The 288358-nt window shown below is 37.8% G+C and overlaps 1 protein-coding gene across 1 annotated transcript; it reads left to right on the forward strand.

Moving 5' to 3' along the window:
- Positions 1-44497: 44497 nt before the first annotated feature.
- Positions 44498-219654, forward strand: LOC309440492 (catenin alpha-3; the record flags this gene model as incomplete). Its single annotated transcript, XM_082054180.1, has 11 exons — positions 44498-44506; positions 45736-45888; positions 68721-68813; positions 91703-91859; positions 115122-115322; positions 138784-138935; positions 164775-164867; positions 173670-173851; positions 201768-201873; positions 206246-206380; positions 219217-219654. The coding sequence occupies 11 exons, from the start codon at positions 44498-44500 to the stop codon at positions 219502-219504; spliced, it is 1569 nt and encodes a 522-aa protein (XP_081910306.1). The 3' UTR covers positions 219505-219654.
- Positions 219655-288358: the final 68704 nt, after the last annotated feature.

The raw sequence follows: 288358 nt of genomic DNA on the forward strand, positions 1-288358 counted from the left end.
GATGTGTTTGATATTCTCAGATGCTCAGTGGCTGCTGATTAAGGCTTTTATATAACACAGACTGCAGAACAGGTTCTGATGGTCTTTCCTTGTTGGGAGGTCACGTCATCTTTCAGTTTAATAAAACTATTTGGGTGTACTGAATAAGAGAAAAATCAATTTCTGAGGTATTGATTGGAACAAAATTCAAAAGGTCGAGTATAATGCTTGATCTCGAAGTCTCTGGCTTAATACTCTGTTCAGCTAGGTATTAAGTATTAGGCTTGGTGGGACTTCATGGATCAGGATCATGAAACAGAGAATGAAATGCTGTTTTAGGCAAAAGTGGCTGGCTCTCTGCATTTAGGACCACTGAATGGTGAGTGTTCAGGGATAACATGGTTCTAGATTTATCCATCTTCAACACTTCTTACAATAATTTTAAATTATAATAGAAATTCTGTGTAGGTCTTCAATGCACAAATAATTGGCCAGAGAAGTGACAGTGAACAGTTTACAGAAAAGGTTAATCTGAGCTCTAGGAGTTTATAATCTCACTGAGAAAAAGACATGACAAGCATTTTCAAAAGGCTGGAAGAGTGGAAGATAGCATAGTACTTTTCAGAACTGTGTGTAGACCAACCTCCCGTACAGCTTGATGGTTGGATGTAATTGACCCATATTGATCTCATTGGAAAGTTGAGAGTAATTGCTCCCATTATTTAATCGATACCATGAAACTATCACAACAGACAAAATGTATTTACAGTAGCCTCACTGCTGTTAGAATCATAGTGTTTCGGTTTCATAGCATTTTGTACACTGATAAATCAGGGTAATCTACCAGCATTACCCGAAAGGTGAACCTTAGCACAGATAGGAAAAGCGTATTAGACAATATACAGACAATTAGACAAAGAGGAAGACCTGACTGTACTTTAAATTTCAGTCTTAATGTATTTACATCTTTAACAGCAACTCTTGTCCACATTCTGTGATGAAAGATTTTTGAGAGATTTCTTTGGATTCACTAAATATTTAGTAGTAGTGTTATTATTGCTTCTCCTTTATGAGTAATAATTGTGTTTATGGAATTAAATGCACATTTCTCTCTCCATCCTCACTGTTTTACTTAATGATAGTATGTAAGGGTGTTAACCTATTTCTTATATTGAGTATGGAATTGTTAGGTTTATGTTAAAAGACAATTTGGGAGACAGAAAAGCATGGTGAAGCTTTCTGCATAGAGAAATTAAACATGATGAAAAAAGAGGAGAGTAAACAGAATCCAGCCAGATACGTTCTCTGGATGGAGCATAACATAGTGAGGGTGAAGGTATTGGACACTGTATGGAATGAGTTAAACTTGAGTCCTGAATCTTTAAAATTCTGTTTATCCTGCAGCAATAAAAGGTCTCTCTCTTTAAGGGAAATGAAAATTATTCAATGGGAATAAAACTTTTATGGCAAAAATTGTTCCCTGAGGAAGAACGGAATTACAGGAACACAGAGCCTTGCCTGCCAGTGTGGTCTCAGTGGGAATGACACCTTGTAGAAACAGCGCTTGTTCATTTCTGAGTGTGTATTAAAGTGATTTCTTTGGACGCTTGTGGTGATACAGCTCTCAGAGCGCAGCCAAATTGTCTCCAACAGTGGAAGCTATTCGAATTGAAATAATTAGAAAAGTTCTGTTAGAAACATGTCACTTGCAGAGTTTTGCTGTTGCAGGAAAAGGCAATTCATCCCTCAGGACTACAGAAAGGTATTTACTTTAAAATCAGCTGGCAAACTGGATTTGACTAGGGCCTAATAAACATGGAATTAATAAAAAGTGATGCATATACAGAATAGTCTTAATTTATTGTACTCATTGCATTAGCACTTTTAAATGACATTGAATTTTAGAATGTATGATGTTTGAATGCATACATTCCCTGAGATTGCAAGCAGCATAACATTATTGCAGAATATGACAGACTGATAACAATAAAAGAAATCAGCAGTTTTATTGTTTTGTTTAGATTCTAAAAATCAGAGATGAAGAGCAAGATAACCGTGTTCATAGATTTAACTGGTAAATTCCTCATCTGCATGAATGTGACTCAGTTAATGACAGCCAAATGTTCAGTGCTGATGTGAGGCTGCTTTAGAAAAGGCTCTTTACTGAGAGGTTTATTTGTCTTTGAAGGAAGATGGTATAAATATAAAAATATAAATCATATTAACCTCCTGATGGTAAAAAAAATATAGTTTTCAATGCCACCAGTGCTAGGAAAATCTTTAAGCTTGGTTGACCTGAATAAAACAGGCGGCCATCACCTCTGGCGTGCTTGTGGCTGCTGCCGAGGGGGACATGCTGAAATCAGTGATGAGGTACAATTTTTAATCCACAGTGTGCCAATGGGGCTGGACAGATACTCTTTCCCTGTAGGTATACTGCATTTTCAGAGTATTTAAAGAGCTAATTAGGGGAAAGAGGTATGCTGAGTGTCATGCTTCCACTGGTTTAAAATCCCAACCTCTTCTACAACTGGAAAATATCAATGTAGGTTTATGCTGAGCAGACTTCTCTGGGTATACGCCTTTGTCTTTAGTTAGGCTGTAAATGAAATTGAAGTATTTGTGTTTTTTTTCTTTGATAGAAGTGCATTTTGGTTTACTGGTTTGTCAAATTACCATTGATTAAATAACTAACCCATATGATTTCCACTGAAAGCCAGAGAAATAGAACTTTGTATTTTATATCTTCCATATATAAAATACAGCTCAGATGATCTGAGAAATCTGTGTCACTTCAGTGAGCTGCTTTCCTTAAATCCTCTGTGGGCCAGAGGGCATTAATTGTGATCCTGGAGTTAGCCAGCCCACAGCAGCTCTCAAATGCTTATTCCACACTCAGGCCCAAATTCAATTTTTTGTATGAATAGCTGCAGTTCTGTGCACTGTAGAAGAGTTTAATCAGGTTTAGGATGCCACATGTAAAGTCTCTATTCTTCAGTCATTTCCATAGATCTTTTAACTGTATCCAACTCTATCATTGTGTTGTCTGGAAACTTTATTTTAAAGTAGAGATAATTTTTTTGAATGCCCGATTCTCATCACAGGGGCTGGCAATGAAATTACAGGGTTTATGAGACATTTCGAGCAACTGAACTGTATTTTATAGAAATAAACTTGTAATTGCAGTGTATAAAGTAAGAAAATATTAGCTTCAGTGTTTAGTATTTGGTTTGATGGGCAAATAAACATACAAATGTTGCAGCTCTGCAGAATTGTCATCCTAGAGTCAAAACTTGAAATGTAAGTTGCAGGAATGTTACTAGTAGTTTGAGTTTTGAGATGCTGAACTTCAGATTAGGCTGTAGAAGTATAAAATCTTGTTTGTAAGGAGGTTCAGGTTTCTGCATTTCAAAAATAATTATACTTGGCAATTACTTTAATTTTTTGCACAATCAGACATGTTAGACTATGTATGCACATGATGACTAAAATTAGTTTTATAGAAATGGATACATTTTCAAATGAAGCCAGACCTTTGGTATGCTGGTTGTGAGAGGCAGCAACAAAAGCAAAATTATTTATACCTGTAGATGTCCCCAGTGGGAATGTGACACTGTCTCAAAACTGAGAGTGAAGTGTTCTGGAGTGAAAAGACAGCATCTGGGCTCGGGTTTGCGAGCTGGGAACCACAGAGGGATTAGTGCACTAACATGAGGGATCCACTCTGAGGGAGGAGACCTGAGAAGTGAGGGCTGGAGGGCAGGAGGGTTGGGAAACAGAGTGAGACATGTAAGGATCACTTGGGACAACACTTACTTGGCATTTGGAAAGGTGGACACTTGAGGTGACTGCCTGTAGGACAGCTGGGTGTCTGTATTTCCTCCTCTGTTCTCTGCAGCACGAGACTGCTGGGATTGTCCTTCCCTTGCTGTTCACAGCCCTCTCAGGACTGTCTTCCACCCTCTCACCATTCCCAGATCTCGGTTTTGATGATCATGTAAATATCTGTTAGGGCAAATATTAGCTTTGATAAGGACTTTGCTTTATCAGGAAATGCATTAAGCAGGCATGTAAAACTGCGTGCATATCTGTTCGTATGCATGTGACCCATGTTTGTGTTTCCAAAACCACTGAGATTCATAGCTAGGTATTTGGGCTTTTTACTCATGAAAAAGTTACATTTTTGAAGCACATGTTTCACACACATTTCATATTTGCACTGACCAGAAGGCCAATGAAAATGATGTTTTCAGAGTGCATGGTTTAGTATGGTTGGTCTGATGACAAAAACATCAGCACTGGTATATTTTGTCTTCATCACTGTTTAAGACAGTGAGGAATTCTGACGTGTGAGAGAGTATGTTTGTTCCTCAACTGAGACATACTTCATTTTAAGTGATATCTAGAAACAGGTGCTTTCTGCTGACACTCATATTTTGTATAAATTTGTGTGGTAATGAAGGAGATTTACATGCCATTTTCTTGACTCTTTGCTTCTCATGTTAGGTAGCATCTCGAGTTGAAGGGAAGAGAAAGAGGAGAGAAGCACCTTTGAAATAGCTGCAGTATTATAGGATACATCAGCTGTGGTGCAGTGCTCCTGGCTGCTTTCTGTTTGCCACACACTGGGGGAAGTAAAGGAGTTGGAATGATGAGGCAGACTTCAGGCAATTCACTAGTCCCCATCTCTCAATCACTGGCATTCCATCCGATGGGACCTGGAGGGGTGAAGGCAAAAAACTGGCAGTTCTCTGAGCATGGGAGTTGGCTAAACTCTTTGTCACAAGGGTTATCTGGCTAAAGTAGTTGTTTGTTTTGCCTGTGAATTGTTCATGAACAGGCATTTCTCTTCACTTATATATTATTCATAAATGTTGAAATATTTTATGAACAAATGTTAGCCCACGGGCATAAACTGTTTGCTTGAATTATTTGCAATTTATTGTTCATGGTGTGCAGTTGGTCATGTAGGTCATAGAGTATTATTTCTGCTTTTAGATTTAGTGACTTAAGAGTAATGAATTATGCGTAGCTCACAGTAAGGCACATTTTTATTCCGTGCAGCTGTGGATTTGTACTAAGAGGTGGATGCCGTCTCTGACTCAAAAAGTCCCTTATGCTGCATATTGCCAATAGATGGGAGCACATAATTTAGAAAGTATTGGTGTGTATTTTTTCTGTCCTGCATACTATTCCTGGTTAATCACTGTCAGAGACACGATACCAAGCAGTGGGGACCTGTGGTCTGACCTCTTACACATGTTCTTGTGTTTATGAAATCCCAAACACTTGTGTACACCTTTTTTTGATGTAGTTGGGTTTCATAAAGACTAAATTAATTGGGCCTAATCTTTTGGAGACCATCTGAAAAAGCTTTGCACATGAGCACAAACATCATACATGGGGTCATTTTTAGAGGTTGCTTTTGTATTAGGCAGATTATGCTGCTGAACTACAGCAAAGGTTATTTTTGTCCACATCACCATTGTAAACTTAAGTGAATGATTCTTATTGGAACTCTTCTGTTCTCTTAAACAGATATTCACATGAAAACTCAGTGAATTGGAAGTCTGGGAAATAGGGAGTAATAAAGATATTTTGTATTTTTTAATGATTTTTCATACAGTTTGGAGTAGCTGAATGGAACGAATGAAACTTAGTAACAACAGCATACTAAAGATTTGACATCTATTTAATTTGAATTTTACTATTAATATTTATTCTTTAAGAGCATTTCTTCTTCTTGTTAAACGCTTCCTCACACCAGTCTATTCCTGCACTCCATTATAAATGCAGTATATGTCCTATACAGAAATGGCAAACTTCTTTGCATGGCATTATATTTTCTGTTGTTGCTTAAAATTGGAAGGGAAAAGGGGGTGAAAGATAGTAAAAATGCAATGTTATTTTAATGGTACATTAACATTGTTTATTCATATTTTTTATAAATAACAGGTTACTGCATAAAGTAATTTAAGGTTTTTAAAAAATGTTACTATTATATGCTACATTTTATAGCATACTCTTGCAGGCAGTGTTGTTAACACAACTCTAGCTACATTACTGAGCAACGTAAAGCTGTATTTTATTGGTTATATTATCAGTAAGAAATCTCTCTCAAAACCAATTTTTCCTAATCTGGAAATTTTGTTTGATTTTGAGATTAAATATAGATAGATACTGTACATACTGTTTTGGATAAAAGGTCTATATCCCAAAATAATAATAAAAAGGAAAATCTTCTAAAAAGAAGGAGAGAAGTCTTATTTGCACTGTCAGAGCAGGAAATGACATGAGCTCATTAGTCTCTGCTTAAGTTAAGCTGGTCCCATTGGTTTCCAGTGCTGGTTTCACTTGCTGGTGGGAAGTGAGACCAATATGAGGGTTCTCTTAATTGTTGGTGTGCAAGGTTTGACTGCACTCAGACACCTCCTGCTACACTGCTGCTTATTTGGACTTCTTCCCAGTTAAAATCCAAAACTTCTTTAACGTGTTTTCCTGGCTTGGGGCTTTTATAAAATAATCACTATTTAGCTTGGTTTCTGGAAAATGAGGTTTAAAGGATTACATTGCCAACTGCGGGCTTCTCTGTTGATAATTTTTGAACTTTTGGCTGATTTCAACCAAATCTATTCAAGTGTTGAAGTCACTGTGATTTTTTTTGGTTGGTTGGAGAAGAGAGATCCACATTAATGGAGCATAGTGCAGATGTAACTACACATGAGCTGTAGTGGGGCAGTCATGGCCCGTTGGACAGTCAGCGGAGCTGGTGGTACATCAGCATGTACCTGACGCCTGGTGTACCTGACACCAGGTGTACCCGACCCCAGGCTTTCTGTGCTTCCTCCTGCCACGGAGGCTGGGAATTGCACAGGGAATGTGGGAGGGGGAGCCCACGAATGGGAAAGGCTGTTAGGCCTATAGTACAAATCCACTGGAAATCACACTTCTTGGATATTCTGCTCTTTTTTCAACAGCCTGTATAGTCTCATAGGTCCTTCTAAGAAGAGACATGATGATGTGTCCTGAATATGAGTTTGTTTTACTCTCAATAGATTTGAATTTCACATTGCATTACATTGTCTTCTGTGAGCTTATTCATGTCTTACTCATTAATGTATTGAATATACACTATAATAAGAAAAAAATCTGAAAGTAATTTGTGAAAAACATTAGTGTAATTCTCAATATACTAATGGGTATTAATGGAGGATTAATAGATGAGTCTCGAGGACATTCTAGAAACCTCTCAGAATCCATTTACTCCTCAAGTTATTCAGCATTGCTATTGTTATGATTAATTAGTTTGTCTTGGTAAACAAGAAATCCTTGTACATTAACTGTAGCAATGTCAATATGTTCTTAGTATACCAGTCAGCTATGTTATAATCTCAAAGGGAAGAATATTGATTTGAGGGCACACTTACCCTGGAGGAGTGTGCTTCTTTCCTTCTTTCACATGCTATAAATCTTCTCATATTACCTTAAATAAAGAGTAAGAAACAGACACCATTCCACCCCAACAACATGACAGTACTGTTGTGAGGCTTGGCCACGTTCTTTCCACCACTGGGTAAGTTCTTTCATGCAGGGTACAGCTTTTTGCTTTGGAGGTAGAGTGCTCTCAGGGTACTCTTTGCAGTGTTACCTAGCTTCAGTGGCTTTCATGGATATAGAACTTCTAAAACCTGATATCCTACTTAATTCTCACCTCTAGTGGCACTACACAGGTGTATCTGAGCCCCTTTGCCAAATGACAGTGATGCACCTAGAATAACTTCAAAGGGGCAAAGTTTATCAGATGCCCTCAAGAAGCATTTTGAGTGACAGGAAACTTCTGCTTGGTTCTCCCTGCAGTCACCCAACAGGATCAGGATCACGCAGTTTGGAGGACCCAGTCGGCTTCTTCACAGAGGATATGCGGGGGCTGGAGCTACTGTCATGGTCATTGCACGTCTCCCATATGAGGGCTGAAGGCAGGACAGTAAACTTTGCTTGTCTTCATCCACATCTTAAGGCAGTGGAATGGTCCCAAACCAGGTGCAGTGAGATTTTTTGCAGTCTCTGCGATGAAGGGATGTAGGTTCTCTTCTGAAGGGGAAAAACCTATGTAAAAGACAGCCAATGTGGCTCTCAAAAGATATACAAAGGTGTGAACAGGGAATTAGTAATTGAAAGAATTCAGGGACAAAGAAAGCTTTGGGAGGAAATGAAAACAGAGAATCATGATTTCATAGCAGAAGAGAGAGGCCATGCTAAATGTAATCAGGCGTTAATTCCCTATGGAGGATTACAGAATAGGCAACACTGCTGGGACTGTGTGCCAGTGACATTCATAGCCAAAGACGCATACAGCTGTTGTTTGGAGATAGCATTTCTCTGTAACGTGCCATTTTGTTTTATTCCTGTGAGTGGTGAAGCGATAGCTGGTTTATTTGAAATCCATCAATGTAAAATGTATTGCAAACAAAGGTTGCACATGCTATCATCTTATACTGCTCCCCATTTTCATAGTCTCTCTGCATAAATATGTATACCCTCCTTCAGACTGTTCAACTGAGGGGCTGTACATGAATGACTTGTGGGAGTACACCAGGCTCTTGCTCTCAATAGTAACCAAGATTAACTTAATTGTGTAGAAAGCCACATTATTAATACTGTTTTAAAATTAACTAGCTCAGATATTAAGGGAAATGTACTGTTGTATCTTGCTGGATACAAACAGAAATATATGTGGTGATGGCCAGTGCAGTTTTCTGAGCGCTGCGCCTTCTGTCTTCAAGCATCCTCAGCTCAGCTCTGAGGAAATGGCTTTTTCCCACTTCTATTCCTGCAGCTATTGTTGCAGATGCAATTGGAGGTGTTCTCTGTGAGATTAGTCCGTCACTAGGACAATCAAGACCTCCTTCTGTCTCAAAGACTTCATATCTGTAACAGCTGGAAAGCCAAACTAGGACAGGCAAAGAAAGTTTTTAAAACAGAAATGTCATCTTCAAAAATCAGAATATAGTATCAGGCTGATGCTGAGGAGTAGGGTAAATGCCATATTTTTTTTCATATATTTTCTTTCCACATTTTAAACAGTAAGTAAAGTCCAAGCTCTCCAGTGTATTCTGCTGGAAGAAAATAACAAAAGAAGCAATGAAAGGAGGTGAAAATATAGATTTATTTGCCTACACAGCAACACAGTTCCTCTCTTTTGTCCTTTGGATTGGTTAAATCAAACCATCTATGCCACCTGCTCTACATTAAGCTACACTGATCAGGGTCACGTCTATAGGAAATATATATTGTAGATAATTTAGGTAAAAAAACAAAAAAAAGAGAATAAATATTTAGTTCTTTGAATTAAGTTATACCATACCTCCTCCAACTTTTTTTTAAGTATAACAGTGTAATAGTGTAATATTGTTAAAATTCACACTTCAAATTGATACTAGGTTTGATATTAGGAAAACTTTCTTCCCAGAAAGGGTTGTCAGGCATTGGAACAGGCTGCCCAGGGAACTGGTGGAGTCGCCATCCCTGGAGGTGCTTAAAAATGTGGAGATGTGGTACTTAGGGACATAAGTTAGAGGTGGACTTGGCAGTGTTAGGTTAACAGTTGGACTTGATCACATTAAAGGTCTTTTTGAACTTAAATGATTCTATGATTCTATTGTATGGTTCTATATCTGTATATTGCTACATTTTCTAGTTTAGACTTGGTCTAGTGCATAACACAGGGTGGGGTTTTTTTTGACTAAATAAATGCTTGTTTCTCTAAACTAATGACAGGCAGAAAGGGACATTTAAAGGAAATGGATTCATGACAGAAAATAAAATTAGAATTGGCTTTGTGAGCAGAATTTAAGAGCTATACAAAGCATCAACTTCTGTCCTGTTTACTCGTCTTTGGCATTTTATCAGGTAAACATTCACTGCTTTCACTGAGTTAGTATTTGCTTGCAGTTGCCATATTCTTTCTTGGCTTGTGTTACAGATTGTACCTGTAGTTTAATTAAATTATCTCTAAGTTTCATAATATGTTGTATCTGTCAATGAATGTACAGCCACAAGGGAAGGTTTTATCTGTAAATTTGAGAAAGGTTTCTTTGTGCAGAAATCTGTCTTGGAAACCAGTGTTTAAAAAAACCCGCCAAGTTTCTACCCTGGTTCCTGGAGCACCACTGCCTTCCCACACACACATCCAGGTGCTCGCCGGGCTGACCCTCAGACTGTTTTTCATTATCCCTCTCCTTTCTGGTGTTTTTGCCCTTTATTAAATCTGTTTCCCCAAGATACCACCATAGTGGCTGAGGGGCTCAGCTGCGTCTGGCTGCAGAACCTGCCAGAGCCTTCTGGAACCTTCCAGAGCCGACTGTGTCATGCGGGTCTCCTCACAGAGCTGCCTCAGCCCTGCTCCAGTGCCTGGGCAAGGCCCCGCTGCACTTCTAAATGACATTTCCAGTAGCAATGTGTATTTTCATGTGGAACATAGCAAACAAAACATGCTGGTTTGAAGTTTCGGATGCAGTCTTCTGAAAAAACACCACTTGAAATTGTTATTTGTGCTCTGAAAAGGGACTTTGAGGTAAGAAAATGGAAGACTATGAAAACATGGGACATTTTATTGTGATATTTCTTCACACAAAAATCTCTGTATCATTGTAGTGCAGCAAAATCTTCCTATTTGGCTTGAACTGCTGAAAGACAATATGTTGGTGTGGTTTTTACACAGGGAAAAGCCATTTTTTTGGGTAACATTTTTCTAAGACTGCACTTTTTGTTTGCTAATCATTCAAGCAGGAAATCCCAGTTTTCATTTAGTTTTTACTTTAGAAGTGCTTCAGAGTTTTTTAAATGAAACAAACTCAAAAGGAAAAAGAAAGTATTCTAAATTGAATGTATATTTCTAAACAAAATGTGTTTTTTCAAAATAGATGCTTTGGTTTCAGGATAGTTCAACAATTTCTTGTGAAAAGATGTTCGTATTCAGTTCTGTTTCCATTTAAACAAGTGGTAGTGTTCCTACTGTTGTCAGTGATCGCAGCATTTTGTCTTCCACTATCAAGTCTTTTAAATAATTTTTAATGTTTTTTATGTTCTGTACATTTTCAGCCAGCTTTGCTGGTCTCTGAACAATCTCAGGTGTTCTAATTTAGTGCCTACACAAGTTGTAAAAAGTTTGCTTGACTCAGAGGACATGCCTTGTATCGTTCTTTGCACAAAGGAAGCACAGAAAATACTGTTGTTTTAATTTACAATGATGCAGTGAAAGAAATTTTTATAATGACATAGTGAAAACCATCTGAAAAGAAAGGAAGCTCTGATTTTTTTGGACATGGAGAGTGGAACGCATGCTGCTTAATTTTCAGTGTCTCCAGTGTAGTGATCTCCAGCTGACTTGGCTGTCCCAGTTCCCCCCGTGCCGGGGGCTGCCAGTACTGGAGTCCACAGTGATTCAGCTGACCACATCTAAATGCCAGATTTAGACTAAGTTTAATGCCATTGCCTATGTTGATTCCATCTCCACTGGCACAGTAAGAGTTCAAAACAACTCACTGAGGTGTAGATATAAAACTGTAGATACCAGAAGTCAGATGATTTGAACTGAGTAAGAAAGATGATATTTTTCTGTATCGCAACGTGTGACTTTTCTCATTGTTACATTGCCAAGCACTGATGAATCAATAGAGCCAAATATTAAAAACAGATGACTTCATATTTAAAGTAGCAAACATTTGATACACTAGGATCTTTCAGATATTGACTAACAATGGCTAGGAAATAGATCAGTCCTTTAATTTATTAATTCATACTGTTAAAGAGCTATGAACTTCCTAAAAATAGAAGAGGTTGGAACAGAATTCAGAAGATAACTAACCTTTAAGATCAGAAGCATAAATTCCTGTACATGTATTTCCTTTTTCCACCCCACCATCTGTCATATGCTATTTTGTCAACATAACATGAACAGTAAATTCTGAGATCTCATAAACTAGCTGGAAAGTAGGCGTGAGTTGAGACTATCTTAAACAAGACAGCTTGTTTTAGGAAGATCAACTTGCAGTTCTGAATGCGATGCGAGATGTCCAGCCAGCATTTATTCCACTTTTATTTTACATTCTATGCAGCTTTTAAGCCATTCAAAGGGAATTGATATTTCTAAGATCTATGACTATACCAGTCAGCTAGACTTATTTGGACATAAATCACAAACACTACACAAATCATTTTAATATAAAAAGAAAACAAATAAATTTAAGTTTTGAGGTGATCAAGGACAAAATTGTGAAAGCTTGTTTCTTTTTTCCTTCATCCAAATTGGAAAGACTATGAACCTAATCAAAATACTTGGTGGAGAAAAATGAATATCAGGTTAGAAACAGAAAAAACTAAAAGAAATAAATAACCACCATGTAGCACTGTAAGATTTGTGGCCTAAAGGCTGAGAAAATTAAAGATAATTTGGCTGTAATAAAGGTACTGTATCATAGTGAAGTGTAACACAATGGTAATTTTAAGCTCATTTTGTAGGAACAATAAAAAAGAGCTTAAAAATGATTTTTTTTTAAAAAACCTATTCCATGTGACATTGCAAGTAAACCATATAAATATTTCTCATTCTTAATAGTTACTTACTTGAAGCAAATCTACTTGACACACACATCAGTAGGTTCCCAATAGGCATATATCAATACTAAATTAGGCTTTGTATTTCCTGGCAATGTGAGCAGCTACAATGTGCTTGCATTTCTATTTTATTTCTATAGCTGTTGCTTCTGAAGTAATTGATTCTAGGTGTCTGAGAATCTTCCCCCCCACACACTTTTTTTTAAAGGCTGAATGCAGTCAAAAATCTTGTCTAGAGATATTTTTCTGTACTGAGCAAATAATTGTGTTCCTGTAATGGCGAAGAACAGTATTTCATGTGCATGTCTCATAAAAAGAATACAGAAGCAAAGTATGAATAGCATCAAGACTGTGCCTTTCACATTATCTGAGGCACTACATTATAGGATTGTCCTGCTGAGTTATTAACAAAGGGTTGGCTGGTCATAAACATTTCACAACTGCAAAGTACGCTTTGCAAACTGGATCATACTAACAGCCTTTTAGTCCAGAGTATTTATTGTGACTAAACGCATTAAAAGTTGGCTTGTTATCTCCGTGATTGTGCTCCTGTGTGGCAAAGCTACTCTGTGGAAAGCGAAGGCTGAGGCCCAGAGGAGGGGCGGCATCCCTGGTATCGGGCCTGTAAAGCAGCTGTTGATGTTTCTTCTACAGTCGTGATGAGACAGCACATCACACAGCCTCAGTATTCAGCTTCTTCACTGGAAAATGAAGACATGACAGTCTTTTGGCTCCATTTTTGTATCCACACGGTCCCTTAGGACTTCTGACATATAGTAAGGCACAGTGCACTGGAGTTGAAAACCCCAGTTTTGGTCTCGGCTTAATGGATTTGCCCTTTTTCTTTTCTGCCAAGTGATCTGTAGTGGGAGGGGAGATGTCATTGTACTGAATATCCCACCTGGCGAAAGGTTTTCAATTAGGGGAGGTATTGACTCGACAATCCAGTTAATGGATTTTCTATTTATTTATTTATTCATTTATTACTGCTCAGGTTTTTTTGCATGTTCCCAGTAGGCTGGAGGCTGGTGCCAGAGCAGCCTTCTGGGTACAGGCCCATGGGGTATTTCCCCGTAATGGCTGAGAAACCTCCTCCCTGCCATGTCTGCCATGAGGAGACAGGTTGCAAGGACCTCTTGCAAGACAGTTTGTCCTTTGCTGTGCTTCTCTTTTTGGAGAGACAGATCTCAGTGTACATAAACATTTTCACAACAGAGATTCACCACTGCTCTCTAGAAGCCCTAGAGAGCCAGCACTGGAGAATGTAAGTAGTAAAGAAAAGAGCTTCTGGGGTTAAGTTGAACGTCCTTAGAAAACAGGAGGAAAATTTAAACTTTAAAACATGCAGCTGTGTTTGGTCTGCTGAAAAAAGGGTATATCACCTGCAGTCAGAAGGCTTCTGCTCACTTTCATTTACTGATGTCCTTGCTTACTATCTTAAAGCTAAGGGCTGTGTGGACATGTAAAATGAATTAATTTCATTCTGAGAGTTATTTCCTAATGTGAGAGAAGAAGAAATAATGAATGATAGCTTGATCTGCTCTGACCTGCCTTTTGAGTGTAGTTTTATAGCTAGACAAAGACCTGTTCATCCAAAACTCTGAACTGTCACTTTAGAGAACTTAAGTAAGATTTATGCATCCCTGAATCCATGGAACAAAATAAGAAGTGATTTTCACTACTGCTTGTTTAATGATGACCAAGACAGACAGGGCTGGCACTGCACATGAGGTTATGTGATGTGCACCATTCCAAAGACATTGAAACAACTTGCACACACTCGTTCGTCTTGGAAGTGATGAATTTAAGCTTTTGCTGTAATCTTAAATTTTTATCTTAGTTTGTAATGTGCAGCAATACTCCAGCCAACTCAGATTCTTTCTATAGCACTAACTCTGTAACATTTGCAGAATGTGTTTCTGGAATTTATAGGGGTTAGTTCAGGAAAATGTATCTAATTTGTGGCTCCTTGCTAGGATGAATAATGAAACAGTTATTTAATTCTTCTGATGCCACACAGAGAAAGATCCAGGTTAAGCAGAATAAATGAATTTCCATTTTTGTGGTTTGCATGACCTGTAAATTATTTTGTTCTCCAACAGTTGAGTTCATTCCTACCACAGTTATCCTGCTCTTACTTCCCAGTTGCCTGATATCTATATGCTGTAAAAAGAGATCTCTACAACTCTGGTGTTCTGTTGTTTGTGTGGTGGTGGTTTGATCCTTTGTTTTTTAACACTGATTATTGACCTAGATAGATTTTGGACTGAGGAGAAACAAGGAGGTTTGGATTCCATTCCTGTTAACCATGTCTTGAGCTAATGGAAGGTACTTTTCCAGTACTCAGCAAGTCAGGCAAATGTAGAATTTGGACACATCTGCTTTTATGAAGATGGGGAAAATGATTATAAGATTAAGACATGACTTTGTAAGAGCAAAAGCAAGGAATTTAAAGGAGAAGTGATTCAGCTTTTGGTAAATGAAGGCTGTCTATTCATTTTCATATTTATGCCTCTTCAGTTAAGATTCTTAGCTGGATAATGGCAGTCTTTTATTTGAAATTGTATTTCATTTTTGTCACAGCAGTAAGTTACGGTAACAACTGCTGTCAGTGATACCGAGTTTGTGTGGTAAAATCCTGACCTGCACTGGTCTTGTGGCAGGAAACAAAAATTGTCTGTGCTGTTGGTTACCCCATATATGAATTCGGTCATGTGACTGTGTGACCCCGTTGAGTTAAAGTTTGGTTGATTGGTTGGTTTTTTAATTTTATTTTCTATCCCTGGCTGTCCTATTGACCTGAAGCTGGCAATGGCCAAGTAACTTCACTCTTCTATGTGTCAATTTTCTAATGGGAAAATAAGAGTACTTTCTTTCTTTACAAAACACTTTGAGAAAAGCTCAGTGTGAGAGTTAATTATTGTATTGTACAGTTCAGTGGTGTTCATTACAATATGAATGATATATTATGTTAGACTGATCGTATTGACATAATAATTAAGTATAAATACAACACACATCCCCCAGATCACAGAACACCTTTTGGTTATAGATCTGACTCTTTTGCAGGAAGAGTAAAATAAAGCAACAAAGTAGTGTAGCAGTGGCTGAGCTGAAAGCATCTCTCAGGAGTGTCCCTGTACACATTTTGCAAACTGGGGGCTAGGAGCTTTCTATTCCAGTTTCACTGACAAGTCCAGGGCACTGATCATTAGGTCTGTCAGATGACAAGTGCTTAAAATGGTCTCCTTTATGTGCTTAAAAACATCAGAAGATACAGCTGGAGAAAAGCTACTGTCAAGCTCATGCTGCTGAGCATCTAGTTACTGTGATTATGTTTAAGTTGATTATTTGCTTTGGAGGTTATGAGAGAAGTAGGAGCAAGACAGGTAATAGGTTTTTAATCTTGTCTATGTTTGCACAGGCATTAACTAGAGTGGGTTTTAACAGCAATGTTAAAATTGTATGTTCATCTCCCTCCTGAATTACTGAGATGGCTTGTTGTACAGCTGAGCTTACTCTTTTGATTGTAAACTTCATAGCTAAGGTTGTCTGCCTTTAAATTAGACTAAGTTGCTTTAGATTTTCTATTTTCATTCCTGTTACAGCTGGGGCAGTTATGTGTAGCAGGTGGTATTTGTAATTTTTGTTTTCTCTGAACAAGCTTATGTTGTATGGATTTGTATCTCAAAGAGAGGTTTCTCTGAGTAATAACATGCCACTTACATCCTAAAATTGTTTTCACATTGTAAAGAGTGGCCTAGTCCAAATCGTGCAGTTCATAAAATTGCCTCTGAATATCAAAGTACCCAGGGTTTTGGCTTTCTGCCTTTTAAAATGTCTTTCTTTTAAACTAATGATACAAAATTGTCCTTAACAGAAATACACGTGAAAAAGCATTGACATCTTTAAAACAGGACTGGCCATTGCTTTAGAAAATGCAAGGCATTAACACAGAAATTCAGCTATGAACTCACTTTCTGTGGATTTTAGGTGATTTGGGGTGGTTTTTCCTGGCAAACTAATGTGTGACTTTTTTTTTTTTTTTTTTTTTTTTTTTTTTAACATTCTATATTAAGGAAAGCATTTTATGGGGAGATACTGTTATATATACACATGCGCTCATCTACATGGATATATAAAGAGGTAAACTCTACTGAAAGGAAAAGGCATGTCAGTAAAGAATCATAATAGCATTCATTCTGATTCAGTAGCACCTTATACATACGTGCTTACTGTGGGCAATCGCACCCCTTTTCATTGGACTTTTTTCGTTCTTTTCTACTATCTGTCTATTGAAGGCCATGGAAATGAGTCCTGTTGACTTTGTTTCAGGCTCTTAAAGCATATGCTTATTTTAAAGGCCTATTTTTGTTGTGCTTCAGTGAAAAAGATAAAATTATTCCTATGATAAAAACTCTCTACTAAATAAAGTTCATAATGAGAGCTATAATGAAAAAGTTCCCGTCTGGCCAAGTTCTTGTTTCATATTGTCTGGGTGGATTGATGTTCTAGTTAGATACCCAGACGACTGGTCTTTAAAAAATATGTTAGGTCCTTCAAGATTAGATGTCATTGTATTCTGAAGTTTTAATTAGGATGAAAAGCACTTTGATACAGAATCATTCTTTTGGTATAGTTATCTACCTGTTTTAATTGTCGTGAAAAAAATGAAGTTAAATCATGGTATAGAAAATAATGAAGTAAAAGCAAAAGTGGGAGTATTACCTCTTGAATGAATTCACATGAGATGAGAAGAAACAGATTTTGTACATGAAATGTAGCTATCATAACAGACATGGGTCTTGCCCTTGTATTATCAGGCTGTCCTGTGTGCGTATGTAATTTTTTATTATTAACCAAATGTTTAATTATCAGAAATCAGCACCAGTGCCCATGTTAGAAAACTTTAAAATCACACACTGATTGATAGTTTCAACAAACAAGCCAAATGATGAATGTGAGCAAAAATTGAATTACTCCTTCACCAGCAATTTTCAGTGGCTTCCTTTCATACAGTTATTTAACAAACCATACAAATGTGGCAGATCATTGGTGTAGAAGCACCACAATATGACTGAGTCCTGGGAACACTTATTAAAAAAAAAAAAATAAGGGAAGAGAACACAGCCAATTTCAAGTTCAACATGCACAGTAAGCACAACGCTTCACAACCACTGCAAAAATAAAATACCGGAAGTGGACAGCACTTCTGAGTCAGATATAATATTATCTGCTGTCTGAAATGACATTTGTCGTTATAATAATAACTTCTTCCTTTAGTTTCAGCTAAAAAGGTATGCAGAGATGTTGCTATCCAGGCAGGTTTCTATACTGTTCCACCTTCTCTTGAGGAGCCATACATAAACCCACATTCACTTGTAAAGAGGTTTCTTATGCGAATACAGAGTCTCCCAATTGCAGCAAATTATGTTTAGGCGAAGCACTGGAGCATAACTCAGTCCTGAGGATGTATCACAAGTTCATCCCTCCCTTATGCTTGTTTTTCCTTTATGGAGTGCAAGAACTGGCTGTTGTGTTACCTGGATTGCAGTCTGCATCTCTTTCGCTGTTCAGCTTTGTTGCTTCCTTCTCTCACAGTTATTTTTTACATGTAAAATAAGAAGAAACTTCATTGTTATTCTGGAACGGAACACTGAACTGAGTTCAAAATGTTCCTTTTTAAGAGCTACTTTTTAGTACATGTAGATTTAACACCTTTGCAGAAGCAGCAAAAGTGAAAACATCTGATATGCTAGTGCTTGATTTGGAACAGAGAACTTTAAGTAATTAAGAGAAAGAAACGAAAAAGATCAGTTACCAGTGAACTCTTTCAAAAATTATGTGGAGACTGTATGAATATACCGAATTAGATGCCCAGAGCAAACACATAGTGCCTATCAGAGAAGACTAGACAGTTTGACTTTTTTCAGGTGATGTGGTTTCAAGTCAAATCCCTACTTGGTCTTGCCCTCAGAGACTCCTGTATTACCAAAATGTTGAGACTAAATCTATTAATGTATCACATCATCATCTGCTGTCGTGGGTAAATACAGCTTGAATATTTAAATGTTCTCTCCTACCAGTTAACATAAGAACGCTTGTAGTGTAGCCTGTGAAACCATTTTAATGTATAGTTACAAAGAAATACCTAACTATGATGTTGAAGCATAAATATTTCAAAGTAAACCTAGTACTTAGGGTACAGTCTTATTCATTATATTATTATAACACATTTGGTATACTAGTTAAGGAATGTTTTTTAAAAGATGTTGCAAGCTGTAGATGTACAGTTTTCTTGCCTAGTCTTAATTGTTTCCAGATCATATTTTACAATAGACTAAAGATGAGCATTTCATCTTACATCATTACAGCACATCTTACAGCATTAACTACTGTGCAATAAAAGTTGATGAGAATAGTTTTATACCAGTACTCAATTACTATTCATCATTATTACTTTAATTGCACTTACTTGTTCTCAGCACAGACCTCATTGTATTTGGTTGTGTCTAAACACAAGAGAAGGATTTCCAGATTTTATAATATATACAGAATATTAGAAAAATATTAGAAAAATATGAATATTAGAAAAACAGGGTAATAGCATGATTAATATGGCACCTGATCCTGTCTTAATAATACAGTATTGGCTCCTTGTTACATAAAATGCAACCACACTTTGTCCATCAGACCTGGTAATACTCATCACTCGCATTTTCCTGTCACAAGAGCACTGGATCTTTGGAAAGAAAGGACCGTGGCCCCACCAACTGAAGCAGGATGATAATTCCACTTGTATATGAGGTGTCCCTTTCTGAGGCCAGATGAGCATGCATGTCAGTGATGTGCCCGTAATAACACATTAATTAGAGTGGCCAATACTGTCCACTCTTTGGCAGCTTGCTGTTGTCTTCCAGCTTGTCTGTTCTGTGTTTCCCTGGCCCTAAAAGTAATATTTCTTATTTTGAGCTGTTTCTCACCCAAAGTGAATTTGTGAGAGTCTGGCTCCATCCATATATTATCTTTTTTTATGTTAAGATATGCCCAGTTAATACTTGCTAGTGAACAGGTATCAGAGACTATACTTGAAATTTATTTCTTATTTTCTGTTGAGTGATAAGGATGAATACATGCGTCCCTGTTTTGAAACAGACCAACACACATTATTTATTTCTTTTTTATTTCAGAATGGAAATAGTGTTTTAATCTAATAGAAAATAATTTGTGAAAATAGTTATTTTTAAAGGGACAGGAATTTAAGAAATTTTTCAGTGACTTCTCAGTGACAGAATCATAGTCCATGCTTACCACCATAAGATACCTCCCTGTCACTCACAGGCAGATTGTTAAGGATGCACATTAACTGTATGTCAGGTGTGGAGGCCTCTGACTGGTTCCGTGTACTGAGCCCTATGCTGTCAAAAATACCACGGCCCACCTGGAGCTGGCTCTGTGCTGCTCCTGGTGCTTTGGGAGCAGTTATCTGCCTTCTGGATTTCCTCTGACATCTACGTGGAGAATTGTTGTGGTCATCTGGATGTGACACTTGGGGCAGTGGAAGACACATGTTCTAAAAATAATATAATGACCTGCCCCCCCTTTTTTTGAATTCTAATTTAAATACATTCTGTATAATTGACTTTTTTTTTTTTTTTTTACATTTACTTGGACTCTCAAACATCTTTTTCCCTTGTTTCAACCGAGTGTTGATGGTATCATACAACAGAAATATTAGTAAGAGAAGTATTTTTGTGAATTCTGGATTAGACTTTTTTGTTAAGCCATTATTCTATGTTACTGATTTCTGCTATTTTCAGAGGAGTGTTTTCATTCTGAAATGAGCACCTGTAGAAAAGCATGTGTCTGTAGTGTAGCTTGCTCTTTTTGTCTTGGCTTATTTCACTGTGGGCATAGAGAAAGTGTATAAAGTGAAAACAAATTTAAGAAAAGGGTGAGAGTTATATAGAACAAAATGCTTGCACACATATGTATTCTCTGTCTCCCACTCAGGTTCTTTCTTGGTTACATTGAAAGCTAATGCTACAAATTATGTGCAGGAGAAGACATGATTTAAATGATCTTTTCAAAGGTCCTACACAGAATCTACCACATCAGACTTCTGAAAATCTACAAATGATGAATGCAAAGGTAGACAAGTAGCAATAACCAGAGACTAGCAGCTGGAGAGAAGCTGGATATGGAGGAGGCTGGTACAGTATCTTTGGTTATTATGAGAAAAAAGAGGGCTGAAGTCAGTGTGGGTATAGAGAGAAGCTGTAAGGAAGATGCCCAAGCAGGACTGTCCTGAAGCAAGTACAATTCAGAACAGGATTGGATATGTGTATAGACGATGAGCGAAGCTTATCGCAAGTTGCCCTCTTCCAAGCAAGGATTGTAGTGATTTTGCTTTCTGCTTTATGGAAAATAATGGTGTTTCTAATTTGTCTCGTTTTGTTTCCTTCACTGTGATTTTGATTTCTTTCTCGCTCTTATCTCTTCTTGCTGTTGCAGCTTGTGTGCTTTAAATTTCCTGCCACAGGAGTATTCCTTATGCTAATTTTCTTCGCTTCCTTGTAAAAACTGTTTTTCTAGTCCTGTATCTGTCTTTTGAGTCTATAAAGAGTGTATTATGCATATTTTAAAGTAACTGTATAATATTTATGAACACAGACAGAACTCTGACTTGTGTAATACAATTGTGTAAGTTAAGAGCCCATACAGTGCTCAGTAAGCTCCAGGTAATAATATCTCCAAACAGTCTGTGATGCTTGTACTAAATTATCCATCAGGAGTGTGTTCTCGTGGACAGTGTTTAGCCAGTTTGATTTCACACTGTGTATTCACTCACAGAAGAAAAATCAGGAAGATTGCTACGGACCGTCCTGATTTTTTCTGATGAATAACGTTCTTGCACTAAAGAACATTCAAGTTAATGTTTTTCCATTTCTGTTTCTCCGGAGGCAGCATCTGGATTTTGTTGTGAACTGGGACTCTGCGAGGCACAGCATAAACACAGAAATGTCCTCTCCCTTACAGCATGTGGCTTGGGGTGTTCATGTTACCCCAGGTCCCCTGGCTGCATTCCTGCCTTTTGCTCTCCATCTCCCGTGGGTTCCACTCCCATGCATGACCCAAAGGGACCTTTGCTTAGTGGTCTAAGTACTTAAAAAGGACAGATCTTAAGTTAGCCCATTCAAGCGCATTCATATTGCATAGAGACCTAGGGAAGGGTGTGTTTGCTGTTCTGGGTCAGACCAGAGAAATTTATACGGGGCTTTAACTTTTTAGCTGGAGGTACATGAGCGTTTAAAGCTGGAGTTCAGACCGGCGTGTAACAATGTGACACAAACGTATTCAGAAAGCTGTTTCTGGTTAAATTATTTGCAGTGATTTTGCCAAATATGTGTATACACATTGAGGCATTGTCTTTGTTCAGTGTTTGTTCTGTGTCTGGCTACAAACTTGTTGAAAAAAAATGAGAAATGACTGTAAACAAACACTTTGAACTTCATCTCCCGTTTCTCTGATCACTAGGGGTAGCTGTTCTTCGGCATTCTCTTTATTGGGAAAGTTACCTTAATCTCTAGGGGATCTGGCAAGAAATTACTAGCTAACATGACAGAGGTAACAAGCATCGCTGTACGTAGGGCCATGTCATATGATATATATATATTAGAGAATCTGAGTAGCTACTTAATGACAAAGTGTAGTTTTCAAAAGCTTTTGACCTACTCAAGTTTTTTTTTAAGGTATAAAGAATAGGAGATACAGAATCTTAAGAAATTCTTGCAGCAGAATCTGAAAATGTTTAGAGGTTTTACATTGTATATTGTTAAACTATAAGTAGGGCTTAAATATTTCAAAGGTTAAAAAAGACTGCATTTTGCAGTCTGCAGACAGGAGGTGTATTTTACAAAACATATGGATCTTGATATGCAAGTAAATCAGGTTGTCATTGAGACTTAGGTGAATCAGTTTCTGCAATTAGCACAACTGAGTAAGAAAGGCTTTAATTTTGTTTTGCACATGTTAAAAAACCGAAGAGGTTTTGGGAATGTGGTGAATGGTCCAGAAACTTGTGGGAGTTAAATTCTTGATAAGGTCACAGATGGTACCTGGCACCCTGTGTATGAACCACCAGCTTTTAGAGTTTCAGCCTGAGTCTTCTGTGCTGGCTTCCGTCACTTTGCGGTACATGTGCTAATGAAGGGAATTAATTTAAAAGCACTTTTCAGTTTAGCACCTTTTTGTATGCATTTAAATATAAATTACAAAAGTACTACCAGTGTTGTCTGTGCTCTAAATAAGGGCATGTTGTACATAGAAAATTTATGGCATTTGCTGGCTTATTAATCAGTGCATTTTGTCTCATTTAAATACAGATTGAAAATTGGATCGGTCTTTTCTTATAACAATGTAACAGTTTTAACAGTGCATATCATTATGCATCAAGGAATATGACCTGTATTTTATTAAAGGTGCATTGTAGTCAGTGGGAGTCAGAGGATGCTAATTGAACTGCTTCTGTAATAGTAGGGACATATTAGGACCAAAGATTTTGTTTCTTGGACTTCAGTTTCTCATCCAAAAAATTGGAAAAAACCTGCTTGATAAAGCCCTGCTTTGCGATTCCACATTGCTGCCTAATAAGTCAAGAGTAAACCTATTGAAAATTACAGATATTATTTTCAGACCTCCATGTGTTAACCTTCCCAAGATGCCAAGATGCTCAACTTTCCCTTTCCTATTACTAAAGCTGCTCCCTAAGTGGGAAGCTATTCATTTTCTGCCTCAGTCTCCAGAGTCTGTCAATGCCTTCATTTTGTGGCAATGTCTCTTCATATCACACTTGTAGTGGATGAGGAACTAGCTTTTAAGTGATGACCTGTTTTTTAATTCCGATTAGTACTTTATAAATTCAGGCGCAGCAGTGTTACGTGGAACAGGATCAGAAATTTAAAGTTAGCAAAAACTGGCAGTTCCTGTCATTCGCTGCCCCAGGTTGAATGTTCTGTAGGATTGATACTGAATTCCAGTTGCTTGATTTTTGTTTCTTCACTGATTTCCATCACAAATCATTTATGGCTTCTGAGTATACTACTCTTTGGCATTTCAATTATATATGAAAATGAAAGCAAAGTGTTGTTTGTGCTTCTTAGCAGCTTGTTCTTATTTCCTTTTTTAGCTTTATCAACAATGTTACCTACGGTGTGCTCAGGTTTACCAGTTCTTTCAACTAATGTATTGAATCGTTCAGATTTTTTGGTCTTATTTTTATTTAGGCTCAAGTTACAGGTAAAATTTGAGTGTATTTATCTTTCAAAATGATATCGTATGCCATTAGGTAGGTTCATTTTATAGTGGATGAAATTGATTAGAAGTGTAGCACCTATTTGTATGTTGCACATTTCACAACATCATGATTACTAAAAAACTAATGCTAAAACAGTTAATAATGTTAAATTAAAAATGCAACATTTTCAGTAAATACTATAACTCATATGTAGAGTGATAAGTGGTTAAAGATATTTTGCATATCATGGCATCTTTATCTCTTTCTTATATGAGAAATAACCAGATACTATTCCGTAAGTTTCATTTACCCTGTTTGATCTGTCCTACGCACATAGTTTTTGCTCTCACCTGAGTAGTGATGGTTGCTTTCTGCAAAACCAGTAACAAAGCTAACATGGTGATAAGCATAATTCTTGGAGATTTTGTAGAGTACCCATGTACTTATGTATTCTAAACAAAACCTGCACTTCTTAGTGTTTTTGTAAGTACAACCTCCTTCTCTCTCAGGCCTTTTTGAAACATGGATAAAAATAACCAGAGGCTCCAAGTACACATTGTCTGTATGTTATTAGGGACTATTCAGAGCACGCTGCTGTTGTGCTGTTTACGGTGGATTTAACTGACATGGTTTACAAGCTGTTTTGTCCCAGTCTCTGTAGCCTCTGTCTGTCTGTTTTTCTTCAAATGTCACTAAAAAAGAGAATGTTGTTCTTTAGATGCTCGAAAGTGCCATGGGATTACCACTGATAAGTAACGATGATTTAACGAAATCACTGTTACATTGGATGTCTCTCAGCTTTTGGGTTTGGACTTGGTCATTGTGGAATATGTGAAGGAATCCTATTTGCCTGTGTAATTTACAACACCAAGTTAGTTATTTCTTAGAGCAGGTTTGGATTGTCTCCTCAGAGTAGTGTGTATGAGGCATCGCTTCTGTGCCCGGGAGCTCTGAATTCTGTTCTCTCTTGATCACCCCATGGGTGCAGGCGGTTCCCTAGAAGGTTAATGGGATTCCCTTGAGGCAGGAGAATTTTGTGGTTGCCACCTGCTCTGCTTTAGGCAAGAAGCGTGCAGGGATCACAGCACGTGGTTTATTGCCATCTCTGACTTCAATCGGTGACATGACTCTGTGGCTTTCTTTAACTGCCATCATTTCTTTCCATGGTGGGTGAGGATCTTTCTGAACATACAGTTCACAGGTTCAGATCTTTCTGAACCTGGATTAGTAGAAAGATAATCTGGAAGCATTTTGCCTCATCTCACCCAAGTTTCTGCACTCAGCTTAGCTTAACGAAGCACCAAGATTGAAGTCTTTCAGAAAAAGAGCCTTCGGCTTTGTTACTTTCATGTCTGAGTGTTTTGTGGTGGTGTGCTACGGTTTTTTGTTTGTTTTTGTGTTGTTGTTTTCATCTCAATGTCCTTAAGTTTAAGTTATGTCCATGTATTTCTGTAGTAGCAGTTATGTGTTAGTTCCCAGTTGAGGTTTCCCCAGTGTAGCAAAAACATTCTGTATATTTAATTTGCTGTTGTTATGAATGAGCACGAAAGCAGTGTATCAGTGATCTTAAAAAGAAAAAAAAAAAAAAAAAGAAAAAAAAAAGGTAGCCTGAATTTGAGGCTTAAACAAGCAAAACTAAGCCCCAGTTCTGCAAACTTGCTTCAGTTCCAAGTGCCCTTCTCACTCATGCCTTGTGAGTAGGAAACAGCAACTCTTCCATAATTTATAATTTAATTCCTCTTTCATAATTACAGAATAAATCTTGCCTGGAGTATTTACTTTGCCTTTTCTGCTTTGCTTTCCCATTCTTTTTTTATGATTTTGATTTTGTTCTTATTAACATTCTTTGCCGACACACCATCACATCAGATTTGTTCTTTATGTAACATGGTTTACTACAGCATCCATTTTCTCTTCTGGTATCAGCACAATCTGACATAAAACCTTTTCACATACAATTACTCTTATATTTTCTTGGATGCCATTAATGTGGTTTTGTTCAATTATTATTTTAGGGTTTTTTTAAATATACTGTAATGTGATTATAGACCTATTTTGTGTACATTGGAACACATACTCTAGTTAAAAATAAACATATGTGCCCTTTAATATTCTTGAAAGACAGACATTTAAATGTGTACCTTCAGTGTGCTAAATTTAAGTAGTTTGATAAAGGAGATATCGACAAACATTTGTTTTTAGGCACTGCTTGTTGTGGCCATTTGGAAGCATAGAAATACACTGAAGTGTATGTGATATGTCTATTTAAAAATATATGTATTTACATTAAAAATATACCAAACTGCAGTTATAATTTCAGCACTGAGTTTTTAATATGTTTAATACTTTCATAAATAGTTGCTATTTGAACTAATTCCACTTCTTCCCCGCCCCCCACAAATAGGCATATACTTTTCCTTGTCATTTTAGAACAGGGATGTAGGGATATCTTTTCATCAAACAAGAGTGGAGTGGGGGGCATTACAAAAGAAAGCTTATTTTCTGCCATATTGTTCATTGTGCAATAGCAAATATTTCATTGATGAAAGCCTCAAGTAAGATAAAGATATCTAATAAGTATCAGTATTATCTTCATTCTCAGAATCTCATTCACAGTTTTGCTATATGCTAAACTCTCTTCCCATGGCATTTATTAACATTATTTTCCATGGGAACTGTATGTTTCAAATTAATAGAAAATTTGATTTTCTTTGATTTGCAATGCTTGAACAGGTGGCTCTCAAATCTGGGAAGCTGTCAGGTTAGTCCCTCCGTTCTGTGCACTTGCCATTTTCAGAGCTCCATCAGATCAGTATGCAGCACTGGCAGTTCTTTCAGTCCAAAAATAGTGTATAAAGTAAACCAGATACAGTCTGACATAATGTTATCTGTATATTTGCATATGTGTGAGTATGGTGATGTGTTTGAATAATATGTTTATGTGTATCATCAATAATATGTCTGTGTATATCATCGTATGCATAGGTACATACGTAATAGCAATAAATCTTGAAACAGTTGGGAGATGGTAGAATTAAGATTCTTCACACCTATCACATCCTATCAACAGGATGCGTATTAGCACAATCTTTAAATGCGTGCTTGAATACTGTGTTTTCTCTGCATGAACCGTGTTTCATACCCCACACAGAGTCAATGAACAGTCCTTTTCTGATGTTTTTAATTTACTGATGTGTACTATTGGAAGAGCTTTGCGTCCATCTGTTTCCAAGGACTATCTAAGTGGGCAGCAAGCTGTGTTCGGGCCTGCTCAGAAACTGCTGAAAGGAGCCACCCTGCAATAGTCAGAGCATGTTGTGTGGCTGGGCTGGGACTGTAACTTGAGATGGCTACTGTGTTGCCACCTGGAGCTCCATCATCGCTTTTATTAAATGCTAGAGCAGCTTTGAAGAATCAGGAGATGATGTGGCTTTTGGCAGGGTGGTGCTAACATCAGTAATTGCATGAGAAACTTCAAAGCTGTCTGCCAAGTAATAAATGGAAATGATAATTGGTTGCACCTAGTGTTAGGATATATACAAGGACTTGCAAAGAACAACAAAGACTTCCTTATCAGAAAACTGTTCCTTGAAATTTGCCATCTGCATGGACGTTTGACTTCCACCTGTCTTTTTTTATCCTCCTTTAGGTGCCAGTCATGTTGTTGAGAGTTAACTGAACTAGTGACACTTACTCTGGTGTTCTGCTTCAACTGAGATACTGGTGTTGTTACAAAATGCTGTCACCAGATTGTCAACCATTAATTTCTCTTTTACAGGGCATTGATGTTACCCATTTCTTCATTATGTATGGCTATCTATAAAATTATGACCACTGCTGTTAAAATCAATAGGCCATGCCTCTCCAGGGTATGTTTCTCTTCACCTCCAAACTTTACCAGTCTGCATAACTCTTACCTTTTATAGCCACAAGTCACCATGCTTCCTGTAGCTTTTCTTCTATCTCTGTTTTAATAGTTCTCCTTGAGCTTTCTGCTCATATTGAGGACTTTTCATTTTCCTTTGCTTGATCTTCGCTGCTGCCTGTCAGTTAAAAGCTTACTTGGTACAATTAATGATGCATCAGCACAGGATTTTAACACACACACACACACACACACACACACACACACACACACACACACACACACATTTTTCTTAAACCTTTAATTAATTATTCTTTTGTTCCTAGCATAATTCCTAGTTACTTTTCTGTTGGTTCTGTTCTAGTTAGAGACTTCTATTTCCTTTCCTTTTTTTGCTATACTCTTTCATGAAGCTGATGACAGTTGTATGCAAGTTTAGGTTAATTTATAGTACATTAATTCTTTGGGTAATTATGGATGGAAATGGTTAAAAAAATGAAACACAAAACCTGGAAACCTGAATTTAGAGAAAAATCCTCTACAATATTTAAACTAAAAGTCTGGCAGAAAACAACTTCCAACATAAAGGATGATCACTTCATTAAAATGTCAAAAACATCGCATGCTGAGTTTGAATTTTTCAGCAGGTATATTTAGGGGTTTTTCCACGTAAAAATAAATGCAGAAGAGAAAACACAAAGAATTTCTGTGTAGAACTGCAGAGGAATATGCCCTGAATAGCAGGCTTTCTTGATCTCGTGCAAGATTCTGCAAATCCCTGCCCTGTAGGAGACTGTAATTTTCAGTTGTCTTCCCTGCATGCCATCACATACAGCCTCCCTTGCTCCATTTGTTAGCTGCTACATTTAACAAATTGCCTGGTTTTTTCCTCTCTTTTGTAGCACAGAAACCCAGGATGTTCAAACTTGTTCTGAGAGTATAATCCAACAGCCACAGTAATGCTCTGGTTTCTCACTGTCCAAATCAATCTACTAAATAAATGGCTATGCAGTGGCCTCTTTCCTGGCAGTCATCAGTGTAAAAGTATCCTTCAAGTGCTCTTTTATCAATCTCTTTCATGTTCTTTCCCCCATAAGTGCTTACAGCAGAAACTATCTGAAATAGAATAGATTTTCTCTAGTTAACAATGGTGGTTTTCTAAAATAACATTAGAGTATTAAAAACGTTTAGTCATGAGCTTTGGGAATAACACCTTGGAGTCATTTCACTGTGTTGCTATAAATAATGGTGTGTTTTATTGGGGAGTGACTGATGGCACTGAATTCACCTGGTGCAGTGATTCCATCAACTGTTATTTGCTCTGACAATCCCCCAAACATCTTATGTTGCTGCCTCTTATCTTGTAGCCCTCTGTGTAAGCAAGACATATAGTAAGGAATTCATACAATCTGGATTCATTATATGTACAGGATGCTGATGAGTCTTTAGCTGCAGTATTTGTAAAATTGAGAGCTAAATATTTAAACCACTTGCCTTAGTTCTCTCCCTAAAAGTTGCATTTTCATTCACTGCACGTTCTTAAGTGACTCCCAGCCTCCTACATTCACATATTACATCACAGTGTGGTTTTAAATTAAATTAATTGCTCTGGATTAGAAAGGGATTAACTAATACATTTAATACATAATTACATGGCATTATAGTTTTTGTCTGTTTGGAGTTTCAGACTTTAACTTTTAAATAAAAGTACAGTTACGAAGAAACCCAAATGCGTAACGTGCACATTAGCTGAAGTGACCTAAAATGACTTTGCCTGATTTAGAGCTGAAGTAACTATTTTTGTAAGGTTTCTGTGTGTAGACCAAGTTCCGTCATGGTTCCACCCATGTTTGTCTCAAACAGCTTCCTTCAAATCATTGCACAGAACTATTACAGAGTATGAATTATTTGTGAGTGAAACTAAGTAGGTTTTTTGAATAATTACAAGGGGAATTTCCTTTATTTGTGGACATGTTCATAGCTGCAGTCTCAGATCAAGAGGATTGGGGAAATCGATCTTCATTACCCATACGTGGTAATACAAGGGTGTGCTGGGCTTCCATTAAAAGAAATATTGTGGCATGTCTGTTCCATAAGTGATCATGAATGGAATCATAGAGATTATCTCAGAGTAATAAATGCGTGAAGATAGCAAACTTGATAAAGGAAAAAAAGAAATTACCTTCTTAGTTTTACTGTTCTGGCTTCCTTATCTCTTCACATCACTCTGATATAATGGAAATATAAGGAGAAAGTGTGATGTTATTGGATGGTACGGAGTGGCTATGAGGTCTTGAAAGAGAGGGTTTTTTTCAGAAATGTATATTTAATGACTATATATATTTTTAAAAATTTGTACATGTATATATATAATGCTGATTTTAATGTTGTTATACTCCTCTTAAGTCTATTGAAATCTGTTTATGTAGTACATAGTGCATTAAAGTACCATGTCTAAAACAACAGTAAGATTGTTTTGCTGTCTTGAAAAATGCAGGATGTGCCTTTGCTTTGCTGCACGAATACCACTTTGGAACTTGTACTAACTCAAGTCTATCCCTAGGTATGGAAGAATGAGAGTAGCTTAGCGCTGGACATTTTTATGGCTCCTGTTTAAGACCATAACTTTTCGATTTAGAGTACAGCTAAGATCTTTAAACAATCTGGATGAGAAGAAATGTCTCAGCATTTTATTTTAAATTTTCTTCACCCTTCATCTCCTTCCTCCCTCTCATAACAGCATATAACCTCCAAGTTTGTCATAGCAAAGCCTTGTGCTGCTGCTGTAGGATGAGTTTTTTCCAACTAATTTCCTATTTTCCTCATGTAAAACTGTGGGAACACCCTGGTGAATGGTAGATGGATATTCAGTTAAAAACTTCTGTACTAGGAACTTAGAAAAGTGCTTCTTAGTAAAAAGCAGATTGACCTTAAGTATCCTTCTTGTTGTCAGTTCAATAGTATGGATATTGCTCTGTTTCTAGTTATGTTTGTCTTTCCTTCCTGGATCATCAGGGAATGACAGTAACATCTGATTAAAAGAAATGTTTTTTTTTTTTGTTACTGCCTGCCGATTCCTCCAGTAGTTGTAAAGTTGAAATACAAACCAAAATAAAGTAACATTGGCATAGAATCATAGAATAGTTTGGGTTGGAAGGGACTTCCAAAGCTCATCCAGTGCCACCCCTGCCATGAGCAGGGACATCTTCACCAGCTCAGGTTGCTCAGAGCCCCGTCCAGCCTGGCCTGGGATGGTTCATCCACCACATCTCTGGGCAACCTGGGACAGGCTCTCACCACCCTCAGTGTAAAAAAATTCTTCCTCATGTCCAGCCTGAATCTCCCCTCCTTTAGTTTAAAACCGTTACCTCTTGTCCTATCATTTATAATTTCTCTATCAAGTGTAAAGACTGTCATATTGCATATTTCAAGTATGAAGTACCCACGAGTTTTGATTTTGCATTAGATATAGTAAGTTATCGTATTTGCTTTGCAACAGGCCAATTATGATGCATTCACTTCCTGTGACTCTTTTCCCCCCAAAAATAGTAGAAAAACATAGGGTTTTCTTAGGATTACCTTGGAATCATGTTGAAATTTTCTAATATTGCCAATGTGAAAAAGAGAAATCTAATGTAATGAGATATTTGCCTTACATATCAGAAAGAAACAATAAAAACTGAAAACAGCATAGGTTTCTCCTTCTCTCCTTTGGCTTGCTCACAGTCACCTTCAAGAGAATTAAAGATCCTTATTCTCTTACCAGGAACCAGAGATCCAGCCCTGTCCTTTGAGACACCTTGGCTGCCCTTCCCACCTTCAGTTGCCTGACACCAATGTTTTGTAGAGTGGATTAGAATGTGCATTATTATGCATATTCAGCAACAGAATTCTTTCTGAGAATTTAGGATTAACTATGATCTGAAAAATTCCACTTTTTTTAATTAAAGGGTTATGCATTCAATTTATTTTTAAGGTTGTTTTATGCATGTTCATTTAGAATTAAATTTGTTTTGCAGTATTAGGAACTAGATATAACCAAATGCTAAAAGTGAGTTATACTGAGAAGCTTTAAATTCAAGATTTTTCCTGCGTAATGATTGAGAAAGGGTAATTCACACAGTGAGGAGAGCCCTTGGTACTGCAATTGATATCGATAGAGGTTGAGGTAACTCATTTCTTATGAGGTACTTCATATCTTTCAGCATTAGATCCAGAGGGAGCTGGCTGTGATGGCTTGAAGAGGAAAAAAAAATGAAAGTATCATATTGAAGCTGTTGAGGAGAAAAAAAATATCTATAACAAGAAACAGTTTCATATGAGGGATTTCTTATTTGCTCAGGTGCATATGATTTTCCATGCCCTTGTTGTTTTTTTTTTTTTGTTTGGGGTTTGGTTTTGGTTTTTGTGTGTTTATTTCCTTGGCTCTTCCTCCCCCCCTCCCCCCCCATTTTAAATTTAGTTACTTGTTTTTCACAGAAATAGGTTTTCTTGAGTCAGCTGTCTTCAAAAAAGTGCACTGAGCTTGGTCTAATAGAGTAGGGAATCTGTGTTATCGAGCAAATATAGTGATTTTCAACTTAAAATACTCATGGGTTATTCATTCTTGATGTTTCCTGTATTAACAAAGAAAGGTAATAAGTATACTTGTAAATGAATTTCGTTTTGCGAGCTTTTGATGTGCCGTAAAAATATGCTTTGAAATACTGTATGAAAAGGCCTGGAAGCTTTTGTCTTTTCAAAGGAATTTTTGTTCTTTAAAATATCAGAAGTGTCAACTTCTGCCTTTACTGTCTTGTCAGAGGATTCCTCGAGTAACTTTTAAAATGTTCATTTGAGAGTTTTATCAGCTAGTAGTTAATGAGGTGGCACTACTGTGAATCCTTAAAGATTTTGGGGAAATAAAATATATACAGATAATGTTTCATGCATCTAAAAGGTCTTGTTGTTCGAATGAGGTTATTTGCACTCAAAGAGTTGCTCCTATCCACTTACAGGATGGGGAACAAAGAGGTCTTTTAAAAAGTTTATTTAAAAACATGAGACATACTTGAAAACTAGAACTGTAATCAACTGGCTTCCTTTTGTGTTTGAATCTGACACAAACTTGTCCATTGAGATCTACAGCTTTGGGGAAGATAATGGTTCTGGTTTATTTAACTAGATACCTGACCTTCAACAAGGAATCTTGTTTTTTACTTGAAAGTTGTACTTCGAGGAACAAGTTGAAAATTTGAAGGGTAAAATATTGTTTCCGTTAATTCTGCATGTAAGGCGCAAATACTTCTAGAGCTAAGTGATATAAAAATTGGTACAAGGAGGTACAAAGAGGTTCTTAACAGCATTCAGGTTTCTTTGATGTGTTGCCTATTGGTTAAAAGTGTTTTTGTTCCTACTGTGATGGGAACTGTAGGATTGGGACTGAACAGTATTGGGACTGAGGGTTTTATCAGCCTAAAATGAGACAAAGAGGCAGTAAGAAAGAAAACTTACTTGAGAGGTGTCCTCTTTCTATTAGATTGAACTAGGAATCCAGATGTGTTGTTTATGGGACCCTGTTGTTGTTCTCGTGGTTTGACTGCTCCAGACTTGGCACTTGTCACAGGTCTTAGCTAAGCACTCATCTCCTATTTCTTCTTCACATGACCTTCAAGGTGACAAGTCCTTTGCCTTCTCCTTCTCCCAACAAAGAATGTAAGTGGTGGAATTAGTTTTATTGACTTACTGATGGCTGAAGCACTGTACTAACTCATTTTGGGAGAACCAAACCCACTGTGATCAAGTTGACAAACCTCTTGGCCCTTCTCTATTAGTTCATATGTTTTCATATAAATGAAGGCTGTAAGAGGATTGAGCTGGATCTTCCCTTACAAAGGCTTGTGGTTTTGTTAGGTTTATTGTTTTGTTTTCTTTTTTTTTGTTTTGTTTTTTCTGTGTGTGTGTGTTCTCGTTTTTCAGATAGATGCTTGCAGTTTTCTTTGTTGAATTGCACACCAGGATTTGAAGGATCAGGGTTTCTGTGAGCTAGATATTAAAAAAAACAAGACCAAAAAAACCCAAACAAACAAACAAACAAAAAACCCCACACCTTATTTTTGTCTTTGCACAAGAAATCCATGTGTGGAATTTTCCAAAGTAATTGCAACATTGTTTCAACACACATAAGAAATCGTGAAACTGCTTTTCATACTGAATATTAATTTTTCCCATCACTGTTATGGTTTTGTCTAGAACACAAAATGACTTCATAATTCAAAAGAGCAAACATTTGTAAGCACCAGATACCAAAAAATGTGAAATGGTAAATGCTACATTGTAACAACAGATGTAAGATGCCTGGTATCTCTATAGGACTGTGATTTTGTTTTAGTATCTTTTTTAGATTGGATGAGGGTTTAGGTTTTTAAATTAAAGTACAATGTACAGGACCCAATAATTATTGAGTACAGGATTTTTGTCAGTCAACACGTAGCCTGAAATGATCAGTCATTTAATTAGAGCTCTGACATATATAAACTTATCATAGCATTGATTGGTGCTTCCCTTCGAGCTTGACAATTTTTGAATATTTCCATAGGGAACTGATCTCAAGAAATGTGCTAGTCTTTTTAAAGATAAAATTCTCCTTGGCTACATTGAATTAAATTAAAAGATTTTGATCACAGAGTCTGCTGGAGGTAAACAATGAAAATCATACTAGTGGGTTGGATTTTTTTCTCTTGTCCTCCCATGGCTGTACAGTGAGTGTCTGGGAACAGGCACATCCTGGGAAATGAAACATGCTCTGTTTCTGGCCATAGGCCTTTAAGTATGGAAACCTACTTTCAGGAGACCCTGTGAGTACAATATGGATTAAGGTTGTAAAGTTGGTTTTGATCATGTATGTAATTGTAAACATTCCAGTGAAGTATCATTGCTTTCTTTTAACTTCTGTTATTTTAAACTAAGGTAAGCCCAGGAATGCAAGATGAACTTGCATCTGAGTGTCCTCTAACATCAGGAATGCCCTGAATCTCAAGCCTGTTCTGTGTGTTTACAAGTTTACAAGTAAGGAAAGGAAGTCAGGATGCCTATCAAGATTAATTACTTACTGGTTTGCAGTTTCTGTAGGCAATGCCACACACAGAAGTGTATGATATAATTAGTTGTATTGATGTAGTCTGCTTATAACCCTATAATGCCCAGTACTTGCATATATTTATTCCATTACAGACAACTTGGCTGAGGACAGTTCTTAAAAACTCAGTGAGGCTCAAGCTCCAGGTTTTGCATTCACTACTCCAACCTCACTTTTTCTGCACGAGGGACCCAGGTAGATTCTGACCGTTTCTGCTGTTTGCAGTCTAGTTCAGGTGTTGTCTCTTGAGGCCCTGCATAATGGCACGGATAGAACCTCCTGACCATGGTGTTGCTGTATAAATACTTGAAGGAATCCTCTAGGACTACAGTAAAATAGTTTAAAAGTTTATATTCAAGACTCCAGCTCTTCTGGAATATGGGATTCAGAAGACATCTGATCTCATCATGGATGTGATAAACTAATATTCTCTCTTTTACTCCACAACTTTGAAAAGCTAGAGTCTACAGATGTGGTTTTGAACATGAACGGCTACTTTTGAAAAACAACGACTTTATATTTGAAATCTTGATACCTATTTCAGGTAGATATATCCAAAATATCTAGGGTGCTTCATGAAGGCCTATTATAATTTGCTTTTAAAAGTATGTGATGTTTATTTTTTTAAATATAAAATTAGTATTTGGGGGGACTATTCAGAAGACAAAACTTCAACCTGCCACACCAGGTCTCTCTCACCACCCTCTGTAGCAAATAGAGGCTCAGGGCCTTTGGAGGTGATGAAAAAGTCGTTACTTTCTGTGATGACTGTAAGGGGATCTCAAGGAGGGCAGCATTGCCAGAGTTAAGTAAATCCATGTGAATACCTTTTCACCAGTACATACCCAAATCAACTGTCTCCATTTCTCTTGGCCAGATCTTGTTTATTTTAGTTCTGCTAATGAGAGCACTTCAGTTCTGTGTTGTAACCGAAGTCTTGATTATAGCTAAAAGGGGTATGTTATTTGATTCACATAATGAATGTCTAATAGTATTTACAGTTTTAATACCTATGGCTGATAGTCTTTAATATATCTTTTTTTTATAACACTTTTATAAGTTTAGCCCATATCTATTAGCTTCAGTACTTGAAGAGATTAGATAATCTCTTAAGTAGTTCTGTCCAAATCTTCTTTAAAATCTACTAAACAGTTTTCAGATGGGAGACACAGTACAACTATTAGGCAAACATTTGTAGCACTTCAGAAGTATAAATGAAGTGAAATTAAAAACCTTATCAGTATAACTATATTCCTTTGTTTAAGCTATCTCTATCTCTTCAACTCAATGAAGTATGAAGGTTGTAGAATTACTGCTGTTGTTGTTAATACCGTTAACTGTTGGCACGTACCCACCAAAGACTTCACTGGAGACGTGTTCTCGAGTCCTTCAAGGCTGTGTAGTTAATGCAAACACATTCATTTGCATCTGTATACCTTGGAGTGCAGAAGGTTCTGTAATGCCTGTGAAGGTCATGATCCCCTCTTGATATAAATGAACTCCATTAAAAATGGTAGAGACACAGTGATTTGTTTCAACTGAGAATCTGCCCTCAGATATGTGCTGTTTTAATTTAAAATCCGCCTGGGAAGATTTTCTGAACATGTGGTTTTTGAGTCATTCAACTAATGCTGTTTGCCAGCCTGTGAAATAGATAGGCCTGTATTATTGGCAATACTCAGCATTTATCTTCAGGCTATGCAGTGTTAAATAAAAATACTTATTTTCACTTAGTGGAGTATTAATAACAACATGACTTAGTGCTTGTAAAATGTTTCATATGTTGAAAATGCATTGAAATAGGAGCTGGATATTGCTGGTAATATCTTCACAAAGGATCCCTATAGCCATTGTTAACATATATTTTACAGAATAAAACTGTAGCTGAGTGCAGAAAAACTGAGAGAAAGGAGCGAGCTCCGATGCATGATTTTTTTTGAAATCCAGAGCCTAGAATAATGTCCGTAATTTTCCTATCTCTTTTCTTAATTCAGCCACCCTGTACAAGAATGAACTATTTCAGGACAGACTTGTTTGTTTTTAAGGGCAGTAGTCATGAGAAGAATGTTAATTGTCAAGCAGACACAGAGTATTGTGAATACAGACATGCTAGCTGTGTTACTGGAGGGGGGAGCATAGTGTAGGGATGTTCAGATCATGTTTAGTTTCACTTCGGTTTAGTATACACTTTTAAAACATTAAATTTGGTATTCTTCAGCTATTAAAAAGTAAAATCATCTAGTGTAGATCTTGAACTGTTATTGTCACGTACGTGTCTGAGATGGAAGCCTGCAGGGAAATATAGATTTAACTTAAAGGAGTAATTCAGCATTCAAAGGTCCTGGTGTGAGGCCAGTGATGTTTAGTAGGACTCCCACAGTAGTCAGGTGTCCCTCTGACTTTAACAGACTGTACTCAATTTTGAAATTTTTCACTCTTTATAAGGTTTTATCTAAGCACTGATGTGGGGTTTTTTGAGTTTTGAATTTCTTTAAGGAAGAATGAGAGTCTGCAGTTCTGAGGTTACCCACATTCTGGGCCTGTCCACATTCTACAGTCTGAAGCTGCATTTTACTGTGTATTTAGTTCTTGGGAAAGCTCCAGGTGAAGAATAACTTAAATTATAGTCAGGTTTGCTTTCTAGGCATTGACTATTGACAATAACATTAAGAATTTGCAAATAAAGTATTTTTTTCTTGTTCGCTGTTCAATATTTTTATGCCACGCACTGAGTGAGGTGATTTCATATTAGCTGTTTCAGAGATTTAGGTTTGCTTAGAGCCAGTTGTATCATTAGTTGTCACCTTTGAAGTTACAGCTTACTAGAGAACTTTCGAAAAATCCCAATATTTTACATTGATTCTGTCGTCTTAGAAAAATAAGCTCTAAATATAAAGCTTTTAAAGGATGTGCCAATGTGGAACTGCATCTTTGTTACCTGAAAATGCATAGGCATAAGCTGAGCTGTATCCAAAATGTTTTTACTGGTCCTGTTTACCTCACAGTTTAGAAGGAATCAGTTTTGTTTTAAAGGCTGACAATAGCTTTCAAAACATAGTACAATAGTCATTATTTACTTCTGTTTCGATGCAAGTATTGGTGTAAGAAATGGTCACGTTACTGTGAAACAGAAAGTTAGTATTTACCTTTAGGGATTCCCTGAAGATTTCAAGGTGAAGTTCAGACATCTCTCCAAGACCTGTGTTTTATCATCTGTTCCCTGTGAAGGCTGTAAGCAATTTCAAACCCAGAAAGTAGTAGGAAAATTTCTATGTCAGCCTAAATAAACGAACCTAATCTTTTAAAGTAGTTGTTCCTTTCAGTTGATAGAGAATGTACTAATAATTTCAAGGCATTTATTACGTTGCACATTTGGTTCAATGTAAAAGCTCTTTCTTGATCATCTCTAGTCTTTGCATTAATATAAAGTTTACTGCTCTGTTCACAGATTATTATTTTTGTTTAGCAAGGAAATAACTCTGACTGAAGTATGGTATATTGTATATAACAAGGTTATACACCTACGCTCCTAACAAGATATTACTGCTTTTGTTTTCACTAGTATTTATTATGATTTACAAAGCGAGACAGTCATGTTCATAGTATAGGCTTCCTAGTGTACTACAACTGAAGCCCAAGTGCTATGCTCATTATACACAGTTATTTCTTTAATATTTCTGAGAATCAGGTACTTCCCCTGGAAATGTTACATGTACTGACTTTGTGTAAAGACACTTCCACTGTTTGTGGTTACTTTCCTTTGGACCAGGGCAGTACAAAGGTAGTGTGAAATGAATGATTGCTTTAGAGAAATAAAGCTCATCAGACATTTTGGATTTACATACAATTTTTGTACTAACATGAAAAAAGGTTATTCAAAACAACTAGTAGACACAGAACTACTATGGTAATATTGTACAGAAAAAATGCTGGGCAGTTCAATAAAAGTGTTATCACCACTTTTCAAATAGCTAATAATAAGTACTTTGCTTATAGATACAAATGAAAAGTTAAGCTTTTTTTGGAAAGTGTACAACTGATTCTTTTAAGACCTCTCAAATATCTCAAGAGCTCATTCTTCTATTGATGCTGAGAATGAATATACTGTTAAATGAAGAGACTGTCCATTTTCATTGACAATGTTTATTGACTTTGCATTGCAACATCTTGGACATTTTGAAATTCACCCATTCTGTTTCACAGGAGAAAAATAATGAATGCTGCTTTAGCACTACCAAATTGTGTTGTGGACATCTGAATTTATAAACTGCTTGTAGAGAGAAAATGTTATTTGTCATGTGAATATGGTGATAATGGATTGGCATCAATGATAATTATTATATTAATTTTGTTCCATAAATTGTTCCAACCCTGGACTATTAAAAGAGTATTGCAGAAATTCAGAAGATAATAAGTGTTTAATTTCATTCCTATATACTGCTGGTAAAGAATATGTTTTGATTCAGCCTATTATGCTGAACATCACTAATTGGCATTCTCTGGGTATTGCAGTATTCCTGAAACACATTACATTTAAAAAAAATCCTTAATCATGTACAATTTACCAGATGTTCTGATGAACTGAGGACACAAAGAACATGCTTGCAAAGAGATCATAAATAATCTTGCTTGTGTTTTCTGTCATATTTATTACAGACTGACAAGAAAGAGAGAAGTAACACCTTGAATGTTGCAATAGATAGTATGTGCAAGAAGACAAGAGACCTCCGCAGACAGGTAAATGATCTGGGGAACTGAAAGGGTGGAAAAGAAGACTGGAAGAATGCTTGTCCAGTTTGCTATTTTCAGTTTTTGTAGGACTGTGTTTTGAAAATAAAATTTTCTTCTATATTAAAAAAATACTGAATATAGTTACACTATTCTACAAAATATATACATATAAATTTTCAAAACTCTGGGAAAAAACCCTGCCAAATTATACTGTATGAATATGTGTATGCACATAGGCAAAACTCTACATGTATACATGTCTAAATACGTATTTGCTGTAGGAATATATCAGTGAAGTACTTTAGACATTGAGATGCATTTTTTATTTTAAATAAACTTGAATTGTTATTGGTTGTTGAAACAGATACCTTGAGGGGACCACTGCACCACTATGTCTAGTTCTTTACAGTTGTGGAAACCACATGACAGAAAATGGTCTTGGTCCACAGTCCACCCACCCATTTTGCATTCCCGTATCCTCAGACTAATGTAAGACATGGAGCAAAATCCACAACGTCAGGGTACTGCAGCAAGTGAGCAGTAGCCATCAGCTGTGTTTACATCCTTTCTCTGCAAGGAACACCTTGGAGAAAAAACGGTAAATTATGTCAAAAGGATATAATGTGCCAGTGTAGAAAGGAGAGCTAAAAAGCTGATAGTTGTTTCAGCCAGGCTGCCCCAACCAACTTTATGAAAATCTGTGGATACGCAGAACATGAGCACACACTGCTTTCATCCTGTCTCTAGCTGTGGCTATTTGTCAGCTCTCTGGTGAAAGAACATCCCTCCCAACTTGGTGTTCAGTCTTATAAGCCAGCCTGTGCTTCAAGGTGATGAATAAATTCCTTCCCATCTCCATAATCAGCCAGGGGAAGCCTTGGAAGATGAATATTATATAAATATAGTGTTTACAATGAACTAGCTATCAGATCTCCGCTCACATTCCATCAAAAATACGTTCAGCTCAGACATCCAGTAACTTGCATCACAAGCTCTGTGTGTCTAGGAACTTTCCCATTCTGTCCCACAGTCTCTTCCATGGGTTGATTAACTATAGCTTGTAACAGTTCACTGCCTCTGTCATGGTGTTTAAAATCTGTTAACTAATTACATTTGTGTGTTTTTATAAACCTTTGCAGAATGTTCAGGCTGCATGTAGCCATGCCTGATTTATAGTCAGTATAGAACCTGTAGTTTTATCTAACCAGGGTTTTCTCTAACCAGGTTATAGTTTCTTGACAGTGGAAGGTATTTATGAGAAATATTTCCTCTACTATCTCCAGTTCTGCGTTCCTATATGTGAAAGGCCTAAGAATTGTTTTAGGAAGAGTGCTCACTGTATGTCTAATTCCTGATCTGGGAAAGATGAAATTTTGAGTTCTGTGCCTGTGGGTATTGCAGCAGAGTCTTATTTGCTTTCACTTATTAACATTCACTATTCTGTCCCCCAGCACTTTTACTAGAAACATGAAAACTGTTATTTGGTCTACTCTTACAGCTTTTATAATACTTGAAATTTTTTGACTGATATGTGTACCAGAACTGGCATTACATTAGACTCTCATAGCCTATTCGTGTGCACAATATTCTCTGCTTGCAGTCAGTTACTGGGATTGCCTCTGTGAAACTGGGTCTGAAGATGAAACCTTATGAAGTTGTTTTCTTGACATCTCTTCATTGTAGTGCACAATTAACACAACCATCACGTAAGTTCTGGCCCAGTCACTACCTGATTATGGGTTATGCCATGGGCCCCTTGGATCATCTTCGTAGAGCACAGTAAATAAACTGAAGGAAGGCTTGGATCTGCCAAGGCTTGAAGGCAAAAGTAGCTTGAAGGCAGAAGTAGCTATCTCAACACAGAGTATTCTGGAACTTGTAAAAATCTCTGGCTTTTCCAATGAAATGATTTGTATTCACTTCAAGGACTTGGCCAGTACTTGTGGAGATTTTAAAATACCATTTTATTTTGATTTTTACTTGTATTGTACCAGAGATGTGCATGTCACTTCTGTGTGTGCGGTTTTACCCAGATCACTGCCTGCCTGCCTAGTAGAGCTGTGTGAATATTTAGGAAGGGATTGTCTATTCATTCCAATTTCTAATTCTGAGAAATTGCCATACTTGGTTCTTAACTCCAAGTTGTTTCCCAGTAGACCATGAATGGACCGCACATGTTTCTCCTATGGTGGTTCCACAGTTTTGATTGGCATTTTTTTATAAATGTTATTCCTGATGATATTCTTGTATTTCTATGTTGCTTCTTCATCATGGATAGCTTTTTCTGAACACAAAGGAGATTGCCCTCCTGGCGTCCCTTCCAAAGAGGAAAGAGAGATCCCTCAGTAATAACAAATCTTTAGTTTCTCGAGGACTTTTGCAGGTGCAGTCTTGTGAGGCAAACACAGTGTTCTGTACTCATCAGGATACAGCAGACTGTTGCAAAAAGCTGCTGGGATTTCCTTCTCTACACTTGTGGTGGAATGCAACCCCCCTCTTTCCCCTTCCCCCCCTTCAGTTTGGAAGGAGTGGGCGCATCTCCCTCTTTCTCTGGTACTTGAGGCTAACAGCTTCTTTTGTTTGGCCCCAGAGCACCCTGGCCAGGGCCATTAGGAGAAGGGAGTGCTGAGGCGCCACTGAGCCGCTGGGTGCCTGCGGCCAGTGTGGGGGATGTTTTGGAGGCTTCAGGGGCACCCACTCCAGTGTAGGGGTGCAGAGAAGCTTCTAGAATGCCTACAGGTCAGATCTGATCAGCCTATAAAAAACGGGACTCTCATCGGTGACTCCGCCCATTGTGCGGGTCCCTCGGAGCACGAGCTTGGCCAGTGCCGCCGGGAGCCACGGGCCCCCCCACCTCCCCGGGATGGGGACTCCACTTGCCCTGCTGCCACGTGTGTAAGTAAACTTCTCGCAGGATTGCGAGCATATTTATACTTTCCGTGCACATTTGCACATGTATTTCCCGTGCACATTTGCACGGGTACTTTAAATTAATCCTCGCACAGTCGCGAGTGGCCGCTGAGAGCCCCTCGCACAACCGCGAGTGTATTTTCCTCCCGTGCTTCCATATAAGCACGTGTAGGATTCCGTGCACACTGGCACGTGTAAGTAAATTATTTCCTCGCACAATTGCGAGTGTATTATAAATTTACCCTCGTGGAATCGCGAGTGCACACTTCCCGTACTCACTATGAGTACGTGCATCTCTTTTAAAAAAAAATAATCCTGCACCGTGTTTGGCAAGTGTGTGCTTCCCCGGGACCCAGGGCCGGCTCCGGCATTGTTTTGGTGCAGCCACGTGCATGCACGCTGTGGACCGCCTGTTGTATTAGTTGCTGCCCCTTCAAATTATTTCCTCAACTGATATCCGAACCTGTATTTAAGTCACTTGTGGAGTGCAAGAACCCTGTTTCTCACTGTTTTAATAAAAGTTGTTGTGGATTCTTTTGTCCCTTAAATTAACCTCGGGGTGCCTCCGTGTAATATTTCGTGACAACACTCCACTGTTTGTTTTTGACAACCTTATGCCCCATGTTTTATAAACATCATGTTCCTATGTTATTTGATAATGTGCTTTGATATCAACCCCAAAACTCTCCATGCTTCCACTTCTGTAACAGTCTGTTCAAAGGGTAAGGATAGGACCTTGCACCTTAAAAATAAAACAATTTGTCAGACATCATCCTTCCTCTGCTTTCCCTCTTCCAATGGTGTCTCTTTCTCTTAAAAATATAAAAGAAATTTTAATTATAGCACAAAATCTCTTCTATTATTGCTTGCTAGCACTACTGGTACTGTTTTTTGTCTGCTTCTATGTACCCTTATCTTTTAACATTTTGCTCAAGAGGTGGCCAGAGTCAGAAGCAGACCTACTGAGTCATGACAACAATGATTGTTGTGATTGGGATGAAGAGAAATAGATATTGCTCTAGATACTTCTTTTTGCTTTTTGTCTTCTTCCTTTCGTTGTTCTACATTGTATCTCTTTGTTGTTGGCTACACAAACTGTCTTTTGAAAATCACAGCTTTGTGTAATTCTTCACATAGCTGCAACAGGAACATAATGTCAAACTTGTTTGTATTCAGCAAAGACACAGCATTACCTTATTTTTTTTTTTTTTTTTTTTTTTTCTCCCCAAGATGTGTTTCACTTTGTTTAATTGCAGGATAGAGGATTTCTTAGAACAAAATCATAACAATAATTTATATGTGAAAGGTTAATTAAACCAGGGAAACCAGTAAAAAACTACAGCAAAGAATTATGTGATGAGAGAGAAAATTAAGCTGCTGGTTTGAAAACTGGATGTCTCAAGCTCACCACAGATGTAACGAGGGTCATTGCAGTCAGTGATCCTCAAATAATAAATTAAAGCTGCAAAAATCTTAAAATCTGGGCTGTGCAGAACCCAAAAATATTTATCTTGGAGATAATGAATCATCATCCATGGATAGGGTTCCACAGCTTTTTGTTGCTGATTATTGTAAACGGAAATCTTAATGTTTAAACTGTGATTCCCCGAGGTCACATTCATGCACTTAATTTTAAGCAGGTGAGTATGTCTGTTCTCTTCAGTTAGACTTTTCTAACACAGAAATTTTAAAAGGTAACTTGACAGGACTGGAGATTCAAGGTATTTTGTTCCTGGTAGTAAAGCTTTTTGTTATCTCTTTGTTCTTTGTTTTTCAAATTCCAGCCTGAATAAAGTTGGGACTGTGAACATGACAGTAAAAATCCAATTTTGTATTGGAATCCCATAGCCTTTGTAAATTACTTTTGAGAACATGCTATGTATCCAGACAGTATATTCTAATATGATAAGCTACAATAAATTAGAAGAAAAAAAAATTCCAAACATAACCTTACCTATATTTTTTTGTAAGATTTGTCTGTGCCATGCGTCTGGTGAGTCAGAGCTGGCTTTAGATGGTGAGGCTATCCAAATCTTCTCTTGATAATCAACAGATTTCTCTACTATTATTTCTACTGGGCATGTTCACTGCCCTACCTACAAGAACAGCAGCATCAAAGAGGTTGTGGTTTTTTGCATTTTTCTAGCTTTACTTCTACTGAGTTTTCACATAGGTACGTTGGAGCAAACGCTAAGTGAAAACACGTCCTTTGGCAACAAACCTGTCAGCATGTAAGAGCTTAAAAGCCTTTATGTTCTTTTCTGTTCCAATCAATATCTTTTATATATATTATAAAAATAATTTTTGTAGTAGGAAATTTAGTGAAGTTGATAATTTAGTTGCATTGCATGTATTGTTACTATTGTTATATTTCTTGTAGTGTTCTATGGTAAAAATGAAAAATTGTCATGTGTAGGTTTTCAACATGGAAAATAACCTCTCAAGTGAAGTAATGTCCCAAAGATCAGTTATAAGCTTACATGAAACCTAATTTAAGAGAGGTAATTTGTAGCAGAATGTTATGGTGCTTTAATAATTTAAGGAAAAAGTTCAAGAACAATTAATTTAAATAGAGAAAATGAAACTTCAGACTCATTTCTAGTTCTTGCTCCATTAATCTATTATCAGGTGGCATAATCAGGCTACCATTTTGCTAATCAAACTGCATTGTTGGGTTTTTCAACAAGGTAGGAAATAATTGGGTAATTTTACAATTATGAAAACGTGATGTAGACTATTTTGTGAGTACAAGCATAGTTAAATTAATATTTTCATTGTAAAATGAAATAGCTTTCTCCCTTGGCATCTGACCTTCAAGAAAAAATGCCCAGGAGAGATTAGGTTGGGACTAACAGGAATTTTTCATGTGCGGAATAATTTAAGTAGTCTATTCATCAAAGAACATGAATATTGGTTTGTCTCCCTTGATCTCAGCAGAACTAGTACGTGTTTGAAGTGTTTTATGCCTCTGTACTTGCGCACACATACACTCACACATACAAACATGCATTTATGGGTGGTTGTATATTAAAATTGTCCCTAAAACTAAATAATTTTCTATGTAATAGATAAAATGCAGCTGCAGTAGGTTTCAGACACATAATCCTGCAAATTATGCAGTGTGTACATGTTTATGTTATAAAATACTAAAGGACAATAATGACAGTAGACTTTAATAAATAGTTCAATCAGCATATACTAATGCAATGCTTTCTTTTGCAGCTCCGTAAAGCCATTATAGATCACATCTCAGACTCCTTCTTAGATACCACCGTGCCACTTTTAGTTCTCATTGAAGCTGCTAAAAATGGAAGAGAGAAAGAAATAAAGGAATATGCTGCTATCTTTCGAGAACACACCAGCAGGCTGGTGGAGGTATGTTTGATGGAGTTGTACTGTTTTGAATATATGGTATAAGAGACTTGCCAGCGCACATTTCCTTTGCTGGCAGATTATCATAAAACAATTAAGCCTGGCATTTCAGGAAAGAGTATATAAATGGCCTAGGGTAATAGTAAACACACTACATATATGTAGTGATAATGATATGCAGAAGGATAGTTGGTTTTGTGGTATCAGCATTTATATAGTACTTCATGGCATAGAAATCAGGTGGTGGGGAATTCTAATTTGAGTAATTAGTATAAGCCTTTCCACAAAGAGATTTACTGGGAATGTGATCAGATGTGTGATTCTAAGGAATATTAGCTCAAAAGGTTCAGAATACTACTACTAAACTGTGTGAGACACCGTACCAGTGTTAGTTGTTTGTCAGCTTCCACACTTGGAAAGTGTCCAGCCCGTGTGATGATGTGCTGGAAATGGGGCTCTGACACACAGTTGAGAGGCGTGAGCCACCTAGAAGACTGAAACCCTGTTGGTGTATACGCTGAATAAGTTCTCACATATGTTGTATACTCAGTATTCATTTCTAAAGCATATACTTCTTTATTACTTATAAATAATACTACTTTGTCACTTAAAAATTTGCAAATAGAATTGTGGGGAGATTTTAATTTGTTGGACAATCAGTGCTGCAAATGTGACTAAATATTCTTTGACTTAAAGTCATTCAAACCGGAGCTTGAAACACTGCTGGAATACTGCAGTCATGGATTTGGCAGAAATATTATCTCAAGTGCCAGTAAGGAATGTTTTGCTAATTTTTGTGGGGTTTTTTAAGCCTTTAGTGCTTCTGTGTGTAGTAATGCAAAAATGGGAAAAATCAATGAAATCACTCTGTGGCTAAAAATTTACTTAGAAAAACCATTTGGCTCAGAATGAATTCATTAATCTTGGCTGATCTACAGATAATAAAAGGCAAATAGATAAACAGCAAAAGTAGGGTATTGCATTTATGTTTCTCTTGATGGCCATATAGTTACAGAATAAGAGTAGTTATTACTCTCCAGTTTACAAGTGTGTCTCATTTTGACCATGCTGCAAAATCCAATGAAATCTAAAACACAAACCCAAAGTTTTTCAGATTTTTAATACTGAAGCTAAACCAGCCTGAGGTGGTTTGATTTTTAGAAAGGACAAGTGATCTCCGAAGATCAGATAGCTTCACTGAATTTGAAACTGAGTCCAGGTCAGCTGGAATACCCAAATTATTATTCAGGTTAGAAGATATGAACCTAGAAATCCAGTATTCATTTTTTTTCATGGGTTTGAATTTGTTTCCCAAATGCAAGCAATAGCTGGCCATCAGGGTAGGCTGCTGATGAAAGGGGCTGATGACTGCACAGATGCACTGCCTAAAAAATCTACAGGGACATGCAGCAGCTGCCTGTGAACGTAAGACTGTCCAGAAGGCAGCTATCCTTAGTGATGTAGAAAAACTATAGCAAAGTTTTGCAATTCCAGCACAGTTACTACCTAGAAACGAGGGGGGAGGGGAAAAGTCAAATGTCCTTTTTCAGCACGGATGTTACTTTTTGTCTTTTTTCAAAGTTGAAAAAGCCAGGTAGGTATTCTGAGATTTGATTGTGTTGTTCTGTTTTCAACTTAAAAGATTATTTACTTCATTTACTCTTAACCCAAGATAAAGATTTCCCAAAGAAGATTTATCTTGCTTATGTGAAGTGCCAGTCCCTCCTCTGACTAAATTACTCGTTTAGTCTGGATGACTAATTTCTAGATGACTGAAGTGAGGTGAGATGAATTGTACCTTGAGAGATGGGTGTTGGTCTGTTTTGAAACATGTTATGTTGCCTTTTCTTACACTCTGTATAGCAGTTTTTAATCAGGTGTATCCTATTTTTCAGTGCATTTTTTCCACCTGTTTTTGAAAGATCAAGGATATTTGAACAGTAGGTTATGGTACTGTTTTGCATGTAAGTACACTAGACTGAGTTGGACATTATAAAAACAAAGGTTCAGGTTTTCACAAAGGTTTCTCCAGCAATGAATTTTATATGGAAATTAGAAGTACTACTTGAAATATCAAGAGAGGTTTTCCGTGGTTTTGATTTTAATCTGAAAATGAAAACTTCTCAAATAGAAACAATAGGTCTCGAGAAAGAACATACTTTTTTTTCCCTCTTTGAATATGAAATGCTAATAGAGCTAAGGTAAATTGCCTACTACACTGACTCACTGCACATATTGTAATTTAAGGAACAAACTGTATCCTCATAGGTCAGTGACCTTTGTAAATCAGCTTGAGGTTTAATATCTTTTACAAATATCTTTCTTCTGAATTAGCATTTGGAAGTTACAGTCATTCCTTTAAAAAATGATTTAAAACATAACAATATAATACTGTTCAGAAGTACGTATATAAATTCAGTGAAGTACAAAATATCGGTGAAATGGAAAGACTGCACACCACACCAGATCTGGGGTGATGATGCTTCCAAAGGCAGTGGTAGTGACTACAGGTAATATCTTCTTCCTTGTTTTAATGTTTTCTCTCTCCTGAGTTTATTACCTACTCTGTGCCCTTACCCTAGAGGTTCTGGCTTCTGTTCAAAATGCATAGACATGGGATGTTAGCCACACGTACCAGGAATATTAGCTGGTGCTTTGTGGGCGGTGCTAGTATTCCAAAAGCTTGAACGATGACAAAGTATTAGAGATACCTCGGTTAACATCTTTGCACTGTTATACCTGCACAATAATTGCACAAACCAGAATCTCTTAGTTGGAAGTGTGAATAGTATCTTCAAATATATGGAGGAAGTGAGATAGTCCTACTTACCTGGAAAAAAAAAAAAAAAAAGAACACATTAAAATGCCTGCTTTGGCTATTATATTTAACCCTTCCCATATGTGAAAAGGACACTCAGCAGCTGAAGTATTTTCATGGGTACCAAAGGTCACATTAAACGTTCTTCATATGGAGGTTATTCTAGGCGACAGTGCCTTATGTTGCTCATATACTGCATCAAATATTTGGAAGTCTGAATATTGATTTTGTGACATTGAAAAACCAGGATATATTGTAGAATGAAAAGAAGCAACTGGAGTTGAGTTAAGATTCTGCCTGTATGTCTGTGAGCCTTGGCTAAAATAAATTCCCCAAAGATATGTTTCTGTTAAAAAATGCTTGTTAATTGGAATTCCTTATTAAAATGGAGCAGTTGTGGTAAAAATATTTTTAAAAAATGAAGATTAACCACTTTGAGATTTCTCACATATACGTTTTGCTTTGAAATGCCTTTAATTTAAAATATTACAATTAAATCGCAAATCCAATTGAAATATTTGATTATATGGAAACTTTCTTGAACAGTCTTGTCTTCTAGGAAATTTCAACATCTACTCTGATCTGAATATAAACACTATTTAAAATTATGAAAATTACGACAATATAATAATGAAAATACTTGGGGGATTTGGCTGTACTTTATAGTCCCTTGTAAGACATGCCTGATTTTAGTAAATATAGTGTTCTGGCCCGTGGTTCATTTCTACCAAAGACCAAAACAAATTCTAATATTGAGAAAACAAGTGCATAAAAGTGAACAAAAGATGGTAAAAAGGAAGACTGAAATGTCACATCAACAGAAGGGAAAGCTAGCAGGTTGTTCTCCTGAGCTGATCTATCACAGAGATGTAATGTGTTCCGAGAAGAGGAGTGATAGGCTGGGTGAACTTGAGATTAAAAAAGGAATTTGATGGGAGCAGGAAGAATCCTCTGATTATCTTTTCTTTTGGCACAGATGCAAATCTCCCACTGCAGTGTTTAAAGGTCAGCTGTACCAAGCAGAGGCTGAGAGATTTAATAGGGGTAGATGTGATGATGAAGTGAACTTTGTCGTCTTCATCTCTTCTCTCAGTACATGAATATATCATACTCTCTGCAGTTTGACCTAATAACACTGACTTCAGATCTACCACTCTGATACATAAACTTGAGGGTTTAGCTTATTGCCGAATTCTTGCCCTTGTTGTTTTCAGTTTTGACTGTGTTCCGATATGACAATGCTGGCTTCTAGGAATGAGGATTTCTGAGGTCGAATCTGTTGCGAACAATGGACATTAACAGACAGGACACATTTAAATGCATCAGTGTTGTAATGTGTTGATATAGAACAGCAAAGGCATGCAGGACACACAGTGTTGTTAAAAAACAAGTCTGCCACTTAATATAAAGATTTCCCATGCAGCAAATCCAGCACATCTGCTGAAAGTGTATTCTCCTTAAGAAATCATTCTTTTATAATAAAACGAAGTTAGAAGATGTAAAGGAGAAAAAATCTTGAGTTATAAAAATAAATAGAGAGAAATAAATTGTTACTTTCTACTTGAAAAAGAGACAAGATGCATAGGAACAAAATACAAATACTGTCAGAATCTTAAATTTAATTTACTTCATGAAAAAAATTATTAAGATCCTGAATAAAGTAACTTGCTGGCTCTTGTTACTGCAGCTGCTTCTAAAACTAGCTTTTAAAAAGATGAGACTGATGTCCTGAATGTGTTGGGAGAAGTTGGCTTCACAGCTTATAATGTGGGTCCAGGCCCTCCTTGGGATATAGGGGTCCAGGCCCCTTACCTGGGGAGGTTGTCTGTGTCTCTGGATGGCAGAGCACAACAATAAGGATACAGGAATTCCTTTAAAACACCTTCACTGGAGAGTTCATAGCTTTTTGCCACTCTAACCTGATCAAACTGTTGTGTGGGAATGACGGCAGTCTGGGATTGGCAGCTTTATTATTTTAAATTTAAGTATAAATAATATTTTTAGTTTGTTGGTTTACAGCCTTTCCTATTTACATAAGAGCTGGACCCAGGAAATGTGTTTAACTAATGTGAACCCAACTCATGGAATTGCTCATCCTTTACAGAAATTAAGTTCTTCAAGGGTAGCATTTATGTCATTTGTGTTTCAATAGCACTCTGGAGACTTGAAGAAATATCTGTGACCCTAGATTTGGGAAAACAGATGAGACAGATAAACTGTAGGAGACAGAAAAAGAGAATGAATCTGTCATCTGGATAAATGGTGGAGCCTGGAATAAAACAGATAAGTGAATTTAGCTAACTCAAAATCGGTCACCATTAAACTCAGTGAAGAACGTCCACATAACAGTTTATCTGAATTAACTCCTATTTAGAACGCCATCAATCAGTGCATTTTCTGTAAAGAAATTGAGGTTTGAGATACATATATATATACATAGTTACAAAAATTATTCTTCATTCAATGCTATTAGAATTACAATGCCATTTCAGCAAATAATGTGGAAGAACCTGCATAAGGTACAAATGAAATATGTTCAGGGTTAAACATATTAATCAAAATGTTTGCAAAACCCAGAACCGTGGAAATAATAATAACTATTTGGTCATCAAAATGAATCTATATTGACAGTAACTTAATAAGCATGCTACAAGAAAACTCTTCCTTTCTCTCAAGCAAAACAGAGGACCGCTTTCTACAGCTGTCTCCTGTGGAAAACAGCTCTGCCAAAAGTCAGTTTCCACACAGAATCTGCAACTTAATAGTGATAAGTTGCTTTCTGTTTTCTGTACAAACAGTAAATATTTCTCTTCAAATACAGTGGGAAAATTCTCACTACTTTGATCTGTTTTATTGACATACATATAAAAGATGATAGCTCTTATTTGACACTTTGTCTGATTTTGTATGTAATTTGCTACATCTTTCTATGTCAAATTGTAAATACACTGACCCAGAAAATTGGATTCTGAGAGCAACTCACCATCATTCTGAAAACCAACACAAATCCCCATATTTGCCATCCAAAGTAACACTTAAATAGTTTCCTGGCAGATAGCAAATTAGTTTAAAATGGAATTTAGCAATTCATTAATGAATTTTGCTTTACATATTAAAGTACAGCATATACAAAGTACTGTCAGCTGAAAGATTTTAATTTCTTTCTACCGGCTTCAAAGACAATAGGGAATGGAGTATTCTGAGCACTGCACCCGTTTCTGTGGGTTTTTATCCCAGACTGATAAACGGTAAAAAAAAATAACATTTTAATGCTTCATTACTAGTTCTTTAGTATTGATTTTATTGATCTATTGAAAAACAAAACTGCTCCTGTCAGTGGTAAAACTCCACAACAGCTGCATGTGTAGAGGTCGAACTGACAGATTAGTGGAGAATCTTTGTTAACTTTCAGGGTATCAGAAGAGAGCAGAATCTTTTATGATCCTTTTAGGAGCATAATCAGAAGATAAGAAACATGAATCCTGTTACATAGTAGTTTTTAGTTTTAGACAGTGCAGTGCTAAGGGATTTCATCCCCAGATGTAAGATACAAGTCTAGGGCTTGTCGTTGTCTTCTCTGGCACTTCTGTTACTATTCTTCTTCAACCTATTATACTTTCAGTGGTATCATCACATAATCACATCTATGACAAAACAGCAATTAAAGAGCTGAAGTTGAAGAGTATATCATCATCCCTATTTTTGCATTGCAGTTTGACTTCTGTTAGTGCAAGTTCCGCATTCATAATGTGGGAATTTTTGCACACCAAGCAGCTGTCCCTGGGCTGCAGGACCCCATTGCACAATGCCATCTGTGGACACAGAACTTAACTGTGCTTTTCAGCTTGAAAGAGCAGATATCTAAGGATGAAACTTGAAGCAGTTGGCAATAGAGATATGCATGCAGAATATTGGTCAGCATTTTGGGAATAAAATGTACCTGTCAGCAGACTGGGGGGACATTTTTTTGGTAAATAAGAGGAGCACTTTTAAGCACATTCAATATTTATGAATGGAAAGTGGATTTAATTACATTACAATACTAATTTATAGAATCAGTCTATCCTTGACAAATTAACTCTCCTCTCTCATCACACACTTTTTTTTTTTTTAACTCTTATTTAACTAGTTAACACAATGCACTTTTTTGAGAGGAAAGCCACCTTCAGTTTACTAATTTCTATGTATCCCTAGTTTGTGGGATTCGGAATTCCCATTCAGTGCTCTCCTGTTTTTACCTGATTTTTGAGTTTCAAGAGAGACCAGTGTGCAGCCAGCCTGTCCAGGCAGGGTTTAGTTAATGGCACATCCATGAGATGTGGGCAGTGGAGGTTCATTTCTTGTAGGTTCTTCAATGCTGCAGTTCAGTTAAATCCAGAGATCTGAGTGGATCCATTTTAGCAATCCAACTGCTAACTTTGCTAATTTTAGCAAATCTGTGATTAGATAGAAGCAATACCAATCTAACTACAAAGTCAAAAAATACCCTTCCTGATTTTACCTTCAGATAATTTTTTTCTGCAACTTTTTAAAACATGGAACTTTTAATGTCTGAAATACAAATTTAATGCCAGTAAGCCCAAGAATTAGGTCTGAATCCCTGCTTTCCCATTTCAGCTAGAATTCATTTCTATGCTGAAGGCTCTGAGATTCCTTCAGCAAACTGACCTGCTTGTCAAGATGATGGGACAGGTGCCAATCAACAGTATAGGCAGCCTTACTGGTTACAGACTACAAACCCTCTGTTGTCAAGTGTTGCTCTGGTTGTTGGTTGTTTGCAGATCGCATGCTAAAGGGAGGCCTAAAGATGGCAGTAGCAATTGTGGGGATGTGTGGAGTTATTTCTAAAATGAAAGGCAGCACAGGAAAAATGCACAAATGCTTTAAATTCTAATAGAAGAAGCCTGGCAACAGGAATTGAGAAGTGCCAGGCAGATGGAAGGAGGCCTTTAAAGACAGGTAACCTGTTCTTGATGTATTGCAGCTGGTAAATGGATGCTTAATAGAGATCTAATGTGGTCAAAATAGTGAATTAAGAAAATTAATTCAATAAAATTAGCTTATATTCAAGCATGTACTTATAAGCGTGCATAAACTTTAATACTTTGAACCTTGCTATTTTGGGCCTCAGAGAGTTCCAGCCCTCACTGCAAGTTCTGAATTCATAATATGAGAATTTTTGCACCTTTATATAATTAATCAAATAAGGCCCAACTTTCCTATTGCTGATTGAGCTTCAGGTGATAAATGGTGACATTTTCATTAATCCTCTTAATCACAGCCTTTATTGCATAAGTGTGAAGCAAGGGAACAAAAGATAAACAACCCAAAGATTTATCAGACTATGTCTGAGGGGCATATTTCACCAGCTAGAAATGTCAGCCACCAGTACGGTGAGGCAGGGTGTACTGTAAGGTATGTGAGCTCCAAAAAGGAAATTGTCTTGGTTCAGCATGGACTTCTCATCATCATAATAATGCGCTTGATTAACATTTTTGCTAATAGTGTAAAGAGCTGGCACAAGTACAGTGGCAGTGACTTTTTTCTTGTATTACTGCAGAAACCAGATTTAGAGAAGTCCCTCAGAATATTAGAAATTGTGATAATTGTGATTCCATCTCCCATCCCCAAAAGTCTCATAGTTTTGATCGTACTGATCTGTAATGAGCCAGTCACCTATAACAGAGTAATTCTGAAAGTGCTAAAAAAGGCACAGGTCATCATAATGTTAACATCAATTTACTGAAGCTTGTGCTTCTTAAGTACCAAACATCTCTGTGAGTGTGTGTACTTGTTAGGGTTTGTTGTGTGTTTTTGTTTGCTTTTTTTTTTTTCCTTGGAACAAGGATGCTGTGATATCTGGTAAAGGAGAAGGTTTGTTCCTGGCAGTGGAGATGGTTGAAATCCTTTGTTCTATGTGACCATCTATGCAAATTTTCGGAAGTGCATCTATTCGAGGCTGCTATCTTCCTGTCAAACAGTCTGGCCCCTGTTGGCTCAAAATTGGATAATGGGATCTCAGGTTCTTGAGGACAGAGAAACATATCTTTAAGTCTAATATACATGTGTGTGTGCATAAATATATATATATATTTGTATATATGTATGCATGCATGAATACAAACAGGTTTGCGTTAATTTCACCTCTTTTGGAAAACGTATTTGTAGCCTAAAACATGAGGTTTTGCTGTACATTGTTATTCCACAGGCTAAGAGAATTCAAGAGACATATGGATGACAGGGAGGTGATTAGGGACAGCCAGCATGGCTTCCCAAAGGGCAAATCGTGCCTGACTAATCTGATGGCCTTCTACAATGGAGTGACTGTGTTGGGGAATACGGGAACAGCACCTGATATTGTCTATGTTGACATGGTCCCATACAACATCCTTGTTGCTAAAGTGGGGAGATAAGAGTTTGATGGATGGACTGTTTGGTGGATAAGGAATTGGCTGCATGGCTGCATCCAGATGGGCTGGGTGACTGCAGTCAAAGACTTATTGTCCAAATGGAGATCAGTAACAAGTGGTGTACTTCAGGGGCCCAAACTGGGATCTGTACTGGTCAATATCTTCATTAATGATGTTGACAGTGGGACTGAGGGCATACTCAGCAAGTCTGTGGATTACACAAAGCTGGTGCAGTTGATAAGCTTGAGGGAGGAGATGCCATCCAGAGAGGCCTTGATAGGGTCAAGAAGTGGGCCCATGTGAACCTCATGAAGTGCATCAAGCCAAGGGCAAGGTCCTGCACCTGGGTTGGGACAATCACCAGTACAGACTGGCAGATGAATTAATTGAAAGCAGCCATGTGGAAAAGGACTTGAGGGTACTGGTAGATGAAAAATCAGCTACAAGCCTGCAGTGTGCGATTGCAGCTGAGAAAGCCAGTTGTGTCCCCGGCTGCATCTAAAGGAGCATGGTCATTAGGTTGAGAGAGGTGATTCTGTCCCTCTGCTCTGGTGAGACCCCACCTGGAGCACTGTGTCCAGCTCTGGGGCCTCCAGAACAAGACAGGTGTGCACCTGCTGGAGTGGGTCTAGGGGAGGTCACAAAAATGATCTGAGGCTGGAACAGCTCTGCTGGGAGGACAGGCTGAGAGAGCTGGGGTGTTCAGCCTGGAGAAGAGAAGCTCCGGAGGGAATTTATTGTGGCCTTTCAGTACTTCAAGGGGGCTTATAAAAAAGATGGAGATAAATTGTTTTTTAACAGGGCCTGTAGTGGTAGGACAAGGGGTAATGGCTGTAAATGGAAAGAGGGTAGATGTAGATTAAATGTAAGGAAGATTTTTTTTTTTAAACGATGAGCATGGAGAGGCACTGGAACAGGCTGCCCAGGGCAGCTGTGGGTGCCCCGTCCCTGGAAATATTCAAGGCCAGGCTGGACGGGGCTTTGAGCAACCTGATCTAATTGAAAGGTCTCCTGCGTATTGCAGGGGGATTGGACTAGATGATCCCTTCCAAAACAAAGCATTCTGTGATTTTTAAGATTATTTTCTAGAGGATCAGGTAGCATGTTTGCTTGTTTGATTTACTCACTTCTCTAGGAATCTAGTTATTTTACCACTATCAAATGACTTTTGAATGAGTATTTCCCCCCCACTGCCAGGGTGATGCTTTTTGCTGTATTTGGTAATGAGAATTCTTTTAATATATTAAAATAGCTGAGAAAAGTTTTATTTGGAAATGCAGTTTGTGCACCATACCTAGGCTATCTAATATCCTATATTTGAGGCAAGAAAACAAGAAGTAGAACAAATCCTTGCATAATGTAGACTTAACAGCATAAATAATAGTTGCTGAACTCGCCTCCAAAAAATAACAACAACAAAAAAAAGGCAAGGAAATGATCCAGAAAACCTACTGTGGGAAGTCATGGACTAGAATTTCTGATCACGAGGAAAGCAAGTGATCTTTGTTTAAGGAGGAAGTTGGGTAGGGGGTTTTTTTGAGAGCTTGGCTGAGACAAAAGGCACATACTGCTAGGTATTTCCCTTTGGTGTAATTCATCCTCTGCTGAAACTCTTTAAAAGAAACTGAACAACAAACTCAAGCAATGTGCCATAATGTAACATAGTTACTTCCAAGGAGATGGCATTGCTCACATTTTAACATCATTATATTAAATTGCTTTTTAGTAACTGTTAGCTTAGAATTCAAAATACTGAGTTCGTGACGAATTTCTAAATCTTTCTTTTCTTTCTTTTTCTGAAATATACAGGCTGGTCTTGCTAGACGGCAGGAGCCTCCTCGGTAGACTCAGTAGGACAGAGTTAAAGTTTTTACCCAGCCGGTCCAGTGAAGGGACAGAGGGACAGTAGTAGCCATATCCCATGTACTTTTGCGATGGGAAGTTCAGATCACCATTTGCAGTTTCAGCTTAATTAACATGTACCCTGTTAGCCCTTGATTAGGAATCATTTATAAGTTATTCTAAACTTCCTTGCACAGAGATTTGTTTCCTTTGAAACATGTTAGTAAGCCCCACATCTCTTACTCTGTTGTTGTTGGACGGATGTTCACTGCGTTAGGATTGCTTCATCTGTGCGTTGCTTTATGGTGCTGAACAGTGAATTCGGTTGCCTTATTTCGAGGCCAGCATACTGTAAACAAGATACAGTCTCTACAGGTGTTTTGTCGGTGAATTTAGCAGGATCACAATCCAACGCTTTGAATTCTATGCACACACTTAAGGGTGAGCCCACACAATGCCTCAGACTGCATTGCAATCTGCAGTTTGGAAATCTGGATGATTTTATATGTACATTTTGGTCGCAAGGCTTATAAACGGTTTTAGTGTTTTCCTTTGTGACCAATTTTACCTTTCCTAGACCAGAGATCACATTGCAAAAATGAGTCAAGTATTACTTATAAAATGCTTTATGGACCTTTAAACTCAATTAACATGAAATAGAGACTTCCACTGGCACAGGAACATTTTATGTTAGTACAGCATTTATTCCCATATAAACTGCAGTAGCTAGGAGACTACCTCCAGCTCCAGTGTGATTGGAATCGCTGTCTGTAGATGGCTTGCACAGCAGCTGCGGGAACACAGCTCATGACACCATTCACAAAGAGGAGAGGGAAAACTAATAAACCTGGGGAAAATTACTTAGATATTCATTTAGGGGATAAAGAAAGGGTAAAAATGAATGAGATAATTTCAGTATATTTTTGTAAGATATTTGCAATGTGGGCTATAGTAAATGCCTAAGAATATACTGTAATGCAGTAATGACATAATGTAATCCATAAGAATATACTGCATGCCTGTGGCACTGATTAGATTTTTACCACTGGAGCAGTAAAACATTTATTTTGGTTTACAGACAACTTAGTTATTTAGTATACATAGGTGTGTACTTCACTGAGTGAAATACAGCTTGTTTTATAGCTACTGTAAACACAATTGGCTTGAGTATTTAATAAAAAGCTTCCTAAGCACGTTCACAGCTTTAAATTTTAATTTAAAATTTCAATTTGCTTCAGTATTGGAAGTTAGGACACACCCAGACCTCCTGCCTGTTCCGTATGGTTAATATTCAGCGGGAAGAAAACAAAACCATCGACAGCAGGAAATCAGGGTGTTTAACAGCTACTTTCGCAATGTAAAGGCTCTTTTAAGCTTTCCGGCCACGGGAACGAGGACTCACGTGGACCCCCCCGGCAACGCCCCGCCCCTAGCAACGCCCCGCCCTTTCTGGAAGGTTCGGTAGCCGCCTTGTCTTTGTGGCGTGGTGGGGCCCATGCTGGTGGGTCTGCCTGCCTGGAGCGGGTGAGTTGGGTTGCAGCATTTCTTTATCGAGCTTTTAACGTTGATTGCCAAGCATATAATTTCGTCTTCGGTAAGGAGGGTTCTCCCGTTCCCAGCCGGGGCTCCTGTGAGGGCCGAGCTGCTGGGGGCTGAGGGGAAAACCGGGCGGGCAGCGCGAGGCCCAGGGCAGGTCAGGCCGCTAAAATCTGGTAATATCTGTGGTTTTCTTCCTCATCAAGTCGTTGATGTTGAAAGGTGGTGTTTACCTTTTGCAAGCAGCAAGCTCAATGGTTGTTGTTTCAAGACCTGTATTTCTGCAGCCTAAAATCTAAAATACCAGTCTTTGAGGCAACAATAGAAAACAATATGTTAAGTACGTTTTTTCCAGGATTGCTAAATTTTCAGTTTTTTCAGTCAGAATGTTTGACTTTTTTTGCGTGAAGACTGCATTTAAGCAACATCAAGCTTTCAGTTTAGTGTTTTGGTCAGTATTTTTACTTAATTGTTATGCATTATACTTACCTTTAAGGCTTTTTGGCGATTGCCTGGTGAAGGTGTCCTTCTCTGGGTGTTATGTTTTCAAATCCTGTTGAGTGGAAGCAGGATGAAAATAGACTGAAGATCTTTGTAGCAATACTGGAAACATGAAGGTAGATTGTATCCTGTGTAACTGTGAAATGAAGGCATTTTTTCTTTATGGCAGATAATTTATGCATATGTTCTGTGATTGTTTCCTGTCTTGAATGAGGCCGTATGAAAGGCTGTACCTTGCTTTCTGGTAATCATTAAAGTTGTCTTCTCTATGAGGGTTTCTTTGAGTTACTTTCAGGAAAAAGCCGTTGTCAACATTTCAACTGTTGGAGAGCCTGGAGGAAAAAATGAGTCATCCAGTTAATTGTAAAGTGTAAAGCCAAAAGTTTTTCTGAAAATATTTATTTATCTTTTTTTTCTATGTGCAAATGTGCTGTGAGGACTGCATGCCATTTAGCACTCAGGTGGTGCTCTCCTGTCCCAAAGGTTGGAGAGAGGAAAAGTCAGACTGGAGAGAGATTCCAATAGTACTGAGAGACTTAAGGCAAGTTCTGAAATGAGATGCTTTTTCTTGCTGAAAAAAGCAATATTTGAAAAGAATTCTTCAAAGTCATTTGATGTGTTTATTTGTGTGAGGTAGGAGGAGCTCATGGTTGTGTATAACGTAAGGTGCCTTAGGCTCTGGTCTGTTTTCTTCAATAAATCTCATATTTTAAACTGGGAGATGGACCTTGTACTTGGTCTGGGGAGCCTTTCAGAGTGTTAGGATTCAGATATTGCCACAAGCTGAATCTTGAAAAAGTTTGGATGACACTTTTTCTTCCCCCTACCCCCCGGTTTCTGGAGGGCTGTAGCACCTTCCGCTGCACTTTTACATGGATATCAGGAAGTTTACTTCTATGATATAACTTTTTTTTCCCTTTTGAGGTGAAGTCTTGTCAGGGTTGGCAGTAAGAAAGTCTGAAGTTTCAGGTGTAATCCTTGTTATGCATTATGAAAAGATAAGCAGCTTTATACTATTTTCCATTTTTGTTACTTATTTATTCCATCAATAATTTAATTTGGATTTTCATTATACTACTAATCAATTTGTACCGTTAATAATTAAAAATACTGCCTTAATACTGTGATGTCCCAGTTTACTAAGTGTATGCTGGTATCCATGGTTGAATGGTTTTGTGTGTTTATTTTGTGGTACTGATTTGGTGAAATTAAATAACTAGAGCATAAAGCAGTGTGTTTCTGGAAAGTCAGTGACACCTTTTTGTGCAAACCTTAACCAATTTCAGTGACAGTATTTAGGATTTTCACATGTCAGTGAAAGTAGAATCTGGTCTTATACATTGGTATGTTTTAGTAGTCCTTTGGTTGTTGCTACTATCATTGAACTTGAGTAGTTTGCAAGGAAATACAAAGTAATACAAAGTTGCTGTACTGATTTCAGGCATAAGGGTCTAAGGAAGTCCTTTTGCTCTTAGCCTTGTGAACAAAGGGACAACCCATCATCATGAAATTTTGTTTGGTCTCAAGACATTTTTTTAAGGGAAATGGGACATGCTGAATTCTGTAGTAAGTTTTAGAGCATAAACAGTTTCACTTTTTTTTTTTTTTTAATTTTTAAATTTGTCATGGACAATTTGCAAGACAGTACTGTGTCCTGCAGAGAATAAAGTAGGTACTGTTAATGGTGGATGTATGGTAATTAATATAAAAGTTTGTATGGCCATGTGAGCTACTTTACTTCTGGTAATACAGTGAATTGAATTTGTGTTACAGAGTAAGTGTATGTTTGTATCTCCTTGTCTTGTTTCTTTTTTGCTACGGAGAAGAAAGTGTTTCTTTTGTTGCTGGAGAGTTCATTTATGATCCTAGGTAATGTGCATTAACATTCTGCATGTCAAACTTAATTCAGCTGTAGTTAACCCTCAAGATGTTATTGTTGACTCCTCTATTATTCTCATCCTAGGTTTGCCTATAAGTTCACAACCACCGTGTATATCTACAATTCTATTCCAGTAGTTAATGATAGTTGGAAATGAAGTAGAACATGGATGAACTGCTTCTTAATGCAAAAAATACCTATTCCAGAAATGTGTACTGCTGTATACTAAATAAATATCTGAAGGTGATTGGTATTAATGTTAGATGTAGAATGAATTGCTGTACTTTCAGTGAAGGTGAAAGTTCTGTGAAAGGCTTATCCCGAGATAGATTAAATTCTGAAGGTATGTTTTGGTGCACTGATCTTTCATTTCCTTTGATTATCTGTGGGTTTGTTGGTGGGTTGTCCTTCCCCCCTCATGTAAGTATTTGTGGTACAGTAATTATTATATTTCTGAGTGGTTGTTTCTGCAACTTCGCAGAGATGAATTCTGTTTTTCATGTATTTTCAATTAATTTCTGCTTAGTATGATGGACCTTTTATTTATAAAAATATAAGTCTGTAGCATGTTAAACTAACTCAGGTGTTGCATCATAACAGTGTGCTTAAGGCATAGCTGTTTTTGTAAAATGATAAGTATCCAATTTTGAACTCTTTTAAGAACTGGCACTTGAACTGTGGTTTTGTTTCTCATTAAAAAAAATTCATATAATGTTTTATTTGTCTAATGTCCTACTTCTTCAAGGTATTGAAAACAATTTATATTGAAATGAAAGATAGGAGAATTCTTTCTGGTATTGTAACTAAGTGAATACACTGCTGGAAAGAAGTCTGTTTCCTCTTCTGCTCCACTAATATTTATTAAGTGCTAAGTGAGAGGTGTGATCTTTCATTTGGTTAGCATACTGTGTCTTAACTCATGCTGATTTAAATAATAGAGGGTGTATGCATCTTGAAGGAAGTATGCTTTATCTTCTTGGATTGATTTCTATCTCAGTTAACCAGTCAGAGGCAAAGAGGAGAAGATTTTGATTATAACAACAGGAAGAGTCTAAGGTATTGTGGCGGGGGAAAACAAAGGTCGCCTGAGTACGCTTGGATATTTGTATGACAAAACCATTTGTTATTTAGTCTAACAGAATAATCTTAAAACAAGGATAATATTGTTTTGTGGAATATTTGAATAATGAGTAATAAGAAGAAAAATGAGAGTGTATTCTTGCATATGTTTGGATCTTACCTTTGTTTTACAGAGTAAAAGAGCCTGAAATCTTGAGTATTCTGACAACAGTTTATCTGTTGTTTATTGCCTCTTTATTATTTAGGTGCTGGAGATAAAAGGTTTCATGTAGGGAGGAAAGGAAAAAAATGTTCATTCAGAAGGAGATATTTAGAAATTTTACGCTGACACACTTAAGAAGATACAAAAAGATTAGTTGATGGGGGGGTTGAATAGGCAGAATATTGCTTCTCATAAAATGATATTTTGCTTAAAAACTGGAAAATACAGTTTGGAATTTGAGATGTTGTGTTTGTTTTGAGAACTGGTTGATCCACCTTGATCCTTACTGGCCCTCACTGGTGATAGATGTTTGTTGTGTCCTGCTGGTGCCAGACAGTGGACCCCAGCTGACTAAGCTGTTTAAAGCACATCTGTGTGTGTGGTGCCCAGTTCTGTCAAGGACTCCATATTCTGGCAGTGAGTTCTTAGGTACTGTAAGGCATTGACTAGTTCTTTGCACTATTGATGGCCTTTTTTCTTGCTTCATGGCTAACTGCTTTCTTATTTGCCATGTTTGTTGTCAAGCTGAGATAAGGAAAATCAAAATGTTGATTATTGGTTACATCATTATAAAATTGGATAGTCACTTTCTCCTTTGAAAACCATGCTTTCTCCTGGTTTAGTATAACATGCAGCATTTCTGTCTACTACAAAAATATTTTTTGTCATTTTTTTCTGTCTTCACGAAGAACAAGGTAGGGACAAGGCAATAAAATGAGTTTTATTCACTTGTTTCCATCTCCTTTTGAGGTAGTTTTCTTTGTATTTCCGTACTTGTGTGGTACTGCTGGAAAGCCCTCTGTTGCTGGCATTTCAGCAAATGGTGCTAAGGGAGAGGTTTCCTAAAGTAGTTTACATTTAGCTCTTTCACCTGCTGTTTCACCTGCCCACAGAAGGACCTTTCTTCAGGTCAATTTGTGGTTATTCCACCACATTAAAGTTTGGTGCTGATAGGGATGGTACATTTTTTAGGAAACTGTAATTGAGACACAGGTCATACGCGTAGACAGTTTCTGTTTAGTGATCTCTTCAGCTACCTTCGTTTGCCAGAGCACAGATGTAATCCAAATACAATATATTTTATTTGGTTGTAACCAGGGTTCTGCACACTGAGGTCTAGAGAGGGAATCTTTAACTTTGTTCTTCAGATGTGTTTACTGTGACCCAGAGCAGTGAGAGAAACCTTAATATGGCAGTGCATCAAGCCAAGGAAAGTATTTCTGAAATGTTACTGTGTGGAATTCTCCCTTACACAGATGTGATCTTTGCCTCGGAGTACTGCATTTGTTTCATTTATTTCCCATTTTTGTTTTGGTTGAGGTCCAGTTTAACGAAACAAGCTCTTGAATGAACATGTATGAGCGAGGACTTGTCTGGGCGTGTGGTACTTGAAATAAAGTGGTTGCAGTGGGTTAGTCTAGGCTTATGTTGGTTAAAGGACAGAGAACAATCTAGTCAGTTGGTATTCGAATACCGTTTCTTAATTAATTACGGAAATAGAATCTTGAGCATGCTTGACAAGTAACATTACAGAACACATTTGAAGTTACATTATACTCTGAAGGGTTTCTTACGTTAACAGGGCGGCTGGTTACAGTCGAACAGGAGCAGTGCTAAGCCTCCAGTGTACAAGGTAGACATAATTTTGTCGAATCAGTAGTGATTATGGCATTAATGGAGTACGATGTCATTCAGTTCTGCAGAAAGTGGGAGATGTGCAAAATGAAGTGCAAAAGAAACCGAAAGATGACTGAGAGATCTATAGTGCCCCACAGTACTTAAACACACAGATTCAAGCACCTTTTTGGAAAAGTGGAAGATGAAAACCGAAAAGGTGGGGGAAAGCAATATAATAAATGCATTGTTGAATATAGTTTCTAACTTTATTCCCACAAAAGTAAAAATACTAAAAATTAAAGTAACAGTGTAACTTTTGACCTGAAGTGTCCTAAAGTATTTCATAACAATGCAAAAAACCCCATATAATCTCTGGTAGCAGCTTATAAATAGCTCAGTATTACTATTTGACTTGATCTGGAAAGAAGTTAAGTTTTATGGTAGAAAATGGGTCAGCCAACAAGCAACATCGTGAAATTACATTATTGCCTTCTGGAGGTAAGTTTTCAGTCCACAGGAATACGTTTTTTCACTGTAAACAGATATTCTAGTCTATGTAAGTTTTATTCAGCTCATAAAAATGCACATAGTAATAATAAATGCATATAAAATTGCAGCAATGACTAGGAGACATACATACATCAGTGTAGTCTTTTCCTCAAAAAGCACTATTTTTTATTGTTGACCTTCCTAGTTTTTCCATGACATTTTTGTGTATGAATAGTAATTTTCCTGAAAACACTTCTCAAGACTTAATGGATAAAGCCTAGTGGTAGAAGCCAAGAACATGTAATAAACTTGTAGAAGATAGTTCAGTATACTGAAAAATTAGAACCCAAAATATATGAATACCTTTTTTCATTTATAGTTGGATGAGAGCAGACTAACAGTTAAAATAAATTCACATATAGTATCTAAGTTATATCAAAAGTGATGTTGACTGCTGTAATGCTGCAGTTAAAATGTTATTCCCCAGTTAAGTATCCAGTTACTCTCAACTCCTACAAATAAAGTATCTTCTGAACTGTGACTACTCAAAAGAAACTTCATGTTCTCATATATCCTGCCCTATACTTGGAAAAATCACATGCCTGCCCCTGCTTCCCTGCCCTTTGCCTCTTTCCATTTGATTTATTTGATTTGTGTTTGTGTTAAGGAGGTCTCTTCAGGAGACAGTTACCGATGCTTGAGACCATGCTAATGATGTATTGGAATCTGGATTGTCTTTTGGGTGGAACAGATGTTAGTGTAATCACCTACTGAGAGTCTGATCACCTACTGAGATTGATATGATAGAAAATCCTTTTCTAAACTACATGTAGAAAAGTGATGCCACCGAAATATGCCAGAAGAAGAAAATTCTAGCCGTTCTCTAATGGAAACAAAAGATTTGCTAGTATCAACCAAAATGTAAGGCAAAGGACTAAATACAGTGTTGGTATAGCACCGTAGTATGAATTCCAACTACTTAGCAGAAATCGAGATATACATATATATATGTGTGCGTGTGTCTGTGTGTATATATATATATATGGAGAGATACATATATTTACTCTAAAGTAGCCGAATACTACTTTCTTAATTGATTTTTAAAAGACATCTAATGTAAATAATAATGACGGTTATAATGATGGTTATGGTTGCAAAGGGGATTAACATAAATTCCTAATGCTTATATCCTTAGCTTACTGCTAGTCTTTTGAGAATACTGTAATGAATTGTGCCATCACCAAGGAATACTTAGAGCTGAAGAATCAGGAGAAGCGTAAGATCAGAAACAGTTTTTTTTTTTTTTTTCTATATATATTAAAAACCCTCATGTATGTTTACTTAAAATAAAATAGAATACTTGTGGATTAAGAGATTGTCCCCAACCTCAGCATGTTTTGTCGGAGAAGAGCCACACTTTTTTACCTTTCTAATCTTTGACATCATCTGGTAACATACATAATTTGTCCCTGGGTGCTGATGTGCTACACAGAGCCATTGACACAGATCGGTATAGAGTTCACTCTTATATTTTGAGCAGGGGTTTTGGACTGTGTGACCTCTGGAAACGTCTTCCAACCTAAATTATTATTCTGTGATTCTATGACACAATCTATGTCAAGGACTGGATTTGTACCAAGGCATTTCGGCCAGTGGGAAACAGGATAACAAATTGTCTTAAGCTGTTTCTGTATCTGCCTTGCCCATCAAGATGGGGACAAAACATATATTGCTTAAAGCAGAGAACTCAATCTTAAAACTGTTCTTAACAATAAACAGGAGTTAAGTATCGCACATTTGCAGGGCATCCCAAGAAATTAAAGTTTTTTCTGGGGACTGTGAAATGAAGTTGGAAAACATGAGGAACTGCATGGCAAAGAGAAAAAGCTGCTGACAAGAGTTTATTTTGTCCTGGTGGAATGGCTTGTTATTGTGGTTGTGTGTGTTTTTTATGTTTTGTTTTGGTTTTGTTTTTTGTTTAAATCTTTGAAATGTTACTGCTTTAGACATTGGGGAGCTCTTTAAAAATAGATCAATAATATTTGCACTGAGTCTTGTAGAATGCTTTTTGTATATGATGGTATATTAATGGAGTGTGAATGAAAGCAGTGTTACATTTGGGATACACAAGCAGCTCACTGACTGAGGCAAATAAATTAAAATAGTCATAACCAATGTGAATTTGTTGTTGTAACCAATATGGGAAAAAACCCGACCTTCAACACAAAGAAAAGGAACTAATTTTTTTTGGAAAGGAGATAATAGCGTCTTTTGGAGTTGTATTATGATGATACCAAAGCATCTGTAGGTAACTTAGAGCTGAAGAGTCAGGAGGGGAAGCGCAGGATCAAAAACTATTTTTCTCAAATATTAGGAAAAAAACGAAACGCATGGGAGTTGGCGTCAAATAAAAGAGAATACATCTATGAAAATTGGGTTTCTTTGGTCTTTACCCTTACTTTTTATGTGTTCAAGTTAACACATCACACTGGTGGAGAACCAGTAAGTTGTACTGGAGTACTCAGGCTAGACTGATTTGTGTGTAGGCACAGGTGTACACAGAAGGCCATGCATTCTAGCCCTCATCCTCTTCTGAAAGTGTCTTAGTCTCTTGTTAATTTTGGATAGGAAAAGGAAGTAATTTGGCTATGTGCTAACTCCTTGTTATTATTTTAGTCAATTAATAAGAACAATAAAAGCCTTTAGTAATAGATCATCATTGAACGATTATTCTTTGTTAGAAATAGTTTCCTAAAATGTTGATAAATTAAGATTTGCTTTTGTTTTGCAGCAGCTGGACTGTAGAACTCGTTGTATGAGTTTTGAATAATTGCAGATTAGCTGTGCCTATCTATGTTTGTATCTGTGTTGGTATTTGCAGTGATACTGAGGTCGGTTTCTCTGACAGTTGTTGATATACATTAACATTTGTCAAGGGTTTTGATTGCAGGGTGACAATAAAACCCTGGCAGATGTATTGTTAACCTCCTCTCCCCACCACTTCCTCCTTTTGCTGCGCGCCCCCCCCCCCCCCACTTCCCACTAAGGATGGGCGATCGGGAGGAAAAGAAGGACAGAGAGAAGAGAGATGGAAAAATTAAAAATGTTTTACTAATGCTACTGATAAGAATAGAGAAAATAATACAAAATATGCAAAACCAATCTTGGAAGTCTCAGCAACTGCAGAGCCGGCACCTTGAGTCCTGGATTGGACTCTGCAGCCAACCGGAGCTGGATTCAGTCTCTCACTAGGCTTCAGTTCGCAGGGACGACTCGCAAGGTCCTCTCCTAATGTCGGCCATAAGCAAAAGGGAAAAAGGAAGGGATGAGATCCTCGTGATCTCCCACTTTTATATGAAGTATTCATGTGAATAGAATGTTATACACAGTTGGTCAGTTTCTTGGTCACCTGTTTCTCATTGCCCCTCTCGCGAGATGTCCATCCATGCTTATCAATAACTTCACATTCCATTGCTGTGTTCACCAAAACATGTATCTGGTTCTCCAGGAAAATGCAGATAATATGAAGGTTTTATCTGACAGGCAAATTCACTAAAAGAGAAATTTGTTTTTTAACAAAACCAGGACACATTAGAGTGGTATATATGTAATACAGCTACTTCAGTGAAGGCAGTGAAGACTAACAAGTGTGTAGTAGTTTGCTTAAGGACCTCATATGACTTCAGTAAGATTAAAAGATGTACTGGATCCCAGTATCCCAACCCCTTTTGTGCCTTTGTCAAGCCTGTTACAGCCTGTTGACGTTGAGCTGCAGTGAGCTGAAGTGAGTGATCATCTTCCTTCCTCTCTTCAAACTTGTTGAACTGTGGAGCATCACAGAAGAGCTCTTTTCCTATAAAGGAAGCTGTATCTCCGTGGTGTATAGTAAAATAAAAATAGACAACAGACTCGTTCTTTCATAGATTTCAAGTTTCCTTATACATTTTCCATGTAAGTTGCACTGATAGAACTATTTCAGTAGCAAATAGTACCACTAATTAAAGTAATGATCTGTGGGTATCTCAGGGCATAAATCATTCTGTATTTCATTACCACAAATCATGACAAGTGCTATTTGATCTTGAAGGTCTTAAAAGTGAGTTTAAAAATAAAATTAAGAAACTGGACATGGTTTAAAGGGCTCTGAAACATTAACAGGCATGGCCACACGCAGTCAAGCTGCAGCCTTAGGATCTTACTTTGAAATGTCCTGCTGTTATCTAGACACCAGTCTGTGGCTATTATGTACTGAACCTAAAGTGGGGAGAGGTCATGAGATTTCTCAATACTGTCACCCTTTTCCCAATCTCCTTTTTTCTTTTTTCCTTGTTCACTGCTGTTCTTTGACAAATGGTTTTCCCGAAATAATGAAGGCTTTATAGCAGAGACGTTTTTGGCAAGTTTGAGAGTCTGTTGATGGATACTTGCTTACAAAACTGTTTGTTTGTTTTTTTATTTAAGGTTGCTAATCTTGCTTGTTCATTGTCAACAAATGAAGATGGAACGAAAATTGTCCAAATGGCTGCTAGTCATATACAGACTTTGTGTCCACAGGTATGACTTTTTCAATTAATTCGTATTACAGCACGCTGAGCATACACTATATGTTTGTCACACAACACAGATGTTCAGTCATGCTCCTTCAGTCTAAATTCACATTCCATTTGCATGGCTTAGTGTAGTAAATGGAGACCAAATGATAAATCTAGGGCAAATACTCTATTAATTTATTTTTTCTTAGTGGTTAACATAGTAATTGTTAATAATCTGTATTGATTGTGAATTTTAAAAAGCTGTAAAAATTGCAATTGAAGAAACATGCTGCTCTGAAATTAAACCTGTTTGAATGAACAGTGTAACATGATAGGAAAATTGAGGATATTTTTACTCTTAGAAAGCAATACATATGTTGACCTTTAACTTGAAATCTTATTACCACTTGATTTGATTTTCATGTATGTGAATGTCAAGGTACGAATTCTGATTATCATAAATTCAAAAGCTTTTTATATTAACGCTTTTATATTAAACAAATGCATGAAAAACAGCACAGCTACAAATAAATTTTGGCACTTAATATCTTATAAAAAGTGTATTCACTCTGTCACGTTCAGAATTATAGTGGGATGAAAACTTCTGCAGTTACATCTGTTCAGAGCAAAGTTTTTACTGAGTACGTGAATCTGATCTGTTTGAGCCTCGAGGCTGCATAATTTCAAGATCATTAGTTCTTTGAAAAACACTGTGGTTTACACAGTGGTCCAAGTATTCTTACCTTTTTGTGTCTTTGAATGTTAAATGTAGTTGAAATAGAAGGTGAAGAACAAATATTAATAATATGTTCAATTACAAGCTTAAGAAGTCCATTTTATGCCTCTTGAGTAAATGCAGGAGTTGGGGAAAAGTGAACTTTCATCAAGGAAATGTGATTGATATTCTGAAAATATCACAGATCAGTGTTTTCTCTTGAATCATTCCGTTTCAATGTCTATTTTTATAACTTCTACAGTTCTGTGTTTCACATCCCACTCTATTTGATTTAATGTGTTACCGGTTTTGTAAGAAGATTGCTGGCTTGTAAGAAGAATTTATGAATAGCTTCTTCAAGCATCTTTGTTTCTCTGGGGTAAAAGTGTACCTTTATATAATACATTATTATGCATCCCGATGTAGCGTTTCAATGGAAAATCTACACTTCCAGTATTGCATCTGATACCAGAAAGTCCTAAAATCTAATTTTGACTAAAATATTGATTTTTCTCCATAGGCATTGAAGTTGTTAGGGTTTTAATTTCCTATAGGAAAATGGAAGTTTCTTGTTCTGTGTGTTTTGGAGGTTTTTTTTGACCTCGATGTAAAACAGGGCGTATTAATTGATGATGATAGATCTTTCTAAACAGAGAATGTGGTATGCACATGATAAGATTATATTACTGTTAATGGTATGTTAATTGTGCAGGATTTGCTGCTTTCGTAGATAAGGACAATTCATTGCAAAAGCAATTGGCATTTTACCTACGTAAGAAATAGCAGAATAAGGCTTCTGCATTTTGCAGTAAATCAGATTATGGCATATCATTTAAAAATCCTCCACAGGGAAAATAATTATCTCTTAAGATCCCGGTAGGGCATATCAATTAGAGTTTGGAATGGGGAAATTTGCATGTAGAACTCCCCGATGTTCATAAGTCTTTACAGTAAAAAATGGGAATTTACGTGCTCTGAAAACTATGTTTCTTGAAGGGAACCATGTCATTTGGATTGAAACCAGGAGTGATTGAATTAAAACAAACAAAAATGACAAAACCCCATACCCCCCTAAACACACCAACCAAAAAAGAGCAATGAAAACAAGACCTACAGAAAACACCTTGGAGTCTTTCTTAGGAGTTCTGCAGATGTGACCAGCGAAACTACCCACGTAGCACTGGGGAAAAGGCAGGTACAAAGTTGGCAAATGCTGGAGGAGCCTTTTAATGATTAGAATTCACAGACATGCTTATGTTATATTAATTACACTGTACTCTAGTTAAAATGTAGATGCTTGATTCTGAACTCTGACTATTTTTTTTTTTCCTCAGGAGAGGTTATTAGCAAATATTTTGTCTGTTCAATAAATGAAAGAAGCTAGGCACGTATGCGAGAGCCAATACAATACACATGCCTGTTGTTCCTGAAATTGCATGAATACTTGAGAAATAATATTGAGAATATTTAATGTTAAATCAATAAGTTGAAGGCCTTAGATAGGTGACTTGACCTGGGCTAAGAACATGGTCTTGGCAGGGAGCAGAGAAGCAAAATTGAACAGTAGCCGAGGGAGCTGAAGGTGTGTGTGTGTGTGTGTTCTGAAATTCATGTTTGTCAGAAAACCACACAGTGGAGGTGGTGTGATGCACATAATGAGAGATAATGACATTTTTCCTCCCTGAGGCAATGGAAGCCAGGGAGTGCCAAGAGCACTAATGCAAACAGACCTTCGGTTCTGTCTTCTCTCTCATGCTGGTCTAACGGCGGTAGAGGCTTCTGTTTTACCTGGATGACTACACTTTGCAGAAAAATATGAATAGGAAGATGTTATTTTTAAAACAAACTGCCTGCTTCTAACATGTCTTGACTTTCAGTTTCACCACTGGTGCATGTGCAGTGTCTCAGTTTGGAAACTAATATTTGAGATTTGATAGGATTTTGATTTATTTGTTTTGTATTGGATGTATTAGCTCTCTTAACGTCTATGATACTTTGATGTCTCTCATCTTAAAACTGTTCTATAGTGGGGTGCCCAGTTGTAGGCAGGGTTTGGTACCTGTCATAGCATTTCTGCTTTGCAGTTCTTGTTCAGAACTTTTTACTGACAAAGAACTTATTTAGTGTTGGTAAGCTTCATGTACTCTTACCTATTCATTTTGGTTTATTGAGTTTGTAATATTCAGCAAATGGATATCTGTGTTTGCTTTTTTCTCTTACCCTACTCCTTATTCAGTAGAAATGTCTTCTGTAGTTCATTCAGTGCCCATACTTCTCTTTCCCCCCACCCTCATTTACTTTGCACATTTGTACCGACAGTTCCTGTGATGCTTAGCAAAATACTATGCAAGAAGTTAAGCTGAAATACTTGGTAACAGAGGCATAAGTTTGTTAGTCCTGTTCCTATGATATTTCTAGTTCAAGTGTGAGGAAAAAGCTGTAACAAACGCCAAAAAGCTTGGTAGGATCTTACTAAATTTGTAATTCTCTAGATACATGAAAGAGAGTGAGAAATGCAGTATGGTTGAGGTTAGGCTCTGGCAACTTGGAGTGATGACTCATGAAAACAGACTTTTGAGATCTTGCAAAAAACTTCTGACAATACACACCAGATTTCTGACAATTTTTAAAATGGGAGAATTAGATTATTACAGAGTATTTATGTTGAAAGATCCAGGTTTTTTTTGTTTCTTTTTTTTTTTTTTTTTCCTTTTAAAAGAGTGTTTGTCTGTTAGATTCCACGCTTAGGAAACTGAACTCCCTCCTAGCGAAAACGCTTTACTGTTTCACTCCAACTTCATTAGCGAGGACACATGGACTGGCTTCACTGAGCCCCATAATTTGCTCTTCTTCATCCAGATTCCATTAGAAGTGTCTGTCTTCTCTTTAGGCTCCTAAATTCACTAGTCAGTATGTAAGAAACTACTTAATATTTCTGTTGTTTTCAATGCTATTTACAGGGGAGCTCAAATCATGTCATTTCACTCAAGAACTCCTGCACAACTTCATGAGGGATTTGGGAGAGTGACCCTTGTCTTTGTAATATGTTAGGAAAGGACACAAGGTGTTCTGGTGTGCTCCTCCTCTTGAACAATGTCTTGGGAACTTCCAGCACTTCCATTTAAATTTCATAGCATAAAAATAGCATGTATAGACTCATCTTCCCTCTAAAAACTCTTGGACAAAATATGAATGTTCTGTTTTTATTTATTTATTTTTTTTTCCTGAAAACAGGCCTGTTAGTATTTGACCCTAAATCAGACTGATTATTATTTTGGTTTGCAGTGCATTAGGACCTGTTTTAGCTATATGACTTTTCTGGGTTCATTTTGCTATGATGTGTCTGTCATCTTACAAGTACAATAGCATAATCATCGATTATGCTATTTAACACCATTCAGTAAAATCACACTACAAAATCTACTGTTAGTAAATTCTTAATAAAATGGCTGATTCCCAAATTGGAGTTTAGACATGGCCAACAGTCAAAAGTCTCTGAAAACAGCTACTGCAGTTCTGCATCCCTGCTGGCCATAGACTGGGACAGAAAACATGTGGTATGTATTGACATGTGTTTCCTGAGCACTGAGCTCTAGCAAACTTAGTGTCTTGGGTTCATTGTTGCAGTTTGTTTTTATTTTTATATGTACTGTTCTTTCTCCTCCCACAATATTTAGAAGAAAAATACTAATGAAAAGAGCATTATACTTGGCACATTTGTGAAAGATACAGCTCTTTTTCTCAGTGTTCTCTTTTCTTTCTGCTTGGAACCTAATATGCTGTTATTTTTAATATTGCTTGGTATGTGACTATTAAAATACCACTATAGATAGAAGCTGATTTTTTGGCTGTGTGAGTTTGTAAATAATTCAGTGTGGTAGTCCCAGTAACATGGAGAGGAATTAGGGTAAACAAGTTGCTGAGCTGATCAGTGGGAATGTTTATACACATCGCATTTCCAGGCCATTCAAATACTGATCTGACATCTCTATTTAATGTTTTATATTTGGCTTGTCCAGCATAATTCATTTGCTTTTTCAGTGCTAACATGACTGTCTGGAACTGATGACTGTATTTTGATATTAGAGATCTGCTTCTCTGTTGACAAATGTACCTGCAAGTAGGCAGAATGGCAAAAAGTGCTGAGACTCCTTGCAGGAAACTAGCCCTTGTAGCCTTCCTTTCTTTGAATTCTAGTAATATCAGCACTGTTGTAGTGATGTTTTCATACCTATCTCCTTAGGAGACAGTATTAAGCCTGTTGCCTGTTTTTTAGGATTATGTGACGAGGTCTGTATATCAGTAATTCAGAAATACTGTGGAACCAGGAGCTGAGCAACGGAGGTGTTTTTTGGCCTGTGTGTGTGTGCAGGAGAGATCCAGGCAACGCATCTCCAGTCCAGTCTGCAAGCCACTGGTATTCTGTCTGCTTCCAGAGTACATTGACTACACCTACAGTGTGCTGCGAAGCTGCATAGAAGTCTTTGGCAGCCTCGCAGTTACTGCTGCGTGCTCCACGCATACCAATATCCAGCTGAGCAGCTCTGATTTCCAGGCAGGGCTTGCATGTTCTCTGCATTCTTTCTTAAAACTGTGGTCAGAACTTTGTTAGGTTTCATATAAGTTTTGCTCAAGCTTTGAATGTCCTATGAATTTTTTCTCAAAATTAAACATTTTATCGGTATGTTTTTCCCTTATAAAATTGAACAGGGGAGTTTAGTCTTTCCTTTTAGCTGTGTTTTGATTTACACTTAAAATTGTTTAGCCTTTTCAAGTTGATACAGATAGATGGATATTATTTGCCTCTGTGTAATTTTCTAGAAAGTAGGTGCTGTATTGGACAAACACGAAATTTCTCATTCACAAAAATGAGACTTGATAGCTAGTAAGTGGGCAGTATCTTTTGATGTCTTACGTTTTTCAGGTACTGGAGTTTAATTATATTTTGTGATGCTGTGGATTTTTGAAGCTAGCAGTTTACATTTTCTATAATTTACTTTTTCATGAGAGAAAATCATCCATTTTGTTATTTGCTTTGGTACATTAAATGGTGGGGGACACTGAATTTATTAGCATTATAAAAACTCTTCACCAGTATCACTTTAATAACCACAATTGTTTCATTTTCTTGGTTGAACTGCCTGTGTGGACTGTCTTCTTATCTGTCTTAATACCATTTTCTTCAAACACAGCAGTCCTGTTCAAGGGCAGAAGGTAAACGGGAGAACATGGTAAATCAGTGAGTCCTCTACCATCTGCTTTAAAAGAGATAAAACAGATCTTAGTATCTAACAGTATCAGACATCTTCTTAAGTACTGTCTTCAGCCTTTCAGTTGAGAGATTAATTAAAAGTATGTGTCATGTCTTAATAATAGTATTTCTAAAACTAAAGAAAAGATACTTTGGCAAAGTGGTACATTTTGCTTGTAGGTTTTCACTGTGTTTGCAAAGTTCACACACAATGTTGCTGAAGGTAATGAAGAATTGTCATTAGCCTTGATAGCTATGGTAGTCTGCTTGAACATTCTGATGTTTAATTCCTTCTTTTAAACCTTTGTTCCACAACCAGTTCAATGTGGCATATGTCATCGCTGCTGCTAGTGACTTGGTCACCCCTGCTACTCTCAAGCTGTTATTTCTGTCTCTTTCCCTTGCGACTACCAGCAGCAGTCATACTGTGCCTCAGCGATCTGGATCAGGAAGCTGATGCAGCTGAGAATTAACCTGGGAAGCAAGCAAGGAGGTTGATTTTAATTAAAGTCAGTTGCCTGAGGTAGTTTGCTGTGTGGATGTGTGAGCACTGCTGCTGGCTCAGGGGAAGGAATGAGGGAAAGGAGTCTAAAGGAAGAGCGGGCCACTGCTTTTGGTAGCAGTTCAGACTGATGCCAGGTTGAGCTGACAGTGGCACAGTTTTGGTGTTAGAAGTTAGTGTTTGTTTTCAGTATTAGTAGATAGCTGTTGTTACCAGCTACCAGGAGACATTGCATGGCAAAAATCATTAGTCTAGTCCTCAAGTATCATAATAATATATGATCCTATGTGGATGGATGTGGAGAGTTTTGGGCCATATGCTGTGAACAAGCCAGGGCTTGAGGTGGCTGGGGTGCACTAGGACCATGCGGAAGTAAACAGAAGCTGGTCTGCCCTCGACCCAGGCTGCAGGAGGGTGCCCTCGTCGTTGCTGCGCATGTGGACAGTGCACTGCAGCTAATCACCATCGTGGGGGGGGAAGAATGACTGCATGTGTAACCAATCGTAGCCTGTGCTTGCCGCATGGCCTTTTGGGTATAGAGTATATAAGGTTTGGAAAAACGTGGTCTCGGGGACATTGATATTCAGTGTTGTTAAGAGTTCATTAAAGGGTATTGATGGTAAATTCATATTGAATTAGACTCATTACTCTCGCCGGCCCGCCTGTCGTGCTCAAAGAGGTCCTGCCGGCAATCTTGCATTCTCCACGTCAAATGGTAGCAGAGGATGGTTCGCAAAGCAGGATCTCCGGAGCACAATTACTGCGGCAGTCTTGCATTCTCCATGTCGTCTCACGACAGATGAATGATCCTTTGCACCATCAGAACACTGCAGTCTTGGTGTGGTGGGCAATTTGCAGAAAAGAAACATGTACAAAACTAGCTGTGCTCCAGTTTCTAGGCTGGCTGACAACGCCTGGAAATGATACAAAGGAGAAAACCTTTCCTGTATGCTCTAGCATAATTTAATGATATTAATAGTTGTAGGATGTTACCTTTTGCTGTTTGTGGAAATTGTTGTTTGAAAGAGATTATAAAGCATGTGGCATTTTTAGCTGGTTGGGGTACTATGGAATCCTACAGCTGTAGGCTACCAAGATGTATTGGAAGGTCTAATGCTTTATACTTTTATTCAAATAGATTTAGTGACATGTTTGCCTTGGATTAACTTTTCCAATAAACAGTTTGAAGGGAGAAAAATAACAGTGTTACTTTTAGATTTCCCTGAAAGTCTTATGTTGGCTGTGACTGCTTGGCTGTTTCAAGATAGTAGTTGAAGAGACAGTATATTTTCTGGGAAAATGCAAAATTAATGTTAAATTAAGAACTGCGGTCGTACTAACTTTGTGTTCTACTGTAGCATCACTGAAATTTTTGAAGAATGCAGACTCTGCTGTGATTTGTATCTCCAAGGTGGAATTACTACCTGTACACGCATAGCTTTCTGGGAGAGATGGTGTCATAAGGAATTTTTTCTGGACTGCGTTCTTCCGACACTTGTTTTAGCAGTACCTAAATCATGGCATGTATAAATAATGAGTGATGCTTCCAGAATCACCTCATTTCCCTTTTCCTTAATGGTACATCTTCCTGTTGCAGGCAACAGCTTTCCTCTTGTCTTGATCCTATTTTATGTCAATATTCTGCTGGTGTTTCTGTATGTGAAAAATAGACTAAAGGACTAAAGACACTAGAAAAATAGGACCAACAACTGAGGGAAAAAAAGTAGTCATGTGATGGTGCGTGACATAAAATTTAGGGAGTGTTGAGTTCCTCTTTTACAGGATGATGAGTAATGTGTGAGAACCCAATTTCATTATGAGTCTCTGCACTTGCGTTCAGAAATGGTTTTTAAGAGTAAAAGGGATTAAGATTCCTTCCTGGGTGGTGGAGCAGAGATTGGAATTTCTCATTACGTGTCCTGACTTGTCCTCACTGTCTGTGTGTGTTTTTTTTTTTTTTTTTTTTTTTTTTTTGTGGTTTTTGGGTTTGTTTTTTTTTTTTTTTACTTCTTTCTGCTCAGAGGTTGTACAGACTGTTTATGTGAAATACAGGACACAAAATGAAAGCTAGGAGGAAATGTGGAAATACTTAGCTTACCTTTGTGTCATGCATACCTGTTAAGGTATCGACAATATATTGTTTTAATTTTGTACCATTATCTTAATTCTTTTTTGTTTGGCTGCAGAGGATTTTGCTTGAGAGAATTCCAGGAAGTGAAACTCTCTTGATGGGAGATATTTCACTGGGGGAAAAATCCCAACCCCACCAACACAACCCCCTTGAAATGGCAAGAATCTTTGGGACTACAGTTGTTGACCAATGGTGCAAAGAAACTGTTGTTATATCAGCTTCACTTTGCAGGTACTTCAGTGTAGCACACCTGGGATGTGACATAACATTTGTTTTGTTCTCTTTAAGGTACAGTATTCCACTTTGTGTATGAGTATGTAACTGAAATCTTACCAAGTAGTCAAACCAACTAGATGCAGTGCAGTTTTTTCTTCCCGCTTTAAATGGTTGGAAAGGAGGGAAAGCAGAATCATACAGTTACTGAAATGCTAGTTTTGCCAAAATAGAGATTACAATTAGGACTTCGAAATTTTATGTTGGATCATAATTTGTCCAAAGTACATTAACCATTGCATTTAGCATATTAGGAGTTGCTATGTTCTTGTTATTGCATCATTATTTCTTGCTGGAATTTTTGAGTCTCTGAAGCAATAGGTGTCTTAATGTTTTCTGAATATAATATAAAAACTTAGGGTTATTTGTTTATCCCATCATACCACCTGTACACGTAACTCCTCATAACTATCAGTACTTGGTAATGCTGCTGAGAGAGTTTTTCAGGATGTTGTGGAAAAAGAACAGTGAGCTGTGGGTGGAACTTTGCCTGTTTTCAGAAGAGGAAGTTTTCTTGTGGAAGTACAATCTCACTTTTTCACTGATGAGTCACTTTTGATATAATGATTAAAAGATCTTCCCTAACTTTGCATCTCTTTTTAGGTGTTCTCAGTGAGGATAGATATCACTGTGTAAATTCTGCGAACAATTAAAGTTGATTTTATTAATAAACATAGGAAGAAATTAATTTACTCTTGGAAGTCACTTTTCCCTTGGGTAGAATTTATCTATTGTCTAGAGCTGCATTATCAATACAATCTCAATTTTATTTAATTATATTGACTGAAATATATTTTATGATTAAATATTTTATATACAAGATGCCCAGCTTTCAAGGCTTTTAAATTGTTAGGGGTTTTGAATATCTTTGTTATTTTAATGGCTTTCAATGGCAGATGACAAAGCAACAGTGTCATATAACCCTGAGCCTTTTCATCAGTATAGTGTGTTTTTTTTTCTTGCAAGTTTGTTTTTTTTGGGTTAGTACATAATGTGGATGCCTTTTTACGGAGTTTGGGGATGTCTGGATATTGAGACTCCCCCACTGAATTGTTTGAGAGAAATACAAGGCACAACTTGACAGAAATAGTTCTGCAGAATTTTGTGTTAAAAGAAGAAAACTAGCAGACTGTCAGTGTGTTTCTGTGGCTTCTTCACTAGTAATTTTTGTGTCAGCAGATACTATTTATTGTTGGAACGAATAAAGGACTCAGCATTCCAATTCAATGTGAATCACGCGAAGCCATTTATTACAGAAACAAGCCTCCTTATATATGCAACTGTGCTCTGATCACACGTCCATTCTCCAAGCATGCGTTCGCTAATTGGATATCATCTATGTTCACGAGCTGTCCACACACTGGAGTCTTACTGCTGATAGGTCCGTTGATTTACGTCTTGTTGAGGCCCCGTTATTGTAGAACTGCCTCACTCAGCAGGTCCTGTTTTCAGCTTTCTGAGGTGGCCTTGAAATTCCTTTGGGCCTGGCTAGTTCAGTAACAAATCTCCATCTAATAGAAACCCATCCACAATTCATGATATTATCTATTGATAATTATCTGCTTTAATTTTTATTACTTGTCATAGAGCATTCCTGAGAAGTGAATTGCTCTTGCCACAGAAGGAGTCGATGTTAGTAACTAAAAATGTATCATATAATTATTCTGTAACTGTGCATTACAGAACAGAATTATAGAATAATTCAGGTTGAAAGGGACTTTAGGATGTCTGTAGCCCATCCTTCTGCTTAGATCAGTTTCAGTGCTGAATTTCGAACTGGATTTTCTAAACTTTGACCGGTCAGGTCTTGAAAATTGCTGAGGACAGAGACTGCACCAACTCTTTGGGCAACCTGTTCCACTGCTTGACTGAGCTTGTGTGAAAGCGCGCTTGTGCGTCTTTGTGCTCTCTATCGTCAGAGCCTCCCTCGGTTTTTGATCACTGTCACAATATCCTCCCACTGTGCTGGGAAGAATCTGTCTCTGTTGTCTTTTTAATCTCCTTTGTGTTGAGGGACTGGTCTTAAGTCCCTCTGAAGCCACTTTTTTTTCCCCAGACTGAAGAAGCTCAATTCTCTCTCCCTCTCTGCAGGGTAAGAGCTCCAGCCCCTTGGTGGCCTTCTGATTTTGCTCTACTTTGTTGGTGTTTGTTGTGTATCAGAGGGCCCAAAACTGCACATAGTTTTCTAGATGTGATCTTGTTAAGTGTTACCTGTCCTTTCAGCTCACTATGCGGTTATCCTTCATTGTCTCTGGAGCATGCTCCTGGCATCTACCCGTAAGCGTTGTCCAGTGAGATGTCAGGTCCTTTTCCAGGAGAGCTGCTCCTCAGCCAGCTGGTTCCCAGACTGTATCATGACAAGTAGTTATTCCATCCCAGCTGCAAGATTTTTTAGGCATTCAGTTGATCATTTTTGAGTGGAGGAAGAAAAGCCTTAGGATCTCTTAGATCAAAAATAGATGGATATCAGTTTTATTCCTTATTGATACTGTCCTAAGTAATATAATTCCTTTTGTGAATTAAAATGAGATGATTATTTCAGTAATAGGTTGGGAAAAAAAATCCACAAAATAGTTTTGATTTTTTTAAAAAAGACATGCATTCTGATCGCTAGGAGTAACAGGATCAAGTGACACACTTAATGTACTGTTCACCTTGAACATGACCATCCATTATGTTTTCTTTAGGTATAAAAATACAGAACTAGAACGTTGCATCTTCCCGTAACAAAACTATGGTCAAATCAGATGCTTTGAATTCAGTTTCTGTTGATTTACATGATAGTAGAGAATGCTATTCTATACATAGGAAGAACTAATTGGAGACCATTTCTTTACTTTTGGCTTCAGAGGAATTCTAGTCTACATTCAGCTCAAAACTTTGTGCCCCAGCCAAAACTTTAAATTTCCATCAGCTTTTGCTTTGGTGCAAGTATGGACCTATTATTGTATTTCAGGAAGCAGGATTGCAGTTGAACGTAGCAGTTTTCAACTACATTTACTGATCCTGTAGTATCAAGGCACAACATAGTTCCTTTTCATAAGAACTTGAGTTTAATGTTGGGGCCAGCATTCTCAATCATGTATCAGATTTTGGAGACATTAGCTCTGCATGCAGATTAAGAGAACTTTGTGAGCTTTAATGTCTTCCACAAATCTCGGAGTTCTTCAGAAACACCAGCTTTACAGACTGTTCTCAGTTTGGTGTGACTAGAGAAGGCAACAAATAAGCAGAGTCCCCATCTGGACTTTACCTTGTGAGCATGTTTTTTACATTTCTGCAGTAGAGATTGGTGCTAAGTCTTTCTCATCTATGCACAAGTGCTACGCTTTTGGTGCGTGTACTTCTAAAAGTCCATTTTGGCTGAGTCCACGAGAGCTGTGTGGAACTAGGTTTGAGTACAGTCCATTTTCCATATACTTACTATTGTATAGATAGATCTTATTTTCCTGTGTAGTTACCCATGCATCTCCCCTGGAGATGAGCGCCTCAGCCATGCAAAGCAAATAAAGCATGCCATTGAGGCCTGAAAGCGAGGATGAAGTAGTGAGTTACTCAACAGTAAAGTCTGAAGAGCGAAGTTGCCCATGCTTTGGTTAGAGTTTGTGGCTTTCATGCTAATCTGTTTTAAATATTAGTCACTGTGAGCACTGTAGCTTTGTTTATTGCTCAGTGTGTGTGAAGGTGGCATAGCATGGCCAGTGGAGAAAATGAGGGATAGAAAGTGAAAAGACCAGAAATGTAAATTCACTGTCAGAAGCCTCTTTTATGGGGCTGCAGTCTTAGGATCTTGTTTTGAAAAGTGTGAATTGAGTTCTGAATAAAAAAGACTCTCATTTCAGAAACATGTTTCTGAAGTTCTTGTTTTTAATGTTTTAGCTGCTTTTGAGATATCATTGCATGTAATTGGAGAAGATACTGTATACAGAAAACTCAGTGAAATTTTTCTGGTAGGGTAATTCTTAAGAGCAGTATGATAATGACAAGTTTTCTTCGTTAGTAAATAAGGGGAACTGTGACACCTTTGTAGCATTCTTCTATACAGGCAGGATTATAAGAATATCAATGGCACAGAAATCCGTAGGTGATTAAAAGGCTGGTTACAGATGTTGGTTAAATTGAGATAAAATGGATGTCTGAGAATTCAGGTATAGATGAGAGGAGCTTAAAGGCACTCTCTCCCCCATCACCTGAAATCATACGCAGTTAACTTCGACTGTCAGTACACATAGTCTTATGAGGTATTACTAATCTCCCAGAGAAATAAAATGGTTTGAGAATATTTATTCCTAAAGCTATACTTGTTCCTGGTTTGATTTGATTTCTAAGCCATATTATCCTGGGGTGAGCTCTTTCAACTTCAGCTCCTTCAGCTTCACTTTGTTAACTTACACTGGGACAGAATTGACCCTTCTTTTCTCAGAGGTAAATTTCTCTACCACCTTGGAGAAATATTTGACTGAATTTGTCTCTACTGTGTCAAGTTGATGCATCTGCCCACTTGATTTTGTTGGAAATTCGTCCGTTGGAGGTACAGATGGAGGTAAAGCTGGGCAGCCAGCTCCTGTTCAATTGCAAAAAAGGTAATCACCAACAAAACCCAAGGAATTAATTAGGACTTCCTTGATTTTGTTAGACTAACATTTTTTATTTCAAATAAATTCCTAGTTTTCTCCTGCATTAGTCACTGCCATATCATATTGTTTTTTCTTTGTATTATTTAATGAAATAGTTGGTCAAAGTATGCTCTTGTAATGTTACTCCAACCCTGCTCTGCACTTTTAATTCTTCTTTTGTGTCCTTTTGTTCTTGTGTGGGCATTTGTTTGTTTGTTGTTCATGGTGTGGTTTTTTTTTTTTTTTTCATTTTAACATGTTTGTGCAGTAGCTCCCTGAGAGCTGCATCTATTGTGTATCTGTCAAACCTCATGTTAGCTTATCTGTATTTTTATGTAGACATCAGCTGCTTAGAAACTAGTTACTAGAAGATATGAGGATTATCTTACTATTGTCATCATTTTACTCTGTCCTCAACTTGTATAAACTTGTGTTATTGTTGTGCTAACTTCTTTCATCTAATGGACTGTGTAGAGTTATGTTTTTTCCTGTACTTGATGGGGACATATGTATGTTAGTGCCCTAGAAGTAATAACAATAAATGCTGTCCTCAGCTATCTTGTGCTCAGAAGCGCGAGGAGATACTTAAAAACTATTAATTTAGCTCTTGGTGACATGCCGAAGCAGTAGAGCAGGAGGAATAGCAGCTTTCTGGTAATGTTTACCTGAACCGTGAGGTTTGTGGTGCAGAAATAAAACATTTGGGGAAAAAATTAATGATAGGTAATGATGAAATTAGAAGAGCCTAAATTCGCTGTAATATTATAGAGTAAGGCTATATTTAATTGACCACCAACAAATTATAACCCTGTTTTAGATAAGTAGTGATGAAAGAGTGGCTTCAGATTAGTTTTGTTCTCATTGTTTCTTGAGGTCAATTCAGATAATGATAAATTTATGCCATAAATGGTAATTGGAGTCAGGTAGAAAAGCTAAGCTCCATGAAGCCTACAAAGTTGGCTAAAACTTTTTTATCTTGGTCTCTCTTTGGTAAGAATGTGAGAGCACTGCTGTGAAGTATGGGTGTTTTTTTTTTTTTATGAAAAAGAGGGCTTAAAAACTGAGTTTTACTTGTGTGGTAGTGTATCTGTTCAGGTTTCTTAAACCTTATTGAGAATACCACAGTCTAAATCATACGTGATGGATGCTTGCTTTTTTTCTATGTGGCTTCACAATTTTTTGAAATTTCTACTTAAGTTCTGTTCTGAACATCAAAATATTAGTGATATTCGAGTTTGTCAAGGATTTTGAACACATACATAATATCGTTTCTTAATAAAAAAATGGATAGAGCTTCTTGCTGAGTTTGATTTTTTTCTAAAATGGAAGAAAAAATCAGATAACAGGATTCAAACAAAGAACATGAGACAGATCTTACTGAGCAGCATTGTATTACACTGTTTGGATGAGCAAAGTGATGGCTGCCTCTTGCTGTTGTGGTTCCTGTTGGGTCTGAGGTGGACAAGCTTCCACAACACAAACACCAGAATGGTCAGTGCCCCCTTTTTCAGTCATACTGGAAATGTCCAGCAGAGACTCTCATGGCTAGAACTACTTAGAAGTCTATATGAAGTAGCCTTTCAAGATTGCTGTTTTATTTTAATGAATCTTGGCTATCAGAGCTAATAGTATACCTGTGCTTAGTCAAGCTTTAGCAACCTTGCTTAACCCTTAGGTCTCTTACCTTGACATTGTTCCCAGGCAGAACAAACAAACATGGTCTCTACCCTGCTCTGCATTTTAGCTATGGCAGGATTTCAATTTCATTAATATCAGTCCAGATCATTTTATGGAATGTAGGTGTTGTCACATTTGTGGAAGTTGCGTTTATTCTAACTGCAATTAAGTCTTTTCCTAATAGGATATTGTCACCTGAAATATTTAATTTGGGATTAACTGCCTTTATGTAGAAGAAAACTGATTTAAACTCTATCTGTAAACTTCCAGAGGGAAGCCTTAGCTAAATTCTGTGGTTCCTATTATTTAGGTGGTCAGGCTAGATGATTTGTGGATCTTGTGTAGCCTTGTAGAGTCCATGAGTTGATGTGCCAGGACAGTCTCTGTACTGTTAGATGAGGATGCCTTCCAGCCTGCCTGCGCTATAGTTTTTACATATAGTGAAAGTTTCAGGATAGTACTTCTGGAGAGATCTGGAGTCTGAATTTCTAAATTCATGCACTTAGTAAAGTTGTCTACATTCTGTAATAGTTTTGTTGGTCTTCTCAAGCAGTTTACCTCTTTACTGCATTTGGCAAGATAAAAATTTTGTGGTTCTTCTGTTACTGAAACAGCTTTTTACACAGTCTCATTATTTTTGGCAGAGCTGATCCACTGATAAATATTCTAAAACAAAGAAGAAACTACAGGAAGAATAGGGCTTTATTGTATTCAACCAGAAATAGGGGTTGATTTTCAGATAGTATCTTACTGGAGGCATTAACAGAAAAGTTAGAAATTACTTGTGTAGTATTTCAGTCATGATGGACACATGTTAAAGCCTAAGTTGTTTAGTTAGTGTAGTGGAAATGGGAGCAATCTGACCTAAGAATTATTGAGGTGAAATTTTGAGTCCTTAGCTCAGAAAATTGAGCCTGTCAGATTGGATCAAGTGTAATAGGAATGAAAACGGCAAGGTTTCAACTCCTGCAAACTTCTTACCTTGAAGAGAGTATTGGGGGAGTTGCTGTAGAGCCAAACAGAATTGGGCTTTTATGTATTACACTGTATGTGGAAAGGTCTTCTGTCTTTGGTATTGATGTTGAAATAAAGAAACCAGAGATGGTTTCTCGCATCCAGCTGTGGAATATCCAAATGTGATCAGAGATGTAGATACTGTTTTGGTTTAAGAAGATGGGAGGGTATTTAATGGGGTGCTAATACTCTTCCAGCTCTGCAGTCCATCTGGACCCCTTGGGCAGTGGACTCTGGTATAGTTGTATACTCTCAGTGCTCTATTGCTAGCTTATGTTATGGACAGTTCAGGTGTATGGAGGAAGGGACCTAATAACTGCAGATCGTGCAGCAGTCTGTGTGCTACAAAGCCCAGCTTTGTGAGGACTCCTTTGCACGTTTCTCACTGGCAGTGTGAGAGAAAGCACCCCAGTTACACTCTTTCTGAAAGGTATTGGCAAGTTTGCGCATCTCACAGTGTGGTTTAGGAAGCAGTGCTGAGATCAGAGCAACAAGGGCAGAACAAATCTGCTCCTTCTGTGTTAGCTCTGTAGCAGTTCTTTCTGCTTGCTGCAGATCTATGCAGTCTACATCCTAGAATCAAAATTTTGGCTGGATCTCCACCTCACATAAGCTTGAAATATTTGTTGTAAGATCCCTGACCTGCACAGGGATTAGCAGTGGATTGGTTTTTTGCGTGTGTTTTGCTTATTAAAAGTATGTAGAATTATATGCTGATTGCTTGAAACATGCTTTCCAGCAAGTGCTCAGTTTTGAGGCTTATCTAGTAATGGCAAGTATTTACTACCCAATAACTTTTAAAATGTTTACAGTTAGCATTGAAAACATATTAATTACAAATTAATCATCCCAACTCTTTTAAAAGTGTCCCACAATATGTAGATGATGCCTGTTTGATGCCAGCCTTGATGCCTTTTCTTCCTGGCAGTATTAGAATTTCTGTTCTTCTCCTGTACTGTAACAAATGTTTGTTGTCAAGTTAGGAAACCATTTCATTTTAGTTTTATTTTGATGTTGTATCCGTGTCATGTGTAATACAATTTCCCTTTCCTCTTTCTTCCACCAGTACAAGATCAACTCTTCCATGGCCTAGAGATGTAAAATATTCCCGGCAGATGTTTTAACTACCCTTCTCTCAAATACCTCTGGTGATAGGGAGTTTAGCATCTATCTAAACAGTCTGTTTTTGTGGATATTAACTGTCACTTCAGTTAGGCATTCTGTTTAAAACAAAAAAAAACACAAAACAAAATCACACACACAAAAAGCAATCAACAAGAAAACAACCCAAAAAACCTAGGCAACCTCCTCTCATCCTACAGTTCTGTCCAGTAGTTCCTGACCTGTTCCTGGTAGCATAGATTGCAGTTTTATTTCTCCTATGTAGCAGCTACATATGAATTTGAAAATAGTCATATATCCCCTCGCTGTAATGTAACACTTTATGTATGCTACCAGTACTACTAGTCTTTACTGTATCAGTCTTCGCCTGTAACAAATCTGAGCATTAAGGCTTACTAGTTATAGGCTGACCAAAATGGTGAAGGTGGTCTTCTCACTGCTAATGTACCAGCATATACTGGTCTATTAAGGTATCTTGTAAAGTCTTTTTCATGGCTTTTTTCCAGGACCAATATGTGATTTGAACTGTTTCTTCCTTTTTTTAGAAAGCAGAAGATAACTTGGAATATATTTTAGTTTTATGCTCTTCTGCTGCTGCTTCTCCTCTGCTTTTTAATTCTCTCCCATTTAGTTGTGTACGCCGGTGTTGTCTTGTTATCATTATGTTGCATGTTTTCTGAGTATAATTTTGGAATAAATAAAAGCAATGAACATGAAGAATGTTGCCTGCTTTATAAATTATTTTTCTGTTTTAACTGAAATTACTCTTCTTTCTCTCATGATATGTTGTGTACTGGCTGATGAAAACAAAGCTTAAGGTAGAATAAGTGTAAATGGTTATCAGTATGGCTTGTACCTTTGAAGAAAAATACCGAGCCTTGTCTCAAGGACAAAGGAAACAGTTTTCTACTAATTCCTAAAATGGTTAAGCTGCTAATATTACTTAAAAAAATATATGGAAGTCCACTGTTACTACACTTAATTTTCTGTTTGTGTATTCTAAATTTCACATAGAAAGAGCATCACAGGCAGTATTGCTTTTCAACCAAAGAGTTTTGGGCACTGAGCTGAAGCTTGATAGGGTTGCTTTTGTTCCACAGATGTTTCTGAAGGATGTGATGTGTCCTGTCACCAGAAGTGAAACTCCTAAAGTACCAAATGCAGAATTGTTGTAAAAACGTAGTCTGTGTGCAAGTCTCGAGTCACCATATTTTCTTCCTTATTTTCCATGTCTTGGGGATAAAATTAGTAATTAATGAGATGGCCTTGTACTTCTAGTCTATGCTTGGGGGAATAATTTTTAGGAACTGAAAGCTCAGTCTCCTTTAAAGGGGATAAAGGAAAGGGAAAGGGTATTAGTGCAAGTTCTTCCCTCATCTGGTTTGTCTATTCATGTGTGAGATTTTTTTATTATGGTTTTTCCAAGTCACTTTTGTCAACAGTTCAACCCGATCTAGCAATCACAGCCACAATAGCCATATGCTCACTCCCCACCCCAACAAATAGGGGAGAAAATTGAAAGGGAGAAACTTGTAGGTTGAGATGAACATGATTTAATAAAATAATGAAATAATATTAATATACCACTATTACTACTACTAACATATATAAAATGGAAACAGACTATAAAATAAAATAAATAAATAATGCAGCTTATAATGAACTCTGCACCGAGCAGCCAGTCCTGAGAAGAGACAGAGCACCCAGGTCCTGACCAGCTGATTCTGGAGAGAGAGTAGAGAGAAAAAGGCAGCAAGGCCCAGAGGCTACTGCAAAACAGCAGGAGGGCAAATGGCCAAACAAAGAGATCTCACAAACAGAACTCAACTGAAATCGAGCACAACCAGAATGGGTCTCCATAGCTGGGAAATCCAGCTCTCCTTAAATATGAAGCATGAATCTAATGGTGTGGAATATTCTTATTGATCGGTCTGGTTGTCAGTCAAGGTGTCTGCCCCATCCATGCCCCGCTTCCCAGCTGCCTCACACCTGTGGGCAGAGCTCAGAGATCTTGGCTCTCAGCCTGCCATTTGATCCTATTGATGAAGCACCTTAATTCCAGTAGAAACTTGAAGCAGTGGACTTAATCACCACAGGTCCTGAGGCATATGTTAACAAAATTCAAAAGGTGATCTGAAGCATAGTTCATAAACTGCTTAGAGTTGCACCTTTTGAATTTTAAGCGTTTGTTTTAATAAACAAAGGAAGTACTTTGTATTACTGGTGAAACAGGAAGTCAGTTGAGACTGGCTTTAGCATAGTATGTTATTGCCTGCTTTGAAGTATTTATTCAAAGTGTGTGTTTAGTACCAAAGGTAGTACTATAACAGAGGAAAATGCTGAATGCTTTGTAAAAATGAACCCTAATAAGCTTGTAAATTCTGTGCTTTAACTCTTTGCAAAAAAAAAAAAAACAAAAAGAAACAAAAAAAAACCCAAACAAAAAAACCCCAAACCAAAACAAAAAACCCAACAAAACAAAACACAAACCTGTGCATGCAGAGCCTTCAGTAGAAGCAATGTATGTAAATGGAGATTTAAGCCTTAAGCATTTTGCGTTGACTTGAGAAGCCAGAAGCAATTGGCTATGAAAGTGTAAACAAAAGTCTGCAGGAAGAGACCCTACATTTCCAAAGAAGTGATCCTGCAAATAAGCGGTGCATGTGGGAATGTAGGCAGGTGTATTATGGTAGTTTGCTTATGCCATAGGCACCTTTGTTGGTGTCTTTGAATGGACTTTCAAAGTATGAATTATCAACCTTTTAATCTGTGTCAGCATTGCTGTACTACTGCAATTTTTCAAATATTAGAAATGATGTGTGATTTTAGTAGCGTTCCAAGCTGCACTCAAAATTCATTAGGGAGAGCTTCTCTTGTCATATGTCTGGAAGTTACTGTGATTCTCTCCTGCTTTTTATTGGAGAAAAGAATGTTATTTACAAATGAAAATATAAGGTACCTTCTGTGCATTCGTTATTTTAATTATATATGTTTCCTAGCAATTGCATTTAAAACAATCAATCAAAACAAACAAAAACCAAACCAACCTCAAAAGCCCAAACAACCCATAAAAACCCAAACAAACAAAACAATAATTGGTAGTGGTGAATTTGTTTTTCACGTAAGAGATGTAAATGTTGTGCCTTCTTTTAGGGGTCAGGTCATATACCATCAAGACAGATTTGCTGCCAGGTGATACAACTGATGATAAATGCTTTTTTGCAGGTTTTGTACATCTGGAGTATGGACAAAATAAAATTGTACAACATGTAATGAAGGGGCTATATTGAAGGCATGCCTGAAAACTATGGGGAAAACTCTGTGCTTACCATAAACCAAATTATAATCAAAATCAAATTATAATCAGAAAAGGAAAAAGAGTAGTCAATTCTGAGTCCTTACTGGGCCTGGCTAAAACACTGTTCTGTCACCTTCTTGTAACATCTGTGGCTTTGTTTTAAGGATACTGTATGAAATCAGACTTATTTTAAATGAGCCTTTAGACTTCATTATGTGTGTGTTGTATGGCTTGTGAGCTAGACTTTAAAAAATCATTTCACAGGCAAACTGTGATGTGGTGGGGTTTGAAGTGCTTTTTATTTTTATTATTAGTTTCATTTTTTTAATTTTAAAGAGTATTCTATATTATCAGAAGTACAGTGATGATATTTATTATCACCAGATACTTGTAAAAGAAGCAGCTGTGCAGCTTAAAAAAATACTCATCAGACTCAAGACTTTCAGGCTGTAATTGCTCAACCATTGAGTACATTTTTCTATAGCATATGCGTCTTGCATTTAATTAGAATTAACTTCATTCTTTGCTTTAGTTCTTCAGTAAAATTTTAAATTATTTTCTAAATATGGGTAGTTTGATAGCATGTTCTTTAAGGTAGCTGCAGGGTGCTATGCTGTATATAGGAAGGGAAAATTAATTGTCAAAAACTTGAAAATATAATGAATTAAATAATTTGGGTATTAGTAATCTGGAAGATGACAACTTCAGCTTCATTCAATGTACTTTGTGGTTTCTGTGTATCTTAGCAGATGTTTTGTCAGAGTAGGAACGTTCTGCACTGTAGATTGCTACAAATTCAACAGTAATTTTGGGATGGGGTGGCTCCTGATGGGTTATGTTCAAACAACAATTAAACAAGTGTTTAAATGTATTTATTATGCAGTTATTCAAAATTAAGTAACAACTTTATGATAATTCAATTCTTGTATTACAGAAATATGCATTAAATTGTACTGGCATGTTAGTGTGATACTGCATGTTGGCGCTATATTATGCATCAGATGACATAATAATATGGTCTTCCTCAGTTCACCAATTAGTGCAGTTGATATTTTAATTTTTAATCTTAAGCAAATTACTGTTTTAATGAGCTAGAGAATTTATAGTAAATAGAGGGCTTTTTGCCTACAAAATTTGAGGTGGTTTTGTGTTTTTTTTTTTTTTTTTAATTATTTTTTATTTTTTAATAAATTGTGTTCTTTTTTTTTGTCTTTTTCCCTTCCTGCAATTTAAAGATTCTTTTTTGCTTTTCATGATGCACATGGATTAGTGTGCTATTATTGTAAAGAAACATCAGATGCACTTAAGACGAGGAGATTCCTATTTATGCTTTGGTTCAATGACTTGATTACGGTGCCATGATATTGATAATGTTCCGCGAATGTATACTGTCAGCACTGGGGATTAGTGTGCTGCATTGTTTCTATTCTTCCCATTTTTTGCTTTATCTCGTGTTCTGTCTTCTGAAAACCATTCTCCCCTTGATAAATACACAATGTGGGAAGGGAAAAAAGGGTTGGTATAAGGTTAATGTTCAGCTTCTACCTGGGATATGTGTTAGTTTAATCTAGATAATGTTTATAGATAAAACATCAACAAAAAGCTGTATGAGGGGAAAAAAGCCCTCTAGCTAATGAACTGATTGAAGAGGTATCTGTGGAAGTATTCACTTCAGGATCCAGTTTTTCCATCTGCAGTTATTATTTCCTGGGAGAGATAGAATCTACCCTCTTCCTGTGCACACAGCATTTTTAGGCCTGTTTTAGAAATATCAGACTTCTGCTTTGATACAAATGTAGTATCTGTTATGTCCCATGCCACTGACCCTAAACGAGCTATCTTGTCCTGGCAAAACCTTTCCTTTTCACATGACAGAGGCTGATACTCTCTCTTTTAGTCAAGATACTCTGTGATAAGCTGCGTGGTAACAGGTGTTAAAGAGTTTAAACGCAAAACTGGAGTGGTGTATGCTGTACCGATAAGTGGCTGTCTTATATAAAAAAACGCTTTCTGATACCTTGCAAACTGGAAGAGTATGAGTTCTCCAACTAAAACCAGAACAATGGGATTTTTAGAGTCCATCAGTTAAGACATTAACAGAATAGAAGCTAAAATGGAAGTTAGCCTAAGCAGCATCTGAATGGTATTCATGCTGAGAACAGAAACAAAAGCTGAGAACACTTTTGCTTAGAGAACAGAAATGCTGCTCTGCAGTTTTAAGTAAAAAGTAGCATTTTTCTTTCTGAAGACATAATTACTTAGATGTTGGGTTTTGTGATTTGATTTTTTTTTTTTTTTTTTTTTTGGTACAGGTTATTAATGCTGCTTTAGCTCTTGCTGCTAGACCAAAAAGCCATGTTGTAAAGAGCACCATGGAGATGTATAGGAGTACATGGGAGAATCACATCCATGTTCTTACCGAAGCTGTGGATGATATAACAAGTATCGATGACTTTCTTGCTGTATCAGGTATGATAATTTTCAGAATCTGATTTTTCTTTTATAATTTTTGAATACTTTTAATAACATTTGAAAATAAAAACATTGGAAGATTAGTTTTTATAAGATTTTGTCAAGTGGTTGCATCTGTTTAAAATGTCCCCACACAATAGGTGTTTCTTCTCTTGCACAACATATAGCTGAGTAGAAGTTGTTTGAGCAAACTGTAGGTACCTGAAGCAGGCTGGCTGGGTTACGATGCATATCTTTATCCATCCTCACAGGTTCCTTTAGCTCAAAGTTTCAGAATCCTCTCTGCAGTTCTGAGAAGTTTCCTTCTAGAAAAGGAAGCACATATCAGTGTGCATACACAGAAAAAAGGAGATTCTTAAAATATTCTGTATTCCAGTTACTCTGGAACTTGGTCCCATAGTTTAAATGATGGTCTCTTCCTTATAAAGGGAAGCAAGAGCTAATGAATTGTATAGAAAATGTTGCAATTATGAAACATTATAAATGAGGATACTGTTGTTCATAGATCTGTTTTACCTCCTGTGAAGAGAGAATCAGTCTCAGCTTATCAGTTTTGGGTAGTTAATTTATGCAAGGAAGAATGTGGCTATTAATCTTTATAACTCACTGACATTAAGTGTAACAAATACAGTTGTCAATTTATCATGATGATGTGAAGTAAAATGAAATGTGCTATTGCATTTGATGGATGAATTTCCAGGAAACTAGTTTTGATATGACTAGAATTTTGTTTATGTTGCTAAATCTTAAGCATTGTCTTCAACTCTACTCTTGTAAACTGACTCTTTAAGTGTCTCTTTCCTGATACAGTCGGGCTGAAAACGTAGTTCATGATGTCATTTTCTAATGTTGATTCTTCTGTGATAATACCCTTCAAAGTTACATGAGTAAACCTTTTGGATAGAGATGGAAAAACTGAAATGCCGGTATTTCCTTGTTTTATATGTAAGTTTTCCTCTTGTTAGTTGCAATTTATAAGTATTTTAACATTATTACATGATTGAAAATTAGTAAAAGAGTTGGATCTTTTAGTCCAAGAGTTATCTCACCTTTTACAAAGATTATGGGTAAGAAAAAGGTCAAAAGTGTGTTTATATATACAAAATTCTCAGGACCTGTGGTTTTCCTTTCTGTTGTCTTCTTGAAGAGCCTGACTGGCAGACCCTCATGCTGCTTTTCTGTCCTCTCCTCAATGTCCTTGCCCAAACTGAGATTATTTCGTCTACTGAACCTTCTCTCCACCCTTCCATGCTTGCTGAGTTTTGGTCTGTAAAACTTACAGTATTGCTATGCTTAAATCCTTATGATACTAGGTCCTCTTCTGCCAGATTTGAAGTTTTGTGTTTTCATAAAAAGATTTCCGTCATGTCTTTTTCTCATCCCTCCTCATGTATGAATAGATCCTCCTCTTCATGTACTGTATGCAAATAACATATACCCTTTCTTCTTGTGTTCTTGGTGTAATGATGTCTCTGCTCTGCCGTTTCAAATACCTCCTTAAAATACAATTTGTCCAAAATGCATTTTGACTCTTATAATCTCATCAACACTTTAAACTGAAGAATTTTTTTAAAGGTAAATGAATTCCAAATAATGGGTAATAAGTCGTTAGACTTTGAGATGGTTTTATCTGATGCACATTTTGTTGTTCCTCTACCAGAAGTGATAGTGAGTGGAATGATTAAAACGTTTGCCTCAGGGAAGTGTTTGTGTCACTCCCCTATGCAGTTTCCACTGCTAAACTGATAGTGGTAGATGTGGACATCTGCAGATCCATCTTCAGTAGCATCCAGAGAAGATTAAGTATCACTCACATTTTTAGTATTGTGAACAGAAAAATATGATACAATGTGTACAGAGGTGCCCCCGAGTTCAACTCCTTACAGAAATTGAACTGAACTGTCTTGAATAGATAGATAAAGACTTCCGAGACTGCTAATGGTGTCTTGTGATAGGACTAAAGATTATTCAGGCTTACTTGAGAAGGCAAAAGGAAATAATTTTTTAACTGAAGAATTGGCACAGCTCAGTTCCTGCTGGCAAGAGGGAGAAGAGTCATAGTTCACCTACCTGTTATATTCTTGTGCTAGTGTAGTGTACAGGCTTTGAGAGGAGGTCTAGGAAACAGCTGGCCCCCTGAAATGAATTGAGAAGAACACACTCCACATGTGGAGCATGCAAGGAATTCTCTAAAAATCTGAAATCGTGCAGGCTGGAAATGCATTTCCAGTCTTGTAATCCTTTCCTTTGAACCTAAGAATATGTAAGTCTTTCTAGCATGATGGGATGCAGTGAGAAGCTCCCTTTTAATGTAAACCTGTGCCTTCAGAAACTACTTTACATTCATGGAAAGCAACAGAAGATAGGATGTTATCACAAAAATGTTGGAGAAAGCAGTTTTCTTGAGTCTAAATGGACTTATGGCCCCAAGAAAAACAAGCACTAGGGGGCACATGTTTTGCTGCCATAATCATGTACTTTTTATTTGATTTCAGTGAAGCTTCCTCAGTTTAACACTAGCAAAAATAAACAGTAAAAAAGAAACTTACCGTATGTAATTTTTCCAAAGGCCCAGTTCTAAGGAAGTTATTTACTGGTAACACAGAGGGAGCAAATAAGCAGCTTCACTTCTTTCCTAACATTATAGTTTTAAATCTGCAGCCCCTGCTGCTACTGCTGTGTCTACACTTGGAAGAGATCTTTAATAGTTGATTAGGAAACAGGGGGTGTAGCAGGAAGCACGTCGTTTGGCACGTACAAGTGGCAAAATAGGAGAATAGAACCAGAATAGAAGAGAACTCTGGAGATTTAGTATTAAAGCATCTTGCGCAGAGCAGGACAAACTTCAGATTTCCTGCAGAGATTTCATATGAAACTTCTTCAGTTTTACATGATTACTTCTTGGACGAAATCTGATGAGCATTTATTTTTCAATATACAGTTGAATGCATTTCCTAGTCCTAAAATAATCCCCGTGTTGTGTGGTTTGTGGGTTCCCGCCGCCTCCCATTCTGTACTCAGTGGACAGAGATGTGCTCATTTATAGGTATTTGGGAGGGTGTCACTTGTTCTTCTGGATGATTCGGTCTTTCTCCTGAATACAGAAAAAGTTTGAGATTAGACTACACACAAAATTTTATGAATTCTCCCCTTGATCGTTCAGTCGGATGTATTTCCTGTTGGTAGCCAGGTTCCTAATAACTTTTTAAGTTTATTCTTTCAATCTGTAGTAGATACCTAGCATTATCCAGTCTCAGACAATAAATGCAGATTTTTCCTAGTCTTCTCCAAAATGACTCTGAATCGATTTTTTTTTTTTTTTCAAATCATGCTATCCTTTTAGTTCCTTTGACTTTTTGCATCCCTTATATGCAACTGCATTGTAAGCTGTTGTAATATTCTCTGAATATCGCATATTCTTCTTTATATCTGCCCTACAGTAGTTATTCTGCTGTTGAACTGTTCTTCGTTATCCAGTGTCACATTATGTATAAAGGTATTCTTAAAAAATAACTTTGTTTATGCTGCCTGTCCTTTTAATCTCTCCATAGTCATTTATCCAGGATTGTGTCATAGTCTACCCAGTGCTGCTTTGTTCTTTTTTTCTGGGGCCTCAAATCATCTGAAACAATAATTTATACTAGCCATTACAGTCTGAGGGTGGAAGAAGGCCAAGACATGAAGGGGGTGGTAACTTCTCTTTGTTATATTTGAAGGGAAGAGAAAGCTTTGGTTTTTAGTATAAAACCCCTTTTTCTTTTTTGAAACAGAAGCAGCAAACTTCAAGGTGAAAATAGCCTAGGTTTTAACTTATATTAATTGATGACATTTTGCGAGGGAAGGATGCTGAGCACCAGAGGTGATGAATGTGATTCACCCTGTCCTGCTCTGTGCATTCTGTCTGCTAACCAGAGGTCCTGGTTCTTTTAGGAGCTGTGTGATGACTCACACTGATCATCACAGATGAGCAAGGAAGTTGGCATCCAAACTGGAATTGCAGTCATTGTTGCAGCCTCAGTCACTCTTCTGCTGGTGGATTGAGGGTTGGGGGAGAAGGAGGTATTAAAATGTGGATTATTCTTTGTGCTGGGGTAATTGTGCTGGAATCACATTGAATAATTTCTTATTTTTTTATATGTACTGGTAATTTCATAATTGCAGGAATTGTTAATAATGGCATTCCATAAATAAGTTGGTCATGCAGTAAAGAATATTGGGGGAAATAACGTGTTTGTTCAGTGTTCCTTTCTGATGTGTGTTCATTAGCAAGTTTTAAAATTGTTTTGTGCTTCCTTCTTTTATCTGGAGTGACTGAGGCATGTTGATTTTCTTCTGTGTAATAACTGATGTCATTTTCCCCAAGTTAGTTGCCAGGAGATGTGGCTGCTATAAAGAACTGCTTGCTGCCCCACTGGTTTGAGTAGGGTGACAACTTCTGGGCAGGAGGCAACTGGAAGGAGAATGGAGGTTAGATATGATAGGTTTTGCAGTTCTTTGTATGTCATGCCTTCCTGCCAAAATACAGGTTCTGATTCTCCTGGCATTGCCTGTCCTTCATTGCACTAAATCAGTGTCAGGAAACAATGTATTGTTGTGCTCATTGCACCATTACTAAGTAGTGTGTCTTGTGTTAAACCTAGGATTTTTATCCTTTGCGCACTCTTCACTTGTTTATTGCAATATACTGATGGCATCAGTGCTGTTGAATTGCGATACTAACTTTGCCAAAAAGTTTGGAAAGCAATATTCCCTCTGATCTCTGTTTTGAATGATCATCTACAATTTCTGTATGTACAAAATTGCTACAGGTTTGAGCCTAGACAGGGCAAGAGTTTTTTGTAGAGGTGCCATTTATAACTAAGGTCACTGTAAATACGTAGATGGAGGCAAATGGTAGAATATTCAGAAGTGCTGAAACTGTCTTGAAAGTTTAGTGAAAGAGAATTCCTACATTGTCTAGATGCCTTTTGAAAAATATTACTCCAACTCTGTAAAATCCTGTTTACCCTCACTTGTTTTCCTCATATTCCACTGCAAGTTTCGAACACACTGGGAAATTTATTTAATGCCAGCTACTGAAAACCAGTTGAAATTTCTGAAAGGTTATATCCAACGTTGTTGCATTTCACAGCTTAGAAACCATTTTGTACATGATTTCTTGTAATTCTGTTCCTAAATCTCTTCAGTTCCTTAGGACTGTGCATTTCCACTGAAAATTTGCCATTTCCTTCTTGTCCTACCTCTGAGTCTTCTAATTTCTTCCCTTTGAAGTTTATCTTCTAAAACTTCTAGAATCTCCTTCCTCCCTACACACCCATTCTCATTTAAAAAATACACACACACACACACACACACACACACACACACACACACACACACACCAAAAAAACCACAATAAAACCCCCAACCAACCACCACCACCAAAAGCAACCAACCAACCAACCACCTTCTGCAATGTTCCAGTACATGGCAGGTAAGGCTGTAAAACTTTAGTGTGTTGTTTGCTAGTTTAGTGGAACCACTTGCAAATAGAAACAATGTATGAAATCTCTGCATTTTTTTTAGTTGCACTTTATTCTGTTGTGGTTTTGTTCAGTGATTTCGGAACGTATGTTAGCTTTGATCTTTCTGAACAACTACACTAAACCTGCATTAAGGAAGGTGCTTGTCTGAGGTTTCTGAAGTTCAGGTATGTTTCTATTGAGAACTTTTTATGCTTTACTAGTCACTTGTTCTTTGCTAAGATACACAATTGTGTTCGAGCCACATATAAAGTGTTTAATGTAAATTGGTCTAATCAGATTATTATGTTACTTTGTCTTTAGGGGTTTGCCTTTTGTCTCTGGGGTTATGCCTTTCTCTTGGGCTTTTTTTTTTTTCAATTTAAAAAATTGTGCAACAACAGTTGTCTTAGAGGAGGAAGTCTAGTGAGTAAAATATTCATTGCATTGCAGAATAGCTTGCATAGAGACCATCCAGTAGATTTTAAGGAGCATGATCTAAGAAGTTACTTATTGCCATCCTATATCTACTAGCAAATAGGTATGTCGCAGGGAGAGTGGGGACTGTTGAAACATCTCAGACTGTGCTACTTCAGATATTTGCAGTAGGTTTGCTATTGTAGTGCTATAACAAAGAAAAAAACCCACCTAATCAAAGCCATGTTCACTTCAAGCCTGTTCACTTTAAGTTGTGCATCACTGCAATTATAGGAGTGATTGCATGTTTGTGCACTTGTGTGTGTGTGATTGAATTACTGTGGGTAGAGTGCTCTCATCTCTAATTTTAATTATGCTCAATTTATGGTAGTTGGACTTTACCTAAGAGTGTTGTAATTGGGCAGATGAGTATTATGTGAACCCAGGGCTTCACTTTGGTGAGATTGCTTCTGTTAACTCTGGTTGCTTTTTTATTAACCCCTGAAGGAAACCAAATAAAAGATTGTTTACGATTTATTTGAAAAAATCAGATCAGAAAAAGCATACAATGTGTTTAAGCCTCATCAAATGTAATAAGTGACAATGTTTGTAGCTTAAAGTACTCTCCTGTGTGCCACAGTAGAATGAAGTCCATCTGTGGCCATGACTGGTGACCATCAGAGGTCTCTACCGTTGCAATTAGATTTAGCAGCATCCTAAGATTTCTTTCCTTTGCCAGAGCCCGCAGAGGCCAATGCACACTTGGATCATGTGTGTACTTCCTTTAAATTCCACATGCAGGTTTTATTAAAAAAACTTGCACAGCTTGTAGCTCTATTTACTTGCCACTTAACCTGCACAATGACATCCTGCTTTGCTTTCATGAGTGCAAGTCACAGAATCTTGGGCCTGTTGATTCTGTTGCCATGGAAAATTTGCCTTGGTGCTTGGCCCTGTCGGTTCCTGCTGCTGGGCTCCATGGGACCAAGAGCTAGTGGGGCTTTGTAGCTCCTGGGTTTATTGCCCATTTTATGGGTAAGGAGTGGAATTTTATGTACAGTGCTTCCTGTGTGTTCCTTTGTGGATGTTATCTGGATAATAGTGGATAGGTTTGTGGTGTGTTTGGTTTGGGGTGTGGGGGGGGTTTTGTGTGTGTTTGGTTAAATGTAGAAATGGAAAGTCCTTGTTCTAGTTCTCATTGAACTGCTATGTAAGCTGAAATTGTGCTAGAATATTTTTCTAAAATGCAAAAGAGAATCTGAAGTTTCTTATGAAATGCTTTTAGTTTAAAAACAAACCAAACTAAATACCACCAACAATCAGACATGTTATTTATGGGTAGGAGAGTGTTGTTTTTACTGTTTACAAAGCAAAACATTCTAATACCCATTTACTAATAGAATCCATTTCTTCTTTATGGGTACTGCAAAGCTCTCATTCAGTTGGGATTCTGGGGTTAAGGGATCTAAGTGCTCTGTGGTGCTTGTTTGGAAAGCTGAGATCGCCCTTCTTTTAACCTTGGAACATTGTTACATCTTGCATTATGTTGAAAAAATGCACTTGATGAATAGCACTCAAATACAATGAATCATAAAGCCAGGCCTCAGTCTGTAAGTTTTTATAGCACTAAATTTTAGATTTTGATCAGGCTCGTGTTTCAAATTACTTTGGATGGTTAAAATCATTAAGATGGCAGTCTGGGTGGTTGAAGTCACTCAAAGTCAGCTGCAAGGTATGCTGGCCAAAGAGTAAGGGTTTGATTGAATTTCTGGCTTACATACCTCTCTTGCTATAATTAGTTTTCTATTAATGGTTCAAAGTTCTGTTTCAGTTTATCACTTCTTTCCAGTCTATGTAGCATGTTTACAGATGAACGCTTCAAAAATTGCCATTTATAGATTCACTCTTAGTATAGCTGTGGAGATGGGGAAAAACCCAAGATCCTGTTCAGAGACTTGAGATTAAATTTAATGTTTTCATGCTGACTTTTTGGCATGTGCAATAGAAAAATACCATGCCATGCTTTTAGAAAGACAATGAACATAAGAATCTAGGTAGAGGTGTATATACTTGTTTATGGTGAAATGAAATTCAAACAGGAAGGTAAATTACACTGTGGGTTTCAATTCCATTTATCTCAAGTTTGTTTGGCCTGACAATAATAAGCATCAGGATAAATATGATTTCACTAAGGTAAAACAGTCAGGCTCTCTCTTCATGACTCTCCCCTGGAGTGTAAGAAAATGGGTTTGAATTTTCCCCTTTTTGATCAAGACTAAGGGCTTGCTGTGTGTGTCACTGAGCATGCAAGGTTTCCTTTTACTGGTACAGCTTGCAGCAGGTTAATGACCCACCTGAAAGTTCTGTCAAAGCTGTAATACAACATTGCCCTCACTGGGCATATCCTCTGTTGTCTCCTCTGCTTACTTTAAAACCATTTGTCTCCCAGAACATTACATAACTGTCATTGCAAGAATTTAGAGATTTTGTGAAGAACTAGGGGGATTTGTTTTTAGTCCTGCTGGTTACTGAAATTGATGTTTTTAGATGGAAGGACAAGAACTGTGCGCAGCATTTAAGATGCAGGCATATGGATTATGCCAGCATAGTAAAACCCTTTTTTTCTTTACTGTCAGGTCTTCTCTGGGAAATCCTAACATTGTTTACCTCAATGAGCTAGTGTTCTTTTAGAATTTTCTTAATTGACTTCAGAGACTGTTATGCTTAGTAGTAGTAACTGATTTGTAGTTCAGTATTTTATGTAATCCTAGAGCTCTTTCTTCACTATGCACATGAATTTGAGTTTATTGACACTGCTTGTGGTCCATTTTACTGACTGATCACTGGGTACCGTGATAGCCAGCTTCAGTTCAGGACCCCTTGTTTAGGTGGAATATATCCTACCCGCTAAACTGGACTGTGGATCACGTGCCGATTTTTGGGAAACCATTTTGGCAAGTGTTGTTCCATGAAAACCTGCTATTCCAAATTAGCATCCTTTAATTTAAGATTTTCTATCCCTGTTACTAACATTATGAGAACATTTTAGTGGTGAAGTACTTCCATAGCTGTAGAGGATAAGAGCAAATGGGAAGGTGTCTGAAGCCATTCAGTAAATGGGCAGGACTGCAGAGCTACGTACTGCAGTCCAGTGGACCTAGTCATTTCTGTTACAGTTGCCATCCCCAAGCTAAAATTTCATACTGAATTCCTCCTCATTTTTACTGAATTTCAGTAAGTTGCTGCTGAGACCAGGTTATCTTGCAATATTTGTTTCTCATCACAAGCTTTACAAACGAATAGTGTTGTCTTCAAGGGTTTTGAAGGTGGTTGCATTTGGAATTCACTTTGTATTTGACCTGGCTGAGTACATATTTGGCAACATTTGGATCATAGTCTACAATGCATGGGTTTGAAGCAGGTTGGGATTAATTTTTTGGTGTGTTTATTTCGTAACAGCTTGGTTGCAAATAGCTTTCCAGCTGCAGCTGTGGCTGTAGCTTTTAATGTTTTTGTGCAGTTTGCAGGAGTTGATTTGCTTGCTTTTTTGTAATGAAGCCTACTGGAAACACACTAAGTGTTCTAAAAAATGGTATCTAAATAAACACAACCAAATTTAAAAGAAGATTTTTGATCAGTGACACTAAGAGCTTGAAGTGAGCATGCTACTATGGTGCAGAGTGCTAAACTTTCTAGGATATGACATAAAATTTACCTGGGAGAGCAGGTTCTAGTGCACGGTTGTGCTGTAATTCTTCAACTTCTGGTGTGCGCTTTTACTACTGAGAGTTAGCCAGCCAGTGACAGATATATTTGGTTTATGGTTTTCTTGGCATTATTCCTTACTGTAATTATACTGTAGGTGCAGAAGGTGTATTCTTGAGAAGTCTTAATTCTAGTATGAAACTTCTCCATACACATGTGTATATATGCTTACGCATACACATTTATACTTACCTTTTTCTGTTTGAGGACGTTTTATTTAAGTTAGGGACGGGGCACTGTGTGTATATTTTTGAGCAACAAGCTTCAGTTTCCTATGTATATACAAAATTGCAGCTATAATATCATGGCCTTTTCCAGATGTATCAATGTTTGGTACCAGTCTGTTTAATATGTTGTCCTGAAGATCACCCCTGCCAAAAACACCCACCCACCACCAAAACTAGTGTATAGTTATATAGTGGATGTACTGGAAGTTCAGTGTCCCTAAGAAGTATTTGTAAAGTATTTAAGAAAAAAGATGACCAAGTCAGGATACCTATGAGGTATACTGTGAAATGTAAACACTCAATATTGTACACTTTAAATATCCCACTTGGATATAAGCTTCATGGATGGCAAGCAGTGTATTAAGCTCAGTTTTGCAATTCAGGATTTGTTAGCTAGAGGAAGATTAATATAATAAGAAAAAAAATGAAAAGAGAGGAGGAACAGAAGTGGGTCTCTGTGTGGCAGATTTTGTTTGGTCAGTGTAGTTTATGTGGTTATCAATCATTAAACACACACCTTAAATATTTTTCTGTTACATACTCTGCAGCCAGTTTTGTGAGACATCCTCAGTGACATGGTGATAAGGCGGTGGTTGGTATTGATCAGATACATGAAATGTTGCTGATTAAGTGATTTTTCATTTAGTACAGTCATAGGGTATCTCAAAAATTCTTTCAAGTGATGTTTTTTACCGACTAATAGGGGAGGCAGCAGAGGTATTATGGCTTTCTCAGTGAGCCAAATTGATTTCTGTTCTACAAAGTAGACTTTGAAGTAAACATGGCAAGTGAAAATAAATGTAATGTTTTGCCTAATGAAAATAATGAGAAAAAGCTGCAACCAAAAACTAAAGGAAAGCAAATCCAGAGCAGATGTTCCACCTCTTTCTCACACAGACATGCTTAAATACACAGGGATGGCCTTCCAGGCATGGTTGTTAAGATAACACCACTGAATCTGTTTAAGATAGTGTGCTGAGACAGTGTTACTGGGGAGGTTTAATTCTAAAAGAATAATAAGCTGATGGGCCAGGAGGCCTGTTCTTGTTCCTTTAAAATTGCACCGATTTTGTTTAGAATGTCAAATCAAATATTAAACGCACCTTGCTTACTTGATGAATTTTTTCTCTTGTAGCAGTGGGAGACTGTCGAAAGTTAAAATCTTCTCTGTTTCAGTTTTTAAAATCCATAATATTAGCCCTTCATTATCTCATTCTTTATCAGTTAGCTTTTGTTTCATAACTGGAAACTACCTGTTCCAGTATCATACTGTTCAAATAACTTTGTGCACTTTTGCTGTACTGTATAGCTTGATGCAAATAGCCTGTACAGCTGTAGGAGCTCATATGGCTTCCTGCTTCATGAGGAAAGGAGAGGAGAGGAGAGGAAAGGTGCTGCAGGAGCTGTGGTGCTGGGCTGTCGACCCTTCAGATGATACCAGCTCACACTTTGGAAAAACTGTGGAAAAACTGATCAAATGAAAAGGCAGCATTTCTTTCTGTAAGTTTGATACTTTGAGAGGTAGCCATTTTCAACAGTACACAACACAATTTGAAGATTTGTTAATGCTTCCCCCAGGAAAATTGACAGATCTGTCATAGCTTAGAGTATAATTTTTTTTTAGAGAGACACTGGAGTTTTCTACTCAAGTTCTCTCCTGTCAGTTAGGTGGTTTGTATCTGTTAACATTTGCCCTATCTGTGGGTTGGCTATTATGTCAAATAGAATTATTAGATGTTCATCAGATGTTCAGTATAGCAGATACAAAGGTGTTACAAGAGGGTATTACCATAAAGTCAGTGTTTCCACCTGAACAATTATTTTAGAGTGGCAGATGGCTTTTTTATCTTTTGACAATATTTTATAGACGTAAATGAAATAGATACGATTTAACACAACATGGTCTGCTTTGTTGCACACATTGTAAAAGTAATGTAAAAGGTCTCAATTATATACTACTAATCTAGCAGAAGGAAATAGATGATAAATTTTCATATTTGTTAATTCCCCCCTGCCATGCCCATAGGAAATTAAATCTTTCTGAAGGTGACAAATTGACCAAATCCTCCAGCTGATCTAGACAGACTTTGAGTATTACCTAGTAATTGCAAATTTCTTTTATGCTGTTATTGCTTTTATGCTGTTTGGTCCAAAGTAGGAAGATTGCCAGCTCTTCATTCTATAGCATCTGCCCTGAAATTAATTAGGGTATTAGCTATGCACTGATTTTTAAGATGGATGCTATGAACTGTTTCCCTGTAGTCTGGCTAGTTATTTCACTGTTCAAAAGACAATAATTTCCATTTAGATAAGACCAGAGCTCAATGAAAAACTCTGTGTAATTCCTGGCATAAACTAATTCCTTTAGATAATCCATTACTCAGAAAACATTGTTTTCGCCATTTTAGACTTAAGGATTTATGATTTACCAAGGCCTTTCTGAGTTTTTAAGAGATATTTTCATGAAGTTAGGTAATATTTTAGCTAGATTTGGATTTTGAATGCAGAATCTAGAAAGCAACAATAAATTTTCCATTTCCCAGCCACAGAAGGGCAGAAAACAAATTTATTTATGCCCTGTTTAGGGCCAAGTCATATTTCACCCAAGGCAATAAAACTGCAGACTTCAGCTCTTCTCTTTTGGCAGAGCAAATGATATGGAAAATTGAATCTATACTTTTCATAGCACTGAGAATACAACTTTTTTTTTTCTCCCTCTATCTGCTTTAATTCATCAGCTGTGTAAGCAACTCTGCCTTCAGAAGGGGCAAGGGGGGTACAAAAGACCAAAGGCTTGTGGAGCGTTTTGTGTATGACACTGTGTGACACAACATGATGTGTACTGAAGGAGAATCTTCTCTTCTTGTTAAGAATTCTCCCCCAGACAGTTCTAGTAGACAGATGAAAAGCTGATGGGAATGGAGAAATAATTTGGGGGGTGAAGGGGAGGGGGAATTCCTAAAGGATTGGTTATGTATTGCTGTGTAAATTTGAAGGGACCAGGCCCAGACTGAGTACAGAGAAAATGGTTTTCGTATGTATTTTGTGAACTGGATGCCACATACCAAGGAAAATGACATGATTTTGTAAGGCAAATAATTATTATCCAGTAGCTAAAGGGAAGTGTAAAAAGTAATTATTACATCTAAGGTAACAAACTGAGAAGAGAAATCTAAGTTAAGGCTGACAGTTGGTGGCAAATGTTCTGAACAATTTTATGACCAAATCTGTAGAAGGACTTGCTGATGCAGAGAAGGCGTTTCAGTAGGTTGTGGACCCTGGCTATGCCAGCTTTAGTCCGTGCTCTTTTTTGGCTGGCACTTCTTACCATTTTTTCCCCTCTGTATTGCAGAATCATAAAATCATTCTGGTTGGAAGGGACCTGAAGGGCTAGTCCATCCTACTGCTCACAGCTGGGCCAACACTGAATTCAGACTAAGAGAGAGATTTTACAACCTCTCTGAGCAACTGTTTGTTATTCTGGTGAGCCTTATTATCCTTGCAGTGATCTCCCCCTTCAGAGCCTTACCTGTTTCATTTGGCTGTTATCTCTCATTCACCAGCCGGAGTCAATTGACCTGTAAATGCAGAGTTAAGGTTAGCTGGCGATGTTCTTCCAGCATGCTGTGTTCACTAAAACTTGAATTTCTAATAAGTGCTATAGGAGATGAGGGCTGTATGCTGATTAACTCATGTCTTTGGTCAGTCTGGAAGCACTGACTGTATGAGGTGGAAATACAATTAAATGGTGGAGGCAATTTTTGGAGCAGTTTAACAAAGCTGGGTGTATAATGCAGGTCACTGACACACTGCTTGGTATGGAAGAGGAAGTGTATGTGTGTGTGTGGGGGGGGTCGTTTGCCAGTCCCCACATTTCTGATCACATGTAAGAGATGTACATGTGCAATGAGAATTGTGACAGAAAAGACATGGCATTGAAATATCAGTCTGTTTTCAGTAGTAAAGACAAAAATAGGTGTTCTAGTCCAGTGCTACCTGCTTTCCTAGTCTAGGCCAAATGGCCTTCCAGACAGTGTTGGTCAGGTGTTGCCATGATCAAATTGAAGCTGAAGGGGTTTATTCCATAGTGCTTCATGAAGCTGAAGTTGTTAAATTTGTTTTTTAGGAAGGTAAATTAGACTGTGAAACATTTCACTCTATGTTCATTTGTAGTTACTTTAGTGAAGAGAATACATTTAGGAGAAAATGTTTACTAAGATTATTACGGTTACCTAGGTTCATAGCTGAGAAGTGGCTGATCTAAGTAAAATTTGCTATGTATGCTCTGGAAGTTAGTAGCAGTTGGGAAGGGGGAGCATATTGCAAGCTTGATTTGTGGTTATGATGTCCAAGGATTAAACAAGAATACTCTATTTCTTCTTCTCACGCCTTGTTTCCTCTTTAATGTCTTGCCACCCTTTCCAATTAATTATTTTTCCTTTCTTGTCCTACAAAGTCACCGTCATGTTGCAGAGTATTAATACGTAAATTCTTTGCTGTCCTGTACATTATGATGAATAATGCAAATATGAACCACCTCCTGTAATTTTTAGAATGAAAACTAAGCTAAGAATTCTCAACTTTTATAGCCAGAGGAGAGAAATGAGCACCTCTAAGGCCCGAGTCAATTAAACACATTTACATGTGTATGTAGAGGATGAGGTGGGTTGTCCTTAAAACACATAATTTCTCTCAGTAGGTACAAGAAGGGTGTATTTAAGGTGACCAGGCGAAATGAAGAGGCTAGGGGCAAGTTGTATGAGTGCATGTCATCCCTGAGTATTTCTGGAGGAAAGTTTTTCCTTGGTTGTGATTGGTCTTGTAGCCCAGGAGAGAACCTGGACTACATACATAGAAGAGTGACCCCTACCCAGCTGGCTGTGCTTACATTTCTGCTTTTTCTGGCTTCTCTTTTCCTTTTGCCCATCTAGGTGTCCATGCTTCTGGGCTAGTTTTTCTCTGCCTTTCCTCTCCCCAGATCCTGATGTAGGCATCAAGATGGCTTGTGTGCTTTTCTAGTGTACTGCCTCATTTTCAGAGATCTTGGAGCCTGGCTCATATAAAGCTCTAAGAAAGTAGAGAGACTTAAACATGCTGAGAGTTAAGAGACTGCTTTCTTCATTTCCCCAGGATCCTGGAATACATCTGGATTCTGGCTGGGGAAGCGGGCAATCCAGGAACCTGTCTGTAGGCTGAATTGGGTGTCCGAAGGCAAGGGTTGAAGCACAGCAGTTAGCATCTCAAACCAAACAAATCTTATTGTAATCATGTTAAAATAACTGAGGGAAAGAAATAAAACTCAGGAAAGGATTAATATTGCTATGATGTTCTCACTCATGCAGGGAGATAAATTTTCTGTAATCTGAAACCTTCATAAGCCAATTAAACAGGTAGTTTAGGGCTGCCAACTCTGTGATTAATAGACACTCACTTTAAGAAACATACTTTCAGAGATTTGGTTTTGGTGGTGATGTGAAATGTTTTTTTGGGCAGAGGGTTGTTTGTGTTCTTTTTTAGCTTTCTTGAGTTTAAATTCTAACATCTTGAAATCATTTGTGCATATGTGAATGAAAATCCGCCTCAGGGAGAGACTGCCAACTCAATCAATACTTTGTTCACCTTAAGGTAAAATCCAAAAGAAGTACACAGTTCAGTTAGTATTTTCTGTGAACAAAATAGAAGTTAATGTTTCAGACGTATAGGTTGATGTTTCTAAAAACATAACAATTTATTATACCGTTTTAAACATTGCTTCTGTTTTCCTTCAAAAGTCATCTATACTGACTTGCACAGTTAGATTCTGAAGAATTTTCAGCACCTTGCCTGGGGGAGTACCTTTATGCCATCCCCTCCTTTCTCTGCCCACGTTCATCTTCATTTTCCATCCCTATTCTTCCGTTGTCTTGTAGGTTTTGTCCTGCAACCTCCAGTGCACTGTTTGAGATAGCCACCATATTTTGTGCTTATGTCCCATGATACTGGACACTTTTTTACTTTTCTCCAAGTTATCTGACTCTTTCCTGGAAATGTCTGGCACACTTCTTAGGTGTGTTGTTCTTTCAGCCTAGTACCATTAACTCAGGAGGCTTTTCATGTATGTGTTTTTACAAATTTGTTCTCTTGGCATCATGGTTCACCTTTCAGAAAGAGATGATAGTGTGGCAGACTTTCTCAGTGTTGTTTAGAAGTAAAAATAATTTAATTAGCACCTGAAAACAAAAGCATTTACACCTGTTTCTCTGAGTCAGTTCATTTCTCATCTCTACAGGCAATTTGTTCAAGTGTTTCTCTATTAAGAATTTTTTTTTCCCCTTACATCAAGTCCCAAGTTTCCTTTGTTTCAGCTTCTGACCAGAACTGCCTGTTGCTATCACTCTAGTTTTCTGTAAGGAGGCTCTGGGAGACTGTGTAAAGAATGTTCTTGAAGTAAGCAATAACCAATGCGTTCCCCTCATTCACAAAGCCTTCACAGTCCTTCATCACTGAATGCAGTCAGTTTGGCTGTGCTTGATTTGCCCTTGGTAAATAATGCTATTTGTTCCTAATTGTCTTTTGTCTTTCTGCCTGGAAATACATTCTGTCAGGTCTCGTTCCATAACTTTTCCAGGAACTGAGGTGAAGCCTTAGGTTTCCAGATCCTCCTCCTCACTTTTTTTAAGATGCACATAACAATAGACATGGAAGCGCATTTTATGTTTTAGCTGTATGTGTCTAGAACAGAGGGTTTCGGAAGGACCACGTCTGAGTACATGTCAGACCATTGTGAACCCTGCCTCTCCGTACCACTCTTGGTCTGAGACAGAATGACAGTGCTGTCAGCAAGATCAGCAACATATAATATTAGAAATGATCATCAAGTTTCTTAGTTTTGGCATACAAAATATATTTAGTTAATACAGAGAAGAAAGAATATTTATTTTCCTTGTTCTGAGTAATTATTTTTCTCCACTTCTTTATTAATTTAAAAATCCTCCAATTGAAGTTGCCAGGGGCTTTTAAGATTAAGTGATTACCGGTGATTTCTTTTTTGAATAGTGACTAAGACACTGTCTTGCTTGTAGAATGTAGGTATTATATTAAAAGAGCCCCAAGTGCCAAGAAAATCTATTTTGTAAGATTGCTTGTGGAGATTTAGCCTTGAGTATTCTCTGAGCTTCAGTATGTAGGAAAAAGGTGGGAATTAAATGCAGCAGCTTTTTTTTTTTTGTCTGAATACAGGAGGAGTGATAACAGGGAACTATATACTGGGATTTGCACCTTCCATTTGGTGGTCTTGTTCTCTTAACGTTGGCACCAGAAATTGCTAAATCTAAGTATGGATACTTTTATTAGCTTCCAGATATCTTTTTGGAGTTCACCAAACATGGAGCCTGTAGCAGCATGTCTTTTGCTGTACTAGGTAGTGCCATTATTGGAAAACTCGGAATCCTGTTCGGGGTAGCACTGCTATGTCCAGGGAGTAGTAGTCTGAAAGAAAGTTTACTTTTCCTACGTAGTTTTCTTCCCATTTTATCATACCAACAGATGTTATAAGGTAGAAACAATCTTGGTTAGGCTAAATAATCACTGCAGAGATTTCTACATCTACTTTTCTGGTTTAGGGCTTTCAGGAAATAATGTTTTATTTTTCATCTTGTCTTCAGGAGATCAAATAAACTGAGTTTTCTAATACTTCATATACTATATTAACAGAATCACAGAATGTTAGTGATTGGAAGGGACCTCAAAAGCTCATCCAGTCCAATCCTCCCGCCGGAGCAGGAACACCCAGATGAGGTTACACAGGAAGGTGTCCAGGCAGGTCTTGAATGCCTCCAGAGAAGGAGACTCCACAACCCCCCTGGACAGCCTGTTCCAGGCTCTGTCACCTTCACTGAGAAGAAGTTTCTTCTCAAGTTTAAGCGGAACCTTTTGTGTTCCAGTTTGTACCCATTACCCCTTGTCCTATCATTGGTTGTCACTGAGAAGAGCCTGGCTCCATTCCTTTTATTTAAAATAGTTTCCTTTTTATTTTTGCCGTAATGTCTCCATTTGGTCCACAATTTTCTTGAACTGAGCAGAGAAACTTCAAAAAAAAGTACTTCAGCTGGGGCCTTATCAATGCCAAGTGGAGTGGAAGGGCATTGCCTGTCTTGTTCTTCAGATGACATGCAAAGGAAGAGCTATTGATTTTGTCTCAGAGACAGTCTGAGTCATGGCTTTGTCAAAGACAGCTTTATTATCCAGTGGTTAGCTCAGTTGAGATAGGATTTTTGGCCAGTATGACTAAGACCAAGATCCCGAAGGAAAATGAGAAGGTACAGTGCACCACTCGTGATAATTGCTGTGGTGACTGTGGCAGTCTGACAATTTCTTTAAACATCTATCAATCCACTGTTAGAAGTAACTCCCATACTAGACACTCTGACTCATGGCAAAGAGATGGTACATCATTCTAATCTTTCTTTTCTGCGTTGGAAAGTAGGATACTTGGATGAAAATCAAAAGTTGACCTAATGCATTTTGTATAAGAGGAGGAAGGATCTGTAAGAAAAAGACAGGTTAAAACCATCTCAGCTGGACTGTGATCAGTGCTCGTTTCTTTCCTTTTCCCTTAGATGTGCTAAGGGAAATGTAGAAGCTTGTTTGTGCCTTGGGAAAATTAACCAGCGTTTTATTGATTGTGAAGTGCCTTATCTGGGAAGAGCTTCAGAACCTTGTGGAACTGCGTGTTGTCTCTGGATAATCAGAAAGGCCGCCGCTGTATGGTACCAGCGTGTGGGGACAAGGTCATTGGTGCTCATTGAGCATGTGTATTGTCTGTGTGTTCTGTCACACTGATAAGAGCTTGGGAGGTTTTGACTTAAGTATGACATTTGTCAAGTTCTCACCAGACCCCTTACATGTGACAGTGTATAGATGCAGCAAGAAAAGATGTTGCACATCTTTTCCAGTACCAAATGGATGGAAGATGTGGACTTAATAAAATTTCAGTCTGTCTTTGTCTTCTTTGAAACACACTGTCTGGAAGGATATCACATTCTAATTTATATTCACCAATATTATTATGGACTTTGATAGTTAAGATTCCAATATGACTTAGAAGTAGTTTTACCAGTTTAGAAGGAAGTAGCTAATGTGGATCTTAGGCCACAACATACAGGTCTAATTGCATTTCCATTGAGCATCTGGTCTCATGTTTGCTTTTTCTTTTTCCAAGAAAGTGTTGGTTTTCACATCTCTTAGAAGGGTTTGGAAACTGGAAGCTTTCCATCGTGTGTTCCATTCATACAGTATTTCCACATGCAATATGTTTTTGAAATTGACTTGGGCTTCATATCACACAAGATAACCAGTTAATATGTTTTTCTATTCTGGAGATTTCACTTGGTGTAGATATCAGAAGAGCCCCACCTTTCTGTTTACGCAGGACGAAGCCTTTTAGTTGTTGTCTCTGCTGAACAATTAGAAGCCATGTATTCTTCACATAAAGGCCTTTAAAGTGGGGGTTGTGCTGTCCACATCTGTAATTATCTGTTGAACACTGGGACAATATTAAACGTAAAGCAACCTACATTACTCCATTTTAGAAATAACTGGCAACAGAAGTGGGGTTTTGTTTGTGCTTTCTCCTGCATTCCATGCACATCAGCCCTCTCTTCCCATCAGTGCTTCAGCCTTTTTCAGCCTTGCACACATTCACAAACTGATTTGTTTGCCTCCCACTGTGGAAAGCACTCAGGGAGAGATGCCTGAAGAAAGAGAGAGCAGATATTAACCTGTACAGCACAGGGTACTCCCCGGAATGTTATTGAGAATCTGGTCATTTGCCCCTTGCTTTCACAGTATCATGTGTTGTGTTTGGCATAGGTGGAACTGAAATAGCTGCCAGTCCTCTCATTACGCTGCTTCCATGGAGGTGGCACTCCATGGAGGTAGTTACAGAATGGGCACAGACTAAACAAACAGTGCTAACAGTCACCACTATTAAAATTCTGGTTTTTCTGCTGACCCTGGAGATTGGTGAGGTGTACCTGAAAGGATATGGACATTCTATATTCACAGAGGCGTTCTGTGATCTAGCAGTTCATAAACTGAACCAGAACTCATAATTTATGCATAGATGGAATTCCAAGATACTCATGCGAGATGGAGTAAGTAATTTGGGATTAACTAATGGTGTGTTTTGTATGTCCGTGTTACCATGGTTGCCAATTTATTGTGTAACGTAAAATGTAATTTAATACTGACATACTGAATGGCAGTTGTGTGAGTTGACAAGAAGCATGTAAGCTCTGAATTATTTCTTGGCTTAGTCCAAGAGAAGTCTCACAATGGTACTTCTGAAAATGGAGCAAGTCTTCATTTCTTGCATTTCTGATGTTCTTGTATTACGTTCTCTGTGAGACATCAGATTTTAGGTGTGTGTAGGAAAGGAAATTCAATAGCAAAACTAATACAGAAGCTTTTAAGATGTGTTTAAGCTTTAAAGCCAAAAACATTCTCTTTATAATTGTTTTATGGTATTATCCTATATGCGTTACATTCGCCTGAAGAAAATGGAATATGTTGGTGCTACAGATGGATTCCTAGCATACCACATATGTGCTCTCTCTAAATCTTGGTATTGCTTATAGCGTTTCTAGCTTGATCAAAATTCTTACTCAGGTCTGTTATCCTTGGGTTTATGACCAGTCTGACTTGGATTAGTACCAGTATTTTCTCCTTTGTATCCATCCTCCTTCCTGCTGATGTTCTTTTTTTCCATTACTATATATTTGAGTATCAAAAAATGGTTTATTAAGCACAAATACAGTTTTACTATTGCCACTTGAAAAATGTTGAGACAATGGATGTTCAGAAAGACAAAAGGGTAGTAATTTATTGGAAGAATTGTCTAATTCTTCATTGCTTGGCAGCCTTCTGCATGTGTCTGCATTTTCATTTATGATGATGTCAACCTAAAAACTGCTTCTGTCAGTCTTCAGGCAACCATTTTCTCCTTGTGCTTTCCTCTAGCCAAATCTTTGTTCCTTTTTAACTGTTGACATTATGCATGGGTAACTTGAAAATGTTAATGTGCCATGCTCATGTTGTATTTATATGTGTTATAATAATTTCTCTTTTCTGGCTGTCTTAGACACAAGTCAACATCAAACTTCCTTCAGTCAGGTCATTAAATCACAGAGAGCTGAATGAAATAACAAAAATTCAAGATAAATGTCTCTTCTGAGTGTTTGAAACCTTTGAGTGTGGGAGGATGTCAAGCAGCTGAATTTGTCTTGGCATAGGGCAACTGCCTCCCTTAAAAAAAAAAGATCTGTTGAAGAGGCAAAGGCAAAAGCAACTTTGCAGATGTACTTGCATGGGAGGTGACACCAGATATAAACATAATTGATGAGTAAGGAAGATGGAGTCAGCTGATTTCAACTTGCATGTTTAGCAAAGACACCACTGGCTACTTCTGTGTATCGTACACTTCTTCAGTTCCCACGTTTCTGTATCAAACATTGAAGAATCCGTGTGAATGTTAAATATTGTATATATTCAGAAGATAGCAATTACTGTGATATATGCTGATGTGTGTTTTGTTGTTGTTTTATGGAAGAATAATCCTGTTTTATTGCATCTTTCTGCCCTCTAGTAAGGGGATGATTTTGCAGGAGTTTATTTTTTTCTTAAAGCTTTTTACTGGGAAGATCATCTTTAACCCATTTAACCTCTCATCCAAGAACTGTTGCTGAAGAGACTTTTTGACTTTTGGAACTTCTGTGTCATTATGTGTTTCACATAGATGAACAAAATTTCCCTACCTATTGCAAAACTTTGTGTTCTGGTTTGTGCCAGTAATTTAAAATTTTGAATGTATGTGTATTTGGACAGGCAGAAGGGAACTATAATGTGTGTATGTTTTAAACAGTTAAAACGGGTGAGCTTTGGAGGTGTTCTAGCAAATAATTTAACTAGTGTTGACAAGAAACCATTTTCCATCCTGTAGACAAGATGGAGAAAACCAGAATTTCTTAATTACCTCCATGTGGCTTTAAATTTGTGAGGTAATGATGAATTCTAAAGAGGGAAATTCTGAAAAAAAAATTGTAGGAATGAAAGCATGCTAATAGAAAAGACAAATCCTACCATTAGGAGATGACTGAGATAGTAGAAGGGGGGAAGTATTGTATGGCAAGAAGGCACAAGGAAAGTAGCTATAGCAGGAATGCCAAGGAATGCCAGTGCTGCATAATTGTGTTACGTGTATTGATAAGTGATACTGAATGTATGCGTATAGAGACATCTGTTTGCACAGTTATTTAAAAGTCACCAGTAGTATATCAACCAATATAACATAGCAATACAGTAAATGTATTAGTCTAAGAAATGTAAATTGTATGACATATATGTAATCACTATATATTTTACAATAATGACACATATTGCAATAGTTTAATAAGTGATAGTGTAATTCTAGTACCAGGCAAAAATGCTGCTCTATTCACAGAAGAATTTAACGTGAACATCCTAACACATTGATGTAAATTAATTAGTTAGTTTTGGGGGCAATTGTTTGTTGACAGGGATTCGTCTCATTTTGGAACCTTTTGTCAGGGTGACTTAAGACGATTTCCACAGTGAGTAACAGTTTTAATCCTATTAAATTTTCCTTCATTCTGCAAATATGCACTACATATGTAAGATTTTGTGGTTTTCATATTTTTATAGGACTTTCTGACTCAATATTTTATTGTTGCTGTTGCTTGCAGGATAGTATTACTGTACCTTGAATTCTAGGAATCAATAAATTATTTTAAAGATTGCAAGGGCAATTCAGTGTAGATTTCGTGTTGTAAGTTTTTTTGGATTAAAAAAGGCCGCTGTTGGATGATACATTTCAACAGGGAAGAAAAAAGTGCAATCAACTATGTGTCTAAAATATCTCTGATTATTTAAGAGGTGCTATCTTAAAATATATATATATATATATATCACAGAATCACAGAATGTCAGGGATTGGAAGGGACCTTGGAAGATCATCCAGTCCAATCCCCCTGCGGGAGCAGGAACACCCAGATGAGGTTACACAGGAAGGCATCTACTCTGCCCTGGTGAGACCACATCTGGAATATTGTGTCCAGTTCTGGGCCCCTCAGTTCCAGAAAGACAGGGAACTGCTGGAGAGAGTCCAGCGCAGAGCAACAAAGACGATGAAGGGAGTGGAGCATCTCCCTTATGAGGAAAGGCTGAGGGAGCTGGGGCTCTTTAGTTTGGAGGAGACTGAGGGGTGACCTCATTAATGTTTACAAATATAGAAAGGGTGAGTGTTATGAGGATGGAGCCAGGCTCTTATTTTCTTTTTTTTTTTTTTTTCCCAGAAAGCCATATTCTTGAGGATGTAAACAAATGTATCATTGCACTGAGAGAGCAAAATGCAGACAATTTAGATCGTGCAGCAGGTGCAATCCGAGGACGTGCTTCAAGAGTAGCTCATATTGTTTCAGGTGAAATGGACAATTATGAACCAGGGGCTTACACTGAAGGAGTGATGACAAATGTTCAGTATTTGACCAAGAATGGTAAGTCTGATTTCTAAGCTATGTTCTCAGTTCCTTTAGTGGTGGAAACTTTCTTTTATATGACTTAGTTAAAGTGAAACCTGTGATTCTCTAATGCACTAATGATTCATGATATGATCTCTGTCTCTTTCGTCCATGCTGTCCAATTACAATGATACCATGCAGTTCAAATCTAATTTTTAAAATTTTATTTGAATTACATCATCTGTATAAGGTTTTTTAAGTTATGGAAGAGTTTTAAGGGTGTTTCTAAATAAATTTAAGTGATAGTGTTTGGGGACTTCTAACTGGCCTCACCACATCTATTCAAAGAAGACAAAAGGCAAACTCAGAGAAAGATAAAGCAGGTTCATGATCTACGTGCACTTCCCACTTTAAGGACTGTTGAGCAGTGGTTAAATATCCCCAAATACCTTCAGTTTTAATGTTCAAAGTTGGAACTTCCTACAATGGCTATTCTGTCAATTTCCTTTTTTGTGATACTGAAAAAGAGGGTAGGAGAGGTGTAACTGCTCTATTTTATAAATGGTTTCTGTTGCTTACGTAAAGAGTTGTTCATATAAATAAATCTCTGACCTTTATATAGTGTATAATTAATTTAAAAAATAAGTTGGGGAGCTCCCAGGGCTTCCATGTTTTCAGTGGTTGCAAGTCTAACACTCAGGCAGTTTAAAAAATTGCCATTAAGTTTTCTGGAAAGTCTGTACATCTCTGGAATATGGGATTTAGCTTCATGAATTTGGAGGTCTAAATCATAGCTCTTTCAGTCTAAACAAATATCTAGTATCTTACATTTGTCTGACAGTTGTTTTACTTTGCCGCAAAAGACAGGAATTTTGTTTGAGCTCTTTATTAATGAGTTCAAATAGGTCCAGGACAGAACTATCGTCATGTGAAACAAAAGTGAATTGACATTGCAATGAAGTGGCAAAATGAACAAAATAGTGAGAGGAGTTTGAGATAGTCTTGCATGGTTTTATCGCCTTTTCTGACATTTTGATGAGAAAATCTGAAAACTTTCAACATGACATTCTTTTTTCATGACTCCTGAAAGTACTATGACAAATGCCAAGAGAAGCAGCAATTACAGGAAAGGATAGTTTTGATTCCCATGTAAAGCCCTTTTTTCTTGAAACTGGTAGTATTTAAATGCAGTAGGAGTTGACACTGATTTCTGTTCTGTTGCCTTGGTTTGACAGTAATATATAATGTCCCTAAATCCTTGTATCTACAAAAGACAAGAAGACACAAAAGTGGTTTCATTTGGAATGTTTGCCTTTGTCAAGGTACATCAAGCATGGTTTTATCTGCTCAGATGTCTTTGCAGTACTTCAGACCTAAGAATCCACTATCTTTACATTAGTCAACGGGAGCAGAAAAAAGTAATATGTACTTTCCATAATTATCTGTATTTATGTGATCTGCAATGAACAGACATCAAATCATGCAAGGTTTTTTGGTTGCTTGATGATTTTTCTTTTGTTTGTTTTAAATGTTTCAGCTTACAAGGAAAATGCAGGTAGGCTGCAGTGCTCAGATATAACCTGAAACATTCTATCAGTGCTGGCTCTTGCAGGAGCCAGCTGATGGCAAGGAGAGAACTGTGTATTTATGCTGTGATTAGGTTCTAAATTAGCTTACATAAGTAACCTAGGGCAGTGAAGGGTGTCCTTGATGCCCAGTGAAAAGGTAATGTGTTATTGAAGAGAAATTACTGCAGGCGGAGTATAGAGTTAGTGAAAATAAAGTTATAGAATAATAATGTACTGAGAAATTGCAGAGAAATAAAAGCACAAATGAAAGAGACAGCAGGAGCCAGAAATGGGAAGGGTTCAAATTGGAGCTAACAGGATAGAGAAATTGTGCATAAAGAGGAACAGATACGTTACTGTTTGTTAAAACAAAGACTGAGGTTAAATTGTAGTGCACATGTTGAGATAATAAGATGAGGTCAAATTCTCTGCATTCCGGTCTATTCAAGAAAAGAGCATCTGTCTTTTCAGCTGGAAGACATGAGACATTTGAGCTGGTAAAGTGAGCTATTCAACAACAATACCATAATACTGCTGTACAGTGCAGATTAGAAACTGGTGCTTAATATCTTAGCTCAGGTTGTGTAGGCCTGTTCAGATACAAGTTGTTGATAGCCAAATGGATCTCTGCAGCACCATACAGCGGAGTGTCTGCTTTCTCAGGCTGATGTTATGTTGCTCCTCCATTTTGTCCCCTTTACCTCAACAAGAAGAAGAACCCCAAGCAAACTTAACAAGGCCGTTTAAGAGCACCATTTACATTGTGGAGTCACACTCTTAGAAATTAGGTAATACCAGAACTAAAGTTGTCTTTGCAGCCGTTATTTGCACTCTGTGTGCGTACGCATGATGACATTGTGATTATGTGATCATACACAGTTATGTTACAAAACAGCTGCTTAATTCAGGTCACTGGATGGATCTGCTTTAGACATACGCCAGGGTTACATATTAGAGGAGGCTGACATCCATAGGATCAGTTTGGAAGGTGGTGGAGCAGAAGACTGCAGGAAGAGACTGTATGATCTGATTGTGAGGATAGTTTCATTTGGACTGGCTGTACAGAGTTCCTGTGCCATCCTATATAAGTTCATTAGGCTACAGCTAACTGTGGTGTGCAGGAGTGCATCCCAGCTCCTGGTCTGACTGAGACTTGGTGCTTGTTCTACATCACAATGAGACTAGGATATACTCTGTCCCCTCTTGTTCCTAGGTTTCAGTGGGAAGGGCACCTAGGTAGGAAAGAGAGCTGGAAAACATTCCAGCAACTCTGTGCTTGAGATGATGGCAACTCAGTGTCATGCCCTGGGAATGTGTGGCCCAGGGTCAGTGTGGAACCTTTGCAGACCGCTGGAGAATCTCATGTTCAGTCCTGTGGTCTTGTACACTCTGTGCAGGCAGTTGTTTCAACCAGCATGTCTTATTTTGAGGATACCAGTACAGAGGTGGTAGAGGTTCAGGCTGTATTCTGGAATGGTTAAGACTGAAAATGTTAGTACTGGTACCTCTGGTTAGACATTCCTGATGTCTGGCACTGTTAACTAGGTTGAAATATGCAGCTCCTTGCATTTTGATAGGGTTTGTGTACTTGAAAGCAAAATGAAACCTTTAGACAAACTGTTTATAAAAACCTAAGTCATTTCCACATCCGAACTGAAAGGGTATCCTTGCACTGTATTTTTAAATATCAAAGTCTACTCTTATCATCTTACTGCCTGCCAGAATCCGCAGCAGTTAAATTCAAGTAAATAATTTATATTATGGAATGTATCTGTTGATACGTGTATTTATTGTAAATTTTGTCTACAGTTTTCCTTTCATGTCAAAGTATAATATACTATATATGTGTATGTATACACATAAATAAATCCTCTTCTTATTTAGATCTAAGGATCCTGTAAAAAACAAAGAAAAGGGTGGAGACAAAGATAAGTATTTTGACTGTCTTAAGAAACTAGTGGAGGTATATTTCCCTGCGTCACTGGGGTTTGGAGTCAACATTTTTGTATTCCAGTAGTGCTGATGGAATTACAGCAAACCATTGTCCACAGCATCTTACAACCAGAATTCTGAAATACCTTGTAATTCACATAGGGATAGGGATTACCTTTAAGTTTATGAATAGTAATGACGTTGTATTTGGATTGAAAAACAAATTTAACTGTTCTCAAATTAAAGGTTGCCTGTAGGCATTGTTCTGAGACAGATACTGGTATGACACACAATACTGTTCTCACTCCCTTTGGAGTATGGATTAAGACAGAGTTTAATTTCTGAGACAGAATGGTGATATCAAATGTAAAGTTGAACATGGATTTGAAAATGTCTTCCTGCCTCAGAAAATGTTTGTAAATCTGTGTCCATAACTGTGAATTCCAAATACTTTCTCAGTATAAGAAGGATGTAAGTCAGATTTTTTACAAATAGCCATATGCCTAAATTGTGTAGGTCTCATTGAAAGTAATTAAAGCTGTTACTCATATGATGTTTGTACCCATAAGCTATGAAGTAGTAATTGAATTGTCTGAGATCTAACAGTTTCAGATATTACTGTTCTTCCAATGTGATACTGGCAATGTTACTTATAATTGGGGATTGAAGGGCAAAATATGTCAGGGATGTATTTTATTAACTGAGTCATTGGCTGGGTAAGTACAAGTTTTTTGACATTTCAGAGTTAAGGAAGAACCTCATGTCCAAACAGTCCCAATGACCTAATCAAGCGGCTCGAGTAGCTTTATGTTGAGTATTACATAATCATAATTGTTTGATATAGTAGGGGGATACCAAGGGCAATTTGTGGCCTGATTATCTCCCCAAGAGCTGTGTAAGCCTATTACTTGTAATTGAAGATTTTCCTCGAACTTCCAGCATTTATGCATGGCCATTTTGTACATTTTGCTCTTGTGTCAATGTGAACACTTCTGCCTCCACCTGGATTTAGGACACTTGGCCCCAGTAGGCCAAACACGTTCAATTTTTAGACCTGTTCTGGAGACATTTTGTTTGTATTCAGTGATTTTCTTTAAAACATTCAGAAATTTTGGTTACCTTTTTTGAAGTCCTGTCCTATGATTCTGTCCTGAATGTCATTCAATTCTTCCTGACCCAGCTGTCCTCTGTATTGGCAGCGTGTTGTAAAAGCATCATCTTTTCCAGTGTCACTAATGATTTATTTATGTATTTATTATTTTATTTTCCCCTTGCTCCCAGGATTGTTATTTTGGCTACTTTCCAGAGTCTCCTCTTACCTCCTAGCCCTTTCACTTGAACAGCCTCCATACCGATCTACTCCACCTGAAGCAGAGCTTTCCTCTGTGGTACTTTATTAAGTGATTCTGCAGGGTGGATTAAATCTCCTGCATTGCTTTTCTCTGGAAAAAACATTATTTCTCTTGGCAATAAAATATATTAGTGTTACGTGATATGAGCTTCCTTCCACCTCCTGCTTTTTGTTTAGCTTTTCCATTGACTCCCCTGTCTCACATGCTTATGTGCACAAGCTAATGACTTTGTATTTTCCTAGATGCTTCACTTGCCTTTTTCAAATACAGTTCACAGGCTTGTTGCAACAGCTTATGAGAAATTACTGTTTCCTTTGTCCACTGTCAGAGTCTTTTGCACCAAGTTTGTCTGTTTTCTCCAGTTCAAGAATGTTACACACTTGCTCACCCAAAAGACACCCATGTTCTGAAAAATAGGAAGAAATGTAATCAATTTTTTTGTGTTACAGATAATCAAATGATAACACTGTATATAACACCATTTCTTTTTGCTAAGCGTTTTCTCCATTTCCGGGAGCTCAAAAATAGCTTTTCTTCATTCTCACTAATGTCCATGTTCATTATAAACACTGTGTGGGAGTTAAGATACATTCAGCTACGCATCTGGTTGCTTTAAAATGCTGCTGCACTTAGTGATCATCCAAGGTGCTGAGAAGAAACTCCTCTTTGGTGCAGTGTTCCAGCAGGCTTTGTACAGTAAAAGCTGTTGATTTAAGGTTTTGATTTCTTTGTTACCTCTTTGATGCCAACGAGTCACTGCAGATTAATACCCACCCATGTCTCCCTGTCTCTTTTTCCAAGGGACCAGTGCAGACTCAACTGTCTGGGACACTAGTCCTGGGGACACACAGTCTCCAAAAGCATTCCTCCTTCTCAAGATGAAAGTAAGAATAGCATTTAAAAGCCAGCATTTATATAAAGTAAATTTATCCTTAAGTATAAGCTAATAACTTTACTTTTACAGTTTTCAATTTAGTTTGGGTGTATTTTCATCGTTAGTTCATTTTTGAGAATTAGGATAGTAAACACATTTCTGTTGCCAGCGCTGGTTCGACATACATGGTCTTACTTCAGCTAGTTGCGTGGGGAGAGGAGGGCGGGATGCGGGAAGGGTGTCTCAGTTTAAGTGGCATTTGTGGAATAAACTAGAAAATGGAGGATTTCTTGTGAATTCTAAGTTTTGCTCCCATGATAATAAATTCTCCATGTACCCTGGTGAAGCCAGGCTTACTGGCAGTTTGATTCTGGAGCAGAGGATACCTGCATAAGCCTTCCTTAAAGCAGGAACACTATTGCTTTCTTTGTAACTGTCATTTCCACAAGCCCTTAGTAAAATCAGGTTTTTATTCCTGTAGGGCAAGCAAGTATGATACCATAATAATAATGTATGGTAAGTTGGTAACCGTGGTGGTTTTTGTTATTGTTTTTGTGCCTTCCCCCCCCAGTTAGTATAATAAATTTACATCTATGTATGTTCCATGTGTCAAATTTTGTTGGGTGGGTTTGTTTTGTGTTTTTTGTTTGGTTTGCTTTTTTCTTTCCTTCAATAGAATTGCCCTTCTCTGTTCATACTATGTGACACTTTGTGATAAATCTTCACTGCTTCTCTTCACTTGAGGCTACTTTAAGGAATGACTCACGACTTTCCAGTGTGCGCATAACCTTTATCTATCCCTGTTAATATATTTTCTCTTCTAGATCTTAAGAATCCCTGTCCTGGTACTGTTCAGTGGAGTCCATCTGTAATGACAGCTCTTCATTTAGCTGATAACCGTATCAGGGAACTACTACTGTTTTTTGTACTCAGTATTTTGAACTGAAGCAGAATCTCTAGCTTTGTGCCCGTATCAAAACCATTACTTTCATTTCAGCTGTGACTTTCTTGCACAAGGGCTTAAGTGCCTTAACCTCTCTAATGTTAAGGACCTTACATATTCAGTTCTGTAGTATACCTTTCACTTCCAGCTCTGTAACCTTTCAAGTTGCTATTTTGAGTGTATTTCCCAGAGCCTCTGTAGCAATGTTTTGCCATTACTGTTGTCATAATGCTTTTCTCCTGGTCTTGCACCTACAAACCCTGATACTATTGTTATTTTGCGTTCTTTTGGGAATTAGGATAAGCATGCTGTGCCTGTTGCATTTGTCCATGTTTAACTTTGTGTCTCAGATACCAGTTTAACAATTATTTCCTTTGCCATTCAGTATTCAAGGAATCCTTTTGTCCTGTTGTCTTTTAGAACAGTGTAGTGCATTGGAGATGACACCTGTCTTAGAGCAGTCAATGTTTTTGTCTCTTTTATAGATTCTTTGTATTTCTTAACCTAGCAGCTTTGACTTTTTCTGATGCTTCCTGGAGCTAGTTGGTCAGATGTACTTTGTTTTTTTTTTTTTTTTCTTATAAACCAAAATGTTTTGAATTTTTGGGGATTTACTGTTCTTGTAACCATTTGGGTTTGTAACATTTACATGTCAGAGTGTGATCTGCCTCCTGAACAGAACTTTGGACTGAGTAACTTTATTTCACAAATCATTAGTGTTTAAGAGTTAATTCTGTATTACATGATTTATGAGGACCTTTAAGTCATCAGTATGAATCAGATCTCCTTAAGGATTTCCTTAGACCTGAAAAATTGCAGTAAGTTATTCTTCAGCTTTAGATCACTCTGAGTTTTTCATAGCTATCACTTGCTATTGTTTTCTAACCTAAATGTACAAAAAGCACCTTCCACAGTTTTCATTTTTGCATGGAAGACTTTTTAAATGTTTTATACTAAAATTCATAATTATAATAACATGCTGTATCATAATTATGAAATTATGTGTTCTCCCCCAATAAGATTTCCAACTATCTACAGCTAGCCATTCCAAAGTCTGCTCTGCTTAAGATTTTCATAGTGTCCTACCCAGATTTCTCTTTGGCAAACACGCCCTCAGCTTTTCCTGGTTTCCTCCTTAGTAGTGATGAACTGTTAGACTTGGAAATGATGCAAGGGTTCTTGATGGGGCAAGCGTATGAATAATTCAGTAGGATTTATGTATGCATATGTGTTTATGTATGGTTTATAAGTCTGTTAACATAGTGAAACTGAGTCTTGCTGAAATAATAAATTATATACTTGTGGTCATTTTGTACACATTAGATCTCAGTAAGTCTCTCAGCACTGCCATTCATGGCAGTATTTGGAGAAGTGGCATTGAATGCATTTTATGCTGAATAAATATTTCTGTAAATAGGGCTTCTCCTTAGTGTCTGGGGCTCAGACTCTGTTTTCTGTCAGAATCCCACCACTGCCAGCACTGTACAAGGTCATCTTTGAAGCCAGTTCAGTCATTGTGGGCTTTGTTGTGGCTCACAGTTCATGAGAACACCAGACCCAGTGCTATTAAACAACTGCAGCTAGAGCAGTTTTGGAATAATTCACTAGATAGCACACAAAGTATAAGTAATACATCCATCAATTTTAGAGCATTTGTCATGGAGTTTCATGCAGGAATATGGAACTATCTGTCACTCATACTCCTTTATGACTGCTGTCAGGAATTAAAAATTAAAAGGCAGACAGCTTCAGTTAGCTGTTTAGAAGGTGTGTGCCTTGGGCATTGTACAAAAAATGCATTAAAGAATCCTTAACCATTCCGAAGCAAAGTAAAGCAGCTGCCATGCTTCCCTCGTGGAACACTCAAAGCCTCACAGCTGGGTGAGGCAGGGAACAGTTTGATGCTCCTTCTAATCAACAAAATTGTATGCGAGAAGCCATAGATGTTTTAACAGCTTGTGTTTTTTGTGGCAGTGGTTGGTTGTTGTTGGGGTTTTTTTTGCTTGGATTTTTTTTGTTTATTTGTTTGTTTTTAATCTGGAGGAATTTCATCATTTATTCCCTGACATGAAGCTGCATGTTAGCATTTCTTGTATCAGACTATTAGTGTTTTCCTAGTAACTTTATTGTTGGTGTTGAGGGAGGCTTAAAATGATTTCCTGAAATTCATTCCTAGATTTTAAGTCAGAAATGTTCAGTGATCTCTTCCAGAAGATGGCTACAAGTAATAGACTCTCTTTTTATTGTTTCTAGATTTCCTGGGCCTGTAGCTTTTTGTTAGTGTGTTTGTGTGTGTGTCTGTGTTTGGGGGGGGGGGGTGTGTGTCTGTATATATATATATATCTGCTTGTTTTTTAGGAAGGGGAGGCTAGATTTCAGGAAAAGCTGTGAAGCAGATCTCTGAGGAAGCATTCATGGTAAAATAAATAATATTCAACAGTAGTATGCCAAACATTAAAGAAAGATGATGATTGATGATAGGAAGAATGGCAGAAGAGGGTGGGGGAAAATCTGAGAATGTGTCTTTTGGAAACAGTAATGCGCTTGCTCTACAGTTTCCAAAATAGGCCTTGCTAAAATTGGAAATACTGGAAAAAGATTTGTGGAAAACACGGCTCTGAGGATGGCCAGGGGCTGTGAGGAGGGGGACCGATGGAGGGTTTGTTTAACCTGGGGCAGTGGAAACCAAGGGGCAATCACATAGAGACAGGTGACGTGAGAAAGGGCAAGAGCCACAAATTACAGCCTGAGAAGTTCAGGTAGGACATGGGAGCATGGGGACACATCTATTAAAAGTGTAGTGCAATGCTAGAACAGAGATGCAATGACATTCCTGTCCCTGGAAGTTTTTGAGACTTAGCTAGACAAAACTATGACTGACTTGATGCAGTGTCCGTCTTCTAAGCAGGAGAGTGATCCAAATGATATGCAAAGTCCTTTTCAAGCAGTGTGTTTATGACTTTTCCCTCATGTTATATACCAAGCCTCATTCATATAAGACTCATCTTTCCTGGGTAAATACATGTTTTCACGTGTGCATTCATGCTCTGCAGTAGCAATCTCAAATTCCCAGAGGAGAGTTGCTTCTCTTCCTTAGAGGCTTGCGTGCTGTTAAAAATAAGTAGCGTTAGCATTTGAGAAGGATTTTTAGTGTAAAGGGGTTGCAGGTACCTCATTCTGAATCTACGAATTTCTCCAGAATGCTAATGCAGATTTCTTATATGAAGTATCATGTATTAAATGGAGGTGAAGTATAGTGACATTGCAAATCAGTCTGCATGATTTAATCAAATACATTTCCAGATAGGCAGATAGACATTTAAAGCCTATTGGTATCTGTTTTTTCCAAGTGTTTGTTTGCTCTGTAGTGTGCTCTTTTAAAACTGTTGATTTTTTTTTTTCTCCCTTGAGAGCTAATGGGAAGATTTTCAGCAGTGCTCCAGATTTCTCTAAATAACAACAATAATCTTGTATTTACTCAGTTTCTTTGCTTGTCTTGCTCGTATCTTGTTCTGTGAGACAAATACGGCAAATAAGTACCTGCAGCTAAGAACACCTTCAGACATCATGTCTTAATAGAGGCAATGCTGAGTTTATTCATATAGTTTTACTCAGTTACTAATCATTGTGAGCTGATGTGCTTAGAATTGGTAACTGACGTTCTTGAATGTTTATTAAAGCCTGCTATTTTGAGTCTTGCAGAAAAGTTGTTCTTTTCTGCATTGCAGGTTAGGAGGAAGTATTCTTGTAGTCAGCCTTTGTAAACTCTAAACCACAAGTAAAGAACAACAAAAAATAATCTTCTGGAAGTCTTTCAGCCTTTCCGTACTCTCTACATAGGAATTGAAAGTAGCAGGAAATGTAATTGACACTCACTTTCTTGTCTGTCAGCCGTGGTTTGCAGTTGGAGTTCACCCTGACTGTATGTGCTGGTCAGTCAGTACCCATTAGAATTAATCATTCTCACTGTTTCTCTGGATTCTTGTACAGAACTTTCTTTACCTAAAGAGCTTTTTTATGCTGATAATACTAGCATTAGCACTAATACCTGTAAATGTTGCTAATTTAATTAGTCATTAGTTAATTGAAAAGTTTCAGGTAAATACTGAAGAATATTCTTTTTTAATGTTATTGGCAGCTGTTTGGTTTATGCTGTTATGGGGCAAAATATGTTGCAGTGTGGTGACTTAGGTTATTTTAGGAGAAATTTCCATTTTTTTTTTTTAAATGAAAAGGCAACTAGAAAATAATTTAAAAGGGCATAAAGACCATGAACAACACAACAAAAGGGCCATGCATGGAAACAAAATTTATCTTAAAGCCTAGAGAGAACCACTTGAGTTTTTGTCACCTTGGCCACAAACAAGCTAGTCAATGGTATTTCACTTTCTGCAACTAGCAGGCTTACTGGTTTCAAATTATTGCATACTATAATTGAACATACTTATTAAATATACCAACATTCTTTTATCACTTTTAATTTAAAACAATTTTAGTAATACCATGTTCTAGTGGTGAATGTTTGTGTGATCACTTATATGACCTAATTTCAAACCCACTGAAACCGCTGGAATTATTGCCACTAACTCTGCTGATAATATCTCAAAACCCATATGTCCCAGTTGTTGTTAACTGGGTTTTACCATTGTGCGTTGTTGTATTGGACAGAAAGATGAGGCAGGGTTCCAGTGCACAGCACGCTGGGCATTACAGCAAAGACCAGAGGCAGATTCACAGGGTTTGCACGAGGCCGTCTTTTCTGAATCATTTTGAGGCTAGCTATTAATATTAAATTTGAGTTAGTATTTTTATGACACTGTTCAATAAAGTATCTTTTCTGCAGTTGACACTGTTTATTGGTGTTTCACTGTAATTAAGAACTTGATTATTTTGGGTAGCGAGGTGTGTTTTTCTTGTGCTTGCTTTTTAAATGTCAGCAGTCTTCCATGAAATATAATTCTTCTTGACTATATTATTTAATTCCAAGTTACTTTTGTAGTAGACATAGCACTGAAGAGTCATGTGACCCTTTTCTGAAATACGTTTTGCCAGAGGCAATTTAGTATTTTAAGGCTTTGTTGTTTACTAACATATATGTCAAAGTATCTGATTCTGCCTAAAAAAAACAGTGTTCATTTCTGATGTTTCCTGGTGTGATATGCAATTTTTTTTGTCTTTATGCCAAAGAAAGGTGGGAGTCTTGTGCAGGATTGTCCATTCTGGTAAATTCAATTACTTTCAGGTTTTGTAAATTGATTGTGCACCCACTGGGAAGCAGATTACTAAAAATAGAATATTTCTAGTAATCCACTAAAATAAATGGCTGCAGGTTTAGATTGTTGTCTACTGCTAATGTTTTGAAGACCAACTGATTGTCAGTATGGTTCTAATATTGGAAAACTTTGACCCAGTTACCTGTTCTGTGCTTCTGAAACTACACTGGTGCCTCCTGATGTAACATCACTGTAGTACATTAAAACCTCCGTGTGCCAAGTGTGTCATAACCACTGCAGCACCAGTCTGCTGCCTCTGCCGTCATGGAAGGACTGGCTGGAGACAGCGCAGAAGTTTGTATGTTAGCAACTGCTGGGCTCAGGGTTGTTTTTTCCTGCATCTCTACCTCATAGGATGGCTGGAGTTAGCTCAGATTTAGGCATTTTGTTTTCCTGATACTTCACTAAATCTGTCGCTCATCAACCTCATGGAAGTTTTATTCTTGTTTTGTTTGTATCCTAAGTTTTGTAAAGATAGGACTTTGAAGTTTTATGTCACTTGGAATGTAAACACTATGGAAGTCTTCCCTGTAGCTCTGTAATTCTTGGCCTCAAGGTTTTGGGTAGGTTGTGGGGTTTTTTTTGTTTGTTTGTTTTTGTAGTTGCTTGTCTTCTAGTGAGTGATCTATTTTGGATGAGATTTGTGTTAAGATAACCAATTAATTAGACAAGAGAGCTGAACTGTATCTAAACTTTCAGAATCATGCTTATAATATTATGAACTATTCTTGTTTTGCTTTAGTATTAGGAATGGTACTGAAATAAATGAATTTTAGGTCCATAGTTCTGCAGCAGGAATAAGTACTTCATGAGCAGCAGATCTGTAGTATGTGCCCAGATTTCTTGAGGTATGTGAATGGAACTGTTTCCTCAACATGATTCAGATCTGGAAGCCTTTCTAAAAGCAAAATACAAACTTTGCAAATGGAACTTTGCATGTAATTTGGAGCTTTTAATGAGACCAGATTTCCTCAGCTGTATGAACAGTGTTTGCATGTGCACTGTACGATGCTTTTCGATGAGGCAGTGAAAAAGCCATTTCTCAAGATACAGCTTCAGCACTGTTGGACCCCACATTCTCAGGAGCATGTTCTCTAGTACTGTTGGAGCATGTTCTAGCCCCAGAACTTAGGTGTAGTCATTTAGTACCCCACAGGTTGTCTGCAAGCAGGCAAGATGCAAAGAGAAAGAACATCTCTTGTGACTTCTCTGAAGGCTCCTTTTCAGAACACTGTAGCCGTAACCATTAGTCTTCATTTCTGGTGCACCATTTGTTTTCTTCAGTTAGGGTGGTAAGTAGAGGGAGAAATTTGAAGAATGTTGTTACTGCAGTTCTTTCTCCATACCTGCAGGTTCAGTCTTCCTTTTGCTTGTGAGCATTCCCATGTTCATGGGAAACCCCTTCTCAGCACTTGGAAACCAATTCTTTCTGTCCCTAGAGGATGATTTCTTAATTTAATACCAGTTCAACTAGCTATGCCTTGTGGCTGACTGTAACAATGAGAACATTCAGATTTGTTTTGATTCTTTAAGATTATCCTACAGGTATGAAATCATCTAAGCTGCAGCTGGGATTTTACATAGAAATTTTACATAGTCAAAGAAGCAGCTGATTTTACAGGGATGTGTTTTTACTGCCAAAGGCAACAGATGTAGCCGTCTTCTTTTGTAGGTTCTGGCAGTGTTGAGCAGAGCTGTCTGCAGGGTTCTTCTTCCTGTTCACACACACCTGCCTGTGTGTCTTTCTAAATTTTATCCTTCCAGCAAGAGATGGGCAGAAGGACTGTGGTTATTGCTCATGTGTTCTGCCTGGTCTGGCCCTTTTTTCAGTAACTGAGAGTGTTGGAAGTAGTCTGGTCTTCTGTTATAGGTGTATCTGGTTCAAGAGCCCATTATGTTTGGTACTCAAGGCCCTATACATGCACTGCTTAATGCTTTCGCGTGGATAAATTCATTCTTGCCATGTTTGGTAAAACACAGTCTCTACTCTGAAACATTTATAAAACCAACATGTTACTGTATTTGCCATTGCAAAAGAGACATTCTGTGTGGTGTCTCAAAATGAATCATCATCATAAAAAATAAGCTTTTTTAAAAACATCTTTGTGTTCCTGTATTTTGTTTTTATTGAATTGTATGATGTGTAGTGTGCCATGCAAATGAAAAAGAAAAGCATGTTTCATTTTTGTCCTTTAGATACAAGAACAAAATATCCCCCAAAACTATTGTAAAAACTGTAAAAAAAAAAAAAAAAGGCTAAATTATGAGAAATATTAAGAAGGATCATAGAAACAAGCGTACATTAGGGTACAAATGATTCCTTTGCAGATGTATGGCCTAGACTTGTTAAATGGATTTTCTGCCCTTTTCTCTGTAGAAAACATATAGTACTGAAGGATTGCATTGGCAGTTTGACATTGCTAGTCAAACTGAAATAAGATGTGACATGTAATGGCGTGGACCACTGGTCAAATACTGTAGGATTTAGTTCTAGTGTTTTACTGAAAACTTGCATGCCAGTCTATGTGTATTACAAACTTAACTACCATCATATTCATTTTAGAAACAGAGAGTTCCTCTTGGAGTAGTGAGGCAGGATTAGATAATTTCTTCCTATTTTGTTGTTCTTCTTTCTTTCTTTGGTGAGTTTTTTCTAAATCTAGGTGTCCCTTGCCCTGCTACAAAAGTTGAGTCTGAAAAGTGTCTATTGTTGCATCCCAAAGAGAGTACAATAGGATGAAGAAGATGAGATAACATTGTATCAGTCATTATTGCTTGCTTGTTTGTTTGGAATAGAATTTAAACTTGTTGTTGAGTCCATTGTGAGGGACTGTGCCATTTTCCTTTTTCCCATTTGAGAGGCAGCCGTATTTGTTACTATGTGTTACCTAAACTTGATTAACCTTAACTGGACTAAAACTTACCCTGAATTGCACTGCCTGGTTTAACTCAAATGTCTGTCTGGAGACTGTTGCAGTCTTGAAGATGTTTAATTTCTCAATATGAATGGAAGGAGCCCAGCTTTGTTCCTTTGCTAGCTTTGTCCCTTTAAATATGTTCACATTAGCTGCAGTATTAATTTTAAACTCAATGACTCTTACTGTATCTGTTAGCAGAGGGATGTATTTTTGTCCATTGATCTGTGCTGAAGGCTTTAAGGGGATGAAGGATAGCAACTGCTTCTTATGCCTAGATAACTCTTACAGGTATGTGAATATGAAACTGTCTGTGAATAATAGTCTTCACCCCTGCTGATCTGTTGATGCACCATATGCTTAACTCCTCACGGCTCAGAGGAGATGCCTTTCACTCTAAATTTCTTTCCTATCACTTCCAATTTTTAATCCATGGCAAGCCTTTTCCCCTTGCCTTATGGCTTTTTTCCTCCCCTTCTCCATTTTCCTGTATCAGCCCTTATACTAGCATTCCCCTTATACTAGCATTTTCAGAGCACTGCGGGAGATGAGAGACACCCACTTGTCACAGCCTGAGGCTTTCAGGCATTGTAGTGTTCAATCTGTCCAGGTGTTACCAGTGTGTCTTCAGTGAGGCTTCGTGTGCACGTGCTTTCCCCACACCTCCCCTTCAAGAGGGAGGGCAACAGACAGTGTTAACATGCCAGGATGCGCTTCTTCTGGTTCTTTGTACGTTTTGTTTTGTTTTGTTTTTTCATTTTTAGATACAATGTTAGTGATCAAATTTTCAAGAATAGTAGTTTCCTTTAGCTATTTGCACTCTAGTTTTGCGAAAAGGCAGAGCCTTTTAGCACAAAGTGATCTGTACAGTTTTAGTAAGAGCATACTGAAACACTTCGTAGGTGAACATGCTCATATCTACAATGAAAACTACTTTGCTTTATAAAATCAAAAGTGTAATTCATGCATCTGTCATTCAGAAATGATCTTACAGCAGTTTTGTTTTTTACAAAGTCCCTTTCCCAGAATGGATTGCCATATATCCATTTGCTTTAGTGAATGTAACACTTCCTCACAGACATAACGTCTGACATTTGCATTATTTGAAGACCCATCTTGGTTTTCCCTGCTTACTGTCTCTGTATTTTTCAAAACTGTTTATAAAAAGACAATTATAAATTAATAAAATCAATAATAATATCAATAACATGTGTCTACATTTTGCCAGATAAGTCAGTATGTTCATGCAGCATAAGCTGTGTTTTGGGGAAGATATGAGGATATAACTTTGCACTTAAAAATACAGTTTTCTGTGACTTTTCACTAAGGAGACTTCAGAGATACTTAGAGATATTTAGTGACAGATACTTAGTGTTTGTTCATTGAATTGATTGTTCTAACTAGCTTTCCTCAGTACTTTTGCATGCTTAAATTAAATTAAGCATCTTCTTATCCTCCAAATGAAAGCAGTAACTTGCCACATCCTGCCCACTATAACAGTTTTTAATTGGAAATGAAATCAGATAGTCCGTATTAAAAATCAGAGTGCTTTGTCTATCCTGACAAAATGAGCAAAAAATCAGTGAGAGTAGCCTGCCACCACACTGATATTTTAAGGGAATCAAGCGCTAGAAATGGGTTAAAGAGTTCTTAACACCCCTCCAGATTATCCTCCGTTCTTGTGGATATTAGCAGTATTCCAACTTATTTAGAACAGGTTTCATTTTTCTTTTTTTTCCAGTTGCAAGCAATAAAACAGATTGTAATCTCTCTTTTTTTTTTTTTTTTGGGTCCTCAGTAGATATGAGAGTGTGTATGTGTGTACATACAGCATTAATGCAGTGGAATGGGAAGTTACAGAGATGGAGTTTAGAATGGTAGAGAAAGTATTATGATAATACTCCAGAAAATAAATGAAGCCAGCCTTTTACAGCTCAAAAATAGTAATCTTATCAGAAAAAAAAGGCAAAAAAAAATTTAGCAATATTTTTTCTTTTTTTTTTTTTTAATTTTGATCATTGTGTTTACAGACACAGAGTAATAGTAACCAGTAATTTTTGGGATGTAACAGTAAATGTGGAATAAGCAGACTGTCAGTCTGTAGATAGTCTGAGCATTCCTAAGTGAGGCTGTGAGGAAACCCCTGTCATGGCAATGTTAATGTGTACAACCATAGCCAAAATTGGGGTTGTATTGCACACAGAGTAAGAATATATGGCATGTTCCATGGTGTCTGTTTCGCAAATAGGTAGACCCTAAGACAATGATGAATTTATGGCATGTAGTGGATTTGGTCTTCTTTACAGTACTTCTCTCCAGATCAGCCTTAATAAGATTATTTTGGTTCAAAACTGGTAATTCTTTTTGAGTGCTCTTAAATGACTTTAAAGATGTTCTAAATGACCTGTTCAAAGATCAGTCTTTTTAAAGACTATTTTAGTCTTAGCCCCAAACATCCCTTTATAAAGTTTGTTAATCATATTCTTATTATTTCACTATTCACAGGAATTATCGTACTAAACAAGATTAACAGAGAACAGCATGTAATAATACTCATAGAAGTCTGACTGGTTTAGGTTTTTTGCTAACTAACACCATTTTCTAGCTTAAGCAGTATTTAGCATAATGCTTAGTCACTAGAAACAACTAAGTTTCACAGATGATGATGATTATTATTATTATTATTGTTGTTAAACTGTTGGGATTTCTCTTCCCCACCTACATCACTAAAAACCAGTTCAGTTAGTCTTTCTTACCTATGATAAAGGAACTCCCCTGTAGGAAGACCTCAGTTTCCTCGTAGTGGCTGGTGTGGCATTCCCTGCGTCCTGTTTGGTACATTTGAACAACCCAATTCGGGAGTATTTTGTTCAGCGGTGTTCATAGATTGCCTGGTGTGTTAGTCAGCTCCCAGCTCTTGCTGGCAGAGCTTTGGCCTTGGATATTGAAAAAAGCCAGTGAAGAAGAGCTTCATTAGAAATCTGTGGTAACAAATTCTAGTAATAGGAATGGGGACCACAATTCACAGTCAGTTTAAACAGCTCTAAATGCAGGTTTTACTGCCAGCAGTGGTGCCTGCCTGCCCTGTCTACCTTCTCCTACCACCATCCTTGTGCCAGCACTAGCATGTCTACTCTCTGGCCTGGTAGCAAGTTGAATACTGAACCAGCAAAAAACCTAAGTGTTCAACTGCTTCGGTTCGTTGAACTTTGTCATCATGCTGCTGTGTGATCCCCGGTTTTGAAATGAGGACATAACGTGGAGGTTTGATAGTAGTCCACAACTGCACTGAAGTTAACCTGAAGCCTCTGTGTGCCCCATGAAATTCACTTATGAAAAGTAATAATGCTTTTTTATATATATACAGACTTAGAGTGTCTACTAGTCTTATCTTATGTGTATCACAAGACATGCTGTTTAGTGCAGATGCCTCTAAATTAAGCACAGTGGTTTCAGTTAGACTGAAGAAGGTCATGCTGTTCTCTACTGCAGACTGAGTTCAGGAGGAGCGGATGTTTTGCAGCACATAAAGGCCCTGCAGTAGCAGGGAACTGATGAAATAAGACAGGCCCGCATGGTCCACACTGTCTGTTAAGAAATGGAAAAAAAAAAATCTGAAATTCTTTGCCAGTATGACCTGGGGGAAATGTCTTCCTCATCTGAGATCTCATGGTCAGTCTGTCCTTGAGCATGGCAGCAAAACGCAGTCGGTAGAAAGCTTTTAGAAAGGTAGATTATTGATATGATCTCAAAGTATCTTTCTGCTCTTTTGAATGCTGTGACCTGCCTCTAATACCTCATACAGGGAATTCTATCTACACTCTCAAAACCAAAACCACCTCGCTGTTTTTTTGTGCACGTTTGTGAAGTGAGGGGAAAAAGATCTCTGTAAGTCACTGCTGAAGTCTTGACCCATGACGTTTAATTGCAGGCACTGCCTTAATTCCCAGCTGCAGCATTATGTGTGTTTGCCGGGCTGTGCAGGGGCTGTGGAGAGAGTGCTTGGGGAGGGGAGGGTCCAGAGGCTCAGAGATTCCAAAGTCACAAGCACTTACCTGTTCCCATATCCATACCTGTCCAGTCTGCTGTCTTACAGAGCGACAGTGACTTTGTATATATCTAAATTGTCTTGGTGGAAAAATGAAAATAACTCTGTGTTTTCCAGGTAGGAAGTTGAATCACTGACATGGGTGCATTTGAAAGATGGATAAATAAGGGCCTTTTCAGACTTAAAAGCAGCAGTTTGCTGGGTTCGTTAATAATGCACATTGCTAATAATTACGTCTCATGCATCACCAATTGTTTATCATATTCAGGACAGTTAAGTCTTAAAAATCTTATCCTTAGTAGCTGTAACAGTGTAATACTACAAAACTACTGTCATACGTTCAGCATAGCTTACATGTAAATATATATGTAAGCATATATTATAAGTAACTATTTATTCTATACACTTACATGTAAATAAACGTTTAGATGTATATTTTTATACATGCCTAGCTGTGTTACTAAGTGCTTGTTGCTAATGCAAGTAGTCTTACGACCTTGCAAGTGCATGCAGTGTTGCAAAATGCTTATATATTGTTTCTGGTTTCACTATTCTAGTATATACGTGTCTGGATTAAAGAGCAGCAAATATTAATTAGATCTGGCTTTTAGTATGCCATTTCTTTTTATGTATATCAAGTCTCTGCCTTGGCTACTTCATGTTGTATTACACTTGTGGTATGCAAAAACTTGAGCATGAAAAACTAAATCCCACAAAAAAAACTTATAGTTCTTTATGCTCTAAATAGTAAGGTAGGGCAGGTGTGGGTGATTTAGAGATCTTTTCTTTATATGTTTGCCTGGGATTGAGACTGGCGCGTTGCGTGTGTTAGAAGTTCCAGAAATGTTAATCCCTTTTCCTGTGTATAACCTGTAAGCTTGTTACCAAAAAAGGTCAATAAATAGGACTGGTTATATTTGAAGAAGTAGAACGGATATATTAAATGCTCACCGTCACAAAGCTGTTTGACTCCTTTCATATATATATGTATGTATGTATATGTACGTCACAGCAAGTCATCTGATACAGTGTTATAATTAAATGTCACCAGCTTAACATTGCATCACAAAAATACGAGCTTGAAGTGTCTGTACCACAGCGAAATAAAAATCAGTATTGTATTATATTGACAACCAATGATAGGACAAGAGGTAATAGGTACAAACTGGAACACAAAAGGTTCCACTTAAATTTGAGAAGAGAATTCTTCTCAGTGAGGGTGACAGAGCCTGGACCAGGCTGCCCAGGGGGGTTGTGGAGTCTCCTACTCTGCAGACATTCCAACCCGCCTGGACACCTTCCTGTGTAACCTCATTTGGGTGTTCCTGCTCCATGGGGGGATTGCACTGGATGAGCTTTCAAGGTCCCTTCCAATCCCTGACATTCTGTGATTCTGTGATTCTATATGGATTTCTAACAGTCATAAATGATTGGATTTTCAAAAGACTCTTCATATTACTGAGTTCAACCTTTTGCAGTGACTGCAGAATCATGTTTTCAGTAATTCTGCTATTATCTGTTTTTGAACACATCTGATGAAGATGTGTCTGTCATTAAACAGCTTATTCCATTCTAAATAGTGTGCCTTGCATGGTATAACTCAAGCATCTGCTGGAATAAACCCTTGTATTTCAGATGATATTCTTTGGTCAGCGCATTTGCCTTAGCTTAGATGGTTTTTATTTGATTATTTATTTTATTAGTTCTTTGTATACCACTTTGGATTGAAATGACATTAAGAATATACATAAAACTTAGCAGTAAAATGGGTTTACTGGAATATATAGTGTTCTTGAGACCTGAAATTCTTAGATACCACTCCAGGAAGTGCAAACTATTCTTTGGTCTCAAAGACTGAAATGAAGTATAGAAGTACTGAATAAAGACTGTGCAGTTATTGACTAGATTTCTTATTTACTCCTCTAGTATTACCCAGCATTCAAGTGATAGCTGTATTTTTAATCTTTTCAATCATACTTTGCTTATGCCTCACTTTAGCTGAATTCTTGCAACTAGAATACTATTTAAATCCTTTGAAAGCAAACTGTTTATACCCATCACACTGACTTTCATGCTAGGTGGTCAGATTATGGGGGATAATAAAATACCTGAGATACACACCACTTGTCACAACTCTCTGCTTATGCTGCCACAGGACTCATCTGAACTTATTACTGAAAGATGAAGGACATCCGTAAAGCAAATCTTTCATTCCCATGAATAAATTCTAGATTAGTTCAGTCTAATGTAGTGTACGATGCCAGGATATAGTATCAAAAAGCATCCTAAGGAGGACAGAGTTCAAGCATTTATTCCTTTTATTATGTGACTTTCTTAGTGCTAAACAAAATTAGATCACTGAGAAGCAATAGCCTGTCCTGTAGAAGAAGGGACCTGCAGGCAGCAGCCACTGAAAATGCAGCTGGTAAGCAGGGAGTCTGTGCTTTACAATATTGCAAATGAAGGTATATCAAGTACAGTGAAGTGGGGATGTAGGAGGCTTTGGAAAAGACAAGGTAGTTTTGACTATACCAATGGAAATCTTTAGTTCCTGGAAACTTGTTGTATTCTCCTTTGCAGCATTTTTACAATGGATGTGAAGAGCTGGACATTAAATTTTATGTAAAATGTATGAAGTGATTGTTTACATAATGACAGAATGGTTGGGGTTGGAAGGGGACCTCTGGGGATCATCTAATCCAACCCACCTGCTAAAGCAGATACACCTAGAGTAAATCACACAGGAATGTGTCCAGGTGGGTCTGATGTCTTCAGAGAAGGAGACTCCACAGCCTCTCTGAGCAGCCTGTTCCAGGCTCTGGCACCCTCACAGTAAAGAAGCTTCTCCTCATATTCAGATGGAGCCTCCTGAGCCTCAGTCTGTGCCTGTTGCCCCTCATTCTGTCGATGGACACCACTGAAAAGACTCTGGCCCCATCCTCTCGACACGCTCCCTTGAGAAGAGGGGTCAAGATACCTGTTTAATGTAAAACAAAAGAAAAAAACACAAACCAAACAAACGAAAAAAATCATGTTCTGAAACATATGTTGGTGTTTAAAAAAAAATTCAAAAACCACTACATAAATAGGTAAATAGGTACTTGCTCCCCCTGATTATTCCACTTCATTGCTAATGAAAAATGTACCTTGTCTTTTTCCCATACAATTTAAGAAATCTGTACTTCCCACTGACCTTTTCAGAAGGCAAGGTAGTTCAAGTGATAATCTGAAGAGGGGAAAAAGGGTTTTAAATATCCAATTTTTCAAATTAAATGGCATCTACTTGTTTCACACTTGTGGGGACATAGCTTACGGAAGAAAATGAACTTTCCCACTACTGCTGAAGTTTGTTATTTCTGGAACTGGCACATGAAGTAACTGTTCTGCTCTCTAGAGAGAAGCAGCTGAGCTCAAAGACAGTGAAGTTACTGGAATTTAAGAGTGAATTCAAATGTCTCCAAAGGTCATGTGGGTTTTTCCATGTAACATTAGGGGTTAACGCATTATTGTGGCATCTTTTCTAATATCTCAAGTATATGCTAGCAGGTTTTCTAATTCAGAAATGTTGACTTCAACTGAAGCCTTGTTTGCATAAAAACGTATTGGTATTGGTAGCGTTGCTCTCATGTGGTAAGAATTTATGAGTTATACAGCACATAATTATGGAGGAAGGGATGCAAAGCATATGATATTAATATTTGTCTTTGAAACCAACACATCACCTGAAAAAAGCTTCTGTTCCACAAGATATATTATTTCTATTGAATATTACAGAAATTGAGTTCTGTCCCTTTACTTTTCATTTCTTCTGTGTCTTCAGTCTCCCTGTGATAGGAAATGAGTTGTTGCAAATGAGTTTGATTTGTACTTGTTTGAGGTCCTTCTGTGCATGATGGGTTTTCCGGCTGCGTTCTCTTTTCACTCTGTGTTCTGTGTCCTGGGTTTCCTTTGCTTTGAATTGATGTGAAGGATCAAAGGAGGTATAGTGGTACCAGGTCACCATGGAAAGTAAGGCCACGGGGTGCCAGAAGAAAATACCCTGGGCATTCTGGGTAAAACACAGGTCAATGTCAAACTGAGTCAAAATTTACAACTTGTTTGATTCAGTCAAACAAGGTAAACTGCCTTGGTAAATCCAGGTTACAATTGTGGGACTTTTTCATTTGGAGAATAAGCATCAATCTTCTGGTATTTTTGTCTTCATTCAGACTGAAAGCAGATTCTGAAATAGTAGGAATCGGCTGAATAGTAGTTCCAACTTTGAGCCAGGGGATTAATCCCGATTCTTTGGGTAAAATTTCTGTTGAAATTACTGGCAAGTTTTTACAACTGCTTTCCTGAAACCCTTTTTAAAACTTCCTTCTTCTTTGTCGTACTGTGTAGACAACCACAGCTTATGTGCCCACCAAGCGCATTTTTATCACCGTGTTAAAAATTACAAATGTGTTGTCTCTTAAAACTAACCATGTTATTACTATAATTTTTTAATATGCATAATTAATCAATGTGAGGCAATTTGCCAGAAAGAAAAATTACATGTTTTATCCTTTTTATGCTCACTGAGTTTTGTTTGTGTTTTCTTTTTTACATAGTGATTCCGGAGTTTATTAGTCAAGTAAATATTGCATTGGAGAGCATAAGCAAGAAGACAGTGCATCTCTTTGATGATAACCAGTTTGTGGACATTTCTAAGAAGGTATATGATACAATTCACAACATCAGATGCTCAGTCATGATGATTCGGGTAAGTTTTTTCTTTCTTAATTTAATTTTCACTTCTGAGATAGTTGAGGACATCCCAGCATTTTCATTTTATAACCGTGTGTGTGAACAATGCCCCTAAGCTCATATGTAGATTGAACTGATCTGAGAAATTTGGATTACAATGAAACACGCATAATTATAACTTAAGAAGGCTAGAGTTGCATAGAGTACTAGATCAGAATGTTGCAAAAAATGTGGTTTGTTCTTTAAAATATTTATTTATGTTTGGGTGATAAAGATATTCATTCACTTCATTATCAGTTTGTGTCTACAAACCCAAATCTGCTGTAGCACTTCAACCTTATTCAGTGGAATGTAGGAATGGAGAGTATTTCAGATGATCCTGATAATATATTGTTGAAGTTTTGTCAGCCTCACACCAGAAAACTTAACAGCCTGATTTCTGTCAACCTTAGACAATCACAATCAATGTACTTATTGTAGTGTTTTTCCTGAAGTTCAAGAAAATGCTTCAGAACAGCTTGTTTTTAAAATTCGGAACAGAATTTTGTCACATGCAGAATTTCTTTTAAGTGTCTTCAGGACACAAATCCCATTTCAAATGAAACAACAACTGAGCTGCAGTATCTGCATGTTCAGCAATTTTGTTTTTAAATAAAATGAAACAATAAAAATGTAGATACTTTTTTTTTAAAAAGTAAGTCTTCTGCATTGTTTTTTCAGTTGAGAAGAAAGTAAAAAACTGATTTATCTTTTTTAAATATAAAAACATACTAGAGGCTGTCATGGGCAGCAGGTGGAGGGAGGTGGTTCTGCCCCTCCGCTCTGGTGAAACACCCTGCAGTGCTGCGTCCAGCTCTGGAGCACACTGGACACACATGGACCTGCTGGAGAGGGGCCAGAGGAGCCACAGAAATGATCTGAGGCTGGAACAGCTCTGCTGGGAGGACAGGCTGAAAGAATTGGGGTGTTCAGCCTGGAGAAAGCTCCAGGGAGACCTTATTGCAGCCTTTCAGTATTTAAAAGGGGCCTATAAGAAATACGGGGACAGACTTTTTAATAGGATCTGTAGCAGTAGGACAGGGAGTAATGGTTTTAAATTGTAAGATGGTAGATCTAGATTAAATATAAGTAAGAAAGTTTTTACACTGAGGGTGGTGAGAGTGTGGCCCAGATTGCCCAGAGAGGTGGTGGATGCCCCATCCCGGAGACATCCCAGGCCAGGGTGGATGGGTCTCTGAGCAACCTGAGCTGGTGAAGATGTCCCTGCTCATGGCAGGGGTGGCACTGGATGGCCTTTAAAAGGTCCCTTCAAACCCAAACTATTCTATGATTCTAATATGGAAATATCAGTGAATCATAAAATATTGCAGTTTATAAGTTGAACAGTTTCAGTGGGAATTAAAATGTGCAGAATCTTTAAAATGTCTCATCTTTATTACAGTTTTCAATTATGAAATTGCTTATATACTGAAGAAAGATCTTGAAACATACGTCTTACCCATAGCAGGAGGAGTTTACCGGAGTTGAATTTATCTGGCAAAACACACCAGACTGAGACCGATCCTCTGTTAGATCTTCTGATCAGTTCCTGTTTCAGTGAATATGGGCTAAGAGTTTTGGTTAGGACATCTGTTTTTTTTTCTAGATCAGTTAAACTTCATTTAATGCCTGCATTGCTCATACCACCTTCCTTTAGTGATGGAGGGACTCTTGGTTTTTTAAGATTACAAAGTTGCATCTGTCTTTTCTTCAGTAAGATTTGAGTCTTCAACATGTCCAGTGTTCTTGGGCTTGAACTCCAGGTGATTATGAGTGATTATTCCTTTATGAAGTTTTTAATTTTGGGGGGAATGTGCTGAGGAGTGTAACAAAGCTTCAGTGAGTCTCCGAAGAGTGGGCATCGTTCTGCAGGAAACTCTAAGTGTATTCACTTACAGTCTTCTGTGATGTGTATGTTGACAGTCACTCAAAAAATAAAAGGATATTATATACCCTGTACATCTTTCTCAAGCATGAGGGCAAAATACTTTCATCTGAACAGTACATATGCATAACACATAGGAAGTTTACTGTGTCTGTGTACTATGTAAGTGCATAGTGCATCTGTAAAATCCTAAGTCATTGCACACCTAAATGGGCAGTATTAATATGAAGTTTTCTATCAGTGCCATCTTCCACTTCTGCTTTGCAAGTGCAATTTGACAAAGCAAGAGAAAAAAGTGTCAGAAATTACCTTGTTGGCTGTACCTGAAGCAGTGGGTAGCAAAGAGCATATACTCAGCTGCCTCCTCTGAATTGAACAAGTAAAGACCGGAGGATTAGAGCTTGCTTCCGCTGGTACTGAACTTTATCCTAAACAGTGTATGTGTTTGCATTAGGGATCAGTGTGGCTTGAAGCGTGTTCAACTGTATTTGAATGTATTCAACAGCCCAGAGTTGCAGAGTCCTGACAAAAGCTCAGGAGATTTTAAGGGAAAATTTAAAAAAAAAAAAAAAAAAAAGTCAAAAAAAAAAAAAGGTCATTAAAAAGGACACGTGTGCAGCTTTCTACTTAATGAGTGCTGTTATTCAGACACTGGCATGAGAGGAGGTTTTTTTGAGGTTTGGGGAAATGATAGTCAGTCCTTTAGAGATACTGTCTGCCAGCATAGAGACAGTGCTGAGGAAACCTTGGCGTTTATTTTTTAGGTAAGGATGTACTTGCAATCTGAATTAGATACATTCCACACAATGCTAGTTTCGTTTAAATCTGCCTGTAAGAAGCTTTAGTAAATATAATGGTTGTTCAGACACATGCTGTTACCACAGCAGCCAAGGTGAGGAAATAAAGATACTCTGTGGACAACTTATAGGGGCTTACTGATACAGTGCCAGAGAACAATGCATTCATTGCTGATTACACACTGAATCAAGGAAAGAAAGTGTTGATCAAAATATAATAGAGAAATGTACATTAGAAGGACACCGATTCACAGGGGACAATTTTTCAGCATCACACTAAGAGCAGAAACTCTCCAGATCAGTTCCTTGGGGAGCATTTCAAACATGTAATTACACAGAGTGTTTTTAAAAATACTGTAAAATGCTGCCAAATACTGTTGTTAATGCAAATTATTAGATTTGCTTTTCAGTGTCAATAGATACATAAAACATTAATTCCAGTCCTGTAGGGATAATGTGAATAACACTTGAGAGCAACTAAATAGTGGAAGATGTGCTGCACTCATGAGCTGTAATAGAAATGCTGCTGGAACTTCAAGATGTTCCCTTAAGATGCTTTTCGATGTTTCACTTGCAAGGATTAATTCATCAGTGATAGTTGTTGACTTGGAATCATCAGATATTTGATCCAGGGTGTTTAGGTGCATGTGCTTATTAGTGTCCATGTTCCTGATTCCTTTTTTACTCTTGAAGCATCTGATTTTTCTTAAATTGTAGAGGCATTGGGAGCTTGATTTTGCACAGAAACACTTGGACATTATCTGGGTAGTGTTTTAATCAGAATATTGCTGTTACAGAAATAGATTAGGATAGATAGTAGAATTAAAGACAAGAACTCTGCCATGTGAAATACATGGAAAAGTAAAAAAGAAACAGGTTGACAGTTTTTGAGGCAGCACATATTAAATATTGCATAATATTAAGAGTGATGCTGGGAAAAAAGGAGCTTCTTTATGAAAGTGTAGTTTGTTGGAGCAGCTGGATTGAAGTAATAGCTAATATATCCCATTAAGATATTAAACACAATAGAAAGTGGTAATGACTTTGAATGACTGATAACCAGTGATAGATAAAGCAGTAATAAAGTCATCCTAGCAGAAATACACCAAGAACAGTAGAAAAGATTTCATGAAGTCCAAGTTTCATGGAATTCTTTGTTTTTAATAAAGGATAAACAAGTAAATTGCTATGAGTTTTCCAGAGAGGAAGAAGAGAGCAAAATGTTGACAATACTCAATTCAGCATGCTTTTGCTACTCTTACATTCACAGCAGTAGTGAATGAGGACCCTGCGTTCCCTAATTTTATGAGAGTTGGAAAATGTATATTGACATTGTAGTTCTTAGCTGATACAGTTCATCATTTTGATGCATTTCTTAAAAATCCTTTCTGCTGAATGTGTATTCCGTGTGCTATTCCTTTCAGAATTCTGGCATGGAGACTGTAGGTTCCCTTGGATTTTACGATGTTTACAGTGTTAGGCTTTTTGAATGTTTATTTTGCAGATGGTGCCTTTATTACCATTGAACAGCCATTCTCTGCACCATGTTGTACGTGATCTCTACCCCCAGTGTCCCCCTGGGGACCATTGTGCTTTTCTGTTGTACTAGATACTTTTCTTTCAGGTAGATCCTCACGACATCCCCATTCCATTCCTTATTTTCCTGTTTCTTTATTTAATAGTCTTTTACTGTGGTTTTAAATTTCCTTCGCAAAATCAGACTCTGTTTAGCTACAATATGACCCTTTTTAAAATGTTTTGGCTGCCACAGAATACCCTTGGAATAGTTTCCCTTTTTCTTCTTTTGTTGGTTGCAAATTCTGAGTAGTTTTTCATTCTGTTTTAAAGAAATGTAACATTTCATCCATAACAGAGCTTGTAAGCTCTTCAGTACACTTGATTTCTCTCAGTAAGAGTCTTCAATCTCTTGTATCCAGTGAAGTTACAGGAATTTTCAGAACAAGAACTTTTCAGAAAGGAAGATAGCAAGTCATGGAAACCTTCCTATGATCCTGCTTCTCTCTGAGCCAGTTAGTAAGTGTCCAGTTTGAATTCTACCTTTGCTTTTATTAATGTCAGAATTACCCTACACATACAGGATTTTCTACCTCTTTTTACTTGTGTAGTAGGAATGAGTTAGATCCAGTCAGATTGAGTATACATGAATTGAACCTCTAAAAGCTAGAGAGAACAAAGGAAAGCAGGGAAGCGTTTGAGAAAAAAGACATTTACTACAGTCTTGTAATTGAAATATATATTGGGAGGTTCGTTAAATACTCTTTTCTTCATTTTTTTCTAGCCTTCACCAGTTGCACAAGAGGAAGAACTTCTTCAGTGGTAGTTAGCAAGCCAGCTGGACTCGCATCTCTCATTTTCTTGCCATTTCTGACTTAATTTGGTCAGAACTGACCTTTCCTTCCCTCAGCTCCTTGTCAGCTTCCCTGGCAGAAAGCGGGAACTTCCTTGTGTATTTTCACTTGTGCTCCCTTATCAACTAGGCTTCTGGTATAAACACAGTTAGGACCTGTTATGTTGTCATCTTTTTTTAACCAGCAGAGGATTTTCTTCCCTTGTTATTTAGGAAAAAATATGCTCTATACTGGTTGTTACCAGGCAGATGTTTCCGTGCCCTGTCTTTTTCAAAGGGTGCTTTCATTGCTTATTTTGTCAGTCCTGTCACCCAAAGACTGATATGTCTAGATGCAGTGTGACTGAAAAAGGATATAATATCTAATGTCCTTTAAATAAGAACCTAGAAGAAATGCTTGCTGCCTGTTAAGGATAGTTGGTCACCTATTCCTTTTTCAGGTTTTTATCCCCAGTCATATAACAGGTATTACTGGGGAATGTTTGTGCTGCAGAAACCAAATAAGAGGTGAGTTAAAACTGTTTAATGCCACAATCAAATATGCATACTTGCAAGTGAGAGCTTCTAGCAGCTATTTATCCCTGCCATATTACTTGGCTTTGTAACATGTCAAGTCAGGATCATGCAACCTTGAGGTACCATTGTGGGGAAAACTTAAAGCACTGTCCCACACAGGCTAGATTGATATCTTAATTCATCTGCATACATATTTTCCAAAAAAAAGTCTATGTTCTTTACCCCACAGTATACTTGGGAAGTCATACCATATTGTAGAAATACTGAGTTGTTTGTATGTAAATCTGTATTATCCTAAACTTGGTCATTGTTATTATTATGACTCTGCCTTGCAGATGTCTTATCAAAATGCTCTGTGCTGCACGTTTCAGGACACAGTCTACATACATTTCAATTTAGCATTTATTTAAAATGCTAACCTCCATTTAATACCAGGCCAGTTTGTGTTCCCAAATAAATAAAGCCAATTTCTGTTTTCTAGCAAACAACTGCCCATACCATTTTGCTTGTATTTCATGTTTATGTACCATATCACAAAATCTCAAGGGTCTGATTTTCTGCCAATTTCATTAGTTTAGGGCCTTCAATATCTTCAACAAATCAGATGACATTCTGGTTCTCTGTGTAGTCGTGTTGCTGGGTTTGTTGCTTTATAGAGCAAAAAGCTGCTCAGCAGTGTATCTGTAAATAAAACTGACTGCCTCATTTTCCTCTGAAGTTGCATCCTGTTTTCTTGAGCATATGCACAGACTGTTACCCTGATAAATCTTTAGAGTTTGGAGTTGCCATAATTGCCATAACGAGTATCAGTTCTTAGAGTGCAAGTGTTTCCACCACCACCAAAAAACCCAAACCCAACAACAAAAAAACCCCAAACTTTGCTGTAGAAATACAGATGAATTGCTTCATTTTTTGAAAACCGATGGTGTGTTCATGTCTCAGGTAGAGGGAGGGAGACAGAAGAGGAAAAAGTGGACAGTAACCCTTTTAATCTCAGACATGGAAATGGAAGGGCAAGCACAGATATATCATTATATCACCCAAGGAGGGATGGCCCTTCTCCCACATTTCAGGTCCCTCATACTTAAACCATTGAATTACAGTCAGCAGGGTAGTTGGGGAATGATAGAAGTCTCTTCCCCCCCCCCTTCAAACAAAAGAGCAACTGGCTTTTCTGGCTTTTGTGCTTCTGCATTATTGCACTTCCAGACTAACAATTCTAACTTTTCGGTTCATTGTACGTCCTTCTGACTGCTGCCCCTGCTCCCATGATCCAGCCCTTCACTCAGTTTTTACAAGAAAATTTCTGATTTTAAATTATGTTTTCTTTCTAACTATAAAATAAAGCGGGTGGGAAAATAAGTGCCTCCTTCATCCCCATATGTGCAATTCCAAAATTGTCCTTTTACATCCATGTATTATGTTATTTCTATATATAGAAATATGCCCTGTAGTATAGGAGTGTCAAAAGCAGCTGTCCTCTTCTGAGCAAGAATATATAGAATTTTCATATTGTTTTATGTATATATTGAAGAAGTAGACTCTTTCTTTAATGGCATGTATAAACATATGAGAAAGCACTTGGTGTTGCATGCAGGTCTGACGGTGAGAATTTTCCTTCATCTCCGAAGCAGCAGCTCAGTTGTGCCATTCAGGTGACTCTAGATATGAGGAAATGGCAGTAAGTGCTTAAAAGGAGTGTCAGTAACTCATCGCTTGGATAGCACCACATTAAAACACGTAGTTATTGTGTGTTAACATTTATTACTTTTTTTGTGATATGAAATTCTTTTAAACTATTCAGTATTGTTTTTTGTCCAAAATATTGTGGTTAAGTGAGCCTTCTTTCTAAACCAAAAGTACTGCAGTCTCTTTTGAACCAGAACAGAAGGAAGGGACTTCAGGAGATCGTCTGGTCCAAATCTCCTGTTGAAAGCAGAGTGTTATCCAGGCCTTGGCAAAGCCAAGTCTGACTTTCCTGTCTGGTTTTTTCTTTTTTATATTAGTGTTAAGACGGTAATAGAGAACAGTTGGGGCACACAAAGCAATAGTGTGTGCTAAATCTTATTTATAAAACCAAGCTTCTTGCTACATTGCATGCAACTATTAGATTATAATACTTTTACCGTTGTTTGCTGCATTTGTGCTTGCTTGTTTACATTCGGCATGTGACTTTTCTTTTTTATTCATTCATCGTCTTCATTTTTATTCATGTATCTTCTCTTTTTTATTCATTTTACAGTTAAAAAATGTAATTTTCTTAAATCTCCCTTAGGTTTCTAAAACGTCACAGAATGTCAGCTAATGGGAAAGATGTTGTGTTATTTTTTTAAAAAGAAAGAAAAAAAAAAGCTTTATGGGTGTATATATAGACAAAAATAGTGAATGATGTCAGAAACACTGATACAGGGGACCAGTGGTGAAAGGGTCAGCTGCATACTGTATCCATTACAGTATAAATGTGCAATTATCCATCCTGGCAAATCTGCATTATCTTCTGCCCAAGCTGTACAGCCTTAGGCATCATACAAGGCTGTGAATTAAGAACTTTTCAGCAGCAAATTGCTACATGGCTTATCATCAAAGTCTCTTAGTGCTGGGATTACTGATTCAGACAGAGAAGCCAATATGCTTTGGACAGAAATGGATGACATGAACAGCTTTGACTTACATAGTACTTTAACTTTCAGTTTTTCCCAGCTTAGGGATAAAATTATATTGCAACTGTGTCACATATGATTGTATTTTTAATTGTTCATGAAATTATCCCTCTCTTTCAGGAAGACAGAACTTTCCAGAAAGATTTGGTAGCTCTAGTTTAGTGGCTCATTAGAAACTTAAGCACAAGGCAGCATTTCTTCTGGAACACTGATCTTTGCTGAGGTTTTTTTTTTTTTCTTCTAGCAAGGCAGTGTGGTGAGTGTTCCTTCCTGGCCATTTGGTGCTGCCTGTCCAATATAAATTGTATTCCCAGAGAAACTGGATGAATATTATTCTGTTAAAAGGGAAGGACTGAATTTCTGAAACTAAAACTGGGAGACACAGCAAAAGTGTTACTAGTCACAGATACTCTATTAAAATATGCATCCTGCCACATGGTTCACTGGAGTATGAGAAATGCAAGCCTGGAAATGGAGGCTGCAGTCTCTCAATAGTCTTAATAGCTCAGGCTATGCTTCTGAATCTGAAATCAACCGTGTCAGTGCTAGTGCCAGTTCTGGCTCATAGATCTTCATTGCTCAGTGTCAGTCTGGCCATAGATCCGTTTTGCTAATCATAATCGTCTGTACAGCCCGTGGCCTAGTTGAAATTCTCAATTGCCATTATTTTCACTGTGGAATCATTTAACTGGTAGGATGGACTCTTTTTAGCATGATGCAGAAAAGCAGCGAGGTGCATTACAAATGTATTCAATAGGTAATCAGATTTCAAAAATGTAATAGTAATTCTCTGCGTGCTAGGTTTTGATCTCAGTTTTGCTGGCACAAATATGGAGTAGCAATGCTGTGGTCTGTGTCGTTTTGTGCTTTACAGTCGTGTAACAGTGGAGAATCCGGTCCTGTTGTCATGCATGTCCTTGCTGATGCAACAATGTGACAGTGAAAACGTTTGTGGTAAATTATTTATTTAACTCTGAGTAGTTATTTTGGTTTACATTTTTATAAGTCCTTAGTATTCCATAGGTGTACTTGAGTTCAGATTTTGCTGTTAATAATACCTTCTTGTCTTATTTTTTTTTGTTTAAATGGTGTCTTGCAAGCTTGAATCACACCAACTTATTTTCTTGAAAGTGTTCATAGAGTTGGAATGTTGATGAAGGAAGATGGGCATACCAAGTAAGGAGGAGGAGTAGTAACAGGGAAACTAACTCAGAAAAAAACAGGAACCTTGAAAGAAAATTCATTGGAGAATTAAAAAAAAAATCCTCCACTGAGCTACTGAGCTTCATAAATGGAAGATGGTATTTTTAAGTACTGCTTACCTGAAATCAGATTCTGTAGAGGCTGACAAACCAGTTGGTACCTAATTACCTGAGAAACTCTGGGAGTCGCTGCCTGTTCTTAAAAAGAGAGAAAAGAGACCCTTTGTTATATTCGGTATTAACAAAGTAAGTGTATATTGATACTGCAGTGAAGTGTGTTGCAGCAGGGGAGTACTGTGCATCATCTAGTGCATGGGTTGTGTTGAAATCGCAGCTTTAGGGCACCATTTCTTCAGCATAACTTAGCTATTAGCTTTTGAGGCCTTTTACTGTTCACTATACCAAGTACTTTAGTTACTGGGAAATTTGAGCAGTATCTAGCGTAAAATTAGTTACTAGAAGGGCATTGTTACCCTGCTCTCCCTGAAGTAGTCTGCATAAAATAATTATAGAAAATATAAGAAAACAGTTATTCAGCAAGCTGGACAGAATTCTCTCTGAAAATACAACCCTTCCTTTTTCCTAGACAAGGTCAAGCGTGAAACAGTGCATGAGAAATGATCGTATGTGCCAATTTGATTAGCCTGTGGAATATGCTGAAATTTGTTAAAATGCTAAATTCACCTACAAAAATAGTAACAACTTCCATGTTATGATACTGCAAAGCATATCCATGTGAAGTACTGAGAATAAAGCTGGTAACTATCTAGAGTGAGGTGGTGGCATCTTGGGGATGCACATGGGTGTGGTTACATGTCCCTAAGAATGGTTTTGTTGACAGATGACCACCTTAGTTAGCTCCTTTGCACCCACAGCAGCTGGTGGCCACATTCCAGTAACGGCATGTCCCCTTACAGCAGCGTCATCGCGTTTTCTTAATTGGGATTGCAGCCAGTGCAGGTAGGGGAATATCATTGTTCTTCCAGGGGCCTGGAATTAACTGGCTGACTCTGTGTAGTCCTGCAGTGAGGGCCATATTCTTGACAACACTAATTGATGTCAGAGCCAACTGGATAACTGACATCTATTGTTCTTCCACCTATATTTGTTGCATTAATTGTACCACTGCCTGCCTCTTACCTTCTTTATAATTGGTGTGTCATTTTTCATTGAGGAAATCAGATAAGCAGATGTCAGACAAGTCTTCATTCTTTGTTGCTGATGTGCTATCAGAATGGGAGTTCAGTTCCTTTTGCCTTAGTGAGAAACCAGGCTGGCATCCCACCTGAACGTGGCATGCTATGCTACATCTGCGAGTTCTGCGGACCCCACAAGGTTGTTCTGTCAAATACACTCTGACCATATTTGTGAGTTTGTGGAAGCTGGATTCCGAATGTGTGAAAAAACAAGTATGAGGCTTATTTAATATTCAGCAGGTAAAGAAGAGAGCTGAATAATTGTTTGCTGTTTCACTGAGGAAGAGCTAGCCCCAACAAGCAGAGGTAAATCTGTAGCACACAGTTACATGCTTAAAGTGATGTGAGATCTCACCAGTGCCCTGGATCTGTATAAGGGCAAAGCTCAGTCTGCCTGGTCAGTGGCCAACAAATAAAACAAGCTTGTCACCTCAGTAAGTGAAGCCAGAAGTAGAACTGAGTCGGATTTCAAGCAGAGAAGCACCAGCGCAAATTGTGACTTCGTTTGCCAGTGTTGGGGTTTGTGGACTAATGACTTACTGAAATAGAGCCAGTCCTCAACAGAGATGAAGACTAAAATTGTGTTTGCCTAAACTTAGGCTTCCCTTTCCACTTCACAGTTGCATTCCATTAATATAGCCTTGCATCTTGCAGCTTGCACCATCTAAGGCTCGACTGCTTGATTTGCTCTTGCTGTTTATAGGAAACTCACAGATCGGAAAGCAGATGACTCACCCTAGTTGCCTTTTAACTGCAGAAAGGATGTGCATGAACGGACTTATTTTTTCCTGAATGAAAATATTATCCTGGCTGATAGTGTTGCTGCTGTATTGTTAGTTTTGTTTGGGTTTTTTTGGTATATGAAGTTGCACCATGCATTTGTAGAACACACTAGCTTTATAATTCATGGTAGTGTTTTGCCCTTACAGTATGATCACGTTTCTCTGCTGGTGGAGTTAAATACAGATGAAATTTTAGGCTGCTTTTAGTTCATCAATAGAAACATTCATTTTCTCCTGATATTTTTCTCTTCCAGAAAATAAGTAGCAAGTATTATCTGTAGCCTGGATATTTAGAGATGGAATGATTCACTCTTACACATTCTGTAGAACTGCCACATAACTCAGAGGTTGGGCAGGCAGCTTTTACCAGGAATAATTGGCTTCTAGGCTGTGATACATCTCTGCTCCTTTTTTCTTTATTCTTGGGTATGTTGATGAGCTCAGAGATTTATCTACCATCTATGCAAAAAAAAAACAACACAACAACAAAACAAAAACAAAAAAAAAAGTTAAGAACATTATTAATTGCAAAAAAATACCATCCTCCACAAAGAGAAAGTAAAAAAACAGTTGAAATTCATGTTAGGAACCATCCAATGCCCAACATGAATAGCTTACCATGAAAACATAGGATAGTATTCTTTGAACAGTCACGGTGCTGCGCACAGGCGTAGCTATGCGTTATCCTGCCTCACATAGCATTTTTGTTTGTATCCTCTTCATTTATTTTCCTTCCCCTCCTTTTTTTTTTCATTCCTTTTCCATTTTCTCTGCTGTTACCTTACAGTTTGTCTCATGTTGTTTATATGCAGATTTGCTTCTCATGCCTGATACTAAGGTAGTATAAGAAATGTCTTTTGTAACGCATGAAAACTGGAACTCTCACAGGGTGCCAGTCTCTTTGGAAAAGGATAACTAATGTATGAATTCTGATTTTTATCTTGGCTAAAATAAATACTGTACTCACGTATGAAATTTAAAGATACGAAACCATGTATGGAAATCGTATAGGACAGTAACCCGATTCAAAAATTCTTTTTAGAAGTGAGGACATAGACATTAAAACTGCCTCGACAAATGGATGTAGATCAGAAGGTGGATGTTTAAATACCATGTTTATGGCCCAGAGGCCCATGTTCACATGCCCTGAAGTCTACGTCAGGCTTTGTACCTGGTATCTACACACCAGGGAAGTCATTTGAGCTAGACAGGAAGAAAAAAGTGAGTTTAGTCCACCTCAGCCTTGTCTCCAGAGTTAAATTCATGAATCTGCCATGCCTTCCTATACCAAGTAAGGGAAGTGCTGGACAAACCAGGACAGGATCAAGAACAGGCCGAGAATGCCATTTAAAACAGTGAAATTTTAGTGAAAATACTGTCATCCTCATGATTAGTAGTTGCCATTCTCTCCTGGGCCAGATGACTTTGCTAAAGTCTTCAAAGAGTAAAGGCAGTTCTGTAGCCTAGTACTATGTTAAAATCAGTAAACTGGGGCAATTACTTTGCTTGAAGGTCTGACTCTTTATTACTTTGTATGAGAGAGAAATAGGAGTTTGTTGATAAAGTATGAAAAAAGAGAAACAGATAAAAGCCATTCCAGCGTTGTGAGCAGCAGACATTATTTACCCATCTCAGCCTGGATCCGGTTTCCATGTGGTCCCCTGGCATGGCAGTTCATTGGGCGTTCGTGACTAGTGATTTCCTGTCTTTTAACTTTTTGAAGCTTTTACCCTTTTCCTCCCTAGTTGGAATTGGATTTCTTATTTGTGAAAGTAAGCTTCCTCCCTCTTTTCTTTTAAATCTTGAATTTTCAAGTCTCTCAGACTCATCCAGGTGTTTGTACCTGATTCAGTTCCCTTCTCTGTTTCTCATGTTGCCTCTATCTGTATTAGAACACTGTGCTAGAAAGCTGTGAATGGTTTAAAAATAAGCACTTAAAAATTAGTAAATAGCGCTGTTGAGGTTCTCTGAAAACTTAATGTGCTATATCTGAATAATGCGTCATTCTGTGATTCCTAGTGTATCTTTAGCAAGTAGGGGTGTTTTTTCATGCTGTCTTAGTAATTAACAATAGTAAATCTTCCTCCACTGCATCAAATAAGTACTCTTTAATATCCATACTGCTTGCATATATATGCATACTAACATATTAGTATTTCTGTTTATAATGAAGTTTAAACCAAATCAATGACTTACTATGTGTTTTTGTTTAGGGTAAAAGAAAATTTTAGAGTTTGGATGATTGAAATGGCTCTGACTAGTCCCCTGGGTGTCTGATCAGCTTAGAAATTAAGGCAAATAAGTTTATATAAATGAATTACAGCATCATTTATGTGATCACTGTTTTCAAAGTTGATTTTCCTGTATGAATCAAGGATTTGTGACTCCCTATATGTAAGATCTATTCTATTTTTAGAGTTTGTTTTTTATAATACATTAAATATTGCAAATCCCATTCTAAACTTCCAAGCAGTAATAATTTGTACTATATTTTAACAGTAGTGTTCTGCTTGAACGAAGAATTTCACACAATGGCTGTTGGAAGGTTTTTCATCTATTTCTCGGGATTTACACTATCTAATCAGATTTAAAGTGTCATTCCTGTATATATTGATTTGTATTTAAATTTATCATTCTTGTAAAGGCCTTACTTGTGCTCTAACAGCAGGTATTCCGTAGTGTAATCTACGCATGTCAAAGTATCTTTGATTTTAAAGAAATGGTTTAGTAGCAGTGTTTAAAACTTGAAGCTTGTATATTTGCTTCTCTTTCCTTCATGTCCAGCTCCAGCTGAGTAGCTCAAGCACAGTGGTGCTCTGTCAGTACTGTTTTCTGTGCAGATCAGGATTAACTTCAAGTAATTCCCAATGTTCATTTGTCTGACCTGTTCTTGGGAACATCCACAGCTGGAAACTCCCCAGCGTCTTCAAGCAATCTATTCCACTCCTTTGTTACCTTGAGAAAATTCTTCCTAAAATCCCCCATACACGTTTCCTTTCAGCAGCTTATAGGCTATCTCCTCCTCCTTGTTTTCTGTATGCTTAAAGAGTGTTTCTGTCGATACCATGCTCATCCTTGTTGCAGTCCTTTTCTTCAGCTGGTTTATCTCTGTTTGGAAGTGCGGTACCCAGCACCTGATACAGGACTTCCAGTGGCGCCTCAGCTCTGAGTTGAGTTGGCAGCTTACTTCTTACAGCTTGCTGACCCTGCTCCTGCAGATACTTCTAACAATCTACTTGCCTTTATTTTCAAGAATGTGACATTGCTGCTTCCTGTTCAGCCTCTGATGCACTGTAATTCTTAATGCGTTTCTGTAGAGCTCCTGCTTAGCCACTTAGTTCCCATCTCTTACTTGTGTAATGGATTTTTCCTGCCTAAATTCAGTACTTTACATTTGTTCCTACTGTGCTAGCTCATTCTCAGTCCATTTGTCAAGATTCTGTTACTTTTCAACACTGGCTTTATAATCACAGTCTCTCAATAATTTGGTATCATTACAGATTTAGTAAGCCCACTCTACTTTATTGTACAAAGTTTTTATGAAAATATTGGGCAGATGTCTCTTGAATTCTATTTGATTCTATTTGATAAGTCCTTTCATTTTATTGGACAGATTTTTATAACTATTTTGGAGTATATTTTTAAACCAATTATGTACAGACACTATCAGAGGTTCATCTAGAACCTGTTTCTCTACCTTACTTAAAAGGAGATCATGTGAAACCATACAAAAACTTCTGCTGCTCTGCCCACAAAAGGGCATTATCTCATCAAAGAAGTAAGTTTGATTGTTGTACCATTGTGTATTCTTGATAAATCCATGTTTGCTGTTACTCAGCTTGTTTGCTTTCAAGTTTTCCTTTCTTTTAGCAGCAAATGTCGTTAATGCACATTGTGTTCTCTCTGTATAAAGACTGGCGCTGATGAAGAGACTGCTCTGTATGGCTTTTGCCATTTCATAGAAGCATAAGTTCTGCTTCATATTGTATTCTGTTTTACTTAAAATACAGGTTCACCCAGTTCACAGGACAGACATCAGTTGTTCTACTGCCTTATATTTTGTGAGTTGCAAGTTAATACACATGAACAAACTACTATTCATGTCAGAGACTTAAGACTTTGAAGTGTGCTTAGGTATTCATGAAAGGTGTACAGCTTTGTCCTTCCTGACCCACAGCTCTTGTTTATGGAGAAGACAACATACCAGGGCCATGTTCTCACCAAAGCTTTTGGGGACCAGTAATTTAGAGTGAAAGACCTCAGTGAAGTTGGTAGAATTACACACGTGCTACAAGTTGGAATTTGTACCTCTGTTGACGTACCTTTGCCATCCCATCAACTGCATTCTGTAATGCCCAAAGCTGCATTAGTTTATCAGGGAAATTTGTTCTCATTGCCAAAATTAAACTTTTTCAGGACATTTAAAACTATATCTGGTTCTAATACTTAACTGACTCTGAAAGGGTTTTACTGAAATTACTAATGTGCCTGAGCAGTTTCCACAAAGCCCTGAAGTTATGGATGCGCAGCAGCAATGATAAATCAAATTAATTTCATTAATACTTTTCTAACAAGTACTTGTCCAAGGTTTGGAGTTTTTTCTCATGAAAAAAGTAATATTCCCTTATGTTCTAGTAATAAATACTTTTTTTTCTTTTTTAAAATCCATTGCAATGAGATAAAAATATTGTTGATCAGCTTCAGTTACTGATTGAATTTAGGGTGGTTATGGTTAATTCGTATTTAGATTCATTAGTTCTTGCTGTTCACTTACTGTTCAAGTCAGATATGCCGGAGATCTCTCAAAGACCGATTTCACCTATGCAGCCAAGCAAGATTTTATTGAGTCCCTGTTGGCTGCAGTTATTCTGCTTTTTATGTACCTTAGTTAAAAATAAGGGAGGTGGAGTTTTATGGCTCCAAGATGAGCATTGAGTGCTTCCAAAATTCCCTGGTTGTTTAAGCAAATGCACTCTGATTTATAGCAGCTAGAATAATTGGAGTATTAGAAAATGCAACCTATGAGAAAAATACCAAATGAGTTAGTCCTAATTAGCCTAGTGAATAGAGCGACAGAAAGGGAAAGAGCAGAGAAAGGTGTGATAGCCATTTTCAATTACATACAATATTGTTGCACAAGAAAGGAGAAAATCTGTTTTGCATGTTCATAATGAATACAACAAGAATAAGCTCTGACTACTCAGGGGAAGATTCAGTTTAGACATTAAGAAAATTAATTTTCATAAGGAAGATTTTGATTAATTTTCATAGATACAAAGTATCTTGTGTCTGTCTTTGTGCCATTTTCATCTGTGGCAGTCTGCTTGTAAAGCCACTTATGTTGACTATCTCTCCTTCCATTTCATGGGCCAGCAGTGGCTGTCAAAGGTGCACATTGTGAAAAGTACGCAAAGGGAAAATACCAAACTGAATAAATTTCTAATTGGATGTATTAGAGTTGGAGGGGAATATTCCTTGCTGCCTTGTTTCACATAACTTTGTCATGAAACCTTCCCAAATTAAAGAAAGTATTTCACATATAAACCCAAGAATTGTCCATGGATTGTTGAAGTTATTATTACAGTAATAACAGACAGTGTACATGTAACTAAACAGCTGTTGTTGAATGATTCTCTTTAGCACCTATAAAAATTACACAAAATCATGTAATAAATAATTTGTTCAGGAACAAGACCCCCAAATAGTGTTCTCTGAGGGGTGGCAGGGGGAGGTGTTTAATTTCGCTTCCCTTGGGAAGTGTACTTAGTAATAAAGGCTATCAGCATCTTAAAGCAGGATCAGATCACTGATTTGCACAATGATGTGCTTAATGGGTTATTTAGTTCCATATCAGCTGGCACTGATCACTCAGTTGAACAGTCATTGGTCACTGAGTGACTAAATGTGCGTGGATGCGTGCTCTGGGCATCAGAAGCCTCTTGATAATTGAAAGCAGGAACGAAAGTGATGGATACAGGATTCATGGCTAGGGTCGTTTAATTTTCTCTTTGTGTCTGGGAGGAACGGCCGCTAAAACTGAGAAGTTTATACTTCAGGATTAAGTCATTGATGGGTATGTGTGGGAAGGGTGATGGTAGTGCTACCTATGCATTCAGAAGTGGGCTGTGCATTACATTCTGTATTTATAGAATTACGCACAAATTTTTGCTTGACAGGCTTATTCTGTGTGGTGTGTTTTAAGTTGATATATTTTACTTTCAGGTCAGATAGTAGAGAGAGTCGGTTGAGACTGAAGAGACTTGAGCAGATGTTGAGGTTGTAGATAATAGTTTCATCTACTCCGATCTGAGAAATGTACTTATCATTGGCAATCTTTTGCTAAGGCATTTATTAATCCATCCAATGGAGTTACTTTTGTTAATATTATCTTTTAAGGTGACTCATTTAACAGTTTGTTCTTCTGACCTTTTTTAAAAAATAGGAAACGTGAATTTTTGAAGAATCAAAATGTAAAGCATCTGGTTGCCTTTGGAGTTAGCCAGTCCTACAATAATGATGTTTTAGACTACTTCTAATACACATGGGTGCAGTACAGAAAACTTGTTCTTTTTCCATTTTCAAATATTCAAGTCATGTTTAGAAATTAAGTCTACTGTTTTACTCACAACTATGAAATCAGTAGGCCATATCTCATTTACCTTAGGTTACTGGCAAAAGCGAGAACAACAGGTGAATTAGCTTTTCAGTATCTGTCTTCAAACAACTTCAGAAATATTTCCATTATAAATAAAGTGTCTCAATTGGCTTCCTACTAGATGGAGCAAATGAGGAAACGGGGAATACCATTTAGATAAGCAAAACAGCAAATCACTTGTATTGAAAACTGTTCTGTTCTTGTTGATGATTAATTGTCTGAGATTAAAATGGAAGCTTCTCAGCCATGTGGTGAAGTTTTCTACCTAATAAGAATAAGCAAAGGATACACTTTACATGGAGCTGTGTATTAGTTGCCATTGTTTTAATAGAGTGAAGACAAGGACTTTGGTTGCAGCAATAGCTATGTTTGGTCATATTTTCTGTTGTAGTTACTTAGTGTTTTAATTCTTTTTGAAGAATTCATACCAAAAAAGTGCTGCCTTGAAATGAAATATCTGGTAAAAAGTAAAGCAGCTTTCAGGTTCCCATGAGAGTCTTCAAGTACCTGGTAAAGAATTTGTACTTCTGAAATCCTAGTTTCTTTTCTAATCCTGCTCATTTTGTAAGAAACTGCTACCTCTACTATAAACCTTATCTTCCTTGTATCTTTTGACCCTTATGGTTATGATACCATTACTAGTTGTGATTTTTCATGCAACTTTAAAGTTTCCCTCAACTTTTTAAAGATGTGTTCAGTGGTTTTATAACAGCATAACTAGGTCAGTATTTTCAGGAGTAAAACTCTCTTCAAATTGTTCTTGGCAGTATGCAAGAGTGGCATAACTACAAAGTGCCGTCCGTGTTCCAAGGGCTACAACGAAACTTCAAGAAAGGAAAGAATGAAAACAGGGCTGAAATAAGGTTTCCAGCAAAAGAGGTGTGACTTTGGGTAGAAAATAGGTGCTAAAACTCTCTGTGCCAGCTTAATCAGCTGTGACAACTTCACAGTTTGTACTTTAAAAGGATTTTCAGAAGGCAGTTCTCAAAAATTTAACTTTTCCATTACACCCCTCTGCTCGCATGCTTTCTGTCTCCCGGGCTGTTTATTGAGAAGACTATTATCCTAATGTATGCTCAGTGAGAACTGAAAGCAGGAATTGTTACGTGGAGTCAGGATATTGATCTGTCTAGCTGGTCCTAGTGGTGATTAATCTTACCTTTTTTGTCTTAATCTCCTAGAGTGGAATACTATAATTTGGCTTATTATTAAGTGAGCAAACTAAACCTTCTAGCATCCAGAAGTAATAAGGTAACTTTTACCCCATACTATGATTTCACAGCATTTATTATTTTTAAAACATCAGCTTTTTATCACCTACATTAGAAAATGAACTATCTGTAATGTCTACAGGCTGTGGCAGGATAGTGATCTTACTATTACTTGGTGACGAATTCCTTGCCAGCAGTTGGTGACGATACTGCTATCAAAGACAGAGCTATGACCTCTGCTTTAATTAATCATTTCTTAGCTTTATATTCATAATATCCCAAATAATGTGGTGTGCAAAAGATGTCATTTTAAGGGAAGTGCCAAGAACAGATTTCAACAATAAATGTATGATCATTTTTAATGACAAATAGGGGGGTGGTATTTGCTGTAGATTGAGATGTCACAACATTGACAGATTAAGAACATAGGATTTTAATTTGCCCTTTATAATGTGAGTTTTCATAGTTTTCAAAATAATTGCTTTTAGCAAACACTTGAAAAGTACTTTTAGTGAATTAATCTGAAAAATAAATACTGCTTGCAATTTCTTGTTCTCCCTCTAGTGCATCAAAACTCTGGCAGCCTGTCATCTGGCAGAATTAAGCATGGAATAACGATGGTATTGTGACTAATACACAAAAATATCAGACACTAACTAAATATTTGCAGAGGGCCCATTTGTGACACATTTACCATAGTTTGTTCCACTGAATGACAAGCTGCTTGACATGATAAAATTTTCGAAATACTGGCATTAGTCAAATGTCCAGAGTAGAATGGATAATCTCTTTAAACCCATTGTGTTCTCAGTGAAGAACATAATAGATGAATTCTGATCCTCCTAGTCCTTACAAGCCTTTCTGTCACTGCTGTGGTGTTTACATTCCACAAATAATTCTGCAGTGCTGTAATAAAGACATCACCCATCAACTTACCTCCTGTTAAGGTGTTAGGCTGCGCTGCATTTTATTATTCATTTGGGAAAAAGAATGATTGATGGGGGTGTTGAAACCAAGATAAGATAAAGCGTAAGAGCATATAATGACAGTTTAAAGGTCAGCATTTAATTGAATGTTAGATAAGAGGAGATAGCTTCCTCCTTTCATATCATGATGTCTCTTTGCCCATTTACATTGCATATCTTGAGATTTCAGACTTGGCTCTGCATTATTTTTTAACAGCTGAGACCCTTTATTTGCAGGATTAACAGTTTCATGAGCGTATGTGACCTTTAAAAGAGAATGATCCTAGATAAAGTTGTTTGGATAATCACTTGAGGAGGGTTTGCATAAAAGCCTTTGTGTTGGAAAAAATTCTCTGCAACCTGGTCAAACACTTCATTTTACAAAGCTTGGATTACAAAGCAAATAAACCAAAGACCACATTTGCACACAGCTTGGAAAGACCGGCAGAGATCTAAAGACTAAGGCCATACCTTGGTTTTATTAATCTCTTTAAAATTGTAGTAGAAAATCAAATGAAGAGGTTTATCATCAGAGAGTGTTTATAATTTCATAGATGAAAAGGTACTTCATAGCCTGAAGTCACCCATGTGCAATTGTGATGACTTGCTCTTGTGGCTTGAAGTTGGATACCAGGAAGGTGTAAAATTCATCAATACTGGACTTGGCTATACATATGTTTTTGAGTCATCAGCCTGAGTCTTCAGTAGCAAAACCATCGAGAATGCAGATTTATTACAAGCATTGAAATGTGGAAAGAAATACACACAACTTTGTAACATGTCAGCAGTAGTAACGGAATTATAGTCTTAAATGTGTAGGGACATACTTGAATGCATTTTCATTGGGGTCAGCAAAGGCTTTTTCCAAATGACTGAAATCTCTTGGAACAGTGGGCAGGGAGGCTGGGGCAGGTTTCCCATCCTGGCTCACCTCTGCTCTCTCAGCCAGCTGCTGCAAGGCTTCCGGGTAGGCTGCTCAGGCTTCAGCTAATGACAGGTTTCTCTGCTCCTCCAGCACACCTAGGGGAGACTGTTCAAGAGTTCTGCTCCTAGGAGTGCTGGAAACCTTTCTCCAAAGTTTTCTGTTTAAATTTATTTCCAAACTCTTTTTACCACCACGCTTTACACATGAGCTTGTGGGTTGTTGCTGGTCAGAGGCTTGCACAGGACTTCATTTGACTTCCGCGTTCTTCCTTGGTTTACTGGAAATTCCATACTTTGTATGTCTTAATAGTGAATTTGCCATTCAGGTCCTGTATTCGTTCTCTCACTCTTCCTTTTCTGTCACTTGCAGTTGCTGAGACTCCAGTTAGTGTTGGAGGTTATGCACAGTTTATATCTTACAGACCTAAATAGTCAACTTTAAACAGTACTTTGAAATTCCTTCCATTGTTCTTATTCCAGTCCTCAGGGTCTGCTGCTCTTCCTGTGCAAGATTGCTGTTTATGGATGATAGCACCTTACTGTGTGTTACAAGTCCTGGTAGTTTGTACCAGTTCAAACATGCAATGACATTTTCTTACCGTGGCATTGAGGGTGAGTGTAGAATTCAAAACTGCCCTTTTCCCAGTATGGAATATCCATGTGTTCACACGTGGAATATTCATATAAGTAGATACACATGTGTCTCAGCTATTTAAGAAACAGTGGATCATGAAAGCAATATGAAAAATCACAGATCTTGCATTGAATTATGTAAAACAGCTTCCAAGAAGAGTAAAGAATTGAGTAACTACTTCTATTGTTTGCATTGTTATGGGTTTTTTTGTTTGTTTCTTTGTGGGTTATTTTTGGTTGTTTTGTTTTGGTGTGGGTTTTTTTGTCTTTTTTTTTATAATTGGCGCTTTGTGTCTGAAAATTATTGTGGTTTATAATTTCAAGTTTAATAAATCAAGAGCTTCTTTGTGCTTGAAACTTTTGCCTTTAGTCCTTTGTAACTGCATAGGGTTTGTGGTGGTGTGGGTGTGTTTGTTGTGTTCCTGAATTTTGTAGTACCGATGGTTCAAAACCTGGTAGATCTGGACTTTGGAGAAAATTGCTTAGGAAGAACTCAATAGGAGTGTACTCTTCTGGCTGGGAAAATGAGCTTTCCACAGGAAACCTCTCATCCCAGCCACAGATAAATTTTACCAACCTGAAAAGGGCATATGCATTATTTAAAACAAAAAAAAGCTTTCTGACAATGTTTGGACAATTGGGCCAAGAGGGGCTCAGATATGAGCCCGCTTGCACTTAGACTCTGACCCGGTGTTCTGCCTGTGAGCAAAGAATTGGCGAGTGAATCCCTGTACAATGCAGCTGGACAGAGATCTCTGGTGGACAGCTTGTGGCTTTGAAACTGTTGTATCAGACTAATAGACTCATATTTTCATCTATGGAAAGCTTACCTGAGCCTGTCATTTAGAGATATCTTATGTTAGTGTCATTTTCTCTCCTCTTTGAATTTTCTGCATTTAGGCTGGTAATATATATGTAGTTTACCATTACAGAAAAAATAGTATCAATATAAATCTACAGAATTCCCTCAATGACTCCTAACATAATTTTTTTGTAAATATATGCGGTTCATTGTGCGGTGGCGATGGTATAAAGAAAGCTCTTACTGACATGAGCTAAAATCCGCTTATGTTATTAACCGCTCTGCCCTGTCACATCATCTTGTATTCCATGTTTTATAGAAGGGAAAAAATACATACTGGAAATGTGTGATTGTCTAACATTCCCGAGTATGTGTTCACGGAGGAAAGAATGGTGCCCTGCTATCATGAATCCAACATTATGATCATTGAGGGGAAAAAAAAATTAACTAATGTTTATAAAAACCTGAGAATCGCAATGCATTTTTCTGTGTAGTAACCCAGTATCGTTTTGCTTTAAGAAGGAAGTAATTTCTTTTTTTCTATAAATCTCTCACTGAACCAAGGCTATTACCTGCCGGAGGGCCCTGGTCAGTGCAATCCTGAGAAGCTGAAGTTACTCCGTTTTAATACACTTTCGGTTGTTGATTCTCTGATAAGAGTGTCTGTAAGTGTTTCAATTAAAGTGAGTTTGTGATAGTTATTTTTATTTCATGGATATCCATCCACAGCAAAATCTGATTTTCCAGCCACACTGCAGGTGTTCAAACAAGTTTTGCTTGGTAACACCTTCGGCTGCTGTGGGATTCTTACTACATCTAATTCCAGGACAAAAGCTGAGAGACTTTAGCACACTGTTAGTCTTTGTGTGAAAATAAAATATTCCTTTTGCCTGCTTTACCAGTGTAGCATTATGCTTATCTTTGCCTCAAAAGTTGCTTACCTCCCTGTTTTCTTGAGGAAGCCTAGGTGTATTTTCACCATCAGCATTCTGTTTCTGCCAGCTTGAGCACCAGCTTTCAGTTCTTTATTTCTTAGAATGTTTTCTCATAGAAATTACTGTTTTGTTCAGTGAGTGAAATTGACTTGTGTGCTCTTCAAGTACTGGAGTGCTCTTTAAACCTTGTTTCAAGGCAGACCTTGAAGTCTAGTTGCTTATATACTGCTCTCTCGCTGCAGAGACACTTTCCCAAAGGATATGAACGTGTGCAGGTGGATTTAGTCAGTTCAGTGTAGTGCCATTATGGTGCTGTGGACCCAGAAATAAAATAACAGAACCCGATAGTGTCCCTCTGAACAGATCTTGTTTATATATAACTTGACAGTAAAAATAAGGTGATGAGAACATACAGCGATTCTGGATTTTAAAAATTACATTTGACATGATAGAAAATTGGGTAAAAGTAATGACCAGGCTTCTTTCTGTGTGACTTTGGTAGCGTTATCTGATGGTCCTCCTCTTGTCATGGTTCTCTTGGCACGTCAGGCTTTTTGGGATACTAGGAATGTCAGGATTTCCCTCTAAGTGGAACTCTAGATGTCAGGCTGTAGTAGATCTGTTGCTATTGACTCTGGTTCTATATCTTTGTAGTTCTTCAAAATCTGAATCTAATTGATAAGGGAAAATTTTTGAGTGCCCTGTTGCATCAGCAGAACCAATATTATTTTTTAAGTAGTTCATAATCCCAAAAGTTTTGTCTGCTTCATTGTGCAGTGCTTTGTTAATATGAGTAAACTTGCTTTTAATGTCTTATTTAGGGTCCTTCATATAGCCATGTTCATTATGTTTTGGGTTTTTTTTTTTTTGGACTATTTATGATTAAATTCAGAATTCCTGAATGAAGACTTTTTTTTTTTTTTTTTTTTTTTTTTTTTTTGGAAAATGTGTTGTTAGGTGGGAAGGAGGAAATAAATGTGAAGACTTGGATCATATAGAAAATTGCTCCTGTCATAAGTTTAACAATGTTTTTTGATGGAGTTGCTCATGTATGGTTGAAGAAATTCATACCCAACATCTATGTTACCAAAACAGATTATTTTAACTGTGGGTACATTACAATACATACAGTATACACAGTAAAAGACATAGACTGGCCCGTATCACTCATGATTTGGAGTTTCTGAAAGAAAAAAGTAAATAAAAAAAAAATAAAATCAATGGAGAGGAAGAGAGAAGGAATTCAGAGAACATGTTAAGAGAGGAAGCTAAAAATAGAATCTTTTTTTCCCAACATATGTAGTAGCTATTTGAAGGATAATAGTTCAAGGATTGTGAAACGCTTATGTGCTCAACAAAGTATAAAAGTATTTACCTAATGCCGATGAATTTTTGTTTGTTGGGAAGAAGGCTTGATATCATAAATTGATAACTGTAAGAACTACTTCTTCCTATCCAGCTAGAGGCAAAAATCACACAGCTCTAAGAAAACATCACAACAGTAGAAAAGGACAGCAAATTATCATAATGCAAATGTGTATCTTCATGTAAAAAACCAGTGTTGCTTAGATGGCAGCTGAGGTGACTAGAAGGAACAGACAGTGGCATATGAAATAATGCCATGTATACAAATAGCAAATTAGGGCCACTTAATTGTTCCTGTAGTGCAGGAACTTGTGCTGCTTGTTGGAATTGAGAAGTGACATGTGCAAAACTGGGGAAGTGGTGCTCTCCCCTCCCAGAGTACAGAGCTGACTTAGAGCACTCTCTTATTTCAGTGTAGCAACAGAAATCAGCAGGATTCTGAAGCCTCTTGCTCCCATTGACAGAATACTAGACCTTCTGAGGGACTACTAGATCTGCTCTGGAGATGGGAGAGTGGGTGTATGAGTATTTCTGGACAGTGAAGAAAAGTAGTAGAAAAATTTGTAAACATAGTAGAAACATATTTTCATTCTAAAAACGTAGGCATCCACTCTGGTCATGTAAAGGTTTCTTGTAAGACACCTTTTCTAGCAACAGTAACACAATATTTAAGTAAAAATAACTTTCCTGAGTACCAACTTTAAAAGTCAGTGCTTTAATTAAAGTATGGCTATTCTGAACTAGTTCAGAGCTGTGCAAAACAGTTTGATTTTAGTTGGCATTTAGTAACCAGTCCACTGCTAGAACAGGACTAGTTGTCAGAGATTATCGTGGACCAAACGATAATGTATGTTTGACATTGATATCAAAGTTACTAACCTTAAAAGCGAATAACCCATTTCTGCGTGCTTTTTCCTCAGACACCTGAGGAGCTAGAAGATGTATCTGACCTTGAAGAAGACTATGATGCACGTAGCCGTACAAGTATTCAGACTGAAGGGAAGACTGACAGGGTAGGTATTACACCAGTTTATTTAAAAAGCAATTTGACAAGGGGAAAAATGCTAGTTCCTGCAAAGCCACTTGAAGGCATACAGTGAAACATTAAAATCTAGTTCAGCTCTTAATAGCTTTCTGAAAATGTGCAGAGGGCATAAAATGATGTGTATGACCTGAGAGAGGAAAAGTGTAAATACATGGTAAAGATATAGAATCATAGAGTATCTCAAGTTGGAAGGGTCCGATAAGAATCTTGTCCAGGTCGCTGCAGGACTGCCTAAAACTGAACCATATGACTAAGAGCATCATCCAGGCGCTCCTTGAACTCCAACAGGCTTAGTGCCATCACCGCTTCCCTGGGGAGCCGGTTCCAATGACCAGTGTAAATTAGACAGAAAAATTCTAACACGTTACAGTTTCATAAGTGGGGCTTGGACTAATAGCAGGTAGGTTATTAAGGCATTTTTTACATCTGGGTCTTAGTGAAGCCTGCAATGTGTATTAACCCAAGCCAGCCTCTACGTATGAGGAAGTTCAAATGCACTGAAGAGTAAGGACTGCACGTGCAACCTTAGCACCAAAGCAGCTGAGTTACAGACTGTGCCTGCTGTGTTCATGTGAGAACTCTTCTACTTTGGATGGCTTAACTAGTGAATTTATGAGGAAGTATGAAAAGCTTAATACAGTATCTGACAATTTCTGTATCTCCAAAGTTGTGAATGTGGTTTTCTTTTTGTATCATCATTTAACCTGAGGACTCCACTACATTACTGGTTATTGTTTACATTCAAACATTTTTAAGACCCCAGGAACATTTTGAGGTAACAAAAAGGTTTCTCGGTGCAAAATTCATGTATTTAGCAAATATTAATCTTCTTTATGTTTCCATTTTAAATGATGTTTCAGCAAAACTGTACTCTATTCATAACTTTCTGAACTGAAAATATCCATGGAGTCAGAAATGTCTATTTCATTACTTGTTTGCTCAATATCTAGGGCAGTAACGGATCTCTCACACTTGATTGATTCTAGTATTATTCCCTTAATGGAAATTATAAATGATAGAGCTAGTTTGGAAAAAGCAAAACTTTTTAATATAAAAAGAATTATGTCAAGAAGATGACATTTTAATTCACATTTGCTTTTCAACAAGCACTACTTTCTTTTATTCCCCAAACAAATATTTTCTTCATTAAGACCCTAAGTACTAATGAAAAGCTACTAACCAAAATAAAGGCTGTTCACTTGTGTTGCATATGTGTATTTCAGTTACATGTTAATTAACTGTCATTTGATTCTTAAAATATTGTGAGAAATGTAACAACTCTGTGAAAGGTCAGCTCATACTATGTTATTACTTAATAAATGTAACTTGCAATTAAAATATACTAGCTGCCCTTCTCTAATAAAGTTACTCTTTGTAAATGTCAGCACATTGCCCCCACTTTACAGGCCAAGATTTCTGTTGTAGTTATGAAAGGCAAGGTTTTCCTTCAAAACATTACCTGTATAAGATGCTGTGGTTTCGTTTGGGGCAGGTGCAGTTGATATGCTTACATATTTTCATAAATATCCCGTAATGACATCACTTGAAGGTTTTCTGTCACTAGGAAAACGTTAGTAATAGTTTGTAGATGTTTACTATCGTAATGTAGTAGCAAAAGATCCACTAAAGCTTTAAAATATCACATCACATCTCTGGGATGCACTTTCCGTTGTGCTGCACACGATGTATAATCCACAAAATCTGATTCTTCATCTTTACCTGGGAACAGGTTTCCTAGTTTTCAGAGTAATATTATCAGGGCCATAAATGGCACGTTACTCAAAAAATTAATTGGAAATTACAGCTTTGACTAAATTAGATACATAACCTCTTAACCTAAATCACTATGTTGACAGAAACCTTCACATACATTTTCTTTTAAACAAATGTTTGAACAAATCAATTTGCTGCTGCACCAAACACGAACAATGATTTGAGGCCTCTTTGTTTTGTACCATTACTTGATATTGATATTTGAAGATTTATACCTAGAACCTATTTAGTAAAATGAAGCATGTGTATAGGGAAGACGGATTTTAAGGTTTAGACAGGGGTTTTGTTTTGTGCTCTGCAGCAGGTTTCCTGTGCTATTGCGAGGCTTTTGCACGCAGTAGTAACATCAAGAATGGCTGTTCCAGAAGTGGTATGGCAAGATTGCAGAGACACTTTTTTTCCTCCTTGAGATCTTTCTCTTGGGCATTTCCACTACAGTAATTCAATTTTATTTACATATACCTGTCTTGATATACTAGCTCTGCATAATATCACTCTTGATTCCTCTTCCTTTGTCAGGAGTGTTGTATTTTCTGCTATGTCACATCTCTCACTGCTCCAACAGGGAACTACTGCCTGTGAAAGCACCTTTGTTCTTTCTCTTTTTATCACAACATAAAAAACATATCGCAGCATGTAAAAACAGATGTGATGTGCATATGCCACTTTTAACATCTCAACTAGCAAATCTCATTTTCCTTATGTAGGAAAAAATCCATATATTATTAATGATAAGTTCTTCAGAATCTGTCTGTATAGAGATTATAGGTTTGTGGTGAGATGACAGATTGAGATTTGACCTGGTGTTTATGTTCCTGAATCTGCAAGTACATAGGTAATTTCAGAAATGTTCCTTCATTGATCTTTCCCTCAGATAATTATATCTTCAAGATGAATATGTGGATGCTTATGGCACCATCCCACACTGTGGCATGCAGGTTAACTTGGGCAATGTGCTGTGAGATCCCTCCGTCATTAAACTGGATAGCAATACTCATCATTATTTGTAGAATGGTTTTACTTCCCTGAAGAAGATCCTTAGGACCAAATCCTTAGCTACTGTAAAAACAGATGCTGCTTGTGGATCCAAAGATTAACACAGTTTTTCTCAGCTGAAAGCTAGGGCTGCCTCTGGTTGTTGGGTCTGATTTGTGTAGTTACTCTGCAAGCTTATCACACAGTAATTTTACTTCAGGAAATTTATCCCGTCATGATCAGTCTAATTCCACTCGAGGTAGTTAGTGGTTTATGATATAATTTTGCATTGAAGAGAAGGTCAATTAAGTACTTGCCCAGTTAATTTTCAGTGTTATAAGACAATGTACGTTCTGATGATAGGAGAAAATTTGTGTTGAAAGTTACTAAATGAGTTAGGAGAACAGCTTAGCTTAATTTTAAAGTTATTGCTACAGGTTAGGTGTTTATATTGAAGAAGAGGTGAAATGTTTTAGCTCATACATAATCCACCTAGGGATGACAAGAGCAGAAATGCTTTCAGGCAACCACCCACCCACAGGTTTTCTCAGAGTCCTGCAGACTGTTGTATGAGTACATACACAGAAATGTCTCAGAATAAGATCTTCTTTTATATGAATTTGTTTCATACTATGTTTACACAACAATTCAGAGGTGATAACAGAGTTGTCTCAGTGTGTATTATATTGTGATTGAGAAAATCCATGCTGAATTAGTTTATTGTTTTATTTGTATTACATCTTAAATACAACAATCATTAATTAATTAATCATTAATCTAAAAAGATATTTAGCCTTGAAAAGATGGCCACATAAAAGTCTTACCAAACCAATACAAAGAAACACCAAGAACACCTATTGATACTTGCACAAAACAGTACTTAGAAGGGAAGTTAATTTGCCATTAAATGAATCAGCTATTCTTACCGAAGTAAGAAGTACTTTACATCTAAGTTCCTACATTAATAGAAATGCTGGCATACATTAACAGGAGGATGTGGTGCTTTGTTAATAAAAAGCTGAGTTTAAAGTATTTTGTAAATTTAATTTTTTTCAAAGCCACACAGAAGCTTGAAATCCTGATGATAAAAGTTTGAGAATAATGCAAATAACTAATTTCAAGTAGGTCCTGCTACTAATCATTTTGACAGTTAATACACAGCAGAAGATTCCCTGTCAGAACTCATGATCTATAAAAAGGATTTAATTTCCTTGCTAATGCTTAAGATACCCCCATTTTAGTAAGGGGAAGAGGCGAAGTTAATGGAAGACTCAAGGTTGTAGCAGTCCCAATATTATACACTATTACAAAGTAGGACTGGAAAGAACTCTGAGAAGTAGGTTGATCTGGCCTTTTATTATAATATACTTCTTTCTGACACGTGCATGTATAAGAGCAATTGCATTGCTGTACCTGTTTAGCTCATTACTGGAATTCACTCTTTATTGGAAAGTGGTTTATACCTCATATACCTTTTTTTTTTTTTTTTTACTTGTAGATCCTAAATTCCATGTCCTCACTGTTTTTTACACGCCATATTAAATAACTCAAATACCCTTTATTTATCCTTTAAGATAGTGCTTTTATTATGTCTTTTTGCTGTTTTTCTTTCCTCTGGATGCTCTTCAGTTGGTTAATGACTTTGTGAATCTCGTGTCCAGACTATCCATATTGTTAAATGTATATGCCAGCTGTGGTCTCGACAACAAGGACTAGCGTAAGCTTTACAGTATTTTCTTCTGTATACATACTTCAGAATGAGTTTTGTATGAGATTTGCCCTTTGTCAAGAGTACAACATTTTGATCAACAAATCCTCACCCACAGAACTGCTGATAACCACTTGTGTCTCAGTTCTGTGTGCATATTGGTGTAAAACCCTGTACATGTCTCAGCTGAAATACATTCTGTTATGTTTTCAGATCAGTTCTCAGGTTTCTCAAGATCACTTTGAATTGTAAACGAGGACCATTTTATGTTAAACCAGGCCTCTTACACTGCAGACGCGTACTGTGTACTCTTGGCTCTGTCATCCACACCATTAGTGAAAATACCGAATGATGCCAGAGTCAGGGCAGGTCCCTTCAGAATTCCTCCTGATAGATCCCTCTAGTTTGGCATGTGTTCTTGACAAGTACTCCGTGCACAGTTTTCTAACCAGTATCACATCCACCCAGTGGCAATTACATGTAGGTGATATTTCTGTAGATTATTTGTGAGGGTGACATGAAAACCAGTGACAAAACCTTAGTGAAACCCAGATTCACGACATGTTGCTTCTTCATTTATTGGCTTGTTACCCTGGGACAAGGAGAAATTAGATTTAATATGACAATTGCCTCATCTAAGTCAACCTTTTTAGTGAAGGCTGATGCAAAAATGCCATTGAAAAGTTTGTTCTTTTTTTATTACTTCCTGATAGCTTTATCTTTTTATCCAATTGTATTGTATCTAAAAATACAGAGGAACTGGTGTGACAGCACAAATGAGGCACTCTTTGAACTTGTTCAAAGAATGCTGGACTTCAGCAGGCATGTTACAGTTCTTAGAACTGGAACATGACAACTGGTGACAGCAGATAGTATATTTGACAGCAGAAATGCAGCTTCTCTCAGCTGTCATTATCATACCCTCACACAACTCATCTCTGGGGAACATCCTGTGTATTCGCTTTGCTGTGAATTGCTGAATATCCACCGTTCTCTCTTTGGCCTCTTTATCCAAACTTGAACAATTATTCACTCAGTAGAAAAAGCAGTATAAGGTAGTGGACACATTTTACTCATTTTGATAGAATCAGTCTTAATTCTGTCCCATATTCAAGAAAAGTACTTCTTTCTATATTGGCATTAAAAATACATCTGTGTAAGTCCTCATAAGTCCCTTTCTTGTGCTCACCTTTATGATGAAGTATGCTCAGCTAATGTGCACACATTTTATGGTGGTGATCTACAAAGTTTATTCAAGAAAAAACAGATGTCACAATTGGAACTGTTTTAAAGTAGTTTGATTGAAATTTATGCTTGTCCTTGGAGTGATTTAGAGAGATTTTGTTCACTTCTACCAAGCGTTCAGCTGACTGTGTAGCAGGGCAACGAGAACATAGGTGAGATGGCTTCTTATAACTACTGTATGTGAAGAGCATGTTGGTTTGTATTCTTGTTTGTAAAAGCTCTGAAAAGTTTTTCATGTGTTACATTGGGAGAGCGGGGTTTGCTTTATTTGTAACCTACAAAACTGTAGAAAATTGTAGAGTTTTTCTCTCTTTCTACTTTATAGTTACGTGACACGCTGCAACCTACAAAGCAGGAAGTGTTAAATAATTTTCAAAGGGAGGTTCTTCCCTTTGAAGAGGATATCTGGCTCACCTCTGTCTCAGACAAAAGTAGCTTTTGATAACAGAAACAAATTGCTTGAAGATATTTTGCCTCTTGTGGCTTTTCTTTCCCTCCTCTCTTCCTTGTAAGTGGTGAGAATTTTGGTGGTGTGGATCTAGCCAGTCATTTGTTTTAAGGGGATAAGGAAAGAAAAAAAGCACGTCACTCTAGAACTTGGAGAAAATAATCAGAAGTTTATATGCAAGTCAACTCCTTAGAGTGCAGCCACGGACAAAGGTGAGGAAAAAAAAAAGGGGTTCTTTGGTTTTGCATCTCACTGGCACATAATACAGCAGTGAGAGAAGAGTCAAAATCTTCACCAAGTAGTTACTCCCTACGTGTCCTCTGTTTTTATCATTATGTGGACAGTTCTGACCTTAAAACTTCAGTATCTGTGATAGCGAATTGATTGAAACTTAGAAGGGGCCAAAATGAAAAGAAACACCAACCTCACGTGTTAAGTCAAGTTGGAAACGGGACAGTGCAAATAACTTCAGTGTTGGAGACTCCCAGCGACCAGGGATAAATAGCCTTCTGAAGAGTTAATGCAAGGAAATTAAGTATCTATATATACCTGGGGGTTTTGTAATAGAAGAAAGGAAAATATTTCTTCTTTTACCTAGTTTTGACTGTTACATGCTACTGCAACAAAAAACATTTTGTCTTGGAAATAATGAAAAAATAATTTTCTCCTATTTTGATACAAAACCGTATCTGTGCTTAAGAGGCTGTGTATGCAACTGTTTTATTTTGTTGCTGTGCATGGCTTTAAACACTATGAGGGAAATGAAAGAAAAATCAAGGTCAGAACTGTTGTTTCCTTTGCCCCTTTGTTCCAGTGGATAATGTCACATTCCATCTGAAACTCATTATTGCTGGAACATAGCAGGGTACTGTATGTCACAATTCTGTCATTAAAATGTCATCTTTCTTGGGGTTTCCAGATCTAGGCCTGTGTTCTTTAGCTCAAAACAGTAGTGAAGCTGGGGGCTAGGAAATACCATAAGTATCCACCGATCAGCAAATATGTGTTAGATTATTAAAAGGGTACTTTGGTTATCTGAACTGTGTAGCCCAACTCTTATTTTTGCCTGTTCCACACCTTTCCCAGCAAGCTGAACCTACAACCATGAGGAAAATGTGTCTTAGTTTAGGTGTTTGTGGGATTTGTTTTGCTTTGTTGTTGTTGTTGTTTTCCTTTCAGATAACAGGTTAAGTATTCCTTAAAATAGTAACACTTTCTCATTCTGTGACTGCAATGATAATTTGGGAGACCTGTAATTTCCATTAATTCATGTAAATGCCAAAATTAACCTTGTGACAGAGTGTTTCAAGCAAAAATGGAATCTCTGAAATTGCATGGCTTGAAAAAAATATACATTACATATTAAACTGCTTACCCATGATACTAATTGTAAGTAATTCTGCCACTGCCTTAGCTTTCCATTTTATGGATGGTAGATGTTTTATAAACAAGAACAAGTCACAAAATATTTATTAATTACTGCATAATTACAGTGTGTGAATAGTTGCTGTATGTAACTCTGAGCTCCTGATGGCCTGCGGTGCAAGAGGTGCACCTCTTCAGAGAGAAGGTGGGAGAGAAATCCACTGTGGCAGTAGGGCCACCAAGACCTGGAGGCCAAGGTCTCCTCTCTTCTTGGGGCAGAAGGTTTTAGGAAGGGCCAGGGCTGCCGTATGGCCACATGATATGTCAGCCCCTGTCTGCAACCTGGCCTGTTTCTGACACAGGAGTTATATCTGACCCTTATCTGGAGCAGGCTGATAATCCTTCTTGTGAAGAAGAATATTAAGTGAAATATTTCTCTCACTACGCTGTGTTTTCAGAAGTTGGTTCACTCTTGATACATTAAATACTTCAGTAATGCTTAAATGTCGGAAGAATACATGCGTTTAGTGTAGATTGAATGTTCTGATTCCATAGAGTGAGCTTGCACAAAACACACAACTCTTCTAGCTACACTAAACCTTTATTTTCCAACAGTCTTAGCTGGTGGAATGTTTGCAAATAGTCCAGTCTGGAGCTGCAGCCCAGAATAGGGCCGTGTCCTGCCTGAGCCCGGTTTGGCTGCGGCTTTGTTAGAATATGGGATGTTTTCCTCTTGGCATCCAGGGTACTCTCTTGGTAACCTTATTCACGTACTGATTTCTGACATGTTCATCTATCTTCTTCAAGGACGGAAGGTGCATATTTGAACAATTAAGTCCCAGTTCTTAAAATGATATTGTAGAGCCTTCTCAGGAGAGAGGGCGGGCATACCTGAAAGTTTTAGGACAATTAAGCATTTTGTTATTCTTTACTACCTGAAAGAATATTGCATAGTGAAACTTGCATATACATCATAATTAATATCTCTTAGGCTCGTTCATCCCTAAGAAAAAGCAAAATCTATCAGTTGTATTTCATAAAGGCTCTTTGAAATAATTTGTTCTTTGTTCCCTTACTATATTAATATTAATGGTTTCATGGACACCACTGTCTCCATTACAGTGAGGTAATTTATTTGGCCCAACCCAATGATTTTGAAATTCAGAAGCGCTACATATTTAATAATATCCAGTGGTTTTGTTTTAAAAAAGAATAACACTCAGACATTTTGCAAATCAAATCATTTTATGTTTCAGGCTAAGATGACTCAACTGCCAGAGGCTGAAAAGGAAAAGATAGCTGAGCAAGTGGCCGACTTCAAAAAAGTCAAGAGTAAGCTTGATGCAGAGATTGAAATATGGGATGATACCAGCAATGACATCATTGTTTTGGCCAAGAGGATGTGTGTGATTATGATGGAGATGACTGACTTCACAAGGTAACTACGCAAAAAAGGGTCCTCAATATGGAGAAAGGTTGTAGGCCATTGTCATATTGTTATAGCAGGAAATACTGGGTTTTTAATGCGGGATTGGGGTTTCTGCACATTTTTTAGCACTTTATTTCTGCTCTCAATGACAGGGAAAAAGTAACAAAATAATCTTGATTTTAAGCTGTAGTTCTGTCTCATCTCTTGTTCTACTTGCACCATACTGTGCTATCAAGCATAAAACATACTGTACGGAGCATATGCCTGGCAATACACATTCAGACTTGTGCATATTTTATATAATGTTGCTTGCTGTTGCTTTCATCAGAACTGAATAAATGTTCAGTAAATTTCATCAAATTAATTGTACCAAAGGGAGGTGCTGGTGGTTCCCCCCCCCCACCCAGCCCATTCTGGTTGCTGATAGGTAGTTGAAGCCTTAAAACACAACCACTCTTGCAAGACACTTAATGTCTCATAAAATAAGTCCTTTCATGCAAGATATGAAGAAAAATCTAAGCCTCTTGGAGAAATTCTTCAAGTGTGTAAATTAACAGAGTTGCATAGAGTTGAACCAGCTGACAAACCTGGGATCTGGCATAGGCCCATTCTGAGGAAGGGACTTGTTGCATTTTATCAGGTTTACACTTTCCAAATTCACCTTCATGTGAGAGAAGTTTAAAGACCTGCATGTTGAACTCTGCAATCCTTTTGTTCTTTTTAAGAGCATATGATTTGTATTGAGAGATAGAACATATTGTGCCATAAATTCAGTCTTTACAATTAAAGTCACCTCCCTTACCAGAATTCTTTAAATTATTAGCTTTAGATTAATCAAGATTAACAAGGCCAGTGCATTGTCTTAGCTTTGCATCTGTGCCTCTCAGTTGAATACACCATAATTTGTAGTTTTGACCCGAAGAGCAGCTCTTGTCCAGTGTTGCTGATATCCAAAGGTTCCGCAGAACTCTGAAATGACTCAGGTAAAATAACTTACCTGAAAGTCAAATCAAAATCTGTTGGGTAGAGTGGAAATCCTAGTCTTTCCTTCAGAATATGGTAGGCAGCTATGTTATTGGAAGATGGATTTTGATGATTCTCTTCCACATTTTAGGAAATATGTTACTCATTTTACTTCATAGATGTTTAAACTATAACTTGAGATATAAAAGTATATACTCCTGTATGATATGTTTGATGCTTGTAGTTTCTTGGGGGGTATGACCATCCTACAAAGGTTCTTGTTGAGTTTCTAGGACTGTTTGTAACAGAGGCCAAGGTCACCCTGTAGTACTGTACATACAAGTATCTTACAAGATACTTTCGTATCTTACATAACTTTACCTTACATCTTCAGAAAACTGGTTTTGAATACATCTGTCAGTAGTATGTTTTCAAGTTTTGTTGTTTCTTTAATGATGCCAGGCAAGGTCTTGTAAAATGAAGGCTTGTATCTATCTAAACAATAGTTAAACTCTTCCCTTCCTCTTGTTGTATGAAAGGTGGCAGTTAAGTGCTGAGGAGCACAGCTGGCTTCCTTGCTTCCTTCTCTGGGAACACCTGGGGATGAATAGTGCAGAAGCCACAGCAGGCACCAGCTCACCTTAGGGGTTGATGTCTCCAGTCTGTACTTCCAAGTTCTTGGACATGGAAGAAATAAAATATTCTGGCATTTTTTATTTGTTACATCAGAAGCTACTCAGGCAAACAGTAAATTTCTATATTTGAGTCACTTGTTATGTAAGTCGATTTCTGTTTTCTTTCAAATGTATTATCTTGCATTCATTTTTATTTAATCTTAGTGAGTGCTTTCCAAAGTTTTAGTTTTTCAAGGTCATCTTGGCATCTTAGTGTGTTAGCGTGTGTGTATTATCCTGAACATTTACGCGACATATTCAACTAAAACCAAATCAGTGTTGATATCAGAATAACTCATTATTCAGACAGAAGGGAATGGGAACAGTGCTGGCATAAGGTATTGATGTATATGCCTCAGATCATTAACAAAACTACTCCAGGGTGATTTCGGTGAAGGCCAGTGATAATCAGTGGTTGTTCAGTGGGAGTTAATATTCGTGTAAAGAGTAACCATGTGAAGTAGCTTATTATGGTTTAGCTTCCTCATTTGATTATAGAGGCAGATGCCTCTGCTTTTTTTTTCTTTTTGAGTCTTAACGGAAGGGACCTGCAGAACCTCATTGGAGGTGATTCTTATCCTACTGAACATTAATGAACATGTCCTCTGCAGGTAGACACTAGGCCGGGCTACTGTAATTTTAAGTAATATGTATTTTTCCAGCTTGCTTTCAACTTTGTATATGCTACATGACATAAGTGTACTAAAACTTGATGAAACTTGCTGCCGTGAACCATCCTATTAATCATTGTCGTGGAAAACTTATACCTGGCAGATGGAAAAGCAGTTGAGCAAGAACAGAAATCTATTGTTGGAAGTATGTAGCAGCTAACAGCAGCTGCTAATCAGGGGTATGTACATGATAATCAAGCCTGTTTATGCAAAACTGGTTCTATTGATTGCTGTAATGTTAGAAATTCTATACAAATACCATCATATTTGCAGTAGTAAGCTTTGGCCCTGACAGGCAGAGGTGGAGGCAATAGGTAGCAGGCATTTGCTCTGCTGAAAGCATGGCCCCCTGTTCTCATTTGGACTCCACTAGACTTTTTGCTTGTAGGAGAATAACATATGAAGTTCTTGCAGTTCTACTGTCTGTTCGCTGAAGGTTGTTGCTGTTAGAAATGAGACAATTTGGTAGAGGTTTCTTTCCTGAATTTTACTTTGCTGAAAATGAACTGGACTGTAGTTTTAGTTTCTCTATGAGAGCTACAGTGAATAAGACAAGAAGAACAAAAGAATGTGAGATAGTGCCTATATTGCCATGGCTTCAACAGCAAAGGTATTCAGCAAAGCTGAGAAATGAATGCGGTATCAGTGGGTCTGCTGATGTTTTCCATCTGTTTTCAGCCTGTAGCTGCAGCCTCAGTGAGGACAAGATAAAAGGGTTGATTTGGCCATAGATTTTTCCTAATGGTCATCTTGGATGACTTCAGGATGAGCATTTTGTTTTGTGTAGATCCCATTTTGAATTACTGAACTCTCATTTTCAGGGTGTCTCACAGTGCAGAGTGTATGATGTGCTGATTGCTGAAGATGTATATCTAAGTGTTGTGATGCTCACTTGGATGCACCGAAGTCCCTTTGTAGTCTCAGGTGTCTGATGCCTGAAATGTCATAGCTATACAAGGACCATTACTGACTTGAAAACTCAGTCCAAAACTTATGTCTACTGGTTTCAAAATAGGGTTTTCAGCTTCCACTTTTCAAGCAGCAACAGATGTGTCCTTGTGTGAGAGAATATACTATTTTAAAGGAATGGCTTCTGTCTTGACAATGAATGAGTTTTCTCCTTTAAATTGAGTTTTTAAGTGAACAAAGTTCCTGTATAAACATAGAGAAATGAATTAATTTAACTTGCTAGACTTGAGTATATGTGACATAGTTTCATTGTATTGATGGGTGGTATCTAAGTGAAAGATTGGAACAGAACTGGCATCTGAACAGGCAGACTTTTAGAGGAGTAAGAAGTGGCTTGTTTGGATTTGCGATGTAGGATCTATGTGGGGAGGAGATGCTGAGCCTGTGAGGCAGTTGGTTCACCCCAAACAAAAGAGAACTTAACCAAGATTGACATTAAAACACGGTTTCGTGGAGCTATTATACAGAGTTGTCTTAAGGCTAGTTCAGATTTTTTTAAGCAATTAATTCAAAGCTCTACTTTGACTTTTAGAGTTACTATTTTTCAAAGCTTTATTTTACAGAAACTGAAGAAGTAGCTAATAAACAAGCTTGAGTACATTCAGTGTCCCAAATGTACTCATTTTTCCCCTGAGCTTTCTAACCATTGTCAAATTACATTATTGCTAAGAAACCTTGCAGGGCTTTTGAAATAACTGCTTATTTATATGTTTATCTCAAATACAGGTATGAATTGTGGTTTTAAACAGAAAAAAGTATGAACAAAATTACCCCAAAGACAGCCTGGGCTTAGATAGATACGCATGTACGTATTCTTCTTAGGAAGCAGTGTTGTTATGCACTAGTCTCTATTCTCTGACAGTGTTTTGGAATGTACAGCAGGCAGAATTACCTATAAAAGGAATGGAAGGGTGAAAAAATAGGGGGTTTTGTATGTATAATCATAAATATATATATATGCTTATATAATTTGAATTTCTTTTCTTTGTATCTTGTTCTATTGCATTTTCCCTCAATTCCTGGTACAAAAGCAGGAATATTGACTGATAGAAAATGTTCAAGTTTACAAAGAAGTTAGAGCTTTAAAAACATTTGTCCCATAAAATTAAATCACAAGTCAGTCTTCAGTCATTTTCCTATGTCTTCTGTAGAGATAAATTGTCTCATCTGCTGTAATCATTTTAATCATATTCTGGTGAAAATACTATGACTTCTCTGCTGATAGGCAAAAAATGTACAAGAAAAATCCTGGAGTGAGGATGTAAATGGAGCAAGATTTTTTTTTTCCATTGCCACAGCAGATTTATAATTAAGAGGGTATTTGCCAATAAAGAGACACAAATCCCCTTTACTGATAAAAAGGAATGTCTGTCTATTTCCAGTAGTGTGTAGGATCAGAACAGTGCAATTTTTAATTCCTATTGAGAAAGTAGCAATGGTTTAAGCAGAAAGTTTTAGTGGGCAGCCTTTGAGTCTTGCCTGCCAAGGAAAGTTCCTTCGTAATAATAGAGAACTGCAGGATGGCTTCACACCATCACACTTTGCTGATAGGAAAGATACCACCAGGTTCTCAGATGAGATTTGGACATACAAGGCAGAGCTTGCTGCCGTGTTTGAGGTGATTTTAAAGATACACCAGGGAGAGACCAGCTCTGGTAACTGAGTTCTGCCGGGCGGTTTCACAGCATGCCCTGATGGCGTGCAGGGCCTGGTTGAAGGCTCTATGGCAATCCTTTTCAGTTTTCTGTGATACAAACAGTAAACAAGAATCACTGGGCTTGTACTCCTACCTATTTTGTAGGTTTGTTGACATTCCAGATGGCACCATATAAACAGTTTTTTAAAAAAAGTGCAACTCTTAATTAACCGTTTGGAATATGCCTCATATCTGCTCTTGACACATTTCTAAAATGGCATCAATATCAGAGTTAATATTAGAAAAATAGTAAAAATAGCAAAACAAGTTAACAAGACTTGGAAAAACAATCTAGAAAGTCATCCCCCCAAATCTGTCCCTTTATCCTTATAGTATGCCTAAATATGATTGTGCATCCATCTCTAGTACTTCCAAAGACTGCAGCTTAGAGAATTTTCTTTCTGTAGTACTCTTGGTTAAGACCACGTGCAGCTGCCTGATTTAGCAAGTCTCCTCCTCTGATACAAGCCAAAGTCTTCAGCCTTACTTCATCTGCTCGCCCTGGTCTTCTTGTCTTTGCTTGGGAAAGAAGAGGGGGGAGATCTAAAAGGAAGATGGGAAATCATGGTGGCAGTTCTGTAGTTATTGGGATTTTAAGAGACCATGAGACAGAAAGGTGATGATGGAAGAGGTGAGAAGAGGGATTCTGTTCCTGTCCAAGTTGATCGATGGAGCTCATCACCATAAATCGCTATTTGTTTTACCTTTTCTGGTGTCTTTTTCCACCTTAGAGTTATCCATGATCCTGCTAGTTTCCCTTCAGTTTCCAAATGCTTCTGAAATACTACAGAGCCTTTCCACTGCACCCCAGAATCCACTGACATCCTTGCCTTTTTCTGGCCCTTCCAGTCCCTCAGATTTATCTCTGTTCCATCCAGCTCCTACTCAGTCCCCTCCCTGGTCACCATCCCAGTCTGTCACTGCTACAAAAGATAATGGTACCTTTAGTACTAAATCTCTGAACTGCGTAAGTGCCATTACATCTACATTTCAACTTCAGATACATAAAAAAAGTTTCCCTTTCTCTTGTCTCATCACTCAGAGAATTCATAGGTTAGCATTGTTTCATTAAACAGTCGGGGACGCTTTTGAAAGTCCAGTGTTTGCATCATAAGGTACAAAAAACCCATGCATCATAAGATACATATAAGAAAAAACAACTTTAAAATTAATTACTTCATCAAAAAAAACACCCAAAGATTGAAGGTTTTAAAAGTTTTGTCAATAGCGATGTGTTCTAGCTGAGTCATCAGAAAGGACAGAGTCCTTTTGGACAAAATTATTTTGGGGCACTGTAGTGAACCCTCCTTAGAGTTCTATTGTAAAAGCAACTTCTCCTAGAGTTAATTATATAAAGATGTTATTCAAGACATTTATTTCTGAAGCAGGTACAATGTAGTTGTGTGTGCATATTTTCGTGTGTTTTACCATACATGCTTTGATAAACAGAACCACTAGGATTTACTTGTTACAACATAGTAGATTAAGCAGATGAATTTTACTGTTAAAATGAGCGGCAGAATTGCATTAGCTAGAGTAGTGTGTTATTTAAGATTTTGCAGTACTTGCAGGATACTGACTGTCCTGCCAGAACTACATGTAGTAGCCTCAGGCAGTTGTAACCCTCAAGTAGAAACATAGTCTCTCAAATTTGTAAGGAATTGTTGAGATATGTCAAGTTAAATCGTATCATGTAACACAGAATCAGCTGATATTGCTCTTTCTTTCTGAATGTCACAGAGCTTGTAAAATGTATACAAATTCAGCTTTCAGAAATAAGTAAAGATTTTGAAGGCAAAAATCCTGTATCTGTCCTCCTGCCCATCTCAAAAGATTTTGACTGAGTCTGAATTTCATGCATCATACTACAGTGTCTTTATTAATGATATTTACATAAATATGATAGTTCATGTGGATGCTCTTTTACTATTTTTATTTTCAGCTGATTCCTTAAGAAATATACCAGCAAATATTTATTCAGAAATAGCAGTCACTACACTATAGCCTCAATATAATTCTAAAATGTAATTGCTAAATATTCATCCTCTGATAGCAAAATTTATTTTAAAAAGAAGACATTCAAATATATTAATTTTTATGCATCCATATATTTCAAAGTGATAATCACTTTGTGGAAGTCTTAGAACCAAAAGATAAATGTTTCAACAACAGAAAACTAGAGCTTTGCTCTGTTATTCAGAGTATTACTCAAAGTATTTAGATAGCTGATTTGGCTGCAAGTTGAGTGGAGTTACTCATGTGAGTGAAGTTACGAGTCCGGAGTGAGGTTTTAATGGAAAGGATTGGATTGGAGTGAGCTCATGTCAGAAAATTTGCAGGAACTGTTCTACTGCTGAATCACTGTTGGATCTGTGTGAGCTGATGTTTTCTCCCCTATTTCTAAATGCCTAAAATTGTTCACTGAGAGAGCAGTCATACTGGGAAAACACAAGCTCCTCAGCAAATGATCAGGACAGAAGGATGTTCTGTTACTATTTTTCCTTCTCTCAGCAGCATAACAACATTGTTCATCTCTTTCTACACTCTAAGCATCCATAATTACTTAAATGCTTTTCTAAATGCCTCTTTCCTTGGAAGAGTGAGGCATTCACATTTTGGTCTTTTATTTAACTACTGTTTTTTTAAAGACACTTTGTGCAACTTTCATCTCTTTGGATCAAAACTGAAAGTGAACATAATGCATTTTTTATTATCAAGCTTAACGGTTACGTGTAGACTTTTGAAAGAAAAGTGGCAAAACGTTATTTTAGCTTGACATTTGACCTCCTTAATTTCAACTTCTATATTGCCAATGCTTGCAAACCAATTTTAAAAACTTTTCCTGAAAGAAAACCAGGTATTGATACAAGTAGCAGGGCTCAAAAGGGGAGCCTTTTCATGTAGACAGGAAATTCTTAAAAAAAAAAAAAAAATTAATTGATTGGAAACACAGTAACTTGCCAGCTGGAACAGAAAATAACTTTTTACTTTTGTATGTACAGGCAGAAGCCCAGACACATTGTCTCACAAAGAGAATTCTAGTAGTCACCTGGTTAAAATCTGCATAGAACTTAAAAACTCTGATGATGGCTATCCTTTGTGATGTTTTTAGTTGACTTACTGCTGGACTGTACAAAGCCATTTCTGAACCATTTCTTTCATGCTGTAGGATGCCTTGTAGTCATGGAAGCTATGCAGATTAATTCCTCTGATTAGAACAATTACATGCTCCACATGCTAAAAGAATTTTACAAATTTAAGACCAAGAAAATGTTTTCCATCCTAAACAGTGAGCCTGTTAATTCTACTGCTTCTGTATAAATCCTTTATTTGTACTGACATGTTAGCTATATAGCTAAAAAAACTTCTATACATAGGACAAAACAATGTACTGATAGGAACACAAAGATACTTTTAGACCTCTCTGTCTCAGTATCTTTAAGTGTAACTAGTATTTTCTTGAAAACAGTGGGTCCTCAAGAAATCAGATAAGTAACCATTGTTGCTACTTCCCTATTTTTCCTCTACTCTTCTGCAAGGTTTCAATGAATTCCTTGCATTTTTAGCAATCTTACAGTCTGTAAGACTTGTTTCAGGGTACTTAGTACTTCTTGATACCAGTACTACAAGCCTTAGCGTAAAAGTTGAAGGGATAAAGAGGCGTTTGTTGGTTGGGCAAGGAGGTTAATGAGGAGCTAACATTCATAGCTCAGGTACACAGCCAAAGAGAACTTAATAAAATAGGGACATACTTCAATATGGCAAATCCTTAATAAGGCAGATAAACTGATCTATCTGCCCATTGGTATAAATCCATCTAGGACTAGAAGCAAATAAACCACAAAGTCACAACATACATTACAGCAGATGCAACTTGTCATTAAAACAGAATTGTATAATATCTCTTGTGCCTGAAAGAGCTGTGTTTTACCTTACATCTCTGGGGACTATGCCACTCAGAAAACAAAGTGAGTTCAGGACTCCCAAGTTCTAGCTCCTGTCAGCAAAGACATAAGGAGCATAAAGCAAGAACGGTTCAGGCAGAAATGTACCAGCTTCCCGGCTGGTTTCTTAGGCAGCTGGGAAGCCTGTGGCAGGGCAGTCTCCTTTGGGCATGATAGACCAAGGGAAAAACTGTACCTGTGTGAGCAGCGCTAGGCCCAGGCTAAAGGCAGATGCAGTGCCACCTCACAGTGTCTGGCTGTGGCAAGGAGCCCAGGGTGCTGGTAACAAGATCCCTCAGCAGTCCCAGACAGGGTAAGCAGTGAAGCAGCTGTATGGTCCATCCAGGAGCAAAAGGAGAGGGAGCCAAAATCAGACTCCAGCATGTGCATGAGGGGTCCATCCAGGAGACAAGCTACAGGCAAGGTATGTCTAAAGTCCATCCAGAGGGCAGGGCTAGAAACAGGGCAGCAGACAGGTATACCTGTGATTCCAGTGAGGGCATGGGGGGGTGCAGGCCAGAGCTTAAATAGAGCTCGTGGGCCAGTGAGCAGAGGCTGTGGGAGGAGGCCTCAGCTGAGACTGCTCAGGACCATTAAGGCCTGTGGCAGGTGGACCAGACCAGAGCTGCTTCTTCTAAATCCCTTTTCTCAGGCCATTCTGATGGCTCAGGCCTACCCAGAAAGGGAAGCCAAGAAGACAGTGTCCAAACTGGATATGAGGTCATGATCAGTGACCTATTACAATTTGTTGTTCTTATGATGATGTTCAGGTAAGTCACAGGTTTTGTAGCATTCTCCAGTCGGCATGCCATTGAGCCTGCCTTTTGAACTTTAATGGCTTGATCCAAGACTTGTTTTTCTGCTTATTTTGCTCAAGCTGTTGTTGGGTAAGAATACCCAGCAATGTCTCCTGGAGAAATAACGAAGCAGTCATTAAAAAGGCAAAGCGCCTCTCCCAGCTTTTTTTCCCTTTTAAAATGTGGGCATATTTTTGTGGAATTTATTTGCTATATTTTGTACATGCTGTATATTTTTTGCTGTAACACCATATGTTCAGGCTCCTCCTGAATTAATTAGCAAAAATTAGAAGCTTAAACCTTTGGAGGGTTTCCAAGAAAAAAAGACTGGAAACACGGTTATCAGCCCCTCCATTGGAAGTGTAGGCACATAAGTGAATTAATTATGACCAGACATTTGACATGAAATATCAGTTACTTTTTTTTTTTCATTAATTTAATGCTGATTCAACTGAAAGTTTTCCTTCTACAAGAGATCAGTCACATTCAGAATATGATGTACACTCACATTTCTCTTGACTATATATTCTCCAAGGATGAAAAAAATGGATTTATGAGTTACTGCACTGTTGACCTGGCTGGTGTTTGTGAAATAGAAGACTGGAGTTTAATTATCAAGGTGGAGTTTATGAACTTCACAATACAGATAGTACCCAATGTGGGTACATAAAAATGAGTAGTAACTTTTAAAAGAAGTCAAATAGTAATTGCAGATAGTGAAATAGAAAGGAAACAGATCAGTGGGATGTTATTTGATAAAGCAAAGGGATGCTCTATGCTTTGCAGTGCTGGTTATCACCATTTGAAGATACTCTTCAAAGGTTTGCTTGTGGTTACCAGGATGAGATTAATGTAGTAGAGGGGTGTCATTTTTTGGTCTGCTGCACTGATCTTAGTGAGGAGGCAAGTTGGCATTCTGGAGAAAGGGCACTGAGGAAAGCTGCTCGTCAGGGACTTCTCTGCCATCTTAGAAGAAACTCCATCAACTTAGTGTTTCAAGGTTTCTCTATCAGAATGTAAAACATGAAAAAATCTTGAGGCTGTAAGTCATATTGTCCAAAGCAAAGTGATTTTGTAATGTTCTAAGAATCAGGTACTTTACATGTACAGTAAGTCATAAGCATTGGAGAAAAATTAGGCTTTGGCCCTTTGTGTTCTGAACATATCCCATATCCTTTAACATATAGATGAGGTGAAGGCACAGCACACCCTAAAAAGCAGGTTTTATGGGGGTACCCAGCCATATCCAAATCAGCTACAGGCTCTCCAGATTGTGTGCCTGGCTTTGGTCATTTGGTATATCAGAAGTACACTGTAGAGTGGGGAGAGGAAGTATGGTTAGAATTTTCAGTATATGACTTCAGTTGTTCCTAAAATATTATTGTACTATTATTTTCCCCTCTTCTCTAAGCTGGGTTACTGACCCATTGTTTGACAGCACCATAGCACTTGCTGTAGTCACCCTCTGCTGTGCAGATGAAGCCATGGCTATTTCAGAGACATAAGGCCTTCATGTTCATAAAATCAATTCACCTGTATTGTTTCTCCTCCCCCTGTTCACCCTACCAAATGTGTGATGTTCTTCTGTTGTGAGTGATCAGTCCACAGGAAATAATTTCAGTTGAACCTTTAGTTTCTTTATGGCCAGGAGTCAAGCTAGGATGGAGTTGCCATCTAATGAAATGTAATTGTTCCCAGAAGCTGCAGGGCTACAAGCAATATCACTGTGTTTTGTGTATGATTCATTTTATCTAGTATCCTTTTAGTTCAGTTTTCTTTTTTGAATATGCATAGTTCTGAGTAAAACTATTCATGAATGCTCACCTTGGGAGCATGGTGAACAAGAGAAACAGCACTGAACGCCTATGTTTTGTGCTAAAAATATGACTGGAGTCTGCTTCAACCTTTTTTAATTAAACCAGGACCTTTTAGGATTCACAGAGTCTTCCAATGGTTTTCACACCTTTTTCTTCAACACTATGCAGCATTTTTAACACACTTTTGTTGTTGTTGTTCACTGGCTTTGGCGGCTGCTGTTTTGGGACCCTTGGAGATAAAGGCTCTGTCTTTCTCCTTAAAATTGCACTGATAGTGGCATTCAGCTTCTCTTAGTGTGCCTTGGACCTGATACAGTACTGCTGCTCATAAAGGTTAGCAAATAGTGTTGCCTCTCCATCCTGCTGCATTCTTGACAACTTTGAGGCATAATACTGTAGGGCAGAAAGATGTCTGCCCGTACCAAGCGTCTGGCCCAAACTCCGCGCTGCTCTGGCACCAGCTCAGAGCACGTTTCAGCTTTCTCATTATAAAGATGGCGTTTCCCTCATCATGGCCACCAGTTGCCATTCCTGCAGCGAGGCATGTTCACACTCAGAGCACGGTGCTGCCTCCCTGCCCCAGGTCTTGTTTCATCCACCCAGGTGAAGGACAAGCAGAGCAGGTGCCCTTCTGTCTGCCACAGACCGTGTGCCCTGGGGAGCTGCTGCTGCTTCAAGGATGATCGGTAGAGTGAACACAGCTACTTGACCACTTGGAGGTCAGTACCTGGGGATATGGAGGGTGTACGACCCTAATGTGAGTAAACATGATGTAGATATTTGGGAATATCCACGTCATGCAAATATAGTCTTAATGCAGCATATTCCTAACAGCAGTGGTAACATGATTTCTAGTGAAAGATTGTTACCTGAGCTGGTAGAAGATGACAAAAGGTAGAAACGTAGGGGAATCTGTATCATAGATTACAAACATAATATTTTATTTCACAGTATTTTCCCGTATTTGTCTCAATCCTGAACTGTTAAGGTCATGTGAGAGCTGTCCTTACTGTCAGCAAGTAATGGATCAAACAATTCCACTAGTTCTGTGTGCTCTGTGGTGGCAGAGGGGAGGAGTGACACTGTTCAGTGTACCCTGAGTGATTGACAGTTAATGGAAGGAGTCTCAGAGTTCAGCAGTGTATCTTTATTTCACAGTAAGCTTTTTATTGAAAAGCTATTGTTTAAAGATATCTGCTGTAGTCATACTTGTTTCATAGACCATGGAGATCATCCCTGCGTATGCACCTCTGTTATTGCCCTACAAGAAGTAGCTGACACTGTCACTGAAGTAATCTTAGATTTATGGAAAGGCCACGTGTCAACATACTGAGAAGCAAAATAAAGAAAATACAGCCAGAGCTGTAAAGGAGGAGGTAAGGAGGGTTGTGAGCACACTGGGTCCCACATGCCTACCCCCAGGAATGACTGGTATTCTGGAGACAGTGTGCTTCTGGTTAGCATTGTGTCAGGAGAGAGGAAACAGAGGAATGTAGTTTCTGCTTTTCAGCTTTCAGGTCAGCTTCCCACTTCCACCTGGATGACTTGATCACTAGTTCTCTTGCTGTTCTGTGGTGGGTCTGGCCCTTTCCCTAGACCTGAAGATAAACTGCATAAGCTAGGATGAGAATTAAGAAAATACTTGGCCACTTCCACTAACATTTTTGATTTATACTTAGCATTAGGCAGTGGTTTATTTTCAGGGTTTTGTTCATTGTTTTAAACATCCTTTTCCTGTTGGCTGAACCATCTATGCAGAGCAGCATATTCAGTGAGTAATGGCTGAGAAGCCTCTTCTGTATGTATGGGCCTGTGGTAATTGCTGGACATATTGTAATGCTCTGCTCTTAAATAACATTTTTTTGGCTAAATAGTTATGAACAGATCGTAGTTCCCAGTTCATTTAGCACTTCAAGCTTTCTGTACTGGAATATACACGATTCCATTTCTCTCTCTTGAATGTCTTCATTAATGCTGTCTGGTCTCTGTCTATATTGCTTTTCAAGTGGGCCAGTCAGACGTAGCAGATGAGGATAGATAACATGAATATTCTAACAGTGATTTCTTTAAAGAGTTCTCAGTGCTTACACAGGAAGGCGTGAGTTGCAGGCACCAGATGCTGGACATTTGTTCCTAGCAACTGTGAGAGCTCGGTGCTATGTTACACCGAGGGGTTTGCTGTCATGGTGTGGGTAACACAGGATATGGCAGGAAAAAGATGCTGCTGAAGAAACTGCTGCTGTTGGAAGGGCTGTTGCAAGCATTTGCTCAGAATTTCATCTAATTTCCTTTTATGCCTAAAACTTGTTTTTTTTGCATTTGTAGATACTTAGCTATAAATGCTTTGTTCATATTCAGATTAATCACTGCAGCTTGTGTCTCAAGAGTGTTCTGTCTTCCCATGTAGGTTTCTTGCAGCTTTCCTTTACATAAGCTATAATTTTGCTTTTGAGACTTGCAGTTCAATCTGGATTAACAAGAGAGTCAATGAGTTACATGGAGAATCTTACCTTTTATCACACCTTTTTTAACTGACTGGGATTTGTTTGGGTTTTTCCTCAAAGGACACTTTCAGAGTAGTCCACCAAATTCTTTCCAAAGAGCAGTTCTTGTCTACAATATGGCAGGTCCTGACGCCCCACCATCGTCACACAGCTCCCTCAGTGGACCTCGTGGGATGTCTGGCTGCTGTTTAAAGAACAGCCCGTTTTTGGGATTGGGGGTGCACATCACCTCCTTGCTCCTTCCCAAGTGAGAGCCACTCAGATAAGGTCTCCACCTTGGCTTCTGATAATAGGCAAAGCAAACAGAAGGTGGGTGGAAGGAAGAATTATCATGGCAATACCGTAGAGGGAAGTCCCCACTACGTTTCTCAGTCAGAGTGCCATTCTTCTTTACATCTTTGCTGCAGTGTGGAGCCTACATCTTGTGTTTCCTTTTCAGCGTCAGGCAGTGCAGGATTTGACTGAGTGAATATTTCTAGCACTTCAGCAACATTCAGGAGAGTTATCTTTCCAACCAATCCTAAGACAAGCCACACTAAAAAGCTTTACAGCCCCATAACTCTGCTTATGCAGTGAGAACACCATTAGAAATGTAAAGATAAATATATAAGTAAACACGGCTGTCTAATGCTTAACTGTGATAAAAGCAGCTTTTCACATCAGTGAAGCGGGGTTATTAATATAGAAAGAGAAGTTCTCGTGGCCTGGGACAGAGCACAAGCCTCAGAGCAAAAACCTTCACGATTTTGTCAGGATTTCAGTGAATTTCAGTGCTGTCTGTACTGCATTGCTTGCCAAGGCAGTAATTTATTCCAGAAGTTCTCTTCAAATATAAGTCCTGTAGGCTGAGGAAACAAGCTGCCGCTACAGTGTTCGGCCTTAGAATAAAGTATGGTTTCATTCTGATCAAAAAATAGACAAAGTGGTGGTGTTATTCAGGTGTACCATGTTCTTTTCTGGGCATGCTGTATTCAGCTGAAACACTGTCAGAGGATACTTCTCCCTTTCAGTCATAGGAAACTTCAGCTACTGTGATATAATTTTAAAGTCTCATTCACCACAGAGCCTGTGCCAAACATCTTTTCCAATGCTTTCATCTTGACATGGCAAAGTGACAGTGACACTTGCCAGTGGCAAGGAACTTGCCCTATTGAATTGTGTTAATTGTGTTGAATATAATTTTCTGCAGAAACTGTGTGTCCCTTAAGAAAAGTTTCTGTCCTTCTTGGTTGTTAAGAAAACCTTTGAAGTACATAATTAATACAACCGTGAGTGGCCTGTCTTGCTGAGGTTGCACTAGGCAGTTTGAAACAGTAAGGAATGATCTATGTAAGACCCAAATTCTGGCTCTAGTTTGCAGTCTCTGCAGCCAAGTGTTTCAGCAGGTGAGTTCTTGTATCTCTGCGGGGAAGGAAATCCCTTCCTCACCCCCCGCATTCTGCAGCAGGAGTGATGAATGCTCTCTGTTGCCAGTCAGTAGCAAATTCCTTATTTTTAAGATTGGAAAAAGAAAGAAGTAAAATGAGCTAAGCAGCTTTGTACAGCACTACAACCAGACATAACCAGGGTATACATTCTAGCAAACAGCATCCATGTTAATTTTTCCCACATCTTTGCTTGCCTTCCCTCCCCCATCAGCGTTGAATTCTGGCCAGTGACCATGTCCTCTTCTCATACTGCCACTTACCTCTTACCACCATGGTGCTGTGAGAAACCTTTCTTACTGATGTTTGATGAGCAGAACCAGGGAGTAAGACCTTTCATGTTCTAACTGCTCTTTTCTTAGACTCATATGGTCAGTGTTGACAACTCACAAAATTATTAGAAATCTTTTCTGTATATTACTTCATGTCTTGGCACTCAGGATATTTTATTGTGGGTGAAACTTATTTCCAACGTTTTTAAAGTAAGTTTTATGGCTGTTGAACAAACCCTGAAAATGTGACCCCTGAAGCTTGGTAAACAGCAAGTAAATACAAAGAACCTCAGGTTTATTACTTCAGGTCTCGTGGTATTTATTCCAGTTTTGTGATATTTTCAAGCCTCACTCATGAGATTTGAATGCTTGAGGGTGACAATACAAGGATTTCATTCTCACGCTGTTCATGTTACATTGTGTTCACGTAAGTAGTTAACAGAGATTAGGAGAGCCCACCATGAAAAGTGTGGGAGATTTGGTAGGATGGGAACACCATGACCCTTTTTCTTTGGTGCTGTAGAGCTGTTCAGAACTCTGAGTCGTCAACTGCATAAATGAGAAATTGCTTACTTACTTTTTTTTCAAAGCATGAACAAGGCAAGTATCAAACTGATAAAGTACAAAGAAAATACAATACAGTCTGTCGCTAAAACTGATATTTTAATTATACAAAGTATTTATTTTTATTCTAAAATATCAGCATTTTAGAGCCAGGTACCCTTTCAGTAAGGGTCAAGTAAGTAGTGCAGCCCTGAACACTACCTAGGACTGAAATGGCTGCTTCCCGTCATGCCCATGAAGCATTTTGTAGTATGGAGGAAGTAAAAGTAAAGAACATATTTACTGTTTTTACTTAAAAACCCAACACACAAAGAAGCCCTAAACCCCCAGCTCTTGAAATGCAACAAATAGATGACACTAGGTGGCGTGTTAGCTCTGGAGAGCTGGATCTGAGGGATTCTGGTCATATTTGGTGTCCAAGGCAAGACTTTCAAGAGCTTCTTCTGCCTTTCAGTCCAATTCTGTGGCAGTGCCACATGAAACAGCAACCTGTCAGTGAGCTAGACAGTGTCTGGTAGAAAATAAACAGGACTAAAGTAGTATGAGAAAAGGGAATTCAAAAATTCAAGCCCAACAAGGCCACCTTGTTCATTTTCTCTGAACTTACTTGTAATAATGTAAGCTTTGTCTGTAGCTTCATAAGGGCTTAGAAATTAAGAGCTGGTAAGAGAATAAGTCAACAGTAAAGGTGGACGAATGTGTAGTGGACATCAGTAGATAACAGCTGGGATGTTAATAAAGGATACTATGAGCTTTCATTTAATAAACCATTATTATTATTTCCACAGTTTGAAGAGTCTTAAACCACTGATGTTCAGCTGTAACCAAATATTTTAACAATTAAGTGAATTGTCTAATTAATTAACTAATCAACTCTCTCTAAATGCCAGCATTTCATATACATGCATGATCTGTCATACTCTGGCAGGAAGACATGAGATTTGCTACTGGGACAAGAAAAAGAAGTGTGAAAATCAGTCATTTGATTTTGGGAAGTTTACATGTTTCCTCTGGACATAAAAACCAAGCTGAGAGGAAAAAACAGGTTGCAGGTTGCAAGGCGTACACATTTTTAGGGTGAGCTAATGGCTGAGAAAGTAGTATTTGGCATCTATATATTCCTGAAAGGAGTGGTGTCCAGCTGAGTCACCTCTTCCATGGTCACCAGCCTCACCATAGAAGATATTATTTCAAGAGATCTCTCGTATCAAACCAGGTTTCTGCTAATTTTAGGTGATCTTCAAACCAGTTATCATATTAGAGGAAATATCTTCAAGTCTCTCATACAACATACATTTTATAAACACAACATGTTTTAAGTATTGCTATGATAGAATTGTACATTATTGTTGAAACAATACTGCAAGCTAATGGTGCTTTTCAGAGGTGATGGAGGTAAAGAAGGAACTCTTTGGAAATGTTTGATAATTAGTTCAAGATATAATCAGAAACTTGTGTGGTATTTAGAAGATGGATTACTGAGGCATTAGCAATCTAGCAATATGATTAGATATCCATATTAATAAACATCTGTCCCAATGGCATAGCAGATGTGCTAGGTGCATATGTAACATAAAATGTAAATTTTTTATGAGTAAGTTCTTATTTTTTACTACAAAAATGTTTTAATTACATTATATATCATGCCAATTGTTTCATTTTGCAATGCTGAAAGTGTGGGGTTTGGTTATAGTTTTTTGTGTTTTTTCTAATCTGTGATGACAGTTTTCTGGTAAATTCTAAAATATGACTCTGCTGTTTGAATGAACTATTTTTGAAAGGTGAATTTTACTGTCTTCCATTACCAACCAACAGCCTATCATTATAGGTTTGTTGCATTGGTTTGGTTCTGATAATGCTGATTTGGTGCCTCTCAAGGCTCAATAGCCTCTGTAATTCCAGTTGCTGTTGAATTTATAATGCATGGCATGTGGAGTGTAGAACTTCATGGCTGCCTTTTCTAAATGTCAGATGTCACAATCAGGCAAAAATTGCCATAGTTTTCTGAAGATGAAACCTGAAAACTTGATAAATACAATGATAAGGTGTAGTAGTTTAACTACCAGAAAACTGACTCCCCAACTCTAAAGATCTTTTTGTTCCCATGTTCTGTGTCCTAAACTTCATTCAGCTTAACATCCATTTATCATATTTATGAAATCTTTAATCATTGTGAATATTTTATTTGCAAAACACTAGATGAGCAGTCTGAAATTCCAGTCAATTTTGCAGTACTTGTAAGTAGCATCAGTCGAATACATCTTTTTGAGCAAAAATGTTAGCAGGTTACTGATAACCCAGGTGAGTTTTTCAGTCAAACTTTGATATTAATTTGTAGGGATTTTTCAGAAGCCTGATTCCTTTGTTGTGAAATACTGGGTATTTAAAATTATAATTGTGTCCCTGAGAGGTCTTATTCTTTTGAGTAGCTTTAAAAGCTATTAATGACAGCTTGTGGGCAGAAGTGTTGAAAAACATGATTATTAATAGCACATTTTAACACCAGAAGTAGGATAGCACATGTAAACTCTGAAAAAGGCATGGCTGGTGATTAGCAAGATGATGTAGTAAGAGGCATTCTGAAAGATTAATTTTTGAATCAACATTTCAGTGGAATGATAAACACTTCAATAAAGAATATTACAGTAGGAAGCATTGGGAAGAAGGAGGTAAAATGATTGTGCTGTGAATCAGCTTAAAGAATCTGAAAAATGTTAGAGGGAAGGTGAAAAACAGATTTGCAGAAGCTAACTGCACTAAGTAAAATACTGCAAGAAGACAGAGCAGACGGTACCGTGGCCTCCTTTCTAGCCCATGGTATTCATCAGTTTTGCCAGTTCTCCCAATTTTCTTTTTTCATGAGTAGAGATTGAGGCTTGAAGACAACTCCACTAGACAGCCTTGAGCCAAACTTAAAATAATCTGAGCAGCATACATTGTGGCCAGTCTTGTGAATGTTGAGATCTGGATGAGGTTTTTTAATTACTATAGTCAAGAGGAGTGAGAGAAAATCTGAGATAAGAAGAGTTCAAAATTAAAACTGTATGTCATTGATACAGCTCTTAGCTTAATTGTGTTAAAAGACCTCTCAGCAGTTGTGTTCACACCTACACAGACTGCACAGCTGGGTTCTGCTGTTCCTTTCTATCTTTAGATCAGGGGTGTCAAACTCATTTTCACTGGGGTCCACATCAGTATCACGGTCTCCTTCAACGGGCCAAATGTTAACTTAGGACTGGATAAATGTAGGAGTAGTTAGATTTATACAGTCCTAAACTGTACTGTGTGCTGTGTTAATCGGGGAGGTGTGATGAAAGCTAGAAACCTGCTAAGAAAGCCAGTCAGTCTTTGTGCGTGTGAGAGACACATTTCCCAGACCTTCCGGTTTGTTTGGCTGGTATTGAAATCTCGACGCAGTCTTCATGTGCAAGGTGGTCTTCATGTAGAGGCAATTTCTCCAAAGGTATCTGATTGTCTTGCCACAAAATACACATGGTGTGTAATGATGTGAACTGTGACATATGTGAGAGCAAACTGAAATAATGAATCCACCTTTCTTTGCAGTTTCTACTGTCATCTGATGAGTGGGACTGTGGTCAGTTGGGTTGGGAAAAAAACATATCAGAAGGGTAAGCTCGAGAATGACAAATTGACCATATAGTATATATAAATACATAATTACAGCTATTTAGGTATGTAATACAGCTGGCAGTTATCTCATATTACTGAATCAGAGGTCTCATTCTTTGACTGGTTCATGACAGTCTTTTTGTACTACTATAATTAATAAAAAAATAACTTTCTGAACTCCAAGTTTGGGATTTTTGATTTTTTTTTTTAATAATGAATTTACCATCACTTTCAGTTGCTTTTAAGTGTAAAAATCTAAAAATCCATTAGAAGATGGTTCTTTACAGTGACTACATCCTCTTTGCTGCCATCCATTTTTGGTTTTTAGTTCCCCCAGGAAATAAGTAAAGTGTACCATGTATTTTACTTCGGGTTTGTGAAGATGTAATTAATAATAAAAGCTTCACCATAACTCTGTGTCCAGAGGGTAGGTGGCACCTTCAGCCTTTAGCTTGGCCCTTTTTAATTTAAGTGTTTAGTTACGCATCTTCCAGAGTTCCTAATGGTTTTCTAATGGTCTCTTCCAGTAGTTTGTGTTCAAAAATGGTGTCTGTTCTAAAACTGTGGAAGCGACTTCAAAAGTTAGAAAAACGTGACAATTTGATATTGATTTAATTGCATCTGTGGTCCAGGCATTCCTTGTGTGGTTATTTGCGTCCACGAGACAGTGGATGGACTTGGAACAGTGGACTGAGTGCAGACAGGGAGATGGACTGAACTTGTAGCCACCTTCACCAAGAAGGATGTAACCAAGTGGGGCAGGAGCTCTCAAGATGGGACTTCAGAGTGACGTTCAGGTTTCTTCAGGCAGCCCCTGTTGTGTTGATCAACAGCTGTGATGGAGAATCTGGCCCATCCAGACTCCCCAGGCAGTTCCTGCTGCAAAACTGATGGTAGTCTACCCAGAAGATATGTATAAATAGCCAGTAGGAACTGCTGATGCAGGTGCAGAAATGGTGACTTGGAACAGTCCTTTGTATGTTGTACTTTGTAAAGTCGTGAGGGTGTGTGTAGTTTGGTTAATGAATAGCGATGGATTGGTGATGCACAGGCTGGAGTGGTTGTGGAACTGCAGGCCAGCTGAATGAAAAAACTGCAGCAGAAGAATGGTTTGGAAAGTCTCCCACAATGCAGCTGAAGATGCTGTTGTGCAGATACTTGCAGTAGAGTCCAGAGAGAGACCAAGTGTCCTGTTTCTGAGAGAGAATTTCCCACAAGAGCATTACCCTGTGCCAAGTTCCCAACAACTCAGTTTTAACACTGTTGATGAATGTCTGTGCACTGCTGTAAATTTTCAAAAGGTAGGGGCTGCCATTAGGTTTTGTTTTGGTGTTTGTTTTTTTTTTTTTTTAATGACATGATTAAACAAGGAATAAATACCCTGAAAAAATGATAGCATAGTGTTCATAAAGCACCACATTCAAATTTGCTGTTGGAGTTTTAACCTCTACCTTTTGGTATTCACTGAGTTTTAGTTGCTGTAATAGGCCTTGCTACAAGGCATGTTCCAGAACAGTAAGGAAATAGTCTCGAGATATATATGGCTGGATTCTTTTAAAGAAAATAAGTTAATAGAAAACAGATGTGACAAAAGATTTTCAGAACAATTCAATTGCTTTCTCTCATTGGAGAAGTGAAAAGGGACACTTTGAAGAACAAAGGGAGTGCTTCTTTCATTTTTTAAAGGTTACAGCATAGCAAGAGGATTTTTAAGACAATATTGACTTATTTAAGTGGCATTGCTATATGTTTGCACTGTACTGCTTACATTCATATTTTGTTTAATTAGTAACCCTCCAATGGCTTTTTTCTGCTTCCAGGCTGTTAAGACTTGCTTTTTCTAGACCATGTTATAACTCCTGTTGAAAATACAACACATGGTCCACAAGAGTGGGAAGCAGCTGGGCCACTCTGCAGTGGGAGCCCCTAGAGATAACACTGACTTTCTGCCAGGGCTGGAACTCGCCTCTGTGCTTGGAGAATTTGCCATTCTGGAGCTACAGTGCTGCTGTGTTGCAAACATACTCCATGTGGCCAAACACCTCCGTGTTTGCTCTTTGGGCTCTCACAGGAGACAACCTCCAGTACCTCTGCAGAGAGGCTCTCAGTGCCCACAGAAGTATCATAGTGTGTCTGGCCTGTTTGTACAGCACAAGATTTGACACCTTTTGCTTTGTCCATGTTGTTGCATAATCCAGGTCAGGCTGTAAGGAAGCTGTCCGTTTATTAACATGCGTGCACACTATTTTAATGGGTTTTGTTGATAATAGTTTCAACTTACGGAAAGGCTGGGATTTAAAAAATTATTGGAATACACAGTCTGTGAGGCTGTTGGATGGTGTCTTATGTTAGAGTTGTTAAAGTCTCTAGATAATTTCTGTTCATGACAGGGAAAATGGGAGCTTGGTGAGGCAAATATCAGAAACTTTTCCTGTAATCAACAAAACAGTAACTACAGATATGTAACATAGCGATTAAAAATAACAGACATCCAAATTAGAGCCCATGACTGATAAGATCTGCTGACCTTCTTAGCAACTAAAAATCAAAATGTCCTTTCAAAAGCTGAATTTAGAAGCAAAAAGCGATGGAGAAACATCTGAGAGATAATGAGAGGAAAAAGAGGTGAGAAACAAATAATTGATGCCTGCTTTAGATAACAGAACTCACTGGTGATGTTGTGGTATTCTCTCACATACCCCAACAATGTTTGTATATGGATGTGAGAAATGGATCAGAGGGAGATCTGGTGGCACAGGGAGAAGTGGCTGTGAAATGGCTAACTGGGGGAACCTCTGTAAATTTTTAACTGCTACCCAACACAGAAGTGTTTCTGTGTTTACATGCACTTACAGGGGTGCAAATCTCAGAATTGTGAGCTCCTTCCATACTTGTGCTCACAAATGGACACCCTTGGACTTCAGAGCTTCTCTTGCAATCTTTGGCAAAATGCATCATCAATGTGACCAGTTTATACCCAGTTGAGACCAGCTGTGTATTCCTGTCTGACCACTGTTTTTATCATTACAGGCTTTTGGCATTCTTTTCTTTTTTGTGGTGGTGGGTTTTTTTGTTTGTTTGTTTTTTGAATCCAGTGTAAAATCCACTTATAAAGTACTTTAGTAACAACAAGCACTGCGAAGTGCTTTTAATTTTCAGATCACAATGACAAAATTATAGCTGTTATGTATATATGTCAATATATATTTATCTAACTCTATGTTTTTGTTTTTCATACACCTCCTGCAGCTAGTCTCAACAGAGCAGGAATTGCATGTTTTCATTAACTCATTTCATCAGGGTTGGCAAGAGAAGTCCAAACGGCTTTGCACAGATTTGATCTTCTGGATTTACAGGTGAACGGAAAGGGTGTCTGTGTGCACAAGTGCCAGTATGGGAAGATCTCACAATTCTTAGCTTTTCATCTCTGTGTTACTAACATACCAGCCACTTCTGTATTGGGTTGTTGCACATACAAATATTCAATGCATGTACATACACATCGAGTCAGAGGTGGACAAACAGACCCCTTTGATGCTTTGCTTTCCAGGTTTTGTTGCTGCTATGATTAGTTTTGTCAGACTTCTAATTTAAGAACTTGTAGTCAGGGTTTCAGCTGCTCTTCCACCTCTCAGACTACACATACAGCTCCTTGCCTGACATACTGTCTTTTCTGTTCCCACTTGACTTCTGCCTCTTCCCTCTCCTCTCCCATACTATTTTAAGATGTAGTTCCAAATTATGAAGCATCTTTGACAGGTAACATAATGTTCAGTAACTATTAATATCAGCATTTTTTCACTACTATTTCAGGACTTCTCATTTTCAAGTGTCATGATTAGGATGATGGGGCAGCACTTTGCTATATAGGACTACATTCTGAAGCAAAAATTGCTCGGTGTTAAGCCATATGCTTTTTAAAAATGGAGACCAGAAGTAGCAATTTAGTGACAGTTATTTTGCAGTAGTGTAATGTTCACCTTTGAACCTGCAGCCAAGTTTTCAGTTCTTGGATTTTTCCAAAAGTTTATAGAGCTGACAAAATAGGACATGTGAGCTTAAAAACAAGAGTGTTCTGTCCTTTTCATGTTTAAATAGCTGTATTCTGACTTTATCAGTCAAAGCAGAAAGAGGAAGAAGACACAGGGGATCATTAAGAAAGGTCTCTTCTGTGTTTTAATATTACTAAATAGTTTGTCTGAACAGTAATACAAATGAAGGGCCTTCTGTTTGTTGTTACGCAGTCACACAGTATTTCACAGGGTCAGAAGTGGCCTGTATGGGAAAGGTCTGCAGAGGTCTGGAACAGACACTGTCCGGAGAGGCCTAAGGGCTGGTGCAGCCTGACAGTCCGGGCCATGGGTGCTCTGGCCCCACGTCAGCTGCCAGTGAGGGTCATTGCACAGGCCTTGCACTGGGGATGAACCACAGCGTACCCTAGAGGCTTCTCTTGTTCTGTGGAACTACCAGGAGACTCAGATTTTCTTCAGAGATCACAACAAGTGATCACAGTTTTTGTGAAATTCAGAGAATTGTGGACATCGCTATCAGAATTGAAACCGGTAAATACAAAAAAGGCCTTTGAAAAATCTGCTTCTGTATTGTCTGCTAAGTGCTGAGAAAATTTTCGATTGCTCTGTTTTGGTCTTGGGTGGCAAAATACAGGAAGAGCAACAAAAATAAATGAGTAGGTTCCTTGCTGAGCAAAGTCTTTTAAATAATAGCTTTATTTATTTAGTAAAACTGGTGAAAGCGTAAGGGATCTGGGGAGAGAAGGATGACCTAGGTAAGAAAATTACCAGCGTGACATCAATAACGAAGTATCTAGGTAGTAGAAGCTGCCCCAGAGCAGAAAAAGAAAGACTGCTATAAACTTTTATCAGTGTAAAAAAAACCTGCTGTAAAAACCTGCTTTGACTGAATAGATGCCTTCTAGATAAGACATGCATGCCATTGTTGATAGACCATGTCCACCATATGAGTGTGTAAGTCCCATGTAACCCTCTTGGTGCCACACAACCCAGTGACTGCAGTTGAAGAGGAATTCCCATGTCAAGATTTGTTACAGAGCCTTACTGCTTTTTCCACCATCATAAGCTGAAGCTTTAGGAAGCAAAGCCAAACCTGTTCATTCCATTGGCACTTCATCTTCTCTTTTCTAAATTAAACATTATGTCTTTCCAGGAATTCTACAGAGACCTCGTTTCTGTAAAAAAGAGCAAAGTGTTACTTCTCCTGTGTTTACTGTTTTCCCATTGCCTTTTCTTCTGCAGCTTGCACGTGTTGATTTCTGATGGATTTTCGATCCTCTGAAACTTCTGATTTCTTCTTACTGTCTTGTTGTGTAGGGACTGACCCTCCACTTGTTTCTGTGCATTTCATTTTCCTGAATTCACATCTTCATTTTAAATTGTATCTACCTTTCCATACTTCTCTCAAGAGAATTCTTAATTACACATCTGGCCTCCCAGCCTACTTCTTTGCCTTTCCACAACAGTATCAAGTTTAAGTTCATTAAGCATTTTCTTTTTTCCTTCATTCAAGTCATAAAGAACTGAGCAGCACAGAAGCCAAGGCAGATCCCAGCAAAACCAGGTTCCTTCCTCTATTTTCCCCCCATTGTGACAGCAGCCCAGTCTGTCTTGGAGTATGCTCTTCCGACAGTTTTGCATCTACCTTGCATTTTTTTTGTCTAAACCACATATTGTTTAGGTAATTTATGAAAATGCAACAGGAGAAATTTTCAGAAGCCTATCTGAAGATTCACAGTATTTATAACTTCTAATCTTTCCAGAGGCCATAAAAGCTTATTCTACATTGGTCTGACAATAATTATCCTCAAAAAATCATGTTGGCTGCTACTTACCTCTGTTATATTTTGCATGCTTCCAATTTGTTTATGAATTGATAGGATCTGCTGGCTCTGAGCAGACACCGTTTGGAACTCACAGGCAAAATGAAGTCGATGGCTCTGCCAACATCTCTACCAAGAGATGTTGAAGGGCAGCACTCAGAACGTCAACAGGATCTGTGAAGTCTCTGCACACTCAAAGGTACCAAGCCAGCAAAACCAGTCTTAGCCAGATCAGCCCATGTAATGCTTATTTATAAGGTATATTTCTTTCATATATACCAGCCCACTCTTGCTGGAAAAAAGCCTGTGCTTTTGGATCCCCTCTCCTTATTCCTCTTCGAGGGAGATGCAGACCTGATACATTGCTGGTGCAGGAAGGCAAAAAAAGAAGAGGGACCATGAGCTTCTGTCTTACATTCATTTTCATTTCCAGAATTACAGAATAGTGAATATATGTACTGTGTTCATGTTGCCTGGAACTTCACTGACCTATCCTGGGTCCATATAATCCAGGTATCTTTGTAAGTCTTAAATTCCTTTACTCAAAAAAGGTATTTATAACTACAAAATACTATTTAATACAGAGTTTAAGGTCATTTACCTTGTACCTTTTAGCATCCTTTTCTTATCTGGCTACACTTCTACTTACATAAATGAACTGCTTCAGCCATCGCATCTGTAAATGTTGAGTGTGGGTTTGGCCTTCTTAATAGAAGCGTGAGTCATTCTTAAACACTATTTGTAAGCCTTTATTTCATGACTTAGCTGTGGTTTATGGCTCATCGGCATCCTTCCCCCTTTTTCTTAAAGAATGTTGTTGAGAAGAACTGGTGCCATTAGGTGGCAAGTGGAGCAGAAATCGTCAGTCCTCATTGCTGAGTGTTCCTGTAATGCCTCTCGTGGTGGCCGTATTTGTGGTGGAAAGAAATACTTTCTTTTCATGTGTCTGAAATATCTTTATTGGTTACAATTGCTATACTATTAGCCACATCCTCTGAGGGACTTGCACAGGTACAATTGCTAGTTCAGTTGAACAGCTTCACCACCAAAATACTTGGTCAGTGTATCTTCAGATGTCAAAAAAGTTGGAGGTTTGTTTGTTTGTTTGTTTTTACCAGAATGGTTTGCCTTGTTTAAACATGGAACTGTATTGACTGCTCATTGGGACAAAGACAGTCATTTTTTTCCATGTTGTCCACTTCCTTTGTTCCATTGCAGAACTTGTAAATTGACATGAGGCCTTCAGGCATTAAGTGTTTACATAGTCAGAGGCTGAATTGCAAAGTTGCATTTAGTGGGGTTGTTCACTTTTTGCATGTGTGAAGTATTGTATGATTAAGTAAGTGTTGATTTGAGCTTAGCTGAAGTATTGAGGCATTGAAGAAGCCGAAGCACAAGAGAATGTGAAGAACAGTAATGGCCGTATTACCTTAAGTATTCATATTTTATTTCTTAGGTTCTAGAAAGATTTTTTCATGTAATGAGGTTTCTTGGGTTTTGTTGTGTTGTTTTCTAAAAAAAAAAGGTTGGCTTCTTGAGAAACTGTTCATAAGAACTTTACAGTTTTCCTAAATGGAAGATTGTCCTTTGAATAATTTTTGAAATTATTTCACAAGTACTTTCAGAATGGTGTATCTGTATTTTATGTTGCATTTGTTAGTTTTAATTGCAGCCCTGCTCATATTTTCCAGCCATGCTTGTGCACCAATTAATTAAAAACCAAACAAACCAAACCCCCGCACCACCTCAGTTATCCATAATGTGTCTCAGAATACATCACTGTGCTGAACTTTGTTTGAATGTATTTACTAGAAAAATTCCTGGAAGGGAAAAGAATTCCACAGAATCATTGGAATAACAAACAGCACAAGTAGTCTTTTAAAATCCATATCCTGAGGACTTGGCATGGGTTGTGCCTGCAGTATAAAAAAAAAATGTGTGACATCTTTCTGGTACTTCTGCATCTAGCTGATGCCAAACAATAAAAATACATGGGACATGAAAACAAAGCAGTTGGGGAGGCGGGGATTTAATAGATGCTGCTTCTGTATGGATTAGTTGTTCAGTTGAGTTCTTCTGTGCCTAATTTGCATGGATATGATATATTCTTAGCTTTTGAATGTAATAAGGTTGTTTCTTTTGGAAGGGGTAGAGGACCACTGAAGAACACATCTGATGTAATTAATGCAGCAAAAATGATTTCAGAATCAGGATCAAGGATGGATGTCCTGGCACGGCTGATTGCCAATCAGGTAGGTTGTTTATGCAGTAATGCATTAAACTCTGTCACAGGTTAATCTGTCCACAGAACCAGCAACACCTGAGAAGGTCACTAACTAAAGTACTTGTGACATTTTTAGATCTGTTTCTGAAGCAATGGATACATAGACCCTGTCTCAGTCATATGTGTGGCCATTTATATACTTAGAAATACACATAAATGTACATGTACATACATTACAGCTGTATATGTACATATAGCTACGTACATGCGTGTATATCTCTGTGTATGTTGAAGTGCCTCTTTTAAGGCATGAACACAACATTTTGCATGTTTACTGTAGTCCATTCTTGACTTTCTTAGGTAAATCCCCCAGAAACTACTTGAGCTGTGTGAGGTGACTCAGCTGTGTGACTGGAGGAAAGCTGCACTGGCACAAAGTCCTGCGGAGGTCCTGCTGGTCTGGACAGCTGCTAGGTCTCAGTAACACGGCTTTGCCGTCCTTGAAATTATGTAAAGCATTTCTGTTCCTAGTCTTTGTGACTGCCTTTTAGGTCTGGGGTAGCATGGTATAGTCAGTGTCTTTCCTTCCTTCACTTCTGATTTTCACATACACACTTGCTTTTCTAGTATCTATAAAGCAGAAACTGCCTTGTTAGTGTTTTGTGTCATATGTGTCTCTGAATTCCAGATTAACAAGAATTTCTATTATCGATCTATACAGTTGTGATCTGATTTGTGTAAAAACTACGTAAAGTGTCTTGAGTCCCTGTTACTGATCTTGACACATATTCTTCCAGCACATCTCTCTTTTCAAGAGCACTGGAGAATGAATGGCTCCTTTCCAGATTTTTATCAATTACAAATTAAAATACAGAGCCATAACTGTCATTAATCTGTTGCAGAAACTGATATGGTAGCGAAGCCAAAGATGAGTAAGGGACCAAGATGAGTAAGGTAATCTCTTGCTCTTTTTAGAATAAGGAAGCCAGTCTCGCTGGAATAGTTCTTTCCTAAGAATTTCCTTTCTCTGTATTATTACAGTGATGCTGGACAAGAAACCTGAACAAATTAGTGTGATGAAAATGTAGCCATGAATCATTAGTGCGGATGACTCATATGTACCCTTGCATAATAGCTGCTGGGAAATGTGACCCCGGTATTTATTACCTGTGGCATCTTGTATGTATATAAAATACAATAGTCAGTTATAGGTGTTGATTGTATTTTAGATGTACTTTCATGTTTTAAGCAAATGAGCATATACAGTTTAAAAAAAAAGAGATGAACTGAAGCAGCCCTTCCAGTACCTCTGTGGTGAACACAACTTAAAATAATTTCTAGACATGTATCACACTTAGGAAAAAAAGAATCTTGCCTTTACTCCTGCTATTACAAAGATGCATTCTTCTGATGGCTAGAAATCTTTTCTTTAAACTTTTTCACTTGTGCCAAGTATTCCTATAATTTACAGGGCCTTTTCTCACTGTGGCTCTCTTTACTCTGCAAGGTACTTGTAAAGACGAATAAATCCTTTTCTCAGCTGTTATTCTGCCAGATTTCCTAAGCCCTCCTCTCTTTGGGTCCTAAAGTAAAAGAAACTTTACATTCCTCTGGGCTACCGAATAGCTGTGCTGTGAATGTGGCCAAGGCTGAACCCTTCAAGAATTTGATTCCCAGACTGGGACATAAATTCTTGGGAAGTTTTACAAATGCCTTTATCAGCAGCATTAATACTTTCTGTTGATGTGATTTACCTGATGCCTACCACCTAAATTACATGGAATTTTTATTTCACGTAAAAATGGATTTGTGTGATTTGCTTCAAATGTGAAAATAGATAGCTCTACATTGTACCAGTTCTCAAGACTGAGGTCCTTGCATTCTTCCTGACATACTTTTTGACAGTTTTTCACCACTTGCTATCAAGCTTCCTCTAGAAGTATTTGTTACTTCTTCCGACACTGTCATTTAATTAGGCCACATCACTTTACTCTTCACAGTTGTCCCATGACTCAACTATTACTCTGCCATTGCAATTAACAGGACCGCAGTAATGTATGATTGCATTTTCAGCATTCAAAGCTACATGCAGGGAAGAACAGCAAAATCCTTCACACATGAGCAAGAACCCAAAATAAGCAGTCACTGCATGATGAAGAATTATTGTCATATCTTTTCCTGTTCATAAAACTTTTTCAAATGAATTTCTTTGTTTCACACTCACACTGTAATTTCAGATTAGAAACTGAGAACAGTGGAATTACATCATTCATACAGGTTTTACTGTTAGGAGGGAAAACAACCAAACAAACCAAACCAAAGCCCACACAAACACCCTGAAACTTCATTTGTGGTGCGTTTCTGATACATAGGTCATTTCAGATTGTTGTAAATCCCTCTCCATACTCACAGCCCTTAGGAACGCCTCTGAGTTAAAAACTGTGAAAATAATCACAGTACAGTATCAACATAAACGTAGGCAAATTAATCACAAGTATATTGATAACAAATTTAGTTTAAAATAAGATTGCTCCAAATTCATTGTCAATTTTGTGACCTGGAAGCCCTAAGATAATTAAGGTAGGTAGTACATGCTGGGTTTAATGGAATGTGCTGTAGATTGAGATCTTTATTAAAAGCCTCCTCAGTGTTCCAGTTGTTTTGCACCAGGAGGTGCTGGTCCATTATGATCCCAGTAAGAACAGCACTCAGACTCTGTGAAGTCTCATTTAAAATGCTGTTTTGTCAGAGCTAACACTATACAGAAAGAATAGCATCGATAATATTACCTCCCTTTCAATGGTGGGAACCCCAGGTGGTGTAGCATCAAACTGGCCTCCGATCCGTCCACAGCTTGTGGGACGGGCCCTGGCTGTAGAAGAGATTCCCCCTTTATCGGTCATTCGGGCTATCACAGAATTTTCTTGTAAGGAAACAACTCATCACAGCCAAACAGCATGTTTACACAAGAACTTCTTTCTGCAGCCTGAGATAAAGGCAGGTAGGCAGGTGGCCTCATCAGCAGTACCGGTGGGAGCTGCCACTGACTCCTCCATATACAGCGGTTTCTCAGTCAGGAACAATACATCAAGGCAATAAAATGTTCAATATGAAACCTCTCTTTCTACAGAACCAGGTGGTCTCTGGACTTTGAAGCTGGCTCATGTACTTAAAGGCATCCTTTAAAATTATTAGCTGATAAGTACAATTAAAGCAGATGCATTGGAAAGAAAACAGGATTATCTTACCTAAAAGCTTACAGTTAACAAATAGTTGCAATAAATTATATATACATTTATATTTATAGTAGAGGGTCTGTGTGTGATTATACCCAGTATTAATCGCCACGAAGACAGATTCAAACTCTAGAGAAATGCTACTACTTTGTTAGCAAAGAAATGGAATCAAAGTAATGTAAGAACAATAATTGTTTACAGCCAGAATTCCCTGCAGAATTGTTTGTCTTGATCTTTCGTGCCACTGCTGTGACAGTAGCTTTTTCACTTGGATTGTGAATGTTGGTTTTACTGTGTGTTAATGACTGCATAACTTACCAAATCACTTCGAGGTTTCTGTGGATATTATTTGTTTTAGGTAAAAGACCACTGCATCTTTTGGATGCAAGTCAGTTCTGCTGCTTGTCTTACAAAAAGCTCTGCTTAACACTCCACTACCTTCAGCATGTGCGGGGAAAGAACCTCTCGTTATTTGCCAGGATCCGAATGTGAGGCAGTAAACCAGTAACCATCAGTTTTGCCTCTGGGATGATTAAACTCAGAATTTATTAATTGTCCTCCTGTTGCAGCCTAGTGTTTGGTTTCACTTGTAAGCAAGTGTTGCTTCTATCAGATGCTTCTGAGCAATATGCAGAGGATCCCTTATGGAATATCCTCTGCAGAGAACATTACTTTCTAACATCTGTTTATAGTTGATTGGGGTATGCTATAAGGCATTGGGCTTCAATTTTTTCAAGTACTTTATCCTGCTTTTAAATCTGGTGTGGAAGATATGTTATTGAATAAACTCTTGATGGAACACACACCAAAAAAATCATATTGTAAGATCATCATTTCATATAAATGTTAACATCAGTCTTTATGTTTACTCACATAAGTGGAGGTATCTACTGAAAAAGAAATCATAACCTCTTAGGAATTGAAGGGAAAGTAATTATTCCATACATTAATTTCTTCAGAAATATTGCTAAGGCAGTCCCAGCAGCGTTAAATAAAATGTGAATATGGAGAAGTTTAGGGTTATTCTGAGCTTCTACAGCTGCAGTGAAAAGCAAGGCTACACTCACATACAGTTGGAATACTCAGCCAAGTATTAACCTGATGCCTAAGACAAAGTTTTGAATTAGCAATTGCTTTATTAATTATTTTTTTATCACTCTTCAGTGTCCAGACCAGTCATGCAAACAGGACTTGTTGGCTTACCTAGAACAGATCAAGCTGTACTCCCATCAGCTCAAAATCTGCAGTCAAGTTAAAGCGGAAATACAGAATCTAGGTGGAGAACTCATCATGTCTGCTGTAAGTAAAAAATGGTATAAATTACACTGTTAATCAAAATAAATCCTAAATTTGAGTTATGCCTTCCTGTGCTTGTGAGGTGTTCCAGTATAGTCCCAAATCTCGTTTTATTCCCCACTGCTTTTTACACTCGCTTAGCACAGCAAATCTAAGACAATGAAGTATAAGACTGGTGGCTTAAAAAGAACAGTGATCACTTGTAGCGTTTTTTCTAAATTCTCAGAACATAATGTTCTTCACTGTTTTTCTGGAGTAATTTGGTTTTAAGAACTGTAACCCATTTTAAGACAGTGGTTTATTTACTTACATCTATGGAAATCCCCAGAAATGTACTTCCAGTGCAGAAGGAAATGATGGAGGACCTTCTACATCCCTACAGAAATAAAGAAAATTAAGACCAAGGTGACAGGATTCTTGAGTAAATTTCTGAAATTTTGCATTAATTTAAGAGCCTTAGCTCAGTTACAGCCAATTATCACTAACTATGGCATAGGTATTGTTTATGATTTTGTGGAACTTTTGCACACTTGTCATCAGCATCCATTCACAAGCATTCATATAATGCCTTCACATACTCTTTGATTATCAGTGTTATTACCTGTAGCATAAGGGATTATGATTTCAAGACACAGAATCCGCTAAATGGTTAAAAAAAAAAAACATTCCTGCTATGCGTTCTTACAACTTAAATACTTTCCTCTTTGTGGTAACTTCACATTCACGTAGTCTGGAATATATACGTCAGTAAAACTATTGGTACATTTTATATGGTTTATATACTCATCAGAATGAACCCTCGGCTGCTGATGTGAGATTTGCAACACTTGTAGGGTATTTTTATTGGCTATTCAAATGATAACTGAGAGACAGGCTGCTGGCCACACACTTTGGAACCAACAAGAATTGGGGCTGTCTCTGTCTTTTCCTCTCTGGAGCCTCTCATTTGGGACTTTTTTTTCCCCTCTATCAGTCTGTGATTTTTTGTGAGCTGGTAGAGATTCATTCCTTGTCTTTGGCTTTCTTGTGTCTCTGTAAAATTTGGAAATCTGAGGTGACCTAGCTAGTATGTTAAAAAGTTCTAAAAATTGAAAGCCCAAGCTTCATTTATTAATCCCAGAAGGATGACCTTAATCCCGTTTTCAAGGAAGGCAGACGAGGACTTATATTGTGTACATCCAGAAACTCCAGGAAAGCAATTATACTTGTTCAAATAAATGCTTAACTCAGCCCCAGTTCAATAAACACACTTAAACAGGTGCTCAGCTTGGACTCAGTGGAAATTCAGAACATGCCTCATCCTGGACAGTTTTGGAAGTGTTTGTGTAGTGAGATGCTAGTAACAGTGGTTGTTATAATGTTAGAGCAGTCTTGGAAAATGCTCCAAAAATTACTGTTTGTTTTTTTTTTTTTTTTTTTAATTAATGAGTGATACAGTTAGGCCTATAAAAAAACTGCCAGCCAGTGCCCCAAGAGATGTGCACTGTCAAGGAAAGCCTTTTAAAGTCCGTGGAGACACACTTGGTGCATACCAGTGGTCAAAAACAAGAAAGTCTTACTGGTCTGCACATAAGTTATTGGGAAAGGGAGGGCATTAATGACTGTGCTAAACTGTTCCTTTTCAATTAAAATTGTAGTTACATGAAAATGCAACCAAACCAAATTGATTTGCTTTCCTATAAGGCTTGTCCTAATTTATATGTAAATTATCTATTTGGGTTTGGCTTCAACTTTAGTGAATATGTCAATTACAGGTACATTGTATGGATAACGTGATAAGCAGAGAGGGAGAGAAATTCACTAATACACAATGGCTGATTTATTTTTTTTTTTTAAAGCTGGATCAAATTGTGGCTTTGAAGGTCCATGTGGGGGCTTTGGAATTTGATCATGTAGGTTGGCTGGCCTTGGAAAAAGTGACAAAACAAAGTTCTGCATAAGAAAGCACAGGCATTCTCTCTCTCTCACACATGCGCACACACCCTGCAGATGTGGGAGCACAATAAAGAAAAAACTCTTGTGTTTTTTTTATGTGGACAGAGTATGTCAAAATATGCAGACAGAACATCTGTGCCATGATTATCTGTCAGGTATCTTCTCAGGCATCTGAATTTCACTCTTCTAGCCAAAAGGGTTGGTTTTTTTTTTGGTTTATGCAACACTACTAAATCTTCAGATTTTGTTCACATAAAAATCAATAGCAAAATTGTTTTTCCAAAGAGGCAAAACTGCAGCCAGAATAGGATTATATTCTCCGCAGTCCTCATCTCCTCTCATTTATTAGTTCATGCTAATAAAGAATGAGAATTAGAAAAATATATCAGGTGTGATTAAGAAAAAAAAGAGGGTACGCCCTTGCAGGTAGTAATATTCATTTTGTAGTAAGTGAAAAATTCATGAGTGTCAAACATCTGAAATCTTTATCTTTCCTCTGAAAAGTGAAGATCTACTATGGGCATTAGGAAATATACTTAGAGGTCGCTTCACTTTTTGCTTTCACTGTTTCCCTTGTGATTTCTCTGCCTGTACCTGTGTCCATGTGTGACTGAAGTACCTGATTCTCGGTCATCCCTCAGCTCTTTGTTGTTGGCTCCTCGCAGTTCCCTTCTGTTGTCTCCCGTCTCCTCACAAGCTGGGACAGGGAGATGCAAAGCAAGAGCTGAGGAGGAAAGCTGCTCTCCTGTGAGAAACCACACATCTCCACATGCATATGGCAAGTCGGCTTGGCTGTACGAAGTGAGAATGGTTACACAAAAGCTGGTGACAGACCACAGATCCACACAGAAAAGCAGTTGTACTGTGTAACACGGCACTTTAGAGCGGAGAATGTAGCTGTATTCTATGTATATTTGTAGAGCTGTAAAAGAGGGAACCGTCCTTTTGAAATAGAGCTAAGTGACAACATCTGTCTTACCCATATCTTCTTCTAGATGAAGCTGTGGAGGAGAAAGTTGCAATAAAATGGCATTACAGATGAACCTTTAACACTGGTATCTAACAGCAGTCAGCAATGCTAAGGGCACGTGGATCTCTGTCAGCAGGACAGTGGGTTCTCTCTTCTAGAAGTCTGTACTGAGGGAGGTGCTACTGACTGCCAGCATCAGTTCAGGACTTATTCCCGTGACGACAAACAGCATCATGCGTGTGAAAAAGTCTGTTGCGATCCACAAACACAGCTCACAGTCACTCCTTTTCTATATCGCATTCAGTTTTTTCATCCATGTTCCCTGTGCCCTTGTTTTCCCTGTAACACTGACAACCTCCCCTGCATGTTTCTTACCTAAAATGAATACCCCTACCGTATCAGTGGTATAGGTGAAATAGGCCTGAGCTCCAGCACCTTATTTCTAGTCAGTGGCACAGCAATGCTCACAGCCGCAGGGATTATAAAGGGTCACAGGCAGAAACAGATGCATGAATCATTAGCTTCTAATTCTTCATTCACTGTGGTTATGTTTTTTTCCTTCATTAAAAATTCTTTGATCAGTGTTTAGTCTGTCATGCTCCTATAAAATATGTAGATTTTTAAATAATGCCGCTAGCACTGCCCATTTGTAAACTGGAGAAATGGTGAGGATTAACTCTTCACTAGGTGTGATTAAACAGGAAATAGGCAATTCCTTCTATTATTTAGAATTATTGTGTGTCTCTTCAGGCACAAAATAATGGGGTAACATTTGCAGAATGCAGATTGACAGTAATTGCATTAATTTCTGGAGATAATCAGCTAATTCATGTACAAGTACTGCACAATGATAGGCTTGCACATTGACACATGGACAGCTTCCTTCCCCCACCCCCCATTGGTGGCTTTAAATAAATAGAATTTCACGGGGCAGAAATAAACATATCTTATAATATGTGAGCACTGCACTCTCTGACTTCTGCCAGGCAATTCCGTTTTGTGCTATTTATAGTCATTATCATCTTGTATTTCATTTATATTGTACTTGGCAAGGGAGACAAAGCTTTTTGGCCTTGAAAAGGAAAGAGGAATCTGGAAGAGCCAGTTCTTGGAGTTACAGTGTCACAGAATTGGGCACAGAAGAGATCTCTCAGGGTAGCCAGCCTCACCTGTGCACTAAAGGCTGTTTCACACTGGTTTTCCTGAAAATGTCTCATTTGATTTATCCTGTTGGTATCTCAAGAACCAGACTGACTGTAACAGTGACGTAAGTCCACTTTTGTGCCAAACATCAGTGCTTTAATACTAACTTCATGCTTCAAGGCTGGAATTAAATGTCTATTTCACTTCCCAAGTTAGAGCCAAAAGTTAAATCACGAGTTGCTTGCACTATAATATTGCAGTTCTGTTTGTTTGAACTAATGGTGGAAGGCTACTTGCAGGACTTTACACCAGCCTAATACTGCTTTTTTTATTGGTATTTGATTCTGAAAAATAATAAATCACTGATTTGCTACAAGTTGTTGGTGTAAACTACTAAGGGGTTTGTTTGTTTGTTTTCCACTGAGAGTTGACATAAATGTTTCACTGTTTGGTGGTTTGTATTTTTTATGTAGTAACACTACATCTTTCCCTGCTTTTGCCTAGTTTATGTTGGTAGGTGCATGTTTAGAAAACTCTCAGCCTTTGCAAGTAAAAGGGGATATGTTTTTTCCTGTTAATTACTTACAGACAGCTCTGTTGCTATTGCCTTCTAAAATCCATCTATGAAGAAAAACTAATTTAAACCAACAAGATTTGGCACTACAAGACAGCTAACTTTTTGTAATAATAATTACTTTACTAATTAGCAAAATCAACATGTATTTTAGTTCTGAGCCTCAGTGCATGTAAAAGATTATTGCAACGAGCACACCTTTTCCTCACAAACTAAACTGACGGAAACAGCAAGGAAAGGATTTGTATTAAACACTTTCTTTTTCTCAAGGACTCGGGCAAGTGAAAGCAGGAGGGAGCGAGGGAGGGACTGAACTAACCGCCTGTCATGGCATATGTGCCATTATGGTGTTTTAGGGAACACTTTTACAGTACTTACGTAAGTTGTTTATCATTTAACTTGGACACAGGGCCTGGTCTAATTATAGGACTTAATTTCAGTTCTGTGAATTTTTATACAGCCTGAAGCAGATTCTGGTTAGTTATTTAGTTCATTAGATTCAATTTTCCCACCTGAAAAATGGCTAAAGCACAGAACCAATCCCAAATACCCTTGGTGTGCATAATGTAATTACTAGACAGACAGACATAGACAACCAACAGAATAGCCACATTTTTAGGCAAACTTAGCCCACTGAAAATAATCCCCTTCAGATTACCCACCTGAACGATGAGGTGATTTCCCAAGGCCGGTTCCAGAAATGGGGATGACATCTCTGCTGTCCCAAAGGGAGAGCATGGCAGAGCAGAGCTGAGCCAAGGCAGACAAAGAGTTCCCAGTGGTGGGGAAAAAAAAAAAACCAAAAGGATCACAACGGCAAGACTCTATTTGGCTTATTTTATGTATAACTTGTACTGGGAAACACGGCAGTTAATAAAGTGCTTCCAACTCCTGCACTTGTTCCTGTGCTTTCCTGAACACCCATCTTCTGGTGGCTCTCTTACACCAAGACCTCCATTTTCACTACAATGAAATTATCACTATTCTGAGTGGAGAAAAAAATAAGGAAATGTGAACATCCTCAGCTCAGAAAACAAGGCAGGTAACTAGTGTTACAATCCACAGAATGTCAGGGATTGGAAGGGACCTGAAAAGATCATCCAGTCCAATCCCACTGTCAGAGCAAGGAACACCCAGATGAGGTTACACAGGAAGGTGTCCAGGTGGGTTTGAATGTCTCCAGAGGAGACTCCACAACCTCCCTGTGCAGCCTGTTCCAGGCTCTGTCACCCTCACTGAGAAGAAGTTTCTTCTCAAATTTAAGTGGAACCTCTTGTGTTCCAGTTTGAACCCATTACCCCTTGTCGTACCGTTGGTTGTCACCGAGAAGAGCCTGGCTCCGTCCTCGTGACTCTTACTTTTTATATATTTGTAAACATTAACAAGGTCACCCCCCTTTCGGCAGAGTAGACAGAGACAAAGAAGGCGTTCAGTAACTCTGCCTTCTCTGTATCTTCTGTCACCAGGACACCCACCTCGTTCATCAGTGGGCCTGCATTGCCTCTGGTGTTAGTTTTATCTGCTACGTATTGGAAAAAGCTCTTCCTGTTCTTGATCCCTCTCACCAGGTTTAATTCTAAGGAGGCCTTAGCTTTCCCAGTTGCCTCCCCACACCCTCTGACAACAGCCTTATATTTTCCCCAGGTGGCCAGCCCCTCCTTCCATGATCTCTAAACTCTTCTCTTCCACTTGAGCTTACCCAGCAGCTCCCTGTTTAACCACGCAGGTCTCCTGGCTCCCTTCCTTGACTTCCTATGTGTCGGGATGCTCTGATCTTGTGCGCGGTAGAAACAGTCCCTGAACACTAACCATTTTGGGCCCCTTTACCTTCAAGCAGCCTTGCCCATGGGATTTCCCCCAGCAATTGCCTGAAAAGGCCAAAGTTTGCCCTGCTGAAGTCCAGGGTTGCAATTCTGCTAGCAGTTCTCTTCCTGCCACACAAGATCCTGAACTCCACCATTTCATGGTCGCTGCAACCAAGGCAGCCCTCGACCTTTGCTGCTTCAGCCAGACCCTCCTTGTTAGTGAGGATGAGGTTCAGCAGTGCACCTCTCCTAGTCGGCTTCTCCATCCTGGCCAGGCCAAGGAAAAACACAGTGTCTTCAATGGTCAGGATGTAAAGGATGTAACTCAATAATTCACCTGTTTGGGTTGTTCTGCTACATTGAAGAGATTAAATCACTTTATTTTATATAGCAAACTTAGTGAAAGAACCATAAAATAACGCACAACAGCAAATCGTTACACATAGCAAAAAAGTGGGATGAATGAAAAGCACAATGTAGTAAGTACTCCTTACCTTAAATGCTGCACTACTCAGAAGCTCGCTACTCTTCTTAGAAATGTAGAATCCAGGTTATTTTCAGAAGTAGCTGTCAAAGAAATAAAAATCCAATCTTACTCTCTCATTATAGTGTAAAAAGGAAAATTTGCTTCTAGTAATGTATTTAAACTTAGAGGTTCAATAGAGAGAGATTTTTAATAACTGACATTGTTTCCAGATAATTTTATGTTCAGACTTTAAACACTGATTAAAGAACTGTGTATTATTTTATATTAAATTCTTAGTTTTCACCTGTACAAAACATTGAAAGTCTGATTGAACTGTAACTAGGACTTGGGAGATTGTAAACAGCTAATTGATAAATCTGTGCTCAAACAGTAAAACTTCAATTCCCTGTTAAAACAAAAAAAAAAAGCTCACAGACGTATCCAGAGTATCACATCTGGGGTTCTAGCAGACTTGCACATTTCATATCAAGAAATGTTTTGTCAGTATTGTCTCTTACAGCTTTATTCCAGAAGGGAACTGTCTGCCTCTTCTTTATGTCAAAGAGACAGCATCTGCAAATCTACACAAAGAACATGAGCAGGAGATTGACTTATTTACATGCTTTGAGAATAAAGAAATTCTGTATTTGTTTTAACTGCTACAGAGACAACTCCTACTGACATATGGCAATGCAAGCATTTCTTTTCTCTGTCACAGTCATGATTCTCTTAATCATTCTAAATATTAAATAAAAAGAACTGACCATATTATTAGATGGCTAAACTTATAGTAATGAAATGCTACTGTTGCCAAGTCATGACACTATTTTACAAAAATGTGAACAATACAAAGCATGTAAACAAATCAAAAATAAAGTTTCAGAATTCATTTTTTGTGAACGCTCTTTTCTTCAGCTTTGTTATTCACTGGAGAGTTTGCTTACGTGCACACAGGACTCATTCCAGAAGAAGAATGCAGGGGCTGGAGCCGAGAGCCGATTTCGGCAGGAGCGCTGCCAGCCTGGTTTCTGCTGGTGCTGGGGATTAGGTGATTGGAATTTTATTTTTTTTTAAGTACGGGTCCATATTTTCTGTGTTTCACCACAATATGAAGTTGCAGTGGTTAGAGAAACATTCTGTATTCCTTTTGCAATGGAAACAAAGTACTAATGCTCACAGGACAGGTGACATCTTTAAATGAGGACAGATATGGCAAGGGATGCTTTTCCTAACTCCTTCCGTGAATTACCAGCTTAACTGACACAGTCAGACCCCTGAAACGTGGAGGCTGGAATGTTGTGTCTCCACGGGAAGTGTTGAAAGCGCAAAAGTGGGAATCACACAAAAATAAACCAGCTTTTAGTGTGGAGTCAGTTTGTTGTTTGGTTTGCTACTGAATCTTTATGTACAACCTGCTAGAAATTGAAGAGCTTGCAGATAAATCTCTCTAAACAAAATGACCTTAAATGCTCAATAAATATTTTATCAGTCCTTCATTTATGCCAAGTTTCATTTCATCAGTTTTCCTAGATATGTTAGGAGACCTTGAAGACTCTGCTAAATATCTGAGATAAAAGCATCCAAGTAAAGACAGTCCTTGAATAAGTTAGATTTATAGAAGAACAGTAGATTTACACCAAACTCTATAACGTTACTGGCAGTGAAGTATAAGAACAGCTGCTCTCTAGAGACAAAGAGAAATAAAAATCTATGGGCTGATTCTTACCAACTGTAGTACCTGTGCAAGAACGTCTTCTAAAAGCTGCTCCACAATTTTGAATGCAGTTAAGAAATACCTCTCCCTCCCCACCCCCATTTTCTGTATAGAAGTAAGACTAACATGAGATATACAGAGAAAACTGAGGGGGGAACATGGACACTAGGACACTGCAGACGACTGGACAGCCTAAAGGGCCACATTCAGTAAGTCACCCTCTATTTCATTGCCTATTCAGAGATGCCAAGAGCAAAGTAAAATTAATGGCAATTGCTGCCCATCCTGACGTACATTGCCCCCCTCCCCATCCCCATGGTAACTGCAGCAAACCCCCCAGTTTAAACAGCCTTAGTGGTACACAGCTTGTCTGCTTTTCTGCAGGGAACCACATAGCAGCAGTTTGTTTCAGACACCTGTTTCTGCAAGCCTGTTTGTATCTCAGGGCATCTTTCGGAGAGCTTAAATAATACAGCAGAGGTGCAGTTCCTCTGGCATGGCAGGGGCAGGGGAATTCAGCCACTCCAGCTTGCTACAGCTGTACATTTGAGTTTATATGTAATTCAGTCTTTGGATTTTTAGGATTTAAAATGTACTTGATGGATGTCCACTCCCCAGAGCTGCTGTCAAACTGTGAGGCTAATATACCACATTGTAATTACCCCATCAACATTCACATTTTTGACCCATGATGTTTATTATTCGTTTTTAGTAGATGTATGATTATAGTTTAAGAAATACAAATACAGTTTTCCTGACCACAGTGGTGTTCTGAAGGAGCTGTGGACTGTTCCACAGCCATTGTGTGGAAGGAGCTATAAATGCCAGAGTGAGGTGGTAACTGTTCAGCTTCCACAGGAGAGGAAAGGCAAATAACTTGAAGTTTGGGGACACTCACCTGTCCTATCTGGATGCTGCTACCAATTTCTTCTAAAAGCTCTCCTGCAAAGAGATTTCTTTCTGCCTGCTCCCGCAGCAGCAGTCACAAAGCTGGCCCTGACCCCCAGCCCAGCTTGCTGCCCGTCCTCCTAGTGTGGCTCCAACTTCAGGCAGCTGCTAAAGAGTGGGAGCATTACAGACACTGAAGCCAATATTGACCATTGGCGGGGGCTGTCAGGGTTGTCAGCTGTTCTAGGAAAGTGCCTGTGTATAATTAATTTTCTGGTTAACAGGAAAGAAAACTTATAGATGAACATTAGTCAGTCTCCCTAGAAAAAGCAATACGGTGGAGGCTGGAGATGTGTCAGGTGTGTAATGACAAGGCCTCTGAGCAGAATACCTTGCTGAGAGCCTAGAGGTTTATAAAATGCTTGGATTAAAAGCAGCATTTCAGAAGACCTTTAGGCTTGGAGGTCACTATGTGGCCTGAACTTCAAAATGTATCATAAAAACTACATTATACTGCTAAACCCAGCAGAGTGGCCAGGCAGCCTGCTTCCCTGAAGTTTATAAATCACAGACCCTAAATACACGTTCCATCTTAGGTTAAAATACTGCCATGCAAAGATTACATGACTATTATAAACTGGAAATCCTTTCTAAAAAGCTGACATGCTGCAGCAAAGAATGAACTTTAGAGGCCATCTGGTGAATTTTACACCTTTTCTTGGTGTATAGGGATAATTTCAGTTTCCCATCACACATACGTCTGCCTTCAACTTTCAGGGGGTGGGCGGGAGGTAGGGGAACTAGTAAGTGTTTTTTGGCACTTCCAGGGAGAAGCAGTAAATGTGATATTAACCAAAGGGGTTTTCTGCCAGTTCAGAAGTGTTGCCAAAATGCAACTAAATCCACCCCTTAGCTGTGTTTTTATTATTGCCTCATTTGAATTTGTGTGTATGTGTACTAAGTGTTACACAATCAACATGTAGACAGACAATAAAACACTCCTCTCACCTGATCAGTTCATTTGAGGTGACAAAGGGGAGAAGATCTTGACCCTTTACTAACAACTCAGTATGCAAATCTGCATATTGCAGAAGACTGCATGGTTAGGCTGGATGACAAAGCTGGAGCTCATTCTCCCACTAAAACCGATGGCCTTTTTAGAGAACGGACTTCATTGCTCTTACAGAAGACAAACGTTTCAACAAAGAAAACGTTGAGAAATTGAAATATAGGCTCCAGTTCTATAGAGTAATACTACTGTGATTTTCATTGTGACAAATAGCCCCGAACAATGTGCTTTGAGACATTCCGTGTCTGCCTACACACACCTTGGCGCACACAGACACACACACACTCTCTAGAAAGTAGATCTTGCATTCGAAGTTTTTATATGGTCCTAAAATCAACACTGTTCTTGTGCTGGCACACTGATACAAGTTTAACCTTTAACACTCCCCTGCTTTAGGGACAATATCAAAACAGCAGGTGGCTCAGAATTTATTTCAATAATAATTATAATAACAAATATTTCTAAAAAATAAAAATTATTAGCTACTAAATGCTATTAAATATGTAAAGCAGGGCTTTCTTAAAAGTATTTAGAGTGGAGATTCCTTTCCAAATTGAAATTGTCAGCTTTGTAATTACATAGGAGTGTACTGTCTTTGAAGATAAAAAGCTACTAATTTAGGTCACCAAGGTTTGTCCCTAGCAGTTTTTCAGTGCACTATGACAACAGCAGAGGTACCTTAATCTGAAGGAGGAGGACAGCCTTTATTTCAAGCAAAGACAACCAAAAGAAATTCAATGGTAGGAAAAGCACTGTGCTCAAAATGAAATACGCACAATTTATCTGACTGTCAAAAAAAAGAAGTAGTTTTGCATATGACAAAAAATAAAATTGTTAACATTTTGCCTAAACCAGTATAATTTTTTCCTGTTTGCACTGGCTGTGTGGCGGTACCCTCCGAAGTGCCCAGAGTGATGTACAATGACTAACATAGCTATAGTAAACATATACAGCAGTTCTCTGCTCTTGCATTTTAAGACCGCAAGATACAAGGACAGCCCCATATGCACACACTCCTGGCCCCCCCTTCTGTGTTCTGAGAACACGAGAAATGAGAAAAAGCCTTTTGTCATTTCTAAGGGCTGAAGTAGCACTGATGGCCAATGACAGGCATCAGTACTTTTGCCATTGTTGGCCTTTTGTCAAATAACTTGTGCTTTTCTTGGTTTTATCAAGCCACAGCCCCAAGACAGGCTCTCCCTCTCAGAGGAGTAACTCTGTTCTGCATACAACCTGCTTGAAGCCTCCTTCTGGGGCACATTGGACTAGATTTGTGTCTAGAGTCTGAGATTAAGATTCACTGGGGGGGGTTAACACAGAATAAACCGTGTCTACTCAACACACATCATAGGATCATGTTTGCCATTTGCACAGTGTGGTGTTGCTAAGTCAGGCAGCCACTGCCCGATACCGCCCTTGGGGCTGGGGAGGGGACTAAGGCAGTGCAGTGTCCCCAGCACTCTGCTTTCAGCCCGCAGGCTTCAAACCTGTGAAGGGAGCAGTGCAACCACTGAGTTTCCTTGTGTTACGCTACAGAGCAGTATGGCAGAGACAACTTGCTTGTTAAAGCTGTCATTTTTGTTCCAGTTACTCGTTTTTTTCAGTTTGAGTTATTTCCTATTTCCCTGAGTACTGATGGAAAACGCCTAGGCTTTAATGCTTGTATACCTACGCAGTATGCTGTTGGAGATGGTAGTAGGTAATAGGGAGGGATTAGTTTGTTATGCATTTGAGATGCCACACAGTCACTGCAATGGCTGTGTGCTATCCCACTCTTAATTACCCTTAAAAATCTTGGCCGCTGAGACTGGGTTCAGCAGCTCTGACAACAGCAGCCACTTCACAGCATTGCTCAGGAGCCTGTGTGGGAGCCTGGAGTGCGACAGGAGCAGCTGGAGACTTAGCTTAGTGCTGATACGAAGGAAGTAATGGGTCACATTATCATAGCTTTTCTTTGAGGTGGTTTCATTACCTGGCAGTAGTAATTGCAATGAGACCCTGGAGACAAGCATCATGAATTCACAATTAAAAAAAAAATAAAAGAACAAACATTATGTACATAATCATTTACAGTCCACCAACAATAATTTCTGTATATCACTTTAAGTCTGAGCAGTGGAACATGAATATAATTACCAAACACACCAAGGGAAAAAAACCAAATAAATTAGGGTTTGGTGTGTTAGTTTTACTTTTAACCGTTTTTTATTCCTCAGCATATTGTGATTAAAAGCAGACCGACTTCCTAGGCTAATGTTTTTGTTTCTTATTACAGTTGGATAGCGTCACTTCACTAATTCAGGCTGCCAAAAATTTAATGAATGCTGTGGTGCAGACAGTGAAGATGTCCTATATTGCATCCACAAAGATTATCAGGATTCAGAGTCCTACTGGCCCACGACATCCTGTTGTGATGTGGAGAATGAAGGCTCCAGAGAAGAAGCCCCTAATTAAAAGAGAGAAACCAGAAGAAATCTATGCAGCTGTCAGAAAAGGTTCTGCAAAGAAGAGAATCCATCCTGTTCAAGTCATGAGTGAATTTAGAGGCAGAGAAATAGTCTAATATTCTGCCACTTTTTGTGTTCCTGTATTTGAATTTCTGATGATTTTTCATCTTTTTCTCCACTTATTTAATAATTATATATGTTAATGTTTTGGTTTTTCTTAATCTGTAAGATAACACTTGCTTAAATGATTTGAAAATTTCCTTGGATTAACTACAAGCACACGGTTGGAAAAAAAAATACCCATTCTCTTGCAGTGACAAACTCTCCTGTGTTTACACTGGCATGTTTGCAGCAGAGCACTTTGAGCGATACGGTAAGGGACTGTGGGAACGGAGGATGCAATGTGCCAACCTGCCTAAGTCACACTGCACTCACTAGCCTTAGGTGTTTTTTCACCAGGGATGAATGTGGCCAGTGCTACACTACATGCATTTTAAACGTGTGCTGTGATCAGATCATCTGGACTGCTTGTTGCTGAGTCTGGGTCCTCAACTTTTATCTAGATTGAAATATCTAAAGAGCTCCCCTCTTCCAAGGCCCAGCCTTGGAAATGTAAGTTCAAAACGTTTGATGAACCACAAAAAGTGTTTTCAACAACACGGATGTAATAAGGTAATTTAAAAAAGCGTTGACTGCAACATAGCAGTAATATTAGCTCTTTAAAAGCCTTCTGAAACATTAGCATTAATCTGTGTTCTGCTTCCTGCTCTGTTCTGTGAGCCCCAATAAATCTGCTGACTGTTACATTTGCAAGTTCAGATAAAACAGCTATTAACAATAGAAAACTTTTCTACTCATTGCACAAAAGAACAAATATGAAATGCATCATTATTCAGAGCTTGGTGTGTGAAATACACATATCTTGAATCTTAGGCCTGATGAGATTTTTGCAAGGTAACTGCAGTGATTTAAGTTAATTCTCTTATGACAGTAGAGTCCCAAATGCAGGACTCTGCTGGTAAGCAACTTGCTAAATGACTGCAGTGTATCATCTCCAAGTATGCAATGAAGCTAAGTGCTATTAGTCTGTGATCACCACTAGGCTTCTGTAAGATAGTGAAAGAAAAATCTCCTAAATCTGTTTGAATCAGAAATCCACTCGGACTAATTTTTTTTTTAAAGAATTTAACTTGTGTTCTCTGACATGTCACTAAGTTTTCCCAGACTCCACTTGTTACTAAAGACGCCTTTGCTTAGCAATTAAGTAGATCCTTCGGTATGTTTTTTGTATTTGCTAAGGCGAAAGGGCTTCCTCAAATGCCAGAACTTCATGATGCGTCACTGACTGCCATTATGAGGCAGCTCCAGACTATAGGCTGCTGCTCCGTGTCACCTGTTACCATGTTTTGCACAGTAGTGCACCTACCTAGCACAATGTGGGCAGTAAAAATAACAATTAACTATGTTTTTCTTATTGAGGGCAACTCTGTTTCTAAGCTCAGGACAGCAGAGCAGTATAATTTCTTGGTGGTTGGTTAAGAAACTGTGGAATCTAAAATCATAAATTAAAAATTTTACAGATCACTATTCCACCTTGCATAATTTACTATCTGTTAAATGAAACAAAAGGAGAAGTTTGGAAGAAAAATTACTTCTTTCCAACTCAAATGCCCTCCAGCATGTTTGCATCAAGATCTTAGCAACATGTACAGGTCTTTGCTAGTCCTCTTAGGGCTACAGAGTGGAAAGCAACTAACAGTCCAGGAGAGCAGACAGAGCTAATACAGAGCAGGTCATATCACCTACTCTCAGTAGGTCTGCTGGCAGACTGAGCAGAGCCAAGATAAAGATTCTTTGTGGTACAGAGATCAGGAAAGTGTATGTTCCAGTCACACCTTAAAGCCAAAATCCTCATGTAGTATCTGAGGTTCTGGCCCACCCCTCAGACTGCCTCCTCCCCCAGCAATGTTCAGGTCCAGAAGCCAGCAGGTGAGTTGACAAAAAAAACCTTGTGTGATATAGGTCACCTCAACATCAAATGTTTGTAACTAATGTCTTGTTATCACATTGTTAATAAAAAGCATGTACACCACTGAGGAGACATCTTTTAGTGTTGTGTGATTTTTTAAAAATTATTATTTTTTTAATGCGCCTCCATTTTGGTCTCCAAAACTAGTGAACATACAGTTCTAAAGCCTGCCAGGTTTGCTTATAGGAGTGCCAGCCTTCCACCACCTTAAGGGTACTCTATTAGTCTGGTTTAAGTGAGAGATTTTCTAGCATTAGTATCACTAAAGCACAGATTATTACTTAGTTTAATGCTCTCTCCTGCAGTGCTAGTCACTAGTCTCTCATACTTGATAGCCAGTTTGATCTCAATATCCAACACTATTCCTATTATATAGGAATTCATTGGGCAAAACTCAACCCTTTAAATGAACAAAAAAATCATCTCCCCCTGCTGTTTTTTTGAGAATAGTCAAAAGAATGAGTTATTTAGACTTCTTTTTCTTGGCTAAAGTTTAAAACCAAGGGAGAACAAGATAAAATTTAATCCTGGGTGAGGAGGCAGAGGGCTAAGACACAAGGCTGGAGATGTAAAAGCCCCTGCATTAGCTCATTGCCCCCCTCAGCAGGCCTGCTGAGAACCACCGCTTCTATGCCACTACTAATGCGGAAGAACGCTGCTCAGAACGTTTTATTCAAAAGCAGCTACTCAATTCATCCTGCAGTCTACTCCCTCCTTCCTAGCCCTAGTTTTCAGAGTATAATTTTTCACTCCCTTGTTGCACTGACTCTGTGTCTGTGTGACGTCTGTATCATGTCCTTTAAAAACTGTGCTCTCAGCTGCAGCTCTGCAACCCCTTCTCACCTCAGCAGCTCAGATTATTTCATTAGCTTGACTTGTCCTCTCCCCATTACCACCTGGAGTAAACGGAGCAAAGTATGATGGACAATTGAAGGCAACTTTATTTATAAAAAAAATCAGCAGAGCACTACAAAATGGCATAGACTGCATTTTCCATTGTTGAAACGTTAGTACAGGAAAACACATCCAAGCCATTTCCACAAATCCCAAAGCTGTTTGATGTTTATTTTTTTAATAACTTGGTTGTGTCACTCTGTTCTCACTGCTGATATTTTTTGCTTTAGTAGTTAGTGGTTCTAATTTGTAAACAGCAGATTCTGTTACTGCAGATTGTGCTGAGCATAGTTTGCAGTTTGTCCCAATTACTTCATTATTGCCTCGACTTAGTGAGCCATTCCTGGTAACAGAAGTCCTCTCATCTCTTGGACCCTCAGGAAAATTTAAAACCACATGTCCATCTATCTCTGCCTGTCCCTGAAGCCCTGCTCTTGTGCATTATAAAAGCTGTTCTGACACAGTTAATTGGCTTTTTTTTGGAGGTGAGTGGGAGAGAAGAAGCTAAGGAACAAATGTGGTAACCCTCTGCACTTAGACCAATGTCCTTTTTCCCCCAACTTCACCTGGTATCACTTGTGAAGCTCTACAGCTGCATCTCTACTGAAGATGATTAAGCAGCCAGACGTAATGCAAGTCTGATATGGTTTTAAAGGGTCTTCAGCTTTTTCGAAAAAGTGTTTTGTGTTGTTTATTTTCTGTGGGTCCACAATTGAAGCAGTTAAAAAAAAATGTGGTTTATTCTTTAATGAGCTTTTAGAAGTTTTCTTTTTGAAGAAAATATTTGAGAAGTCTTTACCAGTAGTGGAGAGTAAAATTCTCTGTGGTCATATGTGCTATTTCTGCTTCCAGGTACTACTTACACCTTGTGTACTGCTCTTAGTTAAACTTTGGAGACTTGCCTGTGTACTTGCCTCAGGAAATAAGGAGATAAATAAAACCCTATTCCCTCAAGTTGGATTTTAAAACAAAATGAAACAAATGCTGTGCATTGGAAGAGACAACGAGGGACTGGTCCTAAGTCCTGAGTCCCAACGGCCCAGTAAAGCACCATTCACTGACCCATCCTCCCTGGCTTTGCCAGCATTTTAGGCAAACGGAGCGTAGTGCGCTGTTCTGTGTTTTGGAAGTGTGGGAGCAATTTCCTATCATGTTTCCATTTAATAAGGGAGCTCTGGGCACTAAGCAGACAAAATGTCACCAGCAGGCTTGTTGGAGCAGTTTGCACCAGCTCCCTTAACATCCTGCCCCCCTGCCTCCATGAAAGAGCAGTGCCAAAAAGGCACATTCTGCCCCATAGCTAATGGGCTACATGACTATTTTCAGCTGCTGTTAAATCATTTGCTATCCTCTGTAAAAATGATTGAGAACTACAGCAGAAAAGTCAATGGCTCTAAAATGGCCAGGCTGATAGAAAACAGAGATTCTACAGGAAACATCATCCTGTAGTCTCTACCCTGATTAAATGCAGTCATTTTCACTGTGAGGACGCAGAAAATGAATATTTCCTATCATGTAAAAAGCTCCTTAAAAATAAAATTGCTAGGTCCATCTCTTCACTACAACCTTTCCTCTTTACTATTTCTTATATATTGGAGTTAAACAATTAGCCCCTCAGTTTTCAGTGCCGTGGCAGCAAGTTTCTCCTGTTGATGGTAGACAACAGGGGCTTTGAAGCATTTTCCTGGTTTGTTTTTATATAACTCAAGCCATTTCTGCTCTGGATTTGTTTCTCTTTATCCCAAGAAAGTTTCCACAGGGTTGCATTATATTAATTGAAAGGTGGTATTTTTCATTGCAGCAATAGCACTTCCAGCATACACCACTACATCTGTAAGATTTTTTCATCAACAGTAGTGTAGCTTCTTCTCTTTAAGGTTCTTAAAAAAAAAAAAAAAAAAGGCGCACTAACCATCTTCAAAGAGCAAGCCAGTTCTAATGATCTCCCAGGGAAAACAGAAATGAAGTGCATAGCATTATCTGCTGGATCTTTAATTATTAGTTAATTACTAATAAGCTCTAAAAATTGCACTCTGTTAGACAATTTCACATGACTGCTTTTTGTTATCTTTTTATTCCCAGCACTGCAGTGGTTTTATTGGGATGCTAAGAGAGTAAACAGGTTATAACAGGTGTGTATAACTGGAGGTACCTCAGTGTTACAGACAAAATCCAGTGGGATGCAGAGGAGAGTCTGTAGAAGAAGAACGGAGCGGGGAGTCAGAAGAGGGCTGGGGAGAGTCACTTGTGCCTCAAGTGACTTGTGCCTCAAGTGCTGAGCAGATGGGAGAAAGGAAGAAAACTAACTTTTTTGTGTCTTCTTTTCAGCTTCTTTAGTGGAGAAAGACCATCATTCAAAGGAATGATTTCCCCAGGAAAGCAGAATTTCCCTGGAGTCAAAGCTTTACAAGGATCAAGGAAAAAACAGCAAGAGGTTCTTCTATGCCTTCCACTCTCCTGTGCACCCAATCCAGTCCTCCATTTTCTCTGCCCTAAACTTGCTCCTAATTGCAGATTATCTAACTATAAATTTTGCATTATTCAGCCAGCTGTTATTTTACAGTAAGGGATGCACATGATGGATGCCCTCCCAACAGTAAGTTGCACTGATTTCATATTACTTTTTATTTGAGGTACTTAGGACCTCACCCAGCAAAACCCAAACCCTCAGTGATGCCTCTTAGAGCTTGGACAGGCAGCAAAACATTCCTACTGCTACTTGTGCAGATACTTTGTGTGCAAAAATGTGTCGATTGTACCATACTCCTCTGCTCAGTAGTGACTACTACACAGTCATAACTAAGCCGCCTTTTGAGGAAAGGCAATGGCGCTATGGATGTAATGTCATATGCAGATGGCACCTAGTAGTGCATTAGGATTCAAGCAGTCATAGCAGGCTATGTATTGAAGCACCAGCAGCTGAGGTCCTGAACAGCTAGGATGTGGCTGCTCTCACAGCTTTCTGTATTTTGACCTTTACTATCAGGTGTGGGAACTGGCTTGCTTGGACTAACAGCTTTCATTATTGTCCATCGTCTGACACACCGTAACCACACTGTGCAGAATCTGTGTCCTTCAGAGGAGCCGCAGGTCACATGATGTTCAGGAATTTAATGTGGAGTGGGTCCTCAGAGGCTCCACAGAGGTGCTTGGCTTGCTTGTCTGCAAGGTTAGCCAAGAAAGGAGAGGAACCCCTGAACCCCTTTCCCACAACTTCCTAGCATTCTTTGTATGCAGTGACCAAGTAATTCACCTGTCCTACTCCCTTCTGATCCACCTTTTGATTTCCATCTATCCTGTTTTCCTATCATTTTGATATCTATGCTCCCCCTCAAGGATTAGCTTCCTGTCTTCTGTCCTGGACACTGCAGCTTTCTTACACAAAAGGAAAAGATACAGGTGTTCAGCACCTCCAGCCCTATCTCCCAAGATCCTGTTTCATTTCATCTTCTTCTCAAAACACTACAAAAAAAAGAACAAGGAGAAATGGTGTGTGGCCAGCTCAGCAGCCAGGCTAAATCAGCACAGCTATTTTGAGTTCAGTGGTAAAATATCCCCTTGACAGTAGTTACTGTAGTCCTTTCTCTATAGCAGCTCTCAAAAAATGTTATTCCTCATTCAGGCTGGCTAAGACCTATCAGTCACCTTGAAGTTTCCTTTTGAACAGGTAGAAAGCACACCACCAGTAAAGAGAGATGCTCCCAGAAAGAAAATATGTCTTTCTTGCCCTTTCCTCTTGCTGCATTTCAAACAACTTGTCTTTATTTAGGCGTGTCGGAGACAACTTTTAAATACCAAAATACAAAATATGAAGGTTATTAATGCAGCAATCCAAAGGGCAAAGAGCTTATTGGTAGTAAGAGCTATTGAGTCATGTGGGTGGTGATGGCACATCCTCAAGCACTCTATTATCATAATGCCTGGCTGAAGACTCCATTAATTTCCTGCATCACCAACAGCTGAGGACCAAAGCTGACAGTCCAGTGTAAGCAAAACACGTGCACAAACAAACCTTTCCATCACCTCCTAAAATATTAACAGCAGGATAGAACAGATCAGAAAACAGGCGGCGAAAGACGGAATACAAAGCAAAACGTTCCAAATTATAAGAGCCCATACAATACTGTTTTTCCAGAAACATAACATAGTGTTTCAGCCATATGTTTATATTTTTCAACTACTAAATGAATTCTGATGGTCTGAATGTGCTAAAATAAATTAATGTACTTTGATTTTTCAAGGTTTCAAAGGAGAGAAAGTGAGCTGCTCTTCCTGTGTTTTTTGCTTACGGTGTATTTTTGCATAGAATGCATACCCCATTAGAGAACTGCGCATTAAGAGACGCATGTCATTCTAGGAAGGGATTTTTGTGAATAAATTTTGGTTGGCTACTCATCAGGTAAACAGTGTGTCTCTTTTTTGGTTAACAAAAACATGTTCATCCATATTTTAAATGGAATAATTTGCAAGCGATGTTTTTTAAAAGCCCATTTTCTGACCAAATCTTAATTCCTCATCCAGAAACTCTGCACCCTTAGACTGTACTTTTATCATCTAAACAAGGATGGTGATCCAACTACACCTAACTATGAGACTCACGCTTTGGCACAGAATTGGCTAACAATTATTTCCAGGTTCCAAAGTTTCTTGCCAATGTGGAACAGCTACTAGAAACGTAAAGACTACACAATTCACTATTTCTTTTGAAAACTAATTAAATTTTATCACAGCTATTTGAATTTATATAATCAGGCAAAAAGAAATGTAAATATTTTACATATTATTAAATATATAGATATATTTCTAATTATTAAAATCATGTATATAATTTACACAATATTTAGCTATTGATAAAGTGAAGTTGTTAGAATCCATAGCCAATAATATCGGAAGTACGGGAATGTTTAACCTTACTAAGGTGCAGCATTTCCATATTCAGCTTCAATTTTCCTTTTTTGAAATAATCTGACCAAAAAAAGTAAAAAAATAAAATCAGCTGCAGCTCATGGCAGAAGAATGCAACTGCATTTAGTCAGTCAGAAAGCAAACTGGGACCTGGGACCACAGCAATTTAGAGCACAGAATAAATATCTACAAACCTCTGAAGAGTTTGAATAAGATATTCACGTTTGGTAAAATGTAAAAAAGTGAAAGAAGACAACTTCTTGGCTAACAATGAGCTCTATTTTCACTGAAATCACCTTGGTCTAGCTGCATATATTCCACAAGTCAAAATAATTTCAAGGCAAATATATGTTAACAAGAATGACCACGATGCTCTACTTCGCTCTGCATCATATTCTCTAACTATGCTTCCTTATTTTCCCCCCAGAAGAACCTCTTGTTCTCAGGGCTCTGGAAGGAATATAGCATGTAAACTAACATTTCAGCAAGTGTACCCACCTGAGAGATCTCATCTGAAACAGTCACTGTGAATTAAACCAAAAATCTCCGCTAAAAATGAATTACCGGAATGAAATTCAAGACTCCAAACTGCCAAACTATTTCATGTTCATTCCTCTTGTCCATCTGCTCTATTTTGCCTTTTTTAACTTGTATGTAAGACACTGCCTGTCACTGGATATTACTAGATACAGATTTCACAATCTAACAGGTTGAGTTTGTGGTCGAAACAAAAGTTTGATTTTTCAGAAATCCGGTCACAAATCAGACTCTGTTATAATACCATGGAGCCTGGTGTGTAACAAATGCAAAGATTTGAGGTGACAGTCTCATGTCCCCCTCATTTAAGTACCTCTAATAATTCCAGCCGGCATGCCATCTGGTCTCCGCTTCACCCTCCTGCTACTTTGCTCACAACTGTTCCCCTGAGTTCCCACTGCCGGCCACAGTCCCCTTGCTGAGACACCGAGCTCTTCTGCAGCCTTCACTCTCAGAGTGGTCCCGGAGCACACTCAGCACACTCCCAGCAGCCATGTGTGGGGGCCAACAGCAATCCCCAGTCTTCTCTGTGCTGCTGCTGGGTACCCGCTGAGAATATTTTTTGCATGAGAGAACACATTACCCATCTCTGAGTTGAAGGGAAAAAAAGGAGAGAAGGAAAGAAAGTGACATCTACATAACATGAAAAACTTCTGTTTTCTAATTCTGTTGTAAAGTCAGCATCTCCTGAGGGACAGAAAAAAGGAGCTGTTTTTCTCCAGAAAGGCCTCTTGGAGTGTTTTTGTATGGAGTTCCTACACATGGCCACCTTGTACTCAGCACTTAGCAGCTACCAATTATCAGTGCCAGTAAGGATTTTGAAAGTAACCACCAAAAGCCTTCCTAAGTAAGTCCACTTTTAATTTCCATTTAATTGCTCTCTAAAGATGGGACTCTGGGGACACACTGCTTCTTCACCAAGGAAAAAGGCAGTATTAGGACTGACACATCCCTAAGTACTGGGTAACAAATACCCTAGCACACCAACCTGCCAGAAGCAGATGAGCTGGGACAGCAGTCAGGTTCATTTGCAGTAGTTTCAATACCAATCTTATTTATACAAGTCCAACATTTACCTGAACCCTATCTCTGTCTGCAAAGTGAAAGGTCTTTCTTCCTCCTGTCAAATCCATATGATGCTGCTTGCTCATGCCCTATCACTTTTCTAACCCTGGCAGAAACAGATAGATATAAACTCCCTGTATTTTTTCAACACATCTTTTTTTTCCCTACAGATAGATCTCCATAAACATCTATTGACCAGCTTCTACCACAGCCTCAGCCTAATTGCAATTATTCACAACACTTCCTCCCTGGCAATAATACTTCAACATTCTTTTGTTACTGAAGGGGAAAGAAGGACTAGTAGCAAAATACTAAAGAATTAATGTAGCAGATACAGAAGAGCTTACAAAAAATTCCGAAGCTTAGACTGCAGACAGAGCAGGCTATGCTTGCAAAGCCAACAAACTAATTGCAGCTGCCAAAGGTTTCTCCCTCCGATTCTGCAAAACACAATGTGATCTGTCAACAGCAACGGTATTTCCTTTATTTTATAAAACTCTCATCCTTGAATTTGTGTGCTCTGAGAGCAGATGACAAACCACATGTCATAAAACAAAACAAGAATTTTAGACCGGAGAGAGACAAAAAACAAGTTTTCTCCTTTAAAAACAGGAATTCTCCATTGGACTCCTGAAGCCACCGCATGGCAATTCCTTCTTACATAAGCTAGTGCCATCAAAATGCAATGGGTTGTGGGCAACCTTCCCAAGATCTCTCATGCCAAGCAACCTGCTGTGAGCAGACCCAGTTTGTTTTACGAGAGGAAAGCCATTGCTCTAGCAGACTCAGATACGTTCTAATCTTATCATGTTTCTCTAACATGTTATCTCACCTGAAAGGAGCTTTCAAACTGTTACTGACTGCCTGAACCGAGCAGAAGGAAGAGAGAAGACTGAGTGTGTGTCAGAGATGCACAGCTGAAGGTGGGGAGCTTCCCTCCAGCCTCCCACACCTGCAGAGCGGACCCCAGGCTGCTCTGGTTTCGGGAGCAGGAAGGCTCGGAATGGGCCAGCGTGGGGTGGCTGCCCCAGAGGCCGTGTCCCCAGCTTGCAGGGCAGCACGTGCTCCAAATAACTCTGTATCACATCACCTCCCAGGAACAGAAAAAATGAGTGTGAATGGGACAACTGTGGACATCTCATTGCAGGAAAGCACAACAGACCCTATCAAGGATTGATATTAAATGCATGGCAACAAAACAAAACCAGTATTTGTGTACCCTACCTCAAAAATCAAGACAATTTTACCTCATATTCTGCTGGGGCACCCAAGCAGCAGGTTGTGTCTTGCTTCCTGCGTGGTGATGACTTTCTGGAGCATAGCATGCATAATTCAAACAGAGGAACTGATTAGGATCCGCTAGACTGTAAGTATATTATAACTGTGTGAACTCCTGCAAACATTTAAATTGCTGTGTTTTGGTGGTGATGAATTAGTTTAGTATGAAATTATACAAAGTACAGACAAGAATGAATTGTATGGATAAATCTTTTGTGCACAAGACTTTATCTGGACTGGTAATATCTTCTTCCATAATTTTGTTATATTTTATTGAAGAAAACTAAAATATTTGAAGACTCAGATAAATGAATTATTAAAACCAGTTGAACTTTCTTCTTCTTCCAATTATTTGTCATATCAAGAGAGTGGATTTTTATAATAGAATTGGACATAATGAAATTCGTAAAATGAGAAATTGAAATAAATAAAAATATTGATTTTTCTTCTAAAGATGCATTTTCTCTTGACATCTCTCTCACTTTTGTCACTATCTTTAGTGGGATCACTAAGTACCATATTCAGAAAGCACCTGGCATCTCCAAAGCAAAAGAAATTGATTTTTGCACTAGCATGGCAGTACAATATCAAAACTGCAATTTTTAATCACTCTATTCTGGTTAATACGGTTGGAGGAGGGAGACTCTGAATGAATGTGTCTTTGTGGTTTGTGTATGTGCTGCCCAAATCCACATATTTTCAAGTTAATATGCCTGTACAAAGAATAACTGGACCTATGGTAGATTTTATGGATAATTTTTACACATTTTAGATAAGTTTTAATCTTTAGCAAGGTTTTGCACTGAAGCTCCTTATTTTTTGTCCAGAATACAATATATAATTTGAGACTCTTTCTCATTTTCTTGCATATGACCTTATGAAAGTCACTTGGCCTTTCTGAGAATTATTATAAAGTAACTCAAGTGATACAATTATAAAATGTATGTAACTAACATCTGTAAAGCAAATCAAATAAAATGTAAATGGTAAAGAAGATAGTAATTGATTTTGACAATGCAACCAGTTTGTACTGGATGTTTTTACCCCATATGTCAGCACCTTAAAAAGCAAATTTAATTTTTTCTGCCTGCATATAAGAAACTGTTTCGTTCTCCATAGTCCTCCATGAAAGCTAGTATTCACCCCACTCACCACTGCTGGGATGCCCTAACTGTTGACTACTGTAACTAAGCACTATGAAATTATCTTATCACCAAGCCTATTTTTCCACTTCTCTCCATAATTAAAAGGAATTTATTCAACACACAGTGCTTCACACACATAAAAACAACAGGAGAAGAAAGCCACACAGAACTTATTTCAGCTTAAGAACAGCAACATACAAAAAAACCACAAACCAACAACAACTTTAGCTGAAAGCCTCTCATAAGATGACAGAAAGTAAGATGTAAACAATGACTGACAAACTAATGTGACATGGAAGGCCTGCATACCCTGATGATTCACTGATGACTGGAGAACAAGTGAAACTCTTAAAAGTGAAAAGTAAATTCTGAGCAACACAGAAGAACAGACTGCAATAGAAAAATGACAACTCTGGCCTGTTTTGAGGAAGGAGAAGAAGCTGAAGGAGCTGACGGGAATTCAAAGTATTTAGTGTTTAGAAAGAGATTTGAATTTGCTTGTTAAATATACTGAGGAAATGCCCTACTTGTTAAAGATTCCATACCTTCACCACTATAGTTAGCTAGCAAAATATTCAGCAACACCAAAGCTAGAACTGAAGAGGTACTGCAATACAGAAAAACTGAACTAAGATTAGAAAAAGGTTTCTTAATATCATACAGAAATTAGTAATTAAAAAAAAGAGACTGGGCAAGTCATACAGAGGTAAATAGACATAAGAAACTTCCTTAGGAAGTTGTAAACTGAAATGGCTTTGGGCCCCTCGTGATTTGCTTCATTCAAACTAAGTTCCTAATGAAAGCACCTGGAGTTCTCCTGCAGTATGAAGTGCAGAAAGAGTACTTGATTTATGTATGGTAATTAAAAAATGTGTAAGATCATTTATTATGGAACAGCTGGATTCTCTACAGTAAGAAGAAAGGTAAAATACACGAGACAGTATGTGATAGCTCTTAAGTGAAGCCAGTAAAGTTAAGAACAACAGTTATCTTAGATGCCAGAGACATCCAAGATCTTGTTTACAAGCAAGTAGTGTAACATTAGGTGTTTCTGTGAATGAAGTAGGTATATCGCATGGCAATCAGAGAACAAACCAGAAAAAATCAAAGTTGCCTTGAAAAAAATCATTGTGCCAATGCTTTCAATGCTATTGTGCCCCATGAAAAGAGACATCACTGCTCGTCCAACTACTTGGAAGGACTTGTTCAGGAAGTCCTGCGTCTTTTGGTCTTGAAAAGACCGAACAATGAGTGACAGTGGAAATACACTTCTGGAAGAAATCTTCTAGGTAAAGCCTGGCTCCTCCTCCTGGATTCTTCATATTCTCTTTGATAAAATGTAGTAAAAAAATTTTAGAAAAAATACAAAAGTAACAAGGACTTTTGTGTTAATTCTAAAGCAACTCTGACTTCATATCTTGTGGCAGCTGTACTGTACAGTGTACAGTGTACTGTATCTAAATGATAAAACAGCAGAGAGCCTGCCTGGAACCTCCCGGGACAGGATGAACTGAAGCAGCAGGCAAAATGCTTGAATAGGAAGAAGCTGGACAAATGGCCAAGAATGGACAATTAACAACGATCCACTTCTGAAGAATGAAGGAAAATCTCTGAGATGTTTGGATAAATTGTGTTTGTGGTCAAAGCTTTCTGGGACAAAGAAAGGTTTCAAATCATATAAGATTAACTAGTCAATAAAATCCTTAAGACTCTCAAGTTTCTTGCCTGTATAGTCCATTTGCTGTAGGATACATGAGACTTGTGTAGGAGGACAATGTGGAGCTGGAAAACTTCCACTTTAGGCTGGGTACTCAGTGTAACATACTGCCCTATCACCCCAAGTGCTGTAGGCCAAGGGAAGCAACAGCTTACAGAATCCAACAGCTACCAAGATTACATCTGGAAACGATCCTCAAGATTTGGTGAGTCTTGGAGTGCACATGGAAACTTTGGAAGACTGTTCCAACTTCAGGCACCTAAATGCGTTACCTATGCAGACTAACTAAATCTCCACTTGTGATTTAAACCCCTGTGGACAACTCGGAGCACCCGCAACAGCAGCAATCTTTGAATCTCCCTGTGGCAGCGCTCTCCTCTCTTTCCACTGCCTAGGGGGATCAACCACATAGCCAGCCTAGCGAGCTGGGGTCCCAAACCTGGGAAAGGCTCCTCTCCCTGAATTCTACGTACACACATTTCTGGGAAAGGAGCTGCTGGTAAATGCAGCAGAGCTTGGCTCTGCCTGTCCATCTTGCCCTAATGTTGCCCTTGGCTGCTTCTCGTTACCTGCCTGCAATGGGGTAGGCTAGGCAAACAGTCCTGGAGGGGACCGTGCCATGCTCACTAGTGCTACACAAGTGCTACGTATGCAACAACGACGCCAGCACAAGGGAATTTATCTGCTGGGAATCACCAGCTGGCCCAAAGCCACTTCATGCTGAGCGTGAACCAAAAACTGATTACAGCACACTGAAAATCCATTAATATAATCACTGTACCTTAGATACCTGAAAGAATGCCCCCTGACATCTCAAACCTATTAATTTATTTGAACTCTAAAAGAGAAGGAAATCACTGCTGAATATGATTAAATCTTACTGCCATGAAGGAGAAATTATTTTCTGACAGTCAGGGAAGAGGAATTAAAAAAAAAAAAAAAAAGAAAAAAAAGGCCCTTTTTTTTTTTCTTAGCAGCTGTAAGATTTCAAAAATGCTGCTTGCACTGAGAATAAGCACAAATTTGCTGAAAGGACTCAGGAGGGTGCTCTGCTATTCTGTCATGCAAAGAAATAAAGAAACAATCTTTGATTTAAGTACTGGAACAGAAATCCAGGAGGTGAGAGCAGCACTCACACCTATATTTACTTATGTAAGAAGGAAGTGAAGGGAACCATCCAGTTTCAGGAACTTCTTCCCTTTCGCCTGATCTTTGCTTGCTTAAAGAGCTGTTTTCTCTTCATGACTGTCAGATTAGTAGAAAGTCGTATCACCTATACAGTTGGTAAGGAGCTGAAAGGCACTGTATGAACTGTACAAGGTACGTAATGCTTGATCTGCAGGGACAATACTTGTCACTGGGCTTTGTCTCTGTATTGTAATGCTACTTTTCTAATTAAGAGTGACAGAGTCATTTTTTCTCAGTCACTCCCCAAACTGCAGTGAGTTACTGCCTGGACTGTCTCCATTTGTACAGCTATGATGCCATGCTGTCTGCAACGCTCTCTTGTTTGTTCTAATACATTAAGCCATCTGCCAAAAACAGAGCACGAATAACAAGATTCAGCCCATCTCTAATACGAGTGTAGTGCTCTTCTGTCCTGTTTCCGCTCATTTGATTAGCTTTCCTTCCATTTCTGTTCAGGATATGAAAAAGATAATATTTTCACTTCCTATTTTCTGCAAGTACATACACAGGCATTATTTCAAAATTCAGCCTAATCTAAGCCTAATTTTTATTTACTCCAGCTAAGTAAGACACAAGAAAGGCTGTAGCACCTACTGAGAAGCAAACCAGGACACACTGCATTTGAATAAATTTTACGGGTAACTCTATGTCTTTCACATGAGACACACAGCTGGTGTACTTACTGTACTGGGCAAGCCCATATTCCAGGGCTCAGTACACTATTCTCTGCCTGTTATTCCAACCTAAATTACAGGAGGAGCCAAATAACATTCAGCAGGATAAATAAATTACATTATTGGGCAGGTTTACAGCACAGGTATAGGAAGGGCACCAGGAAAAAGTATTCCACACAAACATCGCTGTGGGTTGATCCAGTATTTTACCCTATTTTACAAAGTGCTAGAGAGGCACTAACAATAGCAATAAGATAAAATGTTAGGCTGATCATTCAGAGCAGGATAACCTGAAAAGCCCAATAGTTGGGATTTTGAAGATGAAGCATTTCCTCTGAATGGGAACCCCAGTGCAAGGGGCTGGGTGTTTCTGCCAGAATGCCTGTGTAAGCCGCTGCCCTGGTGAACATCTGAACTCCATACAATCAAAGACATCTAACCACCAACCTCGGTGATCACACACAACCTGATGTTTTGGGACAATTTTTGTCACTGCCTCCTTTTTCAGCTTTTCCTAAAGCACCTCTGTGTATAATACCCAGGATCAGGATCTGATTTAATTTTAGTTTTGTTACTTCAAGTATCTCAGACATTACTTTATTCTTACTTGAAAATTCAGACACCTTTCTGAAATCTGGGTACCACACTGTTTTGGGAGAACAGATATGGAATCTGATTCTTATTTACACTATGGTCAGTCTAAAGAGTATAAATTACACCTTCATCTACGGGAAAGCTCTTTACACTCCCAGAGCAGTTTAAAGGTATCTTAGTATGAATAAGAATCAGAACCTGTGAGACATTTCTGATATAGATTCTGCTGGAAAACTGCATTCTGCTGTCCTAGCTGCTTGGACACACTATTTTCACATTTTCTGCTGCTTGTATGTCAGGACAGTCTAGCATGAATATGAGACACACATTGGCTTCTTCACAGTGGAGAAGAGAAAACTTAATTTTCTGCTTCAGAAAACAGAAGTGCTGGCTCAGAAGGTCATCAAATACCAGTCTCCTCTATGGAGAGAAAACACTGAAAGTGAGTCTTGTAAAGGAAAACTTTCATATGCCATTAGATTCTAACAAGCTGACTTTTGGTGACGCATATGAGAGAAGATGGAGAAGGCACAGAAGGCAGATTTATAACTGCAAAAAGACTAGCGATACTTTTCTTCAGAAATATCTATGTATTTATTTATTCTGTCCTGCACTGACACAGTAGTTGCATCTGAGATCGCTCCTTCAAAACTTTAAGACTGACTATAAGAAATATTTAATAAGGCAATTTGTATGTTGAAGCAAAGATTAAAGAAAAAATACTACTGCAAATTTATATGCATGTTATAAGAAATATTTAATAAGGCAATTTGTATGTTGAAGCAATGATTAAAGAAAAAATACTATTGCAAATTTATATGCATGTTTTGAACTATTATGAAACAGAAAAGAGGATTTTTTTCTTACACTATTTCAGACATTGAAGCATACAAGATAATTAACTCCAAACTGTCTTCATAAGCATAAAAGTTTAATGAGAAAGCTAATGTAAACCAATAATCTAAAGTATAGAAATCAACACTACAAATTCTGTTCGTGTTGGTCTTACCAAAAAAGTTCTCTTTATCTCAGTGTGAATTATAAGACATGGGTATGAATCACACCAGGCTCATCTTTTCCAAAATGTATCTAGTTGTCTATTTCCAGCACAGAATTGCCCATGAGTAACACTGTAATATTAGGAGACTTCACAGCATCTAACTAGTCATCCAATGTAGGGCCTACGAACCATCCTCTGGAAGTGCATATCTCTCTCCCCGACTACGCAAAAAATCTTTGGAGCCCAGAATAACCTACATAAATGGTGAGAGCATCCCTCCTATTATCAAAACGATGGAACGACTTATTCTGAAGTCCCTGTTATTTATTAGCCATATTACTGAAAGTATTAAAGAGTTTAGAGCTGGACACATAAAAGGTTTGACACACCTGAAAATCTCATACTTCAGCTATTCTGAACTCACATATCACTGTTGTCTCCACTGTACAGACATATAAATTACCTGAAAGCCTCATTTTCTATCAGTACAGGTTCCCTAGATGACTAAATAAGTGCTCTGAGTGATGTGTTGTCACCTGTGACACAACTGCATTAAAATATAAGACACTCTAGCCTTAAGAAGATTCAAAACTGATATTTTTTTTGGTAGTTTGTTGTTGTTGGGCTCATTTGTTGTTTTCCTTCAGCTTCAAGACTTGTTTTCATTGGCAAAGGAAAAAGACAATATCGCTCAGTGAGCTAAGCAGCTCAACCAATTCAAACATGCTCCAAAATACAGGGCACAGCTCTCTTTTCTGCTGGATTTGGACTGATGGCCACACTAATCTGTTTGCCCAAAGCTGCTCTGTATTGTGTTCAAATAAACAAACAAAACTGAAAACCATAACAGGGGCATGACTTTGATTCTTTAGCTCTTTGGGGTGTGCTCTTATTTCAATTCTTTTTCCTCTGTGAGCCAGTGAATATGTACATTTTACTCTGGAAAGTGGAACAGCTTCAACAGATAAGCATAACAGCTCAGAAAATGAAAGCATAAGCTGCATAGATTATAAAATAGTATTTTTGCAAGGCTTATAAATGGACTACATTTAGGACATTTGCAAAGGAGAAAAGTATTACTATTCTAGAACTAGCCCTTTGCTAATACACATGCCCTACCCAAAACTTTCTTACACTATTTCTTAAATTGAAATAAAGACTGAATGTAGAAAACAGCAGTACAAGTGGAGTTTGGCAAAATCGATGGTCATCAATATAAGAAGGTAACTTCAGATTTGGGAAGGAAAAAAAAAGGCCTAAGTCTCAAGCATCCTGGCACCCAGTGAAAACCACGACCTTAATCTAGCCCTGCATGTTACCTTTAGATGAGTACTTAAGATGACTTGCTGTGTTGACCTGTAGCTTATCACCATCTCTTCAGAAACAGTCTAAATAAAATCAGATTTTTAAAAATCTTCCTGACCAATTACTCTTTACATATAATTGAAAGAAACTCAGTAGGTCAAATGCCAAGTAACAATCTCAGCTCTTTGACTGAGTTATTGTTATAGAATGGAAAGTGAAGTAATTTGCTTCTGGTTATATACTTCCACGAATATAGATGCTTAGATATCCTAATAATTTACTTAATGAAGTAAGTCTTAGCAGCGCAACTTCTTCACCAGTACTCACAGTAGAATCTTTCAGCACTGTTGATATTCTACCATGACCCTGTGCAATTATCAATTGGAATGGCTAGCTACTCAGTGACATCAAACTGAGAAAGATTTCTAGGTTCTTTAAAATACATAAAAGCAGATACTGAATTTTTAGTATTATCCATAGTAAAGAATAAAATTTCATAACCATATATATAACTTAAATTTCTTTTAAGGCAGTAAAGCAGTACATAAATCAGAGCCTCTTACTGTATCTAAAGATCAGCTCAATCAGGAAAACTTCCTTTTTAAAACTGTTTAAACTTAAAGAAATCTAAAAGGCAAATTACCACTACAAAGCTATAGTGCTTGTAGAACAACAGATTAATATATCTCAGAATGAATACATTAGCGATGAAGCCACAGAATGCTTGCATCAGGCTTTCCTGCAATATTTCATGCTATATTAAATAATTGGTTACACAGAGCAAAGCAAAAATGTAGAAATATATTTCCAGAAAGCGAGAAATAATGTACCTAAGTCGGTTTTACGTTTGCACTGCTGTGCATTTTAAAAGTTCAATGGCTTCTGGAAGCACCACCCACTAAACATAGTCCATTCGCTGCACCTCAAATATTTTAACTGGAAATAAAAATGGGAATCAAAAGGTATGATGTGGAGGGGTTGCTGTTAGATGGAGACTTGTTACTGAACCAGCCAGGAATCTCAAGGACAACTCAGAGACAGCAAAGAGGTCCGGCTGTGAGAAAGAAGCAACTTCATGATAACAAGGCCCCAACGTGGGGCAATCAATGGACCTATCAGTAGTGAGACTCCAGTGTGTGGACAGCTCGTGAACATAGATGATATCCAATTAGCGAACGCATGCTTGGAGCGTGGATGCGTGGTCAGAGAATAGTTGCATATATAAGGAGGCTTGTTTCTGTAATAAATGGCTTTGCGTGATTCACACTGAATCGGAATGCTGAGTCCTTTATTCACTCCAACAGTATGAGGTGAAAACTTTGTCTCCCTACCATCTAGAGAAGTAAATACACCTCAAATGGCAATCTTTTACCATTAAAAGAAGGACAAGGAAGGACCTGTGTTGTTCCTAAGGGTAGGTGCTAGCTAGCACTACCTCAAAACAGGTAACATTGTAGCTGCATAAATCTGGATGTTGAGTCGTTTCTAGACATAAACTGTATATCGAAACATACATTGATTCTGGACAGACATCAATTAACTCGACTAACATACTGTTGAGACTTGGTTATAAAAGTGAAACAGAAGGAAATAAAACAAAACAAACAACCAGCCAAAATAAACCCCAACAAACTCAAGACCTTAAACAAACTCAAGAGCTAAACTCCACATAATGGAGTAAGGAAGCTCTGGAGGGAAGAGCTGGGCAGCTGCCAAGGAAAGCATGCAGAAGTGCATTAAATCATGAAGCCACAGCGAGAGGATAGTGGAAAGGAACTGCAGGAAAAAGATTAGGCATTCAGTGAAGAAAGAAGACAGACAGATTTCTGGGCCATTGGTTAAAGACCTAAATAGGAAAGTGAGTAACTGAGAAGGAACATTAGTGCAACGATTCAGGAAAAATAATTCTATTTCTTCTCATTCCATTCAGGGAAAGCAGCACTTTAAAAGAAGAATATAAGTAACTGAAAAACAAAATACTGGTATCCAGAAAAAGAAGGAACAATTAGTCAAGTGTTTACGCTGAGCAGATTGCTGATTTAAATTTCCAGCTTGTAGGTTTTTGATATACATGGAAAATACCTCTGTAATGGAACTACCTTTCTCTCTAGTGCCTGACTGCTGCTTTCTCCTCCTCACACCCTCCCAACGAATAAAATCCAAGGTCTGTTTAAATCCATGTTAGTACACTGGATCCAAGACTGAATATCTGCAAGAGGCAGCTACTGATATGCATCTTTGGATACTGTTCCTTCCTTTACCTCCTTCAATAGAAGCTCTCTCTCCTTTCTGCAGGTCACAGAAAAAGTGCTGGTCTGTTCCTCCTGTCTCAGGACACAGAGTTGTACTAGCATCAGTGCAATGGAGCAGAGGATTTCTACTGAAAAGCAGCATCCCAAAGAACATTTGCAGTAAGAGATAGTGGCAGATGTGGTTTTTGAGAAATACTCTTTGTACCATGCTTATCTTTCAGCCCATAATATAGTTCTTGCCCATAGACATCTTTTGCTTTAACTGCTTCTGTGTTTTGACATTTTCCTCCCCTTTTCTATTCCCTTGTTTTACTGTCCCTTTCTAACCATCCCCCCTGATTAACAACACATTCATTATTTGTTTCCTGTATTTCTTTCTTGTTCTCAGATGTTATCCATTTTCACTTTCCAGATGAATTTTCCCAGATGGTTTTGATTCTCTCTCACTCTTCATCCAGTGATACAACTCTGGAAGCCAATGTTTTTAAATGCTACCCCTACTGTACACTCCACGAGCTTCAAATCCCACACTGGCAAGCTTCAAATCTAGCACATTTTACTAAGTTTCAGGGTCAACAGCTGGTCAATCTCTTTCCTTTATATTTAGGACAGTGATAATCATTCACCGTAGATAAAATAAGGCCTTGGCGAACAGTTTTTGAGCACAATTGTCTTGATTATCTAGCCACATTTACATCAGATGGCCTACTGCCTTCAAAGGAGACTTATTACCTATGTCAGTGATATTTAAAACAAAAAAGGCTGTGGATTTGGAGCCACAGGGTTTCAATGGAACAATGATTTTTTCAGTACAACTTCCTGGTGAATACAATGTTCCTTACAAACGGCTGGAGGCTGCTTGCTCACAAACAACAGGACGGAAAGCATCCGTGCAGTGCGCTGCTGCTCTGCCTGCAGGCACGGCTGAGGGGCTGTTCTTTCCCCTCGGCAACCCTCAGGTCCCTGGGCTGTTTCTCTAGTGCCCACCGTCACTGCTGCTGATAGCAGTGGCTGCTTTCACCTGAGGTGAGAGGCACTGCATTTCATTAGCAACTGCCTGAGCTGTTCAGTATCCAGCCTGAGAATTTCATAAAACTACAGAATTGCATTTGAATTTTACACACAGAGTGTCAGCATTATTTCAACTTCTCAACAAAGATCCAAATTAATCATTTTGCCAGTATGAAATGTGTTGCTTAATTGCTTAGGAATCAAGTTACATTAACACTAGCATTAGCTACTGAAAGTTGGCAGAAATACTATTAACGGATGAAGTATCATTTAAATTAAATGCTTCATTTGTACTTTTTCCTATCAAAATTAATGCATAGGAAATGGCATACCCAACTTCAAAAATTATATTTCTTTTTGGTGAGGATGAAAATTAAAATTAATTTTCCACTGAATAAAACTCAATTACATTTGTTTTGTTACATGTAATTTTAGAAACAGAAATGAATACTTGACTGACCATTTTTCAAAATAAATATAAGTATTCTGAAAGAAATTATAAGGTGACATGTAAGTGGTTTCAAAGATTAATTTAGATATCGAACTTTGGACATCTCTATTTGAAAATCTCTACAATTTTTAGAAAAATCTTTTATTATAACCTTGCCAAGTAACAGGTTCAAAACAAATAAAAGGAAGGCATTTTTATTCAGCATATAATGTTGGAACTTACTGCCACAAAATGTTGTAGAAACTAAAGACATAAGTGGGTTAAAAAGGAGAAATATTAATAGAGAATTGATTGCCTCATGGATGTTAACATAATGGGTGTAGCAAATCCCTGGCTCAGAATTAACTTATTTCAGGAATACCTTCCTCTTTTCCAGCAAAGAATCCCATTATACATGTCCTGTTCCCACACAAGTTCCCTTTGAATTTTCTGCTGCACGGTTTCACAAGCTATGAGCCAGATGACCACCAATATCTGACTAAATATCGAAGTTTTCATGAGTAAACAGTAACGTCTAGCAAATACACTAAGGCTACTCTGTCCTTGCAGAAGATACAAGGAACTGCAACAGCAGAAAAAGTTCTGATGATCAAGAGTAACGTTTCACATTCTTTAAGTAACACATCTACTCATATCTACCTCTGCTTTGTTCTCAGTGACACAGAAGTGTTCCCTTCAAATTGAACCCAGCTAATGCAGCAACCAGGAACCTGTTTCAGAGGCACTGCATAATGCTGCCTTGCTCAAGGACTTCACTAAGGGCCAACGCAAGCTGGCAAAGACCCCACTTGTCACATTCTGTTCAATAGTCAAGTAATGGACATTCTTCTTTTTCTTCTTTGCAAACATTCCTTCGCACCTTTTTTTTTTTTTTTGGGGGGGGGGGCGGGTAGGAGAGGAGAAAGGGAGTTGTAATACACAGTACCTGGCATAGTTATTCTTAGGCAAGTGCACACAAAAGCAATGACATGCAATGTACATACATATTAATTATACTATTTTTTTTTAATCTTAATAAATTATCTCCTCAGAGAAAATTCTTCAGTTTATGTATAAAACTCATCACTGATGAGACTTTTTTCTGCACAGAGAAAGTTAGTAATACTTTTTCTTCCACAACTCGCTCTTCCTAGTTTGTAAAATGTTGGGTTGTCCTGTGTAAGAGCCCAACACTAATCATCAGGAGGCAGGTATCTTTCCAAACACTTTTTCAAATGGTCTGGAGCCACTGAGCTTTATAAAAGTAAGCCAAAGGTTGGTGGCTTTGACTTTTTAAAAAAATTTAAACAAAAAACTGGAAAAAAAAAATCACCAAGAGTCACTTGAGTGATACCAACACACTGTAATGAAGAATAACACAATTTAACATTTAAATCAAAATCAAATAAAGGTCAAATTAATACACCAATAGGTTAGCGTCACTGTTGGTTGAATTCAATTAAATAAATTAGATCAAAAGATTAATACTATGACTAATCAATCTTCATAAACACTAAAGGTGACAATAAGCCAACCTGGTTGTTTTACTATAAGCTCAGCTAACGAATTTCATTTATGTCGGCTGGAACTCAGCTTAGGAGCTTATTAAATATCTTAAAATGGAAAGTAAAGTCTAAGTCACAACATAAAAAGCAGCTCCTCTCTTGTAACTAGGTCTTTTCTCTCTGGCCCCACATTCTTCCTCCCCCAGTAGCAACAAAAATGACATTAAAAGGAGTCCCTAAAAAGCAGAAATGTTCTAACCTTTGTGACTTTTAATGGTAGGACATATCCTAATGAGAACTTTTAGGATGCATAATCAATGGGATTTTCCTTGTATTCAAGCACTAGTGCTCACATGCAGACAGCTATGGATTCATACAGTAAAACTCAAGACTAGAAAAAGGCTGGGCTCTCTCTTAACTGCTTGTATTGTTAAATAAGTAAAATAGCCATGATATGGTAACAGCATGAAACTTCTTCCTGAACTACTGACCTCCTTCAGGCTTATTGCCTGGGAGCATAAACTACAGCTACAAAACGCGTTCTCTTGGCGCACAGGTTTTTTTTCCAGAACCGAGGATGAAACGAAAATGAAATGAATTTCAAAATGAAAATGAAATGGAAAATACAGACCAAACCACTTTATTTTTTCTTTCAGTACTAAGTCCTGACAGTAGATTTCTACTTCCCTAAAACTGTGTATGTGTTTGCTGACACAGAAATAATAATCAAACTAGAAAAAAAAAAAGTAACACAACATTTTAATGGTTCAAATTATGGAAACTCACGTGTAAGTTCCATCTTAGAACCTCTAGCCACTAGAGACATTAATAAGTTAGAGTTATTTCAGTCATGGTTATTTCAAGCAAAATGAATTAAAAACCAGAACATAACAAAACAAAACAAAATCTCATTTTCAATTAGCTTTCTAAAAGTTCTCTTCAGTCCAAACCATAAGGATTAGACCTTTTGTCACAGTATTTCAAAGCCAAATAGTTAACATTAATATTAAATTAATCATATTACATTATAATTGAGAAATTCACAAGAATAATTTTGTTGGAGTGGCGTATGTTATCATAGTGTTGCTAGAGTTGGGAATTACGTTTCCAGTGGTTTACAGTATGGTAGAAAAACAGCAGTAAGAAAACCCACAGACTAAGATAAGTCCACCTAGGTCATAAACACTTCCTTTGTAGTCCATGATTAGAAAAAAGCCATTTTTTAATAGCTCATCTGCAGACTGCATATTCAAGACTTTTTTGGATGAAAGAGTTGTAAATGAGATTATTAAAGGATTGACTTACTGCTTTGAAGGCATGACTGCATTCAGTTGTAGCAAAATATGCATATGTATGGTACATAACAAGCCTTTTAAAAAAACCCTAGCCATGTATTTATTTAATTGGAGCTATTTTGCTTTATGTCACATCAAGTGAAGAAGAAAATACCAAATAATTAAAGCAGTACTCACTAGTGCTATGAAGTTGGCAGCTGTGTGAATAGAAAAAATACCATTAGTTTTTCTGTAGCACTAAAATACTGTTTGCAGCGTCTTGCTTATCTGTAGGTTTCATGTAAACAAATACGCCAACAATGGACTAATATTTGAATAATTATGTACCTTCCCACCTACCCAGAAAGGAAGTGGGAGCTTCAACATTAACTTTATCTAAGTGCAAACTGAATGCTGAGGCTCAGCCAAGCCAAAAGTATGATCCTGTGGCTTTATAAAAATACATCAGAGATAACAGTGAGGAGGTAAAAAAACAAATATGGCAATACTGGAATTAACAAGCAGTAGTAAATACAGGCCATGAAACAGCTCTGTTTCATCTGATATCTCTTACTGTGTTGATTACATGAAGTATAACATTCTACCTAATTTTTTGTGGATTCCAAGACAGCACTTCAAGGCTCACAAAACAGAAGTGGATTCTGAAACTTAGCCATTGAGATTTTCTGTCCTAGCTCAATGTTCTCTCAACAGATGTGTGACTGTCATTACCATACTATAGATAGATGATTAATAAGTTCCAAAAGAGAAGAATGACATTAAAAACTTTTACAGGAAAAAATGTAAACACGTGATTATGTGTTTCCATGATCTTTATACACAATAGATGCTAAAACTCAAAATATGAAGTCTAACATACAACCACATGTGGAAGGGATAATAGTAAAAGTTCCGATAGATAAGGACAGTAAGGTCTGAAATAGGACTGACTGGTCAAGCAGATCGAGAAGGCTAGATTTTTTAGGGGGGTTAGGTCCATTTCAAAACATGGTAACATAAAAATAATGCAATTACAAAGGCATATTCCGTTCTTTCTAGCAGTTCTACACAGAAAGACCCCCTGGAGCTATCCATATTTCACTGATCGCTCTATCAAAGCAATGTCATGTATTTGTAAAACAGGAAAGCACTTATTTGAAATCTGTGTTTAATTAGTTTGACGATGTGATCTAGATTTGAACTTTCTACAAATCATGCCAAAGGACACTGAGACCATACGGTAACCTTCCGACAAGCTGGTTTTGTACATCTGCTGGCTTCTGCATGTCAAGTACTCCAAATCATTTTATGTCAGTCTCTTCATCACACACAAAATTGATGTAAGCAAACAAATCAACATGTACATGTAACAACACCTATTATATATCAAAAATTGCCAAACAGAGAACTAGTACATTGCTTTTCTTTTTCATTAAGTATGTCTTCACTGCAAAAATTGGTTTATATATTATTTTCTAAATAAATATCAGTGCCTAATTCCATATAATCACCTTGCAGTCAGTTTTAAAATTTTCTAGTTATATTGTTGATAGATATGGCCAAAAATGTCCCTAAGTAAGTTAACACAGATTTTAGGATACTATATAAAAACACTGTGTTTCTTCAAAAGCATGCAATGGAATTCCCAAGTCCCTGGGGAAGCGCTTCTGTAAGATCCAATGGAAGGGAGACTAGAGTGAGGGAATAGAAACCATACCAGGGATGTTCTTTTCTGTAGCTTCATGGAAGAAGAGCAAACTAGATGGGAAGGTTGGAGAGACAGAGGAACCACTGGGTTAGCTTCCACGAATCAAGGCACGAGACGACATAACTACTGCAAAGATCAGGACTCTGCATCTCAGGCTGAGATGGGGCTCCAGCCAAGGATGAGTCTCACTCTCCACTTTCTGTAGCCAACCTCTTTCCCACCCACCAGGGGAACCAGGACTGCGCATGGGCTGGGCTTATGCCAATGAGTAATTGCATATCGTTCCACAGCAGCCTTATCTGTGAGTAGTGGAAGCTGTGCTATCACTGCAGTTTCTGACCTGCCTTCTCATTCCTTCTGATGTCATAGTCAGAGCTGCTATTGTGTAACCGAGTCTAGAGAGAAGGGAAGGCTAAGAGGCAATGGACAGGAAGGCTGGGAGTGGTATATTTTTTATAATAGGAGTATAAAATGTTGTGGGGCAAGTGTGCAAAATCCATTTTTTTGAACTGTAGTCTGCCAAATCCAATTAAAAAAATTAGCCGTCCATGCCTGAAAATACGTTTGTAGCCAGTGACAAACAGAAATAAGAATTAGTATTTTTTGTTTAGCTCTGCAATTTATCTCAAAATTTTGTCATGGTGCTGAGGTGCCCTAGGATTGAAGGCTAAAGAGGGAAATCACACAGCTAAAATGTTTCCCTCTAGAGAGCGCTAGCAGAATGTATGCCCAGACACTTTCAAGACACAGATTTTGGGACTAGTGGGAGAGGTTAATGTAATATACGAAAGCATAAATGCTAAGAGAAACCAAGGCCTAGGCCCCCTAAAGAAATAAAGCCCACTAATATAGGCTCTTGAAGGTACTGAAAGACTTAAAAAACCAATGCAAGTTGAAAGAAAAATCCAGCAATTAGACTCAACAGCAATGAGGGGCAAAACCAAAACAAAACACAAAAAAACACACAACCTCCAGCTCAGCAGCTGAAATGAAAGTATGTGATGTTTTCTGCCCATTTAATGACCAAATGCTGCACATGGGAAGAGGCTTGGAAAACAGTGTTGTGCATGCAGGTGAAGTAAAAAAATTCTGCAATCAACAGTTCTTGCATAGATGTTCCCAAAGCGTGATGTTCGTACAAACAAGAACTTGAAAGAGAATTTCTGAAAACAGAGTGATGGTGGGATACCTCCAGGTTTAGCCCCAGGATGACTGAAGGAGAATACATGCCTCTCCCTCTGGACTGCAATGCTGCTACAGAATTGCCATTATGATCCCTCTACTGCTGAAATTAATTTAATCTGGATTTTACAAACTGGCATGAATCTTGTACCAATTTGACGCCTGTAAGAGCAGTAGAACCATGAGACAGGTAAAAAGCATCAGCTAGTGATACTTAAATATTCAATGCATAAATATTTAACTAACATTTCTACAGCTAATTGAATATGAACTCAAGCTGACTTAAGAAGTCAGAAGTTGGATTCAGGTCCAGATGTCAAAACCCTCCAAGTTAAATTCTGTCTGGAGCCAGTGATTTGGTGTGCAGGTCACAGAGTCAGTGGTCCTTCTTTTGAAGGAAGCCCTTGCTCTTTCAGATAGCTGCTGCCACCAGCCTTGTTAGCATAAAACACCGAGTGTAAGTGAGAGCAGACACAGCATGCTATGTATACTTGGGAAAGAAGTATCATGCTAGACAGCATTACTTTTCAAATCCTGTGTTATCTATTTATATATCATCACCAACACTAGTTTCTGCTTCTACAAGCAAGCAGGGAAAAAAAATGAGTATAAATCACACTTCAAATCGCATAGGGGCATTTTATGTTATAGGCAGAGCACATTCTGATAGGTAATTAATTCAGCACGATCACACAGTTTCCTGGAGGCTTCCTCCCCAACCAGGGAAAATATTTCTTGGTGACTTAAAGTAATACCAATTTTGGTCTCTAGATCCTGGTCACATTAAGCATTATGATGATATCAATGGTTCAGTGAACATTTATGTTGCAAATAGTCTTTAAAATTAAAACACACTGTTGGAATAAGTGGTTTAGTAACTATTGCTTTTTCAGTTCTATAGAAAGACTGCTGCATTCAAACAAACATACAAGAGCTTTTATCCGAACACTTTGGTCATATAGTAAAAAGGCATAAACATTGTTGTCTTATTTGACATTTCAAGGATATTCCCAACGTTTGTAATAACAGTAAACCAGGTGGAACAAATCTCTGAAGAGTATAAAACAGAATATCCAATCTTTTCTAATTACTTTCCAAAATCTTTATGTCTACTTCACATCTGCCTCCTCCATACAGGCTGCACTTCCCCCCAAGTAAACCTTGAAACAGTTGTTGCACTCTCGGGCTAAAAAGACACGTGACATCTGCATCCCAAGTCAGCCAGATGGCAGTTATTCATTGAGGACATGTAATTTCACTTTTCATTTGACCTGCTGTAATCTGTGATGCGAACCCCGGTGATATGGGATGCTTTGCTCTTCTGTGCTCTTTCAGTTCTCATTCGTGCCCCCTATGTGCCTGAAGAAAGCCAAATAGTATGTTGGTTCTCTGCTTCACACACTAGGCTATTGCTCAGAAGGTTACACAAATTCTAATGTAGGGGAGTGGTAATTCAGAAATAGAAAACCTATGAAAATAAGACCAGTGTTCTGGTACTTAAAACCTTTCATCCCTTACATTCAGAGGATAAATAAATAGGTTTCAAAAGAAAATAATTATATTAATTTAATAATATTTTGAGAAAAACAGGACTACCCATGACTGTAAGACTATAGAATGTCTAAAACAGATTTTGAAGTCAACATCTATACACACTGATTTGTATCAGTATACCAATTCCAGCAAAGCTATCAATATGGCTTTAAAATATTTTCCATCATCAATTCTGCATCAAGATGGTGTGAAAATATTTTCTTTTGAACTTAATCTTTCATAGACAGAGCCCTAAACCAAAGTATGTCTTGACTGAAAGTCTGAGATTTCATTCAGCTGGTCTTTAGACATCTACAATCTCTATAACATATTTTCCACTTTCATATACTCAGGGAATAAATTTATTGGCATTGCTGCTACTAAAAAACTACTGGTTAAAACTTCAGTTTGTGTAACCTACCTGCAGAGTATCCTGGCTTTAAATTGACAAAATATGAGCTAGAAGATATTGAAAGGAGTACCATACCAAACACATGCAGTAAGTTTCGCCAAAAACAGTACAATAGCTTGACTTATGCTATCATGGATAGAATTGCATATTTTAAGTATTTACAACACAGCTTATTCATAAAATCTGGAGGAGAAAAAAAAAAAAAAAGAGGACAACCAAAACAATACAACCTTTTCTGGAGTACAACACGGCTGGGTAAATCATCTTAATGGGGGAAAATCCTTTAAATCAAAAAGACCTGTGAACAGGAGAAATAATTTCTGATTTCACAACAGAAGCAGAAACAGGTTCTTAGCCTTTTCCAATAAGCTTATCAATGTGAAGAAAATGAATTTCCCATTGGGGCAGATTAAACTACTTTAGATAACAGACTCAAACCAGAGCAGAAATCACCAAGATTCCCCTTGTTTCCTCCTCTCCTTAAAGTATGAAATCAGCAGATTGGTGGCGGAAGAGAAGGGTTAGACTTTAAGAAAGCACTTTTATGACGTAACTTGGCCAAATCCAGCTGTTGGGCTATTAAGTGCAAAAATCAAAATCAACCAAATTTAAGGAAACAAATCAATGGGCAGAGCTTCTAAACATCTTGCACTGCAGTAATTGCATTAATTGTAAAAGAATTACAATTACAGACAGCAGATATCCTGGGAATTGTGGCCATGAGTTAGGTCAAAATAACTTAAACACATCAATAAAGAACACAGTGGTATTTTATACCACTGTGAAGAATCATGAGTTATATGGCTACTTGTGCATTGCGAACAAATGCAAGAGTCAGTTATATTTTCAAAGGGAGAGGTACTTATATTTTAACACTATGAATCCCACAGTTGGGGAAAATGAAGAAAAACAAATTGGCAAGAATAAAGGAAGGGCTAGGATAAAACACGTATACCCCGACATTGCCAAACCTACAGTCAAGAAATCCGAACACCTGCACATAGTCAGTCAGATGGAGACCAGAACAGCACCAAAGGAGAATTTATTCTGGACAGTTTGTGATTCATTAGCTGTACTTGAGAATGATAAGGTAAAAGGAAGAGAAGGCCTTGATTTCTTGAGTTTCAACTTTGTGTATATAACACAACTCCTACTGCAGATATTAAATCCTGAAATAAGAGTAAGATCCAAATATAAAATAACCAATCAAATTTTAGTAAAATGAATACTACTAGCGTTCTTGAAATACATGAGAATAGAATATTACTAAGAAAGAGGGTTCCTGGATAAGCTACCAGAGGTCATTTAGGATAGAAAAGAAATATTATAATGAGAGAATAATTTATAGAAATTCAGTAATAATTTTAAAAAACTGCAATAAGGAGATCAAAAGGTGTACCAAAAAATAAGATGATGGCATAACAGTTGGCTCAAATATTTGCAGCACTGTCAGTACAGCATTGCTTAAAAGCTTCCTTCACAGATAGTCAGACAAAGGTGACAGAATACAGGTAGAAGAAAAGCAAGTAATTGCAGACAGAAAGAAACTATGTAAGGATAAGGATCAGATGAATGATATTGACTGAGCAGTTAAAACAGAACCACAACTATTATAGTCTAAAGCAGCACACGCTGCTAAAAGAATGAAGGATGGAAAAGTTCAAAGACAGGATGATGTACCAATAAAGCTTCCTGAACAGCGGCAGTTGCTTTCTATACTCATGAAGCTATGGAAAACTGGAGGGCAGCCAGATTTTTGGAAAAGATCAATGTACATTCCACAACCTAAGAAAGAGTACCGGAAAAAACATACAACTACAAATCAATCTCATCGATACTGCATGGAAGCAGGGTCATTATTTTGGAAAGGATTCAAAGATTAAATGAACAACTTGGAATATTAATGTGAAATGGTATGACATACACTTGGAAGAGGCACAAGGGACAAACCTCAAGACCATGCTGAGTCATGTTCAAGTATTTTAGTAATCATCTCTCTTGTTTGTTGACTTCACTAAAGCGTTTGATTCAGTGGGAAATGATTGGTTACAGCTGATGATACTTGAAATGGGTTTTCTATCACAGTTAAACGAGCTACTGTGTAAAACTTACCACAATCATAAACTTGCTGCACAAGAAGTGAGAACAATGTAAGAGTGGCTCTCAAACAGTCAAGGTGTCCAGGAAAAGGTAAGTTATATCATCCTATCCAGCAGAGACAGCACAGACGAAATAATTAAAAAAACCTGAGGAGTGTGTGACTTTAGGTATGCAGACTGTGTAACATTGATTAACAGCTGGTCTGAGGATCCACAAAATGTGTCAACATGGTATACGTACTAGGAGTGTAGATTCTCAGTAAATCTCTTTAAGTGGAGATAATTCTATGGTTCTAATGGAGGAGAAAGAACATTAGTGGCTTGAAGAGTTTTTGTGTCTAGGCTCAAGGACTTACCAAAATCATTCTCACAAAAATAATACTTGAAGGAAATTAAGTACTACAGAATCAAAGAAGATAAATGTATCAACAATCTGGAAAAAAAGTATGGGTCAGCATCAAAAAACAGAAATACATGCTTTTTGAAGACAACAGATTGCTAAAAAGCAACATATATCTATGAGAGTTGGAGGTTGAGAAAAAGGGGTGCTTCAGAGATTGCATTGTGAAAGTTGCGTGTTTTACAGAAAACCAGCAGACACACAGATCTGGGGGGGGGGGAGGTATTAATGTTACTTATATCAAATACAACCAACCCAGATTTCAGAGCTGCTGTAACTACAGTTTCAGCGACAAGCTTATAACTGGGTGCTAAAAAAGAGCAGTATGACAAAAGACCCTGTCGGAATGATTAATAAAGGAAATTACAAAATACTGTCATGTGCTCAGGACAGGAAAAAAAAAAAGCAACAGCCCAAAGAAGATAACCATTCAAGAATGTACTGAGACGAGAAGAAGAGAGGAAGACCAAGAACATGAATTTAACTGTAAATCAAGCAAGAAAAAGACTGGCAAGTGTGAAAACAACTGGTTTCTCATGACATAAATGCTAAGGAGAACTCATATGGATAAGAAAAATTCCTCAAACACAAGTGCACACAGAGGCCTCACAAAATTCTAAATTCTAAGGTCCTGAATAAGAAGTATCTTTTCTTCTTTAATCTTCTTAATCAGATATAAAACCCAACATAACCTGGTCAGCTACTTGAGCTGATCACATGGCTGCAATGCTGTGCTGAGGTATCTGTGCTGCCACGGCCCCTGCCAGCAGGAGAGTGATGCCAGCACAGACGCCTATTTAGGTTAATGGAGTTCGCTCCCTTGCAGACCCAGCAAAACAGTGAAGGCAGGAAAACTCTGCCAATTTTCTGTTGATGCACTTTCTTATAGGTGCTGCTTTTGGCTGTATCTTCTAGGTAGCTTTTCCCTGTTGGTGGTTCATCATATTGGTAAACTTCACATCAATAAATATTGGTTTTAAAATACAGAAAATAGTATATGCAATGAAACAGTGTAATGATATTGGCAGTTTTCTGAGAGTAGTTAAATCCTAAAGCCTGTCATTCAGCTTCAGCTAATCTTGCTCTTACAGCTAGGACTGAGTATCATTTGACTTTTTAGCTCTTAACATTTTATGATCCTTGAAATGCTGAAGTATCCCATAAGTTGTAGAAGAATGAGTAGTTGAATGCTACTATTTAATTGCAAAGATTAATTTTATGATGTTTCACATACTATACTTTCCTTTTCACTTTAAAGTTCAGTTAAATAATTTAAATTTCGTTCATTTCCAGTGACAGCCCTGGACAGCCATTCTGACCCACACTTGGATTTGAACATATCAATATAATAAAACAATAACTTTCCATATGAATATAAATATAGAAGGCAACAAAGTGGCTTGTGTTTAACCATGTCAGAGTGCAAGTCTTTGTAAAAGAAACCTATCAAGAAATTGCAATGCACAGTTTTGTTTCAAACGCACAGAACAGAGTACTTTTCTCCTTCACTATGGATAGATCCAATATAAAAGTATTTGTTAATGCATGCATAAATTCTATATGCTGCATGCATAAATTCTATATGCACCCACATATATTTAAAATTTATACATGTGACTTATACATAAATTTAGGACTGCATTATAGGCAGTCAATTTCCATAACGTAGACTTACCCACCAAAGTCCTAAATAACATTTAATTAAATCAAATCAATAGTGTTTTACAGTGATAAGTAGGTTCAAAGCAGTTCATATTTCCACCATTACAAGTCATACTTCCAAGGCTGTTTTTCCTTCATCACATTCAGCTGTACCAGAATTGTTTCAGGTATTTGGAGCAAGCACAGTCCCAACTGTGCTATGGAGATATTGAAAAAAACCTTGCTAATGCTTATGGACAGCTTTCTATTACAGTACTAATTTGGCTAAGTTTTAGCTGTTCTTCGCACTTACCATGGCTATTCAATTTATTTATAACTGGGCAAATAAGTTCTAACCTCACTTCCATCAGTATCTGGAAGAGCTCCAGTGAAGCAAAATCAGTTAGCCTTTTTTATATACCAATGTAACAAAGCAGAAGGTATGCCAGGAATTTGCCCATAAAGTCAGTCACATCTCTTAGCATTACAGCCTCTTAGCCTCTTATGAATTATAGTATGTATATCATGACAACATTTTTTGGCATACCTTCAATATCATATTTGAATGGAATCATATGCAAAGAGCACAAGCTAAGCTATAAGGAATTAATAGCATGCTATCACGATTAAAGGTCTCAAGGTCAGATGGAAAAAAACAGGTTAATTCCTTCCAAATGATCTATTAATACAGTCCTTTTGATTTTGTTAGTTCTGCATTCAGGAATATATTTAAGCAATTACCTAGATTCAAGTTTGTTAATAGCCTCATTAAATTCTGTGGGCCTCTCTTCAGACTAGTCATTTAAAACATATTCTTGATTTGAGACCAGAGACAAGTAGATACTGAAGAAGTCAGAATAGAAAAGGTTACGAAATTGCAACACTTCTAAAGAGTGTTTTTATTATCTGTTGAATGCAAGACATTCAACAACATGAGCGAATTATGGAAAGGGAGTGAAGCTCTAGTGGATCCTTATTACATTCTAGGAAGTACAGCTGTATCAAAGTAATAACACAGAAAATATCTAAACCAAGAAGTATACAGGCAAAGAGATTTTGCACTACAAGAAATCTATGTGCAATATGCACGCACAACTTCCTTTCTCCCTCAACCAGGAATTGATGCAATCTGCCCACTATTTCAGATGAAAGCCACATTCCTTAACTATCCTGCAGCAACAATCTAAGAGGCTCGTCTGGTAAGAAAGCAGACAATAAAAAGAGTATTATTATCCCCTTAAAACAAAATGAGCAAATGTGACAAGGCAGGTGTGAGACAGAAGCGCAAACATCAGGATTAAAAAAAAGTTTTCCAAATGAAAAAGCAACAAAATTGAGTAATGAAAGATGATTTTATTACATTTTTAGAATAAGAGATGAATGGGTGACAGTAACGAACTATTTGAACTGTTTCTATTTTTTACCTATTCATCTAAAATAAATTTGCCTTAATCTCTCTGAGCAAAACATCCCTGAATTCAGAATTTTTATACATATAAATAAAAATTATTCTAATGGGACCAATGACCCTTATCTTCATATTTATGTATTTCCATGTAACAATCCCGCAATGATACAGTAGATGGGATATGGCTTCTAATTGTCAGAATGAAAATAAAAATGCCCAGTAAGAGTTTTATAGCAATCAAAAATATCAAGAGATTCTTTGGGATGCATAGTTTGTCAATACATTCACATGACAGGTGGGCACAAGCAAAACAAGCCAGAGCCATTTCAGCCCTAGCAGTGTCTGAACAGTGTGCGTACCTTATTATCACAAGTGCACTCTGCTATGAGTGGTGCTCAATCCCATGCCCTAGATGATATCCTGTTAGAACACCAAGGTGAAACTGAAAGACATCAGGACTAAAAAAATGCATGTAGGAATGGAATTGTCAAAAAAATGTCAGGATAAGTCAAAGCAATATCTATTTTTTTCGTAGTGATTGTTCACATGCACATTGGGGTGATGGTTACCAGTATAACCCTAACCTGCATAAATTACAAACATGAAGATTTCCTAGAAAAACGGTAACTGGAAGTCACCTTTCAGAGAGCTGTATCAAGCCTGGCAGTTTCCAGATAGCTTGCTACTTTGGAAAGGTGTGTACAAAACTTCAGAGAAGTCTTAGGAACAAAGACATACATCAGAGATGCTCTAGGATTGCCTGTATTCTCCTGAAGAACGTTCAGGTCATTGATGCAGCTTGACCTTTCAGAAAAGGTTTAATATAGTCCTCCTATTAAGTGCAACAGCCTCTGAGTTTAGTTAACTTAATAGCCTTTCTGCCATGGAAACAAAGAGGTTAAGCCTTTCCCAAAATGGCTTTATCCTGTATAGATGGAAATGGAAAGCACCACCAAACATATTACATGAACTGACTCTTCTGAAACTCGGAAAGTGTAAGGTTTAGGGATTCAGTGAGCTGAAGGGTTTTTTGATTTAAATTCAGTGAGTGGTAGTTTGAGAAATGAACTAGGAACACTAGAAAACTATTACTCTAGCTCATCTAGCGGAGTCAACAGCCACCAAAGCAGCAACCTTCATCTCACCAGAGAGGAAGAGGACCCTGAGACTCAAAGATTTTCTCATGAGAGATTTCAGCACCAAGTTACAATTCCATTAGGGATGGAATGTTTCACTGAACTCTGAAAGAGCTGCAGCTGTAAAGAAAACAGCAAAGAAAACCAGCAAGAATGTCTTCCCATGACACAAGCATAAGTTGCATCTCCTCTTTTACTGACTTAACAGAAATCAGCAAAAATCCAAGTCTCACCCGCAAAAATGTTCATCTTTCTCACTTCTGTCTGGGGCAGTGCAGTATTTCTCAGGGCTTGGGCTTTCAGTTTACCCTCAGCAGTTGTTTAAAACACCTACACAAAATCATTCTATGGTTGCAGTTGTACTGAGTCAAATTATTCAATATTTTTCTTTGCTACTCTTCAGTGTTAAGCTAGCCTTAGTCATATCACATATAATGCCCGTCTGGTAGAGAATTTTGGCATGCAAATATGGCTTAATTATTACTCAGGTGCTTAAATGCAAAATGTAAATCCGTAGAACACTTGCTCAGCTACGACTTATGGTGTTGCTGCCTGAAGTCCTTACAAGTTTACATTGCTATGGGTTCTTCAGGTACCAGATTCCTGCATTCTGGAATAGTGGGCCTGGAATAAGCCAACACACTTATTTTTTTTCATCTTAGTTTTTTTCGGCTGATCGTGTTTTGCAACATCAGAATGAATCCCCATGCAAATCCATCTCTACACACACAGGCATTTTTCAGCAGTGTAAACAACAATAACAAAATGATGAAAGCTTGATTCCCAAAGGACCTCTCTTACTCAGATGATTGTTTTAGTTACTAAGAAAAGCTGTACACATGCCATCTTTTGCCCAGGGGATTATGATTTTGAACATATAGGGATAGCAAGACGCATATTATTCCTGTGCTCTAGATCCTGTGGCTCTTTGAGCCTGAATGTAGGATATGGATAACACGAATCCGTAGGTTCCTGCTGGTTATCATGGGAAACAAAAGTTGAACTCTTGTTCCTCGGTGAGGAAAATGACCTATGACTGTCCAGCTATCCATGCACCCACATACATGCATAAGCAAACAGTGCATAGTTACCAATTGCAGTCATTACAGAAAAGTGCAGATTTTCTATCCTTTCTCTTCCTATGCCTAGATATCCAGACACTACAATAAACCTTGGACTCATTCAACCAGATGTGCAGCGTTGTAAGAGTTACGGAGCTTATGTAAATAATCTACCTTTTACAGTTTGTTCCCGAAGTTAAATTTCCTTCCTCAAATAAAAACAGAATCTCAGCCCTAGCTTCTCGAGATTGTTAAGCCAATGAACAACTCAACTTTGAAGACATCAAGCCCCTCAGTACCCCGTATCTGCAATGTTCAGTGACAGTACACTAGAAAGGATGGAAAACATTGATATTTTCCCCTTCATAGCATTAATTTTAAAATAGAAATAGGTACGCAAGAAATACCTTCCCCCCCCGGCCCCGAGCTTAAGAAACATTATTCCTATAGGTTCATTTGCAGTATGTAACAGGGAAATCTACTATTGTTAATCAAAACAGTTTTAGCTAAGTATTAACTGCATTCACTAACATTTATGTACAAGCTGCTCAGCACTGAAAGTAAAGCTTTGTAGTTATCTTGGGAGCCAAAACCTCCTAGATTTGCCAAAGAATTAACGTGTGACTTTGTGTGAGCTGATTAACCTACGTGTCCTCTGATTCAGAACTTAAAAACAGGGCTAATGTCAACTCTCAGATGTGTTGGGAGAAGGACTTCATTAACCTTTACATAAAGCACTCCAAATTCCTGTATAGAGAACAAGCTATATTCTTGAATATTTATACAACCCCCAATGTAAAAGCAGGAAGTGCTCTGTATGGGCATGTCAGACAAAGCCCCTGACCTGAATGCTTATCCTCTAAAATAAATATGCACCAGGAAAGTGAGCATGCTTACGCCACCAAAGCCTTCCAACTCCTCAAGCTAGTTTTTATTAAGACACAAAGCAAAACAAGGTGACTTTTGAAACAAACAAAAGTCAGATCTGTTGGGTGTCCCAGCACCTATGAATAACTTGCTGGTCTCATAGTTTATTTTACTCTCTTAAAACAAGGGGAAAAAGGAGGAAATAAAGCAATGAAAGCAACACCTAAGCAAAACTCTACAACCAGACTCTAATTTCCACACTTAACTGTGTAAAGATGCTGTAAGTTTTAGAACTGCTGACAAAATATTCCAAGTTCATACAGTTTGACAGAAATTCAGTAAGTATTTTAGCAGGTCAGTTGAGTGGGTGAGTCTGCAAGATGCCAACAAATCATGGTTAGAAAATAAGCCAGATCAGAACACATCTGTTTAAAAAAACATCATAGCGAATTCCCTCCTCCTTCTTGGCAGGTTAAGTATTTCAAGCCCTGGTGTCCCTAAGGGACCTGCCTTTACAATAAATCTCATAGAAACCAGGTTACAGAAGTGACCCAAACTCCTCTGACAGTACAAGCTGCAAACTGAAAATAAAATTTTAACGTAAGAAAAGCAGTACTGTATCAGACAAAGGTCACGAGAGACAATATCCTACCTCCAAGAGTGGCAATGAGCACATCCAAGGTAAAACTCTTGTAATCCCTATAGCTTTCCAAGTAGAACTCTTCTAGCTGTCAACTACTTTTGGCCTGGGGAATTCCTGAATTGGATGATATTTCTATAAATTTAGCATCCTTCCACAGACATCTCTTCCTTTACGTAATTTCTTGAATTCATCCAAACTTTCAGCATCCACAACTTCTATGCTGGGGGTTCCACAGCTCGATTACTTGTTGCAACTATCTTCACTTGATCCACCTCATTTTTGTACTGAAATAAGAGTGTGAACTAATCCCAGTTTACTCTCTCCATTTCTTTTTATGCATCTCCCTCAAACCACCATTAATTTATATTAGTATATCCCCCTTGACTACATAACTCAGGAAGCCAAAGAAAGGAATAAGCAATTCACTTTCTAGTATTTCAGTGAACTGAGCCATCACCGTGTCAGTGATTAAGTTACCCCACAGCCCCCAGTGCCAGCACACACCACCACTGGTCACACGCTATAAGCCCAGCACAGTTAATTGCTTTCACAGTGACCCTTCCTCCACTAGAAGCCCTGATTACCTGATGCATTTATAAGTAACTTTTGACCCATTACTCTGGTCATTTTATTTTTCAGATTGCTTTCTGACAGATAAAATACAAACAAGCCCAAGTTGCTTATCATATAATTAGAAAAATGGGTGAATTCTAAGGCAGTTGTTCATGATTTACTTGATCTAGCTGCCTATTTGCACTCCTTGAGTATTTGGGAGCTTTGATTTAAAGAGGTATTCAGACCAAACACAAGATGCAAGTCCTTCAGTATTCTTGCTGCAATAAATTCACATGATATAGAAAGCTTACAAGTCCAAAACTTATTCTTGTAATCCTTTGCTTTAATTCTAAGCCGAATTCAAGAAAAGAAGGAAACAACTTAGAGCCACTAGCCAGATGACAAAATGCATCCTTCCATAAAAGTAATTATTAAAGAGAGAATCAGATTAGAAAAAAAATAGTAGTTACTGTTTCATATGGTCAGAAAATTATTTTCAGATTGTTTGATTGTTTGGAATCAAAGATTATTAAGCTTACTGCTAATACATTACAAAACAGTAGAAAGAAATATGCCTTATTTATCAAATTAATTACCAACATAACCTTCAACATGCAGCATTAATAATGATTTACTAAATCTTCCTAATCTATAGTATTATATACTAAAGTATAGTTCTTTATTGGTAATTAACACTGGAGTCAAATTTAAATTTGACACGTGTCTTATCTCTGCGTTTTCTAGTAACAGTTTCCTCACTGCATGTTTTTTGGTGTCAGTTGGACCAAAAAAACGCAGTTTTAAGTATTTAAGTAACCAGTATGCTCTGGCATGGTTTTAGACCACACTTTATGTGTTGTCTGACAGCCTCTGTGGATAATTCAGGGTAATTTACCTTCAGTGACACTTAACACATGCCTAAGTCAAATGCTCCTCTTTACAACAGAAAGCTTTTAAGGACTTTTACCTCTACTCCTGAGACTTAAGAGCATCTGATACACCTGAAACTCAGAGAAAAAGTTAGAACTGACCCAGATAGAAGAGAAAAGGGCTTGGTGCCTGGCTGCCTTAGTGGCCATAGGGTTCTCTATGCCATTTCCAAATTTTAAAATGTAGCCAATTTTACATAAAACTTTCTAAGAGGATGGTAGCACTGACACCACACCACATCATAGCAGTCATAATTTCAGTATCACTCCTGCAAATAGCAGTCATATCTTTCCCCCTTGCCTTTATTGTCTTTAACTGTCATAGGTGATAGGATCAGACAATCCTTAGTCAAAACACTATGAATACTCAGCTGGACCCTTGAACTCGGGTTATTTCTGAAGCCTCAAACTCCTCTACAGTTAAAAAATAACTCTTGAATACATCTGTCTCTCATGAAGTACATACCCCTCTCTGTATCCTCTATTTGGATGCCTCCATCTGCCAGCTCCACACCCTCACATATTAAATCCTCAGAGACTGCTGAAGAAGAAATGCAAACTGGAATAGGGTGACAGATGGGACTGTGTGTGTGTTTAATACATAATCTGTGTGGGAGAATATCCCTCCATGTCACTCACCAGCATCCGATTCAGTTTTGGCAGGAACACAGATATTACAAGTCCCTAAAGTATTCCACTTGAAACTCCTAATACGATGTTTAACAAATATCCACACACAGGCATGACAGAATGCCTTTAATAGCACCAGTTTACCAGGACTGCTCCTGAGGGAACAGCCTTAAGGCCCAGTTGCCCTGGTGGATCACAGCAGTTCAATGGAAAGGTACTCACAGGTATAGGATCTTCCACTTTCCTCCTTTAGGGAATCCTGAAAGACTTTGAAAGGTTCTGCTTTGGGGAACCAACTTCAGCTATGTTTCTACCAGTCTTACCTGCAGTACAGTTCCGTGTAAGCTTGTGTTAACACAGAGAGAGCACACAGAGCATACTGGAAAGCGGGGCATCTCCACCATTCCTACAAATGTAACTCCATGAACATGTATTTTCTGCTTCTCTCTCATGCTGCTTTTTTCCTTCCTGCAGGAAAAAAAAAAAAGTCTATTAAATATCACATATAAATATCATATAAAAAAATAAAAACCCTTTATCCATCTGTTACAACTGTTCTGTATTCTTAACCTGCAGTAGTATAAAGCTTCCTCAAGTATCTTTTCCAGTGACAAGCTACTCAGTCTTTAAGTCAATGCTAAGATTATTTAGTAAATAAATTTTGACTTCTATGTCTGTTCTCACATCACTTGTCTTGGGAAACTCACTGTGTAGAACAGATGCTTGTGATTCTTGCACAAGACTTTTGCTTTTTGCTCATGGTTACTAAACAGGAATGAAGGTTACTTTTGTTTGACCAGAGAAGCTCCAACTGAATTGATGTCACGCCTTTCCCCCTCCACCCTCCCAACAGGAACAGCATCAGATGATCTTCTGTTTTATATTGTAGGCTCAGAACACACAGTCTCCATGGGAAAGGGTGTTCTGAATAACCAGTTCTCTGCAATGTTGAGAATAGTGTGTTTCTTCAAAAATTGACAAATACAGTTTTTACCAGTATTTTGATCACCACTTAAAAATGGAGAGGATACTGTCTTTTTTCTTGTTAACAGTATTGATAACATTAACAACAGTATATCAGAACCAAAGGAAATACAATTGCTGACAGCATTTCTAAAAAGCTACAAGGAAAAACGGAGTCACTCCTTTGCAACGGGAAGTTATAATGTGAGACACAATCCTAAACGTTGTACGGCTGAGTTTGACTGGCAGGTATGTGTTCTGAAAGTATTTCAAAAACCGGTTAGCAGTTAAATAGAAACACTAACAAAGAAACAGTAATTTTAACCTTTTTCATAGGCAAGTATCTCACAAAACACAATTCCATACTGTTGCCAGGTCATATTAGGCCAGGTTTAGCATTTTAATCAAATTATCTTTGTATTTGCTATATTTGGTGAAGAGATGTGACAATCCTATGTGCTTGCTTAGATGCACAAAAAAGCACTTCATACAAAGTCTATGCACCTGTCTCTGTCCTAAATGTGCTTCATCCTCTTCTCTGATCTACATCATACAATTTGTTGGTAGTAAAGGTGACATTAATGGAATAAAAATCCAGTTGGTATGAAGAACCTGAGATTACAATCTCACATACCATTGGGAGGAAAAAAGATAATGCTGTCACCAAGACAGGGAAGCAGATGCAAGCCTTGCTCTGCCATAGATATATTTTATAGTCTTGGTCAAGTAATTTTTGTGATGTAAATTTAGACTATATTTCCTAGATAACAGATACTATGCTATCATTTACGTCTGTAGTCCTTTGCTCAATATAGTCTATAAGATTAATATAAAGTAGATTACTATTTGGTAATGGGAAGCACATTCTCAAGGGTATATTACAAACTTGTAGTATTGAAATCCACCAGCCTCAAACAAGCAGAAAAATACACAACTCCGACAAAAGCATCACACACTATAGCTTTAAGCATCTGGGGTGATCTGAAGACAACAACCACTAAATATGAAAACTCAGAAGTAGTGGCACTATAAAATGGAGGGAAAAGATCAATGCTATCTTCACATATTTCTAGTAAAAATGAGCTTTCACGGGTCACAGCAGTGCTCTTGAAAAAACAACACAATGTAGATGTAATAATGATGACAAAGGAAAATACTGATGCAAACAGACAAAGGACACCTTGGCACAGTGAAATAAAACAGGAGAGCTAGAGAAAGCATACAGAGAACCCACAGTCGTAGTGACATCAAAGATGTGTAACATGTCACACACAGTGTGATTCCCCACAGCAAAAACATATTATGTGAACAACTAAAATTCCAAGGAACCAAGTAGGAATTGTTATGTTTGGGTTAAAAAACACAATCAGCAAATGGCTACTAAAATTTTCCAGGATATTATTGATTTAAAGAATTACAGCTGCATTATAATAGTTATAAAAAACATTAGATCTCTATCACAGAATTCTGAGAACAGTAATAATCACAAGAAAAAAAGTTTAAAAACAGTAAAATATGTGACGATTCTTAAGATGAGATCTAGCTGAAACATCCTCAAATTTAGAAGTTTGCTGAATAAGTATATATTTTTCTAAAAAAAACCAATGAATACAAGCAAAAATGCATGCTTAGCATTACTGTAAAACTATCTGTAATACGAATACCAAGAGCTGTATGAATATTCAGCTACAAAACTGAAAGCTAAATAGCAAATCTATGATAAACACAGAAGTACTGGCACGTATATAAATGAGCACACAAAACAGCACAACAAAGAAACAAAGCTGTTCTAGCAAGAGAGAGGAAGGCTGGATGAGGCAGCTCCCACAGTACACAACATAAGGCAGTCTGCCACAGAGACAACAAGCCCATTTATCACACTGCCTCCACAATCCTACTTACATTTAAACATCAGTCCTTTGAAATGATTTTTTTTTAAATTTATAGATGCACCTGTAGCAAAATTAGGAGTTCTAAAAGTCAGGTTTTAAGAGCATGTTTTTAACTGTTTATTTATTTCCCTTTGAATTTTGATTTGATTTTGAAGAGGTAAATTATAGACTTCTCTAAGCGAAAACTCTGATCTAAAAAGCCCTTTAAGAAACTGTTAAAAAAATTCCTTAATGGTTGCCAGGTGCTCTTCTTATCAGCCAGCTAACTCATACTGCTGTGCTTCTCATCAGTCAGAAAGAGTAGAATACATTTAGAGGGGTAGATTTTATTATTTTTTTTACATATCCTAGCTTCTGCACATGAAAAATATATCTCTAGATGTTGATATAAAGTAAAAGAGGTATTAAATTCTGCAGAGTAAAACTACAACAAACAGATTTGTGTAAAAAATGTAGGAGAGACATTTAGAAGGGCATAGAAGAGAAAGAACCCTCAGCTAAATATTCTGAAAAATAAATCTGTGTTTTGACACTGGTATCAATAGTACCATAGTGATTTACAGAGATCCTGGTGCACTGGAAGTGTGAAAAGTAATTGCACAGCTTCAGCAAAACCACAAGTCTCTTGAGTTCAGAAACTACGGATGACTGAGGATCACGGGACACCTCAGACTGGAAAGGACCGCAAGAGGGCTCCAGGCCAACCTCCTGCTCAAAGCAGGGTCAGCTATGGCAGCAGACCAGGTTGCTCAGAGCAATATCCAACCATGCCTTGGAAACCTCTCGGAAAGGAGACTGCACAACCTCTCTGGGCAACCTCCTCCACTGCTAGGCTGTCCTCCTGAGTATAAATGTTCTCCTTGTAGGAAGGCTGAACCTCTCTTGTTCCAGCTTTCTCCTGTTGTCTCTAACCCTCCCACCATGTGCCACTGTGCAGAGCCTGGCGCCATCATCTTGATGACCTTGTGTTGGAGAGGCTGCTGTTAGGTGTCCCTGAAGCCACCTCTTCTCCAGGCAGAACAAGCACACTTCCCTCAGCCTCTCCTCAAAGGGCAAGTCTGTGGAACTTGCTTCAGTTTTTTAGGTCTCTGCATTTACCCACGTTGAGTTCCATAAGGTTTCTGTAAGCCCATTAATTTCTTCAGTACTGTCTGAACTACAGTTCCTGAACTCCATATAGGCATGAAATACCACAAAGAAGTTACATGAAATTTTTCTTTATCAGAAAACATTGTTCTGTAGCCATTTGTACACAACCAGAGCTGGTATGATGACATGAGACAGTAGGAGAGTAAATAGTTCATAAAAACGTTAGAATTTCTGTGACACACAGAGACCAATCATAGTATCTGGCCTTAAAACCCAGGTTTTTATCACATAAAAGTCTTGCTTCATACTGACCGACATTAAAACGTCGTCCCTATGTTATGCATATGCAGTTGTGTGAACTCATTATTTTCATTATCACTGCCTCTTTTCTAGCATACTTCAAAAGCAAATTATTTTCTTAACTATAAATAATAATGAATTTTGTAATTTAATGCTACAGTGAACATGCAGAAAGCATTAGTTTAATTTTGGATTTCAGAAGCACCATGTTTTACTTCAAGTAGTAGTTTCCTGAACCAAACAAAAAAATCTTTTTTGTTAAGGCCATTTTCTTCAACGATTGACTTCATGCATGCTTTTTTTATTTTTGCTTAATTGTCAGTCATTTCCTTCAAGTAATTAATCCTGTGTTCTATTATGGAGTACAAACAGCCTGCATTCCTCAGGTCACCTCAGAAATATCTCATTTCTTGCTGAACTTCTGTATGTAATATACCAAACAGTGTCCTTTTTAAACTGAAGATAAAGAATATTGCAGTGGAACAGATCAGAAGTATTCTTAACTAAGCAAAGTCCTTGCTAATTAATATAGTGGTTCAGCATAACACTGCTCAAATACAGAATAATTATAAAATTATGATTTCATTAAATTATACAACTCTACGTATACATTACAGGATTTTTTTAAAATTATTTGAGAGGTTTGGTGACCTAAATTCCCATTGACTTTTTAATAGGATTTGTCATTATTAAATGTGAAGATGCATTGGAAAAGCATCTACTATATTGTTTTTACCAGTTCTGGAAAAAACAGTTTCTTAATTTTTCAGTATTTTGTTTAATATTTTTTTATTTCTTAAGTTACAACAAGAACTATGTGGAAGACAGAGGCATTGTGTTATTCACTGTACAGACACAGAATAAAAGACTGGCGCTGACCTGAAGCCTATGACAAATCTTGCTGTGACGAGACCAATTTTGCACAGCGAAGACTGAGGTCAAAGTTCTAGTCTACAGTCTTAGCAGCAAGATTTTCTTGGCATATTTAGAATTCTTACTGGAAGTGTTAGAATTTGAAAGGAACAATTTCATAGATGTGATGAAATTCACATGTAGTGAAAAATTATTGAATAGATTCATTAATCAAGATGAAGTTTCTTAAGAAATTAACTTGAAAAACAGATTCCTTACTATCATTTATGAAATTAAATGGCATTCTGTTCCTTACTGAATAGTTTAGATAACAAGTGCAATGGGAATTTTGATATACACATTTTGTGGTTCACAGCTGGATCCTGCTCAGGCTACTTGTTACAATTCGCATGAGAGAAACTGGTTCCTCAGATAGACACGCATAGTAAATACAGAATTATTTCAAAACACCCAACATTAATTAGTTTAAAAATCCAAATGTATATTCACAGAAACAAATTAAACTATTTGCCCAAGGCTTTACTCCCTAAGAGTTGTCACACAGATAATTCTAACCTATGGCTCTGTGTTTTGACAGGAGGAAAGTGGTGATTTTCTGAGAGGGCTGTTGTGAGCATGGCAGGCTATGTCATATGTTTCCATTTTACTCAGCTTCTGGAAATATAATCTGGATTGAGAAATCTTTCCTTTTGAAGCATCCAGAGCAAAATATTTTAACTGTAGTTTTTGCAGGTGTTTAAAGAACACGGACTGATATGCAGATACCAGACATAGCTTCCACTGCTGGTGCAATTGGAAAAACAAAACCAAAACTGTATTTCTAATCAAAACTCATTTTGTCTGTAATTGCTGAGTGGTAATAAGCAAGGGAACACGGCTGCTAAGGTAACATTTCAGTGCAGAGGCAAACTTTGTAACTTTTTGCATTACAAGCAGCTTGCTGGGGTATTGGTGCAGATGTACCTTGCAGTGAGGCGAGTGCACAGATGGTTTTAGATTCAGTCCTGATGTTGCAATAGCAGAGGCAGAGTATTGCTAAATTACGACGAATGACTAAACTCAAGGGAAGATTTTTCAGCTATAGTTTCTTACCTAGGTTCCCTCCCACAGCAAAGGGTCAAAAGATGAGGATGGGATTGGGATGAAGGTCAGTCTTACAGTCGGGTTTGGAATTAAGAGAAAATCTAGAGCTCCATTTGGAAGGGCAGACTGCAAAGAGAACTGATGTGGAGGGCAACACCAGAAGAAGGGGGGGAGACACTTAAAGCTCAGCCTTCTCTTGGGTTAGGATTGTGATTGAAAGTGAAAGCCTGTTTCTTCCCATTCCTCCCCCCCTTTTTTTTTCCCCCATTTTTGTAATGAAATTTATCGGGACTAATGTAATCTCACACTTTCTCTTGGTCATTTTACATTTAAAATGTTATCAATATCCCAGTGTTTAGCAGAATTAGATGTGGCTGAGCAAGAGCAAATGCTAAAACTAGTAACTGAATGGTAAACTAGCAATGCTGCTAGACAAGAAAATGTTTGGGAAGAAAAAATATCTTAAATTATGGAAAAATAAAATTTATAATTTAATAATATGCAAATTTGATACCCTGTTATTTCATTATTTTCCTCTCTCATTTATTTTTAGAATAATTTTATTTTGCTTCATTTTATTTTATTTTATAACTATATATTTAAGGGTAGCAAGGTGGTAGAATAACAGTGTTTAGATTTTATACCAGAATACTGAGATGTGTCTGAGTTGTTCAGGACTCACTAAATAAAGGTCAAACTTTTGCACTGTAAAAAACTATGGGAGGCTCATATATTTGCAGTAAGCAGTGCAACAGTCTGAGAGGAACATTATACAATTCAAGAAGGACATATGCAGAGTCCTGCGGCTGGGAAGGAAGAACGTTCAGGAGACTGGAAATAACCCCCTTTATTTGGCAGCCAGTAGACATCTAGATAGTGTGTCCAGTTGTGGGCTCCACTGTAAATGAAAGACTAGATCGGGGGGGTTATTCAGAACACCCCTTCCCCTGGAGACTGTGTGTTCTGAGCCTACAATATAAAACAGAAGATCATCTGATGCTGTTTCTATTGGGAGGGTGGAGAGGGAAAGGCAACTCAGTCAGAGCTTCTCTGGTCAAACAGAAGTAACCTTCATTCCTGTTTAGTAACCATGACAAAAAAGCCAAAGTCTTTTGCTTTGCTGCACAAGCAACTATTGGTTTATCTATTAAACTGTCTTTATCTCAACCCACACCTTTTTTGACTTTTACCCTTGTACTTCTCTCCCCCAGCCCACTGCAAGTGAGTGAGGGAGCAGCTGTGTGGGGTTTAGCTTCTTACAGGGGTTAGCACACAACACTTGAAAAGCTTTCATCTTCAAGCTCTAACCCTGACAAAGGAGATTTGTACCAGCTTCTTGCCACAATGCATTTGTGCATCTTACAGTACTGAATGAAAATGTCTTGCACGTTAAATATTTGGCTCTTAAAAGCTCCAAACTTACTCTTTGTCACTACTGCTATCACATACAGAGTTACACAGGGTGGTATGGCAGAGGTCTCACTAGTGCTGCCATTTTTTCTCCTCATATTCTAGATGTTGCTGTCAGCTCCATGTTGATTTGAAAGCAGCTCCAGGGGCCATAACTGAATCTGCCATAATTAATCATGAAGAGGGAGGGAAGATATGGCTGATTTGAAGGAAGTCCATTATGTTGGAAATGAGCAAAAAGAAAAGGAAAAAATACCCAAGTAGTTTCCACGACCTGAGAGGATAGGTCACAAGGAAGACAGGTGTTTTAGTTTTCAGATATGCAATTTATAATCCCTGTTTTTCCTTTTCATTGAGTCCTGTTGCCTGTTGTCCTGATTTCTAAGAAATTGACCTAGTTTTCAGGAATAATCAGTGATGTCATTCTGACTTAGGAGATCCCATATGTATCACTGTTAGCTTCCCAGAATGACAACTGTAACACCTAACTTCCCCAAACAGGCTTCCAGCACACAGACTAAAGATTCTGATACAAAACTAGGTCACAGTCCACAGGTGCAAAGGCAAACAAGGTCTTCCCTAGAAACATGAAGATTCACAAGGGTCTTGCTATAAGCATAAAATGCAGAGCAAAGGAAGATAGAAATAAAAGCAGTCTGATGAAAGGCACTAGAAGTAAAACTGAACAGATTTCCTTCCTCCCCAGGACACCATGAATGCATGTTTCCAGATGTAACTTAAACATCACAATAAAAATGAAATTAATATTAACAAAAAGCATAAACATCACCAATTATAGAAAGCATAGAAAGAGCATGCATCCATAAGCCCCAAATCCTGAGCTAGATGGTTATCTTTGGGTGACCAAAGACATGATCTGGCATAGAGAGCGAGCAGGTCTAATTGCAGAACGGGTTGAACTGGCTGGAAGCAGGAATGACAGAAGGAGAGTGACTCCCTGTAAGGCAGTGAAGCTTCCCTTGCTGATGAGACAGGAAATAGTGACAGCATTGTCTTGTAGCAATCCTGGAATACCAGTGCTCAGGGGCCACCTCTGGGCAGCAGAGCTGGCACTGGGGGATGGACCCATTGCTCGGCTGACACATCTCATGCTAACGCTCATGGGACTGGTGCCAGTGCAAGTGTATATAAGGAATCAGCTCATAATGCAGACTCCTTGTAGAACCACTTACGGTGGCAGAACTCTGTCCAATGCATTATGATTTTTTTTTTTTTAAGGTTGGAGCACAAATGTGTGTTTAATTTGCCTAAAAGAGTACACCAAAAATTTCCCAACATATTACTGAAATTAGGGTCCTCTTGTGAGACATCGCAAATCTACTTGAAGCTAGCTTGCTATAACAAAATAAGTGACAGGAAATATATTTTTAAGGCTCAAAATACTCTCCCCTTACCATGCCAACAAATGCACTCTAACCCATACCTGAATCGCTGCATACACAAACTGATAGCAAAATAGGAGCCAGATCTCTGTGATACAAAACATTTATCCTGTATTAAGCCTCTGAAGTAAATTCTGATGGGCAGTTTTCAGTCATTATTATCTTCTTTTAAATTATGTTCTAGTACCATGTACAACATTTCCTGGATGTGTGACAAATGCTGTTTCTGTGTGATTTGTTTACACCATTACAAGCTTGCCATCAATAAAGCACCATTCCCCCAGGAAGAGTTAAACTTGAAACATGAGCACTGTAGAGGGAGTATACTGGGTAAACTACTGCATTGACTGTGCAAACCTGCAGTAAAATGAAATTAATGTTAAATAAACATTGGTCTTCATCTATATTATTGTCCTAAAAATGTCACCCTTTGGTCTTTTCCATTCCATTAAAATCAGGCTATCACTTCTATTCATATTACCCTAAAGGAATTTGCAGAGCTAAAAGCTGGATAAATTAATTCTCTCTGCTATACTAGAACAGCTAGGCATGTTTCTCAGAGGCTATTAGGTGTAGGAGCAGGCATTTACCTACCATCCTCTTCTCCTTTTCACCAAATTTGTTTATATTGACTCTCCTAGGACATTGTAAACTAGGGATCCTTTTTCCCCCAGAATGTCAGTGACTTGTTTTCAAATAGTCATTTCTTTTCCCTAAAGTTCTAGCTCTCCTGTGTTCTACTGTCATGAGAGTCTCACTGATAAATGTACTGTTAGAGACCTCCACAGATCTTTTTCTTCCTTTATTTTACTATGACTGCTAAATTATAAAATTCTGATCTTGAGGGGAATAAATAAAAATATTTCCCTTGGTCTTCCTTTCTCCTCACACACCACTTCTAGAGAGTATCAGTCCCCCTTGGGTGATCATGAATTTCAGTGCTCCAAAAAAGAGCGATTCAGACTACAAAAACCAAAGAAGTTGTTGTTTGTTTGTTTGTTTGTTTGTTTGTTTGTTTTTAAAAAGAACTTCTTCGCAACAGCTTTATTTAAACTCACTCTGCCATCACCTGTTGCCATTTCCAATATCCCAGATCAAATAGAAAAGTTTCATGCAATCTGAGGCTGGGAAGAACTACTGTGAAATTCTACTCTGACCTCCTGCATAACACAGATCACAGAACCCTGCACAGAAATTCCTGCATCACACCTGTAAGCTTCTGCATAAGCCACAGCATATCACAGACTCACAAAATGTTTAGGGTTGGAAGGGACCTCTGGAGATCATCTGGTCCAACCCACCTGCTAAAGCAGGTTCACCTTGAGGAGATCACACAGGAATGTGTCCAGGTGGGTTTGAATGTCTCCAGAGAAGGAGACTCCACAGCCTCTCTGGGCAGCCTGTTCCAGGGCTCTGGCACCCTCAAAGTAAAGAAGTTTTTCCTCATATACAGATGGAACCTTCTGTGCTTCATTCTGTGCTGTACTATTTGATGGGTCACCAGATCATGGAAAACTTGTAACAGATTCTTTTGACAGACTGAAGTTTTGCTCTATAAGCAGAATTACTCTTTTGGGACAGAGCACGATACGTCAATATACTACATCTTTGTGGCATCTGACAGCAATACTTACCTAGCTGGCCTGCTTCCTTGGTAATGAAAAGGACTCAGAAGTACTGCTGCCTTTGCTGGTGACCTGTTATGTGATGCTGAACAGGTCCAAGTTACCTCTTCATGCCTTATTTTCCTTACCTGCAGAAATACAAAACCCCCATATATTCCATTAGAACTCTCCAAAATCTACAAGGAGAAATAATGTTTTTATTTTATTTATTAATAAACATTAACTATACATACTAAAAAACCAAACAAAAGCTCTGAGTACTGCATAAACTCATAGTACCAAGAGAGAGTTTTACTGCCATAAACTGTAAGTTTGAGCAAGTATATACGAAAAAAATTATTAAGATAACTGTGAGCATTCACAGTACATGAATGAAAATCTCTTAATTACATGGTCTCTATAGCAATTCTTTTCAGTAATACATAACTGAGCACTGGCAACAGATACCAACAGTTACATACAAGTATCAAATAGAGAAGCTCCCTTAATAATTATTTTGCCTAGTTTTTAGTGTAGAAAATTCAATGTTATCATGTGTAGCAAGACACCTCTGATAACTCATTCACCACTTGAGCAATTTTATAGGAGTTGTCACCCTGTTGTTTCTGTGAGCTTTCAGCCTTACCAAGAACTGGTAATTGTACAATCCAAGTCATTCTCCACGTCACCAAGTGTCAGATGATACAGTGAAGCACCTAATTCCAAAAAAGTAGACTCCCTACTGCTTTACTTCTGCATTTCCTGTATACAGAGTTCATTCTTCCCGCCATTAATTTCTCAAGTGCCAAGCAACTGAGAGACACTAAAAAAAAAAAGACAGAAACATGTCATTTACTCAGTGACTTTTCCAAAGACTCTGAAAAAAATACTGTGGTTTTTTGCTTAATTCTTCTGAATATATGAGAACTTGGATAAATGCAATAGAAACACTATAAATCATAAAGGGTTTCAAGTGCAGGACTTCACTGACCCTGAAGTAATGCACTCTCTCTCACATAGACTTCCCCAGCGCAGAGTCTATCAGGCTGTTGTTACGTTACTTTGAATGGTGCAGCCTGTCACAGACAATTTTACTGGTTAATTCAGCTGGCCTGATTGAGTGAAAACAGAGCCAGAGACATCTTTATCCTCATGCTCATCAGGTCAAACTGAATGTTACAGTACAGCAGTAGATACCAGGAAATCATTTGCAATTTCAAAGCAAATTTGTCACATCTTTGAAGGAGGTCAAGTAGGGGAAAGTTCTCTTTGTCTCTTCCTCTCATGACCAGCTTCTTACAATGAACAAACATAGAGGAAACCTCTGTTTTCTGCTAGTGCCACTTTTTCCATTAGCGTCAAAACAAGAAACCCAAAGGTCCCACTAGATGACAAATGACACTCCTTTTGGAGCCATGCATCTGAAAAAAAGTGATCAAGTAAGTCACTTAAGTACAGAATAATAGAGAGAAAATCAGAACCTTACGGAGAACTTCTAAAGAGATTGGTACTTGCTATGAGAACAGAGACTCTTTCTTTGGCTTCCCATTATAGTCCCTTCTCGCTTTTTGAGTTCTTAGGCTCTCATAAGAAGTGCACTTGCCATCTAGCTTCCTGCTTTCTATATTGTTCAACATTTACAATGTTCTTAAACACACTTGCCTACGCTCAGTGAAAAAAACGTTAGTCAGAACAGCTCTGGGATATAAGTTCGTCACCTGATTAAGTCTGTTATTTAATGATGTAGAAGATAAGTGGGCCCTAATTCAGGAAGCAAATAAATGATGGATTCTTTTTACACAGACAACTACTCATGAGTCAGATAGACTTTACCCTTACTAGAAATTAAACAGCAGGTGTCCTACATTTTACATTAATTAAAGCAAGGTTTCTACTCCTTTTCCTCTTAAAAATGTAGTCAAGTTAGTAAACACTTGTGATTGCATTATGAGGATGCCAAAGTGCAAATTCTACAGGAAAGCATGATTACATTTTAATTACATTTAATACATGTTTAATACAATACATTTTAAAATATAAAGAAAATAGTGTCCTGCTATGTTTGCCAAATTCATTGCCTAAAAGGGATATGTCACTATTTTTAAAAAGACACTTTTGTTTTTCATCTACATAGTGAGCTTTTTTGATTGGCTACTCATTTTTAAACAGTTACAACTGAATAGCAAGCATTTTTAGTTGGTTGGGTTTTTTTTTTTCCTAAAGAATGTTTATAGTGTTTTCCTCCTCTGCAGATTCTGAATTATGTTTTCTTTGTAGAAATGAAAGTCAGCCCTGCAAACCTTTCTCTACCTGCATCATCACCTTTGGAACAAATCACTTGAGTAAAGATGAATGATATGAATCAGACCTCATTTGGAATAAATTTACTTCAGCTACACAAGCTTGGAAGACTCCAGGAAGTATTACTATCTTGATCTCAACTGTTTGAGATAATGGCCTAGAAACTCTCTTGGCACCAATGGCACTAGCAAAATCTTTAGAAAATACAGTTCACTGCTTAATAAGAGGTTACAGTGCAAGGCACAAAGAGAGAGAGAAAAAGAGAAATAATTTGCATTAACAGCAATGAAAGAAAATTAAAATTCTTGAGGCATTTCCTCCCCCTAAGAAACATCTTCACAAACATAAAGACATCTGGAAAGCAGTTGTGCCTTCTAACTTCAAAGCTCATTTTCTGGGATATTTGGAAATTTCTGATTTATTTATTATTAATCACTGAAATTATCCAGAGTAGTACAACCTGCCTTTTCCAAACTAACCAAAACCCAAGCACAGGAAATATTTCCTCTTTCACCAAGGGCATTTTGAATATAAAAAACCAGTAACAAGTCAGTACTTTCTGTTCAATCACAGGCAGTTAAATACCAACTAAGCACAAAATGCTGAAAGATGCACTAAGTCCAGGTGCTGGCATTTTTAGGACATATTATTCAGATGGCCACGTTTTCAAGAATTCTCTCCCATTTAGGCATCTATAGCAAAAGAAAGATTTTTCAAAACAGATTTTCTCCCATCAGAAGAAGCAGCAATAGTATGTCTTAGCATCTTTTGAACAGATAGACCTTTCCCAGCAACAAGTATCTGTACAGAAAGCACTTAATTCTGTCTGGTCCTGTATGATGGTCATCATTTTAATACAAATGAATACAAGCAGGACAGAAAGATGCAATTATCCATCAGATGATATGCATGACAGTAGGTGCACACAGATAACAGTTTACAAACCCCGATTTTGCACTAATAGTGGCTCTAAACTGGATATTTTAACTTTAAAGCTCATCTAAGTAGACAGATAGGGACTGCTTTTTTTGTTATTTAAAGCCTTCCTAGTCTCACGCCTTAGTATTAGAAAAAAAACCCTCAAATCCTTTGCATTGACACATACAACTTCTGAGATACGCCTGATCCATGGGACATTATATCTTAATCAATGTACGAATGTCTTATCAGTTAACTTCCATCAAATACACTTCCATCCCTTCTAGGTTCTTTTTTCTTATCTCATTTTTTTTTTCCTTGAATCACATTTTTCAATGTTACTTTTAATATACCAACTTTCCAGTAACAGTAAATGTTTAAGCTACACTCTTTTTAAGACCTACAGAACAGGAGATCCAAGCTTAGGTTTCCTTCTCTGGAACTCTTCCTTTCATGAATCTTTTTAGTCTATTCTTCTTTACTTCCTTTAATCTAGTTTCTCCCTGACCAACACCTGCATACTCAGAAAGACCTCAGGCTCTTAGGCTACAATTATAAGCAGAATTTTCCTAATGTACTGGCATAATTATCGCACATGTCACTGTGGGTTCTGCTATTGCTCAACAGTGCAACTGCTTAGCAGAGGTTTGCTGCTAAGTATCTTAAGCAAGTACTTATCATTATCATTAAGCAGGTGCGAAGGCAGAATTGAACTTGTTAGGATTAACTCCTGGATAAGTACTTAGCCAATATAAATAAATTCATAAGAAACTGATCTTCAGTACCTTACGTGAATTACACTAATAAACCACAAGTATGTTCTGCTAACTCGTAAGTCATACAATCCTAAATTATCTACATTTCATTGATTCATGTCCACAGATCACACTAAAGGCAAAAAACTTCTAAAAGCACAAAAATGCAGTACAGAATGAAAAACCTAAACTTCTAAGAAAACAATTTGTGCAGTCACTTTAATGTGTAATGTAAACAAATATAAAATGCTTGAGGTGGGAATAAAAGGTGGGGGAATGTTACAAAGTTACTAGAGGCAAGCTGCTAGAGCTGTGCAACTTAGAATCCAAACAGGCAGCATCCCTGCTTGCAGGGACTCAGTGATGTCTGGAAGGCACTCCTTTACAGAACAGAGATCCTCAGGTTCTTCTCAATCCATGTATTATTCTGGTTTTGTGACATTTCACTGAGGATTTCTAGTAGTCAGCATTCTTTAACACAAGAAAGGTATCTAGGACAGCTTGAGAAAATTCATCTGTCTGCTGGTTTCTAACGCCCTTTCCACAACCAGTCCTTCTAAGTCTTAGGCTACATAAATGAAAAGGGAAAATGTCTTAGAAACACTACACTCCAACCCCCTTACAAGCCTCTATCTGGACTCAACTGCAGCAACCTATATGAGCCCGTCATCTCATCTTCTATCCGCAGCCTTTCCTACAATTGGCAGCCTCTGTTCTCCCAGATACTTTTCTCAAATTTTTATGATACTGTATAGAGCAAAATGGCTACAAATCTTACAACTGTTCCATGAGAATTGTTACTGTTTGGTCTACAAAATTCAAGAACAACAAAAACCTGGTTTAAATATCCCAACAGGTATGAACTGAGCTGGCACCACTGGTTTAGGCACCTCTGTTTCTGAAAGCTAATCATGCACCAAACCATCCAAAGAGCTTGTAAAGAAAAAGTTAGAGACTTCCCAGACTATGCATCACCAAAACACAGTATTTGGAGGCTTATGCACTTAATGACTTTTGCAGGACTGACTCTTCACTTACTTCAAGTTAAACTAATGAGAAAATGTCAAATAATTAAGTTCAGGATTAGTTTTCAGATATTCTCACAAGGAAATCTTCTAGGAAATATCATTAACAACAATTGTGAGACTTCCGTCTCATGCTGAACACCTGTCTCACATGGCGTCCTTTGAAGTCAGTAAAAAACTATCTTTGAAGGATCATGTCTTTGTGTTACTTGTGGCTGCCTAAGTTTTCTAATTGATTTTTTCATTTCCTTCCTCTAGCTGTGAGAAACGCAGAAGAAAGAAAAATATTAAGACATTTTCTGCCATGTGGGTCCAGTTCTCAGACCTGTGATTTGTGCAGGAGATGATGAACAGGAATCTACATGCAAATGTAGAACGAAGTAAATACATTATGAGAAGAAGAGATCTTTTCCCTTGATTGACACTGCCATTTAACGTAGCTTTAAATTAACAGCCTGTTATTTATATAATTTAAAGCTAGAGCTGACCCCTTTTATTTATCTTTCTCCAAGGGTTTAAAATACCGGAAAAAAAAAGTGATTCCATAGCTTGTGAAGTTACAGAGAGAAGATGTACCTATTATCACAGGGAAGCAGATGGTGATTTTCATAACACTAAGCTACTTCAGTACAATAACAGTTAATTTCACATTCTTTCTCATCTTTTTGCTTCCACTATACTCCTGTCCTTATAGCACCAGAAATTAGAACAGCAGACGGAATGTAGAACTCTTCATGCTCTAGCAACACTCACTGGCTGACCTCAAAAGATTAATTACGAGAAGCAGGACACACCTCAGCGAAGATGCCATCACATTTACTAATGAGAACCCAGAGACATTTGCTAATATGGTAAAGAAAACATTTTTATGTTCTTAAATAAACAGCAAAGTTGAACTTAACAGATCTGGTATGTGCTTCGGCATTATACTTCACTACAGTCCACAATGGCAAGCATCCAATAAACTGAAGCAAGTTGAGCAGGCGGCCATCCAGGTGGCCAGGGGCTGAAGCACTGGCCCCACGCAAGGAGGCTGGGGGGACTGGGCTGCTCTGCCTGGAGAAGAGGTGGCTGCAGGCCCAGAGCACCTAACACCTGCCCCTCCAGTTCAGAGGGATGGGGAAACACAGCATAGAAACAAGGGTAAGGAGAGGGGTGAAAGGCTGTTTGGCTGAGTCTGAGCCTGGGAAAAGGAGAGGAAAGGTGTTTCTCTAAGGGTTAAATTGTTTATATTTTCTTTTTTTATCAATATATGAATCAGTAATTAAGTTTGTGTTAATTGCCAATACATTAAGTAGAAGTCCGAGTCAAGCCAGCTTTGCCCCTAACAAATATGCTATGATTTGATAAACTATACGCTTATCCTTAAATTCAGATTAGTTTTAGAAGCCTACTGCTTCTTAAAAATACATTCTCCCAATGCCAAGATGCATGCATGCTTCACTACAGGAGTAACATTAGCTCATGCCAACACTGTATAGGACTATACTAACATTAGTCGTTATCAAGTCATTATCAATTACTTTCCAAATGATAAAAACTGTGTGCCTGACTGTGTATGCATTAACTGGACAGTACTAATATTGCCGTTAACATTATTTCCTCTGAAATGCCAAAGGTAGATATTTTATTGAACTGTATGTTTAATATGCTTGGAAGCTGCATCCACTAACAAAGGATTATTAATAGAAAAAAACCCACATACTACAAAAAACTTCACAATAAAGTTAACTCTAAGGTGGACACAGGAAAGTTAAAATAAATTTGATAGTGAAAAACTGCTTTTCAGTAAAGAAAGAAAATATATATATAGCGCAAACTGTTTGTGGTTAAGGTTATCTTAATTATGTGTTACTGAAAGTTGGTTTATGAAAATGACAAACCATTTCCTCCCTAGACAAAAAACCAAAAGTACTGACTGTATCAGAAAGCACAGCTGTGAGGTCTGAAAGTACTAACAACTTCCCTTGTGACAGTAAAATGACAAGAACTGATTCTTATGAACTATTAATAATACGATACTTAGAAGTATTTAAATGATGTTCTACTCAGAGTTGTCAGACATGAACAGATTCAGCCTTATGTATTGCTCACTTTGGATGTCAACCAAGATACATGTCTTATGTTTGGTCTATTCTGATGGTTTCTGAAAACTCTAGGTACTGCATTTTCTAACAATCAAAGTTTGTTTTCTCATAGGCTCCAACCTGCCTGACATTATATTGCTGATCATTTTTGTCCTCAGTTCTGTCAGGATCCAAAAACTTGGCAGTCCTCTGACTACTATTACAGGATCTGCCAGACATGACCAGAACAGGCCTAACAAACACAGTCCCTAAAGTAGCAGCATCACCATCTTCTAAAAAGTTAAGCTTATATGGTGTGAAATAAACATAGCTTCTATTCTACCTGTTATCTAAGAATATTCATGTTACAGACAACTCTCAGGTGGATGGCAAACTCATCAACGAAACTTGTTCATTTTTCATGGACTTATCAAGAGTTAGTAAAGCCAGAAAGAGAACAAAGGAATAAACGTGACAAGTCTCACAGCTCAGCATGGGAAAGTAATGGACATGTGGTTTTCTAACTCTGCCTTGAAGAAATCTTTTAAGTAATTTATCCCTCATATTCCGAATTACTAAAACGTTGTTGATCTTCAGAATTTCCTTGGAGTGGGAAGAGTTGGATTTCAATCTTTGCTGGCAGTGCTCCTTGTTCCATCTGCGCAGCATTTCATGAACCAACTGACAGAACACTCAGACATCCTCGCATTTAGTGTGATGGGGCAGGAGCTGGGGAGGAACTTCCTATTTGTCTAGCACAGCTATGTCAAGACAGCCCCAATGGAAATGCCCACAAATGTGGGCTTTTGAGTTTTTTGCCCCAAATAACTACTGTATCATACACAATAAGTCAGGTTAGAAGTGACCTCAGAAGAGCTCCAGGCCAACATTCTACTCAGAGCAGGGTCAGCTGTAGGCTCGAACCAGGTCAATGCTTTGTCCACAAGAAGTGATTCTATAGCATCTCTGGAAACCTGTCCTAAAGGCTGGTTGATAAAACTAGCATATTTAGTCATACTTGCATGAGGGTAGTTATCTGGACAACTATGACAAAAAACTATGACAAACTATGACAAAAAAAACCCCTATTTTTTCCACAACACCAAATGGCCATACCTGTTTAAGTTATACTGATAATGCAGATCTCTCACTTCAGCCACATCTGAAAAATATGGCATCTTTTAATTTACCCATGCCTCACAGACCATCATTTGGCTTCTAAACATGGCTGTTTGTTAATGTACCGGCTTCCCAAAAGCTACAGAGCAGCTCTGAGCACCCCGTAGGGCAGAAAGCCCAGGAATCTGCCCTGGAATAGAGGGTCTGTTTCACAAGGATGACAGCACCACATCAGCTGTCAGCATGAATTCATATGCCCATGAATTCTGAAATTAGTGACATCCAACTGCAAAACAATTAGTTTTACAATGTAGATCAAGTATGGTATAGGCGCACTACACAATATGTAGCTGGGTGGATAGGTACATGCACATGTAGGAATACAAAGAGAGGGAAAGGGAGTGACCACACACTGTTATTCTGACACTATGCAACCAAGAATGAATTTAAGGGATGCATGCTTATTAGCTGTTCTCCAATTGACATCTATTGACACATTCTTCCTCAATAAGCAAATTCTATCTCGTAGAGCTTCTGAATTCAATGTAAAAAGAAAAAAAAAAAAAGAAGAAAAATTTTCTAGAGAACTATCAGACATATTATTTAACAGACAGTCTTTAATCCATGTCTTTGTTTAAAAAAATGCTATAAAATTATTATTAACACAAGTACTGGTGATCTACATTCCATAAAGTCCATAAAACTTGATAAAATTATCAATAGTTCAACTGCCATCAACACTTTTTTGACTGCTTTATGATACAGATAGATTGAGGAGGCTGAGTTTTAATTCCAGTTTTGTAATAAAGCCCCTGGTAAACGTGATCCGGCTTTCAAATCACTGCAGCAATGCAGCTGGAAAAAATTAAAACATATTTTACTGTGAGGGAGCATAAACAAATCATTTTCACTTCATACTACTAGCATTCGTTCTATTTTTTAAGCAGGTATTCTTTCTGTATCTTTAAATATGATTATATGCCTTCTAGAAATCAGGAATGAGTAATAAGTTAGTTTAGAAATTACTGCCTATGTCTGAACTTTCATAACTGGCAGTAAAGACTGTATGCATGCTGACGACAAACCCATCTTTCTATATTCTTATGATGGGAGCTCTGAGCATCTTTCGTTCCTATGGTTCTGAAAATTAACACTATTAAATATTCCCCTGAGAAAGTGCCATACATTCGCCAGTATAGAAACACATTATTCTTTCTATTTTGGCGGAGGGTACAGGGTTAGAATAACTGAGGAGAAAATAAACCTAGGTGAGTAATGGCAGGTCGATTTACATAAGAAATTACTAAGTCTTGTCAGCTAGTGTAAGCTTTAACTCAAATAAAAACCAAAATTAGTAGGTATAGGAAACAGATTTTTAGAATGAGCTGAATATTAATGAAAAATGTCTATTGGGATTTATTAAAAATGTATTGAAGAGAATCACTGTCTTAATATTGAACAGAAAACCTGTTAGCTGACGAAGTAATGGCTGTTATTTGTTATTATGATCAGTGTAACAGTCCACTCAAGGATTCTACCCTGCTGATCAAGGAAACACCATGTAGAGGGTCCCAGAGCTACAAAGATAAGCTATACAGCAAAAAGAAATAAAAGGGTAAAGGGAAGGAGATACTACCCGTATTTTAATGATGGAGAACTGAGGGGTGGAATATCAGTGCAGTCCCAAGTTAATGCTTCCAGGTCACATAATGTATCTCTAAAGTTTTAACACCACTCTAAGCCATTAGAAATGAATACTTCAAGACATTCCAGTTAATAACTCTAAATGACCACAACAAATGTACTCATCATTTGCATTTTCAGATGTTCCTGTGTCCAGTGTTCCTATTTGATGCAGCTAGATCTTTTAAATAACCAAAACAAGAAGCCATAAAAAAGCACATTCTTCTTTCCTGGACTTTAATCAAGACATTGCAGAGAAAAATCTCCCTTCAAAAATACCACTGGAACTGGTAAGTGGGCAGTGACAGAAGGCTAATTCAAGGAAAAACAATAGCGTGAGACAGCTATGCAAATGCAGTGTCCATAAAATGCTGCTTCTCTGTCATTTAAGTCAGAATAGTATCTTCAAAAAATCAATTTTCTGTGCAGAAAAAAGGTTTTCTTAGATAAGAAGCACATGCTGGTTTTCTTTTCATCACTACTTTTCACCACAGTATTATTAAATACTTCATAAATTCAGATTCAAAATTGAGCAGTTCATTGGAGGCACTTAAGGACAATTATTAATAATAATCTAAACCACTCAAACATCACTGATGTTAAAACTTAAGAAGTAATTACAAAGTACACCACCAAGCTGCAGTGGAAGAAAACATGATATTACCAGTTTCTTCACTTTATTTTATATTTTAATCATTACAATTCAGATGCAAGATGATCTTCCTATTCCCACAGTCCCAACAAAAGCAGTTTCATTCGGAAAGTTAAGTTCTGGCTTACAGTGTATACTTAGTTCTCTTGGTTCCAGCACTACGCCTGCTCACTAGCTGGTTGATAATAAGCAATAAGCTCAACTGTAATGGAAAAAAAGCTCTAGCTCTCCTTTGTTCTTTTATTTCCTAGTTGATCTCAATCCATACAAACAAAACAATCAAACAAAAGACAACCCCATTAACGGCAATGCCAAAATAAATTTTAAAAAAAAGAAACAAACCAATCTGAACAGGTATCTGCTCACAAATCCACATTCTTGTCAGAACATGTGTGTATGCCTATTCAGCTCCCTGTAGGATATGATAGCAATCAAATTATCTATATTTCTCTTTTTTTCCTACTTGGCCTCTCTTCATGAGTAAGATGGCAGTGCTCTCCAAGGTATGATTTTGGTGCAGTATCTTTGTACAAGTAAAATGAAAGCAGCCTGCATCCCTGAGGGGCTTCCTAAAGTGCCTATACCTGTGGAGAAAAGAAGAGAGTCCTGAAGACTCAGTAGGTGTAAAACACAGAGTCTGTCTTTAAATACAGGTTTTTATGAAGGACTTGACACAACTTCATAAAGGAAGTTTGGTAGAGTGCAGAGAAACTCTTCAGAAGATTTGGGGACCAGCCTTATGAGCTGAAAACTCTCCCATCTCTTAATCAAAGGTCATAGTGATCATCTTTACAAAGAATAAAAGGGAATAATGTACCCAAAGCACAAGGGTTGATCCTAGAGAACTTAAAGAGTGCAAGGTTCAAATATTGTGAGGAAACAGATAACGAGGAGGAGAGTATGCTTTGAAAATACAGAGATTCAGTTCATCTCAAGACCATGGCAGAGAAGGCAACTAGGTGAACCTTTATGAAGTTGAAAGACAGTCCTAACTCCTTCAGCTCCAGGAGCTAACAAAGATGATTGAGACTAAAGAAACTTTTTCTAGTTTCTGCTGTTTGACAGAGCAGACTAGAAATATAAATCAGCATTCCAGTTCTCCAGAAAGTCTGTTATTCCGAGGATTTTATATATTAATACATGACCAAACAAAGTAAATAAAAGGCCTGCCTCCTGTATAGTTACAAAGGCAAAAATGCAAGAGATAACTCAGATTTCTAGTAGAATTAGTTTTAAATCATGTATCTCCATTGAAAAAATGGAATCATGGCACTGTAAATCCAGTTATACAGCAGGCAGTTATTCAGCTAACAGACATCAAAGTCTGTTAGCACAATGATCAAAGAAGATAAATATCTTAACAAAACACCTAGCTCAGGAGGAAAGATGATGATTTACTCGAGCTGAAGGACAGTTTCCTCTGTTTGACTGGAGGCAAAGTCCTGTTCCACACCAGATATGAGGTGAACATTTTAGTTTCTACTACAGAAGCACATTTTTCTAGTTCACATTATTTGTTGCTTGTAAAACTCTTCATATTCCAAGGTATTTTCCAACCTTGGTACCTGCAGTCCACTAAAGAAAATTTTACACTTCCCTTAAAAAAAAAAACACAAAGCAAAACCAAACCTAATTTAAGGTAGGGGTTTTTGAGAGTTAACAATGAAAGAGCTCAGTGAATAAAATGTTCTACTCCCCTGTCAGATTCTACAGCATGTTTTAATCAGTGGATCTCACTTCAAGCATGTCTTAAACTCTATTGACTTGCATGGCCCACTGCTACTGTACTTAGCTCTGGACTCGCATGCTATGTAGGAATGCAGTGAGCATTTTTGAAGGGCAGTTGTTTTTGTAGGCTGATTGTAAGTCAATATAAATAAAAGAAAATATTTTTCATAGGAAACTCGAAAGATTATTTCCCTAACAGATCCCAGCATCATATCAGCAATGCCTTGTGGACTTCCTCCTTTACCAAAGTTCAACCGTTTAGGCCAATTCCCTTTTCCTTCAGCAATCTCAGAGGTATCTACTTCATTTTGTACCTGTCTTTTTTTACAAAGGCTGTGAAAAGGCAGTTTCTATCACCAAGTTCTATGAAAGTATTGACTAAAACTCCTTTGTCAGTACATACAATACCATCTGGCTTTGGGATGTTATTTTTCATACTGTGTTTATGGAAAGGAGTTTATAAAAATCTGTAACTTTTTATAGTGATGATCACAGTCTGCTTCTTGGTTTCTCAAAAAGTACTAAAAATAAAACCATGTTTTGTAAGATGGCAGTGTCACATCAATGCTAGAAAATGACTTTCATCATTATTTTATTCCTGGGAAAAAAGGAGAAACTTCAATCAGCTTTTGGACTTGGTGTTTTTCTACTACATAATTGCAGCCTGTAGCCTCCATCTCCCTCTATTACAATTTTCCAAATCTAGCTATATGTACATGAACCTCTTCTGGCAAATCTCTCACCAACAACCACAGTACTGTTTGCAAGTGCAAAACCTTTTAATGCCAAGGAAATCTAGACAATAAATTTGAATAAGCTGTTATTGACCTATGGAGAAAAAAATGGTGTGTATTCAACCAATGCTTCTCCCTCCACCTCCCTCCCGCTCTCCTGGCAACCTTTCATTTTCAGGGTGCTGAAATGGAACATAAATTAGTTGCAAGCAATTTGTTTTCCCTTTTCTTCATGGAATTATCTAACTGCCATGGCTACTGTTAATAACTAATTAAAACTAAAATGGTATACTCTAAGGACACAGTCACATTTAAATGGAATAGAAAATAACGCCTGGTTGCAAATCCTGTGTTTACAGTGTAGCTAATCATCCCACAGAGCTGGGATACGAAGGGTCCACACATTCCCCTGGTGTGAAAAAAATAAGTCCAAGAGTAAAAGTGGCTGAGTTCTTGCTTACATAGAAGTCACAGTCCAACAGTATTTCGGCCTGAGGGCAACAGAATCAACTTTGAAGAACACTACCTCATCGTGTGCTACACTGTAAAATTGCAGACGCAAGACAACTTGTAAATTACTTTGACCCTAATATGAGCTCTGATTGTGAGCCTGATGTAAATCTTCCTAGGCATTAAAAGACTTGGTACATTTTGTTGCTGTCTGAGCTGTAGATCCATTTCTGGATGATCCTGATCTTGAAAAGATGTCTTGAAGGATGGGTCTAAGATCTGTCTTTGCAACCCCAGAAGTCCAATTTCCTAAGACTTTCTTTTCATGTGTGTTCTGTGGGCCTGGATGCTTAAATGACTGGCAGATGATCCATGTAAAAATTATCTCTTTCCACATGGGAGAAAGAATTTCACATCTGCTAATTAAAAATATTTCAAAAGAAAGTCATTGTACAGGATCAAAGGTCTATTTAGTCTAATTTGCTTTCTCATAGGACCAGATGCTACAGGTGCAAAAATGATCCTAGTTCTGGCATTTGGTATCTCAGCAAACATAATCCATTCCCTTGTGTGTGAGTTGTAATTGCCTTTCATTACATGATCACAACTGCTTTTCCCAAAGAACTCCAGTCTCAGTTATTGCTCAAAGTGAATACTCATCAACTAAGCACCCAGCAGGTATTATTTTGTTTAATCCTTATTGTTCTTTACAAGGCATGTTAACATGTTAGAATATATATTGCATGCTATTTAACCCTTAGTTTAAAGACAAAATGATTAATGCTGGATGAACTTTTCCGTGTCTCTCCTCCTTGTATTATTTAAGCACTTCACAAAGAAGTAATGGATTAATCTGCATTGTACCCCCATAAGACAATACTAACATTTTATCCCTAATTTACAGAAGAATTAAAAGAGAGATAATCACCTTAGGTAAATAACCTCATTTGGACGGAACTTGTGAAAACTGGATCTCAAGCGTGGTGAAGAAAGCTGAAGTACACACCATTAGTGATCCCTCCTGTTGTCTAGTCCAACTGACTTAATTTGCAGAATGCAGATGCTCTACTGAATGGTCAAAACCAAACAACAGTTGAATAGGGCAACCTCTCAAATCAGCCTCTGAGATCATCCTCCTTCTTTTCTCTCCTCCTTGATCTACTGTTAGACTTAAAACATCTGCAACAAATAGGACTTGGACTGTATCAAACACCTTCTACTACACAACCCTGATTCACCCATTTAAGCAGGTCCACCCTGTTCAATGAAAAAGCATAAAACCCATGGAAAAAGAGTATGCAAATGTGCCATATAATGACATACCAACACGTATACGCTCAGAAGAGGAAATTTAATAAATGCGTACCAAAGCAGACTGTGATCAACAAATATAAGTGAACTCCTCTTGTCAACAATACACAAGCATGCAATCCTGTACAATAAAAGCCAATGTATATTTTGATACTGAATTCCACAGGAGCAGAACTAAACCCCACATACCCATTCAATGGAGATGGGCTGCTAAACCAAAGGCTTTATTCTGAATCCAGATTATTTGGTTTTTATTTAAGTCTGTTGATTTGCTATGGTTATCCAGATGGTTTTGTATTTAATTACGTGGATTAAATAAGAAAATCTCTAGATCTGCATGGCTTTTCTTTCTTATTCTTTCACCCTGTCGTTTCCCCTCTGCCTTTTTTCTCTCCCACTGAAAGGTTACTTAAAGCAATACTCTCGCTTTTTCAAATATGAAGTTCTTAAGCATAAAATAGACATACATGACACATTTTCCTGCCAGGTTTTCAGATTTTGAACTACTACAGTAGAAATCAATTTTGACAAACAGGTCTCTCACCTCTGCTCTCTTGTATATGTTTTCTATTAGCTAGCTAATGTATAGTTAAAAAATAACTTCAATATAACTGATTGCCCAGCTACCACTGTCTTTGTCCATTATTTCAGTAATGGATCAATGGCATTTAATATTTCAAAACATGTGATGAACTTCCTGACAACCCTTTGATTCTGAAGTGTCTTATCTATTATCAGAATACAAATTCTGTATTCCAAGACAAATTCTAGCATATAAATGCCTGATGTTGATGGCAAACAAGCTGTCTTACAGACATCTGGTAACAGATGTCCACTCGGACTCTGAATAACAATATTTGATTTGTATGATTCAGCATTCAGATTTAAAAGCTTCTGAGTTTCCTTTGGTTTTGCAAACGAAGGTTTCATTTTATGGAAGAAGAGCCCCTGTATGTTCCAAATAACCCTCTACTTCTATTCCCTACTACATGAAAGAAACAGATGCTCATGTATCATTTGGCCTACAATTAAAATTTCATTTCAAGCCATATACAGTTATTCATCTACTATCCTTATATCCTTCTCAGGCTCATTACTTTCCAAGGAGATAATACTGAATCCAGTAAAACATTTTTCCACTTCAACTTAGATTTCTTTCAAGAAAGTTCATGTTATAGCCCCTACCCCAACCAATGTAATAAATTACAGCATGCAGAACAATTCATTACTTTGCATAAGATCAGCACTTTTTAATTGGAAACATGATTTTAAAAATACAGTTTTCAAACAAAAGAAATGTTATTGCCTCATGTGTTTTTATTAAAGAGAAATATCTGATTTGGAGAAAGAATAGATCTTTAAGTTAAAAAAATTAATACTTTTAAAAATGAACTAAATACTTGTAGAATATATTTTCAGTGGAGTAATTAGAGTACAAATATATAACTGCGAGTCATACTGACTAGCACTTACTCCAACAGTTACAGTGAAATACTCCACTTTACTGTAGTAATTTAGTATTTCGTAATTTTATTATACAGTTTAGAGTAAACACTACTTAGTTGGAATAATGATTGAAAAGCTTGTATTTTTTTATTAAATTCTGCAATATGAGTGAACTGATGCAATTTCACAAACTGAAATAATACACTAGAAATATCTGAAAAATTATTGTGAAAAGAGTTGTGTATTTGTTATGCTTGTGCCTGGTTTTATGAGTTTAATATTTCAAGTAAACCACATCTGTTCATCACATCTATAGATGTTGCTGATCCTAGAATCAAACAGCTCTATGGCTTCAACCCTCAAAATTGCATCAGAATTTTCTTCCTGAGGCAGGCCAGGCACTGTAACAAAACCATTTGGTTATTTTAATGTTATAATTTTATTAAGGAGACAATAAGGTTTATATTCATAGATGCAATGCTAAAATTAAGCCTCCTTCCACTAGCAGTGGTTTGGAATAAGGAAAGATTGTCTCAATTAAAAATAAGTCTCGGCACTGGATGGGCAAATGGGTGAGGGAAACAGAAGGTCACCTTTTCAAGGACTGATTAGCATACCGACATTGAAGGAAGGAAGTTGGCCTGGAGCTCTCTTGAGGTCCTTTCCTATGATGCTATATGTACACTTAGACTTACCAGCATGCAGTTCCAGAATACACACTATATGCACAAGACATGATAACCAACTGGAGTGAGCAGAAATCAGATACAAACACAACTAGAAAGCAAACACAACTAGAAAGCAAAAAGGACCCTATGTCAAAACTGCTTATTACACTACTCAGTTCAGCCAAAATATGCAGCTGCCCGTTGCTGTCTCTAGTGCTGTCCAGAACACATCCGTATTGCCGGGTTTTATACACCAAAAGCCTAAATCCAGTAACGCTTTATAACTGATCACCAAACACAATTTGCAGAAAGTTCCAAGCATGCATGCACCACTCATAAGCACCTTGATATAAAGGCATTTCATAATCTCTCTTCTGATATTTGACATAAATTATGAATAAAACTTCAAGGGTCTTACAGTCTCAGTCTCTAAAGCAGCTAGAACCACGTTCTTAGTTGCATATCAAGCTCAATGCTGAGGACATACATA

The sequence above is a fragment of the Streptopelia decaocto genome (genome assembly GCF_964273445.1).
Source record: "Streptopelia decaocto genome assembly, chromosome: 5".
NCBI lineage: Eukaryota > Metazoa > Chordata > Aves > Columbiformes > Columbidae > Streptopelia > Streptopelia decaocto.